Here is a 218,235-nt window from a genome sequence, read left to right on the forward strand (position 1 = left end):
CATGCAGTGTAAGATGTTCATGTAAGATGCTCAAAGCCTGATAGAAAATGGCCTAATAATTTTGACTTACTGGGCTGTGAATGGCTATATTTAAGTATGTAACCCCTCTTAACTTCTTTACACCATGGTGCAATATAGTTCACTTAGCCTAAGAGGAGGATAATGACAGCTTTATACAGGATCTCATGTCACACCTCCAAGTTTTCTTTTTATCTCCTAGATTACACTGCACATTAAAGCAATAGTGTGGATTAATCTGACCTCTGGCATTTGGGCCATACTAACCCACCAGTGCAGGTTTATGTACCTCACACCTCAGACCCTATCAAGAAATTTGGCAGTGGCAGCTTGATAAGGACGCCATACTTTACTGAATGTGTTCTAAAAACAACATCTGCAAAACACTTCTCTGGGACACACTTTTTAATGACCTTCCTCACTTGTGTCCCTCTTCTTAACTATTACCCATGTGGGTTCTCCAAGCTTCTGCAGCATCAGAAGGTGCTGTAAAGATGCAGCAGTGAGAATTCTTAAGTTTATGCAAAAATGCTAGCACCTGGAGAAAGGAGGGGAAAATCTGTGGAAAGACTATGACTTTCTGGAAACTTGTCTAGAGACTGTTTATTTTAAGATGGTAAAATAATTCTTCTAAAAAGGGTTAAATTTCTAATAAGACTGATCACATTTTTCATTTCAGTACTGGACTAATTAACAAATGAACCTGAATTACCAGCTACTTCAAAGTGAAAATTCTAGCAATGGAAGGTTTTTAGTATTGCAGCAGTTTAAGCAATCACTGTAATCCATTCAAATTCTCTTTTTATTATTGTGGCACTGATAGTGAAATAACACTACCCAGATTCCTTATCCCAAGCTGGAATATGTATTGGTATTTATGTATTGGAATATATATTTCAAAAGGAGGAAAAAATAACCAATTCCTCAAATTAAACTTTCAAGAAAGATGGGGCCATTCTAAATAATCTTAATTCAATGACAGAGTGGCTCAGGAAGTCAGTGGCTACTGCTGTAATGTTTATACACCTTCTCATAAACCAATAATAATAATTATACTTTTGGAATGGTGTTTCTGTTTTCTAATTCTATCCTTACTGAAAAAAAATCGGATTCTTTATGTTGAAAACTTTTTAATTATGGTGGTGACTACTGTAATTAAAGCACAGACCAAAGTAGTCAGTTGTTTCATTAAATACACACAAAGCTTTACAGAATTTGGATAATGAATGCACTGAGAGCATTTTAATGCACAACTTGAGAAACAAATGGTAGTCCAGATTCAAAACCATACAATAGCGTCCTGAGAGATTCCTTTTTACACTTGCCCAGTGATATTTTTAAGATCTACAGCTTACAAAAGAGCCAGTGCTTTATTGCAGTCACTTTTCAAAGCAGCTCTGGCTAGCATTACATTCATTTTATCTCCTTTCCTTTTTTTCTCTCATTATCTTCTTGCTTTCTTCTCTTCTCCTCTTAGTTACAGGATTCCGTGGATCATAGATCTCGAAAGTGTCTTCATCCTGCATGCTTGCATCTTTCACCTTTCTGCTCTTATCTTCAAACTGAAGTACATGTGACATCCTATGAAACAAATAAAACATGGCTCATACACAGTGACAGAAAAGTAAGTTATGATTTCTAATTATGATAAGCATGACAAAATTGTAGCACCATGTAGCAAAGAAGACTTAAGCTTTGCTATTTTTTTTTTTTTCCTTTTCTTATTAAACTCTGGTATAACAGGATAACCACTTCCATGAAAACACATTTTCACAAATACCAGCTGGAGTTTACTCTGCTGGATTTTATTTCAAGAATTGAGCTCTCTTGTCTTGTCTTTTTCTATTTAATGTATCTTCCCAAATGTACTGAATAATTTTCCCAGGAACAGGGAGTGTTTCTTGAGAGACTTTTCCTATTAGTCACTTTGGATTTCCTTTCACAGTTATGCAAAAGGAGAGAAGAGCTTGCATGGAAAACTAAGAAGGTGCACAGATCAACATGGGAATGCCTGAATTACTACTCTTCCACCTCAGATGGCTCAGATCATAATTTTTAATTATTTCAATGCTAAGCTAATGTTTTTTTCAACCCCAATATTTTCTACTGTTGATTAGAAATCTCATTTTCCCTTTTCAGCAAATTCCCTTGCCGGTCTGACTGATCATATTGCCATAATCTAGTCAAAAATTTCTTGGTAGCTGAATCCAGTGCCAGGAAAGCCTTAAGCTGATCAACTGTGGCCTTATTAATAGAAACCTACAAGTTTTAGCTTGGACTAAAAACAAAGAGATAAATTATTTGCACTGTCTAACAAGAAAGGGTTGGGGGAAAAGAGAAGAAAAATACTACAGATGCTTACAATTTGACTGTAAGTCTCCTGGTCTTTACTGACAATCTTGTTACTTCTGTGTATCACAAAATGTAGTTTCAAGTATCAAAACTTGCCTGCAGGAGTTTAATGCTGTTCACCACAACAGAAATATTTTAAACGAGAAGCCCACATGACTACTTAATAAGACCATTGAATATAAACTCATAGTAACACTGACACTTATGGGCCAAAGGCAGCAGAATTAGAAAAAAACACCAAAAACTAAATTAATGATTTTTCAGTGCAGAGACACATGATCAAGCAAAAAGCTCACTTAAGTCTGGACTCTGTTTTAATCAACTGTAAAAATTTCTTTAACTTTAGTGGGACAATAGTAACAATGATTTGAACAACTGAACTGAATATAAGCCTATTTATCTTTACAATACTAGATATTGGTAAAGTCTTTATGAAATAGGAAGTCCATGAAAAGCAAGTCAAAATCAGAATGAAAGCTCCTTTACTGATGAAAGATTACTTTATCAGTCTCTCACAACATATAAGAGATCGTGAATACAGCAAATTTTTCAAAGAGCTCTAGTACAGATCTTCACATGTAAAGAGAGAGAGCAGCAGCAGGTCAGTAGATGTAGATACAGTGTTGTACTATTAAAGAAATTAGACAAAATTCAAAGCAACAGACTATATGGGTTGGAATGCTTTTGAAAAATCTTACATGCAGTAACTGAGATTTTTCAACACAATCTATTGTTGATGTGTGGGTTTTTTACATTTTTCACTGAACAGTACTGAAAGTAGGGATGCATATTACGACGTCCTCTGAAAATACTTCTTAAGAGTTGTTTCCAGTGTATAGCATTCAGTAGTTTATAAACCTCACAGACTAATTAAAAAAAATATATATATTTTCTCAGTCATATCTACAATTCAGAGTAACATAATGTACCATCAGAGTGATTCATGATTGTGTATTTGTAGTTTAATTATAAAAACACTGTATCACTGTGGAGAGACTGAAGTAATTTATTTTAGTTAACATGCTTTTTTACATTTGTCATTTTTTTTTACATATCAAAGATAAGCAGCAGAATATGTATGTATATATTTAAAAATATATACAAAATCACACTATCCTAGACTAAATTAAAGTACAGTCCCAAAGAGGTGGTGTTACTACTCACTAAGTGGCTTTAGAGGATGTTAAATGAATGTGTACAGTGCACTCTCAACCATTTAATCAGCTGAAGTTTCAAACTGTGACATAGCGTACTTGTAGGATACAACGCACAGAAATTAAATCTCTCTCTCTCATTCTTGGGTCTGACCATAGAAATAAGATGTGGCAGATATAGACCACACAGCATTTAATTTGTTTCCAAGAGCTGAAAGAAGTCACTCTCTCACTTCTATCCATAACTTTCCACTGAGGTGTTCCCAGTTATGATTAAAAATAAGCCATTACAAATTACTTTGAAACTCAGTGAATGAATTTCAGATGCAGCATCTCATAGGTAAAGTAAAAAAAACACAAAAGATTATAGTGAAGATTTTCAAAAATACTTCCTCGGTGTGAACTTCAGCTTATTTTTGCAAGGCACACATCTTCACAAGTATACCTGTTTTGCATAAGTGTAAATGCTAAATCAGACTGCATACTATTGAAAGAATAATCATTTGCTTCTTCTTTTTTTTTTTTTCCAAGAACATGGCAAATATCTAGTTATCTTATTATCTTATTATATCTAGTATCCAATATTATAGATTCTAACTTTTTTGAAATTAATAAATTTAGAGCAATCTTACTCAAGCCTGCACTAGCATAACTTTCCAAATGCTGATATTGGGCTACAATTCCATAAATGCATGTGGTATAAGTATTCCTTCTTCAGTTTATAGCTCTCTTCCCTTGCTCATGCTCCTGAGTTCAGCAAAGAGCTGTCTGCCCCCTTTTGCTTTGCACTCACTGTGATGAAATCTTTAGCTTCATCTCTTCATCTCTGGAATTCCATAATCTACCACTCAACTTCTGCTTATCACCAACTGCTGACAGTTCATCTTACACTTTGTAAGATCACAAATTTAAAGTACTTTTTTTCTTCAAAATTTAAAGGATGAAAGGTGTCAGTTCTTCTACACTAAACTCGAAACCTAAACTTTTGCAATGCAGGGTGTTTTTCTTTCCCTCCCCCTAAAAATTAGCATGAATTAAATAGCTTGCAAAAACTGATGATTCTGGGCTAAGAGTACCTAAGGGGCAGCAAATTGCTGATGATATGAAGTTGGGAGGATTGGCTGACACGCCTGAAGGCCGTGCTGCCATTCAGCAAGACCTGGACAGGCTGGAGAGCTGGGCAGAAAAAAACCGGATGAGGTTTAACAGAAGCGAGTGTAGAGTCTTGCATCTGGGGAGGAATAATTCCATGCACCAGTACAGGTTGGGGGATGAGCTGCTGGAGGGGAGCTCTGCAGAGAGGGACCTGGGTGTCCTGGTGAACGACAGGTTGGCCATGAGCCAGCAGTGTGCCCTTGTGGCCAAGAGGGCCAATGGCATCCTGGGGTGCATTAAAAAGAGCGTGTCCAGCAGGTCGAGGGAGGTGATCCTCCCCCTCTACTCTGCCCTGGTGAGGCCTCATCTGGAGTACTGCGTCCAGTTCTGGGCTCCCCAGTACAAAAAAGACAGGGATCTCTTGGAAGGACTCCAGCGGAGATGGACACACAAAGATGGTGAAGGGCCTGGAGCATCTCTCCTATGAGGAAAGGCTGAGTGAACTGGGTCTGTTCAGCCTTGAGAAAAGAAGACTGAGAGGGCACCTGATCCAGGTCTGTAAGTATCTAAGGTGTGGGGGGCAGAATGGCGAGGACGGACTCTTCAGTGGTGAGTGGAGACAGGACAAGGGGAAACGGCCGGAAACTGCAGCACAGGAAGTTCCGCACAAATGTGCACAAGAACTTCTTTACAGTGAGGTGACGGAGCACTGGAACAGGCTGCCCAGGGAGGTGGTGGAGTCTCCTTCTCTGGAGATGTTCAAGACCTGCCTGGATGCCTACCTGTGCGACCTGCTGTAGGGAACCTGCTTTGGCAGGGGGGTTGGACTCGATGATCTCTGGAGGTCCCTTCCAACCCCTACAATTCTGTGATTCTGTGATTCTGTGAAATCGGAGTTGCTATCTTACCATGGATTTAGTGCTGGATAGTTTGAGTACTGATTTATTCCATGTGCTGGGCAGTATCTGTGCTTTTAGCTGTACCTATTTCCTGCAGTGTTAAAAAATGACATTCGGTACTCAGCTCTCTTGTGCATTCCAGAAATGAAATGTCTTGATACATAAGACTGAAATACCTGAACACATTTTAACTTGAATCAGAGACAACACAGTATTTACAAAGATAAGCAGATACACCCCTGCTAGAGTGGCATTCTCGGATAATTCATGCAACAGTTGGCAAACAAGACTCGAAGTCAATAGCAGATTATCTCCTCAATGTCCTTAAAATGCAGTAACTAACACAATACCTTACTGATCAGTTTGATTGCTTTCTAGGAGGTAACAAGTGAGAGAATGTTGGCTGCAACGCTAAAAAAAATCAGTACAGCAGACTTCAAGAACTTTGCATTATGATTATGCTGTGTCCAAAGCAGCATTTGCCAACTGGGCAGGAAAGGCCAGACCCCGCCTGCACGACTCAACCAGCTTATCTGGGAGGCAGACTCTGATCTATTGAACTACTGCGGTGCAAAGGCCCTTGTAAGAAAAGATAGGATATACAGTAATTCCTGTGATTTTGGGATGTGTGAGCCATGCACTAGATCTGAAGCATGTGCCAGCTGCTGACAGCTGGCAGTCATTTTAAGTGTAGCATAAGCAGACATCAAGTATCACATCAGCTCTAGCCTTTCCTGCACTGCCCTTTGGAAAAAACCAAAGTGGCAACCAGTGAATTTAATTATTTTCAGTATCAGTGATAATGAGGAAGCAATGAAAATGCCTTTGCACTAGTGCTGAAGCTGTAAACTGCATGTACAACACAATGCCCAAATGACTCATTCTTATACTAACTGAAGTGAAAAACTGCACTGATTTCACGCTTGTTAATCAATCTGGCATAGCCGTTGGCTGTTACCAACCTACCTGTTGCTCATTCAACCTTCCTTGTCCAAGTTACTATCCATGCCATGCCCTCTAGCACTTCAGTAACTTCCGTAGAGTGCCTGGGAAATAAGTTTAGGCTAACCTATGTCAGTGTTTTAAACAGCTCAACTTTGCAGTAAACCCTCAACAGGCATGGACAAATTCTGCCAACTCTGCTATAACGGCAGCAACTTTTGGCAGAGGCACTAACATCTCAAGCAGTTATAGTCAGGACTCATTTGGGGGTGTCTGCAAAAAGCATGGCAGCTGGTGACAGATCTTTTGTTTCTGCAATCAGCAGGCACTGAGGAATAAGAAATGAACAGTTCTTCACTCTCCAGATGCAGAATAATATGCTACTTAAAATGCACTACTTAATGTATGTCTAAACTGGAACAGTGAACATGGGCAAAAATTATATACTTCTAAATGCAGATGAAATGAATAGAACAACTAAATACATTTCTATACAGTTTACAATACCAGAATTCTGTAAGTTATTCCTACATTTTAATATTGGTTTATTCCATCACGATGTTTAAAATGGATGAAGCAACAGTATCTTGCATTTTACAGGCTGTCTCTAATAAGAGAGAAAGTAGAGACCAATACGGACCTGCTGAAGATCTAGTGACTCCAAATGTGTAACGATAAAAGTACAATCTGGGACAGGTCAGACAGAAGCTTTCTTAAATATGATCATAGTTACAGAACCCTGGGTAGCATCTGCTCCTCTGCTCCCGTTTTCTGCTGACAACAGACCTGCTGTTTCAGGGGAAGAGATGGAAAGAAGAGGAACAGCAGCTATTCTAGTTAAAAAAAAACAGGTATTGTCCCTGGAAGAGGTGTGCTCCTTAAGTAACTTAAGAGTGCTGTAGTTCTAAGAAGAGACAGTGTGGAGGTGGCTGGCTCCTGCCGGAGCCTGCAGGAGTGGCACATCCAGTGTCATCTTAGCTCCCAAGTGGGGGAGTTGGAAACAATCACAGATGGTTAGCTTTTAGTTGAAGGGAATGTTCTGTTACGATAAAGTTCTTAGCCAGATGTCTCAAATCTTTAATATAAGTAATTTCATCACTACAGAGTGTAACAACCAATGCCACCTTTTTCTGCATTCAACATCACTTGCAAGTAACATGCTACCTACTTTTCTCAATTATGACAAATGTTATGTACACTGAAGAGAAAAAAAAAAAAAGCAGTATCAAGTACCTTACATTATATTCTATTTGCAATGTAGATTTTTCCTGCAACTACTGTAAATGTGCTTATTAAATGATGAACGTGGATGTAGGAATGTTACAACGCTTCCCTCCCATGATCCTCGTGATATATAGGCAGCGGATAGATGCGTAGTTCATGTAAACAGATGAGAAAACAGATTAGTGAATCTACAGATCAAAGCAAATGAGATCTCATTCCCAAGGAAAAAGCATGTTAGTTGTTCTGGAAGAATGAGCTCATTGGCACTCTCTTCACTTCCAGAAGAGAAGCGGGTGGCACAGCAAGAGGAGAAACAGTTCAGAAACAGAGACAAAAAGAAAAATAAATTGAGGAAGGTAAATAATAACGAAAGGATAGGAATGAGAAACAGAGAAAAAGAGACTGACCAAAATGTAAATTAAAAAAAAAAAATCAATTTACAATTGAAAATAAGCAAAAAATGTAAATCAAAGCAGGAGTAGAAAAGTAAGATCAAGACAAAAAATGTCAAAACCATAAAACAATGAGAATTTTATAAGAGGAAATAATGATAAAATTTAAACTTGTTTCCACTTTTTTTCAGATACTACAATCAAAACAAGCTTCTTGGCTCAGCCTGTTGTCACCACTTCTTGCATAACAGTGTCCAAGAACTTTGCAGATAATTTTGTAAATGCAATCTAGCAGGACAGAGAAAATACATCTACGTTTGATGAAACCTGCAGCCACCATTATTTTAATTAAGCAACAGAACTCCTGCTGGGAAGGTCTTCATTTCTATCTGCCCTATCTCACCACTGACCTTTGTTATTTTACTATATGAGATAAACCATCATCACTCTTCATGCAAAGGAATCCAGTAATGCAAATTCCTCTCTCTCAGCTAGCATGAAAAGAATCTTTTTCCCAAGTAATTCGATGTAGGTTCTGATTCTTAAAGCAGTGAGTATTAATAGCGCTAAATAATGCCACAGATACAAAATCAGACCCATCTCTTTCATTCTCAGTGTTTCACACAGCTACCACAAAAAGAGATGTGCATAGGCAACAAGCTTCCATGAGAATGTTTTTTCTCATTAGTTCATAGCATCTCTAGGCTAAATTATGTATGAAAGTTCCTATCATTTTGTAGTACTTCCATTGTATCAAACATTGTCCCAGTTTGGACCCAGTTTACCAAACCTGATTGATTTCTTGTCAAAAAAGCTTATTATGCCCCAAATAATATTCTCTGGTCGTCAGGATTCTGCTATCATTGTTATCGCTGTAAGATTTCACTCCTTCTTTTTTCACTGCTCAGCTCCTGTATGAACATTTCCTTTCCTGAATAATTAGATCACTTGTCCCTTAAGTTTTCTGTGCTTTAGTAAAATCTTGTTTCTCAAATTTAAAAAGACAAAACAAACAACAATAAAAGAAAACAAAAGAAAAATCCAACTTGCTTTTTGAAAGAGAAATAAGGTTTGCTTTTCAGATCCAGCCAAATCCAAATCATTAGTTATTCCACTGAGTTTAATAATAGAAAAAATACTCAGGAAAGTATTCAGAAAACTGTTGCTGAAACACAAATATTTGCCATACTCAAGTAAGTTTTGTGAGTATTTAATTCTACTTGTCAACTTGTCAACTTGTTTTAGTTTATGAATATGGTACAGAGCACAGTTTTTGACTGAAATGTAAGAATAAATGCAAAATCTTTTTTCATTGTGGCTGTAAATGTCATGCACAATCTCTACCCTCCAAGCACTCTTAAGGGATTAACTTGAAAGGAGTATTTTCTGAGTTTCAGATCAAGGGAGTGTTACTAGTCTCCATTCATTCAGATATTAACAATGGAGGTGACATACTATTGCTGTTGAACAGAGCAAGAATATCCTCAATTCTCACCAAGGAAAAGTGATTATAAATAAATCAAAAATGCTTCTAAGTATTTTTACTCTTCTGTTAGGTTAACTGCATAAAATGACCAGAAGGGAACATTTGCAGATATTTCTAGCATGCTGTTTTCTTGAGATATTCTGTTCAAATGCTATTTACTGACTTTTGTTCCAAAATATTCACTGTGAAAATAATAAAAAAGCAGTATTTTTACTAAGTGTTACAAAAAAAAAAACTTCAATACTTCCAAAGCTTCTAACAATTTAAAAAAATACTAGTATACCTTTTCATTGCTGAAAATGTTGCTAAACTTTTTTTTTTTTTTTTTTTTTTGAAAGAGGATTTAAGTAAAATTCCAAGGTAAAATCAACTTATCAATGAAAAACATTATCCAGTTCTGAAGATAATGAAATCACTGGGTGAAAATCTGGACTTTCTCTAAGTACCATAATTAGAAATATTTAGACCATGATGATTTCCGATCTCAAGCATTTTTTCTACAACAAAACCAACCCAACAACACACCACCACAGTTATCCTATTGTTATGTTCTAACAGTCACAACTAAAGAATATATTTACAGTATATCTTTATCCCCTTCAGAAAAATGTTAAGTAGTCTGATGAAAGAAGTTGGGTGCTTTAAATAGACAACTGCTCCTGGTAGAATAGCCTGGTATGGGAGACTGTAATGCAGATTCCAGATGTTGTTCCAGACAGTGTACCAGCACAGAAAAACTTTACACAGCATTTACTATGAGGACATAAGAACGGCCATACCGGAATAAACCAATGATCCATCCAGTCTAGTATCCTGCCTCTGGCATGGACTTCTACAATATCTGATGGTCTAGAAGTCAGCAAATGCCTCCCCAGGTTAACACAGTCAGGGAATATTGTATCACCAGAGCACAGAGTAGGAGGGAGGGGAAGGAGACTGTTTCTAACATAAAAATACTGGATTTTCATAACTTAGCATTCAACATTTTCTGGATGTGCTCCCTCCTCTTTTGTTATTTCCTCTTCCCATGATTACATCCAAATCCATATAATTTAATCATGATACTGAAACAGATGATGTTGGGGTGCTTAAAAAGGTGTGTAAATACTCAGGAAGCTTAAGCTAAGCTACTCAAGATTTAGAAGATTATTTCTTCATTCTTCACTAGATTTGTTGGCAATAAATAAAATGTAACATTTCCAGATAGTAACCGAAATACTAGATATCCCTTGAGTAAAGCATGGATCATCTCTGAATTTAAGTGAAACAGTAGTTGATTCCAGGCCCGGATGCCTAGTCCAAATAAACTTAGACATGGGGGAATTAACAAAAAATAAACAAACAAAAAACCCACCCCAAATGCTCTGAATTTCTCAAGCATGCCAAACAGCTAGAAGCAATAAATATATAACTTCTTCAGAAGAAAAATTTGTTAATACAATACTACTGACTGTTCAGCAGTGAGCTAGCAGCTAACATTTACATATCAAGGTCTGACTGCATTCTAGTGGTAAAGGGTTGAAGGTGGATATAAAATTGGAAAGATTTATAGCAGAATGATTTTTTTCCATTCTTCCTTTAAAATGCTGAAACCCAAACAAACACTTGTATTTTGCCAAACAGAAAAGAAACCCTTCTTTCCAATGTGTTTCTAATACAGACCTCTGGCATGCATTTATTCTTTGTAACAATCAAGTAAGTATTTTGTCTTTTTTTTTTAACTAAATGTAGTTGAGTAAATCAATGGCCTTAGCAGGAGAGCCCTAATACAGAGCCAGATTTTCCAGACTAGTGGAGGAACGTTGGCTCAAATCTGGATGGGAGGAGGGGAGCAAACATGGCTTTAATCCATCTTTGTGCCTCACTGGCATAAATTACAGCAGCACTTTTTCTTTCGTTCCCCAAGCTAGCATTGGCATGTGAAATTGACTGCTGCTTAGCTTGCAGGAACTTACTGTGTTTGTCACAGCTAAGCTTCTACAGCTGAAACTGCAGATACTGCTGCTAATCTTGAGGAAACCATATTTCATAGTCATTGATCTAAGGCATTATGGCAAAGAAAGAAATGGCATTCTAGAAAATATATACAAAAAGGTTAGGCTTATGAAAGAAATACAGCCATTTTTTAGGTGTTTATCCAGAAGGATTTCACAATGCAAAGTTTGAGAGCAGATATTGCATAAAGTAAGAAATCTTGGAAATAAAAAGTGGAAGACTTTTATGTGTAGTAAATATTAACAGTGTGCATCACAAATTTATTTCTTAATACAAATGAAATCCTGTAATTTAAAAACTGATTGGCTGAGCTCAACATTTTACTGATTCCAAAATTGCTATTTCAATGAAAAAAAAAAAAAAGTAACAAAACAAAAAAATTCTAGTCTACTCTCTACAGTAGACACCAAAGTGATTGCATCTTGATGGTTTTTTTTAAGAACCATTTCTCTCTCTGTCGGACAAAAAATATCTTACTAGAAGAGTATGAAATAAATAAAATACTGTATTCCCACTCTTGATTGCACCAGATTTCTCTTTGGCATCAATGTTAAATATTCTGAACCAAACTTCTCCTTGTATTATAAACAAAAACATTTTAAAAGACAATAAATGGCCTAACTAATGAGTTGGATAGAAAATATTTTTACTGAATGTACAGATTAATTTTTCGTTTGTGCTGGATTAAAATCTAAGCGTTTACAAATGAGCAAAACATTATACAGTTAAATTGCAGTGAATGTCCTAGCAGAAGGAAGTTAGCAATAGCACACAATGCTCTCAAAGTATTTAACTGTCCTCAGTGGTTGTTTTTTGAAATTCAGGACTGGGAATAGATTACAGGATATGACATACAGAAAACAGCCTGCACTTTAAATAATTAGCATTGAACTTCACTGAGATTTTTGTCCATAGAACAAGTTAAATTACTAAAATAGACCCACTGAATTCTTATACATGAAATTTGTCACAAATAACTGATAACAGTCATGTCAGCGTTAGTAATTTTTTAAATGCATTTAATGCATTTCTGTTTGAGAAAGACCCTTCCTCACATAATTTTCACAATATCCTTTTCACTGTAATTTGAAAAGGTATTTTCAGGCATTAACTTATTCACTTTGATTTACAAATAGTCCTATTTTTCCTATTCCTCAAATTAATTAAGATTTAGAATAATGATCTATATATATTGAGATCAAGCACAGTTCAGACTCAGCAAAGGTAACTAACCATAAAAGAATTTTAAACTGAAAAATCATGTGAAAATCATAATCTCATTTCAAATACGCCTCTTGCACATTCTTTCCTGTCCCACAGTATATCTGAAAGCTGAATGTATTTGTTATTTCATATCAAAGAAAGACAGTAAGTTTCAAAGTCTAGACATCCTCCCAGAAATACTTAAGCTGACTGTCTCATTTACATTTATTGCTTCTAGTTAAGGCTATAAAAGTATTCCCTTGGGAAAGAAAAAGCCAAACATTCTGAAAGATCAAGCTTTGTAGTTGACATCCAGCACCTCAGATTTCACCCAGGAAATACTGTAGTGCTTTGTTATGAAGCAGTGGCACCACGTACTGTAGTAAGATGAACTATGTAGCATGCTGAAAGTCACACACCAATTCTAAATGGCCTGAGTGTGCACTGCTTAGAACAGATGGAGACTATCGATCTCAAACAAGAAGAAATTATCAATCTGTAGCTGCATGCATAATGAAAGAAAAATTACCGGTCTCTGCTGTAAAACTAAACGCAACAATAATGTGAAACCACACTTACCAGGACTCAGACTAGCATTGTGGAAACTACTTTCAAGCAAGAACAGAATAGTGCCTCAATGCAACGTCCAGTATATACCAATACCTTCTGGTCCTCTTCCAGCATCTGCTGCCTCTTAGCTAATACGCACTTTAACTATGAACTTCACTTGCTTCGAATTGAATAGATGGGCATATACTTTCAACATATTTACCCCAAAAAACCCACGATTTGCAAGTCTGTGTTGCTTTCAGGACTTAAAAGGTATTGTAATTTTGATTGATTTAGTGTGTGATGTATTTCTTTTTCAGCTGTATGGAATTCTGCTCCTTGTGAGTTTCAGGTTATTTGACCCTGACAGCTAGGCTTTATATTCAAGTATGCTGCTGGAGCTGGACTGTAAAACTTCTTGTGCATTTTGTCTGAGAATTCACAAACAAGGAGGACCCTTTACAGTAACACAGTAAGCCCACTTGGCGATCAGGTGAACTTTAAAGAATGAAAATGGTTTGTTGTTCTCTACACAAAGTTCCATCAAGTCAAGAATTGTAAAACTTTCATGAGAACATAAATACCTAAATATGCCAATACATATATCAGCTTCAGGAAGTCTACAAGTGTTTCCAAAGATCTGAGTGAGAACACTGGAAGATACTCCAGAATTCTGATTACAGGTATGACAAATGGATTTCTATAGCAGAGACTTTGTAACTTAGAAAAAAAAAACAGTATTCCTTCTGGAAAAGTGTAGATTTAAAATAAAATAAAATAATAAATATATACATATATATATGTTCATATATATGTATTTCTATATGTTTAATAAGGATACAAAGATGGTGAAAGTTCAGCTGGAAAGCCTGGTGTTTATGAATAGACAGCTATAGCTTAACGTCAAGAGTGAAAACACAAATTCAGTGGATTCACTTAGTTAGAAAAATGTATGTACACAAAGCATGCGCAATATAAACTTAATGAAGAAGGGTTTTGAAAATTTATTGGAGTATTTAGAATTTACATAATTTTAACAAGCTAGTAATAATATGAAAAATTGAGCACAATTCAGAAATATGAAGTTTGATGGCTGAATTTCAATAAACAATACAGATATTGGGCAGAGACAGGTTAGGCAATCATTCAGTAGAAAACAATTTGTTTCTTAGAATGGATTTGAAACCAGGCATGAAAGAAACAAGACAAATAAAGTAATCCTTCCATTTAACACTAAGTGTTGTATCTAGTCACGAACCACTCAGAAATCTCAGGAAGAATGAGAAATTGAGAAATAATAATATCCATGGAAAAGCTAAAAATCTTTTTGTCCTGGTTAAAGAAATGCATTTATGATTATTTTCCTATGTGTTAAAAGAGCTTCAAAAAGAGAAAGTGAACTCTTTTGCAAAGTCCGTTGTGAACTGGATATTAAATATTTGATATCATATAGAATCATAGACTTTTAAGTTGGAAGGGACTGTCAAAGGACAGTCCAACTCCCAGTCCAACTCCCCAGCAATGAACAGGGACAGATACACCAGCATCAGATCTTGTACCTGAGTGCAGAGGCCCGTCCAGCCTGACCTTGAATGTTTCCACAGGTGGAGCATCCACAGCCTCTCTGGGCAATCTGTTCCATTGCCTCACCATCTTCATTGTAAAAAACTTCTTTCTTATATCCATTCTAAATTTCCTCTCTTTATTTTGAAACCATTTCCCCTTGTCCTATCACAACACACCCTGCCAAAGAATCTGTCCTCTTCTCTTTTACAGCCCTGCTTCACATACTGAAAGGCTGCTCCCAGATCTCTCCAGAGCCCTCTCCAGGCTGAGCAGCCCCAGCTCTCCCAGATGGTCCTCATAGGGGAGGTGTTCCATCTCTTGGATCATTTCTGTGCTTTCCTCTGGGCCTACACTAAATGGTCTATATCTCTCATGTACAGGGGCTCCACATCTGGATACAGTACTCAAGCTGAGGTCTCACCTGCACAGAGTAGAGGGATAGGATCACCTCCCTTGACCTGCTGACGACACATCTTTTCATGCAGTCCAGAATCCAGCTAATGTTCTGGGCTGCAAGGGCACATTGCTGGCTCACATCCAGCTTCCCATTTGCCAGTACAAGAAGTTCTTCCAGGCAGGGCTGTGTTCCCTCCTTTCATCCCCAAGCTTATACTGATAGCGCAACTCAGGTGCAAGACCTTGCACTGGGATTTACTTACTCTCATGAGGTTCACTTGAGCTTGAGCCTGTCTAGGTCTCTGTGAATGGCATTCTGTCCCTTGGGTGCGTCAACTGTACCACACAGCTTGGTGTCATCTGCAAACTTACTGAGGGTTCACGCAATCCCACTGTCAGTGTCGCTGATGAACATGTTAAAAAGCACTGGTCCTACTACTGACCCCTGAGGCACACCACTTCTATTATCATAGAATAATAGAATTACAAGGTTGGAAGCAACCTATAAGATCATCTAGTCCAACCGTCTCCTCATCACCACTGCCACCACTAGCACTAAACCATATCACGCAGTATGTCGTCCAGACATCTCTTGAACACTGCCAGGGACGGCGACTCCACCACCTCCCTGGGCAGGCCATTCAAGCCATGTCTCACCCCCCGTTCCTTATTCATCGAACAGTCCACCTGTCAAATTCATATCTTTCCAATTTGGAGAGAAGGGTGTTATGGAAGACCATGTCAAAGGCCTTACTTGAAGTCCAGATTGTATCAGTGGATCTTTCCTAATGATGCAGTTATACTATCGCACCACTGACATGGTTGGTCAGACAGGACTTGCCTTAGTGAAGCCATGCTGGTTTTCCCATATCCCCTTGAACTCTTCCATGTGCTCAAGCATAGCTTCCAGGATGATCTGCTCCATGATCTTCCTGGCAAAGAAGTAAGGCTGACAGGTGGGTAGTTCCCTAGGTCATCCTATCTTAAAAATGGAAAAACAGATGCCACAATGTCTTTTTTTCAGTCACTAGGGACTTCATTCACAGAATCACACAGAATCACAGAATCACCTGGGTTGGAAGGGACCTCAAGGATCATGTAGTTCCAAACCCCCTGCCTAGCAGGGCCGTCCAACCTGGCCTTGAACACGTCCAAGGACGGGGCATCCACAACCTCCCTGGGCAGCCCGTTCCAGGGCCTAACCACTCTCCTTGTAAAGAACTTCCCCCTAACATCCAACCTAAATCTTCCCTCCTTCAACTTGGATCCATTTCCCCTAGTCCTGCTATTGTCAGCCCTTTTGAAGAGTTTACTCCCCTCCTGGGTGTAGGTTCCCTTCAGGTATTGATAGGCTGCAATGAGGTCACCCCGTAGCCTTCTCTTCTCCAGGTTGAACAAGCCCAGCTCCCTCAGCCTGTCCTCATAGGGGAGGTGCTCCAGCCCCCTGATCATCTTAGTCGCCCTCCTCTGGACCCTTTCCAAAATCTCTATGTCCTTCTTGTACTGAGGGCTCCACACCTGGACACAGTACTCCAGATGGGGACACAGTACTCCAGATGGGGAGTTCGCCCAGACATCTGCTGGAAGAGTAGCATCATGAGATGCAGGCAATCCAAGAAACACCTGTAATGTACTAAGGATAACTTCCTCAGTCAAGTAATAGAAGGCCCTACTAGGGGGAATGCAATATTGGACCTGTGCTCACCAGTGCAAATGAACTGAGAGATGACATCAGGATTGAAGGCTGCCTGGGATATAGTGACCATGGTTGAGTTCATGGTCCAGAGGGATATTAAACAAAGAGTAAAATTAGAAGACTAAATTTTAGGAAAGCTGATTTCCAGTTCTTCAGGGAGTTAGTAAACAAAACACCCTGGCAAAATATCCTCCTGGGCAAGGGTATAGCAGAAGTGGCAGATCTTTAAGGAAGCTTTCCTTAGTGTGCAAGAGCTCTCCATCCCCATGTGTAGCAAATCAGGAAAGGAAGGCAAGAGACTGGCATGGCTGAACTGGGATCTGCTGGTCAAAATGAAGGGTAAGAAGAAAATGCACAGGTAGTGGAAATAGGGACAGGTTCTGTGGGAAGACTATGAAGAAGCTGCTAGGCTGTGTAGGGATGGGTCAGGAGAGCCAAGGCCCAGCTTGAACTGAACTTGTCAAGGGATGCCAAGAATAAGAAAGACTGCTACAGGTACCTCAACCAGAAGAGGGAGGTCCAGGAGGATGTATTCCCCCTAGCAAGTGAAAAATGCAAGCTGCTAACAACAGACAAGGAGAAGGCTGAGGTACTCAACAACATCTACAGATGTCATCTACCTGGACTTCAGCAAAGCCTATGACATGGTCCCTCACCACATCCTTCTAGACAGAAGACTTGTAGAGGTATGGATTTGAAAGATGGTCTGTTCGACAGATTAAGAACTGGTTGGCTGGTTGCAGACAAATGGTTGTGATCCATGCTTCTATGTCTGGGTGGAGGCTGGTCACAAGCTGTATCCCCAAAGAGTCAGTCTAGGAACGGATGCTCTTCAGCATCTTTATCAGTGATACAGACAAAGAAATTGAGTGCACCCTCAGCAAGTTTGCAGATGACACTAATCTGAGTTGATACACTTGGGGGAGGGAAGCCAGAGGGACCTGGACAGGCTGGAGAAGTGAACATAATGAGGTTCAGCAAGGTGTTGCACTTGGGCTGGGGCAATCGCAAGTATTTACACAAACTGGAGGAAGATCTCCTTGAGAGCAGCCCTGCACAGAAGAACCTGGGGGTCCTGGTGGACGAGAAGCTGGACATGAGCCAGCAGTGTGTGCTTGCAGCCCGGAAGGCCAACTGTGTTGTGGGCTGCATTAAAAAAGGGGTGGCCAGCAGGGAGAGGGAGGTGATTGTCCCCCTCTACTTGGCTCTTGTGAGGCCCCATCTGCAGTACTGCGTCCAGGCCTGGGGTACTGGGGTACCCAGCACCAAAAAGATGCAGAGCTCTTGGAACAGGTCTAGAGGAGGGCTAGCAAGATGATCAGAGGGCTGGAGCACTTCTCCCATGTAGAAAAGTTGAGGGAACTGGGCTTGTTTAGTTTGGAGAAGAGAAGGCTACACAGAGAGCTCACTGTGGCCTTCCAGTACTTGAAGGGAGTGTACAGGAGGAGGAATGACTGTTTACATGGGTTGATAGTGACAGGACATAGGGGAATGGTTTTAAATTGAGATAGGGGAGATCTAGATCAGACATCAGAAGGAAGTCTAATCTAGAGGGTGGTGACACACTGGAACAGGTTGCCCAGACAGACTGTGCATGCCCCATCCCTGGAGGCCAGGCTGGATGTGGCTCTGGGCAGCCTGGTCTGTTGGTTGGCGACCCTGTACATAGCAGGGGGGTTGAAACTAGGTGATCTTTGAGGTCCTTTTCAACCCAGGCCATTCTATGATTCATGTAAAGGACTATCAAAAGGAAGACTATATTACATCTAAATATTTAATACCACAAGGAATAGTTAAACAGATAGAGATTGGAATCTCTATCATTGGACTTCAAGAACAAATTTGACAAACAGTAAGAAAACTGTATGTCCTGCATTCCTTTCAGACTATGGAGATGGTTTAATTATGTTACATCTGGGGGTCCTGCTCTGGCCCTTTTCTGGTACAGCTTGAATTCAGCTTTCATGGTGGATTCAGAAATGAAAACTTATCAAATGAGCAGCAACATTATTTTCTAATAAGAATAAACAGGTCTTTGTTAGAGCGTATGTTATCTGGGAAAATGTTTCACTTCTTAGCAACAGAAGATCTAATCTCATCCTTCTTTTAAACAGATAACAAAAGAGCCCAGAATTCACCAATCCCTTTCTGTCAGGGATTAACTGTCTGTTGGTGTGATATTTGTAAATTAGTGACAACTACAAAAATACACAGATGAGCTTACAAACTTGCTAACATTTCTTTAGAACATAGTTGGATTGGGATATTTTTTACTACATGTATTTTTAATTTAAGAATTATGGAGAAAATGAAGAAACATGGGTGTTTCAGCGTTGTAAGCATCATTCTTATTTTTTAAACAAATTAACTATAGCAATCAATCTTTGAATTGCCTATCAAACTGCAATACTTGACTGCATCTGAATTTTTTTCTCCCATGCCGGACTCTTCTCCATGAAAGATATTTTGTTATGTTCATAGGACCTGCATCATCAGTTCCATTATATGGAGTTGTGATAATATTTTTTTTTGACTGAAGCTTGCTTTTAGCTATAGGTGTAACTATTTGATATTAAAATCATAGGCCTAAAGTAGCACTGCAACTTGTCTATGTATTATATACATGCAAAGATTTATATAAAGCATTTCTAATCTTGAGTAGCTGTGCTCTTTAGAAAACAAATCTGTGCAGTAGTTTCACTTCAGAATTCAAGCATATTCACTAGTCCAGAAGAGAAGTAACATGTAAATGAATTATTCCAGCTAGGTCTTATACAGTCACATTTTAAGTCTTCACACTTTCAGTCTCCAAGCAGATGACACCTCACTGCATCTGTGATGAATCCGATATACATTTTGGGGAAAAGTCTGTCATTTGAAGATCCAGTTAAGACTTTCAGGCCAGAACAAATGACTGCACTCTGCACAAATTATATGAAAGAGAAGAAGGAAGTCCTATACCTGATCTCTTCTTAGGTAGATTGAAACCAAATAGCAAGTAAAGATCAATAAGTACTAAAGAAGTCTGACAAATCATAAACAATAGTTTTCAATATGGAGCCATAAGACAGTAATACCAGGATGAAAAAGTATGTCCTCCTGAGGTACCTAGATGCCACAAAAATGCATCTGTCCACTTGTTTGCAGACATTTTTACTGTTATGTTTCTGGTAGTGCATACTCTGTTTATTCTGACAGTTTTGATTTCTGAGGGAAATTAGATTTTGTTTGCTGCAGACAGATAGATACAGTCGTTCTCAGCAGCAGAGTTTGCAGTTGAATGTCTCAGCAGAGATCTTTCTATTTCATGTATATTACACATTTCAGATCTCTTCACAGCACTTCCTCAGATGGCTTCTTAGACAGTAAAATCTGGTAATAATTATCAAACATCATACACACTGTTTACAAAAGAGTCATATTTCTTTCTTCTTTTTCTCCTGCATAAAAAGTAGAATGCTGCTGAAAAGTACCCAAATGTCTGCTATGCTTCATGCCAATACAGCAGCTCAGCCAAATATGCAGAGAAAAGTTTGCCAAATAAAAGAAAACATAACAAATTCGTAATGGTTTCTATCTTGACAGAAAATGAAAATTATACCTCAATGTGTGGCCACTCATGTGGACACATAAAAATGTCATAGAGGCAATCGTTCTACCTCAGATAACACACACTGACAGTAGAGCAGCACATACTGGCTAGCTTTCACTTCCCATAAAAACAGCAGCCATGACCTACAAAACGAGCTGAAGGAATCACATAATTTGTGCATATCATACATGCATATGCCATGCACTAATTACATTTATCATAAATAATACAAAATAGAATGTTTGGTTTTTTAGTAGAATGACTGTCTTTATAAGAGCAGATTGGAATTAAGAAAGTATTTTTAAAAGTGAAGTCACCATAGTTATCTCAAATAATCCAATTCAATGAAGACAATGAAAACACAAGCCTTTATCCCCAAAAGCAAAATTCAACTCTCAAAGCCATCTAAACAGTCTGAAGTTGAATGATATTTAGAAAACTTCACTGCTTTTCTAATGTTGTATATGGTTATAGCCAATTTATGTAATATGAATATTTTATAATTTATTTCGCTTTGAAGTAAATTCTTTGTAATTGTAGCAAGACTCATTTCTCTGTAAAGGCAATAAGAACCTTTACTGAACTGTGAAATTAATATTATGAGCATTGATTATTAGACTGTTACCTAGCTTTATATCATTCTAAGTCTTTATTTCAGTGCAATGTTGTTTTCAGAACAATGTCATTTTTTGGAACAAAAATATAAGCAATTTCATAATCTCAAATTGCAACAGTCTTTTAGTTCTGTATAGATTATATATCGGGTGAAGAATTATCACGAATTAGATATTAGTAAATACTCAACAGGGAACATGAAAGACTCTGTAAGCCCTTAAAAGTCTACACCTGGAGATAAAGATATGGCTGCATATTTTCTGGAGAGCTTAAAAGCACATCTGTACCCCAGAAGAATCTCCAAGTCCTAGTGAAATCCTCAAAACTTAGGGACTAAAAATTTACGCTGTATGTTCTTCCTTACCCTCAAAGAGCTGCATAATGTCTGAGACAGAAGACGACATAGTGATGAAAGACTATATGGTTTAAAGATCTACCAAATAGATGGTAACCAGAGAAAACTTAAAATAATAGCAAGCAGCATGTAATGAGATTTATCCTAATATAGGAAATTCTCTACTTTCAAAGAGAATCTGAAGCAAAAATCCTTTTGCTCTAATTTATCTTTTGAATAATATAATTAAAGAAAGCATAGTTACTTCTTCATTTCAGGTAATGGAGTTAGCATTAAAACTGAAAACTTCAGAAATTGAATCTGAACTTAGTTTGCTTAGGTTCTAAAGCGAAAAGAAATCCTCAGTTCTTACGTAAAATAAAAGTATTCTAAACAAAGTATATAATCAGTAAAATAAGAAGTAAAATGATATGCTGTGACATGTTTGAATTGCTATTGTTTTAAATTATTTTAATAGCTTATATAGTAACTCAAGTGCACTTTCATCACCTTTATCTGTTAAAACGAAAACAGATTAAAATAATACTCACAAAGAAGCACTGAAAAAATAAATGCTCTCATTATGATCTACATAAGAGAATATGTTGTTTTATGATTGCAAGAACTTTATGCTAACTGCTGTACAACAAATGCCTTCCATACATTATCTTCTTTCCCACTATTTTTTATGTTCTTTTCTTACTTACCTCACATATCTTTTTTCAACTGTACAATTACAGAAAAAATATCTAACAGTCTGCATTTCTTCATAACATTACCCGTCTTATCATCTGAGAGAAAACCTTAATTAAAGTTATCACAGAATCACAGAATCACAGAATTGTAGGGGTAGGAAGGGACCTCCAGAGATCATCGAGTCCAACCCCCCTGCCAAAGCAGGTTCCCTACAGCAGGTCGCACAGGTAGGCATCCAGGCAGGTCTTGAACATCTCCAGAGAAGGAGACTCCACCACCTCCCTGGGCAGCCTGTTCCAGTGCTCCGTCACCTCACTGTAAAGAAGTTCTTGCGCACATTTGTGCGGAACTTCCTATGCTGCAGTTTCCAGCCGTTTCCCCTTGTCCTGTCTCCACTCACCACTGAAAACAGTCTGGCCTCGCCATTCTGCCCCCCACACCTTAGATATTTATAGACCTGGATCAGGTCCCCTCTCAGTCTTGTCTTCCCAAAGCTGACCAGACCCAGTTCATTCAGCCTTTCCTCATAGGAGAGATGCTCCAGGCCCTTCACCATCTTCGTGGCCCTCCGCTGGACTCTTTCCAAGAGATCCCTGTCTTTTTTGTACTGGGGAGCCCAGAACTGGACGCAGTGCTCCAGATGAGGCCTCACCAGGGCAGAGTAGAGTTATGGCTATCTTACTGTTCTACAAGAGTCTTCTCAAAAAGATACAGGGTACTTTAATCATGTTTAGCGAAGTAATCCATTTTCAGTTTAAAAACAGAACATCCTTTTATTCTCCTTTTTGTAGTTCAGTCTTTTCTGTGCTTAGTTATTGGTGCTATTCTAGGGATTTGGGGAAGATAGATTATTGTAGTAGTTTTCTTCTAAAACAGAAGCTTTTATGAAGATCTGAAGGCTATACTTCATACATATTTTCACATACTTATTTAAAATTATTGGAGATATAGAAATACGACTGCCAAAGTCTTAGTTAAATTTTCTTTTTCAGAGCTAGTTTTGTTGTAGCGTGACTGTTTACGTGTATAACTAAGGAACATTGTAGGCAGAGATATTTTATTAGACCTAAAACTTGTCTTATAAAAATTATGACCAGTTGAACATTTTTTTCTAACTATTTCATGCACGTATTGTTATTATCGTCTAGCAGCTCACTCTGTAAAATTACAGGATCACAAGGCAAATCACAGTGATTTTTCTCCTTCCCTACCTAAAGGTGAATTCTTTCACTGACATGAATAAACATGGTAAGGCTGCTTCTGTGACTGGAAAGTATTGAGGTCAAAACTTCTGCAGTGCTTCATCAACTGCTTTATTGCGGTCACCCTCCCCACCCCTTAGTTGAATCTTCCTTATCTCATCCATCAGTCTTTAAAATATAACCCCCAGTATGGGTGGCAAGTCCTCCTTTGTGTTTTATTTTCCGAAGCACTAAACCTAGCAGACACCTGCTGCATCAACTCTCTTTTAATTTAGTGTTTCAGCTGCTTTTAAATTTAAGCTTAGAAGTGTAGGGTTTCAGAAACACGTAGAGAAGTTTATGTAGAAGTGATGAAATTAGTAAATTTTAAGGCAAAAGGCTGCTAACTCCTTTCAGAACTTATTTCCTGCTGGAGATAAATGGCACAGAAAGCGTATCACCTTGTTTCCTAATAATGATATCCAGAAGAAATAAGTAAAAGAAGCAAGCAACTAACTGACCTGTAAAAAGTAAAGTGTTAGTAAAAGAAGTCTTACAGAATAAGGATTCAATAAACTGAACAAAGAGACTGGTTTGCAAAACAAATGAAAAATGAAAACTGTTACTTCTCCTCTTTCAATCCTGACTATTAGTGAAAAGACAAATAAAAATCCATAAAACTTACCATCCTTCATCAGTATCTACTTCAAATTCAGAAACCTCATTTTCAGGAGTTTCTTCAATTGCTTGGGTTAACTTTGATTTAAATCGGTCCAGCAGTGCCAGTGTCTGAAGTTAAATACATAGTTTTAAGGAAGTCAGATATATTTATGAACAAGTATTATACAACACCTTCAAACTATTATTTTGGGAAACAGTGTGATGAGATGGGAGAGCACTTTTCTATGACTTCAAAGAAAACTGCAGTGTCAAGCAAGTGAGAGTGAGGGGTGCCAAGAGTAACAGCATGTTGAGCAAGTGAGAGGGTGTGCAGTGCTGGGAGTACACATGCAAGAGAGCACTTGTCCAGCTGTCTAGTAAAATAAAAACACGTATTTAGGGAACAGATACTTACACTATACTTACAGAATAAAATAGGTAATAAATTAGATAATACTGGCCACTGAACAACAAATTTTACTATTAGAATCTGTTAATTTCTTCTACTAAGGCAATCCACTGCATAAATTATAGACAATTCAACTACTGAAGACACAGCTTAACTGATACTCCTCTATTTTAAATGCTGGTCCTTTAAATTTTTTTGCTGACTGTAACAAAATCAAAGCTTTTTACTTGAATACTAAGAACCATCTTAACTAATTTGACCGACACAGGTCCTAACATTACACACACCATAAACATACTGATTTATATTTGGTATTTTATTTTACAAATAACACTGCCCTGTCTTTCAGCTATAACAAAGTCATTGAATCTGCAGTAACATCTGAAGATCATCCTGCAGGTCTTCTTTCTGATCATTTGAGAGGTAATGTTGATTACACAAGAATTGTATGCCTAAGCACTGTGATGGCACAAGGGTCAAGGGGCTCTTCATAAAAAGGGCAAACCATAAGAAAAATCTTCACAGCCCGCAGCTTAATTCTTGCTGCTATTTGAGACATTACTGCAAAGGAAAGAGTCAGGGAATAAGTAATTAACTGAATTTTATGTGGCAGACTACATTTGATCTGTAGGTGATAGGTTGGCCACCTATGTTGTAAAACACCTCTGTATGGCTGTTTAGTTTTGTTTAGTCAAGTTTTTCAAATTTAAAAGAATAAATACTAAACAAGAACAGAAAACAGAAATTGGAAACACCAGAAGTGTTCACTGGAATCAAATTTCCTTCTGGGAGCAATCTTAACTTTAGGAGTTTCCTGGCTTTTGAATTCTTTCAAAAACACATTTTAGCACTGCCAAAGGTGGGTTTTCGCTTTTTTTTTTTTTTTTTTTTTTATTTTTATTTTTTTATTTTACTGTTTAATCTTGCTTAAGCTGGGAGAGGAAATTTTCAGATATACTTGTGCCTCTGAATCATTCAAATTCTACAGCTTCTCATGCAATTGTAAACAAACTTCATGCTTACAACACCTAGGGCAGCAAATCTCTGTCCAGGACATAGATAAAAACAAATTAATCCTTTTCACGTGAAACTGTGATCAACTAAAGCCACATTTCTTACGTACTGTTTAACTTTCTATGGTGCCAGCATTATTCTAAATGGACCTGTCTTAGTCTTTCTGCTGTGAATGATTGGATGCAATGCTGTGGGCCATGTATCTTTAAAAACTGACTCATGTTGAATTCAAGTTAATTTCCATTGTCTGGTATTCAAAAAAGACATATACATTACCCTCTCCAGCTCCTGAGCAGAACTCAGGAGCTGGAAAATAATATTGAATTGTAGGATATAGTAGGAAGGATGTAAGGGTAGAAGAGGCCCTCAACAAGTAAATTGGATTCTAAAGAACTTCATTATTAATTGTTGAAATGAGTTGATGACTCCTTGCTGAATAGCTGATTAATTACTGTTGAATAGTTCTTAAAAGGGCTACATAACTAAAAATTATAATCTACTAAAATACATATTCCCATCACTTTAAAACCCATATGTCTGATGCACAGCACAAATTTTAGATGAATGGTATTTAGCACTTCACAGTAGTTTCATGTATTCAGCAGGTTCAAATATCCCTATTTTAGAAAAAAATATTTACATTAAACTTAAATTTGCTAATATTTGCATACTGAAGCTTACATACATTCTGACCATGGAAAATAATTTCAACTGTACTTAAAATGAGTTTTTAAAGTTCAGTTAAAAATGAGTTTTGTTCATTTCATAACACTCAAAGATATGGTTGAATTTGATCTCTATAAAACATTATTTAAAATGTGGAAAAAAGCCTCACATTTTGGACAGATACCAAATACACAAATTTCTGTCTCGGTGCTATTTTATGGGAAGTTGCAAAGCCAAGAACAGAACTGCAGAGAAATGCAAACTCTTGTAAATATAATCAAGGATACTTCTGTGTGGATAACTTTTCCTTTTGGAAGATTTTAGTGACTTAACTGACAACACATTCAAATACATACTGAAACCTTGTCACACATGCACAATCACATTTATTAGTGTTTAGAAATAATAATTTACTTTTTTATGGAAAATTAACTGTAACAGATTTGTAAACTTTATTTTTTATCAAATGAAGATTAAAAAGTTTTCAGAACTCTCTGAAATCTGTATTGCCCAGGATTACCTGATCTTCACGGGAAACTCCTTTCTTTGGCTGCTGCTTCCGTTTGTCTTCATATTTTCTCTTCTCCTGAAGGTATTCTTCAACAACACTATTTGGTGCAGGTTCCTCTTCTGAGTAAGGAAATACATTTGGTTAAACAAATTACAGTTGGCTTTTTGATTTATTGCCATTTTGAAGAACGTTTGTTATTTCTGAAATACCAAACAGAAGACTTCCATAAAACGTTTCAGCTGTGTTACTTTCTGAGGAAGTAAGATGATTTGCTGCTCGATGAAATGAAACACAAAACACTGTACTAAGCAGACATGAACCCAAAATTTTTTATGTCAATTATATTATACCTCAGAGCCAGGGAAAGCAGGGAAAAACTCTGATGTTAAGACAGAAACAAAACCTGCTGAAATTTCATTAAGAAATTTACCTTTATTCCTGAACACTTTTCCTGGAGCGGCTGAACTGGTACACTGTATTAATGTTTTGTAGCTATTGAGAAATTGTCAGTTTTTCTGTTTTATACGCTGAAGAAGCTACAATTCCAATCTGTGATATTTGGATGACTGCTGATGGCTACACAGGGGCAAATCCTGACCTTAAAATAAAATTCTCTCTTACTTCATTTGATGTTTTCAAAAAAGTTTATAACATGTCATAAAAAAGGAAGTAAATTTACAGTATGCGATCATCCTTTTAAATATATTTGCTTACATAAATCTACAAATAAAATCTCTTATTTCCGAGTTATCTTAATTTATAAGTTGCATACATATACTTAAAAGAATAACTAGCAAATCATCTTCAACAAATATATACAATATCATATAGAACTGCTTTTTTTCCATTTGATACATTGAGTATAATGAAGACCAGAATGAAAAAAAATGAAATGAATGAGACAAAAGCTGCTATAAAAACATGTGCAGTGAAATATTGGATAAACTAAAAAAATTAGCAAAGTACAATACTGAACTAAAAATTATAATGGCTCAGATTCATCTTTCTCTCTGTTATCTCAGTCTTTTCTAGTAATTAAAAAAAACATGACTTTTTGCCTAAGTATGTGTATCCTATCAAACTTGTGTAGAAGCAACACAGTGTTTTGTTTCACTAATATTTAGTCCCTAGATAAATAACTTGAGCTACTAAATCACCAGATTTCTTACAGAAAGCAACTTTTCAGGTAACATTTACCTAAAAGGGTCCTTTGAAAAGAATCTCAGCTACTTGATGGTAAATATAATTGTTCAGATACAAGAAGCAAAAGATCTGTGACACTCATTATTAAAATTTCTGTAAATGCCAGTTTCAAACTGACCATAAACACTGTGATGCTTAAATACACTTACGTTGCAATTAAAGATGTGATCCTTAGTCACACACGTTTTTTGACTAAGATTTAAATCTAGCATAGCTCAAATATAATCTTCATACAAATAGGATGAATTCCCTTGAAGCTGTATGTTTGTGTATTTTTATTGCAGAAATTCTCTGATCAAAATTATTTCCTATTTGCAAGAACAAACACAGCTAACTGGAAAGGAAAAGAAAGCATCTGGAAAAGAGAGTTGTTGGTGGAAAGAATCCCTTTCAAAATGTAAAATGCCCTTTTAAAATGCAAGAAGACATTTAATTATTATTTCGTACTTCTTCGTCAGTATTCCACAGCTCCTCCAAATCTTTTCTAACAGGGCTGGAAAAAGAGGACCAGGTCACTATATGATGGACTTGAACTTCAAATGAAGCCTGACAAACTTAGGACCAGCTTGTTGATCTGAAGCATAAAGACCATTACACTGGTATTTATATATTCAAGCTCCAAAAATATTAGAGGATAAATTCAAATAAAAATGAATGAAAAAATGCCATGGGTACACTGCACTAACAATGAAATGCCTCACTCAAGTAGCATAGAATGAAGAAAATACTAGTTTAAGTAACACGGAACATGCATGTGTATCCTAGAGCTACCAAATCACAAAGTGTAATTTTTTTTTTTTTAAATTCTGAGATGTATGCACATTGTATAATTAGGAAAGGTGAGGAAAAACAAAACAACAAAACACTAAATAACCTTCCTTATTGGAAATAAACTTCATTCTCACTTTAAGAAAATTTCTACTCAGCTAGCTTGAGTTACTGCCAAGACAACCTTCATCTTACTGTGACATAAACTTCAGCATTTGTGTAATTTATTTTCTTTCGGATAGATTCTTCTATCCTAAAATATTCCTTTAAGGAGTAACAGATGCCAGCATGATGGTGTAATCTAATCTAAAACTTTGGTTTTGAGACATGGTTTTCAGTGATATCTTGAAACAACAGAGGAGATTCAAGTCAGTAATCCAGAAAGGAAGAGACTGATTTTAAAAAGTACAAAAGGGTTTATTTTTTTCACACATAAATTAGGAACAATTTAAATTATGTCAGTTTTCAAATACAAAATAGAAGAATTATAACAAACAAATGAGAACGTGATCTGAGAGTACTGTACTGAATGCCACTCTTCAAAATTTCAGATCATTTCCTAAACAGAAGATAGATCTTGCTATAAAAGTTTTAAGCTTCATTCCTACAAGTAGAATTAAATAGTGTAAACACTCAACAGTTGTATCAAACACCTTCCATTTCACAAACTACAACTGAATTTTACCTTCCACTTTATGAAAACCAAGAACTTATATGCCTTCAGACTGGTAGATCAGAAAAATACAGTCCTTGTTTAAGGCTGCAACCTCATTGCAGCATTCCAGTACTTGAAGGATGTTTATACAGAGGAAGGTGTCTGAATTTTTAATATGGTCTGATAGTGATAGCACAAGGAGGAATGGATATAAATGGAAAGGGTAGATTTAGGTTAAATGTTAGGAGGTGGGTACTGAGGCACTGGCACAGGCTGCCTAGAGAAGCTGTGGATGCCTCATCCCCTCCGGTGTTCAGGACCAGGTTGCACAGGGTCCTGGATACCCCTGAGCTGGAGGCAACTGTTCCCACAGGAGTGTTTGTTTGAACTGGGTGAACTTTCAGTTCCCTTCCAACCAAGCCATTCTGTGATTCTATGATTATGTCAATTTCTGTAATTAAGACCTTAGGTATTGGCTACGCAAACAAAACATTAATTTACTGCAAAGTAACATAAGATATTGAAACAATAAAATACAATATATACAGTTACTCTTAAATGAATTTATAATCTACTCTTTTTTTTATTAGAACTATCTAAATTGTTAATTTCTTCACATCTTAAACTATCAGTCAGTTACTATTACTCTGGAACTTCTAAGTTCTCAAAGAGCCACTACTGGCTCTAATAACCAAGGCAAGATTTAAGTCATATTTATTACTAGTGAACAACCAAATATATTTTTTTACAAAATGATTTTCCAGCGTTGAGCTTATTACTGGATTATATAGTTTCCTACAGTGAAAAATAACAGTTTCAGAACAAACTTACTGGTTAATTTAGCCAACTTAAACAGAATAATCTTACAAGTGATGTTTAGAGCTTCAAAACATTTGTTTGAAAAAGCAAGCTCCACTAATAATGGACTTTAATATGTGACAGTGGAAATTCCTAGTGAATTGTCTCTGAACTTTGGAAGGTTTTAGGCACACATTACAGACGTCGCAGGCTAAAATGTGGTTAATTCTCTAATGTCAGTTGACTTTGAAAACATGCTTAAGATTACTATTAAAATCACAGCTGGCTTACAGTGAGGCTTTTGTCATCTTTTCTTTAGCAAGCAGAGAAAGAAGAGGGGAAAGCATTTACTTTAGCAAGGAAGAGGCTGAATATGCATGCTGGGTATTACTTAAGGACAGTTTAAATGAGAAAAAATAAAAACTGAAACAGGAGAAGAAAATGAAAATTCACAAAAATGAAATATTCAGGATGCACACTTTGATACAGTGGAGCTATACTCTGTACTCCATATCCCACAAATAATCATACTTAACATGCTTTATGCTACATAATTTCAAAACAACCAAAATTTGGGTTTTGTAGTTTTCTGAAACATGCACAATTTCTCTTATGGTATCAGAAGTCAAGAAAACTTCTTGACAGGATTTAAGCAAATCTGTACATGCCACTGACATTACACAGACTTAATAATAAAAACAGATATAAAACATAATCTTAAACTGGCATCCTTGCTTGATTTGTAGACTTTCCTAAACACTTCAATCATTCAGTTCTCTTGCTACAAACTAGATAACAATCTGTGCCGCTGTAGGAGACTTACACTTCATGCTGATTTTTACATTAGTAGTTAGGTTATTATGTTGTGGCTTTTCTTTTTTCTCATGTAGGGTAGTTAAATTTCTTCATTCACAGAATCACAGAATCACAGGGTTGGAAGGGACCTCAAGGATCATGAATCTCCAAACCCGTTCCACAGGCAGGGTCACCAACCTCCACATTTAATACTAGATCAGGCTGCCCGGGCCCCATCCAATCTGGCCCTGAATACCTCCAGGGACAGGGCATCCACAGTCTCTCTGGGCAGCCTGTTCCAGTGCCTCACCATTTTCTGTAAAGAATTTCCCCCTGACATCCAACCTAAATCTTCCCTCCCTCAACTCAAAACCATTTCCCCTTGTGCTGCAGTTATCAACCCTTTCAAAGAGTTGATTCCCCTCCTGTTTATAGGCTCCCTTTAGGTACTGAAAGGCTACAATCAGGTCACCCTGCAGCCTTCTTTTCTCCAGGCTGAACAAGCCCAGCTCCCTCAGCCTGTCTTTGTAGGGGGAGGTGCTCCAGTCCCCTGATCATCTTCGTGGCTCTCCTCTGGACCCTCTCCAACAGCTCTCTTTCTTGCACTGGGGGCTCCAGACCTGGACACATTACTCCAGATGGGGCCTCATGAGGGCCGAGTAGAGAGGGACAATCACCTCCCTGTCCCTGCTGGCTGATGGAGCCCAGGATACCATTTGCTTTCCGAGCTGAGATTCAATGATTAAAAGATTATCAGATAGTTCACAAAAATGTTCTAAGAAAAATGAAAATAGCACTTGAAAACTATTTAAAACCAACATGTAATTAAGAAAACAAGATATTTCTTTGGAGCAAATTTGAAGTATATTCACAGATTTACGCAATAAAACTTTGAAGTACATCTTTTTCAAACACTTGATTAAGTACTTCAAAATGCTGAAGTAATTCAGCACTCAAATTATTATGTTTGATGTAATTTCTGGCATCACTGCAGTGAATGTCACATAAAAGAAAAACATCTTATTTAAAATAAGGTCTTGACAGCAGTCTGGCATAGTTAACAATTGTATTCACAGATTGGAAAGCTGGTTATAATCAAACTTGTAAGGAGGGAATTATTTTTTTTAATCTCTGTCCTCTTGAAACAATGTAAACACTTAAATTTTCACTCCTAATCCTCCTTAGTTTCTCGAATGTTCTGAACGTGGAAAAAATATTAAGTACGTGTAATACATAGGTCACTCTGAAAGTAATGCCTTCCATTTATTTCCATGGAAACTACAACAGTTATAAAGTGTACAATCATATTATTCAACAGAGCAAATTCTCAGCTACAAAATACTATTCTTCAGTACAGTCACTACCATTAGCTATTCATTTTTGCAGGCAATGAACAAGAGCCTTCATGCCACATTCATAAAAACGAGCATCAGTGGAAGTGATCACTGTCACTGTTGCCACTGCTAAAATGCACTATCCACTGCCTCTGTGTTCACATGTGCTGTATGGTCTCCATAAATGTTCAGCAAACATCAATGAATGTCAGTGGGTGCCATTTTTTCTACATGGAGGAATTCAGTGACACACCTTTGTTTCATATGCACTTCCGTGTCAGATGCCATTCTGTCAGATTGCCCCTCTGCTGCCATCTGTCACATGGCAACAACATGGAATGGGATATTGGTGGGAAGCCTCTACTGCCGTACTACCAATATCCACCTGTAAGCCATGGACCAACATAATAAAACAAGAAGCAGTACTTTTGGAGCAGCCCGCATGTATCATGAAAAGTTTGAAGCAATGATGCTGAATGTGATACCAATAATAATTTGTCAGTGGACATGAAACAGATGTGTCTTGTCATCATTCATTCATTAGCCAGTAGACTCGTTTCTGATCCTGCAAAAGGGCCTATACAACTTTACTGATTCTCACACTATTCACTGGTGAATTTCTACAAGCTATGCTTATAATTTTAGGCTTAGATGCAGTTTTTATTAATCAAGCACAATATTGTATTAATGCTGTGTAGCTCTGAGGCAGGTGTTGTGCAAGTGTCTGCATCATGTGCACAGACATACCTGATCCAGCATGTTACAATTTACTTTCCATCTCATGCTCCCAAGAGGACAGGGAGAGAACACTGGAACAGTCTCCTGCTATGGACAGTCATTGCCTGATAGCAGACAGTTTTTAATACATGCAATTTCTTGTATGCAAACTAACTCAGAAAAGGTAAACTGTTAACATTTGTCAGATGATAAATCATTAAGTGAGCTATGATATAAAAATGCTTTTAACTTCTTTAAATTTAGAATTTATTATACTCAAACTGAAGTTTGAATGTAGAATAAAGTCTTTTCTGCTATTCTTCAGTTGTAAATGGTTGCTTCACAGTAAAGGTATCTTTCTTCACTCTTCACATTTGCCATCTTAAATACTAAGGTACCATCACCTTCCACCTAAATTGTAAATGCCTTTAACTACCTCCTAATAATAAATTCATCCAGTTCTTTGCTAGTTTTTTTTCTTCTTTTTTTTTCCTCCTTTGTATCCAATTGCTCCTTGCCTCTTGGTGGTACAACACTAAGAAGCAAGTACAATAATATTACCGTGCTTTTACAGTTAACAGCTTTTGCAGTAACAATCACACGATCATACCTGAATCCCACATAAATTCATGTTCAGTTTGCTTTCTTGTACAAACTTGAAATATCTTACATCACACTGGTATGGCTTTCCCATTTTCTCATTTAGCTTCTGTAATTATTTTTCCTTTAGTGTTAAGAAGATACTAACACCCCACCATGACTCTCTATTTATTTTGAGTGACATTCTTCACATATTTTCCCTTCCCTAAATCTGGTACTGCTTGTACCAGAATCTAGTGACATTTACTTTTGCTTCTTCATGATCGTCAAATTCTTTTTTCACGTTTTTCAAACAGCATGAGATCCAACATGAACACTCAGTCCTGCTGTAATTTTCACAACATGCTCACCACGAAGCGCAGTAAATATGATGATGTTACACAAACCAAAGCTAAATCTGAGATATAATGCTACAACAATATTGTAAGATTTACAAACATCTACAACTGTCTTCACAATTAGTATTACCTAGCTAGTTTAGAGGTCTTTGCTTAGTGTTACTAAATTAATACCCCAACATCACTGCAAAACAGTAGGTTTGCAGTCAGAGAATGTTATTTATTCATTTTAATCCGCACCTTCTTTAAAATTGATAATTCAGAACTTAAATGCTTTAACAGACACTAGAGAAAAAATGTGAACATTTGGTTAAGGCGAGAAAGGCAAATTCCAGAGAACTGCTTTCAGCTCCCTACAAACCATAAAAAAATGAAAGTTTTATTCTAAATGCGGACAGACTCACCTTATTTGTGTCTATGGCTACCTCGAGGTATAATGCTGAAACTCATGAAAGACAGGACAACTCTGGCTACTTCAATATTGGTCAATAATACTATGAAATGGGAGAAAACTATTTGCTAATGCCCTGATCATCTCACTGTGCACTTTGGGGGCTCTTTTATTTTTGGCTACTGGTTGGAACTCAGCAGGTGCATTCCTGGAACACATCTTTTAGTGTGGCATCATCCAAAAACTCACAGCTGGTTTGCAGTAAAAACACTAATGAAGATGTATGTCATAGTTAATATTCCTATTAAATTTTCACCTCTCCAGAGAACTAAAATTTCTCTTTCTGCAAGAAGTTTCGTCCTTTACAGAACCTTGCCTGTCAACTGTACTTACTCTTTCCATACTGACAACAGACTGATAGGCATGTGAATGACAACTGAAGAACGATTTTTAAAAAGTAGTAGGTAGAAACAATAGTGAAAATAAATCATTTTAAATTCCTTTTCTCCAAGACCAAATAAAGCATGTTTAATGAGTCCTTCACATTTATTTTTTTAGTGTGCATTTTTCAGTGGCAGATTCTATATTACAGAAAAAAATTTCATTCTTTCAATTATATGGTGAACTGTGACAGTAGATAAAATAACTCATGAGAGTACAAGAATAAGGTAAGTGGAGAGAAAGCAAAAATCAAAGTCAGTAATACCGTACTGCAGAAGTATAAATGTTTATTTTAACTGAATGACTTAAAGACTCAGAGATGGTAAATACAATACTTTCCGTAATGCTTCCATAAAGCTATCATCACTGGTAACAAGATGCTTAGTTTCTCTTTCTGCTCAAAACCTTCCTCCAGCCATGTTTTATCTTTCTCTTTATTTATTGTTAAACTGTGCTTCACAGAATATTGGAGAACATATAAGCTCACCTCAACCAAAACACAGGATCAGACTTTTCTAAGCCAATCTAAAGAAATATTTGCCTAATCTGCAGCTGGGAAGTTCCACTGCGTAGGTCACTTATTCCAGAAGTTTTCTCTACTGTTTAACCTAAACCTCTTTAGCTTTAATTGAAGCTTACTACCTCTTGTCCCCTCCACAGGGATTATGTAGAACAACCTACTCCCCACGGTAGTCTTTAACGCTCTTGATAATAATATAATTTTTTAATATAGGTCAATTTGGGATGTCATCTCTGCTCTAAACTGAATAACCACTGTTCCTAAAATCTTCCAACGTTGTGCTTGCCACATCAATCACTGTTGTTGCTTTGCTCTGTGAACTTTTAAGAAGTCTCTCACCATTTTTTTCAAGTGCAAAATACTGAGCAAAATACTCAGGCTGAAGACCCACTCAAGTTCAACAGACACCTGTCTCACATACAAACATGCCACTTTATATGTACTTTACAGTATGTTGTAATCTCTGTCTGTAGCATGGCCTTTTATTTCCTAGATTTTAAATATATCTAAATGCCCCTAAATACCGAACATCTTATGTTTCCACAATTGATTACTTTTAAAAGAGATACAAGAAACTTACTATTACCTTTTTTTTTCCCTGGACCTCTTCCCTTTCTGACTTACATATTCTCTTTACTATGATTTGACCTTAAACTTCTATGAACTGATTCAATCTACCAACTCAGCACAAAAGTGTTGCAAACTAAGAACGATTTTCTCCCAAGTTAGCAAACTGAATCAGATCAGTAGAAGCACTAACTCATGCCAGAGACAATGCAAGTCAGTCACCCAACTCTTCATTTTAACATCTGCAGCTGAAAATGCAATCCTAACATTTAAATTTGCATTGTTCTTCATTTTTCCTGTTGCATTCCCCTTCCCTATCCCACAGTCATTTATTTTTTTAAGTCCACAAATAAAGGTAATCTGTCCTGAATTTACTATCACAGAATTACAAAACGGCCAAGGTTGGAAGGGACCTCAAGGATCATGAATCTCCAACCCCACTGCCATGCAGCGCCACCAACCTCCCCATTTAATACTAGACCTGGCAGCCCAGGGCCCCATCCAATCTGGCCTTGCACACCTCTAGGGACAGGGCATCCTACTCTTGGTATCACTAGTAATCAGATTATTGGGATACTTATTTTCCAGTTTGACTGCAGTTATCTTAGAGCATTTTATTAAAGTTTTGTTAATGTCTCTGGCACTGCTTTAGCCAACCCTTCAATAAGCTTCAGTGAATTCCAACAAGTTTGAATGATTTTAATGCATCTAATAAGTAGTCTCTAGTTCATTTGTTCTGTACTTGAATGTTTCCCTTTTGTCACAGATCCTCTGTAACTAAGCAAAACTGACTGCTAAAAACTGAATTAAGCATTCAAGCTTATTTCCTTTCTGTCTAGAAAAGATGTCTTCTTGATCATTCTTCTCCTCTTACTGCATTTTCATTAATCATTTTGCCCATCAACATTTGCATCTAAGCTAACATCTTTTTAATGTCATCTTCCATTTTGGAATATGATTATTTTCAGAATTTTTAGTTAGATATCCCAATAACTTGGTGAATAGTTTTTTTCCTGCCATACATATTTCTTAACAGTGGAGTTAGACCAATTCTGCTCAAAAAGGGAAACCAGTATTATTTTTACCATTTGCTGCTACCTACAGTTTTTCAGTAATTTTATATCCTGCCTGCAATTTAATCTAAAGAAACTTAAAAAAAACTCAAACTAATACATAAAGCTTCCTTTCCTTCCCCCCAGCATCTTGTCCTAAAATAAAAGGCATCTTTTCAAATTGTACCATAGTTTTACCTATTGTTGATGTCCAAGTACTAATTTAGTCTGTCAGTATAGAAGTGGATTACCTCCAATTATTCTTCATTAAGTCCTCTGACATAACTGGCACCCAAACAGGGCTATGCTTAAGCAATGGTATTACAACTGCCATACAAGGCATGCTTCTGTTTCATTTATCATATATGTACATAAAGATTATTCTTTTTCTACTCTACTTTTCCACTTTATTTTCACGTGTCCAATGACTGCATTTGCTGTCTTGCCAAGGAGGGCTTATATTCAGTTGGTGACTGAGTATGATTTCTAGAACCTTTCTAGGGCCACTACTTTCTATAATATGATGACAGATTTCATATACAAGTTCCAGATACTGATTTTTTTTAATTTGCCAGGCTGGTTATTGATCAAGCTCACCTGTTATTCAAGAGAATTTATGACAATATCTAACAATTATGTTACACTTTCTACCACTTTTCTAAATTATAATCTGGCACTGGTACTGTAAATGATTTTTTATATTTTCTTTCTTTCAGATTTTTTATGCTGTTGAGAGATGGATGAAGATTGTGACCCAGAAGTGTATCTAGCAACTCCAGAGTGCCAAAAAGCCTGAATTTTTTTTCATTTTTTTCAGTTCAGCTAATAATCTCTCACATCCTTATGCATTAAAAAATTCACCTCACCTATTACATACTTGAAAATTTGTGTACATTTATTAAGAAACAGAATGTAATTTTTTTTCTGCCACAAAAGTGTGCATCTGAAGATCCATCTCCTTTTGCTAAAGTTTATGAAAGATAAACTTGGAACTATCCTCTAGATCTTAAGTTCAACTGGTATCATTGAGAAGAAGTGCAGAATCTTAAAGATAATAGCTCTGAGTTCAGTGTTTAGCATATGCATTTAAGTGTCTTTCCAATTTGAACAGTCAAGAAACCTTCCCACTTTGGAAGAGATCAGAACAGGTATGCGCTCTTCAAAGAATTCAACTCATTATTTCAAATAACTGTATTTCAAATCCAGAAGCTTGCCCAACTTAACATACGTAGCTACAGAACATTTGAAAGTATAAATGCTACCTGTACAATTTATTTATATACTGGTATCCTTTTGCTACTACCACTCCCCATTCTTACAGAAAAGTAATTTTCTGGAAAAAGAAACCAAACGCCATCTGTTTTGACAAAATATCGTCCTCAATTATGCAAATGAATGCATTTATGAAAATAAACCTACTGAAGAAACTTAAAACTGCGATGTTAACTGGAGATCTAAACAACATCTGCTGTACCTCCTTTTCTTACCTTCCTTTTCTTTGGGTTTTAAAGTTTGCTCTTCTTTTTTCTGCTTTGCCTCCAAAAGTTCACGTTTCAGCTGTCGTGCTTCTTTCCGTAGCTCCTCACTGGAAGGGAAAAAATATTTACAAGAATTTAATCTTTTGGGAATGTAAAGCCACTCAGGAGAAGCTGAATCAAAGTTAATGGGCAGTAAATCTCTGATATAAACGAAGGGAATGTACTGACTCACGAATGCTAGGAACATGGCTTAAGAATCAATTAGAACCAAAGAAAGCTTGTATTTTCATTAGAAAAGACAACAAAAAGACATAACAGATGACTTATTTTAAGAGCCCTTTAGAAATATGTCAAGGACATGAATAATAAAACAAAGAACTCCCACTTGTATTTTTAATTTAATATCGTAATATTTAACTATAAGAACCACAAAAAAGAATTTGAAACAGAGGCAGTGCCAAACCAATTTTACACGTATTATAAAATTCAGTTTACGGAAGTAACAAATGCCAGCATTCTTGATTTCTTAGATGAACAGATAATGTAGTTGTGATGTGATTAAGATTATATCTGTATAATGATAAATTATTACATATGAAAATTAACTTAATTTTAAAATTTTACGACAACAAACAGGAAATGACAGCAGAAAAAAAATGTGCAAGTCAGTGTGCCAATATCAAGTGAAATGTCTTTCTCTGGCATCCTGGCTTGTGTCAGAAATGGTATGGTGAGCAGGTCTAGGGAAGTAGTCCTGCCCCTATACTGAGCATTGGTGAGGCTTCACCTTGAGTACTGTTCAGTTTTGGGCACCTCAGTACAGAATGGTTGGAACAGGTCCAAAGAAGGGCAACAAGGCTTGTGAAGGGCTTGGAGAATATGCTCTGTGAGGAGCAAATGAAGGAACTGGGGCTGTTCAGTCTGGGGAAGGAGGCTGAGGGGAGGTCTTACTGCTCTCTTCCAGTATCTGAAAGGAGATGGCAGAGGGAGTGGAGTTGGTCCCTTCTCAATGGTGACAGGATGAGGGGAAACGGCCTCAAGTTGTGCCAAGGTAAGTTTAGGCTGGATATCAGGAAAAACTTCTTCACAGAAAGGGTTTTAAGCACTGGAATAAGCTCCGCAGGGAAGTGTTGAGTCACCATCCCTGGGTGTATTTAAAAACTGTTTGGATGTGGTGCTCAGGGACGTGATTTAGTGGAGGGTTGTTAAGGTAGTATGGTTAGGTTGTGGTTGGACTTGGAGATCTTGGAGATCCTTCTCAACCTGAGCAATTCCATGATTCTTCACAGAATCACAAAATAGATAAGGAGGGACTGCTGAAGATCACACATGAACCATCCCCAGTGTGAGAAAGCTTTTCCATATGTTAAAATTCAATTTCTTAAATTTAATTCTACACTCATATACTACACTAGTATGAAAGCACCAATAACTGCTTTCAGTTTTTCCGGTGTTAGAATCTGTATTTTCCACTTTTTCCAAAACTTAAGTTCCTATTTATTTTGTATGTGCCTAGGAACTACATGATTTTCTTCTTTAAGTTCCTTAAGTACACTGATAGGTACAATTAAAACTATTCTCTCCCTCTCCTCCTCCTCAAAGAAACTGAATTCTTTGCCACTCAGCAAGAGTTGGTTACAAATACACTTAGAGTAACGCAGTCCAGCACATCAAAAAGTTTTCTTTAAGAGGGACACACTTAAAAGTTCTAAGTTATATTAAAGTAATGTGGAAGAAGAACGAACTATTTTTTAAGAATTATTCATTCTTCACATCTCCCTTTTATCTTTCCACTGGAAGGAGGTTTTTGTACAGAACATAGATGTGCCTAATTCCTTTAGAATCTAATTATAAAGTAATTTTATAAGATCCTTCTATTATCAGTAATAGATAGATGGTAAGTTGATAAAAGACTATGATACTTGGCTTGGGAACTCTAGACTCCTAGACCCTAAACTTCGTACCCTCCTAAACTATGTACCCTCCTAGGCTCACCTTAGGCTCACCAACGTTAGGCAGGGGAGACAGACAATTCAAAAAGCCTTCAATGGTAATGAGGAAGCCACAAGAACTGATTAACTGAAAAGCCAAGCTATACTCAGAAGACAAACTTCCAGTTTGTCAGAAGAGAACTGGAAACAACTGTTTAACAGAAGAACATGAAACTGATGAAGTAAGGCAGAATCAGCATGAGGGCCCACAAATTGGTCTGCAACTGTATCCCGTCATATTTTAACAATAGGTCTTTGCAAGCGGTAAATTTGCACCTGTGTTTTGTGTAAATTAACTTTTGTTGGTATGTGGTTGCACTGTTGCCTCTTTTCTCTGGAAAGCTTACGTCACATCACTGCTTTCCTGGTCCCACTGTTACGCAACAGAATCTCCTCTTGCTCTTACTTTCCTTCCCCCTTTCTGTAGTTTGGAAGCTTTCCAAAGAGACTTCCAATATCCTTCTCAGCTTACTTATTCCCATTTTGAAGGTCCCAAACACACAAAAATGGAAACCAAACAAGTAACACAAAACTGGATTTTCTCTTTGTGAAGTGTATACCAGTATTGTGTACAAAACAACAAAATATTTCCTTTCTAAATTTTGTTTTTTGAAACTAGAAGTGTAGCTAATTCTTTTATTGCCACATTCTGTGAAGAGCACTTAGGTGAAACTGTTGAAGTACCAAGCTGGATTCTGGCTTGGAGATACTCCTAAAAATAGAACAACACTGACCAAATTTCCTAAACACAGTTTTATAGCTTTTGAATGTAAAGTACATTGTAAATAAATGCCACAATTTTCCAAATAAAAACTAGCATTGGCTTATTTGTAAACAACAGCTTTTAACTTTTTGTCTGAAATTGTTAGCCTGCTTATTTTTCTACAATTACTACAATCTCTTGATTATATAACCCTTAGTAACCTTTTCTGATTGAACATCCTAAAAGATAATAACTGTTCAAAAACGTTACCAATAGGCTTACACTATTCCAGTGCCAAGCATAATTATCATCAGCTAGGTCAACCATATATTCCACACAGAAGATCAAGATAAAATAACTATGTATATGTGTATTTGTCTATATATGCATATAACAAATTGCATACTGAATGTTTCTGAGAAGAATTATAGACAATATTCTTTTTCTGTCAACATTTAGGCAAGTTAGCTCCAGGAAGCACTATGAGAAAAAAAAAAAAACGAACAAAAATCTACTTACCGAAGTAAAAAACTAAAATGGAACTAAACGTCAAAAGAATTGTTCATTTTTCTTATTTATATCAAAAATATTTGTAGTCAGAATGTTTATTCTGCAGAAGAAAAACCCAGACAATCAGTTTCAGAAGAAAATGCCTAACTCCAGGGTTTTTAGATGCATCAGTTTGACTCATGGGATCTCCATGATATAGAAGCTACAAGACACTGGCTGTCTTCAGGTTCATCTCTTACTGCATGTTAAACATGCATGGTGAAACTATCAGATTTCCTGGTAAACTATTTGAATGCATGTTCAACCGACATCTCTGCACTGTTATCTACTACTTGGATTTCTTTTCACAAATGAAATAATTTGAATTTCTCCCTGCAATATGTCTACAATCCTTCTGAACACGGGCCTCAGAATCAGACATGATAGGATCAAACACTCCAGCAAACCACTGCTGACTGCATACTTGGTTCCTTTGTTTTGATTCACATAGAATACAAGGTCATCACTGCACTGAGTACTCAAATTACTTCTTGCAATGACTGTAATCCCATTTATTATCCATTTCTTTCCAAAATGTTCTTCAGCCATTGTATTACCCTGCAGCTATCAACCTACATTCCTGATTTGCAATTGTATAATCTATTATTTAGTAGTATTTTAAGTTTTTCTTGTAGCATTCTGGCTAAGTGCAATTTAATTCAAATTATTTTTAATAATTTGTCCTCAGGCAAACTATATTGTTCTCATATAAAAACTTTTTAAATAAAAGCAAGAATGCCAGTGTGCTTATAAACAAATGCTTGGATCTACCTGTACTATAAGCAATAGCTATAAATTTTTTATAAATCAAAAAAGTCATCTCTTTAAACCTGTATCATCCTCTCACTTCAGTTTCTCTAAGAAACACAGTAGGTAACAACACAGTTACCTACTAATTACCAGAACTGATTACAACTTTAATGGCCATCTTCTTTGCTTTTGAGTAAAACTAAGAAAGCAATCTGTTACACTTACTTACAAGAAAGAAGAGAGGATAAATTATGTATGTTCATTTCTTGGTACTGTACCTTTTGCCACATTTAGACTCTGCGATGGCAGTCCTACAATTCTTCGTAATTTCCTGTTTTTCACTATAAATTAACATTAGTAAAGCAGAAAGCATTCCATTTTCAAGTCCTTGCCTAATTAACTAGGCTTGTTTTCTACAAGTACTTCAGTTAGAAGATGTAGCCCCCCTGTCAGTGGATGTGAACTTTTTACTGTCCTCACATTATGCATACTGCACTTTCCACATATAGACACATATAGACCATATTTTTCTTATATAATGATTTTTGCCATCTTTATGATTGGCTGAAGATAAGCCATCAATGTGCCCAGGTGGTCAAGAAAGCCACTGGCCCCCTGGCCTGCATGAGAAATCATGTAGGCTGCAGGTCTAGGGAAGTAACCGGCCCTCTGTACTCAGCGTACTGAGACAGAAAGCATCCCAACTATTGTGGACAGTTTTGGGCCCCTTACTACAAGAAGGATATGAAGTTGCTGGATAGGTTCCAAGAGCAATAACAAAAATGGTGAAATGACAGTGACACAAGATATGGGGAGCAGCTGACAGAAATGGAGTTGTTTATTCTGCCAAAAGGAAGCCAAGGGGAAATGTCATGGCTCTCTACACTACCTCATAGTGGATGAATCTCTTCTTGAAGGAACAGAGGGCTCCATATTCTTCCCGACCCAAACCGTCAGGAAGTGTGCTGCCCTCCTGGGGCCCAGGTCAGGGACATAACCAGGAAACTCTCAAAGCTGGTTAGGTCCACTAATTATTTTCCTTTACTCATAGTGCAGGTGGGCAGTGATGAAATTGCTTAGAGAAGCCTATGAACTACGAAAAGAGATTTCAGGGGTTTAGGGTATTTAATTCAAGGAGTGGAAGCTCAAGTGTTTTTCTATCCTATACCTTCAGGGGCAGTGAGGGACATGGAGAGGGCCTGGAAAGCACAAGGAACGAATAATTGGCTCAGAAGCTAGTGCTGAGCCAGAAACTTTGGGTTCTTTGATCATGAGGCAGTTTTCTTGGCCCCTGGCCTGTTGTGCGTCCATAGAATCCACCTATCTCAAAGGGGGCAACGAATGCAAGCACAGGAGCTAGCGGGGCTTATCAAAAGAATTTTAAACTAGCAATGATGGGGGAAGGGGACAAAACAGGCCTCACAAGAGATGAGCCCAGAGGAACAATCTTAAGCTGGGGGTGAGGCAAATGAGGTGACTTGGCTGAAGTGCATCTACACCAATGCACACAGCATGGGCAACAAGCAGGAGGAGTTAGAAGCGATTGTGTGGCAGGATAACTCTGACCTAGCTGCTATTACCGAAACATGGTGGGACCACTCCCACATGGAGTGCTGTGATGGATTGCTACAAGCTCTTCAGAAAGAAGAGATGAGGAAGGAAGGGTGGTGGTGCAGCCTTTTACATTAAAGACTATTTAAATGTTGAAGAGCTTGGGGTTGGGAATGACAGACTTCAGTGTCTGTGGGTAAGGATCAGGGGGAAGGCCTGTAGGAGTGACATCTTGGTGGGGGTCTGTTCTAGACCGCCTAATCAGGATGAAGAGATGGATGAAGCATTCTATAAGCAGCTTGCGGAAGTCACGCGATCGCCAACACCTGTTCTTATAAGAGACTTCAACTTCCCTGATATATGTTGGAAATATAACACAGCACGGAGGAAGCAGTCCAAGAGGTTTCTAGAGTGTGTGGAAGATTGCTTCCTTATGCAGCTGGTAGGAGAGCCTACCAGCGGTGATGCCCTGATAGACCTGCTCTTCACTAACAGAGGACTGGTGGGAGATGTGAAGGTTGGGGACTATCTTGGGCAGAGCAACCATGAAATTGTAGAATTCTCTACACTTTGAGATGTCAGAAGGGTGACTAGCAAAACTGCTGTCTTGAACTTCAAGAAGGCAGATTTTGACCTGTTCAGGATACTTATAGCACGGGTCCCTTGGGTAAAGGGTTCTAGGAAGCCTTGATGCTCCTCAAGATGGAAATCTTAAAGGCACAAGAACAGGCTGTCCCTGAATGCCATAAGGTGAATCACTGGGCAAGAAGACCAGTGTGGATGAGCTGAAAACTATTGCTGAGACTCTGGAAGAAAAAGAGAATCTATGTCCTCTGGAAGAAGGTACAGGCTACTTGGGAGATTACAAGGAAGTTGCTAAATTATGTAGAGAGGATGTTAGGAGAGCTTGAACTCTCCTAACCTGAACTCAGATTGGCCACTGCAGTCAAAGAGAATAAGAAATCCTTTTATAAATAAATCAATGGTAAATGAAAAACCAGGCAGAATTTCCATCCTTTCCTTGATGCGGCAGCAAATGTGACCACTGAGGATAAGGAGAAGGCTGAGGTACTCAGTGCCTTCTTTACATCTGCCTTAAGTAGCCAGACCAGTTATCCTCAGGGCATTTTATGCCCTAATCTGGAAGTCTGGGATGCTATGTAAACTACATCCCCAGTGATTCAGGTGGAGACGGTGTTAGAGAGCTCCTCCTCCATCTGGACTGTCACAAGTCCATGGGACTGGATGGGCTCCATCCTAGGGTGCTGAGGGAGCTGGTAGGGGTGATTGCTGAGCCACTCTCGGCCATCTACCAGTTCTCCTGTTATCTGGAGAGGTCCCAGAGGATTGGAGGCTTGCCAACGTGACTCCCATTTACAAGAAGGGCCGTAAGGAGGATTCGTTTGTATCAGGGAAAGTTATGGAGCAAATCATCTTGGGTGAGATCACACAACATATGTGTGGTGTCCAGGGGATCAGGCCCAGCCAGCAGGGTTCATGAAAGGCAGGTCGTGCTTGACCAACCTCATCTCCTTCTATGACTGGGTGACCAGACTGGTAGATGAGGGAAAGGCTGTTGATGTAGTTTACCTAGACTTTAACAAAACCTTTGACGTGGTCTCTCACAGTATTCTTCTGGGAAAACTGGCTGCCTGTGGCCTGGACAAGTATATTCTTTTTGGATAAGGAACTGGCTTAGAGGGCTGTGCCCAGTGGGTAGTTGTTAATGGAGTTAAGTCCAGCTGGCAATTCGTTACAAGCAGTGTCCCCCAGGGGTCAGTACTGGGGCCCATCTTGTTTAATATTTTTATTGATGACGTAGATGAGGGGATTGAGTGTACCCTCAGTAAGTTTGCAGATGACACCAAGTTGGGAGGTCGTGTCAATCTGCCTGAAGGAAGGTGCTTCAAGGGGATTTAGATAAGCTGGATCGCTGGGCTGAGGTGATTGGGATGAGTTTCAACAAGGCCAAGTGCCAGGTTCTGCACTTTAGGCACAACAACCCCATGCAGCGTTATAGGCTTGGGGATGAATGGCTGGATGAGTGTGAAGAGGAAAGGGACCTGGTGGTTGATGCTCAGCTGAATGTGAGCAGACAGTGTGCCCAGGTGGCCAAGAGGGCCAACGGCATCCTGGCCTGCATTAGAAATGGTGTGGCCAGCAGGAGCAGGGAGGTGATCGTCCCCCTGTACACAGCACTGGTGAGGCCACACCTTGAGTACTGTGTTCAATTTTGGGCCCCTCACTACAGGAAAGACATTGAGGCCCGGAAATTTGTACAGAGAAAGGCAAAGAAACTGGTGAGGGGTCTGGAGCACAGGCCTTCTGAGAAGTGACTGAGGGAGCTGGGATTGTTCAGTCCGGAGAAGAGGAGGCTCAGGGGAGACCTCATTGCACTCTACAACTTCCTGAAGGGAGGCTGTGATGAGGAAGGGTTTGGCCTCTTCTCTCAGGCAACAAACAGGACCTGGGGAAATGGCCCCAAGTTGCACCAGAAGAGGTTTAGGTTGGACATGAGGAAAAAGTTTTTCTCTCAGAGAGTGGTCAGGCACTGGAATGGCTGCCGAGGGAGGTGATGGAGTCGCTGTCCCTGGCAGTGTTCAAGAGGAGTCTGGATGAGGAGCTACGAGATATGGGTTAGTGCTTGTGGTTGCAGTGGTAATGGGAAAACGATTGGACTACATGACCTTATAGGTTGTTTCCAACCTTGTGATTCTATGATTTTATGATTCTATGATTCTGCCTGAAAGAAGACTGTTGCAAGGTGGGTGTCAGTCTCTCTTCTCAGACGACACGTCATAAGACACAAGGAAACAGCCTGGTACTGCACCAGAGGTGGTTTAGATTGGGTACCAAGAGGAATTTCTCCACGGAAAGAGTGGTCAAGAATTGGAACAGGCTGCCTGGAGAAGTGATGGAGTTCTCATCCCTGGAGGTATTTACAAAACATGTCGACATGGCATGTAGGAACATGATTTAATGATGGGATTCAGATTGATGGGTCAGAGTGTTTGTTAGATTTGATGATTTTGAAGATCTTTTCCTACTTCGATGATTCTATGATTCTGTACAGCAGATGACTCAATATACAGTATGTCAAGAGCTTTTTTTTCCCCCTTTCTTTTTAATCTAAATTGTTGAAAAGATGCCTGTTCACTTGCTTCAAGCCTCATGGTAATTTCATCAATATTTTAGTGACTCTTGCTTCTGGTTGGTATTGGTGTTCTAATTTGAAACATTCTTTGCTATATCCCTTTTCTTTTTAATCGATTTCATATTCCTTTTAAACCAGAATATTTCCATCCCAGTGTGACTTTGTTCTACATCCACACTGGGCATCCCTGAACAATTTTTGTATTTTGAGAACTCTTCATTCTGTCTTTAATTTTCCAACTTAGTTATAAAAACTAAATGAAATCAAATCCTGAATATTTGACTGCTAATCTCTAAGCCACCAGCAAAGTAGAACAATGTATCTGAAACAATTCAGCTCACATTAAGAAGTACCTTCATGATTCATCTGCAGTTTAATGTACTGCATGGCAAAGCAGGCCATGTGCATGCAGAAGTACTGGTCAGGAAAGTCTTTCATTGTTCCCTATTTTCTATAATCCCAAAATGAAAAGATTCTTTCCACTGACTGTTTCAATATATAAACTGCATGATTTTCTTGCCTCCTAGCCTAATACAGTTTCAGAAATTCATGTCACAAGTCACAAGTCACCTAAAGTAAGAAAAGCCTAGCAGCCCCATCCATATGGCTGGACAGGCTCTATGCACAATCTGAGGGAGATTACTGGATCTCCTCTAATCCTTGCACTGAGTTTGAAAGAAAGCAGATTTTGGCAGATCAAGATTCCATCCTCATAAAATGAAACAGACTGACAGAAAGAAAACTGAAAACCACACTAAAGATTAATAACATAACTCTTACCTTCTATAATAAAAGATCTGCCTTCTAGTGGTAAACAAACACTTGTTATACTGTGTACTTAGATTAAGTGCTGTTAGCAACCCTAATGCTAACCCTAACCACAGTGCAGCAGAGGCTGAGGCTCAGAGGATGCACAGCCCATGGATACCCCCGCAGGAGCAGCTCCAGGCTGGAGCCACAGCCCATGGGGAGCAGCCTGCGGTGGGGCAGGAGGGCTGGGACAGCTACCTCCTGTGCAAACAGTGCTGGAGCAGCTCCTGAGGGTAGGCCCCATGGTACGGAGTCGTGTGGAGCAGTGCCTGCAGAGCTGCAGATGGTGGGGAACCCACACAGCATCAGGTGAGGCAGGACGGCATCCCACGGGACAGACTCACATGGAGTAGGGCACAGTGGCCATGGAGAGCAGCAGACTGGAAGTATTACTGAGTGACTGCAGTCCCGGTCTCAGTTTCACAGTATGCATTTGGTTCTCAGCATTCACATCTGTTAGGCAATAAATTACAATAATCTCCCTTACACTTTGAGTTTGTTTTGCATGTGACATTATTTTGTGAGTCATCTCATGAAACTTTTTTTTCATCCCATTTTCTCCCTGTTCTCATGAGGACATGGAGTATGGGAGTGACCTGGTGGTGCCATGCTGCAAACCAGTGTAAAAGCACCATTGCAGACTCTCATAGGATGTAAAGTGGCACAGTCCTTTATCAAACTGTGATTTAGGGAAAAGGTGCATATATTCAACATTATACTCATAATGACAAAGCTGAACAGATGTTAAAATTCATCTGATACCTATACATCAATCACAGGAATACCTTCCAGGCATGCTCCAGTTTACCCAAGCTCCAGTATAAACTCCACTCCAATGCAGAGTAGTTACTACTCTTTCTTTAAATTCCACTTAAGCCCCGAGGGAGGACCAAATTGCTTGAGATTATCTAACATACAGTCATTCCCTGATCTTGGTATAAACAGCATCAAATAAGCTGATTTTCTTTCACAACTCAAGTACATAGCTGATGCCAAAAAAAAATACAAGCAGCCTTCATAGCCAGAGGATTCACTACGGTTAATGTGAATTTATAATGGAGAAACGACTCCGTGATTGAATAACTGAAGAATATTCTCCACCACTTGACTTGGTGTTTTTCTAACAGGCTTTAGTTGAAGTAAGAATTAATCTGCAGAAATAATGTTTTCTGTAATAAGCAGTATTAGTTTAAGTGATCATTTTTGATGGTGCAGCATGTTATTTCCTTTCCTCTTTTTACGGTATTATAATCACGTTATTAACATTATTATTTTTGAGGCCATTTCTTCTCATTTCTTTGTGCTAGCTTTTCATTCAGAAGTGGCAGAGGACTATTATTACTAACTGGCTATACTTAAAATAGTAAAATTATTTACTAAGTGTTACTTGAAGTAAACATAGCCAGAGAATAAAAAGAAACACATTAATTTTACAAAGTCATTTTAAAATTATATAAATAATAAAGAAATGACAAGATGTAAGTTCTTTACAGAGAGAGTGGTGAGGTGCTGGAACAGGCTGCCCAGAGAGACTGAGAATGCCCTGTCCCTAGAGGTATTCAGGGCCAGTTCGGAGGGGGCCCGGGCAGCCTGGTCTAGTATTAAATGGGGAGGTTGGTGGCCCTGCCTGTGGCAGGGGATTGGAGATTCATGATCCTTGAGGTCCCTTCCAACCCTGACCATTCTGAAACTCTGTGATTGTCATGTGAAACTATAGTCTTTAATTGAGCAGCATCCGATAACATCTTCTGTCAGTTTCAATTTTCTCTTAGACTGCTTTCAAGAGTAACCTATTCTAGAAGTTAATATGTATGCCTATATACTAAAATTAATGTGAACTACTATTACACCGCTCATGTGAATTTCACAGCAGAATGGACGATGTTAATTCAGTTTAAACAAAAAATGAAGATCTGGTACCATATTATCTATTATCTCTTCAAAATGTAACCTAACAACTTTTAAAGAAGTCCTGGACTCGATTCTCTCTTATTATAGGAAGATATATCTCTTTTAAAAAACTCATTAATTCCATAAGAAGGATATTTTATTATCTCTTACATTTATTAATGATAAGTTTCAATGTATATTATTTCAATAGCAGCCATGAAAGGTCATGCTAGAACTGACAAGCACAGATCTCAGGAACACGTAGAAGAATCCCTGTTTAGATGACTGCTTTTGATTTCTGCTAGATTCTCTTGAAAAAAAAAAAAAAAAAAAAGTGCAATATTCTGTTTGGGAATTCCAATTTTAAATTAAATTTGATCTCTAATCATAAAGTAAAGTAACATAAATTATCATATTTGTACAACTATATGCAGAATGTGAGTAAGGATCAAGGGAAATGGCTGTTCTACAATGTCACAGTTCTGGAGGCTTTTTCCAATACTCCCCTTCTGCCCCTTATAGTACCTATAGAACATACAATTCTTGGAATGGGTAGCAAATTCCTCCATTTGGCATGCAGATCTAAGACTTTTCTAGGATTCAAGAATCTTATTTTATCTGGAATACGTTACTGTTCATCGTTGATACTGCAAGAATTTTACAACTGTAAAACTGCAAAGGCAAATCGAAAATTATGGATTTGGAATATACATTATGTCTTTTTGCCAATCTGGTTTTGCTGTAGGAAGGAGTCAGACAGATGTCTGTCTTCTGCAGACAGTACATCGCAGATACATCTCGCATAAGAAGACGATATGCAGGAGAACTTCTTTATGGTAAGGTGACTAGAGGAGGTTTCCCAGAGAGGTTGTGGAGTCTCCTTCTATGGAGATATTCAAGACCCATTTGGACACATTGTAGGGTACCTGCTTTAGCAGGGGATTGGACTTTATGTCGAGGTCCATTCCAACCCCTGCAATTCTATGATTCTGTGATGTAGAAATGGTAGAAGACATTCACCATTTCTTAGAAATCTGAGCTATATATTTTGATGTAGGTGCTAAGTGCAGTGCAGTATGGATATGCTAACAGTTCATGCTGTTTCTTGACTTTAATTTGCTATGTTACTATTTGCATTTAGTACTGTAACCCTTAGTTTAAAAGAGTTATTTTCTATATTACTGCTTGCAATTAGTACTTTAACCTGTAGTTTAAAAAAACTTCAGCATCAGAAGTGTTTATGGATGAATTACTACTATTTATATATTTTATCTAGGACTACTGAGTGATTTCAGTGCTGAAATATGATATGATTGGCATATTTATTACAGAATACTCTGGCATCCACTACTGTCTTTCCATTTCCATAAACCATTCTAATCACATGATTAGAATATCAATTATCTGATACTTTATTTTAATGTAATTATGCACGCTGGAGTATAAACTGGATTTTATGCCAGCTATTACAGTACTGCGCAATGAATTCACATAGGAGATTGATGAAGAATGTTACCATTTTATTCTATTGGAAGAATCTTAGGAGAACAGCCAGACCTACAGACTGAGCATGAAGTATAAACATAGGCAAGAGGAAAGGTATTAAACGACAGCAATATCTTTTGCTAGAGCAACTAACACAACTGGAGAGGAAAAAAAGAACAAGCTTCAGGGCATATCAGCTCTTCTTCAGCTAGTTTATTTTTCTTTCACAGTTAGCCTAATAAAGGGTATTAGCTTTCCCTACAAGAGTTGTTTCATTTATATTGTTCAGTCACTGGCTATACTGCCAGAAACAACAGATGTATGCATCAGCACATGTATAGAAGCATAAATCATAGTTTTATCTTAAGGATGATTTTATGCACTATCTGTACTTCTATTTTCACAGTAGATTCTGGAACAGACAGGAGAACCTAACTTTTTCCAGAGTAAGAGAAGAACCTAACTTTGGCTAATGTAATATAGGCAACAATGTTATAAACTAAAAAGAATAACCAGAAAACCTCTGTGAGACTGCCAGCATACCTCATCCAGAACAACTGGTATGTATTTGTATCAACTGGGAACATATAGCTTCACGTGTGATAGAAGCACATTTACCTTTTTCTTTGTGGTCTTGCAGCTCAGCACATTTTTCAATCATGGTTGTTGTGGTTAACAAATTTCCTTCCTCATCTGTCACTTCTAAGTGACAGTTTGCATTAAGAATTCTTGTTTTAGTCCCTTATCACATAATCTTATGACTCAAGCTTCATTCCATCAATCAAACTTCTATGAAGATTTAATTTTCCACTAGGATATCTCTCTCTCTATGTAACTTCTATTTCCTAAACGTTACTTTCCAGCTTTATACTATCTTGTAGTTTCACTTAATACAAATTGTCGGTTACCATCCTCCAAATTTAAACTGCTACTGAAAACTTGACTAAAAGCTCCTACAGCATAATTTATGTTCTCCTTTAACTAGCTTATCTATTTTACAGTTCTTCTAAATTTCAATGTCCTTCATTTTATCAATTTCCTCTTTTCAACCTTCCTTTTATCATATAGTTAGCCCATAAAAAAAGGATCATTTTTGATCTACAAATAACTTGAGACAAGTTAGTTTGGCATGTTGTCCTTTAGTAAACCAATTCAGCATATTTTTCTATTAGCCATTTATCCTTGTCTTTAATTATTCTTACTGTCAAACCAAGACCACTGTATTATATTGTTCTATCATAGAAGAAAGAAATCAATTTCATCAGCCATTCTGAAAATTTAGAAGGATGGTTTCTCCAGATAAGTAAGAGAAGTCTTAAAGAAAATACTAAATGCTTTGGAAGTAATCATAGCTGCTTCTTGTAAAACAACAAGAACTAAAATGTAATGAAAAGCTCACAAAAGAGACCAGAAGGGCAAGGAACTAGTGTGACTAATCAACAAAGTTTAATAGGTTATTCATACTAAATAGTTTTATACCTTTAAACTTTAACCTATGGCTGGCAGTATAGATTATAGAAGATGGTATGTTAAGGGCTATGACAAACTTTAAGGAGGAAACAGCTGAATGTATTAATACTAAAATGACTGAATTAAGTAAAACAAGAAAACATAAAAGAAGGTAGGTCACACAGGATTAAAGGGAATAATAAAGCGAAACAAAACCACTGCTGATAAGATAAATGATGTATTTGTTTCAGCTTTCTCAAAAGAAGATGTTAGAGAGATAACTCTAAGAACGTAATGTGATTTGGAGGTCAAGATGATGTACAATCAGAACGAGAAGAAGAGTTATCAACCAACTGAAATATGATAAATCTCCCAAGAATATCATCTGGAAGGAACACAAGAACAACTGCTTCACTAACTCTCCTTAAAAACTATGTTGTATCAAATGCTCTGATAGTAACAAATACCATATATTTCAAACTAAAGGAATGACCAAGAAAACACAGTAAATTTCACGGCAACTTCTCATGAACAGTTTAAAATACCTAAAAAACCCCATGCCTAATGGTGAGTCTCTATGCTGTTTCAGTTACTAAGTAGTTTCATCCCAATATGTTGGTGAAGGTGTGGATGAATACAGTAATGGACAATAAAATGAAGACCTTTAGACATTCAAAAATGCTTTTAAAAGTGCTATCAGAGAAGGCAAATGGTGTGAACAAACTGAAAACAAAGTACACTGTGAAAAAAAGTATAGCTGATCTGGGACAAGAATGAGCAGTACAGTACAGCAAGAGGTAATAATTCAAGTTGAATACTCTAAAAAACTGAAGGAGATCCTTGACATTAATGTTTCTGGAATATCCAAAATCAGGAGATTTTACAAAGAAAACGGTGATTTTACAGGGTTTTAAGTCAGGAGAATGAAAAAAATGGTAACAGTCACCTTCTCAGATATTCTGATGAAATTCTCTTACAAAATTGAAGGAGACTCTGCAGAAAGAAATGTATCTTGTATGCCTTACATGGCTCTGAAGTCACAGAACGAGCTTATGAAAAGATTCTGAGTTTTATTAGCAACGACTTGGTGAGTACCCTCTACTAACCTGTAGCTGTGAAAAAAAACAAATATATAACATATTGTGTTACAATTCACATTTAAGGATGATATAACAAGTATTAGAAAGGCTCTAACAGAAACAATAGTGTTGCTCAATTGAGCATACTGCATACAAAACTGGATAACCCATATCAAAATGGCCAAATCATAGGGGAAGCTCCAGAAAAGATAACCATATTCTCACCACTAAAAATTTTTGAGGAAACATGAAAAAGTGTAGAAAAATACTGCAGATTTCTAACATTGAGTCAAGGATAAATTCAATGAAATCTCAGTAAATTATGTTAATAAAATGTAATATTTTTAACTCCTCAGATGAGACCACACAAATCTATTGCAAACATTTGCTTTGCATTGACAACCTACATGATTAAGAGCATCTCAAACATTTACACTGAAAACAGAAACACTTTTTTAGAATAATTAATGCCAAAATGAATTTCAGAAAAAATAGAAGACTTCATTCCTTGAGATTATGCCTATTGCTTGATGGATACCTCTCCCACTTCTCTAAGGCAAACAGTACTGGCTACTGGCCAGCCAATTTCACTTGCCAATCATCTACATTATCAACTGAGGCAAAGCTATTTAGCACAGCAGCATATGCCTAATGGAGATTTTCCTCTTCAAGCCTCAATCTGACCCTCCATTTTATAAGTGTTATCAGTGCTCATGATTATTAAGAACCAAAACATTTATATCATCATTAGAGCCTTCAGAGGAAAATAATGCACAAAAAGATGGAAATAAATTTCTATAAGCTCTGTAATACCTGTGTGCCATTGCACATTTAAAGTATCTAAGTAGATAGATTGAACTAAGAGGGACAATACATGCCAATTACATATCACTTTTTCTTGGAAATTGGATAAAACACTTGCTCTGAATTTTGCCTGCCGTTTCCCAACATCTGATAAAAATTTGTACCAGATGGAAATGATTGCAACGTGAACAGCACTCCCTTCATGTTCTCCATTCTGCTGATTTAATCACAGACACACTGAATCTGATAGTAATGAAACAATAGACTTGTTGTTGATGAGATCACCAAATGGTTCCATAAAAACCTATCAGACGCTGTAAAACCTAGCCACCACAGACATACAGAATCATTTTTTGACCTGCCGTATCACCTGTCTATACAAAGTAGTAAATTCTGCCATACAAGCAGCCTTAAGTAAAACAAATGGTAAACTTTACTTAATTTGAAATTATATTGAAAAGCCAGATTCAAAAAGGAAAATCTTGCCAAAAATGCTTCACAGAGTTTGCTGGCTTAGATACCTCTAGATTTTTGCATCCTTCCGTATTATGAAATGGCAGCATGATTCCCCAGTGAGTCTGCTCTGCAATCTCCATATAACACACATTTTAAACAAACAAATCACATTCACATATTCTGCTACTGCAAACTACTACTGAAAGCTATATTTGAGTATACAATAGCGCTGAGCCACTTTCAGGATTGATGCCAAATTGACTGGAAGGTCAGTTAAACCTTCTACTGAATCTACCTATATTCTTCCTGAAGTAAATACAGATTCATTTTTTACTAAAATTTAAAAAGAACAGATCTCTGAAGAGAAACAAAATAACTTAATTCTTCTAAAACCTCAACATTATAAAAAAGTGCTTTTCTGTACATAAAAATGTCATCAACTTAATGTCAGTTTAAAGACTGATTTGCAGAATGTTTCAAGTCTAGAAGCAATCACTGAGCCTCACTCACAGCTAACAAAAATTGCCTCTTTCCAATAGTACTATTTTATCCTCAAAGGATCCAACAGGGTGATTCATCCAGCCTCAGGATCCTTCCTGGCTGCCCCTTCTCCTAGGGGCTCCTCTGATCCAGACAAGGGAGAGCAGACTGGAAAAAATTTTTTTGGCAGCAAGAAAAGAACCTAGCTGGAGCACTGCCTTCCCCAAGCCCTCTCTTGTCACATGAAGAGACCACATGTACATGCTGTGGTGGGAAAGGCTTGCAGGATTCTCAGGGACAGTCAGGAGTTCCATTGTCAGAACAATTTATCTGGCCCACATCATAGTTGTTTGTACAGGTATGAAGGAATCCTGAAGATTCTGAGCACTAGGTATAAGCTAGATGAAATACTCTGGTAGCAGCAAACTGTTTCCCTTCTTCTGATTATGGCAGATAAGACAGTAAACGTAGCACTTCAGAGAATTAATTGCCAGAGACGTACTGTGCAACACATTCACACTAGGCCAAGTAATACTGCAGAAAACAATTACCTTTTATGATCATCTTCTATCCCCTAGAATTCTGCATCTCACCCCCCGGTCAAGCACTGCAGCTCAGTCTACAGCTGCTTCTGTTTCAGAAATTAATAGTGATTAGAGGATCTTTTATTAACTCCTTGCCTTACTTTTATGATCCCTCCTCTAAATACCCTGTCAGAAGGAGCAGACCACATCCAATTGGGATTTCAATGAGAAAATGCAATTGAGCCTCTCTGGCTGTCCAGTGAAAGGGGAAATTCCTCATGTTTCACCATCTCCAAAGCTTGTTCATTACTCAGAGTCCAGAGATTACAGATGTTAGATATGAGAATTTCATATGGAAGGCAAATTATAACACAAACAAAGATTTGAAGGAGCCTGAAAACTATACCTAATCAAGTATGGGACAGAAATGTCTTCAACAGAACAAGCTGCAGGAGTTAGTCACAATTTTTCATATAAAAAGAACCTGAACGCGTAAAATGAAACTGGAAGACAGCAGATCTAAAACAAGCAAGAGGAAATATTGTCCACACTGGTTAAAATTAGACTGAGGAACTTACTGCCACATGCTATCTCAGGCCAAAAGCATGACTGGGATCAAAGCTGCTAGATATATTTATGGAAGAAAAATATACCAAAGACCATTAAGCACAACAGCCCAAATGAATTTTCTGACTAAATAAGCCTTAAACTTTACATTGTTGGAAACAGAAAAGTTTCCCAGTATTATCCTAGGCCTACTCTGTTTCTGGCCACTATCAAGAGACAGGGTATTTGACTAAACAGATCTTTGATCTAATCCAGCACAGCTTATTCTTAAATAAATTGTGACTTCTAAACACTGACATTTATTACTTTGAATTAGCAACATATAAGCGTGGAGTGACATTTTCCATATTGGAGAGGTCTCTGTCTAAATGTGCACAACTACATTTGTTTTCTTGCTTTATTTTTGGATGAAATATCTCTTTGGTAAAAATAATATTCAGAGAAAGCAATATGTCATTTTCTGTGTTTGAATGGAGAGAAAGTAATCATTTTTCACAGCTCTAAAAAGATCAGCTTCTTTGTATAATGGAAAAAACTTGATAAAATTTTGAAGGTAATGGCTGTGGGATATGTAAATATAAAAAGAAAAATACATTTCTAATTTTTAGGTGATGTATAAACAAATAAGGAAGGAGTTAATAAGCAAGATCTTTTCCAATATAATCAATACTTGACCCAGATTTAGGACATGTGTGAAGTGCATCCATTTTAAACAGTTATCATATGTAAATTGCTCTGGAAGTAATGCCTCCTATTCATTTCCATATCCACAACAGATACAAAAAGCACAATAACACTATTCAACAGAAAAAATTCTGAACTAGAAGACACTGCTATTCAACACAGTCACCACCATTAGCTATGCACTTTCACCAGCAATGAACAAGAGCCTGCATGCTGTGTTTGTAAAAATCAGCACCAGCAGAGGTGACCCGCTATCATTGTTGCCACTGCTGAAACGCACCACCCACCGCCTCACTGCGCTCACACCCACTGTTTGGTCTCCATAAATGTCCCACAAGCATTGATGAAAGACACCGGTTGCCTTTTTTTTTCTGTTGGAAGAATTCAGTGACACACTTTTGCTTTATCCACACTTCCATGTCAGATACCATTCTGTCAGAGTGCCCCTCTACTGCCATCTGTCATGTGGCAACAGCCTGGAATGGAATACTGATGGGAAGGTTCAACCTGCCATACCACCAGCCTCTGATGTTGTGGTCCAATATAATAGACTAGGAGGCATTAGTTTCAGAGTAATCCTCATGCAACAGTTATGCCATAGCTGATACAGTTATCCAGTGAATGTCTGGACTATAGAATTCATTACAATGATGTAATCATGATCAGAAAAACTCCCCCAGCTTCTCACAGTATAATCAAACATATTTGCATATGTGCCCAGTATATTCTGTGCATCTGATGTACTTCTTTCACCTATAAAATTAGTTACAAAGGTCACTATCATATCAGCTTCACAGTAATTCTAGTAGAAAAGAATTCAGCAAATTGAAGTGATTGTTCCTTCAGTGATCATTAAAATCTGTGAAGTCTGTCAAGAACAAAAAGAAAGGTTCAATGATTCAGTTATAAATGAATAAAATATATTTTACAATCTTTAATCTTAAGAAGCACAACCTGTGTGCTGTGTTATTTTACAGTAGAAAATTCTAGCTGATCTTCTTACACCAGATGGATTTTACATTCTTATGAAGTAGCTCCATCTCTAATCTCTTCCTCTACCCATTCCCTTCCTCACTTGAAGGAAGAATGGCTCCAAAATGACTCTTTCATTATCATACCACATCTGTACATCCATTAAGCATGGACCATTTGTGAGCCAGAAAAAACATTTTGGGGTCTCTTTAACAATGAGTAGAAAGTATTTTCAAACTGAGCTAAAGCAAGCCTTAGAGAAATTCAAATCAAATAGAAAATATGTTCTATTTTTACAGTAGATCTCAAATTGGACCTGAATCACATGATGTAATGAACCTCTTACCCCATATAATATTTAAAACACTTTTTCTGATTTGAAGAGCAAAACAGATAATTTATTAATGTGGAATATTACTTATTTCAAATCTGTTTTATAATGGTCACCATTATTTTTTGTTTTGGTCACTGCAGAAAGACCTGATTGGGATAATTAGACAAATCCACAGACACTTTTATACTTTGTTTTTCATGTAAATAATTCTACTGTTATTCAAACTAAATTTCATTCATTACATCTGAGCCTTAAAATGATGTACAGTGCTGAAAATGCTAGCAGATTTGAAACATTTGGGCTGAAAGGCACAATTTACAAGTACACTTGTAAATAAACATTTGTAAACAGTAACGTTAAGCTAATTTAGAGCATTTAAAAAGAGATGCACAAACTCATGTTCTGTTTTATCCCACATGCAACTCTTACTACCAATCAACAAGTATTCTGCTCTCATAGTTTTTCCCTTTTCAGGTTCTAGTCAATTAAGTTTCTGTCTTTACTAGCTTAATTCACTATAAAATAATTGCCCAAATTTTATAATCAAACTGGCATATATACTTCCATATTTAATAACTTAAGAACAGTTATTTGTAGCAATGTCACCAATGTCATTAACTTGCTAAGTGCTGTAGAGGGCACTTATTTTTCCAACATTAACATTTTATTATGCATGTAACATTGTTATGTATAAGTATTCAACAAAAACAAATGTAAAAGAAAATAAAAACAATGCAACTGTTTTACTACTGCTTAAATAACAACTAATATATTAATATACAGCATAAACCAACATATTTATATTTTACAGAGTATAAAGTAATGAAATTATTCTTAGTGAGTTCTGCTGGTGGGTCCCATTTAATAGACAAGTCAGTTCAGCTGCAACAGTAATCAAATATTCCTATAAATTGCTGAAAACAGGCCATTTGGGGTAAGAAACAAGAAGTTAGGGAGTGGATCCTGTGGATCCCCACCCGTAGAACACATCAGAGAATTGGCATTATATACAACCCTTTCAACATTTTCTGCTTTTAAAGGTAATGTTTTGTGAGTAATTATCACACTTTGCAGGAGTACTGTAAATCAAAGATCTGTCTGAAAAGCCAGTACTCAGAACTTAAAATAGCCATTATCTCTAAGCATCAGTTAGCTAAAAATAGTAAAGTTTACCAGTAAATAAGTAAAAATCAGTGCTTTAGATGTCAGACAGCTGAAATGAAGTGATCCAGACTCAAAAATCAAAGGCTGCTCTTTCTAAAGAAAAGAGCATTTTCTTACTGAAATTACGGTCAGAGAACATTTAAAGACAGGCAATACCAATAAACAAAAATAATACTACAAAGAAAAAAGACTAACAGATCATAGCAAAAATATACTTACTGTATAAATATTTACTGCAAAAATATAAAATAAAAGGCCTCTCAATACACTGTCCTAGGGTGCATCTTCTTAGTCTTTTTCTTTAAAAAAAAATTTTTTTTTTTTACACTACACCTGTTACTCACTTCTAAAATAAACAAAGGTGACTAGAACACAGAGAATGGATCCCATAGCTTTCAACTCTACTTCTCCTTTACACAAAACAAAAGGCTATTTTAATAATATTTTAATATTACTCCTTTCTAGTATGAAATAATACTCCTTTCTAGTATGAAAGGCATGCACAATAAAATAAACAAAATTAATACAAGTGCAGAATTTTTTTTTCCTTAAAAATTCTTATCTATTAACGTGATTTTATTTTATTTTTTTAAATTACTGGCAGCATTCTGGGTCTTGTTTTAATTTGTTGATTTGTCAATAAAAGCATATTTCCATTTCCACTGACCTTCTAATGATGAGAATTAATTATTCTCAAGTATTCTTTCATTAGTATTCATTCTACAGACTTAGGTGCAGAAAAAGGTAAGACTAAAGTAAGCTGAAGTCAGTCATTGAACTTGAAGAAAAAAAAAGAATTTAAGAAATACTCACTTCAGAATTAATACACTATTGGGAAGAATGGTAGCTTATTCTTGAAGTTAGCCAGTAAGTACTGGATAATAGTAGAAAAGGGCGGTTTTTTTGTTTTAAAGAAAAAGTTAAAACATATGTGGCAGAGGGCCCCAGTTAGTAGGCTGCAAAAGGAGAGTAGGGGATTCAGCACATATTTTATTAACTCAATTTTCTTTTCAGCTTTGCAGTTCACCTTTAAAATAAAAGCTTAGGTTCTGCTGAAAACAGCAAAATTTGTGGAAAATCCATGGGGAGGCTCCAAATCCTTGGGATTTGTGGATTTTCTGTTTGGACAGATTTTTATTGTTCCTGTTGATTGCCCTAACACTCACTTTCAGGCACCAGGCAGCTTGAATTATGTTATCTGCGGGCATTTAAACAGTACCAGCAGGTAACTTAACTTTCCAAACTCATTTTTTCAAGAATGTGGAATGCCAAATAGCTGCTAAGAGAGACATGAAACTGTAAAGAGAATTATCTTATCAGTTTTGTTAATTTAACTTGGTTTAATCATTGCCACTGACTTCTTAGATATATTAAGTTATAAAAATATTTTTATATACTGACACCTCTATTTTCATTCTTTTTGTTATTGCTTGGTCACATATATAGGAAAAGGGCTGTGTCTGGGCTAAATGCCCAGAACATTTGAAGCATCTCACAATGAAACAATAGTGGTCTTTGTTGGACACCATCTGCTAGCAGAATTTTTTAAAAAATCTTTGTGTGTCTGTTAATACAGATGCATTGCACTTCCACAAACTGAATTACGTTTATGCTCAGACTAAATACTATTCATGTAAAAGTGTTTCATTTCACATTATGACTGAGCTGGAGTTATACTCATGCAACACACATGAGATAAGCTTGTTCCATGTGGCCAGATCACTTCAGAAGTATTTTATTTATTTATTTATTACATGCTCTGCCAAGCTTTTAGTACCACAAATCATACCTTTCAGTAATAATCTGTTTTGAATTTGTTAGAATTGCTCATCACTCTGTTTCTTAACTAACTATTACAAATTGGTCAACTGCCTTGTTTAAATTATGAATCAAACAATAAACAACACATTAACAAAACTTGCAGACACAAACAGTTATCTCAGAAAGAAAACAGAAATGCATTAGCAGACTTATAAAAATTAAAATACGAGTAGAAATGAAGTCTATCTTTAGAAGCATAAGAAAAACTGTCTGTGAAAAATAGTTAAAAGTACAGATAGTGAGAAGAACGGAGCAGTAACATGAAGCACACTGACAACACAGTCTAATTAAAGCCAGTATTGTGGCTGTATTTGCTGCTCCTTTTTAAAAAAAAAAAAGAAATGATATTATGGTCATCACAGTCCTGGCTGAAATTTCACTGTGGAGAATGATATGACAAATGCTAAATGGGTTTTTGCAATAGCTAACGAAGGTTTCTCCCAAATTTGTGAAAGCAATTTTCCAAACTTTCCAAACTTCCAAGAAAGAAGGAAGAAAGTGAAAAGATAGAAATGACTGACTTAATTTGCTTCCTAGAGTCTACTAGATATATACTGCGGACCACTGACCTGCAATCAGAACTGTGTATGTGCTCAGGATGCCACAAATATGAAACGAAGTATATTAAATTAAAGCTCATTTAGAATATAAAGTATGCCAGCTTAGCAGGAATTAATCTGTAGTTGTCCCATATTAATTTACTTCACATTTCTTTTTGTAATCCAAGCCAAACAAAATGGGTTTGGTTAAGATTATATTCAACTGTATCTCTAACTTCAGTGGAGGAGTAGCTTGATATCTCATGTAAGTACCTTCTAAAACACTTAAATGAATTTGTTTTTTATACTGATCACATCCTTAAAATACTGACTTCCAAAGCACAGCAGCTGTTCATAAACTTAGGTGAGGACACAGTATTCTGAAGTACTTTGTTAATAAAAAAATGCAGCCCTATTATTGTTTCATCCGTAAAATATTATATATTTTATTATATATGTAAAGTCTAAATAAATTAAATACAAATATAACTTAAAATGATGTGTGTATATTTTCTAAATGACACATATAAAAGAATAATATATTCTCAAAAGAATAACTTCTCAAAAATGACTCAGTATGAACCACAGCATGCTGTGTGTAAACTGAGTCTTAAAAGAACAATACATAGAAAAATAATTGATGATTTATATTACTGACATTTATATTGCAGGAAATTTCATAATTAATAAAACCAAACTCTTAAACAAAATTTCAAAGCAAGCTATATATACAGAAACTTTCCAGTAACCTATTACATTCTGAATAACTTCCCTACTTTATAATGGTGCTCAGCAAAAGATCTGCATAACAGCCAGTACTGTTTGCAAGAGATAAAGTATTTTCTATAATAGAAGGCACTTTTAATAGGAAATGTCCAAGTTAAACTTGGCGAGTACTTTTTTTAAAAACTGCATATAATACAGGCCCTTAAAAAACAGCAGTAGTTTATTGGATTTTGCTATGTATAAAATAATCTAAACATCCCTGAGCTGTAAGAACATGGAATTAATAATTACATGTTCAGAGCAGTTCTGAGGTATGCTACGTGGAAAATGTATACAGAAACTAAAAAAAAAAAAAAAAAAAAAAAAAGAAATTGTACTATTATATGGAAGGTACAGCACTGATGTGTTTATGTCCCACAGCTGCATAAATTCATCTCTTATGCAAGTTGTCTCCATCTGCTCTTTAGTAAGTTTATTCAGAAATTACATTGCAGGCTTTCCTTCTGCCAGAATCTACTGTTTCCTGATAATAGCTTGCCCTAGCCAGGGTATTAGCAAGCTACTTTCATATACTTTTTCTCTGCATGCTTATCATCAGCTTTGTGTGTTTAAATTCAGAATAATTATACTGTTTTCCTTCCAAGTTACATTGATTGTCTGATCTTATGCAGCCACCCAACCAACTTTTCTGTCTCACTGTGTTACCAAATAGGAAAAACAACATCAAACCAGACCATCTCTGTCATCAAGAGCCTAAACAAAACCAACACCCAGAAACATTTAAAAATACAATGTTGAGACAATCTACCTCCAGCATTTATGTTCAGTATAAAAGCACTGGATATTTCATCACAGTTAAGCGTTAATGTGTTTGACAACAGTTTTGCCTTTGTAGCTAATTGAGTTTACAAGTAGTTGCTCTTTCAACACTTTTTCCTATCTTTTTATTAGTTGTTTTTCTTCTTTCTTTTCAGAGTGTTCTGCTATCTGCTCTCCCTTTTTAACAATTTACCCTTAAGCAAACTGTTGCCAAACACTGTCTTCTGTATATTTGTCTTATCTCACAAGATTAAGTAAAGAAAGGTGCAGTTCTGTATTTACAAATTATTGCTTAATTTACGGTGTGCTACAATGTATTTTATAATAGAGGGAATGCATTCACCTAACATTTACAATTACTATACTTGAAACTGAAGAGTTGTATTGTTTATATTTTTATTAAATACATTAAAGGGTAAAAAGAAGGGTTAGCTCATTAAGAACTTCTTTTTCTACATCTAGTTTAAGGTATGCAGAAAAATGAAAACAGCAGGATTAGTAATGAGTTCTAGTGAAGTACAGCCATGGATTTCTCTTGCCAGGCTTCACATCTGCCCTTCCCACCCACCCCTGACACTAAGCAGATATACCAGAACACCATGACAAATGAAAGTAATTTCTCTAATGTTCTAAAGAAAGGAGTAAAGCTGCTTTAGAAGTTAGGGCAAAATTAATAAATTCTTTTTATAGAGGGATATTTAAATATAATTTCTTAGCTACCTTTCACAGAGTATAATATCAGAGAAAGATGCACGCCTATTGATCACTTCTGCGTTTTCCTGCAGGTTAGAAAATTAAGTATTTTCTAGAAAAAGGTTTAATATTAACAAAGAGCACTGCCTTAAAAATTTAGGTAGTAACTTTCTCTAGCAGATAAGGCAAGGCACTGAGGACATCAGGAAAAGATGCCTAAACAGCACTAAAGTATCAGATCTATCAAAATAAAAACAAGCAAACAAGCAAACAAAAAATAACAGAGAATGCATTTGGAAAAAAATATAAATATTTGGATAAAAATATAAATATTAAATCAACTACATTTCACAACTTTAACACTATACAATAAGATGCAGTCTTCTAGTTCACTAGACTGCCTACATATGAACTGCTGCAGAAATAGGGCCCCAATTCACAGCTCTCCAGAAACACAATCTAAAACACTCATGAAGGCAAAGATAAGAGGGTATACTCAACTTCCAATTTTCACATTTAACCGAATTTTCAGGGATGCCAAAAGTGACTACATATGGATTTTTGAAGTATGTGCTCTGGAGAGGATTGATGCCTTCAAGTCAGAGATAGATATAAATGTTATGTCAGGTTTTAGAGAGGTAACATAATTGCAAACTAAAATTTAGGCTAAGTGTTGGCTAAAGTCTCATCTTTACGTTATGAAGGACCAAGTAAGAGATGAGAAAACAACTGTCAATTATTAGTGTTCTTCCCCAGAATGTGCCAACTCATACTGCAGAAACATGAAGAGACTGCCTTGCATACAGATGATACAAACCAATAGCACAAAATGCTGCCCTAGAAGTTTTTCTGTTTTCATTAAATATGGCAACAGCACATGTTCACTGCTGACTATATTTGTACAAGGCAAGGCTGATCCTACACAACTGCAGTGTTCTGACACCCATCAGACCATATAAACACAAGAAAGATAAAAATTTGGGCTTACAGCAGAGAATTAAAATGACATCAGGTAACTGCCTTTCATGTATTAAGTATGTTTTAAAATGATAGTTACACCCTTTCTCACTGATTTCCTCTAATAGATGTATCTAGGTACAAACATAAATACTTGTCAACTTTTTCCCTAAATAATATTTTGCTTTCTCTTTTACTGCTTCTTTTGTCTAGGAAACTCCCTGATAAAATGCAGACAAACTAACACTTCTTCCTCAAAGCTCTCCTGTGTTACTCATCCTCTGCCAAAACATCTAAAAAACCTTTGATACCAAGGATCATCAGATGTCTGCCTATCACGATTTTCTGTCCTCTGACTTTCCCCACTGTCTTTGTCTACAGAGACTCACTAAAATAGTAAACAAGGAGAAAGGAAACTACATTGCTTTCTTCTGATGTAGTACTTATCATTGTCAATTGTATCTGTCTTCCATTATTCCTACTTTTCTGTTTGCCCAGAGTTTTTAAGTACAGTAGCAGATTGTGTCCTTTCTGTTCTAACTCTGAAATCTGGCCACATGGAGAACAAGTAACATTTTCTTTATACCGCCTTTGATGAACACTTTGAGATCAGCAGAACTATTTAAATATTGTTTTCCAAATCATTAACAAGAAACCATCATACAATTTGAGTGATACCATCCAGCTACAAGAAATGAAGCATTATCTACAGATTCAATTTTAATACATAATATACACATACAGAGTACATTTCCTTCTTCTTCAATATCTAATTGCCAAATACTTCTATATATGAGTGTATATATATATAGGTACATTTCTACAGAGTTAGCAATATAAAATTAAAAAACTTTGTAGTTGAAATACACATCACAAAAGTTATAGTATTACAGGAACCAAAATAACTGCAGAGTCAAGCTCCTATCACAGTGAACCTTAACACTGGGGTAACTGGAAGTCATGCTTTCTAGTTTAGATAGGTGAGGAATGGCTTTAGGACTCCGTAAAAGTATTCTAGTTGAGAAAACACATAATTAAAAATATCTACATTGCAGATTTTAAACAGCAGCACTTTTTGAGAGCATTTGCAGTACCAGGGGATCTTGAGTCACTCTTCACTTGAACCACAAGAACCAGGTTTCAAATATGGTAATTCAGGTATGTAATCATAAATAGTAATTAAGTAGCAAAAACTATAAGCACTGATTCTTGTTTTGAAATTATAACTGCTATCATATATCATCTCAATACTTAAGAGTAGAAAGGGGAGAGGAAACCTAAGTTCTAACCCTTTTCCAGTCTTGGTGGGTTACTCTACCCATCAATCCCATGTACACCTTGCTTTGCCTAAACCTGGCCAAACCAAACAGCTGGTACTCTTTCTTTAGTTATTATTTTGTGGTCTGCTATTTATATGTAGATCTGATCAGATCCATAACACTGGGCTTTTGAATAGAGGAAATGTCCTGCAAGGCAAGAATGGCAGAGACATGGTGCAAAACTCCAACAACTTTGCTCAAAGTACTTCCTGATTTCCTTCAGAATATTTCTCTGAGCCCCTTTGAGTTAGGGGTGGAGGTACATTTGCCGTACTGAGAAATGCAGTCATCAGCTTAACTTCATTACTTGTGAAACTAGTAAATGTAAAAGCAATTTCTAGCAGCTCTACATTCAGACAAGCCAATGGGCAAAAGAAAAGCAGATGGCAAATATGCTGCTTACTGTATAGATAAAAATTGCAGATTAAATGATGGCCTGAGGGAAACCAGGCAAAAAGAGTAGAAATTCATTAAGTAGTAATTCCTATCTGAACAGTCTGAATTTTAAATAGGCAGAAAGAGCAGATTCAAAAAAATATTTTGAGAATATTTCTTCACATTTTAACTCATGTTTCAATGTTTTGTTTGGGTGGAGGGGTATTTGTTTGGCTGTTGATTTTGCCTTTCTTTTTTTTAAACATTTGGTAGCAGCATTACTGCAGTTATTAAAAATTTGTTGAATAATTCAACGTCCATGACAGCACATGCAGGTGTTTTTTTTTACTGTTTAATGTCCTAAGCCTAGAAAGGAATACAAACTAAATTAAATTGCCATTACCTATCTACTTTGTTTGTTTAAGTACACAAACAATCAAATAAAGTATTTGCTGTTTTGTTGGTCACTGTATTTCAAAGTCCCCCAAAGATACCTTGGGGAAAAAAAAAAAAAAGAAGTGATCAGTTGTTAGTTGTGAAGCTACACTACTACTGGAAAGATTAGTAATGATGTATGGAGTCCTAGGGTCAAAAAGAACAACTCATCTGTTGGATGCAAAAGTGAGTCTTTTAGTCAACAAACTCACAGAAAAACAAATCTCTAACTCACATATATGTCTGATATCACACTGAAATGGAAATTAGTGCCATTTCAACATTTCCAACACTGTATGAGTTTGCAAAGAAAGTGTAATGGATTAAAACTGAAGAATCTGATTTTAGGCCCTGACAAAATGACATAAAAGCTTGCTGAGTCTCTGACAATAGATTTCGTCAGGACAATCAATGCTGTTGTGTCAAGTACTTACAGGAATGATTTTCAACATTATTTTCTCAGTACAACTTCTGTCAAGGTTCTGCTGTTCAGATAGCTCATTCTGTAGCAAGTTTAGGTTTTACTAATATTTTCCTTATATGTGTTCCATGCATAAATTCATAAAATCACTTCTAAGTATTAGGTAAGAAAAGTCAGAAGAAAAGTAAGAGCATTGCAAAAATGTATGCCTTTGTATATAAATACCCGACAAGATGTTGCAGAGAGGACAAAGCCAGACTCTGTCAGCGGTGCCCAGAACCAGGATAAGAGGAAATGAGCACAAACTGAACACCAGGAGCACTTTGTGCTGTGTGGCTGACAGAGCACTGACAGTGGCTGTGCAGAGAGGTTGTGGGCTCTCCTTGGAGATGTCCAGGAGCCACTTGGATGTGGGCCTGGGCATGCTGCTCTGCATGTCCCTGCTGGAGCATGGGTTGGGCCAGGTGGGGCCCTCCCTAAGTCATGTGGCGATCCTTTGCTCTGCACCCCTAAACACGTAACTCCTGGCAGCTATCACTGTTCTTAAGAATAAAATGTGACAGATTGAATTTAGTGACATTTTTACATATTACTACTTGGTGATGATTTTATTCTCCAATAGAAAAGAATAATTTTACACAGTTGAAATAGTTTGATTTAATGACAAAAACAGTGTCCATGTTTCTTCAATTAATAGTCTTGCTTCAACTCAGTACCATGTACTTTTCTATTCTATCTCTCACTAGAGATAGACAGGAATTGCATATTGCTTCATATCATCTAAAACACAGCAAATCTGAACATCTGATATTTTTTTAAATGAAGAGTGAAAATGTAAAAAAAAAAATAATACATTCACTGTGTGCACTGTTTAAGTAAGCCTTATGAAAAATGGTCTGGAAATGTGTGCACAGACTTGTACAGAACTGTGAATGTTCACTGTCTCAAAGCATTGCTCACTTGGTTTCACTCCCTTCAGACAGTGTTAGCAGTCTTTTCTTGACCACACCTGTCCCACAGGAGTCTCCAGTGGAGTAATGATGTTATGTTTTGGTCTCAGTTCGTGAGAAGAAAAAAAGCACCCTTTCATCTGCTTGGGGGGGCACATAAAAGATATTTCCAGAACACATAGTGAGTTTTCATTAAAATGCATCCTTTCCCTGTAACTTCATTTCCTTGAGATACCTCCAGACTCCTTCTCTCACCTCCGTACTGTGGTACATGTTTATATATTTTGCATGAAGTTGTAAGATTTGGACACTGTTTTGTCTGTCTACTGTTCCATAGTCTTAACAAGCCTTTCCTTTCACCCCATAACCCTGCCCAGCCTCTTCAATTCTATGAGTCAGCTACTTTTACCTTCCAGCAAAATGTTTGCACAGAGCATTCTAGGTCTCCACCAAAAGGAAAACTGTATGCACTACAGGTAGAATTAACTGCTAAAATAAAAAGTGCAAACAAAGCAACTACCTGCTTCCATTCAAGCTCAATAAATACTTACATTTTGGAGGGTGATTTTTTGTAATTTTCTTTTTTAGAACTTTATCACAGGCGTACTGTTGTAGGTTTTTTTTTACTACTATAAGCTAATGTTTCACAGAAACTGCAAATTTTAAGCAAACTTGATGCCTAGCTTCAAAAGAGAAAAACAGGTAACAAGCAGCTCATAAGATGCCAAGGATTTGCACTGATAATATTTACATTATTTATAATAATGAAAATTGTAATTTTTAAAGCATCACAGATATCTAAGAGCAATTTCTATTAACAGATAAAATTTTAAAAATTATGATTTGATTACAGGGAAAAGGGAGAGGAAAAACCATTCCAAAGATGTGTATATGAAATAGCTTTTATTCATGTTCACATAGGGATTTAAAAAGGAAAACAATAAAACAAAATGGGCCACTATAACCCCAACTTTGTAATGAAGTGATATTACTAACAGGCACAACATCCTCTTCTTAATCTTTAGAATTTCAATGACACTGATGTAAAGAATCAGTTCACCTAGAAGTATCAACAATCAACAGTAAGAGATGCAATTAAATTCAATTTGCTATTCTAATGGAAGATGGTAAATAAGACATGAATGTTCACATGTGGAAGAGTTCTTCATAAGATGAAAAAAGAACTCAGAAAAAAATAAAGCACAGAATTTTAAAAAAGATTCCTGTTTGGAAGAATCCATATAAACTAGACTTTATGTTAGTGCATACCAATTTAAAAAAGAGTAGAGCACAGAAACACAAACAGTCCACTGCTGATACATTCCTGTTTGACCAAGAAGTCTGCTACTAACTTACTTTATCTAGTAAGAAACACAAAAAAAGAGTGTTGTTGTTGCAAGAAAATATATTTGCCCATGGAGTAATTAAGAAAAGAGATGGAAATATCATTACTGTGAACATTTTCTCCTGAACATAATTTTAGAAAAGTATAAAACAGTATAATCCTCCACCTGATGAGATGACAGACTAGCTATCTAATATATCCCTTCTGTCTTTAGATTACATAAACTTTTTATAATACCTTTACTTCCAGTAGGAATGATCCCACATTCCAAGTGCTTAGTGAGAATACACAAATTGGTGTAATTGGCTAACTGATATAATTGATATTATTGAAACCTACTAAGTCGATATGCACAACTGGAGTGTTGAAAACTTTTGGCAGACATTAGTAACTAGAATTCTAGTTAAGAAAGCTGCAGCAAAATAAATGAAGATTAGGAGGCTGAAACTAGTTTAAAATACTTCTGCTCCTGAAGGAATTTTTCAGCATGCAGAATCTTCAAATAGTTAAAAATTGGAGAAGTCCTAAAAATAAATTTATAACTGTTTTCTCCCCAAAAAAGCTACCAAAAAGCCGCCACCTCCCCCCCCCCAAAAAGCAGAAAAAAAGCTTTACTTAAAAAGTGCCTCTTAATTTGATATGGAGAATAAAACTAGAAATCTCCAATGAGAGCAAAGTTTAATGAGTGCAACATGACCATTTAACATCACCGATAATGCATCTGACACAAAGTATTTTAGACTGCACAACGACAGATGAAGCTCAGCCAGTTACCAAACTGTGTTTGATTGGTTAGAGACCTCCATCTTAAAACTAGATTTCTAAAGACAGAAGAGCCAGCTGGCCTACAAACTTTTGAAAACAGCATGACATTTGAGCTAGTTTTCCAACATTGATAGAAAATTATGGGAAGATTGTCACAAAATTGTGAACACTAAAATACAATGGAGTTTCAGTGGCAACTGTAAGTCCTTGAAGGCAGTCATTCAGTATAATTTCTTAAGTAGTAGAAGAGTGAGCCAAACAACTGCTCAGTGATTGGAAAAAAGTGCCTAGAATACAAAGTGAGAGACTACACTTTTCTGTCTTTCCAAAAAAAAAAAAACAAAAAACAAAAAACCTGAGAACAGAGGCCTAAGTTTACAGTATTGAGAACTGAGGAGGATCCAGCCTTTTACAAAAAAAGAAAAAAGATGTATCTGCTGCTACCAAATTGTTCACAAATGTTTCACAGGAGACAGAACTAATCAAGAGAAGAAACTGCCGAAGGATGGAGGGAGTACACTCTACATTCTCTTGTTTTCATATCAAGACTGGACACTTCAGAAGATATGCTACAGTTGAACACAAATTCTGCCTTGATGAAACACAAATTAATGGATTTACAATAAGGGTAAATTGGACAAACCATGGTGTGCAGAAGGTCAGACTAGATGATTTAATAGCTCCAAATACTCATGCTAATTTTTTCTATTCCTAGTTTACATGATGGGAAAAAAAGAAAGTTTCACGTGTTTCCACAGTCTTAGCCAAAATAAACATACTTTACTGCCAAGCATTCAAAAATCTATAATGCCCAAACTAACTAGAATTCACAGAATAGAACTCACAGAATAGAATTCCAGAGCTTCAATGAAAAATGTAAATGTTAGATTTTTGACCCAAGTTTCCATCATATACTCTTCTTTTTGAATAATCATTGGTTTGGAGGTGGTGGAATAAAGGACCATTTACTCACTTATTCAAGGAGACAAGCAAAGTCTAACATTGTAGTTTTGGACAGTTCCCTCAAAGAATCAGAAAGAAAATATGGTGAAAATCCCTTGGAAATGTTCTACTTTCCTCAATATCCTGGCTACTTGAATTAATGCCATAACCACGCAAACAAAGAAATACGCTCCTCCAATCTCCCAAAGAGACTTTGCAATCTATGAAGTATGTCTAAAAAATATTTGGCTTTAAAATGATGATTGATAGTAAATTTAATTTTTTTTATTTAAATAATTAGATGTTTGTATTGATGTACAGATTTTATGAACGCATGGTGGGCTTAAAAAAAAAAGATAATCTTTTTAATAAACAGATGTAACTACTTCTACCTTCTGCATCTGACATGTTGGATGGCTGAAATCTAACTGTAAATCTCCATCAGAGTAAACTGTTAAACTTTACAAAATATTAGAAAAACAAAAATAATCTCTAGTATGTTAGTTAGTAGCAAATTAAAAAGAAAATGTGGTTGTTTATTTCTTTATTAAGATGTTAAGATGAACAATAACAACAACTGGTCTCTGTTAAGTTCATGATAGCGGCTGTACACCTTGGCACTGGTAGCAACCTATCTTGAGAGCATTCGAAGATCCCTTTTATACCTATGTTCCTAGATGCGTAAGTGTTCCTCCACAAGCAAAATAGAATATGCCTTTGTTTACCAAAGTATTTCCTGGCAAGAAGCATGTGTTTATTAAAACCTCTTCCCCAAGACATAAGTTGAAACTCTGCTATCTTAAGAATATAAGATTTGCCTCTGTTCTATTTTTATAACTCATTAACAAATAAATGGAGCTCCTTTCCCTGCACACACTCTAAGTCCGCTGTGAAAAGACTAAGGGTTACAGGTTTTCCAATGAGCTCTTATTAATTCTGAATTGAGATAGTAACAATAATTAAATATGATACTGCACAAACCAGAACAATAAAGATTTTTATCACACACACAGAATTTGTTTGAAGTTACTTTACTTAGTGATTGAAAAAGAATGGGAACACAGAATCAGTTGGGCTACGTTTCAGGTAGTATAAAGAAGTTAATAAAAGCCTTTCTATATTGAATTGCTGGAGTACATGCAGAGGAGGTCAACAAAGCTGTTTAAAAGACTTAGAGGAAAAAAAACTGTGGGGAGTGATTGAGGGAAATGGAGTCGTTTAGCCTGAGGAAAAGGAGGCTGAGGGGAGACTCCATCACTCTCTACAAGTACCTGAAAGGAGGTTATCTGTGTCTTTTCTGAAGTGACAAGTCAGGACACAAGGAAACAGTCTCAAACAGCATCAAGGGTGGTTTACACTGGATCTCAGGCAGAATTTCTTCAAGCATTGGAACAGGCTGTCCAGGGAAGTGTTGGCCCTAAAAGCTATTTATGAGACATGCGGACACTGCACTCAGGGATACGATTTAATGATGGGATTCAGTAAGTCAGGTTGAGGGCTGGACTTGATGATCTTGAAAGTCTTTTTCTACATAGATTATTCTGTGATAAATCTTGAGATAAGGTCTCAAAATATCTAACTGGATATCACAAGAGAGCTCCTCCACAGGTCCAACTGACCTGGGGGGGCTGATGCTCTTATTACACACTGCAAGCTGTCTTGGGCAAATATTATTATTTTTGCTAGTATAATACATATTTGAGTGCTGGTAATATCTTTCACTACTATCTCTGGTGCTGACTCACTGATACTGGAACTGATAACAGCTAGTAGTCTTGTCTGGCCTAAGCACACTCTATGCTGTTGAGCAAAACAGTTGCAGAACTCAGTTTATCTCAACACATAGAAAAACAAACCAAACAACAAATTCTTTCACTAAAATGCATGGTTGAAAATAGTTCCTGATAACTGGTTTAACCACAGAGTTTTTTTTTTTAGATCTCTTTTTTAATCCTAAGGATGCAACATCTGAGATAAAGATTACAAAGTGCCACAGTTCCATGAGCAAATAGAGTTTAACATAAACATTTCATGCATGTCTTTTCAAGACAAAGCTTAGTTGAATATTATTTTTGATTAATTTTGAAGGTCTGCCATTAAAAACTTTCTTAGTTTTCAATTTATGATGTATTGGCACATGTAGACCATGTGAGCAAGTGGGAAAGACAGAGGGATTTAAAATAAAAATGGATTAAATTTCTAAATCGTTTAATCCAACACAATTTTAACCTAGGCCCTTAATGTTATTTATAAAGCTTAGTTTTATTCAGGAACCACAAAATCCACAGAGTGTTTTCAGTATTTTAATCTAGAATATTTGAAAATGGAACAGATAATAGCATTTATTAAAATAGATTCAAGTATTTGTAATCAACAACCATGTATAAGAACTCTTCCTCTGACAAGTTTTTAAAAACTAAAGTCATAAGGTGGATTAAGAGGCTAAAGATTAGAGAAATGCAACACGAAGTGTCATAAGTCACTGTTTCTTATACCAAGAAATTCAAGTTCTCAGATACAGAAAAAAGAAAAAGCAGAATAAAAAACACAGTTAGGCTTGCTTTGAGAATTGTATCCTGATCTGAAATAGAAATTGCTATAGTTATTTCACAGCACTTTCTAAGTAACAGTATTAAAAACAAACAAACAACAACAAAGAAAAAAAAACCCAAAAACACAAAACCTGACCAACAGTAAAAAAACACCTCCGTGAGGAAATGAAATAGTAAATACCTCTAGAAGAATTAAATGTTCTCACTGAGAGTTCACATGCCTAATCCTGCATGTCACTGCAGAACTGCTGAGCTACTTTTCTCCACTTGCTTCCCATGGAGCTCAAAGCTGAACTTGGCAGATCAGAAAGTTCTCACTGAAAATGGTTCAAACTGTTTACCATCACATCTTCCCACACGCATGCAGAAATTCACAATGTCAAATGTCATGGATATTTTTTAAAAAACATGAAAATCATAAAATCCATAACTTATGACAGCCATGACAAAAATGTAGTTTTATTGATGGGTCAGCAAAAAGTTCATGTAACCCTAGACTATTCTGCAGACTTAGCGGGCATACTAGAGTTCATTTCACATCAGGGATTTTTTTGTTGTTGTTTTACTAGTTATAACTGCTTAAAGCCTGAAAAGAGATTGGGTGTACAAGAGTTCCCCTTCTAGCACATATTTCAAGAAATCAGTATGATACAAATTGGATTTTTAAATGTCCTGCCATTAAACAAATAAGCAAAACCCTGGCTAAATTAAAACTACAAAAATATGTCAAATTTGTAGTAGCATATATTTAGAATCTTTCGTCAGACCGAGCACCAGGTAATATAATGAAGTGCAAAAATGCACGAGGAAGGAAAAAAATAAAAATAGAAAAAACCACCCCAAACAAAACAAACAATCTGTGACAGTTCTCAATACCAGGTCAGTTCTGGAAAATTACTGAGAAATCGAGAAAAATCTGGGAGAGAGAAATGACTTATGATGATAAGAAAAACAGGATAAAAAGATCACACAACTATATCCGTAGGTACACCACAGAAAACTAATCAGTAAACGCTTTGGCTTTCTGTTCAAAATCTTTAAGAGAGAAAGGGAAATTCAGCTTGGTAGGAAATCAGCAAACATTCTTCAGTTACTTTCAGATCCAGTGAGCCCAAGAAAGGTGAGAAAGTATCTAATGCTGTATTTGAATCTGGCACGACACATTTATCAAGTAAAATAAGTTTCCCAGGGAACAGTGGGAAGAAATACAGTTATGCATTAGGCTGTCCTCTTTACTATTAGAAGAATGGTCTGAAGTTTCTTCATAACAGTTGCAAAACTTGGACCATTTAAGATTCCCTACTATAGTTTCATACATATTGAAGTAGAAAGTGTTGTCACCAGCAAAACTGCATGAAAGAACAGAAGGCCTCTCAGGGTGACAAGCACATCCCACATCTTCTCATGGCAGTAAGGATATATATATATATTTAAAAGAATTCAAGGATATTATTCTCTCAAAATTTTTTATTGAGAGACTGATAGAATCAGTCATGGAATCACAGAATGCCTTAGGTTAGAAGGGATCTCTAAGATCACCCAGTTACAAGCCCCTACCACGGGCAGGGCTGCCACCCACAAAATCAGGCTCTCCATGGCCCCATTCAGCCTGGCCCTCTGGGCAGCCTGTGCCACTGCCTCAACACACGCAGTGTGAAGAATTTCCTCCTCACATTTAATCTAAGTCTCTTCTCTTCTAGTTAAAGCCATTCCTCCTTGCCCTATCACTATCAAACCATGTAAAAGGTTGGACAGCCTACTTTTTGCAAGCACCCTTAAGCTTATACGATAGCTTTCATCTTCCCAGAAGACACTACAATATTCTACCATTTACAGAACAGGCAGATGCAACAGGAAGAGAAAACAATACATATGATTTTAAATATGTTTAAATATGTGTAATATTTTAAATCTTGTCAGGCATTGACTTCAATTACCCAGATATTTGCTGGAAAAGCAATGTGGCCAGGCATGTGCAGTCCAGACGGTTCCTGCAATGTGTTGAAGACAATTTCCTGATGCAGGCGGTTGAGGAATCGACGAGGAGAGGGGTACTGCTGGACCTTATTCTCACTAATAGAGAAGGGCTTGTCAGGGAAGTAAAGGTCGGGGGCAGCTTGGGTTGTAGTGACCATGAAATGGTGGAGTTCAAGATCCTGAGTGGAAGAAGTAAAGCAAAAAGTAGGATTGCTATCCTGGACTTTAGGAGAGCCAATTTCGATCTCTTCCGGGACCTACTTGGAGCTATCCCATGGGCTAGGGTGTTGGAAGGCAAGGGGGCCTGTGAGAGCTGGTGGGCATTTAAGCAGCTCTTCTTCCAAGCTCAGGATCGGTGCGTCCCTGTGAGGAAGAAATCGGGAAAGGGTGGCAGGAGACCTGTGTGGATGAGCAAGGAGCTCGTGCACAAACTCAAAGGAAAGAAGAAGGCCCATGAAATGTGGAAAAAGGGTCTGACTACTTGGGAAGAATACAGGAATGTTGTCAGGGTCTGCAGGGATGCGACGAGGAAGGCTAAAGCCCGCCTGGAATTAAATCTGGCAAAGGGGATAAAGGATAATAAAAAAGGTTTTTTCAAGTACATTAACAGTAAAAGGAAGACTAGGGAGAATGTGGCTCCCCTGCTAAGTGACGGGGCTGTTCTGGGGATGCTGAGAAGGCAGAGATACTGAATGCCTTCTTTGCTTCTGTCTTCAGTGAAAAAGCTCCCCCTCGGGAATCCGAGACCCTGGAGGTTAGTGAGAGGGTCTGGGGAATGGAAGACCTCCCTTCAGTCAGGGAAGAGGTGGTCCGGGAGCGCCTAGGCAACACCAATGTTCACAAATCCATGGGACCTGATGGGATGCATCCACGGGAGCTAAGGGAGCTGGCAGAGGTGATTGCTGAACTGCTTTCAGTCATCTTTTGAGAGGTCTTGGAGGACGGGGGAGGTGCCACAAAGATGGTGAGGGGCCTGGAGCATCTCTCCTATGAAGAAAGGCTGAGTGAACTGGGTCTGTTCAGCCTTGAGAAAAGAAGACTGAGAGGGGACCTGATCCAGGTCTATAAATATCTAAGGTGTGGGGGGCAGAATGGCGAGGCCAGACTGTTTTCAGTGGTGAGTGGAGACAGGACAAGGGGAAATGGCCAGAAACTGGAGCATAGGAAGTTCCGCACAAACATGCGCAAGAACTTCTTTACAGTGAGGTGACGGAGCACTGGAACAGGCTGCCCAGGGAGGTGGTGGAGTCTCCTTCTCTGGAGATGTTCAAGACCTGCCTGGATGCCTACCTGTGCGACCTGCTGTAGGGAACCTGCTTTGGCAGGGGGGTTGGACTCGATGATCTCTGGAGGTCCCTTCCAACCCCTACAATTCTGTGATTCTGTGATTCCTTTCCTTTTCTAAGTTGAGTGACCAGATAGAACAAATTCTACAGAAATAATACTATTTTATATTTTTGCCATGAAGATTTTCTACTGTAACATCACCAACACTCACAGTTTATATATAACATATATAATATGTATATATGTTATAATAATAACATATCTACTTGTAAATATAACAAGAATTAAATGGAAAGTTAAGAAAATAGGAAAATATTGAATATGCTTTAATATAATTTCACAAATGAAAAAGAAGATCATATTATAAATACTGCTTGAGATTTACCAATATGCACTGACAAAGGTCTCAAGAACAGCTCAGCTGGTTACTGCTGGTAAGCTGGTCATTGAAAGTAGTTCTTGTAATACTACTCCATTCTAACATTCTCCTTTGTCTACCAGAATTATTTCCTTTCTTGCTCCTCTGATGTTTCTTGGTTCCTTTCAAAAGCATACTTTTTATGGCATTTGCTCAGTTAATTTTCTTACAGTGAAGTTAAACAAGTCAGTTGAATTCTTATAAGGGCTGGAACAGGTGCTCACGGGCAATGGTAAAAACGTGCAAGCAAAAGCTGAAGTTACAAATAATCTTAAATTGGAAAATTAATCCTGTCTGTAAAACTCCCGACCTGCTTGTTATTTTAGAAGGAACTGCCAAATAAATTTTCATATTCACCAAGTAATCGCTTTACCAATTCACTGTTCTCATTTTTGGTCATTCTTTAAATTCTCAACAGCAGGATGAATCAGCTAATTTATGGCATTAGCCAGATTTGCTTTCTGTTCTGTTTCTGTAAACATACCGTTTAGCATACAACTGCAAAACTTAGAAGTACACGTGATTAATACTTGCATAATGAATTCATGCTATTGTAAAGCTGATTTAACTGTATTGTATATTGCACCTTGAATTTTATGGTGAAAAATTATTTTTGACAATAAATGTAAATCATGCATCATACCAGTAGAAATCTTATTTTTTCTGATTTTAGATCTCTCAGAATAAGGATGTTTTACTCTTTTTTATGAGTGCTGGCATAAAATACATTTCCTGGCTGATTCATATGGGGGAAAATGACAGATTGTAGGAAGTGACCATAGCATATCAAATAGATTGTTATACTGCGAAATACAAACTAGAGAAGCTCAAAGTTTACTTTACTGAGAGTTTGTAAGGCTTTTCCAACATCAACTGTCCTCTATAACGCTATTTAAGTACTCATTTAAAAAACATGTTTTCAATTCTAACACTTTAAACTCTAAAGTAATATAATCAAGACTGAAATTAAGTCTAAAAATAAAGTGCAAGTGAGTGTACTTATGAAAGAGAGAAAGGGCCTTGGAAAGAATACTATGACATTTCTTTTTTAGCATCAGAACAATCAGTTAAAGACCTATTAACACAATTATGAAGCTTTTGTCCTGGAATAGAATGGACCTTGTGTGTGGCAAAAAAAAATTTGATTAATGTGGACAATACATAATGCCGAGTTTGCAAAACTTAAGATGACTGACCCTACTTTGGATAGAGTGGGAAGAGGATGCCTCTTAAAAAGAACCTCTGCTGGTATGCAAAGGCTTATACAACTGAAGTCCTTTCCTCAGTCAATGCAAGAATCTGCAGATTCGAGAAAATAAGCTCAGAGCTGCCATAAACCGCAGTTTTTAAGAGAAGCTCCTTATTACAGATGGAACTGCCCTCCTCCACTCCTTGGGCAAAAAGATGGGGTAGGTGATGTCATTTTCATCATACAAAGAGAGAACAGCAGAAAATATTTTCAGATTAAAGTCAGTGAAAGACTATATTAGAGTTTCTCTCTGCATAGCCAGAAAAAGGGCACTAAAAGATTATGCACAGAGTAGTCTACAATTGACCTCTGCTACTAGAGCAATAGGTATTCCCCATGCAGATGAACTTTTTTAAAAAAACATATATTTTTAAAAACTTTTAAGCAAAGTTTTGGAAAGTTTCACGGAATTTAAGCCACAAACAAAACAAGACATTTTTACTAGACTGAAAGAAACCACACAAGGAATTACAGATCCCTTTAGATTTATACTGCTTTACATTCACCTGTTTAGCTAGGCCCTCAATCAGAAGACTTAAGTATGACTTGAGCCATCAAATATAAGCCTGAACAATTTTTATAATTTGATTAAAGAAAATTATTCAGACCATAGATTTTAAGACTGTCTCTTAAAGTTCCAGGAAGATGTTAATGTCTTCAGGAACCAATATTTGCAAATATAAGATATAATACACAATTCACATCACACTGGTTGTGTCTCTGTTGCATATGTGGGCAAATCAACATTTTCAGCATTTGTAATAAATTTTCTAAAAGAATACATTACTGCAAGGCTGAAATATCAATCTCTGATAATTTCAACCCTCACACTTCAAAAAACCCATGGAATATTTTCTTTCCAGAGCTATGTTCCTAAGGAATGCTGTATTAATCACAAATAATATTTAGATGTTAGAAATTTATATGAAAAATATACATATGTTATCAGAGCTTGTATCAAACAATGATGGCATCAGCGTTTGTCTGCAGTTAGTTTCGATGCAATAATTACAATGCTCAAAGATTCGGAGGTACAAGAAAGAGATAAACTTATTATTATGCCTTTTAGCATTCAGGTTTGACTATGAAGGCTAGAAATGTTTTTATTTAATAAACATTACTTAATAATAATTAAAAAAATAAATATTACTCCTTGCACTGTAACAATTAGCATTTGAACACTGAAAAAAAAAATATGAAAGAGAGATAGAAATGAAATCCTATGCTTTTTAATCATTCAATAGTTATTTTATATAATACAAGATGATCTATTATGCAAGATGCATTTATGGCTCATACTTCCAAATATGTACTGACGGACTGATTAATTAGCTTGTAAATAAGCATGCTTGAACTTTAGAAGTGGGAGAACCCAGTACCTATGCACAGAACAGTTTGCCACAATTCCTCTTTCACCTGGCTACTGGAAATTTCACAGGAGAAGCCTCTAACCCTACAGATTATGTACAGGGTTTGAAGAAACCTATAAGATGGTGTTTCATTTTTGCTTTAAAATCCTGATAGAATTCCATCCACTTTTTTTGAGGGAGGAGAATGGAGGTGGGGAGGGACAGCACAAGGGGGAAGATAGACAGTTGTTAAAAAACAATAACAACAAGCATTTCAATCAAAAAGAATGTTTTCATTAAATCATCCACTTTTTTTTTTTAAACTAAAAATTTACTTTTAATTCAATTATACATTTGTATAGTATTTGAAGATCAGTGGAACATCTCATTCAACGGCATCTTCCTTTAAAAATATTTATCATAAATTCAGTTCCATCAGCATGAAATGCTGGAGAGACAATGGTAAAAAATACAACTATTTTAAGTTACCAAAGACTTATTTTTCTTTTAAGCAGTTGCTTCTGGAAATGAAAAAAAACATACAGGTCAGGGTTACATTGGATGGTGACCTGTCACTAGCAGGTATCCTCAGTGCTCCAATTTAAGGACAGTTCTCTTTAATATTTCCATAAACGATTTGGATGCAGAACTCAAATGCAAGCTAGGTTTGCACACAACACTAAATTAGGAGTTCTGGATGTTCCATACCTGAAGACATTCAAGACCAGGTTGGATGGCAACCCTACGTAGCAGAAGCCATATATGACCAAGGCAGTGGGTAGGAAAGAGATGATCTATAAAGTTACTTCCAACTCAAAACCATTCCGTGATTCCATTCTCTGTGTCGCAGAGACATAGGAACATGTGTTGCTTAAATCTGTTTTACCTCAGATAGCAAAAGTATCTGAAAGCTGCATATGCAGTCACTGTTACTAGTGATAGTGGTATGGCTCATAGCTTGATCAGGATGCTCAGATCCTGAGTGATGTTACATACATGCAACAGTTGCGCTCTGTTCTGAACCACACCAGCTGATTTTATTACTGCAATACATTCAGAAACCGAGGAAAAAAAAGGAATGATAATGTAAGCAGGAGTCACCTACTTTCCAATGTGAGTTAGATAACCCGTATGTAACAATATATACTATGTTGTTATGGGTCACATCAGGAATTTTAGGGAGAATATTCTTCTTTGGTAAAGAATTTAACAAGAAAAATCAGTCAAGTAACACAAAATATCACTTACTTTGTTAGTGACACCCATCAATACCAAAACCCTGTTTTATGACATCTTCTGTTTATCTTCTGTTTTACTGGAACTTACAGATAGAATAAAAAGCAAAATATTTACAACACAATTTTATGAACTTTCTAAACTTCAAAATTTTCTGAATTTCTTGTTTTCATCTAATGGTTCAAGAATTCTTCCACTGAAATAAAAAGATTATGATGCGCCATTGTTCTGCACTTCAATGAGCTCAGTCAGTTTGTCTAAATAAATGAGCAAACTTGTTTGTTATAGAATGTATGAAAATTGAAAAGCATTTAAGTTACCTCAAGCTCTAATGTCCCAAAGACCTAGATGCCCTTCCAAAATGCACATACAGTATAAACATGACTAGAATCAAGTATTTTTGAGATGCACTGAAGAACTTGCCAGCTGAAAAACATACCAGAGACTTTCAGTATAGATATATATATCAGATAATACTAACCTAATTACTTGTATACAATGCTTGAAGTGAAAATTAAATTCCCCAAGGAAGATTATGTGATAAAAAAGCAGCACAGTGTGTGAGACAGCTGTGGAATTGAACTTTGATATGTAATAAACACCTAAATACTAATAAATATACATGTACATTCATATACACATACAAACACACTCACATATAAAACAGATAAATGGTTTCCCTGTCTATATATGAATTTTGTACTCATTTTCTATTACATTGTTTTTAAAGAAGTAGAAAATTTAAAGTTTTTATTACAAAAGAAGCCTACAAATTAATACATTATGTAAAAAAGCTAATTAAACATTGCCTGGAATAAAAAGAACCATGTACTTTAAACTTACTTGCCAGCATTCCTCCCCATTTAGAGAAAGTCACATCATAAACTGAAAAGTGACAATTTGAATTTTACAAGCACAACAGGTTGCCAAACTAAGATTACATCTAACAATGTTTCCAGTGCACCAGGCACTTTCCTTCTCCTGCTGACCTTTCAACACGTGGTTCAGAGACTACTGGATTAGAGCTGTTAACAAGTGGCAGGTGCAGCCAATTAACCAACCAATGACGTAACTGTGACTTCCAGCATTAAGCATAACGCTTGTTCAACAAACTCTGCTTATCCACCAATGAGCTCAGTATGGCTGCTTATCAGCCAAACTTAAGAACTTCAAAAGCTCTGTACTGCTGACATACTTCTCATTAAAGAGTGATTTTGCTGTGAAATTATCCAACTGTGACTATGGTATGCTTCACCGTTCTCCAGCTTTGGAAGCTGTGAAACAATGTGCATTAACCCTTTTGATCACGTGGATCATACATTTTCAAGTACACAATGAGAAATGAGAGAAATGGTGAGGAATACGTATAATTTAAATAGATCAAAAAAGTGGTATGACAAATGAAGTTGAAATGACTACAAAAAAGTATTTTAATATCACAATTTAGAAAACAATGTTTGGTCAACTTCAGTTCTTTTCCATGACAGACCAAATTGGTGCGAGACACTGCTCAAAACTGAATCAATCCATAACCCTATCAATATGCATCTCCTAGTGCTTCTTAACATGTAATATACAGTAATTAAAATTTTTCTGGTTTTATTTTTCCTATAACAATTTGAGACAGAATATGCTGGAAAACAATAAACATCCGCTTATCTGAGGATGTGTATCACTATCAAATTGGCCCATCAAGATTATCAAGATGTGTAGTGTAGCTGACATGCCAAAGGGACATCTCTCCATCTGGAGAGACTCAGACAACCTTGAGCAGTGAGCCCAGGAGAACTTCATGAGGTTCAACAAAGCCAACTGCAAGGTCTTGCACCTGGGTCGTGGCAACCCTCACTATCAATACAAGCTGCTGGATAACAAGATCAATTGCAGTCCTGCCGAATAAGACTCAGAGGTACAGGTGGATGGCAAGATGGACATGAGCCAGCATGAGCCCAGTAGGTCAACTGGATCTTGAGCTGCATCAAATGAAGTGTGGTCATCAGACTGACGGAGGTGATCCCAATGGGGTGGAAAATCTACTCAGTGCTGGTGAGACCTCACCTGGAGTACTGCGAGCAAATGAGAACTCCTCAGTACAGGAAAGACATGGACTTGCTGGATCACATCCGGATGAGGGCCACAGAAATGACACAAGGGATGGGATGGAATACCTCTCCTATGAGGACAGGCTGAGAGAGCTGGGCCTGTTCAGCCAGGAGAAGAGAAGGCTCAGGGAGACCTGATAGCAGCCTTTCAGTATCTAAAGAGGGACTATAAGAAAGAAGTGGACAGACAAGGGGAAATAATTTCAAACTAAAAGAGGGGAAATTTATATTGGATACAAGGTGGTAGCTTTTTACAATAAGGATGTTGAGGCACTGCAACACGTTGTCCAGAGAGATAGTGGAAGCCCAATACCCGAAGACATTCAAGGCCAGAGTGGACCAGGCTCTGAGCAACCTGATGTGGCTGTAGGTGTTCCTGTTCACAGAAGGGAAGTTGGACTAGGTTACCTTTAACGGTCCCTTCCATTCTGTGATCACTACTGCTTCATGTTCTTGAAGTCTATTTTGCGATTATTCTTTCAATGCAGACTTGCTGTTGCTTTGCATTAATCTCCATGTCTGATGTCTTTTTGGTGGATTTATATAAATTGAACTGAAGCAGAAAACCATTTCTGTATTTTCTTTTCCAGACGGAGATAGAGATTGAAAATGCAGAAGAGATTTAACAGTGTAGAAATGAACAGATTCATTAGCTCTTTCTGTTGTCTGAGTAAGCCAGATATGGTATCTGAAGACAATATATTTTTCTTTCCCCTTTATTAAGTTACCCCATACACAACAGCAGGAACAGCTTCTCAAATTAAGCAGTAAAAAAAAAACAAGCAGCTCCGGCAATTTGTATCCATTAAAAAAAATAATAAATAAAAGAAGAAGCTAAAGGAGATTTCTGAACCATGGGGAATACTGGTAGTAAGTAACAGAACATAACAGAACAAGGCGAAAATTCTAGAAAAGTGAGGGAAGGGGGGAGGAGAGGGAAGAAGGAAAAAACCTGTAACAGCATACTGTTTTCAAACAGAAAACACAGCCTAGATAGTTATAAGCCTGATTTCAATAACCTATTCTTAGGCAAAAATAACAGCATCATTAACATGGAACCACAATAAATAAACAAACTACCTTTTATGAACAGATGGAAAAAAGAGACTGTCAAACTATCTGATGAGAAGGAACAAAACACAGAATAATTTCTGACCAAGTTTAAACATGGCAAAGAATAGGGAGAAGTAAAATGCCACAAAAGGAAAGGTAAATGTTCAATCTACTCAATTTATCAAAGTTCAGGGTGGCTTGTTCACAATTTGCAAGCAAAGATGGATGTGCTAACAGAAAGTTAGCAGACAAGTGAAAGATGAAGATAATGCCTACAAGATGAAGCAAGTCTGAAAGCAGATAGAAAAAAAAAAAACCCCACAGTATTTTTATTTATTTAATGAGAACAGCAATTAAACAAATTTTAGTGGTATATTTGAACTTAAAAAAAGGGATATTTTTCCCTCCAAAAGATAAGACTGAGATAAAATTTTTTTCACAAATTCCTGTGTGCTCTGTTAGGTGAAATTCTCACTTAAACGATCATGGCAGTTTTTTCTGCCTTATCCTCTGAAAGTCCAGGCTTTTTGGATGTTTTCCATTTTCATTAGATAAACAGCTTCTTCTCATTAGAAGTAGATATACCCTTATAAGGACTCAAGTTGTGTTTTCTTTACTCCTGCTGATTCTGCTCCAAATCTTGTTTAATACATCTTAGACCTTATTGCAGAACTAATCAATACGAGTATTTTCAATGATAATTTCAATAAAAGCATTTAAAATAGCTTATATTGCTTACAATTATTATGAAACTCTACTATGCTCTCCATGCTTAAACCTTCTTTAAAGTCAAGTGATCCCAGAGAAGAGGAATCAGTTATATACACTCTCTGTGGAAGACAAGCACTGAAGCTCACTAAAGTTACAGCTGTTAAATAAAGCAACAGTGCTTTTTGTCAAAAACAATCCATTTTATTTACATAGCATTGCCATAATTATGTGCAAGGGATTCTGATCAAAAAAGGGAGTACTTCAGTCTGTACATATTCTTAACTCTTGACCTATTAAAAGTCTGCCCAGCTATGAATCTCAGAAATTCATTCCTCAAAATACAACTCCTAAAACTTATTGTAGTGCTTATTACCATGTTTAGTCAGTTTCACTGAATTTAGTCAGTGACCTAGTAAGACTATTAATTACAGAAATTCTGACACAGCAAAAGGTTGGAGGATCTAGCTTGAAAGTGCCAGGTTTTACTGTTGCTCTCAAATAAACTCCTATATTCTCAAAAATCCATAACAATCCAAGCTGGAAGAAACTATGCAACTAACCACTCATTTCAAGCAAGTAACTCTCACAGAGAAGAAACAGAGGGAAAGAAAACATAAATCCAAATTCTCTGCCAAAATGTAATCACAGAACAAAAGCAAAGATATCTTCTCAAAAAGAATATAAAACTTAACATTGTTGATACACTTTTAAGGGACTATTTGACATTAATTTTGCACAAATACTTACGATATATGTAGATGGACACCAAATTTCATTTATGAACCTCTAATTCTTAAATATATGATAACCTGATAAAACTATAGAAGAATATTAGTCATCCTTAACATCTTATCAAAATTCTAAATATTTTGCCTCTCAGTACAATTTAGGTAAGTTTTCAAATATATATCAGAGGGTTTTTTTTTGTCTGTATGGCCATAAACTCCATATACAGTGCTGTGTATTGAGATCTAACAGTATTTACAGTATATCTTTTCAATAAAAAATTTAAGACAGCCAGGACTGTCAGACTGACTGACTGTTAGCCAGGACTAATAGATATTAACTATCATCACTAGTTGCATGTCTAGGTTGAAAACAGCTGATCAACTAATTAAAAAACAGAAGAGTTACCTAATGTTTAGCAAGTAAAATACTTCACTGCTAAGTAAAATGGACATAATCTTAATTGGGACAGCACGCAACCAAAGAGCTGCCATTTATAGCAAAAACAAGTTTGAATCAGTAAAGTTTAAAATAATATTCTGTGTATTATTAAAAATATTATTATCTACTTATATTAAGTTTTCAACCATTCAAATGGAATACAAATGCTTAGGGTTTTGTTGTTTTTGTAAAAATAAATAATGAAGATTAGATTTTCATAAGTAAAAATCCATGTTTACAAAGCATCTGCTTTGAAAAGTGAATGTTCATATTATATATTCTCTCCTTCAGTTCTAGAAAATATCACTACTTCTTTATTTTAAATATGAAGTTTCTACTAAGTTAAAAGAATAAATACCATCAACAAATACATCCGTTTAATTGATAGAAACAACTAAGACGTAGGAAGAATCATATAAAGCTCAAATGGCATTCTGGAAATCAAATCTGCAAGATTCATGCAGTGCCCACCAGAAGTATGCAGGCAGCTATCAAAAATTAATATAAATGTATCTATGAAAAAAAACCAACAACTTGAAACTAGCCTCTTTAAATAGAAGTAAACTAAATGCAACTGCTATCACTAGCAGTTGATCTTAATTTCCTTTACTATTGTCAAAGACAATTAAACATGGGCATACTGGCAAAAGGTCTTCAAAATGTCTTCAAATATTCTATCTGCACATTCAAAAGAAATATGAGAAAAACATAAAACTAAGGTAGACTGAAGGCAAATTACACAGATATAAATGAATTCACAAACAATAAAGACACTTTTATACAAAATTTGAAATGATCATTCTACTTCAGGACTGACACAATTTAAATTAAAATTTTCAAAGTGATTTAGAAGACCTGATGTATTACCACCATTTCACTAACAAAAATTTCTTTAATCAGGGTAAATATTTGGTAGTAGATTTTAATTATGGTTTAATAACTGCCAGCTGCTATCACTTCCCAAAATAATGTAAAATTCCTTGTAGGAATAGCTAGTAAAAAAATAAAAAATTGAAATCCAAAAATTTACAAAGGAAATGAGAATTTAAGTGCTATTCAGTATGTCCAGCTGTTAAAACAGAATGACACTAGACTGAAAACCGAGTAGAAACCTAACAACATCTGGAAATGGGAGTAAAAATTTTGTTAATTACAGTTTAGCTACCAGCAAAACAATTTTAAAAATGCTATTACTGATCATCAGTAAATGAAATGTCCTCTTTCCAGGTGGCTTATTTCTGAAAAGTTGTCTACATATGTATGGAAGAAGAATGCAGAAAAGGGGAAGAGTGCTTCCAGCAACAGCCGACAAAGATAGAAGATGGAAAAGAAAGTTAATCACGCTGCACTGTATTGCTTCAAGTGAAAGAAAGCTGAGCTCCTATCTTGACCCAAGAGGTAGAAAAACAAAACCTTGGTAAGACAGCTGAATAACTCTGCTAATCTCATTATTAATTTGTATCGCTCTCATCACTACGGTAAGGTCTAAATGCTCCTTACGCTTTGATTTGAAGATAAAATGGGCTTAAAAAAGAAACAACTTCTTAAGATTTATTATCCCACTTGACAACAAAAAATGAATGGACTTGAACACAACTTATTGAAGACTCGCACTCAGAAAATCTGAGTGTTAAATATTACAAAACAGAATACAGAAGAATATCAAACACATCTGTCCACTAAGACAGTGTAGTATGATATGATGGGGTGGATGACCTGTGAAATGGTGATCAGCTTAGCAGTAGTTATTTCTACTATCTAAAAGATTTCCCAAACACATCTGCTTGTCCCAAAGATGATAATTTTACTTTCTTTTGCTATTACTAACTACTGCAGTCAAGTAATATGAACTATTACTGTAGCTAAATTTCACTTCCTTTTATTCATTAAACATTATTAAAGATTCAAAACTGAATATGATGACCAAGATTATTTGTTCTACTCTATTTTAAAAATAGGTATTACTTATTTTGCCCCATAGTACAGCACGTAAAATGGCATGACTTGTATGTTTAGATACAAACAGAAGTAAAGAATAAAGAAAAATATTTCAACATACTATAGACATCCTTCACTGCAGTACCACTTTAAGATGTACTGATCATATTTACGAAAAATGTATTCTGTAACAGAAACAAAAAACTCAAACTGTCCCTTCCCATGCTGCTCAACTCCATTGAAACAAAGAAAGGAAATGGAGCATGAACATTCAGCAATTAAAAAGTACATGGCTATACCACCGTTAAATCCGTCTTGCTATGTTACAAAAAAAAATTAAAAAATCACATGTGCAGCTGAACAATTGAGAGCACTCCAGCACTTTGAAATGCTATCCCGCCCATGATATGGTACTAACAATTCACTTTATAATAAGTATTACACATTCTCACCTTCCATCATGCTAACTGCATTTTCATGGGTCACCTATGCATCCTTTTTTCCAGGTGATTAGACAAATGCACACACAAACTTCACCTAAAAATACACGGACTCTTGCCAAGTAGCAGCAGGATGAAATATACCAGAGTAACAATCCAGTCTTTGTCCCAGGCTAACACTATACCTATTAACACACTTTGATGCTTAGCCAAGAAAAATCTCAGTGCTGGGATTCTGGTTTTTGTGCCCAAACAATCTGTGTTTGTGTTTAATATAGTATAGACTGCTTTTAAGTTACTGCCAATCATTAACTCTACAAGAGCAAGTCTGAGTTATTTTTTCTTTAAAATGAATATTAAGGTAAAGAATACAGAAGAACCTACATTATTCCGAAAAGAAGAATCATGCAATTCTTAGCTCTAAGCGAGTGATCTTACTGAGAAAAACACGGTATTTCTAAAACCAATTCTGAAGTAATCTTTCTTTCCTGTATGTCATTTACACATTACTGAAATACTCAATTTCTTTAACCAAATACAAAAATACAGATGAAAAGGAACAAACCAGCCTCTTAGCCTTACAGAAACATTAAGAACTGCTTTTTACTAAAGGAAAAGAAGATAACTTCTTCAGGTTTTGTTTTTTTTTCAAAGGATCTTGTCAATGAAAAAGTAACTGATCAATTGTTTTAGAGAGAATGGATAAAATTTAAAACATGAAATTTAAGTAAAATATGTGATAAAGATTAATATAAACAAAGCAATATAAAACAAGCAGCACTCAAAGTTCTAATTCCAACAAGATGCGTTCTGTGATTCTTTCTAACATTGATGCCTATATATTTATGCCTTGGGCATAAAGTCATGAATACTTTCTACAGCACTGAAATTTGCTTCAAAGTCAACTTGGACAGCTGGCCCTGCCTTTGTAGTTCCCTTTTTTGATGTTTTACCAAGGACTGTATCAGAGATCTGTATTACAAGGAACTCCTCAAGTAATTATAAAGCCCTAATTGAGGCAAAATGACAACAGTAAGGGGCCAAGAGGACAGAAAGGCAATAATTTTGTAAGACAGACTTAGGAAAAAGAAAAGTTTTTCAGTCTGAAGAGTAAGGACTTCCTTTGTCATTTTAACCAAAATAATATTCCCTCTGTTTTATCCTTCATGTTGCATGATGATTGTCAAATTCTAGTCAAAAGGAATTTCATTTCAATTAACTTTTAATTGCAAGAGTATTTTCACTGGAATCACTCAATCATTTGCAGAACTGAGCAATTTCCATATGACTGTGGATAAATGGCATTTTATAAATTAGCACTCTGGTTTCAAATCCATTTTGAATTTATCTGCCATGATAAGTCATTCAAAGCATACTAAACACACACAGATTAATGTGGAAGCATTAACAAAACATTTGGCATACAGATAAATACACTGTAAGGTATTGTAAGGCCTGCAGATGAGTCTGTGTATGGTATCAATACGAAATCAGAATGCTGATTTCAGAACAGAAGATTCAGAAACCATTTCCCTTCTTTCAGACACTCCTGAAATATACAGGAGTAAACCTACTTCCTCTTCTTCTCCTTTAAATTCTAAAGTGAATTTTTATGCCTACGGTTTGCTAGTTTTACATTTATTATAGTCAATATCAAGCAAAGTACCTTAAAAATCTAACACTCCTTTTCTGGGAATCTAATTTGTAAAGACATCTCAACAAACAGAAAGCAAATAAAAACCAACAAAAAAAACCCAAACAACCCCGAATGCTCTGTTTATATATTAAAATACTAGTTGTGTGGAAGAGTGCATGTTTATGTTTTTCAAGAGTCAGAAGTTTAAAACAGATACTACATTAATCAGACACATTCAACCATGGAAATTGAAAGAAGTGCACTCATTTAAAAGGATACATCAAAATGCACTTCCATTTCTTATTTTTTCATGAAAGTCATTTACATTTAGCATTTATCAACATCACCTGCAATATTTTGTGTTATCTAGACAATTAATTCCTGCCAATTTTTTCTCGAGGCCATATGGATAAAAAAAATCTGTAATTCTGTAACAGTAGCTCCAGCTCAGACACATCTGCTTACCATAGCTGGGGCAATATGGCACAACAGATGTAGTCTCTCAGGTAACAGAGACACAAAGAATTTAGGATTCAGAAGTTTTCCACCTGCAAAGCCATAGGAGGCATGCATAAATCAGAACCAGTATAACACACTTTCAGTGCGAACTAGGTATTGTGCTGCATAATATTTCACAGGATGTTATTTTGTACGTATGACATAGGCTCTACATTCTCCCAAAGCATGTCACAACTATCAGACTAATTTGGGTATGTTTAGCAAAAACTGTGGTTAGAAGTACAATCTACACTTAGGAAGCACAAACAGAAAAATGCATTCATCTTGAAATGTGGCAAAAGCTTTCTATATTCTGCTTTAAAGCCGCTTTATAAGTTATGGAATACCCTACTCTTCCTCATAGCTGATACTTCAAGCTCTTTACATCTTTTTCCACAATAAGCATTGTCCTTATCCCTGCCAACCGTTCCTCTAGTGAAAGAACATCATCCTCATGTATGTTGAAAATATTCAGGCAGATATTACATGCATTAACATACAGAGATTGCTCCAAAATAATGCCTCCTATTTCATTTTGGCCCAAGATATCAGAAGTGAATGTTGGTGTATGGAACTAGAGGCTGAACCTTCCCATCAATATTCTGTTACATGTTGCTGCCATGCGATGAAATGGCATCTGATGTAGAAGGGTGTATGAAGCAAAGGTGTGCCATGAACTCCTCCATGCACAAAAACTGGCACCTAGTGACATTCACTGACGCTTGCTGAACATTAATGGAGACCAAACTGTGGATGTGAACAAAGTGAGGTGTTAGTTGGTGTGTCCCTGCAGTTGTGACAGCAATGTGAAAAACTGCCATGCTCAGGACATTCATGCACAGCTGTCATATAAACAAAGAGTGTCTCAATCAGCTCATCTGTGTGAATAGGCACATTACAACTGGGGAATTGTATATGGAGCTGAATTTTGTCTTCAGCGAATTGGAAACAGCAGTGACAATGTTGGAATATCACAGGTGGTGCCAGGCGGACCCCTGCTGCTCACACAGCAGCAGAAAGAACATCACAGGCAAGTTTGTCAGGATCTATTGAATCTGTGTGAGGCAAAAAGTGACAGCTGCCTGGATTGCATCATTTCTGGTGCTAATATATGGTGTCACCACTCTGAGCCAGAGTCAAAACACCAGTCGATCGAGTGGCAAAAAAGTTCATGATGCAGACTTTATTGGGTAAAGTGACGTGCACTGTTATTTGAAATAGGAAGGGGGCAATCCTGGATTTCCTGGAACCTGGACAAAATATCAACTCTGACCATTGCAACACAGTGCTGATCAAGCCGAAGGCTCAAATTCCCAGAGTCAGGCTAAGGAAAAAAAGACCTTTCTCTTGCAACATGGTAACACTATGCCCCATACCAGTTTGAAGACACTTTGAGGACACGTGCATGGACTGTTATACCACACACACCATATAGTGCAGATTTCACATCCTTTGACTTTCATCTACCAGGGACAAAGAAAGCTGACTGCATGGGCAATATTTTCATAGCAATTACACTGTTGAAGCAGCTTGTTGCAGCAGCTATGAAACAGTAGGTCACCTCTGCTGGTGCAGATTTTTGTGAGCATGGCATGCAGGCTCTTGTTCATCACTGGCAATGTGATGCATAGCTAATAATGGTGACTGTCAATAAATAGTGTTTTCTAGCTGACAATTTGCTCTATCAAATTGCGTTTTTGTGCTCTTTGTATCTGTTGTAGTTGGAAACAAATAGGAGGCATTACTTTCAGAGAGACCTACAAAGAAACGTTATATACACAGAAATGAAACCTGCATGATAATGTCCTATGTCACTGTCAAGTCTTCACAGCCAATTCCACAGGTTTGAGTTAGTACATTCTCAAGAATTCCTATGACATACAACCAAACTGTGATTTAACTGATTTGTGTATGTATTGTATCTAAAGGAAATGACTAATCTAATTAAATTCTCCATGGATACAGGTTAATTAATATGCAGAACAACAGGGAAACTGAAATACTGCCATACTATTCCATACTTTCCTGAAGTGAGCCCTTCCACAGTATAAATCTGAAATAAGAACAGAGAAGTACCTCTACCACCACAAAAATTGATGAACAAAGAACAATAAATGAACAAAGAAAAGAAAAACCTCATCACATACAGCTTTACAATATGATTTTCCAAATGTAATCTTCATCAGCATTTAGCATTTACTTAAGCACTTAACAGAAATGTTCTGATACTCTCCATCTGAATAAGAATAGTAGGAAGGACCTGATGTTTACACAATCCCTTGAAGTTCAGCACTGTATGAACTTCTGTACTTTCACAGCAATACTGGTCATAATTTTATTGGTTACAATATGGTGCTACATTTTACTCAACAAAAGATAAGAGGTAGTTCTGAAGAACAAAATAATTTCCATGGGAAGTTTCAAAGTTCTGTTTTTCAGGTGATAATTTGAGATCTTTTCTGTTAGCATGATATGGTACGAGGCTCAAAAAAGGAGGTGAGATTGCAGAACTCCTTCAATGACTTTGAATGACAAAAAAACCCATCCATTATAAAGGATTCTTCCATTTCAGCCTCATGCAAGCCACATGAGCTATAATCACAGACTGCCTTAAGTTGGAAGGGACCTTAAAAATAATCCAGTTCCAACTCTCCTGGTGTGGGCAGTCTGCCATCCACCTGCTCAGGCAGCCTGGGACCCCCTCCAATCTTGCCTTGTGTGCCTCCAGGTATGGGGCATCTACAGCTTCTCTGGGCAGCCTCACTACCTCCCAGTAAAAATGTTAAACATTTTAAAAATATATTAATATATATTATATTAAAACTATAAGATCAAAGATTACGAGTGGCCTTTCAGTACATAATATATGGTACACTAACAGGCGGAGCTCTGGAGATGGTTGCTTGTAACTTTTGCATAATTATCCAGAACAACCTTAAAAAAATATGTTTTGCTGATTGTATACTATACCTAAAAATGAGAATTGGAGTCCACCCAGTGGAAACTTTATGTTAACCACAGTTTTACAGCACATCTTAATGCAAGGAAACAAAGAACAAATTCTCAGAAGGAAAGTTAGGAATTGTTTTGTCTAAAATACTTTTTTCTTCTTTTCCCCAAAAAGTAAAGATTACACATCTGTTTACGGTCCTATCTCAACTGCAGGCTGCACAGAACATAATGAATTCACATGAAAATTGTTTTAACACTGTATCTGCCATTTGGTAGCACTATATTACACAGACCATATATTTATCATATTTATTCCACAGTCACCATACTCTGTCTGTTCTCAAACCAAGACAATGTATTTTAAACACACTCCTTTTTACATAGCAAAGCAGAGATAAAGTTTAATTCCATGCCACCACTGACTTAGCAATTTTTCCAAGACGGTATGTGATGAGATAGCTACTTTTGCACAACATTGGAATTTCTCAATTTAATCTGTTAAAGTGTTTAAAATAACTTTGAACATTTATTTCAGGTAGCACACAAAGTGGTTCACTGCAAAAACCTGAAATGAAAAAACAAACTTGTTTGCTAGTTTACAAATTTTGACTGTTTCTTGTTGTAATGGAATATCCGTACAGGTGGAGCATAATAATCACACAATGAATACATAATACATATTTTTTTAAGGCAAGAGGTCATTATAAAAGGGCAATATGTTTGTCTGTATTATAGTTGGGTGCAGCCAAAACTAATTATTTTTTAATTATATATCCAAAAATGAAACTAATCATTTTACACATATTCAAAATTTAAATTAATTTTATGTCAATTTAGTTGGGACTTCCTTTAAAAAACAAGAAACAGGCAAGACAAAAGAAACAACATAAAATGGTAATGGATTAAAATCACAATGCATACACTTCCTGGATAAAGTTACAGTAAAATAATCCAACAGTCTCCCAGAGAAAAAGCATACTGAGAGGAGCATATACGTTCAGACATAATGCTATCAGATACTTTCTTAGTTGAATTCAACATCAGCTCGTGACAGGTTGCCAATCTGACTAATTTTCAAGTAAATCCAAATACCTACTCTTGATTATATTAGGAAAACTTGCTTCCCAGTACTTTCAGACAAGAAAGTTCTTAAAAAGTCAGCAGTATACAAAAGGACCAAAGAATATCTCTGTTAAGTAAGAGTTAGGTTACAGTTATCATTTCAAATAGTTGCCAATGGGATGTAAAGGACTGACTGGAAACACCCCTAATCCCCAGGGAATTCCAGACACTGAGTCACACAAACTGTCATGGGATGGCAAATTATCCTAACTGGATTGCTTGTTAATCTGAGTTTGCTAAAATAAAACAAAAGAAAAGCCTACAATAATTAACTGCAAAACTCTAGGAAGCAGGAACAGGACAAATGTAGAAAATCAGAAACTAATTTTTGGAGAATGGTGGCCGAAAATAATCTGGAAAGCCCTAGCAACATAAAAAAAATCATAGTGATCACTCTGTTTGTTCTTACAAACAGAGTGACAGAAGCAAGAAAGTTCTCTATATACAGCAGTAGTAACACTAATATGAGATTACTGACCAAAACTCTTTAAGGAATGCTGAAAAATTGGAGAAGGAACAAAAAGGCCTCAAAATGATCTGAAGACTGGAAAAAATGTCTTACTGTGAAGGACTGAAAGAATTCAATGGGTACAGCTTATCAAAAAAGACAGAAAAGACTCAATTAGAATTTGAGCAGCTAAAGAATTAGAAAATACTGCACACTGAAGTGAACTTAAGAAAAACATACAGCAAAAAAAAAAAAAAATTGGTTGCAAGCTGCACCCACACAAATAATATTGGATGAAGTACTGTAAGTAAGTAAGTAAGTAAGTAAGTAAGGTGTCTGGAACAGATTGTGTACTGTCCAACTAAATATGGACCAAATTATACTCTTGGTACCTACAAACTATTTCTGAATGCCTTCCTGTTTATCTGTGGCAAGTGAGTTTAATATAGTGGCAAATAGATGTGAATTATGGCACAAGACACACAGTTTATCTCATACTTTCCTTTGGCTTATAATACTATTAACAGAATACCTGAATTTACTATCACAGAATGGCCAGAGTTGGAAGGGACTTCAAGGATCACGAATCTCCAACTCCCTTGCCACAGTCAGGACCACCAACCTCCACATTTAATACCAGACCAGGCTGCCCAGGACCCCATCCAATCTGACTTCAAACAGCTCCAGGGACGGGGCATCCACAACCTCTCTGGGCAGCCTGGTCCAGCACCTCACCACTCTCTGTAAAGAATTTCCCCCTGACATCCATCCTAAATCTTCCCTCCCTCAAATTAAAACCATTTCCCCTTGTCCTGCTGTTATCACCCCTTTCAAAGAGTTGATTCCTCTCCTGTTTGTAGGCTCCCTTTTGGTACTGAAAAACTGAAATGAGGTCACCGCGCAGCCTTCTTTTCTCCAGGCTGAACAAGCCCAGCTCCTCAGCCTGTCTTCATAGGGGAGGTGCTCCAGTCCCCTGATATACTATGTGTATTTAAAAAATAAAAACAAAAAAAGGTACTTCATTAAATATAGTGAGGTCTGAAGTCAGTTGCAAAGAAGGTTTGTACTCCAGAACTCAAAAGCCATTCACATCAACACACTATTTCTATTTCCTTGTACCAACCTGAAAAGCAGGGAGACAGACAATATTCCTGGACAGATCCTAACAGAAGCAGTTACATCTGGTTTAAAGAAGCACTACTATAAAACATTAATATCATTCAGTAGTTAATAAATTCAAAATTGTAATTACTGTAAAGAAAGAATATCACAGTTATATATACATGGAAATAGATAAGCTTCATATTTCAAAGTGATTTTTTTCTCCTTCATATGCCTGGGAATATTCCCAAGAAAATCTGTCTCATGATTTTTCCAAGAGCCAAGATGATGTTGACTGCATAGCTATTGCTTTTTTTGAAAATGGGTGCAGCAAGTTCACTAAATGGGTGCAGTATTTGCAACAACCTCCAGTCAGAGGATTTCTTCAGTGTTTCAGATAGAGGCAGCAACCTCACAATGACATCAACCAGCTCTTTCAGTATCCTCAAATGCATCCCATCTGGTCGAACAGACTTTTTTGGGTCAAGATTTCTTAGCAATTTCTGACACAACTGTTTATCACTGTTAGTGGCTCCTCTTTCTTTGAAACACATCTGCAGACACAAAACCCTGGAAGATCTTGTTGGTGATGATACTTGATAATCAAGTATCTCTGTCATTCCTGCATGCACTGTTACCATATCACAGGAGGCCATAAACACATATGTTATCCATATACAATCTTTTATTGTTTATGGAGTCAAAGAAGTTCTTTCAGTTGGCCTTTACTCTCCCTGCCCATTGCAACTTCAGCAAAGCTTTGGCTTTCCTTGCAGAATCACTGCATGCCTGTCATGGTTTTATGATTTTTGGCTATCAGTATTCCACATGCATGTAATGCACTGCGGGGGGGGGGAAGGGTTGACTTCTGCTGAATGTTCGTCCGATGGAGAAGAACTACATTTCCCCAGGAGGCTTTGTGGACAGCAAGGAGATATAACTCTGTGCAAGGTCACCTGAGTTCCTTTTCTTCGCCTGCTCTTCGCTGTCTGCGCTTCACCGTCTGCTTTTCTTCAGTCACTCAGCTGGACTGCACTTCTCACCTCAGCATTGTGGTGAGGTCTATCTACCATCCAGAAAGACTCTCTCTCTCTCTCTCATTATATTTTTGCTAATACTATATTTAGTAAATCATTTGTTCCACCTCAGATTATTGCTGTTTTCAAGTATTTTGGAGTCCCCTGTTTGCCCTTTCCCGGAGGCGTAGATCCGCAGATCCCTCTGCCCTGCTGGTCACAGAACCGGGCCGAACCAGCCTGTATACTGCTGACAATGCCCTGACAGCAATTCTTTAGTCCTCCTTTGCAGACAATTTTCACTTTCATCTCCAGTATATATGATTTTTATATCAGACATCACACATGAATTCCCTGTTCAGTCACATATCTATCCTCTACTTTTTTTTCAAAATCTCTGACTACTAGGCTGTGCCACACCTGTATCTGAAGACCTGTCTGCTCTGCCTTCACAGTATTCCACCTACCAATTCTACAAATACATCACATCTAGATGTCCAAGGTCTGAATTCTGGTACTTGCCTTCATCACTTCACCCAGGAACCACTGATGTAACCACTGAGATTGAGGGATGCATTGCTGACTTAATTCGCTACTCTTCAACATCTTTATCAGTGACACAGATGAAGGAATTGAGTGCGCCCTCAGCAAGTCTGCAGATGACACCAAGCTGAGTGGTGCTGAGTGGTGCAGTTGATATACTGGAAGGAAGGGAAGCCATCCAGAGGGACCTGGACAGCCTGGAGAAGTGGGCCCATGTGAACATAATGAGATTCAGCAGGGTATTGCCCTTGGGCTGGGGCAGTCCCTGGTATTTATACAAACTGGAGGAAGATCTCCTTGAGAGCTGCCCTGTGGAGGAGGTCTTGGGGGTCCTGGACATGAGCCAGTAGTGTGCGCTTGCAGCCCGGAAGGCCAACTGTGTTCTGGGCTGCATTAAAAAAAGGGGTGGCCAGCAGACAGAGGGAGGTGATTGTCCCCCTCTACTCAGCTCTTGTGAGGCCCCCTCTGCAGTACTGCGTCCAGGCCTGGGGCGCCCAGCACACGAAAGATGCAGAGCTCTTGGAGTGGGTCCAGAGGAGGGCCGCTAAGATGAACAGAGGGCTGGAGTACCTCTACTCTGAAGAAAGGTTGAGGGAACTGGGCTTGTTTAGTTTGGAGAAGAGAAGGCTACAGAGAGACCTCATTGTGGCCTTCCACAACTTGAAGGAAGCATATAATCTGAGGGGTAATGACTGTTCACATGGGTTAATAGTGATAGGATATTGGGGAATGGTTTTAAACTAAGATAGGGGAGATTCAGATTAAGTATTAGGAGGAAGTTTTTCACACAGAGGGTGGTGACACACTGGAACAGGTTGCCCAAGGAGGATGTGGATGCCCCATCCCTGGAGGCATTCAAGGCCAGGCTGGATGTGGCTCTGGACAGCCTGGTCTGGTGGTTGGCGACCCTGCACATAGCGGGGGGGTTGAAACTAGATGATCGCTGTGGACGTTTTCAACCCAGGCCATTCTATGATTCTATGATAATAAAATATCTGCTTTAAGAATACCATTGTTAAAATATGGACATCTGACAGAACTATCTGATTTTTTGGTAAGCTACAATTACAGAACTTAATTTCTGAAGAGGAACACACCAGAAAATTTGTTTTTGGGGGGAAAATACTAAATAAATGTATTTATATCAGAATACTATATTAGTCCACAAACTTGGAAAAAAAAGTCACTTTAATCCCACATCTGTGAAGAAAATTGTTAGTATGAATTCACAGAACAATAATCAGTACGTGATGAATGGAACTATATATACGAATGACCAAGACAGGGATCATAAAAAACAATCTATCCAACACAACTTTCACAGTTACAAAATAACTGTTTCTTATACTTCAACTCATGCATTTGATAAAACATATAAAACTATTAAAAGTCTGTATTCTAAAGACATTTGCTTTTACAGTAAAACATAGGAGCTGGAAACTCAGACACTGTAGGATAGAGAAACTAAGAGTGTTGATGACTGATACATAAAGCACAGCAACACTTGTTTGTACCTGCCAATCAAGAACACAGTGATACATAACCTATTGGACGCCCTCCCTGGGAAGGGAGACATGCTAAAAAAGTTACTTTTCTATGCCACTGCTATAAACAACAAAGAGAGTAGAGATTTTCAACAATTACAAAGATTAAAAGATTTCTTTCAATCCAGAATTGTGGCAGTGTCCTAAATGATTTTACTTCCTTTCATATGTATGCCTGCATCATAAACGCAAGGTAAGAAGTGCACAGTAAACGTATTAGATCAAAATATTCTACCATTTACTATTAATGTATGGAAAAAATATCAAATAATTCTTTTAGAGCAACTATGGATTCAGATAGAAAAGAAAAGCCTCTATTTAAAGGCTTTTAAAAAGTTTTTCCTGGGATCACATACAAAGCTAACTTTGGCTATTCTGCGCCACAGAACTATGAAGAACTTCAGGAAATCAATCTTGCAAACTCAGTGTGTCAATATTTATTCAGATGGTAAAAACTGTTATGATGCCTTAACTGTACGTACTTTCATTTAGTCTAGGTTACTTTCAAAGAACTTGTATTGCATGGTCTGAAATGATCTTAGTATGAACTTGAGCATGTCTATTGAGCATGTTGTGCCTAGACATCAAGATTACAGTCAGTATGCAGTCATTTAAGCAAGTGCAGACACGTTTAAAAAGGAATGGCCATTCCATCCTGTTACAACAAATGGAGAAAAAAAACCACTAAACATCTCAGATAATTATACCTCAACAAGTGTTCTGTTCATTTATGCTATGATGAACAATGGCATTGGTGTACAAGGGAAACGTGACCGATGTCATTCATCTGGACTTGAGCAAGGCCTTCGACACGGTCCCTCACCACATCCTTATCTCCAAATTGGAGGGATGTAGATTTGATGGGTGGACCACCCAATGGATAGAAACCGGTTGAAAGGCCACAGACAGAGGGTGGTCATCAATGGCTCTATGTCCAGGCGGAGGCCGGTAACAAGCGGCGTCCCCCAGGGTTCTGTCTTGGGATCAGTGCTCTTTAACATCTTTATCAATGACATCGATGACGGAATCGAGTGCACCCTCAGCAAGTTTGCTGATGACACCAAGCTGAATGGTGTGGTCGACACGGTTGATAGATGAGAAACTTAACATGATCCAGCAGTGTGCTCAGAAAGCTCAGAAAGCAAATGGTACCCTGGGCTCCATCAGAAGAGGGGTGGCCAGAAGGGACAGGGAGGTGATTGTCCCCCTCTACTCTGCTTTTGTGAAGCCCCATCTGGAGTACTGTGTCCAGGTCTGGAGCCCCCAGTACAAGAAAGACAGGGAGCTGTTGGAGAGGGTCAAGAGGAGAGCCATGAAAATGATCAGGGGACTGGAGTACCTTCCCTACGAAGACAGACCGAGGGAGCTGGGCTTGTTCAGCCTGGAGAAAAGAAGGCTGCGCGGTGACCTCATTTCAGCCTTTCAGTACCAAAAGGGAGCCTACAAACAGGAGAGGAATCAACTCTTTGAAAGGGGTGATAACAGCAGGACAAGGGGAAATGGTTTTAATTTGAGGGAGGGAAGATTTAGGATGGATGTCAGGGGGAAATTCTTTACAGAGAGTGGTGAGGTGCTGGACCAGGCTGCCCAGAGAGGTTGTGGATGCCCCGTCCCTGGAGCTGTTTGAAGTCAGATTGGATGGGGTCCTGGGCAGCCTGGTCTAGTATTAAATGTGGAGGTTGGTGGTCCTGACTGTGGCAAGGGAGTTGGAGACTCGTGATCTTTGAGGTCTCTCCCAACCCTGCCATTCTGTGATTCTGTGTTGAACCAAGTAATTTCTTACATATACACAGCATATATCTGAAGCTTCATGAGATTATTTTTATGAAACCTATGGTGACATTAACTTTAACTAGGAATGTGCAATCTGTATACAAGAAAATATAAGGAATGTAATAGCAACTATATTTCTACTCCTTTATTATATATGTAGATAACTCATTTCCTTATGTTGGTGACTTATAAACCAAAAGAAAAGGACATTACTTAGTTTAGCTGCACTCTGTAGTCTATTAGGAATAAAATACATGAGAGAAACAGTTAAATTCAAGTGACTCAACTCCATTTCTTCCTCAGTTCAGTTATTCTAGTTATTATTATATTATTAGTTATTTATATTGCTGTTTAATAGCACATCCGTGTTAGGTATGTGATTGAAATTGTACTCTATTTGCACGCTGTATTTTGCAAACAAGAAGCAATGAAAATTTTTAAAAGCCCGTAACTAGAAATGCGTAGCATCTGAGCTCCACCTACAGGATAAGAACAAACATAAAACCAGTTTCAATCTGCCAAAGTGAAAGAGTAGTATATACTATGAAGCCTTCAGCTGATCTACTCAAGACACTAACATTTTTAAAACTTCATGTAATGTTATCTGTATATATTTTCATTTACACAGCTGTTCTGTATTTTCAAGTTTAAGTTCAATCTTTCTATAAAAACAACAGATATTTGGAATTTGTCTAATAAGCTGCCAGAATGAACAAGATCTTTTTTCCTTAAGTTTTTTATCTAGTATAAAATTGGAAAGTGTCTTCAAATTATTTTTTTATGTAAACAAAAGTCTCAAAAGGATGTTGAAATTACTAAAACTAACATCACCATCTGAGCACCCCAAGAACAACTGCATTTGAAGAAACAGTTGTGGATCTCAGTACCATGAATTTGAGAAGGTGTCTATTATTTCCATATTGTTTCTCTAAAACAGATGTGCATACTTCTGATTTCACAAAAGAATTTGTGTGAAAAACAGGATGACTAATAAAAATGAATAAAGATTTGTAAAACAAGTCATGCATGTTAAAATTCATTACTCAGAAAAAAAATATTTTTAGAAATTCTCTTATTCTATTAGCACATTTAAGTATCTGATGAGGTGAACAATACCTGATATAAGAATTTTCTTGTCCCCCTGATATTTGACTAGACATGCCTCTTCAAGATAAGTAAGGTGGATCGAAGCTTTTGTTTGATAGTCACACCTCATCCATTTCTCCTGTCAGCACACACTTGGACAATAGTGGCTGGTGAAGTCCCACAAGAATATTATCAATCATCCCTACTATACTTACAAAAAGGCCACTACTCTAGACAAGGAAACTTGATAACCGGCTGATTATCTCATCAAAACCAATGTCACTAGCACCTCATTTACATCAAACAACCCACGCTTTTAATTTTCATATAGGATGCCTTACCATTTGGAAAATAACAGATTCTAGAAACTGATGTTACCTAGAAACTGTATTACTAAGCAGTGTCTCCCAGGGCTATTGCTCTCAATCACTAAAAAAGCATCCAATAAAACTCACTTCAAAGACAAGATAGTCCATCTGGCTATGATACTACTACAACTTCCCTGAAAGAGTGGAATAATCACGGACTAAACACATTGTACTTGCATAGGAAGAGCCAGCAGCTTACAGACTGTTTGTACAAATATTTATGAAATCTGAAAAAATATAATGCAAGCACTCCTAAGGGTATGCACAATCTTTATGTCAACCTCATGCTGAGAACCTGCAACTACATGTTAGACAAGTTTGTATCTAGTAGCCCTTGCTGCAAAACCCAGCAAGTAGTTAAGCAGATTGGTTGGAAGACCACTGAACACACAGGCAATGTAAATCTTAGAATCATTAAGGTTGGAAAGACCACTAAGATCCTCTAGTCCAACCATCAGTCCATGCCTGTGACCACTCTACACCATGTTCTCCAGTGCAACACCTACTCTTCTGAAAATCTCCTGGGATGGTGACTCAATCACCTTCCTGGGCAGCAACCTGGTATAACTTAAAGCCATTATTTTTCATCCTACCACATGTTCCCCAGGAAAAGTGGCTAAATGTCACTTCGCCAAAACTTTAGTTTTTTTTTTTTTTTAGAGAGCAATAAGGTCCCCCCTCCTCTTCTCCAAACCAAACAATCCCAGTTTTCTTAGCTGCTCATCTTGTACTCCAAATCCCTCACCACCTTTATTGCCCCTTCTCTGGACACGCTCTGGGGCCTTAATGTCTTTCTTGTAGAGAAACTGAACACTGTACTCATGGTGTATGGCATCACCAATACTGTACAGAGCACATGAAGAGCACAATGTCTTTTGCTATTCTAGAGATGTTTGGCCTCCTAAATGTACCTAAAGACCCTTTCTCAAGAAAGCTTTCCTTGGATATCTCCTTTATTTCTGACCCCTCCCTTCCATTCCACGATAAGGCCATTTAACACTGATCTTTTTTTGTCCAGTCCAGAGGTATTCTTTCCCATTTTTCTCAAAAACTAGATTCAAGTTTAAACTACCAAATGAAACTAAGAACTGAGAAACCAACCGGCAGTTTCATCTTTCATAGTCGAGGGAGGCTGACAAATTTAATGCAGTACTAAAACAAAAATGCAGTAAATACGAAACTGGAATTGAACAGCAAATAACTGAAAATAAGTTGAAGGAGAAAAATAATATATGATTTATATGACTTATATATGACTTTTACATGACTTACCTGCGACTGGTGATTTTCTTTTCCATCTTAGTTTCTTCCTCTTGAAGTTGCAGTTTAGCAGTTTCACTTGTATCCATTTTCAACTTTTTTGCAATGCGTTCTTTCATTTGAAATCTCTCATTGCTAGCAGCTTCACCTTCTACACTGTCAACATCTTCACCATTTTCATCTTCCTCCTTTATTGATAGAACATAAAAAAAAAAATTGTTAGCTTTTTCTACTTTTTAACTACAGATTCTTGAATACATAAACCTTTTCTTACGAAGATGATTCTTTACCACAACAAAGAAACTAACAAGCAAAAATCCACAATTTTTAAAATTACTTCAAAGAATAATTTCAAGAATGTCTCTGTATCATTTAAAAAACAGAAATAGTGAGACTTTAATTCCTGAAAGGTATGCAGAAGGTTTCATGGCAATATGCTATTAGTTTGATTATTACCTATGGATCCAAAAGTCGATCAAGGCAATATATTAACACTTCATTAATTTTCCCTTAAAAGAAAACCAGAAACGCAGAAGGCCAACTGTATCAACTGATGGGTGGCCAGAAAGAAGAGGGAAGTGACTGTTCTCCTTTTGCTCTGCCCTCATGAGGTCCCACCTGCCATATGCACATATGCAGGTTGGGCAGAGAATGGCCTGAAAGCAGCTCTGATGAGAAGGATCTAGAGGTGCTGGTTGACGAAAGGTTCAACATGAGCCTGGCAATAGGCACTTGCAGCCCAGAAAGCCAACGGTATCCTGCACTGCATCAACAGAAGCGTGATCAGCAGGTGGAGGGAGGAGATTCTGCACCTCTACTCTGCTCTCGTTAGATCCCACCAGGTGTACTGCACCCAGTTCTGAGGTCTCCACCACAAGAAGGACATGGAGCTGTTGGAGTGGGTCCAGAGAAGGGCCATGAAGATGATCAGAGGGCTGAAGCACCTTCCCTGTGACAACAGGCTGAGAGAGTTGGAGCTTTTCAGCCTGGAGAAGAGAAGGCTACGAGGAGACTTTATAGAGGGCTTCCAGTACTTGAAGGGGGCCTAAAGAAAAGTTGGAGAGGAATTTTTTATAAGGCGTGTAGTAACAGGATGAAGGGAAGTGGCTTAAAACAGGAAGAGGATAGATTTAGACTAGATACTAAGAAGAAATTCTTTACTATGGGGGTGGTGAGACACTGGAACAGGCTACCCAGCAAAGTTGTGAATGCCCCTTCCCTGAAAGCATCCAAGGCCAGGCTGGATGGGGCTGTGAGAAACCTGGTCTACAGGGAGGTGTCCCTGCCTATAGCAGGGGGGTTAGAATGAGATGATCTTAAGGGCCCCTTCCAAGACAAACCACTCTATGATTCTATGAAATGACCAGGCTCGCTGTGTCAAAATACTGCATGACAGCCAATCAGCAGAGAATCACAGCTTAAACAAGAGTGAGATCATGCACATGGCTCGAACAAAGGCAGAATTTGAGTTTATGTGTCCAAGAAGCTGAGCACATACTGTGTTTTGCAAAAGAGGTAACAGCACATACAATGGAAATAAGCTGACTTCTTTTTGTATAGGTGCAAGGATGAGGGAGACTGCATCTGTCCTTCACTCTCATTGAATACCAGCTAACAGATAATAGCTACTGACCTATGCATAGCAGACAGATATGAAACACAAAGTACTTCTGAGGATTCAATTTATGGAACACAGGATTATATTCCCAGTCATTCATGTTTTGATAGCAACTCAAAGATCTAGCCCATCATCCATGGCTGTAGGTAAATATGCACTTCAACTTGCAATTTTATTCCGTAATATCAATAAAAACTTCCTTGTATATAAAATATCCTCTTTGTTTGGACATCCAAATTATTACTGCTTGCTTACTTAAATTTCCCACCTTTCAGACATAACACTCTTTATCAATGCTATTTTTGGTGATAGACATTCATCTTCTTCCCTTGAAGAAATCTTCCCAATAGCATTCTCACTCATACAGAGCCTTCCCCTTAGATTAGTGTTCTATCATCATTCATGATAAATATAATCTTAATTCCTTTCCCATCCCTGAAGCAATTTCAGGGCTTGTATTAAAGGTTTGTGACTCTGTGGTAATCAACCTCATTTACTGACTGAAATATCTGCTAAGAAGTTTCCATAAAATGCAGTAGGTGGCATGCAGCAGCAAGTTTACCCTGACACGAAAGCACACAACTGCCAACCCTCAGAGCTCTGAAAGGGTTACTGGTTTTTGCTGGAAATCTGACTTGAGCTAGCTTTAGAAATCCTCAAAAGCAGCATTTATTTCCCACAGGAAAATGTTAAATCACATACAATAAGGAAAAAAAGACTTATTTGTAAAAATAAATAATAATTCAAAAAATTACTTACCTCACTCAAATAACTCTCTTCATTTGCTGCATCACTAAAAAAGAATAATTAATACTTTAAAATAGCAGAGAAGACTTAAAATACTGTTTAAAACACAGCTCTTTAATAAAAATTTTAACTAATTGAAATTTTAGGTAACTTAGTCATTTACACCATCCTCACATTCATTCTAACATTACCAATTAATAGTATTTTCTGTCATTTGTCATCATCTTCTCTGAATAAAAAGTTTAATATCATAGGATAAAACTGTAGTCTGCCACAGACACATTCTATTACTAACCATATTCAGACAAAATGCTGAAGTATACAGTTGCTTCAAAGGTGAGGAACTATGCTAATTATTACAATTATTTTTTAAATTTAAGTCAAAACATCTATTGATCCAGAAAATATTATGATTAGGCAAGCAAGTAGAATACTATAGAACAGCCTTGGAAATCAATTTGGACCAATAAATAACAAATTAATGGACACAATCTAGGTGTAATATCTTACAAGCATAAGCAAAAATCCTAAATAACGTATAATAATTTAGTCAGACAATATACATAAGCGGGCATGCCATCATGTTTTCTGACTACTGTTTGCACTGTACTGCTGAAAAGAAAAAGAAACAACAAAAGTAACTTTTAAGATAGTTGATTTTTATCTCATTTATACATTCCTAGCATTTCATGGCAAATATTCTGTATTTAAGAAAGCCTTTTTTATATAGGCGTGTTTTATTTGCATTATACTGATGTGAATTTAACATCAAAAACTTTTTGTGGAAGTAATTTTTTCTTAATAAAACTTAAAAAAAAATCATCTGAAAGTATTAAAGAAAATATTTTGAATTAATACAGTTCTGTTCTGACGTCAGTACCAAACAAGCAGACGCACAGTATGAGGTAATTTGTGGGTTTTATGGCAGTAGAGCAAACCATCTTATTAACCTCTGGCAGAAAGGGCTACATGTAGCTGCAGATGAGCTGTCTGCTTTATTATATTTGCACTCACACATTCTCTAGTCAAATGTTTTTAAGGAAACTAAGTAGCTCTGAGATGACAGAGAAAAGGCCTCTGCACTAATAAATTCAATGTTATAAGACACGAAACAAAAGTCAGGAGCAAACCAACACTTCATGCAGTGAAGATTACTGACTTATTTCCACTATTGCGTGCTAGGTCTTGAGTTGTTCATCAAACTCAATAACAAAGTAGGCAAGCAACTGCACTACTGATTTTTTTAATAATACTACATCATGCAGAACAGTACAGACAAGAGTAGACTAATGAACAGCAGAAGAAACAGAAAGATAAGACAGTAAAATGTGAGATGAAATTTGAAGTGTATTCAGGTAGAAAGACGTGTAAAAAGAATTCCACAAACAGGACAAGGAGCTGGAAGTTGACCAGCACTAATCATGAATTCTTTGAATATTGTGCTGAGATAATTCCATTGAAAGTGTATAAACAATGGCTTAAAAAGCAAATCAGAAGTTTAGAAGGATTAAAAAAATAGAGGACAAACTGAAGACTGTCTTTATGCAAGTATATGTCTTTAAATGTCATCTTTAATTTGCTTAGATTCAAATAAAAACTAGCAAAACGATATTTCAGAACAGAAATGGTGTCAGAGAAGAGAAACAAGAATAACTTGTTTATTATAACGGATACTGAATTCTTGTGTGAAGAAAACCTGAGAAGGTTTTAAGGAATCCAGATGGAAAAGAAATGGCCTAAGAAGGGAATGTAGTAAAAACAGGTATATAAAGACTGGCTGCTCATTGTCTCTTCCAAACAAGAATTAGAAATTACCAAACAAGGCCAGTAAAATGATGTTTCAGAAAAAAAAACCACAAAACAGACAAAAAAGAAAACACAACAAAAAAAGAGATACTTCCTTCTGCAAATGTAGGATAGTAAGATGCAAGTGTAAAAAAACATTATAAGAGGTCACTGCATACTTTGAAGAGAGCCCGTGTAAGGGTTACTAATTAGATGAACCATATCAAAATCTGCCAGCTCTGTGACCTGAAAGTAGTTTGAGGTTGTAAGGCTATTCAGCAAAACGATACGTTTGCCCTATATTTCATCTTTCTTGGGCACCCATTGCTGGATGCCCACTGCTGGTAACTGCATAGTGAGTTAGAGAAACATTTGGTCCAATCCAGCAAAATGTTTTATACTTTCTTAAACAGTGACAGACATAAAATGAGTATCTTTGCATCAGGTCTAACATCTTTGAAGTAGATCTGCTCTGGAATGTGGAAAACTTGTATTAACCTTTTGACAGCAGGAACTGAGCTCAAATGTGGATCATCCTTCAGTAGGTCATGACTACTTTTACTCCTTCCCTTCATGTTCTGTTAAAAAAAAAAAAAAGGGGTTACAAATTTCAGTGCTTAAGGGAATACAGAAAAAGGCAATGGTAAGGAAAAAATTATTTATTTCCAGTTAGTTTTAACCTAAGTAGTAAGCATAAACATTTCTAATTACAAAAGAACATAATCCTTGCAGGAAGACAGCAGTAGTGTGGATAATAACATCACCTTCTGATTTATCAACACCTTCTTTATGTGTTATATTTGACACTGTCTTCTTTGTCATTCTCCTAGAGATGCTGGCAACTGGGGGCTTCAGTAGATACACTCTTTGCTGGGTAAAAAACTGGCTGGATGATCACTCCCAAAGAGTGGTGGTAAATGGAGTTAAATCCAGCTGGCAACCCATCATGAATGGTGCTCCCCAGGAGTTGATATTGTAGCCTTTCCTGCTCAGTATCTTTACTGATGACCTGGACAAGAGGATTGAGTGCACCCTCACTAAGTTTGCAAATGACACCAAGCTGGGAGGAAGTGTTGATCTGTCTGATTCTATTTGAAGGCCGTTCAGAGGGATCTGAACAGGCTGGATAGCTGGGCTGAGGCCAATGAGATGAAGTTCAACAGGACCAAGGCTGGGTCATGCATTTTGGCCACAGCAACCTTAGGCAGTCCTACAGGCTTGGGGCAGAGTCACTGGAAGACTGTGTGGAAGAAATGGACCTGAGGGTGTTGGTCAATGCTCAGCTAAACATGAGCCAGAAATGTGCCCAGGTAGCCAAAAAAGCCAATAGCATCCTGGCGAGCAGAAGCAGAGAAGTGATCGTCCCTCTGGAGTAAGCACCGGTGAGGCCTTACTTCAAATACTGTGTTCAGTTTTGTGTTTCTCATTACAAGAAAAACATGGAAGTCCTGGTGCATGTCCAGAGAAGATCAACAAAACTGGTGAGGGGTCTGGAGCACAAGACTTATGAGGAGAGGCTGAAAGAACTGGAACTGTTAAGTCCAGAGAAGAGTGGGTTCAGGAGATCTTGCATCTCTCTACAATGACCTGAAAGGAGGTTGTAGGGAGGTAGGGGTCAGACTCTTCTCCCACATAACTAGCAATGGGAATGGAAGGAATGGCTTCAATTTGCATCAGGAGAGATTCAAGTTGGATGTTAAGAAACATTTCTTTTCTGAAAGTGTGGACAGGCACTGGAGGTGCCCCAGTCACTGTCCCTGGAGATGTTCAAGAAACATATAAAAGTTATGCTAAGGGACTCAGTTTAGTGGGGAAATACTGATGGTATGAGGATGATCAGAAAGGTTGATCTTGGAAGTCTTTTCCAACCTTGGCGATTCTATGATTCTACAAAATATGATAAGCACTTAGCACCTTTGTAAACTGCTCCAAACAAGTACAGACAATTAAATGCAGTTTGGACAGTGAAAGCTTCAGCCTAAACATTAGTTGACAATCAGTGGGGGTCACGCTGTCAGGTCCCAAAGCACACTGATATACTACAGTGTGTCTTTAGGAGTCTTACCTGGACCTGCTCTGCCCATGAGCACTGTTTCCACTTAGACCTGTGAATTCAGACACTGCCTGAACTGTAACAGATGTATGCTTGAGCCTAGCATTCTGGATGGACTTCTTGGACAGACACTGTAGCTTTGCTTAATTAGTTACTTTTTCAGACTTCTCTAAATTGGCAATTTTACCGCATTTGGCAACTCCAAAAAAGTTAACAGAAGAATTTCACAGCATGACAACACTGAAACTGAACTTGTCATGAAAGAGATGTTTTATCTAGATCATTTTAAAATGAAGCGCAAGTATTTGGAGTAAAAGAGAAGGACACAGCAAACAAATTGAATGCAATACTGAAAAATAGACACATATAGCAGAATGTCAGACAAACATGCTCTTAAGGAAAGTAAGCATAGTTAGTTGGACAGGCTAAGTCAAAGCAAGGAAGCATCAGAGTTAAAATACTGTGATAAACCTCTGCTACTAACCTACCTGCCACCATCTTACTGTAACACTGTGCATTACTGTACTCATCGCTGTCCTCTGTACTTCACTGTAGGATTGGGGATAATTTTCATTACGACAGCACAGAACTTAGCATAATGTAGTTTCATCACTAATAAAAATTGGTACTTGAGCTGTACAAGTCAGTTATAATGTCTGGAGCTCTCGAGAAATAATTTGGTCAATAGTAGAAACACGGATGGCAACCTGCAATTTTTTAAAGTAATTTGGCAAAGTCCATTCAGGAGATATTAGATTAAAGAATACCTATACCATCCAAGTTCTGTGAATTTGGACAATTCATAACAGTGTAACTGTTTTTATTTTTTATTTAACTGTTTTAAATTAATTACAACAAATATTAATTACAATGACATGATGATTTTCCCACAATAACACTGCCTTATTCTTTGTACAAAATATACTCACATAAGAAAACAGAGCCTAGAATTCCCTGGTAATGAAGAATTTGACATATTTCAACTCTCAAGTTTTTTACTTGTAATTAAGGAAGTGAAAAAGAAAAAAGTACCTATTACCTTGTTATACAGCAGAAATAGCTTTACACAGCCACACTATGACAAATGGAACCATTTTTATATTTCTGTAAACACTATCATGCAATAACTGAAGGCATCTTCTAAACTAGAAAAATTCAAGGTTTTTTTCTAGAAATCAAAATAGTAGAATTATCAAAACAAAGATAATTTCTAATATTATTGTTTAAAACTCAAAAGTAAAAAGAATACAAAGGACTTTAAAATATTTCATTAGCATGTAAAAAAGATAGTTTTAAGTTGAAAATAAAAATGAGGATGATTTGGTATAATACCTGACTAACTCTGTTGACTTCCTCCTCTTCTTCTTCAGCTTCTTCCCCAAACGAAAGCAAGTTAAAATTTCTTTAAGAGAGAAAACACATTTCCTATTAAAACTTTAATTTTAATTATCATTTGATAAACTTCAAACATGCAACTTCCATTTTGTATGTCCCTATTCTATGCCTGAGACAGAACAAACAGGACAGTTACAAACTAACATACTTTAAAGTCACTTTAAAGTCACACAGAATTTAAAATTCTGCCTTGACTAGCTTCCAGAGACTTATAAATGCCAACAGCTCTTTATTATTTTTTTTTTAATACAGCAACGCTCCAGCAGTAAACACAAAACTCAAGATGCAACAGCTCAGGAAAGCAGCAACCACAAATACAATTTCACAAATGTATTTAGAATAGATAATGATCTTTAAGGGTTTTTCTTCAAAATTATTTATGCACTGTATTAGAAACAGCTAGTTGCAATACAATCTGCTTCTGTCCAACAGAACCAAAAGCATGCACATAGTACCGAATTCCTATTACTTTTCATATATATGTAAATCTACCAAATTTTGTTCATAAACGAATGCATTTAAAAAGCATTTGAAATTTGAAAGCATTTTAATGGGAGCAGGTGTTAGCTGATAAAATAAATTAAAAATTTAAAAGAACTGTGCCCAAGTTATAGCATGCATTAACTTCTGCATCATCTCAGTTACAAACGATTGCATATTCTTCTTGCGCATGGCTTACACTACTGTATTCTCTCTCCTCTGCAATAAACTATTGCACAAAAGAGCCATAGCTTAGCAGATGCACAATAACTACTGAAAAAAAACTAGGGTTATTTGCTAACATTACAGCAGTTTCTTCTTGCATTTTTGTTAAGCCTTTCAAATAAAAAACAACCAAGCTGCTATTTCAAGGTAAAAGAAAATTAACTACTGCTCATGTTGCATGTATTTACTTTGTGCCTTTTACTTTGGGCTTCTTATCTTCTTCTTCTGGTTTGTCCTTCTTCAGCTTTCTATTTGGTCTTGGAACAATATCATCAAATGGATTAAACAAAACCTTTAAAAAAAAAGAATATTTTAGTCACATCCCTAGTAAGCACTGTTAATAAATGACTCAATATTTTAAAAGCAATACATAAAAGACATGCCAGATTTTCATACTAGATCACAGCTCTCTTAGTAATACAAATGAAATAATTAAAAAACTACGAGTTGTAAAGAACAACATACCTACCTCACTACTTCTTATTTTATGTGGACTGAGTGGTCTTTCCTCTTTGTCAACTTCCACTTCAGCTAGCCGCAGCATGTTATATATAGTATCTCCAGTAACCTATCAAATGCACAGGAAAGGTTTGAAAGTACTTAAGTACTTCTGCAAAACACAAGGCAATTATTACATAAAGAATTTGAAAATACAAGTGATACAGGAAATACCGTAGGCATAGAAATCACTTAAAAGAGAGTAAGTACAGCGTACCAATGGTTTTGGCTTTTCATCTTTAAATTAACAGCGAAGTTGAAAGAACATAAGAAAGAGCAAATTGTGCATTTCTGAGAGCAGAGGAAGATGTCAAAATTTTTCTGGGACTTGTAAAGCAGGAAAATAAGATACTGAAATACAAAAATTGTAGCTTTACTTTCTTTTGAATGAACTATGAAAGTGGTAAGTTCATCTTAGGCTTTTTAATTTCCTGACTTTCCTTAAGTAATTATAGCTTACAAATAAATGTAAACAAATAAATAAACAAATAATGTTATTAGCATTAGACTAGTAAAGCAGTTATCATATTTCTAGTAAGCGATGATTTAAAAGGAAGCACAACACTTCTTTTCAGAAGAAAAACAGTAAAAAGTGGATAATGATGGCAACAACCCATAGAAACATTTCCAAGAGATGCAGACAGAATGCAGGCAGCTCAGAATGAAGTAAAATAATTTCATACATATCTAACACAAACAACACTACAAGAACCTTCAATGATAGAGAAACATACACATGCTTCTAGCAAGCTCAAACTGAGACTACTCTGTGTAGCAGACCTTTCCAAAGATCGTATGCTTGTTATTAAGTTCATCTGCACGACCCAGTGTAAAGAAAAACTGACTGCCATTATCATGGGGTCCAGCATTTGCCATAGCAACAAGTCCTCTTCGATTAAATCGCAATCGTGAATGGAACTCATCCTGGAAAAGATAAAAAGAAGTATTTAACTACTATATATTTATATTAACATACACTGACAAAAATAAACTGTTAGTTCAAAAAAATTAAAAATTCAAGCATTAATAAAACTGGTCATTTATACCTTAGTAACAAGATTATATTTAAAACTTCTGCTCAAAACAGAAATAATTTTTAGTCTATCTTTTCTTCTCAGTTTCTATATCATCACAAATAAGCAAACAAAATTATTTCAAAACAAAACAAAAACAAAATCAAAACAGAAACAAAATCAATTAACAAAATCTGAAGAAAAAGTTTAGAAGCTACTATGCCAATAATAGAAAAACAAGATACACAATAGAAGATACACAATACACAGCAGAAACACAATTCAAGATAAACTAAGTTTTGCTAAGATAACTTCCCCTTTTCTAAGTATTGCCTAATATTAATCATTATTTCTGTTGAAATTAGTGCTCTATACAACAGTAAAAGAAAAAAGAAAAAGAAAAAAAGAAAAAGAAAGCATTTGTTAACGTAACTGCATCACAGGTATTTCCTGTAAAACCATTATTCTAGTCAACTGTTTCATTTAGCAGAAATTCTAATCCATGTAAAATAACCAGAAGTTCAGAATCTTTGCAATAGTACAATATTACTCAAATCCAAAGGAAGAACATCTTCAGGACCATGAGAAGACAGAAGAGGGCATCAAATAAAGATGACAGTGATGAGTAACACACAGTATAACACAATAGTATAAAACTTCTTTAACACTTAACAAAAATATTAAATAAGTGTTATTACTACACTATTAGAAGTATTTGTTTTGATGCTTGCTCACGTAGCAACCTCTCCCACAAACTGCAGATATGCATTAATGCAGGATTTGCATTACAACTGCAGCAGGTGGACTGATGGCCCAGAAAGGTCACATAATTTCAGTCACCAGCTAAAGATGTTTACCCTATCTGAAAGACTCAACCAGAACTAGAACACAGCTTCTGTGCATGTGAAACTTCACTCAGGATCTGAAGGTCCTGACCAAGAGATGTGATGTGCCATTATCAATAATACTAGTGACTACATATACATTCAGATACCTTTGACTATTCAGACAATGAACAACTAACAATGACTATTCAAAGACATGAACAACTCACATGTCTGCTCCTCAGTTTTCCACAAAGATCCATAGAATGCTTTGGGACCTTATATATCACCCAGTTCCAATCCCCTGTCATGGGCAGGGTTACCCCTCACTAGACTGGGTTGTCCAAAGCCCCATCCAAGTCTTAAGCGCTCAATATGGATGATGCATCTGCAGCTTTTCGAGGCCATCTGTTCCATTGCCCCACCACTTCCTGAGTTAAGAGTTTCTTTTTAATGTCTAATCTAAATCTACTGCACAAAATATTCCTTTCTTCTGTCATTCTCAGACAAAGAGTCTTTCTGCAGCCTTCCTGTAAGCCCCCTTTAGGTATTGGAAGGCCTCTATACTGCCTCTGCAGATTCCTCTCTTCTCCAAGCTGAACAAGCTCAACTCCCTTAACCATTCTTCACAAAGATGTGCTCCTGCCCTCTGATCACCTTTGTGGTCTCCTCTGGACCTGCTTCAACAGCTCTATATTCTTCCTTGTGCTGGGGGCCCTAGATTTGGATGAAGTAGCTCAGATGGGGCCACACAAGGACAGAGCAGAGAACAATCACATCTGTCTTTTGATGTAGCCCAAGATACAATCGACCTTCTTGGCTGCATTTCCCATTTTAGGCTCATGCTGAGTTTCTCATCAACCAGCACCCTAAGTTCTTCTCACATGTGCTCTCAATCCATTCTCTGCCCAGCCCGTACTTGTGCTTAGCATTGCCCCAACCTATGATCAGGACTCTGCACTTGGTCTCGTTGAACTTCACGAAGTTAAAATACTGAACAATTTTCTCTCCTATTTTTATTTTGTTGAAGTGAATGTTAATAAGGTTATACATTTATCACAGAATTAGAACAGGCATATTTAAGAACACTCAATTCTAAAATACACATTCAAAAATGTTGAAGCATGTGCAAATTCAGAATATGAATAAACTTCAGCATTCCTTATAGAATAAACTGCATTCCTTCTACAAATTTTTTTTTTTCTCACAACCTAACACAGTAGGAAGGGCAACTGACAGAGAGTAACCAAACATCAATATGCACAAGATACACAGATACATAGCTACATACCTTGAAGGGAGCTCCGTAGATTGAATCTCCACCTGAGCCGGTACCAGTGGGATCACCTCCCTGCACTATAAAACCCGGCACTACTCTGTGAAATATTGTATTATTGTAATACTCTAAAAAAGAAAAAGAAAATATATTAAACATACTTAAGCTATCTACACTTCCAGAGAGATTATGCAGACATATCAGTTACTGGAGTTCTATAAAACAAAACCTACAACAGCATTCTGCCATTTCCACCAAGCTGCCTGATCATATATTGACTTGCTCAGCGTGACTGTACCTTACCTAATCTACAAAGCATTCCTGATGATATTTATGAAAAAAAAAAAAAAAGAGGAGTCTTAAGTTTCTGCCACAGAAGATACTGCATACCACTGACAAAATTGTATTAATGAGTAATTTTATTTTCAGGACTACCAATGATAGTACCAGTATATATCACTTTAAAAGGAGAGTTAAATCTACTACGCCCTGTCCCAGCCAGTACCTCACATACATACTTGTTTATATCCATGCACCAAATGGTTATCACTTCCACTCAATGGCACAGAACACAGGTGTCGTCCCTTTCCCCTACACTGTATTGTCTTTTGCTCCCCAGGTTATCTTGTTACTGTTCTCTGTACACACACACATATACTTCAGATAAGCATTACGACACTGTAAGAAAACGTAAGTACGAAAAGTTCAACTCAACATATATTTACTTTATTTTTCCCTTTTTTCAATCTGCATTATGCTGTAAGACAAAGCACCTGACAGTGTTGCAGCATAGCTCTGTATGTTCAAGGATAATTATATTATACAGTACTCACTAGAGAAATACTAAAGCATACAATACAAAGCATAGGATCCAACAGAGTAGCCATGCAAGTTCAGAAAGGAAATATGGCATACTTTTTTAAAACCAAGGATAACTTAAGGTAATTCCCTGGGCTGAGAAGCTGACTTAACGTTACAAAAAATATTTTTGAAAATCCACATCTTCACATAATCAGTAAGAGCACAGAGTAGACCTTATATATGTCTGGGATACACAAATTCCACACTGCTATTTTTCCTTATCAGAGAGCTAAAAGAACTCTCACCAAATCTTATTAATGGTATATAAGTAGGAGTAGGAAGCATAAATTGAGAGGGTCCTTTGCACATTTTTTGTATAGTTTTCCCAATATGGAACTTCTCATTTAGGTACATTATTTCAGCAAAAGGCTTTACAGGGTTCTAGTCAATAAAACACCACAGCAAATGAAACATTAAAAGCACTCATGAAGAAATGAACAGGGAGTAACAACAGTGAAGCAGGAATGAACAGGGGATGTCCAAGCATTGCATCACTGACATTTCCTATGTGCATTAAAGCTGCTATACTTTGTAGAGACTTCTTGAAAATAGGCCTTCCTAAACATCTTACACCAACTACTACATTCAAGAAAATCACCTAAAAACTGTTGTTCTTTTTCCTTCCATTGGGTTTCTTAATGACCTTGAAAAATGTTTTTGATCTGGGTAGCAGGTAATAAAAATAATTAGTTAACATATTAAAACTTACTTATGACTTATCTTTTCCAAAACTGTCATCGAAATACCAATAGTACACATTAAATAATTTTAACAAATCCTACCCCATCTTGTCCTTACCTTCCATACAAAGCTGGATGAAATTTCGACATGCTTTTGGTGCTTCTTTAGACCACAATTCTATATCAATATCTCCTGCTGTAGTTCTCAGCAAAACCTACAAAATTTTTATAAACATACCATTAGTTTTATTGCAACTTAGACACTAATAAACAAATATTACTTCTGAGTTAAAAGGCACAGTTAACTTCATAACATTAACAACAGTAGTAGATAAGTAGTAAGCAGTTAAGGCTGGTGATGAATAGCATCCCCCAGAGGTCCAACCTAATCACCTTTATCCCTGACATAGACAGTGAGCTTGAGTACACCCTCAAGTTTGCTGATGACACCAAGATGAGTAGTGTAGTTGATATGAAAGAAGGAAGGGATGTCGTTCAGAGGGACCTGGACAGGCTTGAAAAGTGGGACCCATGTGAGGTTCAACTAGGCCAAGTGCAAGGTGCTGTATGTGAGTTGGGGCATTCCCAGATAAACGTACAGACTGGGAGAAAAACTCCTTGAAAGCAGCCCTTCTGCAAAGAATTTAGGGGTTCTGTGTGTGAACATCTGGGAATGTTCACATTTCATCTGGGTGTGGATGAAAAGCTGGACATCACCCAGCAATGTGCAAACCCTAAGTCCAAGTGTATTCTGGGCTGTGTCAACAGAAGAGGAGCCAGCAGGGAAAGAGGGGATTGTACCCCTCTGTTCTGTCCTCTTGAAGCCCCACCTGGAGTACTGTGTCCAGACCTGGAGCTCCCAACAAGATAACGATGTGGAGTTGTTGGAGGAGGTCCAGAGGAGGGCCATGCAAATGATCAAAAGGCTGCAGCACCTCTCCTGTGAACAAAGGTTGAAGGAACTGAGCTTGTTCAGGCTGGAGAAGAAAAGGCTCCTGGGAGACCTCACTGTAGCCTTCCAGTACTTGAAGTAGGGATATAAACAAGAAGGAAATCAACTTTTATGTGAGTAGTCAGTGACAGGACAAAGGCAGATCGTTTTAAATTGAAAGAGAGCAGATTTAGGCTGCATGTAAGGGGAAAATTCTTTACTCAGAAGGTGGAGAGGCACTGTCCACAGAAGCTGTGGTGCTCCATCCATGGAGGTGTCAAGGTCAGGTTGGATGGGGCACTGAGCAGCTGAGCTGGAGGGAGGCAGCCCTTCCCATGGCTGGAGATTGGAACTGGGTGACCTCTGATCCAAACCATTCTGTGATTCTATGATATCCCAATGTAGCTTTGCTCAACTTAAGATATAGTTCTGAAGCAACTCAGATGAAAAGACTACTGATAACACAGTAACTACCAGAGGGTAGAATATTAAACACTCTTTAGTATTTCCACAATGAGACAACGCAGAAAAAGAATATGCCTTAAATCTCCAGTGGCACGCTCTATTTATTACAGGTAACACCACTAAAGACAATGCCGATTCATAACAAAGCGGTAAACATAACAAGCGGCCGAAAGCGACAAAATCAGCCGCCTGCCCCTCGCCCGCGCTGCCAGCAGCTCCCGCCCTCCCCTCCCTCGCAGCTCCTCCGAGGGCAGCGCGCGCACCGCCGCGCGGCAAGGCGAACACGGCACCGGCTGCCCGCAGGGACCCTCACCTTGCCGTTGGTGGGGGGCTCCTGGATGTAAATGTTGCTCATGCTGGGGAAGGGGTGTTGTGGCAGACCCACGCAGTCCCAGACCGATGCGCATCAACGCTTCTCCCCTACCCGCGCTACTGCCCGCAGTCCGCCGCCATCTTGGGCGCCTCTACACAGCACAGTGGAGCGGGGAAGGGTGTGACTGCCCAGAACAGGGGGAAGGAGAAAGGAGCGCTCCGCCGATCAGGGGCTGCACGGCGATCACAGAGTGAATTATTTCCGGAAGGACCTGAAGGCTTTTCCGGACCTCCGGTCCCTCCTCGTCTCCCCGGCCCGGTACTGAGGTCCCCCGTCCTCCCCGGGAGTGGCGCGGCCCGAGAGCTCCGGGCTAAGCCTTCCGGCAGGGAGACGCGCCGCGGCGTTTCCGGGCCGGGCTGCGTGGAGGACGCTGCTCGCAATGGCTCTGCCGGGTGAGGAAGAGTCCCGAGGCTGCGGGGCGGCGTGCTGAGATGGGAGCGATGGGGTCAGCGGCACCGTTCGTGGGGAGGCGAGGCCCGAGGAGCGGCTGGCGGTGCGTTTGCCAGCCTGCGGAGCTGAAGTGCCGCCGCCATGGCCGAGCCAGCAGCTGAGCGGGGCTGTGGGCTCCAGCAGCTCTCCTGCGCTCAGTACGCGGCCCTCGCCTGCAGTCTTGTGGGTGCACGAGAGTACGGCTGGCTCCTGCCGTCTGCAGGTTGCTTTCCTTAGAGGTCCCGAGAATGGCATCGTCCCGCATGGCTTTTCCTCCTCGTGCCCCAGATTAACGCCCGTCTGCATCTAGGTTGTTTAAGTAAAGGCTTTAAGAGCGGAGGTGCAGTCAGCATGGGCAGCAATGGTCGTATTACCCACGAGGTATTCAGACTGTGTGATCCTGAGGTGTGAGGAGCTGGAGAAAATTGAGTAAGACTGAACCTTGCTATGAGTTAAACAACAACAACAAAAACCTAGCAAAAACAATTCCTTAATAAAGCTGCTCTTGCTCCCATCTTATGGGATAGTTTCTGAAGGAAGAGGTCTTATGTTTGTGTTCAAAGATTTGCAAAACCTCTTTTGCAATATTGTTGTCTGCTAAATGAGTGAGGCCCTTAGTGATGTTTTCTGGTCAGTTATTTTTCTGGAGAACTGGCAATTGGAAAAGAGGGGAAGTAGGTGGAGAGAAGGAAGCCTTTACTTGTTTGCTTTTAATTGCCTGAAATTTAATCTATTCTAAAACCGTGCTTCTAACATCATTATTTAAATCCCAAACAGTAATAATTTATTATCATCTCAAGAATTTGATGGGTGCGGGGATGATAATCAAGATTGAGTAAATCTGTCATTAGGTCATTAGAGAGCCATTAACTTCTTCAGACACTATTATCAAGCCCTAGCAAGATTCCATTCTCAGTTGGGATTCCTGATTTTGCTGCTATGTAAAATTTCTTTTATACACTTTTTTTCCATATTTTTCAGTCACACGCTTTTTGTGTCTTAATTGGTGCTCATTTCTCTGCTGTTTCTCTTAAAAACATGTGTTGTCTTTACAGAAATCTACATCTCACAAGTTGCACCTGAATAGGTAGTCCATATGTAGTCCAATGCCTTTCTTATCAAGTACTGGGTGATTATTGGAAAGCCTTGCACAAAGCGCTTGCACGTATAGTAGATTCTGTAGTGTGTGCTCGCTTCCTTTCCATTGAGCACTGAGTCCTTCTGTACTGCTTTGATTACATTGATAGAGATGGAGTTTATTGAGTATGTCAGAATGATGAAAGATGAAATCTTGCTTATGAGTCCAGATGTGAACTGAATCAGCAGATGCTGTTGAGTATTTCTGTGATACGGCATTGCAAGATAGAGATACATTTTTTTACTCTTTCCTTTACACTTTGTTTTATTTTTATGTTGCCTGTCCCCTTATTTCTCGTGGTTTTCTCATGGTTTAAAGATAGATACTTATGAAATAGACACATAATGACTGCAGAGTTTATAAACCACTGAGAAGATACGTACCACTGAGGTTTGGGATCTGCAGAAAACCATGGGATTTCAAGGCTCCTCTGTTTCTTTTAGTAGGATTTACTGAAGATGATACTTCTCTCAGTAAATCAAAGTTTGAACTCTTGAAGCTGATATACCCCATTTCCGGTTCTGTAATTTCATAGTTTTTTTCTTATGTTAGGTTAATTATTTAAATAAAGGAACTAGTTGTACAGAAAACTGTGTATACAACTGTTTAATTTTCCATATTTTTCATACTGGATAGAAAGACACTCTTTGATTTTGGACATGCTGTTTTGCTTAGAATTATGAATTGACTCAGCTGACTTAAAAATTGCACTGATCCTTTCGTGGGTAACAGGATCCACATTTTGTCTTCTGAGTTAGATCTTGATGATCTACTTAACTGGGGGCACAAGTAGGCATAGAAAGCGACTTTGCCAAAATTCAGAAGAGTGATCATTCTGGTCTGTCTACTGGTGTTACCAAGCCAGATTTAAAAGTAACAAGTAATTGATGAAATGTTCTGTTTCAGGTGCAAATAAGGATAACATCAGAGCAGGATGCAAGAAATGTGGCTACCGTAAGTCTATATAGTAAGCAATATGGTAGTGCAGTATTGGTTTTGGGTTTTGGTTTTTGTTTTTTTTTTTTTGTTTTTTTTTTGTTTTTTCTGATTTATAATGATGGGACAACTTTTGGGGGAGAAAAAGGGGAAAAAAAAAAAGGATCTCCACCCTTGTGGCTGTTCTAGTCCCTCACTGCTCTCATTGTAAAAGACTTTCTCCATATATCCTTGAGTATTTTTGAAGACCTGAGTTTCTTAGCCAAAAAAATCACCGGTATGCTGATGTATTCACATGTACTAAATTTGCTGTGCAATTGCTTGAGAAACCTTGAATTCCAAGCACTGTCTTTGACATCTATTGTACTTGTGAGGTAAGCATTTGTGTTCTTTTTGAATCTCATTGCAAGCTTAAGCAGGGCTTTCTGCTCAAGATATGTCCAGTGTGTTTTGAAAAAAAATAAAAATAAAATCTGCATGATCTTCTACACAAAGAAAGTATCCTTTGTAAGATGTGCTTTGAGTTATGAAAGCCTGCCCTCCTCCTGAAGGCCCTATCAGGGGTTGATGCTGTGCAAGACCAGCCCTTTTCATCACAAGCTGCCTGATGCTGCTGTTACTTGGAAGAGCTAAATGCTGATTTACGGAACAGGTTTTTCATTATGATGTGTTAGGGAAAGTACATCTGTGACTATTTTCCTGATGAATATAGATGTGTTCTAGTGAAAATACTAGTTTATTAATCACTCAGTCACATTTTTAGAACAGTGGAGAAGTGGACACTGCTCCATAGTGAACTGCAGTGAACTTTTAACACAGTGATTTAAGCTATATTTGTGTGTTTTATGTAGGATGAAGGAAAAAAGCTTTGTTCTTTCACTGCAGACTTTGCTTCCAACAAATTTTATCAATGAATTGCCTTATGTATCCAGTCTTTCAGAGAAATAGGGATATCAATATAGATTCAGTGGTTTATTTGTAGATGCAATGTCAGAGGCTTTCTGGAAAAGAAGGAAACTTATGGTTAAATTGCACAGCCTACATTTTTTTTCTGTATTCAAGGTCTTTAATAGAGAGAAGCTGAGTTTGTTTCTACTGCTACTTGAATTCTTTCACAGACCATATCTTCAATTTGTTTTATTTGTATTATTATTCCAATAGAAATATTCAACTTCAAGGCGTCTAACTCATGGTAGTGATTATAACAATCTAACTTAGAAAAGTAAAAATACTAGTCCTGTGTTAGTGCGGATTAGTATTATGTACTGATTATTAAAAATGATTTATATTTCATAAGGAAATAATGTTCTTCTATTTCACTGAAGAGAGATGGAAAAAGCAGTATACAGAAGAACTTGCTATAGTTTTCCAAATATTTCTCTTCATGCTTTTAAATTGTTATTTTAAATGGTTTCGTCTGAAAGGATATGAGACTATTAAAGAAATATTAAGTATTTCTTTAATAAGAAATATAAAGAAGAAGAATATAAAATATTAAAGAAATAGAAAATCTTTAACAAAAATATGCACCATTAGAATACCATTGCACAGCCTCTCAAGGAGAAATTTGCAGTTTGTTCTCCTTCTTCATTCATTGATTGCAGTCTATCCTAGCTTTCTTTCTCTTACTGAAATGGAATAATACTCTTAGCTTTTGATAATATTTGCTAGTTTTTAATGTGCTTCTAAATTTTTGTTTTCTTTAGCTGGTCATTTGACATTTGAATGCCGAAACTTTCTTCGAGTGGATCCTCAAAGAGATATTGTTTTAGATGTTAGCAGCACAAGCAGTGAAGATAGCGAGGAAGAGGAGTTACAGAGACTGCAAGCCCTGCGTGAAAAGAAAAGTAAGTTAGATCTTCTAAAAAAAAAAAATTCAGTTAGCTATTTATTTTAGTAGTAAGTTGGACAATGGTCTTCTGATGTGCTGGACCTGTCATTTCATTCTTTCCTATAAATAGGACTTGTCTCTACCGTAAACAGTACATCTTTTACGTCAAATGTTCAGACTTAAGATATTTGATACGTTCATGCATTTTTTTATTGATTCCTTTCATTGGAAATTAAGTTTACGCATTTGGAACATCTCAAAAAGGTCTTAATGCAAAAGACTATAAAACTATTAATAAGCAGCTACTTTGAAGAAAATGAAATTGATATTCTGAGTTGATTCTGTGATTATGTGTATTTTAAATATCTTAAAGTCAACAGCAACTCTTAAAACCAATGACAAATATGGCAGTTGAGTTCTTTTCAAATTTCTATATAGTAGCAGACCAATTGAATTTCAACATTAATACATGGAGAAACACTTACCTCTGTAAAATCTGAGAATCGTGCCATCAGAAGGAAGGTAGATGTGTTAGTTACTTAACAGTTATGTGGATTCATTTCAATTTGGACTCTGAAAAGGCTGTTCCCCTAAAAAAAATGGGAAGGTTGTTCTACTGTGTTAAATTGTCAAAATTCTCTCAAGGGTATATGACCAGTTTTGTGGCTCAACCTGACAGACAGCTAAGCACCACCAGTGAGCTGTTTGCTCAATCCCCTCAAATCTCCCTTCCAATGGAAAAGAGAGAGAATTGAGGGGGAAGAGAGGATGGAAGTAGAGCACTAGGTTCATATAAAAACTATTTACTGAGACAGAAAAGAAAGAGAAGTATTACTAATGATTATCTATCTATCTATTACATATTTTCAAAAGAAGTGATGCACTACACAATTGTTCACCACCCACTGGCTGGTGGTCAGCACCTCCCCAAGAGGCACCTGTGCCCCCCCCTCCCCCCATAGACAGCTCTCCCCAGTTTTATAGATCCACATGCCAAATGGTATGGAATATGCCTTGTTGGACATTGGGCCAGTTTAGGTCAACTATCCTGATTTTGCCCCATCTCAGCTATCTGTTTTAATGGTAAGTTCTAGAAACAGCATTTTCCTGTATGTAGCCTATGTTTTAGATGATACTATAATATACATCTATCTGATTTGCATTTCAGAAAATTCAAAAATAGTTGATGAGGTTATTTAGAAAGGACCGTGGTCATACATTTCATCCAGTAAGGTACAAAAATTGCTTGTAAGTGAAATTTGAGAATACCTCATGTCACTGAACAGAGGTAAGGCAGGCAAGCAATGAACATGACTGTTCTATAGAAGCTGCAGTAAATTACAGTTATTTGAGCATTCCCGTAGCAGTTACTATTACCGTTACTGCACACTGTTAATGAGAATTGGTAACAAAACTAGGATTTAAGTTTTGTTCATTCTCTTTATATTTAATATTAAGGATCTTATCTAACAGCTGTACCATGTTTTGTTACGTTGAACGAGTCATAGATTAGTATGGACAAAATCTGTGGGTTTTAGATTTTAATGTACACCCACCTTCCTTCTGAAGGCCTGCAGATATCCTGAGTTAAGAGTTCTCACAGATAAAATGGTGACCTTTCTTATGCATCTTTGTTTTCATTGTAGTAACAATACAAACAGTTGTAGGTTTAAGTCTTCAGCATGGTGGACTAAATATGCATGACAGTTCTTTCTGTCACTGTTTATTGTTTTCTGCATTGCCTGAAATAAGTACCTGTTACCTGATTCTTCATTTGGTAGGACCAGGGTCTTGATTTCTCTTTCCAGCTATCTCTTAATTCAATATTTCTGTCCTACATTTAGTTTTTTAAGCAACCACATAGGGAAAACAGGGAAAGGTCAAGTTAAGAATGACTTGTCTACCAATTTTTGTAGATGCTGCCTTCACAGTTAATTCAAATTTATCTTAGCTGAAGTGTGGAATAAGGCTATTTGAAACTAGTGCAAGTAAATTATTCTTTTTTTTTTTTTTTTTTTTTTTTTTTTTTTAATCTTTTGGTTACGTGCCCTGGTTTCAGACTTGTGCGAGTCTTTTAAAATGTAGAAGCAAAGCTATGCTACATTTTACAGGACTTCCTCATTCCTGATCTTCAGATAAATTACAGAAGTTGTATATTGAGTTCTGCTATTCTGCAAAATATTTCTGAAATTAATACATAGTAGTCTGGGGTTTGGAGAAGGGAAAAATAATTTTACAGTAACTTTACAATGCTATTGAAGCTGTTCTTTTAATGCTCTTCTTAGTTCAGATGTTGTTGGAAGTGTGTTGTAAATTATATATTTTTTTTGCCCATAGATTTAAATGAGGAGGAAGAAAAAAAGAAACAAAAAAGAAAAAGTAAAGAAAAAACAAAACTAAAGAGACCAAGGAAAAGGTAACTCTTTCACAGACTTATTTTAATTGCAAAACAAATTCAGAAGCACTCTGGTTTTTGGGTTGATTTCAGAAAATATTGTTTCTTTGAATCCAATTGGTTTTGACTCTGGTTTTTGGGTTGATTTCAGAAAATATTGTTTCTTTGAATCCAATTGGTTTTGTGTATACTATTTTGATTGGAAAAAGCTTACTATCTTCCAGTGAAGTTTTGTTTGTCCATTAAGTAATGATGAAGCCAAAGGCTTTGAAGTTAGGACCATGGAGATCTTGAAAGCCAGCATGACAGACGTTTTGCAGGTCTGAGAAGGCAATGTTCCCTCTGACTACTCAACAGCAGGCAAGGTGTGGTAGGAAAAGGGGAATAAGATGTCAAGAGGATTTTGGGGTTGGTCCTCAGCTGGGCTCATATGGAGGAAACACTGTGGAGTTCAGAAGACCCTAGGCTTCCTTGAATGGTCATGTGTGTGCATGTATACAATACCCTTTCTGAGTAGCATTACTATCAAAGGGAAAACTGCACTTTTATTTAGCATGTGTTGACTTTTAATGTTTCTGTTGCTGTGGAAGCCTAAAAAAGACTTGCTCTGGTTCCAAAGAAAAGGTCGTGATGTCCAAATTTATTGTGAATGCAAGTTTTGACCTGCTGACTGAGTTTTAGAAGAGTCTACTCCATCATTACAATTGTTGATGAGATGTCCTTTCAGGAACTGCACTGAGAGCTGGGGAATATGTAAGGGCCAGAATAAGATGTTCTTCAGAAATAAAGTATAGGAAAAGGACTGAGCACTGATTGTATTGGTATTTTTCCTTCTTCCTTACTTACACAGCATATTTGTTAACCTACACCTTAAAAAGAGTACAGAAAAGTTAGTCTGCTAATAGTAGTCTTTACCTGCAATCTATTGTGAAAACGGTAGGACAGAACAGCCCTCTTGAGGACAATCATGAGGATTATTATTAGCTTAAATATTCTATGCACGTAGTAATTTCCTTCATCACTGCTGATCAGAGACAAATAATAACAGCTTCAGAGGCATCCAAATTTGCCCTACTAGTTTCTCATAAATTTTTGCATGCGTGAAGTATATGTTCAGACAAATCCTCATTTGATACTTTAAAAGCTAAATAGCTTAATAACTGAAAGCTATTTTACTGTCAGACTTTAGCTCAGTTTTTGTGAGGTCTGTATGCTTAGACTTTTTTCTTACTAAAGGTTGAAAAACACAAAGCATGCCTGTTCTGTTGTTAATTAATCTGCATTATATACATACTGCTTTTCTAGCATGGTAGGCAAATAGAGAAATTGTTACTTAATTGAACTTGAGATTGAGATTGTATGAGCTTTCCAAAGGATGCTGCTGTATAAGTTCTTCAACAATTTGATTTCAACGTTATATAAATGCTAAAATAATAAAATTATTCTTTTATTGTCCATGATTATGTATTTTTACTAGATCTTCCTCATCAAGTGCTGCTGAAGAGGCCGGACCAAAGTCGAAAAAACAAAAATCACATAAAAAGGAAAGGAAAAAGGAAAAGAAGAATAAATCTAAGAAAGGCAAACATCATAAAAAGGAAAAGAAGAAGAGACGAAAGGAAAAGAGCTCATCTTCGGATAGTTCAGACAGTTCTAGTAGTGACTAAGTTGCTGGCCTATTTTTGCTGTCATTTCTGCAGAGAATAGGATGGTTTTCCTTTCAGATCTTGCCTATTTGTGCTTTGCAGTTATGTTTATATTGATATATATATTTTTCAGGAAATCTACTTGCAAATATCAGTGCTTCAAATTATTAAATGGACCATTTGGAAACTCTAGTGGAAGGTCTGTGTGTCAAAATATTTGGACTTCATATGCTTAACATTGGAATGGTTAAATCAAATTTGGAAATTTAAATGAGCTTGCTTCTGTTAATTTATTCCATAAATGTATGTTTCCATCTTGTGGGAGGTAATCAATCTATCATGTTGAAATAGGTAATAAAAATTACTCTTTGCTGTCAGGGAAAGTGTCAACAGTTTACGGGCCATTTTGCCCTGGGAGAAGGGGGAAAGGGAAAAGGGGCAAAAAAGATTGGAAGATGGGCTTAAAAACAAAACAGTTGCAATGATTTGAGGAAGAAAGTTAATTTACTATATTATGTATTGGAATGCAAGATAATATAATTGGAATTGAGGCTAATGAGTAAAATGAAAGAGAGTGTGTCCAAAAACTGAAGTTCTGAATGGCCTGAAGGCATGCTGAAAGCAGGACAGCTAGGGAGCACTGGCCTTGAATGTTTCCAGGCAGGGAGCATCCACAGCCTCTCTGGGCAGCATGTTCCAGGGTCTCACCACCCTCACAATAAAGAATTTCTTCCTGATATCTTGTCTAAATCTACCATCTTCTAGTTTAAAACCACTTCCCCTCATCCTGTCACTGCATGCCCTTATAAAACATATTCATGAAACACTATGAATTTAAAATTGGTTATTCTTATTGCTCTGTCACTTCCTGTAGAAGTCTCTTACAAAGGTTTTCATGCAGGGATTAGACCAAAGGACTTTCATATCCCCTTCCACCCGTTCTCTCGGTCTGTTTCCAGCAAATGTCATTAATGCGTGGCCAGAGAAAGAATGAAGGGGTGGTACAGGCATGTCTCTGAGCTCATCACCCTAGTTGGTGGCCCTCCTCTGGACCATCTACAACAGCTCCATGTCTTTGTACTGGGGGCCCTGAAACTGGATGCAGTACTCCAAGCAGGATCTCATGAGAGCAGAGTAGACAGGCAGAATCACCTCCATCAATCTGCTGATCACACTTCTCTTGATGCATCCAGAATACTATTGGCTGTCATTGCTGGCCTATGTTGAACCTTTCATCGACTTTCATCAGCTGAATCTACAGCTGAGTTAATGATAAACTGATACCTTTGAGTTCAGCAGACTGTGATGCTATCTCAGGTATGCCTCATCTTCAAAGTACCTAAATTTGCACCTGAGGGGCAATGTAAGATTTCTTCAATGTAAGAGTTCACAGTTCCATGTGACATTAACTGTATTTTAGAACATCATGTCACTACAAAAATTGCTGCTGTAATGGTTACTGTGATGGTCCTGCACATTTCTTCCTTCAGTTTATAGGTACAAGATGAGTACCCTAATTATTGGACAACTCAGTTTGTACTGTAGTATATATATATACTATATATATACTATATATACTTGTATATATATGTACTATTTATTGTGCTATAGAACACTACAGATCAAAATTCTCATGGAAGCCAGAGAAGAGCAAATAAAAGTAATCTGTAACCATCAACATAGATCTCAGTAGAGAATGGCAAGAGTCCTTTCATCTGCTCTTTTCTTATTGATTTTGGTCTGTGTCTTAATTTTTCATTCATACACCATGATATGTAGGATGAGCTTGGATAATATAGTTGGCCTCCTTAATTAGCTAACGACTGTGCATAAGATTGAAAAGCATATTAGGAACATTTTTCTTATAAATAGAAATCTAAAGTTTTCTACCACCCTGTTCGCACTGGCACTGTAGAGCATGTGGAGTTTATTTTTAATAACTGGATCAGTTCTGTGAATCAGTAATTCTGTGGAGAGCAACAAGGGAGCTGTATGCTGCATAATAATTCAGTACTGTTGTCAAAGGAAATGTTTAATTCAGCTGCTTTTTAAGACAAATCTATTTTTTTCTCCTTATATTGTCTTTAATTAATGAAATTGGGTTATTGGAGTTAGGGGATTTCAGAGCTCATGTATATTTTTCCCATGGTCCTCTGTGGGCATGCCAACTTTGGAGAATGGGATTTTGTACATTTGTTTCCTCCTTTTGTAAGCTTGAGCTATCAGTAAAGCTTCACTTAACTGAAGGCAAAATATGTAGCTTTCTGTTCCAGAACTGAGCAACCCTTATTAAGGTATTTCTCTACGCAGAAGTGTAACTTTTACAGTTATATCAATTTACGTGTCACTATTCTCTCAATTGATGTAGTCCTTTAACAGAGAGAATGTTGTGTATGTTAGTCTACTTTTCAAACTATATTAGCATTTTATGTACAAAGATGTACATTCAGGCCACTATTGTTTGCCACAGAATTGAAGTGCTTAAGATTTCAGGTGTAAGCTAACATACCAAGGAAATGCTGCAGTTAACTATTCTTTGCCGTGTTAGTGTTTGTTAATCTTCAAAAGGTGACACCAGAATAAATATTATATTGTTTTCCCCTTTTGTTTTACATAATTTTCGTGACTCTGATGTGTTGTAACAAATGTTATTCTTTCACATGAGGCTCAGCCAGTGCCAAAATGCATACTTGGTTCCACAAAAGTGTCATTTGAGAGGTTTAGGTATGAAAACAAGGTCTTTGATTTTAAAATTCATCCATTCCTTCTGCCAAGTGTTGTTGGTTTCATTTTTCTCAGTTTTAAGGATGGCACCTGACTTAATTGTAGCTCTTACACAGGCCCAAGATAGTGATTGCATGCCTACTTCTCAACAAGCACTAAAGATCTTGTAGGATGAAGGTGACAACAAGGACTGTCATCCCCTTCAGCAGGCTTCAGTTATAGGACATAATGCATGTTTTCAGAAAGAAAGGAAAAATGATGCACATAAACAGTAATAGAGCAAGATCAAAAATTGAACGGCAACAACAGGTGATAGTAACATAATAATGAAGAGTAAACAAATTTCACACTCCTTACAATAAGCTCGAGAATGCAAATAACCTCTTGTACCAGCAAAATGTGTTTAAATATTATCACCATTATGCTTACTTTTTTTTTTGGTGATGGCAATTTGCATAGTTTCTGAAATTTTTTCTTGGAATATTTTTAACAGGTTAATCAAATACTTGCTTTATTGTGTTCTGAACTCTTACTAGTGATCTGCTTTGGGTTTTTTTTGCAGTATACAAAGAAGAATAACAAGGGGATGAACAAAGATATTAGCTGTAAGTACGCAAGTTAAGGAGGTAAAAATAAAATAATAATAAATTCTGAGTAATACAGATTTATTACACAACTCTTAAATTGAAGTTTTTCCTTTCAGCAACAAATTAGAGAATTTCAGAATTCAACAAGGCAATTATCACAAGAGACAACTGCAGTTTAGTTTAAGACACAGAGTACCTTACAGGGTTTAATCTTTAAGATCAAAGCTGAGGAGATAATTCATATTGAACTCTTATTTTCTCAGTGTTTCCATAGTTGATAACAGGAAAGCAAGTCATATTTGTACATCACTCTGAGATCTATAATAATGAATCAGAAGCACTGCTACTGTTTCATGCAGTGATCGGTTCTAGGAGCTTCCAAGCTGCATGTTCAGCACTTCATCTTTTGGAGTTCCTTACATCTGTCCCCAGCCAGAAAAGGGAGCAATCTATTTATGCATTATAGGATCACAAATGTTGCAAAATATTGTTTTAACTCAATTTAAGAAAAGGCTAAGGCCTTAAGATCTTTTTTTTTTTTCTTTTTTTAAACCAAAATGTTCTGTAAAATTGGCCTGCTTCTCTCACCTGTGAGTTGCAAAGGCAATTGCAGCTATGCCCATGTTGAGATGGTCTACATATGAATTACAGGCTCTGAAAACCAACTTGAAGGATATTCAAATCTAGGGTATGCTGACACTTTTACTGAGGAAAGATCCTTCCCTCCTCGCATAGACAAGTATGAAGGAAATGATGCTTTGTTGCAGTGAGCCAAGGGAAGTGCCTGTTTCTAAGTAAACATTTGAACTTTGCTGTTTTAAATTTCACTTTCCTGATCATTAATTTCCTTACACTGAAGCTGCATTCCCTCTTATCACATATGTGCCAATCTTTGGGTAATTCTGGAAGATCTTTAAGCAACCTTTCCCTTACTAGGCTTCTCTAATAATTTTTTGAAAATACACAACTTGCAAAAATGAAGTTACTCTTTGACAGTAAGCAAACTGGATCACAAACAAAGGCTGATAGTCAGCACTAGAAGTTTAGTGGCTAACTGATTCAAGAGGGAGAAATCTGTATTTTCTGAACTAGATGGATTTCGATACCTGGACAGTTCTTGATTTATATAAACAACAGTTAAATGTATGTGTCTGAGAACTTGTCAGTATTTTGCCTGTTGTACAGTTCAACAAGATCTGTGTTTGTCGTTGCTCCTTAAGGCTCAAAGATTTGTAACTCAAATGATGGAGGAATAATAAAAGCTTTGCTTGAATAATATATATGACTCAGGCTTAACATTTCTCCTACATAGTACAGACCGGAGGGAAACAAAAGCTCTTTAATCTTCTCACCCTTATACCACGTGGGAGGATGTCTTTTGTATTATTCATTCTTGAAATAGAGACATGAACCCTAAATTTTACTTTCAGTTTTGTCAGTGGAGAGACTTTCCTTAATTTCAGTTGAAGTTTGATCATGCATACAGTGTTTTCAGAGGTATCAACATATGGTGGCTGTTTACGCCATTAGACAGAGGCTCTTTTTACTGTTGATGAAATTTTAATTTAAATGATGTATTTTTTATCTCCTAGCCTCTCATTCAGCATACATTTTTACTTTTTCCATCGCCTTTAGTGTGAAATAAAATTCACTGAATTAAGTAACTCTGAAGCTGCAAACTGAATCAGGATAAAGAATAGGACAGAAAATGATCAGATCAGCAAAGGTATATACATTGACTCATCACTGTGCTTTACATCTCTCCCTGCTGTGCTCATTACTGCTCCTGTGGTGACCTCTGTGTTTGCTTGATGCTCTGTTGTGTGTTTACTCTTAATCTCTACCTGTGTCTCATATAAACTTCTACAATGCAAATCTACCTATTTGTCTATTATCGTTTCCTCATAGCTAGTTATAGTTTAAACTAATAGAGCCAAATACAACAAAAAACACTTCAATGAGTTGAGAGTTTCTTTTTGTCATCTTTGTTGTAATCTTCTAGTACTCCTAGGTACTATTTTAAGGAAATAAGTGTGTCATAAATACATACTGGAAAATCAAGTATCTTATGAACTTCGGTGTGATACATGATACAAAGCTATCTGCAATTTGAAATAATTTTCAACAATAGTGGCAATGAGATGAATATCCTAAAAGCATAGTATATTCCGTTTGTAGTATGCAGTTCCTCTCCAGCTTTCAGAAATAGAACTTCACCAGGAGGCCACCACTCTAGTATCCAAGTGTTGGTATCCTTCCACCCTCGGCTATGTCTGCCAGTCAGTTACTGTGACTGGACTGTTTAATTTTCTCTAAGTCTTCTATGCAGACTTGTGGGAAGAATAAATAATATGTATATTACAAGCATTAAAGAATTTTATATGTTATCCTGAGAAACTATTCATATATTAACACATGAAAAAGACACAGGATAAGACTTTGAGACTGCTTCATACAGGGTTGTGTGAGATTCTGGGGCTGTAATGAACTCTGGACTCCTTCTTCCCACAGACATTCACAAAAGTTCTACTAAGCCTGACAGCAGGAATTACCTCTCCATGGTCGTACACTTTTGTTTTAACAAGTTACAAACTACATATCAAATTCATGTGATTCTGGACCATAAGAATAATACTGCCTTACAACTACATGAGCAGTGATTTACTTTGTTCAAACTCAGTATAAATAGCTACATTTAAACCATGCACATCCAAGATACCTTTAATTATTTTACAACACGTTTTATACTCTGGAAAACACCTCTTGTTCATTTTTAACTTCAAAACTTCTGTCCCCTCTTACTTTTCATTTGTTGTACAGGCTAATTTCCCCAATCAGAAAAATTAGTACCTTGCTTCAGTATCGCAAAGCTGGGTAAAAACATGACTGCAGTCTGCAGCCTTGGACTTCTTAAAATGTTTTCTAAAATGTGTAACTACAGAAGTAAACAAGATAATTATATCTGTAGACAATTCTAAGAAATTTATGATTAATATGTAAACACATACAGGCATCAGACTTTGGGAATGTGTACTTCCACAGTGACATGCTATAATGATGCAGTGATTAGAGCAGTAACTCAGAGTTCCTTACAAGGAAATGAATATATTATTATAATCTATACATGAATCAATAAAGCTCATTTATTTGTTATTTTTATGCATTCAAATGCAATGATATGCTTTATGAGGTATAAGTGAAAATCTAACAGCAAGAAAAATTGCAACTGGGTATAGCAACATATGTTGGAACATACTTAAGTACTGTGAGGTAATTCTGAGTTTTCTCAGCACAGGATATTAGGAGACATCAGTATTATTTTAGAAAAAGAACAATTACCATTGCATCCAGCAGCTCCTATAGACAGAAACTATGTCAGTGATTTCCTCTTATATCTGACAGCTAAGCCAGGATTGTTTATTTAATCAGAAAAATAATCAATATTGGTAACATGCAATGTCAATAAGGTAGAGATACAACAAGTAAAGAAATGAGAGCAGAATTCTGTAAACACTACAGAGGCACTTAAGATAGTTGACAGTATCTTCCTTCCCATGAAACTATAATTCATGTTTTAAAAAGTATTAACAAGTGTAAGATCTGTGTTTGTCGTTGCTCCTTAAGGCTTTGTAACTCAAATGATGGAGGAAGGCAAATAAAGCAAAACAAAGATGAGAAGAGAAGCTCCAGATCCCAGACAAGTGAACTCATCTGTTGCTTGGCAAAGTCTGAGAAAGATTCTATCCAGAAATTCTTCCCCAGTGTGCTACTGATGCAGATGACATTTCAGAATATTTCTTGGAAGAGATGGAACATGAGCAGTCATCTCTCATTTTTGCCATTTCCTCAGGAGGCAGTTTGCTATTGTCACCCTGTTCTGACAGAATGGAGGTCAAGGACCTTTAAAGCCATTATGTGAGTAATGCAGAAAGACACAGTGCTGCGCTGGAAACTAGACTTATATAACTTCCTCCAACTCAGAGTTTTCATGTGACCCTGTACGAGTTACTTAAACCCAGCTTCTCAAAATAGTTACTAATAAAGTACTTTAAATTCTGTGCTTGCTCCACTCAGAGACTCTCAGTGCTCAGTGGCAACTGAAGTCACCGAGAAATTGCTCCAAACGCAAACACATCACTGCACAGCATATGCTGCAATCTCAAATTCTAAATTAGCGCTCTTTTCTTTAATCACTCCTTGTTCCCCAGTTGCAATGAGAAAAATTGCCACTGCTTCACTCAAGGCAGTACTGGAGACATTCCCATCAGTGTATGGGTTTCCAGGAAAGGTCTGAGAACAGAGGAATTCTGCCCTAATGACAAAATTATGTGTAATAAGAACAACGTGTGACACTGGAAAAAAAAGAGATGAAATGTCCAACATGTATTAGCTAGCCAGGAGCCTTGGGACTGTGGAACGCAGTAACAAAGTGTATGATCAGAATTTGGCTATAATAAGATGAAATAAAGCCACTCGGACCTGTTTCATTCTAGCAATTGCAAACTTTCTGAATGTTGAATTCTGCAGTCATGCCGTAGAATCATAGGATCTTTTGAGTTGGAAGGGACTTTCAAAGGTCATCTAGTCCAACTCCCCAGCAATGAGCAGGAACACCTACAGCTACATCAGCTTGCTGAGAGTCCCGTCCAGCCTATGACCGTCTCCAGGGACAAGGCCATTCACCAATTCTCTGGGCAACCTGTGCCTGTGCCTCACCACCCTTATTGTAACAAACTTCTTCTTTATGTTTAGCCTGAATCTCCTTTCCTTGAGTTTGAAAACATTTCCCCTTGTCCTATCTATCACCTGTCACAGACCCTGCTGTCCTTATAGCCTCCCTTTAGATACTGAAAGACCGCTCTCAGATCTCCCCAGAGCCTTCTCTTCTCCAGGCTGAACAGCCCCAGCTCTCTCAGCCCATCCTCGCAGGGGAGACGTTGCACCCCTTGGGTCCCTTTTGTGGCTCTCCTCTATTTTCAGCAAAGGACTTTGGTGGCATATGTACCTTACAAATAAATTTATTAGAGAGCATTTACCTCAGTTTACTTACTGCATAACACAGCTGGAAATATTTATGTTTTTTGGCCCCAGTGTGCCTGCTAAGTCTCAAAAAAATAACAGACTGACTGACTCTTCTAGCAGAGGTTGTATGACAGTAGTAAGTTAAAGTACTGTAAATATGAAAGAAATCTCTCTACAGGAAGGTGAATATATATTATTCAGTGCACTTTGATAATGCCTGGTCAAGAGGGCAGTTCCTATATCATTATTTATTAACTGCAGGTTCGTCTAAACAGCCTGCATGTTACCCTGCTTTAATCTTTATGGTAATATAAATGGAAAATATTACATCCAAGTAGAAAGTATTGGCTTCAAAAATTGCCTCCAGCAAGAAATCAGGTGCACAGAATAACAACAGATGTGCTTTTAAGAATTAAGTGAAGTTAGCACGTGTCAGAAGTGTTCACTGTGGTACTCCTTGTGGGCAAGAGAAACAAATGCCTGTTTTCGCATCATCACTCAGTGAAAAACTGGTGAACAAATGAACAGGTGAAGAGGTAAACAAAGCGAAATGCTATCAATAGCACGAGATATTTACGTGGTGAATTCTGCTGGGATATTATCTGGGAAAAAGTACTTACAAGGAGACCAGACATAATCCCCAAGCTATTGAGTGGCCTGTTCAGTAAATCATCTCCGTTTCTCCATTTTCCTTTCAATATGGTCAGCATGGTCATTATGCTTAAAGTAATCAGTTTCTGTTGACTGAATTGCTTATTTCCTATATGACTAAAAAATTTCATACCAGTTTGATCAGAATCATTCTGCTTAATTTAGAGAACTCTTCAAGTTAATTATTTGCAAGCTCAGAGTTCCTTGTTAGGGAAAAATGAGGAACATTCTGTTTCCTTGCCATGTAATGCATGTTTTTCACAACAGCTTTACACTCCAGCGCACGCTGACTTTTTTAGCCCCTAGCCTTTAGCCCTCTTGCCCTGTCTCTGGAGGTGTTCAAGGTCAGCTTGGATGGGGCCCAGGGCAGCCTGGTCCAGTATTAAAAGTGGAAGTTGGTGGCCCTGCCTGCGGCGAGGGTTTGGATCTTGATGACCCTTCAGGTCCCATCCAACCCAAGCCATTCCACGATTCTGTGGTTCTAGGATTCTATGATTTGCTCATCAGCAGCTTCTTCCAGGTGGGCCAACCAATAAAAAAAGCAAAATACATACTGAATGCAAAAAAGAAAAACAGTTGAGAATCAGGGTTTATATGGCAGAACTCTGGCAGATTTAGCCTGAAAGGCAAATGCGGCTAAAGCAGCCAGCATACTGACATCACACTGCTGGAAACACAGCACCAGTCAGCTCTGTCAGAAATCACCTTATACAATTCCTGGGAAGTCCACTTGAGAAATGACACTTCCGAGTCATCCCAAATGCTTGAGAGTATGACAGTATTTGCTCGTTAGCACGAAACGCGAGGTGAACTTCATCATCGCTACAAGTCCTCAGCATGCTCTCGCACTTTCTCTGTCAGAGTTGGAGAAGCAAATCCTGTCCCTGTAGCATTCCCCGAGACACCGGAGCACTTGAATTAAACGTAAAGTAAATGGCAAGGGTAATGGCTTCATTAGACAACATCTAACATCAGGGCTAGGGGAGACATCCGTCCAGGTAGTAGTTATTGGAGGCGTACAACTGACTTCTTTTTGGCTGCATTTTTTCACAGGGAACAATCTTCACTGCATCTGACCCTGATGACAAGCTTTAACTCTGTGCTGTCTTGGATCTGCCAAGCCTTAACAATGCACATAAGGCACAGAGATGCCACTCTCAGAGGTCTGTTAAAATGTATTTTGCTTAGGAATATACTAGCAGTTTTCCCAAAATTTACCCTTGGGAATGAAACTATTTCTGTGCTAAAATCAAAATAATGGAACACGATAAACTTACATTGGAAAAAACAACAGAAAAGAAATCTTTTGCTTGATTAAGAGTTACATTAAATGATTGGGCAGCCCATGTTGCAGGCCAAACTTCTTGATTCTTTTCCTTGTAATTACTAAGCGTGACAAGATTCACTGAATGATGATAATGAAATGGAAAAATCTAACAGGCTTCAGTGGTATAGCTTCCTTTACACTGTGGTGCTTTGTCTTTCACAAATACCCAAACTTTTCCTGACAACTGTTCATGTGTTTAAATCAGTGCCTGTGTAATTGTGCAGTTTAATACCTTTCCGATGGAACTGCAGGGATCCTAGCAGACATATGGACTTGAGCATTTCTGTTGTGTACATTTCTAAGCAACACTGCAACTGGATATACAGCCTACAGATTTCAGGATGAATTTCACCGTCTTTTGGGCTGCAATAAAAAAGGAGAAAATTTTTGTTATGGGGCAAAACTGGAAGAACCTAAGGGGCATCAAATCCACCTCTCTACTGCTGCAAGAAGCATACCATAATCTGCTTCATAAACTACCAAATACATGAGGAGAAAAGCAGTTTCTGCTGAACTGTTTTTAAAATTTTCTGGCAATAAGACACCATGGGAGGTGCACCTGCCCATGGTGTGAGGGTTGGAACTAAATGATTTTAGGGTCCCTTTGAACACAAGCCACTCTGTGATTCCATGAATTCTTTAGCTCTATAAAGCCCTGCACATAGAATATCTGAATGGGCCTTAAATTAACTCTATGCCTTTGGCTCAGCCGGCAGAAGAAGGGAGAATGCTCTAAGGAATATTTTATTCAAGGACTTGCCATAACCTTCCTATAATGAGAGAGAAACCACGTGGTATTCCTCAAGAATTACTGTCCATTCCAGTGACATCGGAAATCAAATGCGATTGTGAAGGTTTCAAGAACTGGCCAGAAAGAATTTCTGCACTTCCTCAGCCTATCAAAGAAGATTACTGATGTTTGTACACGCTAATGAAAATTGTTAAGAATCACAGTAGTGGTCAGCTCGCTGAGGAATGCTTACTCGAGCAAAAGATGCAGCCAAACCGGAAAGAAAAAAAGCAAAGAGCTGGAAAAGACTGAGAATCAGAAAGGAATCCCCTGGGCTTAGTGGAAAGGGACAAAGATGGGTCCCACTTCCTGGTCTGTTACAAGCAGAACTCATCAGAAGTGTAGGAAACAATGAGCACACCTTGCAGTTACTGTGCATTGTGTTGCTTCGGGACCGTATACTTGATAATAAACCTGCCCAGCCAAGGGGCTTTGCTTTCTTTGGATAGACTGTAATACGAGCAATTCCTTTCAGCCACATCCAATGTTCTGCATCTAATTTGATATCTGTATTTGCTGAAAAATTGAGCCATATGTGCGGTCGTGCTTTTGGCCTCTTAGCGTTGATACAGAATGAAACTATTGAAGCAGAACAGGAAAGCAATCCTTCCCCACCGATACTTTGAAGATATATTTTCAGATGACTGCTCTAATATTTCCTCCTATTGTTAGTGACTCCAGCTCTGAAAGTACTTGGTGATCTTAAGTCCCTGAATATTTTTCCTGAAAAATTCACTACCTGACATTATTTTTTGTTCATTCATAGTCAAGTCCTTCACTGCCTATGAAAAATGTACGTATTTGCTAGCAATGCATTCTTGTTCAAATCTCACGTTATTTTCAAAGGATATGAATGTGAATATTTTCAGAGACTGCATAAACAGTAGTTCAGAATGCTAATTCTGAAACTGAAAATGATGCTTAGAAGCGGCAGCAATACAACACGCATAAATGTACGCAAAGATAAATGTGCCCCCGAGATAAACTACGTAATTCTTCAAAACTGCTTTTTTAATTGTAGACTCCTTACCCATTTAGAAGGTCTGCTAGGTATATTACAATATTTCATACTACTTTTTATCTTGCAGTAAAGCATAGTACTTTTACTGGTTTAACAAGGTTACATTTCAACAGCCTCTGCAGTTGTGTTTGCCGTTTCTTTCATTTTTAAGCAACATACATATTAAATGAATGGCACTCATTTCATCTGTAATCACTTAGCTGATGAGATATGGGCAGCTCTCTGCATATTCAACAACCATACATTTAACAGCCATTCTTTTCCAAGGGGCAGATGGCAAGAGCACTTTCTACTGTAACTATACTGCTCTTATTGACCAAAGAAGATAAAACACATATAGCTCAGATTTAAGTTCAATAGGTTTGAATGTAAATCAGGGGTAACTCTTCTGAAGAACGCTGTCATTTCTGAACAACACTAGCATATTCAAGTCCAGTAGCTAGTGCTTTCTTTTGCGTTGATGCCTCCCAATAGGCATTTCCTGGAAAGAGTTGCCACAGATATGGGTGAATCTCACATTAGAGTAGGATTCTGATGTTCGATGTAAGATGCAGTCTGAGGAGTACATGTAACTTCTTAGAATTCACCTAACCAATTAAAGCCCAAACATCTAGCAAAACACTGCAAAAGCAGAACACACAGTGTTTTCTTCCTCTGGAATAATGTGTTAACTTTTTAAACTTTAGGATATATGTTCTTGCTTTCATTTCTCCGACAACTAAGAAGAATACAATGCATATTAGATAATAAATGGCCTTCTTGTGGAGGTTTTTTATTCTGATTTGTTCTGCAGTTTGCTCAAATGTGCACTGAACACTGTTTCCCAGTTCAGCACCATGGATTCGCTGCATTAGATTCGTATGCAATTTTTTGTCCCCATCAGATGGAATTATTGGAATACAGTAATTTCCTTTGAGCTACCCTTACCGGTAATGGGGTTACAAAGCATGTGGAGTTCTACGTACTTGCCATAATCAACATCCAGATCCAAAATTTAGCTACTCAAAATACTGCTCATTTCCCCTAATAACTGAACCCCTTGAGAGGCAAAATACAAAGAGAAGCGTGTTCAAGTGTCTGAATTTCCTGAATGCCTAAATGCCTTATCTTTCTGAGAAGGATTTTCAACGCTAGACATGAGCACTTAAACAACTAGTAATGGACAAGCAAGGCATCGATTTGCGTGTTCCACCTGCAGGGCATTTCCTCATAATGTTCTCTGTGTGAAGTGGAACCTATGCAAAATAAAGCCACCACAAGTGTCAACAAGGACCTTTTTCCGTTCAGTGACAAAAGCACTTTCGTAAGTAGACGCAGGTCAACAAACACACTCTTCTCTCTTATCTGATGGAACCAAAATCCACCTATTTCTTCTGAAAACAAGTATTCTTTAATCACAAGATTATCACTACCAGAAGTATGGAAACTTACAAGACTTTGGCCCCTCACTGCAAGAAAGACGGTGGGGCCCTGGAGCGGGTTCAAAGAAGGGCGACAAAGCTGTGAGGGGTCTGGAGCACAGGGCTTATGAGGAGCGGCTGAAGGAGCTGGGGTTGTTCAGTCTGGAGGAGAGGAGGCTCAGGGGAGACCTTACTGCTCTCTATAACTTCCTGAAGGGAGGTTGCAGTGAGCTGGGGGTCGGGCTCTTCTGTCGTGTAACTGGTGATAGGACCAGAGGGAATGGCTTCAAGCTGCGCCAGGGGAGATTTAGGCTGGACGTTAGGAGATACTGCTTCTCTGAAAGAGTGGTCAGGCACTGGAATGGGCTGCCCAGGGAGGTGGTGGAGTCACCGACCCTGGAGGTGTTCAAGGAACGTTTGGATTTACCCTTACCACTGGGAATGAAATTGAGGGCTTGAGCATATGGATAAGAATACAGCATGTCTCTTATACCGCTATGAATTCCTGTGAATCACAAATGGTAGCCGCTTTTCTTTAAAACGTCTTCAGCCTTACTGGCAGAATCTTGAGTTGTGCACACTAAGAAACTAGCAATTATATACAAGAAGATTGGCTTGTAAATCAGCTTGACTTTATCAGTGGCTTCCTGTTTACAGATGAGCTGTAACAGTAATTGGGAGACATGTTAATAGGCATTTTGATTGTCATTTTGTTGTTGTACATTTGATATATTCTTCTGTAAACTCAAATTTCTGAATAGCATAAGCATACGAACTTGAAGCACCCCTCATTGTCAGATCCCTTCTTCTTTTTTTTTTTTTTTCCAAGAGCATGGAGTGCCTGTAATCAAACTGCTGGCAAAATCCTTCTCCCACTTGCAAATCAGAGGAACAGGAGTGAAACCCAAGAAAAATATTCTAAAATATTTCTAGGCCACTGCCCTCACTAACAGTCTCAAACTGGTTAATAAGTGTTCAGCTGCAGTGCTGATCATAAGCGTTCCATTCATTCCCAACCCAACTATTTTCTCCTTTGCATGGATGTAAGCCTCATTTTCAACTCTGAAAGCCACGTGCTCAGACGCCAACTCACGTAAAGATTTCTTTTATAATCCCTGATATATGTTTTGTGTTGTGAGCTTAAAATGGCCTTCTAAACTATCATCAATTTCACCTCAGTAATCTTCTACTCCTCTATGTTCAAGTTGTGAGAAATGTTGAACAGGGGACATAATTTTTAGAATACTGGGTATAGATGAATTATTTAATAGCTATATGCCAACTGGAATTTACGTACGTAGGCAAGTCCAGACAAAACTGTACTATTACCCCAAAACTCACTATTACTCCCTCTTCAGTGTCAGTCGGTCAGGCTGGTTTCTTGATGAAGACCACTTAAATGTTCAAAAGAAATCTCATAATAGCACAGTCTCATACAACTGCTGTGATAAATTGTGTTGTCACTGTTTCATAATCTTAAGTGCCGTGCAAGAACTTGCGCAGCACTGAGCACCTGTCCACGAGCCAGCAGCCTCACCACTGGCTCCAAGCACAGCTGTCACAAGAACAGGAATTATGCTCACTTCCTGTGCACACAATGGAACATGTTGGCTTCTCCCCGTATTCTCAGGTAAGACAAACAGGTACTGATAGCCTTTACACTGCATTTGCACAGGCTGTGGCTTTCTGGAACTACTTTCCCTGAGAGGGTAGCAATGCTCCCTGCCAGGATGAACAAAGGGAATGGCTCCTGTGGGGAGGAACCAAAGGAAACCATGTGGAAAGCTTCTGCCCAGAGACAGTCTGTCGACTTGTCAGTGAAGTTCCAACACACCTGTCTTGGAAATCTGCCCAAGAAAGTATTCCGCATGTAGGGTAAGGCACGTATAAGCTGGCCTATAGTTTAATAACTAAGCAGGCTTCACTCCAACCCAGTCTTCTCTAGAAAACTGTCGGCTTTAATTTTTAGATAGAACTAGAGCACCGGTTCTTTCACAGAAAGCTAGTTGTTCCTTCTTGGGGCGGAGGGGAGGGGTGGAATTCTTCCTAATAATAAAGGTTCTGTATGAAGGAAAGCAATATGGCTACCTTATCACTCTAAACAGCCATACTTCCCTTTGTGAGGTCTGTTGGATTACTGACTAGATGTACAAAAACCTGCTGATTGTCTCAAAAAACTCCAGGAATTTCTCAGTTATCACATGAATGCAATACCACCAGGATGCCGTAGCACAGAACTCCGAGAAATTCACGTTATTATGATAGCCACACCTCTGCAATCTGACAGCTCTGGTACCAACAAGCATTAAAAGTAGTTACAAAAAAAGGAAATGCTAATTTGTTTGTTTACAAACCAGTACCTTCATTTATGTGGCTCGTTAGGTTACTATTCAAATTACAAGCATCTTTTTGTAAATATAACGAAAATGGATGTATGATATTGTTATATTTCTTTTACATTTTGACCACTGGCAAAATTGATGTTTTTCTTCCAATAAAGCCTTGTCTTTCATACTTTGGTAAAGCTATTCATCTGAATATGCTTGTGAAGTCCCTGTGAAGAAGTGGAATGTTTGTTTTCCTAAGCTGATATTAAAGTAAAACCTATAGAGGGAGCTCTCATGCCAACCGTCATATTTCCTACCGCTTGTGGGAAAGGTGAATGCGCCACTGAGCAAGCATTTTAAGGTACAAGAACACATATTTGAAAGGTTTCTCCTCAAAGGGAGGGAAGGTAGAGAAAAAGGTGAAGAATGAAAATTCTTTCTGTTTTCAACTCCAAAGAAACATTTTATTTTTTTGTTTTCAAAATGTTTGACAGACGATTTTACTCTACAGCCAAAACATTCATTAGAATTGGAAAACACTTTCAGCTTTTCTGAATTGCTGCTGATGCACAGCATTCGCAGTTCCTTTGAAATTAGTAAAATTTAAGGCTGCTAGAACCAAACAAAGCTTCTGCTCTAAATCTGAATTTAACTTAAAGTCTTTAGTCACACAGCAGAGCATGTGGTATGCTGCAGAGAAGTACTTTACTGGTAGGAATATCAACAACATTTAAAAATGCCCGTGAATGCATTATCTGTTAAAACAAAGAAAAAAAGCTAAATTATCAAAAGCATCTGATGTACCTTTTGGGAAAGGGAAAGCATGTCGACAAAGGACATGCTTAACTACCAGGCAGAGCATCATTTTAATGAGCAGCAACAGTAGTGGAAGAGTGCAGTGAGATGAACTATCTGCATCTACAACAAGCAACACGCATTCTGGTTGTATCACATCACTTAAAAGAAAACAAGCCTTTGGCAAATCAAAAGTGAAAATGAATTGATGGCATCTGCCTGATGGCCCACATGTACTTCCATAAAACTATGGGTACGGGAAGTAAGTTATGCGAAATCATTTTCCACAAATATTCCTGGATAGAGAGCATAGACTGCCTTCTAATTTAGCATCATAGACACCGCAGCTTACAAATACAGAGCAGCTGCAAAAAATGCCATAAGATCAACCTCAGAGATCACGGTTCTTCTGGAACAAGAGGTGTGACAAATGCTGCAGAGAAGAAATGCTTAATTTCTTCAGATACTGAGGGCAAGAAGCCAGAGGCCCTTCTGATTATAATTCAGGTGCAAGTGAACCTGCCTCTGCTTTTCTGTCTTAAGCATGTCATTTACTTGCTTATAACACAGCCATTCATGCTTTTGAATATAAGTAGAAAAGTCAATTGAGCACGTTTGCCTTTGTGCAGATTTTGAGAAAACACTCTTATTTATGTTCCTCCCGTCTGCTGGGGTTGTTATTTTTTTTCTTCTGAAATACATGCATTTCATGCACATTGCTGTCAGTTTCAGTATCATATGTTGTTTTTTTGTTCTACTAATGTGCTGCAATAATGTGATGCAAGCACTGCACAGCACCTCAGCCAATCAGAGGGAGGACAAGGCTAGCTCTTGCTAGTACACCTATAAATAGTTGATATGTTGTTTTTATTAAATGCTTGTTTTGAAGCAAGAACTCCCTTAATTGCTTTTTCAGTGAAAGAAGATACGTGGTCAGATCTTGGCTAGCTGGAAAAGTGAAAATCTGTGGGATTTGTTCTGGTTATACGGTAGTACAAGTAAAGCAAAGACTCAGTGCTTTATGTCACATCAAAGACATTTCTAACTCCAAAATGTACAGAAGTTTAGATGTTTCTAAGCTCAAGTAGTTTAGCCAGAACAGTATCAGTAGGAAATATCCTTTTTTAAAAAATTAATTCAAGAGAAACTTTCTGACTTCCATAGACATTATCTTATACACCAACAGCCATGAATGCTCTGGTCTATGTGGTTCACCCTCTCACTTCAAAATATTCCCCATGGAATATTGTTTTAACTCAATTTAAGAAAAGGCTAAGACCTTAAGATCTTTTTCTTTCTTTTTTTTTTTCTTTTTAAACCAAAATGTTCTGTAAAATTGGCCTGCTTCTCTCACCTGTGAGTTGCAAAGGCAATTGCAGCTATGCCCATGTTGAGATGGTCTACATATGAATTACAGGCTCTGAAAACCAACTTGAAGGATATTCAAATCTAGGGTATGCTGACACTTTTACTGAGGAAAGATCCTTCCCTCCTCGCATAGACAAGTATGAAGGAAATGATGCTTTGTTGCAGTGAGCCAAGGGAAGTGCCTGTTTCTAAGTAAACATTTGAACTTTGCTGTTTTAAATTTCACTTTCCTGATCATTAATTTCCTTACACTGAAGCTGTATTCCCTCTTACCACATATGTGCCAATCTTTGGGTAATTCTGGAAGATCTTTAAGCGAGCTTGCAACAGTTCTTCAGGAGACAAAAAAGGGTTGAGAGCAGCTCTCACCTGCAGCAACCAGACTTGAGAAATTTTGAATACGGAATCTGCCTCTGCCATAGGAGAATGAGAAAATACTGTATGATAGAGGAAGCCTTTGATACTAAGGATGACACATGCAAAATAGGCTTTAGATGCTATATAGCAGAAACTATTAAAAACAAAGTAGGAAAAGCACAGGTGCTGGCTTGTGATTCTCACCACACAGTAGACCTCAGATCTGGATATTATAAACTTCCCTACTCTGGCACTTGACTCAATAAGTTCTGTGGTTAGCATGATGGTTTGCAGTAGAAAATTTAACTTACCCAACAATTGCTGCAAGCCGCTTACATTTCCTTTTCAGATTCTTGCTCTTATTCTCTAGTGAGATACTGGACTTAAAGAAGATACTGTGGTATTTGGCCCAATTTCAGAACAAATGAAGGGAGGATAAAGTTTATTTCTAAGAGATTATGTTGCTTGTGCCAGCAACTAGGAGTGAAAGGTCCTGCAAGAGGGTTGAAAGATTGAAACTTAATAACAACAACAAAATTATGTTGACTTGTACCAATAAAAATTCACACATTTCTTTAATGGGAGAAATATTAGAATCTTAATCCTTTGGAAGATATAATTCTTTTTAGATATGACTTTGACTTCCTTAAGGAAATCCCTTCCGTTACATTGAAATTCTACTATTTTGCTTTGCCGAACCTTTCCAAATCTCTGAAGTGTTCTGAATCTTAAATACTGCTCTCTTTCTAGAACATCTACCGGATCTGTTCTACCAGCAACTGCTGTTTCTGCTGTTACTGTATCTTCTGACTGAAAGAGAGATTAATGATTTGAATCTGGAAAAAAGACATACAGCAGAAGCAGATGCCTTTCTAGCTTCTCTTGCATCTTGTCCTTGAAGGTGGACAACAGGAAGGACATTTTTAAAGTAGATAATGAGGAATCTCACCTCTACACTGATACAGGAATAGTATACATTTTAAAGAGCACACTGCATTTCTGTGCATTTATTATTGAAGTGGGATAAAACCCAATTTACGATGACATGACAACTAATATCATGCCTAGCAGCAAATCAACAACACCATATTTTTTACATCAAAACATGAAAAGCCCAATTAGCAGTAAAACAATAGTACAGAAGCCCCAAAAAGCTGTGAAGAACTTCAACAAAGCAGCCTTCTCTGGCTAAGCCAATAACAGCTCTGTGACTCTGCCTGCAAAGGAGCGCTTACTTCTAAAGGGCTAGAAAGACCCAGTGCTGCAAACAGGCAGACAAAAGCTGGAAAAAAGACCATATGACCTGCAAAATGAATACTAATAGGCTGTAAATTTTGCAGTTCCACTCCTCCAGACTGCTTGCTAACAGGCATAGCTGTCTTCAGCTAGTTTGCCTCTCAACATGCAAGTCTGTCAGGGCTCCTAAATCCAATAACTACCAAACACCTTTCAGTTGCATTTCTCTAATCAAGTTAAGTTTTATACAGCATCATCAATCTTATGAAGGCTATTGAAACCTCACTCTACTGACATGAGAAAAGCTGCTGACGATAAAGGAGCTGAATCCATCGCCCAGGCATAAGTGCCTGGTGCCACATGGGATGCTCTCAGGTCCCTGAGGCATCTCTGTAGATCTGACAATTTATGATAAACTACTTGTGAGTAATACACTGTCCTTTATGGAATAAGGGGGGAACGCCACGTGATGCTGAAATGAGTTCAGACATTCATACACGTCTGAACCCAGACCAAGCAGATACCCCTAGAGATGTATTGATTACATAAACTAGTTTACAGAGAGAAACTATCTGCCAAATGGAAAAACAAATAAATAAATCACTTCAGCCTTTGTTTTTACTTCAGAAAGTGGCGGCAGCGGCGTCCTGAGGCCGCTCCTCGCCTTAACCCCAGCGGCTACGGTGCCTCTTAGGGGCCCGTGTCCCTGTGGCCGCAGCAGCACGGCAGGTCCTCCCCACGGCGCCTATTTGGGACCCTTGTCGGGAAGGAAAGAGAACGGCAGAGAGCGCGCTCCGAGCGGAAGGGATCGCCCGCGCAGGGAGCTCGGTTGCTTCCAGAGCCCCTCCGCCCATGCCGCCCGCTCCTCGCTCCTCCTGCTGGTTCTCCTCCCGTCAAGCGGGAAGATCTTCCGTCAGTCACAAAAAATGCTGTTGTAATCATATTCTGGTATTGAAGTATGAGAAAGCTGAAATGAGGACTTTAGCATCAGTTCCTAGAGACTGTATTTTTGTATTTTTGCCACCTATTGTCATCCACTTGCAATGAAAGAGGAGTATTATTCAGGTTTGGTTTTTTTCCACGTATGAGGAGGCCAGAAGTATTGGGTTTAGCAGACTTAATATTAGACTTCTTTCTTGAGACCACACACAAGCATTAGCGATCTGTTCTGACACCCAGGTTTCAGTTCTTGCATGCATCATGCTCAGTGTTCTCATGTGAACTCAGCTCTGCCCAGGTTCCATATCAACTGTGACTGCAGTATCTGAGTGCCTTGCAGCTGGGCTCCAAGCACCGTGAGAAGAATTCATTGCCTCATTCCATTATGGTATTTAGATTAACATTTATCACTCTTGCACCTACATGATATTTCGGGGCTTAAAAAAGTTTATTTTATTTTTCCTCTCAAATTTTAGTGAAAGATAATCCTCTGCTTTCTTGACTAAGCAAATTTATCCCTTAATGCCTCTTCGTTCGGATACTCACCAGGCCTTGGCTCATGTCCACTATCTATTAAAAATAACTAGAAGATGTTTCATTAACACTTGGCTACCAATGATCCTTAAGTTTGAGAAATAAAGCATCTATACAACAAGATCAGTAAATGCTACAACAAATAGCAAAGGCTGGAGAGAAACTGCAAAATTGATGAGAACTATGGGGAGGTTTCAGAATGAACGAAGACTGAAATTTTAGCAGTCTTTAGTCCAGCAGGAAGAAAAAAAAAGTAGGGCTTTCAGAGTAATAAAAAGGATGTGCATATCACTGTGCACTTTAAACAGCAGGGAAAAAAAAGGACTTAGAATCTCTAAAAACATCATACGTAAACCCAGTTCCATCAGAGGCTGTGCTGAAGTTATACAACTAATTGCATTGTGACTTATGCCAAGAGCTTTGCATGATTAATTAGCATGTATACATTTATCTCATTGATGTATGCTTCATTACAATAAATTTAATAAAAATACAGAGATATGAGCTGTCATGTAACCTGGTGTGTTAAATTCCATGTGACAATATGTGGGTAAGCTCCATTCTAGGCATGACTACTTCTTGATCTACCTATCTTTGTTTGAAAACAGTTGTTAAAAAAATAATCATACTGACCTGACACAGCAATAGGACAAGGGGGAGAGGTATTAAATTGAGACAGGGGTGGTTTAGGTTAGATATTAGGAGGAAGTTTTTCACACAGAGGGTGGTGAAGCACTGGAACAGGTTGCCCAAGGAGGCTGTGGATGCCCCATCCCTGAAGGCATTCAAGGCCAGGCTGGATGTGGCTCTGGGCAGCCTGGTCTGCTGGTTGGCAACCCTGCACATAGCAGGAGAGTTGAATCTAGATGATCATTGTGGTCCTTTTCAACCCAGGCCATTCTATGATTCTATGATTATGATTCTGTGAATTTCTGTGTATGTATCAGTATAACAAGATTATAAAGAATTTACAGCCTATGTCTGTGTAGAAGTTGTATAAATGCTATTTGCTTTCTTCCTTTCTATCTGTTGTAATGTTGCGGTGTACATAAACCTGTTGTCTACAGTTTGTTCTTTTTGGCACTTATGTAGACACTCCTGAAATTATTAACAAAGTGGTATCTGATTTTTAACATGTGATGAACCAAACTAATAGGTTAATTTTAATTACAGTTCACCTACTGTAAGAGATTATTCTTTTACATCATAGTCTCAAAGCTTGCTGGGGACACAGATGAACAAGTCCAAGCAAGTCCTGGGCAAGGGTTGAGAAATCCTTTCTCTGTGGGACACGGACAAGGCCAGGGGCGAAAAGAGAGATAAGCTGCAGCTTAATGGGCATGAAGCAGTCTTTTGTGTGGACTTATCTCAAGGAAGATGGCCATTTGGGAGGTGCTGCACATGACTTTTGCTCAAGCACCCAGGGATGTCCAGTAGGCAGGAGAAAAAGGAGGATAAAAGAGGAATAAAAAACCACGAGGTTTAAGTTTTCTGGCAACAGATTCCTCATGAAGAAAAAGAGGTTTCTGACATAAGAAACCTCACAACCCGCCTCTCTCCCTCCTGGACTCGCTCTGCGCTCTACCAGCATGCTGAAGAAGAACAAAGGTGTCTGCCATCAGATTCCATGCTATGGAATTCCTGCATGCTGACGGACTCTCCTGGACCTGCTACCTGAGTCCTGCTGCTTCCTCCCAGCCTGGCTCTGAGACTTCTTCCTGCTACCTGCTTGCTTCCCAAGGCCGGCCACACTGCTGCTCTCCCCCCTGCTGCTTCTTCCTTGGACATTTGAAACGTTGTGCAACAGGACCGCTGCTGGATCCTAGTGGTGACTCTCCCCACTTTACACGCTTCTTGCTTCTTTCCCATCTTTTCTATTGCCCTCCTTCCCTTCCCCATCTCCCTGATTAGGATTTATAATAAACTGGTCGGACCAACATTTGAACCGTTGTTTCTTAATCTTACGCTGGGTATACAGATATTAAAAGAACCTCCTCTCCCTCCTATAAATTGGAGCGAGACACCTACCCAAGTAGCATTTTTAATAGCCATGAGAGATCAAAATTTTCTTTCATTTTCATAGCTGCAAAATCTGTTGTTTCTCTGGGAATGGAGCTATTGAGCACGTCTATCAGTTGTTAAGACTTTTAATGAAAACAAGACAGTGCAGCCATCTCTTGGACATTCTTTATTTATTACAGAAAAGCAGAATCTGGTTAATGAGAACATTGCTGTGAGGAAAATAGATTTTGAAAATAATCTTTCTATGCATTTTGATTCCATGCTTCTTAGATACACATTCATGCTCACAAGCACGCACTTTTGTGATTGCATACAGCTATTCTGATGATAAATGTATTATACTCTGAAGAATAGATTGTAACATGAAATCATAAAATACACTGCAGTTACCTTTCTCTGTGCTATTTACAGAATGCTATTGTGCTTTCAGCTATACGCTCTTAGAGTATGTAAGCATGCGTTCCTTTGATGGAATTCATTTTGCTTATAGAAACACAATTTCTATGAGGGCTTTTTAGATGCGTTTCTCCTCACTGCATCAAAATTATTTGGGGTTAATTTTTCAAAAATATACAATGACTGCTCTGTAAGTAATGCCTCCTATTTTATTCTGTTGGGCCATGATATCAGAAGCGGATGCTGGTGATATGGCAGCAGGGGTTGAACCTTCTCACCAATATCCCATTACATATTGTGGCCATGTGACAGATGGCAGCTGAGGGGCTGTCTGACAAAGCAGAGTCTGAATGTTTATGAAGACAAAACTGAATGTGGGTACAGTGAGGCAGTGGGTATTTCAGCAGTGGTAGCAGTGACATGAAGGACAAGCCACATTCCACGCACACCTGTCACACCACAAAATGAAGATCCATTTGGATCCTGGAGCAGACTGCAAACAGGGAGCTGTGTATGGAGCTGAATATTGGCTTCAAGGCATTGGAAAAAATGATGGCAATTTTGGAATATTGCAAAGTTTGTGCCAGGTGGGTTCCATAAATGCTCACACAGGAACAGAAATAACATAATGTGCAAGTTTGCCAGAACATACTGAACCAATATGAAGCTGAAGGTGATAGTTTTCTGGATTGCGTCATTGCTGGTGATGAGATATGGTGTCACCACTATGAGTCAGCAGTCCATGGAGTGGTGACACATGCATTCCCCATAGAAGAAAAAAGTTCAAGACGCAGCCTTCATCGGGCAAAGTCATGTGCACTGTCTTTTGAGATAGGAAAGGGGTGATCCCTCTGGATTTCCTGGAACCTGGACAAAACATCAACACTGACCACTGCATCACGATGCTGACCAAGCTGAAGGCTTGAACTTCCAGAGCCAAGTGAGAGAAGAAGACAATCTTTCTCCTGTGATATGATAACACCAGGCCCCATATGAGTGTGCAGACCAGTTTGAGCATGTTGCCAGTCTTGGCTAGACTGTCCTACCACATCCTCTGTATAGTCTGGATTTAGTGCCTTCACTTCCATCTGGTTAGGCCAATGAAATATGGGCTGCATGGCAACATTTTCATGGCAACAGTGCTGTCATAGCTGTGAAATAGTGAGTCACCTTTGCTTGTACATATTTTCACTAGAATGACATGCAGGCTCTTGATAATCACAGACAAAAATACGTAGCTAACAGTGGTGACTGTGTTGAAAAAGTGTCTAGTAACTGAGAATTTCTGTTCTATCAAACAGTACTATTGTACTCTTTGTAGCTGTTATCATTTCCATGGAAATAAATAGGAGGCATTACTTTTGGAGCAATCTGAAGAGCTGAAAGACTGAAAGGTGAGCAGATGATTACAACTTGGAAAAAACCATCTGTCTGCTATATCTGCTTGAAAAGAAAGGTATTCTTTGAGAGAAATGTTACAAACTCAGTTACACAACTTCCTAAATCTAAATGGTATGACTGACTGGATCACTTACTCATAAAGAAAAAATCCTGCTGTCTCATCTTGGAATTAAATTAGATCTCAGGTTTTGGGCCATGCAGTTCTCTAACACTGCTAGCTGTGTGTTTTCTTCCTTTTTCGGTAAATAGCATTTCAAGAGAAAAATTTGGTAGAAAAATCAGTCAGATAAAACACATTCAGTAGGTGTCGTATATAGTTCAGTGAATAGCCTTCTGTAACAAACTGCTTCCAGAAGTGTCTTACCAACAAAAAACACAGCATATCTAACTCCAGAGGCGTTTTCTGTGACAAGGGAACATTTTCTCCTTACAGACCACAAAACCCTTATGCAGCAAGAAGGACTTTTGTTCCTGTTAACATGTTGGCTCATGGTGGAGTAGCAGAGAGGCTCAAAGCCACCTTCGTGTTCTGTACTGTAGTTATACTGTAGTTACAGATTGTCACAGGGCTTGTAGTTACTGTCTAGTGCAAGTTTAGTTCAGTGTCTCACCTATCATCCTGAAATATCAGTACAACTCTGGCATATTCATATATATTGCTTCTACTAGCAGTCATTTTAGCACTTGTGTATTAATTGTTATTTTCTGTCTCTTTGTAAACATACATCTTGAAATGGAAAAATTACCAAAACTTTGTAGGTTTTTTTTTACAGTAAAATTACAAAAAAATCCCCATATGTTCTGGAAATATCTCTAGAAACAAGTCATTTAATTTAAATAAAAAACTTTATTAACAATGTAAAACTTTTAGTATCTTACAATCTGAGATAATTCTGGCATGCCCTATAAGAGTTAATACTTTGTGATATGCAGATACCATAAATTACCATTTAAATTCTATTGGAAATAAAATGGGTTAGTGTTGTGTTTTACGTTGTTTATTCTGCTACACTTCAATAAATAATTATTTTTTCAAAAGCTTTTAGAGATACTTAATAGTATCACTAAAATCTCTAAAGGCTTAGAAGGAAATACCTTATTTCTATGTATTGTACAGCATATAGGTTGAATGATTTCTCTGTATTTGCAAGTTCTAAATATTTTCATATACGTTTTGTGTAAATGATATTTTTCTATGAAGCTTTTGAATTGAGATATAGTGGAAGACTAACTATGAACAAGAGCACAAAAAGCAACTGGAGATTTTGTGCAAATTCTGATAGTGTTTAAGTATTTTAGAACTTCGATACTTTTGCTGTTAAACATTTTTCTATGCTTAAAGACCGTTAGAATATGATCAAGTATTTCAATATGATACTAATAAGAACTATGTTGTACTATGCACAAACTTTCAGCTGTAGTTTAAACAATGAAAAATTTTACAATAATCTATTAACCGTAATCCATATGTCTTTTCTCTGAGTGGTTCAAAGTAAGCACACAAAACATACTTTTAGACGTTGTATAAACACTCTTAATTATGCTAGATCTATTCTGCAGCTAGTTCTTGCTAGTTCTTGGCCACTGTAACTTTAAGCTTCAAAACTGTTATTTTGAAAAAGGGGATAGAGCAGCTGAGAAAAAGAATAGGCCAGCATAGAAAATATACTTTATAATGAAGAGTAGTAATGTTCTTTTCAGAGGTGAAATGACAGTAGTTTAACCAATGTTTGATTTTCTTGGTGTTTCTATATTTAATCTTTTAACTTGAGACAAGACAACACAGTCCAAAGAATCTTCGCTTACGTCTTCTTACTAATGGGTAAGGGGTCAAGTTTAGGAGGCTGCTATCATCTGTTATAAAAAGAACAGACACATTTTAATATAAGCATGTATGCACACATTCTCATAAAGGAGTACGTCTATTATGTGTTCTACTGTTATCTACAAGATCAAGCAGGAGACTCTATGTTCTAGGCACAGAGCAAATAATAAATGGAAATTTCTAGAGGAGTCTTAATATGCTAGTTATCAGGTATCCATGAGAGTGCAATAGAAGTGGCAAGAACATAAGTTCAATGATGCCACCTCAAGAAAATGACTCCTCAATTACTGTGAGATTTATGCCAAAATATTCCTGTTTTGGTGAATAATGTTAGGGTCCCACATAAAAATGAAAGATACATAATTTTGAGACTTTCATTGCAACTTGGAAAAGTTTGGTATTAACACTATATTCTAACTTAATTTAAAGATGGAAAAAATAATATTGAGTGGCTGTTGGCACACGTCAGCGAGAATTTCCATTCTAAACTCCGAATTTCCATTCTAAACTCCGATACTGGAACATTCTGGCACATCAAGAATACGAGACCCTAACACTGACCCTCCATCTGGATAGCTCTCTACCTTGCATGTTGACGCCTTTTAAATTCTAGGCAAGTATTTCTTCTGCATAGGGTCAGAGTCTCATTACCACGAAGTCATGATACAGAAGCAACAAGCCTTGCAGGGGTAAAGCAAACCCCATCACTCAGCATGATCCTCAGCATGCTCTGTGCAATTTATGCCTTCATTACATTTGAAAAAGAAAGCTTCATGACATGGGGGATTAGTTGTGCTGCTACCTTTATCGCATAAGGAAAAGTCTATTATTTTATCTATAGATATATTACTATAATATAATATTATATATGTTATATATATATCTGTATTTATAAGCTTTCAGAATACTGTACTTTGAAGAGTAATATTCTCAAATGAAACTTGAGAAGACCAAGTTCACATATTAAATTCTGTCTCCATTGAATCAGTAGGGAAGGGATTTCACCTAGATTTTTGTTTCTGTTACTTCGACAGAAAAAAATAAAAAGCCACCCTAGATTTTTCAGATCTAGTAGAAGTGAAAACGTTTAATTACCTTAATTTTCCTTGCAGGAAGAAAATGTAAAACCTACCTTGATTTTTCAGTGGTAAAGGCATAGTCTCCCTGAGTTTACTTAAAAGGTTTTTCATTTCTCTCATATCTCTGTGGAAAAAAACATTAAAAAGATGAAGACTCTGAATGGAGAATAGCTCACAGTATAGCTTTATATGCAGAAATAATTCAGCACTAAACCAAACCATACATATATCAGATGGTGTGCACCCAAACAAGGGAGCCCTTTTTTTCAGCTAGTCTATTTTACAATTAGCATAAATACTAGTGTTAACCTTCTTGGCATCTTCAGCTTGTGCCATGAACGTGTTTTGTTTAAAAGGCAATTACACATGTAGCCACCTCATGTCACTACACCTCCCTGGGCATTAAGTGAAAGTTTTAGAAATGGGGCTGTCTCACTCTTCTTAGGAGGAAAACATTAGCAGAAAATTTGCAGAAGACAGAAAGTACTGATAACAAAATTTCATCTCAGAAAGAGATGTTGGGGATTTAGGATTATTTCCTACTAAAGGGTCTCAATTTCATCTTTCAACTGCAGCTAACAGTGTAGGAGAAATCCAACCTGATGTACCAATGGACAGTTTTCCCCTCACCTCCTAAGGAATCCACATTCATAACTATGGGCAGAGCCAACTGAAGTGAACTGCATTTTGCATTTTCAACTCATGAATGCAGGATCGCAGGCCAGCAGATTTCAGGTACAAAAACAGAAGGCACATAAGATGAAACAGAAGCTCTCCCTTTAAGAGAACATGGCCTACTAGCAGCATAATTTCCCACCCTTTGGTTTTGACAGACACCCTCTGGTAATTAGCCAAATTAAGGATGTCACTTCTCTCTGCTCTTCTTTTAGGAGTTGCTTTCAGATACGTTAAATTCAACAAAAGTGTTAACAGCTATTTAATTTACTAACATCTTTTATAGTGGCAACATTGGCTGCCTAACTGTAAATGACTAAATAAACCCTAGACGTTAATTTATTTAAGGATGAAATACTACACATACCTCTCAGTGTTTTCAATGTCTGTGGAAACCTGCCATAAATGCTGTTGAATATCTGTAGGTGATGATAATGTGTCTTCTAAAATCGGTACTTCGGAGCTCTCCTCCACTTTAGTATCCAGGATCTTGGGTGGGGCACAAGACTCTTTTCCTTTAAAATAGTCAAACAAACATGTACTCCTATTATTAATAAATGTAAGTTCAGATTATGTCATTGATGTTTTGGGATTAATCTTGCATGACAGAAATGAGGAAAATTTGTGAATACAAGAACTACTCAGAAAAGAGTGCTGGCCACACCAATCTGCTAATCAAAGTGCTGCTATGTGGTACTTGTAACAAACTAGATCAAGAGAAATCCTACAGAGGCATATGCGGAGCTTCAGATTTGACTTATTAAGTATTACGAAGATTTCCTGTTGAACTCCAGTGACTCATATGTGATATGAAATAAGAAAAACTGGACAAAACAGAACAAAATAAATAGGGATGTAGAATGCACATTCTGAAAGTAACTTTGAAAACTCTTAACGTCATTGAACACTGCAATCCATGTCTTCTAGTATTACTGCAGTATTAAGGAAAAATAAAAGATGAAAACATGCATTTTTTTAATGTGATGATTTGAATAACAATGCATAGCTGCCACCATTCTCAGTTCAATATGCAATGTATTCTGATTTTTCATGCTTACACTTGCCTAATTCATGTTCACTATATAAAAGGCAGTATTTGAACTATGTGGAGATTTCATCTGCCTGCACTTTTGTCTGGGAGAGAATGGGAGATAAGCTGGGACTGTAAAAGAGAATGCAAGAGAGTTAAGTATTGGTGGGATTTGTTGGTCTCTTTTCAAACTTGTTGTGGACACCCAGTTGGTAGGTATTCACTACCTATAGTGTCAAATACAGACCTGGTACGAAACATATGATGGAATAAATTGTTTTTTGCAAGCATCATTTAAATGAGAAGTTTCAATTTGGAGTTTGTTGCATTATTAAGAAATTAAGTATTTTCCACTTTCAGTTATTTCACAAAACAGTGTAAATAACCTCAGAAAGAAAAAACACCAAAACAAACTGTTCTAAAGCTAGAGGAAAAGACAAAGTTTAAATCAGTGCTACTGTGGATTTGATTAAGAAATGTTTTTTTCATCTCACAACGATTGTAATTTGAAAAATTTTCACATCAGGACAAATCTGAGTACTTCCTCTAGGATTTGACAAAGAGAAGGAAGAATACGAACACAGCGGTGGTTACTAAACTCATTCTTCTGAGACTAAGATTACACACCATGTTACACTTACAAGCTATGTTACGCTTCCACATCACAAACAGAATACTTCGTAAACCTGTTTAAAAAACCCATGACATTTTTGGTTCTAAAAAAAAAACATTGGCCAAGTTCTCTAAACGATGATATTCTGGTAAATCATGCCTCTGTTGCTAAAAGAAATAACTCTTAGCTCTTTGTTTGAATGTCAAATTAGACATTATTTATACCACAGAAGATATTTAGTTAATGCTTTCATTATCCTTTAAAATCAGTAGGAAGCCATTCCCTGCTTCTACCTTTCTTGCCTCCTGTCTTGGAATCTGTGATTCCAAGAGATGGCATAACCTGACATAAGCAAATTATGACCTGTACCCTTCCTCTGCTGCCTACATTGGCATCCACTGCTAACTTCTTCACTCTCTGTGAACCACTTCAACCCATCAAACGATAGAAGACTACCCCAGCCAGGACACTGACCCAAAGTGACAAAAGGGATATTGTATTCCATACCATTATCATTATTTTCCCTTCCTTTTCTGTCTTATTATATTGTCTTTACGAGCTTTGCCTTTTTCCAGTTCTCTTACCCTCCCCAGGGTGGGAGCAAGTGAAAGGCTGTGTGGTGCTCAGCTGCCTGCCAGGTTAAGCCACAATAGCATAACTTTCAAATTATTTTCAGTCATTAACTGCAGCTTATGCTGTTACTTTAAGGTAGTTCATATTGCACAATTTTTGTTGTTCATTTGTGTAAGCCTCGCTATTCATCATTTTTCCCAGAAGCATGTAACACGATATGCTGCTAAGAATAATTCACTTACCACTTCTCTGTTTGCCCCAAGAGAAACAATATCACAAGATGTAATTGATGCAACAGGTTTTAATTAATTCTGCCATTATTTGGAATTGCTGCGTTGAAACTGTCCCCTGACTTCTGGTGACATACTGTCAAGAACAATCCTGTCTATAGATGCATCCTTCAGGGATGGGAAAGGTGTTTCAATGGAAACAGTAGCAGTCCCAAATGAAGTAACAGCAAAGATTCTTTTTCCTGACTTGAGAATAAATGTACTGAGACTGTAAGGTTCTTTTTGTTAGCAAAAAGGCAAGCTCTTGCAGATTTAGCAGGACGACTCAGACTTCTGTTCAGATGCAAAGAGCTCTTTACAATACTTCTGTTGTACTGTGAACAACTCATGAAGTTTTCTTTGAATTTCAGAGCAACTACTGAATCACTTCAAAACAGTTAGGGAGGCAGCTAATAATAAAAGCTTTGCTTGAATAATATATATGACTCAGGCTTAACATTTCTCCTACATAGTACAGACCGGAGGGAAACAAAAGCTCTTTAATCTTCTCACCCTTATACCACGTGGGAGGATGTCTTTTGTATTATTCATTCTTGAAATAGAGACATGAACCCTAAATTTTACTTTCAGTTTTGTCAGTGGAGAGACTTTCCTTAATTTCAGTTGAAGTTTGATCATGCATACAGTGTTTTCAGAGGTATCAACATATGGTGGCTGTTTACGCCATTAGACAGAGGCTCTTTTTACTGTTGATGAAATTTTAATTTAAATGATGTATTTTTTATCTCCTAGCCTCTCATTCAGCATACATTTTTACTTTTTCCATCGCCTTTAGTGTGAAATAAAATTCACTGAATTAAGTAACTCTGAAGCTGCAAACTGAATCAGGATAAAGAATAGGACAGAAAATGATCAGATCAGCAAAGGTATATACATTGACTCATCACTGTGCTTTACATCTCTCCCTGCTGTGCTCATTACTGCTCCTGTGGTGACCTCTGTGTTTGCTTGATGCTCTGTTGTGTGTTTACTCTTAATCTCTACCTGTGTCTCATATAAACTTCTACAATGCAAATCTACCTATTTGTCTATTATCGTTTCCTCATAGCTAGTTATAGTTTAAACTAATAGAGCCAAATACAACAAAAAACACTTCAATGAGTTGAGAGTTTCTTTTTGTCATCTTTGTTGTAATCTTCTAGTACTCCTAGGTACTATTTTAAGGAAATAAGTGTGTCATAAATACATACTGGAAAATCAAGTATCTTATGAACTTCGGTGTGATACATGATACAAAGCTATCTGCAATTTGAAATAATTTTCAACAATAGTGGCAATGAGATGAATATCCTAAAAGCATAGTATATTCCGTTTGTAGTATGCAGTTCCTCTCCAGCTTTCAGAAATAGAACTTCACCAGGAGGCCACCACTCTAGTATCCAAGTGTTGGTATCCTTCCACCCTCGGCTATGTCTGCCAGTCAGTTACTGTGACTGGACTGTTTAATTTTCTCTAAGTCTTCTATGCAGACTTGTGGGAAGAATAAATAATATGTATATTACAAGCATTAAAGAATTTTATATGTTATCCTGAGAAACTATTCATATATTAACACATGAAAAAGACACAGGATAAGACTTTGAGACTGCTTCATACAGGGTTGTGTGAGATTCTGGGGCTGTAATGAACTCTGGACTCCTTCTTCCCACAGACATTCACAAAAGTTCTACTAAGCCTGACAGCAGGAATTACCTCTCCATGGTCGTACACTTTTGTTTTAACAAGTTACAAACTACATATCAAATTCATGTGATTCTGGACCATAAGAATAATACTGCCTTACAACTACATGAGCAGTGATTTACTTTGTTCAAACTCAGTATAAATAGCTACATTTAAACCATGCACATCCAAGATACCTTTAATTATTTTACAACACGTTTTATACTCTGGAAAACACCTCTTGTTCATTTTTAACTTCAAAACTTCTGTCCCCTCTTACTTTTCATTTGTTGTACAGGCTAATTTCCCCAATCAGAAAAATTAGTACCTTGCTTCAGTATCGCAAAGCTGGGTAAAAACATGACTGCAGTCTGCAGCCTTGGACTTCTTAAAATGTTTTCTAAAATGTGTAACTACAGAAGTAAACAAGATAATTATATCTGTAGACAATTCTAAGAAATTTATGATTAATATGTAAACACATACAGGCATCAGACTTTGGGAATGTGTACTTCCACAGTGACATGCTATAATGATGCAGTGATTAGAGCAGTAACTCAGAGTTCCTTACAAGGAAATGAATATATTATTATAATCTATACATGAATCAATAAAGCTCATTTATTTGTTATTTTTATGCATTCAAATGCAATGATATGCTTTATGAGGTATAAGTGAAAATCTAACAGCAAGAAAAATTGCAACTGGGTATAGCAACATATGTTGGAACATACTTAAGTACTGTGAGGTAATTCTGAGTTTTCTCAGCACAGGATATTAGGAGACATCAGTATTATTTTAGAAAAAGAACAATTACCATTGCATCCAGCAGCTCCTATAGACAGAAACTATGTCAGTGATTTCCTCTTATATCTGACAGCTAAGCCAGGATTGTTTATTTAATCAGAAAAATAATCAATATTGGTAACATGCAATGTCAATAAGGTAGAGATACAACAAGTAAAGAAATGAGAGCAGAATTCTGTAAACACTACAGAGGCACTTAAGATAGTTGACAGTATCTTCCTTCCCATGAAACTATAATTCATGTTTTAAAAAGTATTAACAAGTGTAAGATCTGTGTTTGTCGTTGCTCCTTAAGGCTTTGTAACTCAAATGATGGAGGAAGGCAAATAAAGCAAAACAAAGATGAGAAGAGAAGCTCCAGATCCCAGACAAGTGAACTCATCTGTTGCTTGGCAAAGTCTGAGAAAGATTCTATCCAGAAATTCTTCCCCAGTGTGCTACTGATGCAGATGACATTTCAGAATATTTCTTGGAAGAGATGGAACATGAGCAGTCATCTCTCATTTTTGCCATTTCCTCAGGAGGCAGTTTGCTATTGTCACCCTGTTCTGACAGAATGGAGGTCAAGGACCTTTAAAGCCATTATGTGAGTAATGCAGAAAGACACAGTGCTGCGCTGGAAACTAGACTTATATAACTTCCTCCAACTCAGAGTTTTCATGTGACCCTGTACGAGTTACTTAAACCCAGCTTCTCAAAATAGTTACTAATAAAGTACTTTAAATTCTGTGCTTGCTCCACTCAGAGACTCTCAGTGCTCAGTGGCAACTGAAGTCACCGAGAAATTGCTCCAAACGCAAACACATCACTGCACAGCATATGCTGCAATCTCAAATTCTAAATTAGCGCTCTTTTCTTTAATCACTCCTTGTTCCCCAGTTGCAATGAGAAAAATTGCCACTGCTTCACTCAAGGCAGTACTGGAGACATTCCCATCAGTGTATGGGTTTCCAGGAAAGGTCTGAGAACAGAGGAATTCTGCCCTAATGACAAAATTATGTGTAATAAGAACAACGTGTGACACTGGAAAAAAAAGAGATGAAATGTCCAACATGTATTAGCTAGCCAGGAGCCTTGGGACTGTGGAACGCAGTAACAAAGTGTATGATCAGAATTTGGCTATAATAAGATGAAATAAAGCCACTCGGACCTGTTTCATTCTAGCAATTGCAAACTTTCTGAATGTTGAATTCTGCAGTCATGCCGTAGAATCATAGGATCTTTTGAGTTGGAAGGGACTTTCAAAGGTCATCTAGTCCAACTCCCCAGCAATGAGCAGGAACACCTACAGCTACATCAGCTTGCTGAGAGTCCCGTCCAGCCTATGACCGTCTCCAGGGACAAGGCCATTCACCAATTCTCTGGGCAACCTGTGCCTGTGCCTCACCACCCTTATTGTAACAAACTTCTTCTTTATGTTTAGCCTGAATCTCCTTTCCTTGAGTTTGAAAACATTTCCCCTTGTCCTATCTATCACCTGTCACAGACCCTGCTGTCCTTATAGCCTCCCTTTAGATACTGAAAGACCGCTCTCAGATCTCCCCAGAGCCTTCTCTTCTCCAGGCTGAACAGCCCCAGCTCTCTCAGCCCATCCTCGCAGGGGAGACGTTGCACCCCTTGGGTCCCTTTTGTGGCTCTCCTCTATTTTCAGCAAAGGACTTTGGTGGCATATGTACCTTACAAATAAATTTATTAGAGAGCATTTACCTCAGTTTACTTACTGCATAACACAGCTGGAAATATTTATGTTTTTTGGCCCCAGTGTGCCTGCTAAGTCTCAAAAAAATAACAGACTGACTGACTCTTCTAGCAGAGGTTGTATGACAGTAGTAAGTTAAAGTACTGTAAATATGAAAGAAATCTCTCTACAGGAAGGTGAATATATATTATTCAGTGCACTTTGATAATGCCTGGTCAAGAGGGCAGTTCCTATATCATTATTTATTAACTGCAGGTTCGTCTAAACAGCCTGCATGTTACCCTGCTTTAATCTTTATGGTAATATAAATGGAAAATATTACATCCAAGTAGAAAGTATTGGCTTCAAAAATTGCCTCCAGCAAGAAATCAGGTGCACAGAATAACAACAGATGTGCTTTTAAGAATTAAGTGAAGTTAGCACGTGTCAGAAGTGTTCACTGTGGTACTCCTTGTGGGCAAGAGAAACAAATGCCTGTTTTCGCATCATCACTCAGTGAAAAACTGGTGAACAAATGAACAGGTGAAGAGGTAAACAAAGCGAAATGCTATCAATAGCACGAGATATTTACGTGGTGAATTCTGCTGGGATATTATCTGGGAAAAAGTACTTACAAGGAGACCAGACATAATCCCCAAGCTATTGAGTGGCCTGTTCAGTAAATCATCTCCGTTTCTCCATTTTCCTTTCAATATGGTCAGCATGGTCATTATGCTTAAAGTAATCAGTTTCTGTTGACTGAATTGCTTATTTCCTATATGACTAAAAAATTTCATACCAGTTTGATCAGAATCATTCTGCTTAATTTAGAGAACTCTTCAAGTTAATTATTTGCAAGCTCAGAGTTCCTTGTTAGGGAAAAATGAGGAACATTCTGTTTCCTTGCCATGTAATGCATGTTTTTCACAACAGCTTTACACTCCAGCGCACGCTGACTTTTTTAGCCCCTAGCCTTTAGCCCTCTTGCCCTGTCTCTGGAGGTGTTCAAGGTCAGCTTGGATGGGGCCCAGGGCAGCCTGGTCCAGTATTAAAAGTGGAAGTTGGTGGCCCTGCCTGCGGCGAGGGTTTGGATCTTGATGACCCTTCAGGTCCCATCCAACCCAAGCCATTCCACGATTCTGTGGTTCTAGGATTCTATGATTTGCTCATCAGCAGCTTCTTCCAGGTGGGCCAACCAATAAAAAAAGCAAAATACATACTGAATGCAAAAAAGAAAAACAGTTGAGAATCAGGGTTTATATGGCAGAACTCTGGCAGATTTAGCCTGAAAGGCAAATGCGGCTAAAGCAGCCAGCATACTGACATCACACTGCTGGAAACACAGCACCAGTCAGCTCTGTCAGAAATCACCTTATACAATTCCTGGGAAGTCCACTTGAGAAATGACACTTCCGAGTCATCCCAAATGCTTGAGAGTATGACAGTATTTGCTCGTTAGCACGAAACGCGAGGTGAACTTCATCATCGCTACAAGTCCTCAGCATGCTCTCGCACTTTCTCTGTCAGAGTTGGAGAAGCAAATCCTGTCCCTGTAGCATTCCCCGAGACACCGGAGCACTTGAATTAAACGTAAAGTAAATGGCAAGGGTAATGGCTTCATTAGACAACATCTAACATCAGGGCTAGGGGAGACATCCGTCCAGGTAGTAGTTATTGGAGGCGTACAACTGACTTCTTTTTGGCTGCATTTTTTCACAGGGAACAATCTTCACTGCATCTGACCCTGATGACAAGCTTTAACTCTGTGCTGTCTTGGATCTGCCAAGCCTTAACAATGCACATAAGGCACAGAGATGCCACTCTCAGAGGTCTGTTAAAATGTATTTTGCTTAGGAATATACTAGCAGTTTTCCCAAAATTTACCCTTGGGAATGAAACTATTTCTGTGCTAAAATCAAAATAATGGAACACGATAAACTTACATTGGAAAAAACAACAGAAAAGAAATCTTTTGCTTGATTAAGAGTTACATTAAATGATTGGGCAGCCCATGTTGCAGGCCAAACTTCTTGATTCTTTTCCTTGTAATTACTAAGCGTGACAAGATTCACTGAATGATGATAATGAAATGGAAAAATCTAACAGGCTTCAGTGGTATAGCTTCCTTTACACTGTGGTGCTTTGTCTTTCACAAATACCCAAACTTTTCCTGACAAACTTTTCATGTGTTTAAATCAGTGCCTGTGTAATTGTGCAGTTTAATACCTTTCCGATGGAACTGCAGGGATCCTAGCAGACATATGGACTTGAGCATTTCTGTTGTGTACATTTCTAAGCAACACTGCAACTGGATATACAGCCTACAGATTTCAGGATGAATTTCATCGTCTTCTGGGCTGCAATAAAAAAGGAGAAAATTTTTGTTAGGTGCAAGACTGGAAGAACCTAAGGGGCATCAAATCCACCTCTCTACTGCTGCAAGTAAGCATACCGTAATCTGCTTCATAAACTACCAAATACATGAGGAGAAAAGCAGTTTCTGCTGAACTGTTTTTAAAACTTTCTGGCAATAAGACACCATGGGAGGTGCTCCTGCCCATGGTGTGAGGGTTGGAACTAAATGATTTTAGGGTCCCTTTGAACACAAGCCACTCTGTGATTCTATGAATTCTTTACGTCTATAAAGCCCTGCACATAGAATATCTGAACCGGATTGTCTTTGCTAAGACTGCATGGTCCTTATTTTCTTGATTTTTATACAAGGTACTTACTATCAAATAAGTGAGTGATTCCTTTCTTCCTCTTTTGAGGAAATATTTCCTTTTTCCTTTTGAGGGAATATTTTCTGGTAATACCTAAATACTTTTTTGCCATCCAGTTTCAGTTACCCTTGATCCTGATGCAGCCGCACAAGAAAACTGCAGAGCCATTTTCACAGTCGCAGTTGAAATTACACATGCTGGATCAGGCACAAGCAAAATCCCAATCAGAAACTAATTAATTGTAGTCCATTACGTTTGACAGTTTCTGCCTGAATTTCCTTTCATGCCATGTTTATAATATCAGCCAAGTACTGCTACTACTTTGTGAGGAGAATGGAAAGTTAGGGATTTGTTTCATAAAAGCTGTCTTTTAAGGTTTATCCGTACTGACAATTCTGAAAACAGAATCTGTGATCTCATTCCTCCAACTAATTGCTTTGGACATTATGAAAATAATTTACCCAGCTTCAGGATACAATTCTCAAACACAGCTGTAAAATTGGACATCAAATTTCACTTTTGTGAGCTGAGAATGCTGCACTTGTTTCTGCGAGTGCTAAAGAAGCCATCCACCCAGTTATAACATGAGAAATAGGTTTTCAACGCCCATCCCAACAGCACTTTCAAGACGGCAGTAAGTGGTAAGATGGAAGAGACAGGATTTTGGGCATTTCACCGTCAGACATCGTGGAATGATAATTGATGCTTTCACAGTAAAAAGAATGCTGGCATTCTTTACACTGATTTAATTTCCTGTGATTAAACTGGTACTTCAAAAAATGCTCCTGAACACGAGATAAAATTATACTCGCAGATTTCCTCATGGGAACTAAAGCAACTCGCTTGTTATTTGCAGCAATGCTAGACTGGGCTCCTACGTTAAAATAATTTGTTGACACCAATCTAGACCAGAGACTTTGAGACCTACATCAGGAAAGGTCTACCTAGACTAGTAAAATAGGTTCTTTCTGACTTCAGAAAGAGATTGTAATTTGATTATACTGAGATACACGATCCAGTTAAAATGTTAAGTCCGGATCTCTTGCCAGGAAATGAATCTGGAGATCTTAGCAGTCTTAGAACTTTTTTTAGGACAATCCTATCAGTTTGTGCAGATACAGTTTTACAGTAGCTCCCTTCAAATGAATACTGCATACTAAAACATGTTGATTCCCGTATTTGACATTCATGATTCTTACTGACAAAGGAAACCATACACGGCCTAGATATAATGCTCCATATGCCACTGATTTCAGTGACACTAAGAAAAAAAATACTCACCTATATTCTGGGGTTGGAAAAAAGAAAGAGCCAATCTAAGATGGGCCTTAAATTAACTCTATGCCTTTGGCTCAGCCGGCAGAAGAAGGGAGAATGCTCTAAGGAATATTTTATTCAAGGACTTGCCATAACCTTCCTATAATGAGAGAGAAACCACGTGGTATTCCTCAAGAATTACTGTCCATTCCAGTGACATCGGAAATCAAATGCGATTGTGAAGGTTTCAAGAACTGGCCAGAAAGAATTTCTGCACTTCCTCAGCCTATCAAAGAAGATTACTGATGTTTGTACACGCTAATGAAAATTGTTAAGAATCACAGTAGTGGTCAGCTCGCTGAGGAATGCTTACTCGAGCAAAAGATGCAGCCAAACCGGAAAGAAAAAAAGCAAAGAGCTGGAAAAGACTGAGAATCAGAAAGGAATCCCCTGGGCTTAGTGGAAAGGGACAAAGATGGGTCCCACTTCCTGGTCTGTTACAAGCAGAACTCATCAGAAGTGTAGGAAACAATGAGCACACCTTGCAGTTACTGTGCATTGTGTTGCTTCGGGACCGTATACTTGATAATAAACCTGCCCAGCCAAGGGGCTTTGCTTTCTTTGGATAGACTGTAATACGAGCAATTCCTTTCAGCCACATCCAATGTTCTGCATCTAATTTGATATCTGTATTTGCTGAAAAATTGAGCCATATGTGCGGTCGTGCTTTTGGCCTCTTAGCGTTGATACAGAATGAAACTATTGAAGCAGAACAGGAAAGCAATCCTTCCCCACCGATACTTTGAAGATATATTTTCAGATGACTGCTCTAATATTTCCTCCTATTGTTAGTGACTCCAGCTCTGAAAGTACTTGGTGATCTTAAGTCCCTGAATATTTTTCCTGAAAAATTCACTACCTGACATTATTTTTTGTTCATTCATAGTCAAGTCCTTCACTGCCTATGAAAAATGTACGTATTTGCTAGCAATGCATTCTTGTTCAAATCTCACGTTATTTTCAAAGGATATGAATGTGAATATTTTCAGAGACTGCATAAACAGTAGTTCAGAATGCTAATTCTGAAACTGAAAATGATGCTTAGAAGCGGCAGCAATACAACACGCATAAATGTACGCAAAGATAAATGTGCCCCCGAGATAAACTACGTAATTCTTCAAAACTGCTTTTTTAATTGCAGACTCCTTACCCATTTAGAAGGTCTGCTAGGTATATTACAATATTTCATACTACTTTTTATCTTGCAGTAAAGCATAGTACTTTTACTGGTTTAACAAGGTTACATTTCAACAGCCTCTGCAGTTGTGTTTGCCGTTTCTTTCATTTTTAAGCAACATACATATTAAATGAATGGCACTCATTTCATCTGTAATCACTTAGCTGATGAGATATGGGCAGCTCTCTGCATATTCAACAACCATACATTTAACAGCCATTCTTTTCCAAGGGGCAGATGGCAAGAGCACTTTCTACTGTAACTATACTGCTCTTATTGACCAAAGAAGATAAAACACATATAGCTCAGATTTAAGTTCAATAGGTTTGAATGTAAATCAGGGGTAACTCTTCTGAAGAACGCTGTCATTTCTGAACAACACTAGCATATTCAAGTCCAGTAGCTAGTGCTTTCTTTTGCGTTGATGCCTCCCAATAGGCATTTCCTGGAAAGAGTTGCCACAGATATGGGTGAATCTCACATTAGAGTAGGATTCTGATGTTCGATGTAAGATGCAGTCTGAGGAGTACATGTAACTTCTTAGAATTCACCTAACCAATTAAAGCCCAAACATCTAGCAAAACACTGCAAAAGCAGAACACACAGTGTTTTCTTCCTCTGGAATAATGTGTTAACTTTTTAAACTTTAGGATATATGTTCTTGTTTTCATTTCTCCGACAACTAAGAAGAATACAATGCATATTAGATAATAAATGGCCTTCTTGTGGAGGTTTTTTATTCTGATTTGTTCTGCAGTTTGCTCAAATGTGCACTGAACACTGTTTCCCAGTTCAGCACCATGGATTCGCTGCATTAGATTCGTATGCAATTTTTTGTCCCCATCAGATGGAATTATTGGAATACAGTAATTTCCTTTGAGCTACCCTTACCGGTAATGGGGTTACAAAGCATGTGGAGTTCTACGTACTTGCCATAATCAACATCCAGATCCAAAATTTAGCTACTCAAAATACTGCTCATTTCCCCTAATAACTGAACCCCTTGAGAGGCAAAATACAAAGAGAAGCGTGTTCAAGTGTCTGAATTTCCTGAATGCCTAAATGCCTTATCTTTCTGAGAAGGATTTTCAACGCTAGACATGAGCACTTAAACAACTAGTAATGGACAAGCAAGGCATCGATTTGCGTGTTCCACCTGCAGGGCATTTCCTCATAATGTTCTCTGTGTGAAGTGGAACCTATGCAAAATAAAGCCACCACAAGTGTCAACAAGGACCTTTTTCCGTTCAGTGACAAAAGCACTTTCGTAAGTAGACGCAGGTCAACAAACACACTCTTCTCTCTTATCTGATGGAACCAAAATCCACCTATTTCTTCTGAAAACAAGTATTCTTTAATCACAAGATTATCACTACCAGAAGTATGGAAACTTACAAGACTTTGGCCCCTCACTGCAAGAAAGACGGTGGGGCCCTGGAGCGGGTTCAAAGAAGGGCGACAAAGCTGTGAGGGGTCTGGAGCACAGGGCTTATGAGGAGCGGCTGAAGGAGCTGGGGTTGTTCAGTCTGGAGGAGAGGAGGCTCAGGGGAGACCTTACTGCTCTCTATAACTTCCTGAAGGGAGGTTGCAGTGAGCTGGGGGTCGGGCTCTTCTGTCGTGTAACTGGTGATAGGACCAGAGGGAATGGCTTCAAGCTGCGCCAGGGGAGATTTAGGCTGGACGTTAGGAGATACTGCTTCTCTGAAAGAGTGGTCAGGCACTGGAATGGGCTGCCCAGGGAGGTGGTGGAGTCACCGACCCTGGAGGTGTTCAAGGAACGTTTGGATTTACCCTTACCACTGGGAATGAGATTGAGGGCTTGAGCATATGGATAAGAATACAGCATGTCTCTTATACCGCTATGAATTCCTGTGAATCACAAATGGTAGCCGCTTTTCTTTAAAACGTCTTCAGCCTTACTGGCAGAATCTTGAGTTGTGCACACTAAGAAACTAGCAATTATATACAAGAAGATTGGCTTGTAAATCAGCTTGACTTTATCAGTGGCTTCCTGTTTACAGATGAGCTGTAACAGTAATTGGGAGACATGTTAATAGGCATTTTGATTGTCATTTTGTTGTTGTACATTTGATATATTCTTCTGTAAACTCAAATTTCTGAATAGCATAAGCATACGAACTTGAAGCACCCCTCATTGTCAGATCCCTTCTTCTTTTTTTTTTTTTTTCCAAGAGCATGGAGTGCCTGTAATCAAACTGCTGGCAAAATCCTTCTCCCACTTGCAAATCAGAGGAACAGGAGTGAAACCCAAGAAAAATATTCTAAAATATTTCTAGGCCACTGCCCTCACTAACAGTCTCAAACTGGTTAATAAGTGTTCAGCTGCAGTGCTGATCATAAGCGTTCCATTCATTCCCAACCCAACTATTTTCTCCTTTGCATGGATGTAAGCCTCATTTTCAACTCTGAAAGCCACGTGCTCAGACGCCAACTCACGTAAAGATTTCTTTTATAATCCCTGATATATGTTTTGTGTTGTGAGCTTAAAATGGCCTTCTAAACTATCATCAATTTCACCTCAGTAATCTTCTACTCCTCTATGTTCAAGTTGTGAGAAATGTTGAACAGGGGACATAATTTTTAGAATACTGGGTATAGATGAATTATTTAATAGCTATATGCCAACTGGAATTTACGTACGTAGGCAAGTCCAGACAAAACTGTACTATTACCCCAAAACTCACTATTACTCCCTCTTCAGTGTCAGTCGGTCAGGCTGGTTTCTTGATGAAGACCACTTAAATGTTCAAAAGAAATCTCATAATAGCACAGTCTCATACAACTGCTGTGATAAATTGTGTTGTCACTGTTTCATAATCTTAAGTGCCGTGCAAGAACTTGCGCAGCACTGAGCACCTGTCCACGAGCCAGCAGCCTCACCACTGGCTCCAAGCACAGCTGTCACAAGAACAGGAATTATGCTCACTTCCTGTGCACACAATGGAACATGTTGGCTTCTCCCCGTATTCTCAGGTAAGACAAACAGGTACTGATAGCCTTTACACTGCATTTGCACAGGCTGTGGCTTTCTGGAACTACTTTCCCTGAGAGGGTAGCAATGCTCCCTGCCAGGATGAACAAAGGGAATGGCTCCTGTGGGGAGGAACCAAAGGAAACCATGTGGAAAGCTTCTGCCCAGAGACAGTCTGTCGACTTGTCAGTGAAGTTCCAACACACCTGTCTTGGAAATCTGCCCAAGAAAGTATTCCGCATGTAGGGTAAGGCACGTATAAGCTGGCCTATAGTTTAATAACTAAGCAGGCTTCACTCCAACCCAGTCTTCTCTAGAAAACTGTCGGCTTTAATTTTTAGATAGAACTAGAGCACCGGTTCTTTCACAGAAAGCTAGTTGTTCCTTCTTGGGGCGGAGGGGAGGGGTGGAATTCTTCCTAATAATAAAGGTTCTGTATGAAGGAAAGCAATATGGCTACCTTATCACTCTAAACAGCCATACTTCCCTTTGTGAGGTCTGTTGGATTACTGACTAGATGTACAAAAACCTGCTGATTGTCTCAAAAAACTCCAGGAATTTCTCAGTTATCACATGAATGCAATACCACCAGGATGCCGTAGCACAGAACTCCGAGAAATTCACGTTATTATGATAGCCACACCTCTGCAATCTGACAGCTCTGGTACCAACAAGCATTAAAAGTAGTTACAAAAAAAGGAAATGCTAATTTGTTTGTTTACAAACCAGTACCTTCATTTATGTGGCTCGTTAGGTTACTATTCAAATTACAAGCATCTTTTTGTAAATATAACGAAAATGGATGTATGATATTGTTATATTTCTTTTACATTTTGACCACTGGCAAAATTGATGTTTTTCTTCCAATAAAGCCTTGTCTTTCATACTTTGGTAAAGCTATTCATCTGAATATGCTTGTGAAGTCCCTGTGAAGAAGTGGAATGTTTGTTTTCCTAAGCTGATATTAAAGTAAAACCTATAGAGGGAGCTCTCATGCCAACCGTCATATTTCCTACCGCTTGTGGGAAAGGTGAATGCGCCACTGAGCAAGCATTTTAAGGTACAAGAACACATATTTGAAAGGTTTCTCCTCAAAGGGAGGGAAGGTAGAGAAAAAGGTGAAGAATGAAAATTCTTTCTGTTTTCAACTCCAAAGAAACATTTTATTTTTTTGTTTTCAAAATGTTTGACAGACGATTTTACTCTACAGCCAAAACATTCATTAGAATTGGAAAACACTTTCAGCTTTTCTGAATTGCTGCTGATGCACAGCATTCGCAGTTCCTTTGAAATTAGTAAAATTTAAGGCTGCTAGAACCAAACAAAGCTTCTGCTCTAAATCTGAATTTAACTTAAAGCCTTTAGTCACACAGCAGAGCATGTGGTATGCTGCAGAGAAGTACTTTACTGGTAGGAATATCAACAACATTTAAAAATGCCCGTGAATGCATTATCTGTTAAAACAAAGAAAAAAAGCTAAATTATCAAAAGCATCTGATGTACCTTTTGGGAAAGGGAAAGCATGTCGACAAAGGACATGCTTAACTACCAGGCAGAGCATCATTTTAATGAGCAGCAACAGTAGTGGAAGAGTGCAGTGAGATGAACTATCTGCATCTACAACAAGCAACACGCATTCTGGTTGTATCACATCACTTAAAAGAAAACAAGCCTTTGGCAAATCAAAAGTGAAAATGAATTGATGGCATCTGCCTGATGGCCCACATGTACTTCCATAAAACTATGGGTACGGGAAGTAAGTTATGCGAAATCATTTTCCACAAATATTCCTGGATAGAGAGCATAGACTGCCTTCTAATTTAGCATCATAGACACCGCAGCTTACAAATACAGAGCAGCTGCAAAAAATGCCATAAGATCAACCTCAGAGATCACGGTTCTTCTGGAACAAGAGGTGTGACAAATGCTGCAGAGAAGAAATGCTTAATTTCTTCAGATACTGAGGGCAAGAAGCCAGAGGCCCTTCTGATTATAATTCAGGTGCAAGTGAACCTGCCTCTGCTTTTCTGTCTTAAGCATGTCATTTACTTGCTTATAACACAGCCATTCATGCTTTTGAATATAAGTAGAAAAGTCAATCGAGCACGTTTGCCTTTGTGCAGATTTTGAGAAAACACTCTTATTTATGTTCCTCCCGTCTGCTGGGGTTGTTATTTTTTTTCTTCTGAAATACATGCATTTCATGCACATTGCTGTCAGTTTCAGTATCATATGTTGTTTTTTTGTTCTACTAATGTGCTGCAATAATGTGATGCAAGCACTGCACAGCACCTCAGCCAATCAGAGGGAGGACAAGGCTAGCTCTTGCTAGTACACCTATAAATAGTTGATATGTTGTTTTTATTAAATGCTTGTTTTGAAGCAAGAACTCCCTTAATTGCTTTTTCAGTGAAAGAAGATACGTGGTCAGATCTTGGCTAGCTGGAAAAGTGAAAATCTGTGGGATTTGTTCTGGTTATACGGTAGTACAAGTAAAGCAAAGACTCAGTGCTTTATGTCACATCAAAGACATTTCTAACTCCAAAATGTACAGAAGTTTAGATGTTTCTAAGCTCAAGTAGTTTAGCCAGAACAGTATCAGTAGGAAATATCCTTTTTTAAAAAATTAATTCAAGAGAAACTTTCTGACTTCCATAGACATTATCTTATACACCAACAGCCATGAATGCTCTGGTCTATGTGGTTCACCCTCTCACTTCAAAATATTCCCCATGGAAAAATTGAGAGTTATTTATTTTTTTGAAGTCTTCTACTTCTTTTTTTTTTTCTACTTGAAATTTTAAAATTCTTTTGAAAATTCACTGTATGAAATTATTACCACAGATTCAGCAACCTTGCCTTTTAAATGAATTTAAGAATTGCTCTTTAAGATTATGATTTTTTCACATCAGTGACTTTATGTTAGCAAGAGAACAAGTATGTATCAAGTGCTTGTTAAGAACTGTACATGTATGTAGGTTATTTACTATTTATTTCCCTGGAAACTCCAACTAATACAAAGAGCATAATAACACTATTGTTTAAAGCAAATTTTCAGCTACAAAACACTATTCTATAACATAGTCACCACCGTTAGTTGTGCATTTTCACCAGAGCTGAAGAAAAGCCAAAATGCTGCACTCATAAAAATGTTCACCAACGGAGGTGACCCACTGTCACTGTCACACTGCTGAAATGCACCATCGACCACCTCACTGTTCTCATATTCAGTGTTGGTCTCCAGGGGCATTCAACAAACATCAGTGAATGTTAATGGGTGCCATTTTTTCCACATAGAATTATAGAATCACAGAATGGCTTGGGTTGGAAGGGATCTTAAGGATCATCATGTTCCAATCCTCCTGCCACAAACAGGGCCACCAACCTCCAGATCTTGTACTACCCAGGGCTCCATCCAACCTGGCCTTGAATGCCTGCAGAGATGGGATATCCACAGTCTCTCTGGGCAGCCTGTTCCAACACCTTAGCTCTCTCTCTGTGATTAATTTCCCCCGACATCTAATCTAAACCTTCTCTCCTTGACCTCAAAACCATTCTGCCTCATCCTATCACTGTGTACCCTTGTAAAAAGTTGATTCCCCTCCTTTTTATAATCCCCTCTTAGATACTGGAAGACTGAAATGAGGTCTTGTCACAGCCTTCTCTTCACCAGGCTGAACAAGCCCAGCTCCCTCAGCCTGTCTTCATAGGGGAGGTGTCCCAGCCCTTTTCACGGCCCTCCATCAGCTCCAAATCTTTTCTGTACTGGGAGCCGCTGGTCTGGATGTAGTACTACAGAGGAAACCTCTTGAGGGCAGATAGAGGAACAATCACTTCCATGCCCCTGCTTGCCACCCCTCTTCTGACAGAGCCCAGGATACCACTGGCCTTCCGAGCTGCAAGAGCACACTGCTGGCTCATGTTCAGGACTCCACCAGGACTCCTGCGTCCTTCTCTGCAGGGCTAAATTCCTCTACATGGAGGAATTCAGTGATTCAGTGTTCTTTCAGAGTGAATTTTGTTGTCTAAGTAGAATTCTGGAATCTTTAAAAGCTGGAAGGGATCTTTGGAAGTCATCTAGACCAACTCCACTGCAATGAACAGGGACACCCACAGGCTGGCCTTGAAAGTCTCCAGGAATTTGCAACACATCACTGGGCAACCTCTCCCAGTGCCTCACCACTCTCACTCTAAAAGACTTTTTCCTTATATTCAACCTAAATATACACGACCCTCTTTAAGTCTGAAAACATTTCCTCTTGTCCTATCACCACAGATCCTGCTAAAGAATCCGTTCCCTTCTTTCCTGTAGCTCCTCTTTATACACTGAAAGGCTGCTATCAAGTCAACTTGGATATCGATGAGAAGTAAATTATTACAGGTCTATCCAAACTTTTCCACCTGGAGACAAACTGTTAATGATCATTCAATAGAACTTCTTGTACTTAAGCAAAGCAGCACTATTATATGAAATTTTATTCAAAGTTACTCCACTGTATCCTTGCGTTGGTAAGATCGGCTGTTTTAGACAGAAGTGACAAGATTTTGGGGGCTGCAGGTTGGCTTATGTGGGTGATGATAATGGGCTATTCTGTATGGGACACAGTCAAGCCCAGCCAGCATCACAACAGTTCCACTGCAGGACATTGCTGAGCCCATCAGTCACGTGTGTAGTACCTCCTTGAAAACTTGCTTCAAATGGGGCAGAATACACCACAGATAGATAGGAGAGAAGAAAAAGAGTGAGAAACAAAAGAACATCAAGGTCAGAGAAAGCAGAAGGAGGAGGTTGTCTATGGCAGAACAGACATTCCTACAGCCTGCGGAGAGGACTCCACCAGAGCAAATGTATCCTGCAGTCCATGGAGGATTCCATGATAGAGCAGATGGATGTTTCTGCAGGAACTGCCACCAGGGCAGAGCTCACACTGCTGCAGATTTTTCTAACAGGATTGCAGCCCTGGGAGGAGCCCAAACTGGAGAAAAGGAAAAGTGTGAAGAGAAAGAAGCTGCAGAGAAAGAACTGTTATGGAATGCTTATAATCCAGTAGCTCTCATCCTTTGCCATACACCTTTTAGGGAATGGGCTGAGGATTCTGTAGTGAAGGAATGTAGCTGAACATGGAAAGTGAAAAAGTGTTGTCCTAATGTTTACCTTTTTATCAGGCACCTCACTGAGGAGGAGCAGTATTGAGTTAGATAAAAGCAATCTTTAGGTGAGCTCACAAGTCAGCCTTGCCTAACTCTAGTCTGATCTGGACCAACAATTCAACTCAATGTCTCACTATCTCAAATTAAATAGCAGACACTCTATATAATACATAAATCCAGACCATAGCACAGACTTTCCAGAAAACATCTGTGATAACCTAAAAGGACACAGTCAGATCAGCTGAATGGGCAGAAATTTTTTTGTTTTCCAAAGAAATTTCAATTAAGCCTTGTCAGCATCTGCAAGTTATTCTCAAATTAGTTTCTGTGATAGAACAGTAGTGAGAGCACAGACAGGTCTGTACTAGCCAACAAGCTCAAACCAAATCTACCACCATATGGACTCTTACAACTTCAGAATCATAGAATCATTAAGGTTGGAGAGACCAATAAGATCTAGTCATCTAGATAGTTGAAACTCATGATGTCTATGGATTCTTCCTCTGATTTGAAGCTTTGAAAGTTCCTTAATGTTAATGTTAATGTCTTTAAAATGTTCCTTAATGACTTGCTACTCATTATGATGCATTATAAACTTTATCTTTCAAAAGTCTGCAAAACTTAAATGCTAAGAATTCATTCCTACACTCACTTAATAGTTGGGGATTGCTTGAACCTTTGACAACTATTAAAACAAGTATCTCTTGAGGTTTATGATTTTTGTTTCTGATTAGTGCAGATGCCAATCACATTTTCCCAAATGGGTGAAATCTCCCAGATAGGCTTGAAAATGAATACAGTGCTTTGGGTATTTGGTGCTGTAAGATCTAAGTCATAATAAACCACTACCATATGGGGTTAGAAGGAACTCTACCTCAGGCAAGTGATGCCATCTGCTGTTGTCCATCCACAGGACACGAAGCCAGATGACTGCTTTGAATTACGACACTTCTATTCTCCTTTTTCTCCATCTCTAGTAACTACTTTGAATATAAATTTAAAAAATAATTTTTTTCTACATTCTACAAAGCACTTGTATGGCCTGGATAACTTACGTTATGTTACCTATTTGTAACACAAATTTCAGCGTTTCCATATTTCCTAAAAAAAAAAAAAAAAAAAAAAAAAAAGTCCAAGGGCCATTGAGAACAAAGAGAAAATATTTTATTAGCTCCACAATATGACTGATGCACTGGAAGCAGTGTAAACTGAAAGAAATCCAGTCCATCAAGCAGATTATTACCAAGCTGCTCAGAGTAAGGTAATATTTGAGATTCTGTATACATCAAGTGCTTCTAGAAGTGCTCTGAATACAAATAAAAGTCTTCCATTTCAAAGAGAAATTGTAGTATAATAGAAGTATTTCACAGAGCCAATCTGTACAAGCAGTTAAGTTAAAAATCACAGCTGAGAGACTGAGAAAGCCTGAATGTGTCAAAGAAAAAAAAAAAAAAAAAGCTTCCTAGAAGGTTTAAATTTATATAAGGAGATTTTTTTTTAAAACCATCTGTTGCTAAAATGTGTTCAGGAAGCAGTATTATAGCATAAGGAGCTTCGTATTTTTTTCACTTCAAATTTTTTAATCCTGCTTCAGTCTCTATTTCACTTTGCAAATCGGTATTATATTTTTGCCACTCTGAAATGACAATTTCTGCTTGGAGATGCCTCTGCAAAGTCTTCCTTGGTCATCCAGTATTCTGCATTAACTGTTGCACAGATGCACTAGTAATTTCCAATTGAAAGATGCGAAATGAATAGCAAGGCCATATGTACACTGTTTTGGTAGGTCTGCAGATAAAGTAAACGCCCAGAACTTGTGGAAGTAATTGGAGGTTGCTGTATAAACGGTGCATATCTTAGTATTCTGCCATTTAGCCATTCCCCATGATGGCAAAGTTACCAACAGTTCATTTGCAACCATCCCTCCTACCATAGTAGAGATACGAAGCACTTGTTTTTCTTTGCTCATTCACTAAATGCAAACTTGTTTTATTCTGTTACAAGAAGGCAGCTCCTTCAACAGTTTTGATTGCAACATGACAGCATTTGAGTTCTTATGACAAATCCACAGGCAAGAAATGTTGTTCATCCAGAAAGTATTCATAATAAAGAAAAGAATTATGAGGTAAAAAATAAAACAAAGGAGGGGAAAGAAAGAACTACACAGAATTAATTGTTCATGTATAAGTAGAAAGTGTATTCTTTCTCCTATAGATAAAAATGATGTAGAAAATCTAAATGTAGATTCACAAATAGGAAATAGCATTCAGTGATAGTAGGTAGATATAAAAGTGGGAACACTTCAGTATATATTTAATTTTAAAACATGAATTTGCACATTATTTAATTGACAGTACTTGAATGATTCCTGGTTAAGGAATGCTTGATTTGATGCTAAGATCAGATGAGACTTAATGCCTTGATAATGGTTTCAAATATTTAATTATCATGAAACAGAGCATATAGACAGCTGGATGCTCCATTACTCCTGAGTTAGCTGTAGTGGAATGCTGCATGTGCATGACACAGGTGAGTGTGTTAGTGGAGAACTTAAAATATGGCAGAATCTTACTTTTTGGAATTCTGTTCCAACCTGTAGAATGGAGTGCTGAATGTGGAAGTCACATAAAATGGAAAGCAAACCAACCTTAACCTGCAGCCTGCTCCAGTCCTAGACCAAGGCTCTGAGTAGGTAAAGAGTTAAAAAAGAGCTAAAAAACCACTTGGCACTCTGCTCCTCTGCACTTTGCTGTGTTTTATGTGCCTAAAAGACAGAAGAATCATAGTAGCAAGGACTAGAATGCAGACTCACATCACTACCAAGGCATTTCCTTAAATGGGTTGCAGTGTTTACCCATGCTGGCACCACTTGAAGCAGAAGTAGAGTCAAGCCTCCGCACCACATCACTCCATGGAGCACCATCCCAGCTGGGCAAGTGATGGCAGTGTGCCCTCCTTGCCCTGCAGTTACCTGTTTCAGGTCACTCTACAAGGGAAAAGGTACAGGGCTCTGTTCCTGCCTATCTGCAAATAAACGAGTGATGAAGATGATGTCTGTCCTGCCTTCCCCTACCATTTCTATTGGCAGTAGCCTGGAAGTCTGGGTGTTGTTCTGAGACAAGAGCAAGCGATATGAAAGTAAGTTAACTCAACTTCAGCTCTGCTTTAAAAGAAAGTGGTAGCTGTCTCTGTGTTCTGTCAGGAGCCCAAAATTGTCAGTGTGTTCTGAGGACGTTCTGTTAATGCCTATGAGATCAACCCTTGTCAGAACTTGGACAAGGAAGAGTGCTCCACTTCTGCCTGCTGTTTAGGCCTACTCTTAAGAAAGGTGCTAAGCTCCCCTTCCACTTTGTCAAAATAGCATGACTTTGTGTCACTGCAGATATAGAACTTTCAGGTTTTCCAAAATTGTTGTTCTGCACAGGGAAGTAAATGCTAAATGAAATTTTATGTACGTCTGCCCTTGTCTGAATCTGGCCCACAGTTATGAAAGGCAGATCTGTAAAGGGACATATTAACACTTTGTCTATTGAAGCCTGCATTGCCTATGCACTGCTCCGAAGACAAAGATACAAAGGAAAATTGAGGCTGTGGAGGTTAGCTATTTTGAGAACCCTATATTTAGTAAGTATCCATGTATTCTTCTCCATTATTTGCTTTCAAAAATTTCGCTATTAGAACTTGAGGTATCTGATTTAAATGTTTTCTTTTTCTTCTTGCTACTTAAATTGAGTAAACATTTTATTCTCAACAAGAGAATCCATTTTAACTCAGTTCTATGGAAAATTGCCTTAGTTTCTCAATGTCTTTCCATTATTTTAGGTGCACAGGGTTTGTTGTAAACTTAGAGACATTTTGAACGTGGTGAGAGCAGTGTCAGTGAGTCTTAGCCTTCTGGGAGAGGAGCAAACTATTGCGTACTTGCCACACACTTGTTTGCCTGCAAAGGGCAAATTCACTCTATATCCATATCTGAGCATCCTTCCCAAAACATTCCCAAGTTTGTTTTCATACCAGCCATCACATTTTTTTTAATACTCAAATATACTTCCAACAGGTCATACTCCTGTTATCACAGTGCAACCTTTCCGAAGCATTTACTTTTTCCCCTAACTTTTCATTTGGCTGTCAGAACACTAACTGTAATGGAGGAAGAACACAGGAGCAGTGCTTTTAATTCAGATCTCCAGAGATCAGCATTTATCTCTGGCACACACAGTTAGAGAGGAAGTTCAGCAGCAGTGATTGTAAACATAGCTGGGGAGGGCAAAGCTTTCCATACATGCTGCATGTTTGATACCTGGCTTGGGTGAGCCCTAGTTTGTTTCTCTGTCTGCTAACATTGCCTTGTTTTTGATTCATGATTATAAAATTCTTCCTTGTTGAGCTGAGTGTTGCCATGTTCTGTTTCTGCTGAGCTATACTGCCTGTCAGCAGTGCTTTCTTTAACATCTTCAGTTAAACAGTTCACATGGTTTCTATTATGTCTGTCCTTAATACAGCTGTCATGAACTTATAAGCCTGTTCTCTTTTTCTCTTGATTTCCAGAATAATTTGGAGCAGACCTTTTTTGTTTGCACGTGTGCCTTAGTAAGCAGACAATCATGTTAAAGCCTGATTATTTAGGAAAAATTCAGACATTCTAATAAAAACATAGCTAGAGGTGGGTGTCAACAATTGTCTGAGCACAACCTTAGGAACTGATCTAATAATAATTATGTCTGAGAACCTGCCCCCTAATGCCTAAGGAAAGCATCAGAAATCTAGGATAGATTGTATAAGAAAACAAAAGTGGAAATGAAATGAAACTACTAAAGCAACACTACGGAAGCATTTCTATGTGTTGCAGGAAAGACAGGAATGCCATCAGGATGTTTTTTAAGTCTGCTACCTCAACTTCACATGAACTCAGGGGGAGCTACATGTAACAACTGTATTGTAAAAGTAACAGAAACACATCAATGTAAATTCTGAGGAGATTTACTGAGACTTTTGTCACAGGCTGAGAGGGCATCAAGAGGCCATCTAGTCCCCCTCCCTGCTTAAACTCACTGCAGCAAGTCACTAAGGACCATGTTCACTGAGTTCTGATTATTACTTTTAAGAAGTGGAACGTCTTCCTGGAGCCTTTTCTTCTCCAGACTGAAGAAGCCCAGCTCCCTCAGCCTGTCTTCACAGAAGAGGTGCTCCAGCCTCCTGATCATCCCTATGACCCTCTTCTGAACTTGTTCCAATAGCTCCACATTCTTTCTTCTGCTAAGGATACCAGGCCTGGATGCAGAACTCCACACAGGCTCTCATGAGGGCAGAGCAGAGAGGAACAATCCCCTCCCTGGACCCGCTGTCCTCCCCTCTTTTGACGCAGCTCAGGATGCAGCTGGCCTGGGCTGCAAGCACACATTCCTGGCTTGCATCAAGATTTTCATCCACCAAAACCCAAAAATCCTTCATTGTGAGGCTGCTTTCAAGGAGTGCTCTGTCTGTACCATGTATTTGGGATTCCCCTGACCCAATCTCAATTTATTGAACTTGATCTTTTTGAACTTCATTAGCTTCACATGGGCCCTTTTCATGCCCTTCCTGGTCCCCCTTAATGGCACCCCTTCCTTCTGTCCTATCATCTCAAGCACAACTCATCTTGGTGTCATTAGCAAACTTGCTGAGGGTGCACTCAATCTCACTGCCTGTGTCAGCAATAAACATGTTTAAAGATGTTAAAGAGCATTGGTCTCATGATGGACCCCTGGTGAAACCACTTATCACCAGTATTCAGCTGGAACTATAGCCTTGGACCACAACTCTCTGGCTGCAATCATTCAACCAATTTCTTATACACCAAGAAATCCAGCCTTCAAATTTATATCTCTCCAATTTAGAAATATGGATGTGGAGTGGAATCACGTCAAAAGCCTTGCACAAATATAGGTACATGACATCAGTTGCTCTTCTTTTGTCCACAAATACCATCACTCCATCATAGAAGGACACCAGATTGGTCAGGCACAATCTCTCCTTGGTGATGCTGTACTGGCTGTCTTGGATCACCTCATCATCTTGCATGTAGCACAACGTCCAGGAGGACCTGCTGCACAATCCTCTCAAAGCACAGATGTGAGGCTTCTATTTCATTCAAGAAAAAGCTGCTGTCAACATTTATATCAGATTATCAGAGAGAAATTATCAGTTTTAGTTTCAGTGTGCCAAGTGCACCCAGAAATACTTGCGTTATGTAAGCATATCAAGTGCTTGAGAATATGAAAGGAACATTTTAAAAAGTCTCTACGCTTGTGCGGATCTGTGCCTTAAAATGCAGTTCTGAGTTATATTTCTATTCCCATCTCAAACTTTTGACAAATTCTGATCTAAAATACCATCAAAGTATTTACCAGCCAAAAAAAAAAGATTCCAAAATAGAGGTTTGCACATTTTTTTCCTTCTCCCTCTTGTTCCAAACACTTTCCTTTTGTTTATCTTTAGAAAAAAATACTGATCCATTTTCTTGCTGCTTTACCTCCTCTGAGTTTCACCATAACTTCTGATACTACAAGATGCATAATGTAATTCAGACAAGATACTTAATTTATGATAGTAGAAAATGCAGTGAAAGAATCAGAGCTTGATCACAGCCCTCAGAAGATAGCATTAATAATAAAAAAGAATTTTTCATATGAATTAGGATTACTATAAGCAAGAACTGACCTGAAGTCCTGAAAGAAGTACTGAGAGACGAGCTTTAATTTGAACTCCTATAAGGTTATTAGCCAGAACTAGAATATTTTCATTCAATTGATTTCTATTTCTAATCTTTGTTCCCTGAAAGTCATAATGTTGGTAAACTCAGGTAAACTCAGCTAAACTCTTTGGGAAAATTTGACCTCTCTCCAACATCAGAATGTATGCATCTTCAAGAAGAGCATGTGATGAGGGCTATAAAGCCAAAGATGGAATTCGAAGTTTCCTTTTTTGATAAACTTAACTTTAATTAATTCATCTGTAATGTTTTTAAACACATCACAGTGTATAGATGTCATTACTTATCCTCAGCATTTTCCAAGTAGAAGACCCTCATACGTATACAAATTCTGAAATCTGCTGTGAGCTTGTATTGGTCAGGTATTAATTGTTCAGATGCAGCCTTTGACTCACGAGATTCCTAAACTACTGACTAGGAAGTGGCAAGTATACAAGGGAAAGCAATGCTCCATGTACAATCTGCTTTTCATATATATGTATATATATTTCCCTTAAATCTCTGCTACTGGCTGCTGTCAGATTTGGACCACACTGGGTGATATGCTCCAACTTAGTCCAGTCTCTTAACATTTTGTGTTTCCTCACTACTTTCTTACCTTTATCATTCTCTCCTTTGCTTTCCTTTCTCCTAGTTTTTAAAATGTAAGTGCAGCTTTCACTTGTTCCATGTGCCTAGATGAACATCCTTTGACAGTATATAAGTGTATACATCTGTTACAGTTACAATGGGCATCTTCTCTTGTTCACATTACACCTCTCTCTGATGTACTGATGTACCCAAAGCCAAAGCTTTTTCTTTCTCTTGACTTCTATCCCATGCAGTTTCTAATGTACCATCTCCACCTCAGCATTTTTTCCTTTAATGTTATCTAATAAAGTGAAGTCAACTTCTTGAAAGAAACTCCAGTGCCCTGCAATAGCTCATATCACTAATGGACAAAAAGGATGTTACTGATTGAATGCAGATATGTAATGAAATCTTAAAGCCAGTAACACAGTTAGTTAACTGTTATAATTATCTCTGGCTAGGAAAGCAATAGGCAAGGATCGTTATCTTGAACAAGCTTTGGAAGATGGAATCACCTGTGTTATCTGGAAGTTTGCAGAGCACAGGGCTGCTCATTTTGAATTAAAGTAGCAAACCAAATGAACCTTTGTCCCACCTGCTGACTATCAGTGACTTCAGAACAGCACACTGCCCTCCTGACTGTTGGATATTGTAGCTGATTTAATACATTCCTGTCCTTAAATATTTTTCTTCTCATTATATTTTCTTCTCACTAAATTAATTTCTAGATCCTATGCCATACGCACAACATCGCTCTGCAATCTGAATTACAGATTGCACCTCTATTTACTACTCCTCTCCTTCCATTTGTGTTCTGCACAGAGTCCCTGCTGCACCTTCACCTCCCGTCTTTCCTCACAGACATGTCACACAAGTGGAGCTGGCTCATATGCCTTTCCTCAGCTGTAGGAGGGTGACGTTGTGAAGCACATCTTGTAAAATGTCTGTCAAACTAAACAAGTCATTTCCAGAGGGTTTCTAACACCTACCAGTTGTTATGGATATCACGTTATTATCACAGTTATTTAAAATAGTTCTCGTAACAACTGCTCAACCTTCAGGACATCTTTGTGTATATGACAGACTCCCAACTGTGAAATGATTACTTAAAGAAGCTCTCTGTTTTAAAATGAGCCTGCATTTACATTTTTCTTTAACATAAAAAATAAAAAGAAAAAATCCAACCTATGTTCTGCTATTCAAATGTATGTTTTGTTTATCTCTCTACTGAGTCTGAAAGTACACAAAATCCATTTCATTACTGCTTGCTTGTTTTCATGTTCTCAGTGTTACAGTTGTTGAGTTACTGTGTGCTGGTTACTGCATGCTTTGTCGTTTTTTTTTTTTTTTTTTTTTAATTAACTCTCCCAGACTTCAGTAACTTAAAAACATCTGTTGTGTTTCAGGAGCAAATCAGAGCTTGTAATATCAGCACAGGAGATTATGCACAAAAAATTGCTTCTGAATAGATCAACAGTTCTACTAAAATGACCGATGTTTTTTTCCGTGTTTGCTACAGTGGTCTTCTCTATTCACTAAATCTGTGACAGCTTTCCCATATAATTGATGAAAGAAAATCCTTGAGGACTGGGCAGAGCTGCTGAAAATAAAAATTTCATAATGATTTATGTTGGGTAAGGTGGGAGCAGGAAACTGACACGGCTTGGTCAGAGAGACAAGGCTCGGGAGTGAGTGTGTTAATGTCACATCCCTGTCATTTGCTGTGTGACCCACAAAAAATTGGCCTTTGTGAAAACATCAATTCACTTTTGAAAGACAGTTATTCTATCTCTGCTTGTCTTTCCTGTGGCACAGTCTGAAGTAGGCGATGATACATGATGATACATTCTGTCACCATGGAAAGGAGTGCTTATGTCATAATACACAAAGTCGATGAGAGAATAAAATTAAAAAAATACATGCTGGGAAAGCTTCAATCCTTATTTCAACACAGATGATTTTAAAAACATGCAGAAAGTAAACACAAGCTTCACAGCAGCCAAACTTTGTAATCGCCCCTCACATAATTTTCACCTGATTCTTTTTTCCCCTAATTTTGTCAAGTTTCTACTAGCACTATTACTTGTTTCTGACTCCTCAGGTATACCCAGTGAAGGCCTGAGAAGGCAGTGGTTGCTACATTGGTGTTAAAAGTCAAGGCTTCTTCCTTCATCTTTTTAAGCTGTCCGGTGATACAGGGAAAAATCCTCCTCACTTACATAAAAGTACCACACAAAATCAGTGAGATATCACCTCTGTCACGGGACTGGGATTTGATACCAAATTGCACTATAATAGGGATATAAGCATTTGGTAGAATTTGTGGTCATACATCTCTACCCTAAGACAGAAACACAAGTCAGTGCTGTTGATGAAAGTCTCCTCAATGGAATATTTAGCAGAGATGTGCAAGAGAGTACAACTTTAACATGAATAGGCTCCTACCCAGAAATTGCTGCTAGCTTTTGGTGAGCCTGATAGGCCATCTCACATCCTTGGGTCCGGGTTTTGTGCATTTCTGCATGCAGAGATGGGCAGGTGACAGAGACATCCCCAATGGAAATCACCAGCTCCCGGTACAGGGCCACCTGGGTATTGAAATCCTGGACGAGCTGAAAAACAGACGATGTGCTTAGGTGAGACAATGAGCAACAATGATAAAAACAGCTGTGTTTTTATAAACACATATCCAAACTCAAGCCTGCTCCTGCTGCTCCCAGTCTCTCGGCACATGGGATAAAGTGCCTAAGATTTAGCGAATGATGACGGACTCCCTGCCAGCTGCCTCTCGTCTGCTACAAACGCTCATCTGCGGGAAAGTGCTGTTTGTGCTTCTAATCTCTGCAAGTGTGAGTTATTAGTCTTAAATACGAAGCAGACAAAAAAAACAAAACAAAACAAAAACAAACAAACAAACAAACAAACACACAAAAAAACAATCCCCGACAAACAGCTGCTTTACTAGTAGGTTGTTTTTTTTGCGATCAGTAAGAGATGAAAACGTGTCCAGAAATGACTGTCTCTGTTCCTCTTGCTTTCTGATTAATGGCACACTTAGGGATTGGAATGCAATGCTTGCTTTTACACTAGGGATTTTGCTAATTTTGTAATGAATTCCATTCTGTCACTGGGCTCTAACCCACATTTGAGACCTGAAATTGATTGGGAATCACTGTCGGGTGAGGTGCACTGGGCAGGCACTTCCAATCCAGGATTCTGGAAAACACCTTTCCCAGCATGGGAGCAAAAAGCAGGTAAAAAGGTAAACAAGCATTTTGACCTTTCCTCAGCTATCTGATACCCAGCAGACACATCAGGATGCTGCTGGATGCCCAAGTAGGTTCACAGTGAGGGACAGACCATGGCTGCTCAGTTCCACTGACTGCCTGTGTGGGACGGTATTTTAAGGAAACAAAGCATTTGCTCTCTGCTGGGAGAAGCACATCAGGACATTTGCTCCGCATGGTGGTGGAGGTGGAAGGGAGCATTAGAACAAAATATGTATCAATTTGTTTTGTTGACTTGACCTCCATTTCCAAATTATAGAAACAGACAAAAGCAACTGCATCCATCATTACCATCAGGATTTTGGTGTGTCCCACATACAAGTATGGCAAAAATCCAAATCTATCCATCAGCTTCACCAAATGTGAAAGTCCAGTCCTCAGATTGCCGTATTCAGAAAGAGAAAATAAATGAGCTGCTTCTGCAGCAGTTTTACATTCTGGCTTTTTGTGCTCATAACTGTAATTACTCAGTAGGACTAAGGACTTGTATCAGGACCCCTTTTTTTGGCTATGCTTTCTCAAACTGTAAGGCTTCACTGTTTTTGGAGGGGGTAAACAATGCCTTCATCTCACCAAAAACCCACACGACAACAAAGCCCCAGACAAAACACTCCAACTCTTCTCATCTCCTGTTCTACGTAGCTTAAGAGCACACAAGAAATGAGTGGACAAAGAGAAGAGTACACTGTGTCACCGCATAATTATTCTGCATCATAAAAAACAAAGACATCCTCATCCCACACTGGTGAGGCAGATGCATTCTGCAGGTTCTCACCTGACATCCCCTGACTCAACAGAGGACACACTGAGCAGCCTCAGCACTGCCAAGGAAAACAAAACCACACTGATACTTCAGCATCAAGACAGAACAAGAGAGTGCTCCCTCATTTTGTCTCTAAATCTCACTGCATTTTGACAGTCCATTGGTAAATCATGTCATACTTCTAATCAGAATTTTACCAGCTGAAGAGTGAAGAAACAAAGCTGGCACTTGTGTTTAACGTCCTGAATTAAGCTCCCGAGAAGGAGAAGAAAGGCAGGATGCAGTGGGATCCACTTGTTGGTTGTATTTATAGAGCCACAGTGGCAGCTTTGTTCCCTGGTGCTCTGGGCTGCTGCCGGTTTGAAGTATTGGTATGGAGATCTGCCAGCACTGTTCATGTATCAGAGTAAAACAGTGCCAGAGCCCAGCAGCACAGAAGTAGCAGAAACGCTTCCAGCGCTGTTGGACAGAGCTGCAGCGAGGCTCAGATCTGTCAGGCAAAGTAGCAGCAACACATTTGTTTGCTATTTCTGTCATGAGAGAGAAGGGCAATTTTGGGGCCCAACGCCTGCTGGGGAGCTAGAGACAGGAAGCATGGCACCGGCCTGGGGGAAGGCACCAGGACCCTAACAGTTTGAGCGCAAATGGAGAAAAATGCCATGGTGTGCCATGTGACGGCCCAAAACTAACACGGATGTACCTGAGACCTGCTCTGGAGACAGCAAGCACTAGCACACACAACAGGAACAGAGTGTTGCTGTCTCAAATTCTGCATCCCGTTTAGCATGCTTTTAGAGCAAGAGGGTGGTTTGTGTGCACTGATGCAACAGAAGCGACGGCGGACCTGCTCAGGCTCGGTCTGAGCAGAGATTCTGCCGGATCCAACAGAAAGCAGTCGCCGGCTGTAGGCAGCGTTGCGGGCTCCGGCTCAGCGGACCCCTCGGACCCCTCACCTCCCGTGGCCGAACCACCCGAGCTCGACAGCGCCCTGCGGGGAGCGCGGCTCCACCCGCGCCGATGGCAACGGGGGGAACAGGCTGGAGCGGCGCTGCGGAGCGGCGCGGAGAAGCGGAACGCGCGAGCGAAGCCCTCCGGCGGTACCCACCGTCTTGCAGTCGTCCAGGGCCCGCTGGTTCTGGCAGGCGCCCTCGAAGCCGCTGCCCCGCCGCCCCCCTTCGCGGCCGCGCGGCGAGGTCCCGCTGCCCGGGAAGATGGAGGCGACGGGGCGGGGGCGCTTCCTGCGCCCGCTCAGTGCAGAGCTCATGCACGCGCATCCGCTGCGCGGAATCGCCGCCGCCGAGGGGGCCCCGCGGGCGCGGGCAGCGCCTTCCCCGCCGCCGCTCCGGGGAGGGTGCGCGCCCCGCTCCGCTCACGGCAGTGTGCGGAAAGCTGGCGCCTGCGGGAGAGCCCGGACAGCGCCCTGCAGCATCGCCCCGGCTACCGCGAGGAGAGGCGGAGGGGCCGGCGCCTTCCCTTCTTCAGCAGCATGTCAGTCCCCGCGGAACCGCCCCGCCGGCGGCATGCCCCGCCGTCCTCCTCCCCGCAGGCGGCGGGGGGGGGGAGCGGGGGGAGAGCGAGGGGGCGGGGGGGCGAGCGCGGCCGTGCCCGGCGGAGGATTGCTTCTTCCATCCAGCGCCCGCCGGAACCCGCGCCCGCCCCGCCCCGCAACCGGGAGCCGCTGGCGGGGGCTGAGCCGGGGGCGGGGGTCCGCGTGTGCGGGCGGTGTCAGCGTCGCGCCGGCTTCGTAGGGTGGGAGCCAGAGCGGGGTCGCAGCCCCCCTCCCGCGCCTCCCTCGGCGATCTCCCGTGCGGCTCTCGGCGGAGCTGGTGCCGATCCCCCGGAGGCTGCCTAGAACGTGCCTGGCGGGGTCGCCGGCTGTGCGCATCGCTGGCGGGTCGTGGCAGGGCCAGCAGCTCTGTCTCCTGGGGGCACTGCCTACCCTCTGGAACAACGTTCGTTCTTCAGAACGCGAAGTTGCTGTGTTTTATCTGTCAGCGTAACCCTTCGTGTCGGTGCTTTCCGATAGCAGAACACTACACTCATCCCATGCACAGGAGATGGCACAGGGGTGGGCCGATGCCCCTCCGAGGGCAGCACGGAGAGTGTCCTCCCGCCCTCCAGATCAGCACCTTTCCTGATTTGAAGCCCCTGTCAGATATTTCTCACCATCCTCTCTATGCAGTGGGCTCATGGGCGTTAGTGCTCAGCAAAGCCGAACTGACTTTGTGAGTATAGTGCTACATTGAAAGCGCACTGCTGAATCCTTGGGCCCCCAAGCAGCAGCAGATTGCTGTGTGCAAGCACTGTTTAAGGACACCACATTTCATTTCCGTAGTAAACTTAATTCTGTTACTCACAGGAAATAAATGCCTGGATTCAACACTGCATGAACACAGTTCTTAGCCAGATGCCACACTGATTCCACACACAGACCATTACCTCATGACAGAAAAATAGTTAAACTCTAGCACACAGCATTTCCTTCTCACATTGTCTATGTGCAACATAACACATGCTTGTAAAAAGAAATTAAAGCAGTGCAATGCTGCATTAATGTTAATGTTTCAATCCTTGCTCATATATCATTTCAGTCATATGTCTTATTCCATGTGTCTAAGAGTACTGGAATATCAATAAGGAGATGATACTACAGTTAAAATAATCATCAACAGCAGTGAATCTACCATACAGCAGTGAGTCTGCCTCCGCATTCCCTGTCTCAGCAGTGGTTCGGTCCCTTGAAGTCAGTGGTGTAAGTCCCTCCAACTTCTGCAAAATAATCACTGATTACAAACATGTACTGAGCAAACTCTGCTGGGTTCTGTCCTGCAGCCACATTCAGAGCAGTCCTGATGTCCCAGCCCAATTCAGGGTGCTCATCCTCTTTTCAGAGTGTCCACATTTGAGGTGGATCTAGTGATTCTTTGGTAATTTGTAAGACCGCCTGCTTACAGAACTCTTCCAGTTGATATTCAAGTAAGGTCACAGAGCAGATCATTTTGAGTGCAATCATCCAGCACGTGTGAGACAGCCTGGGCACTGGCACCAGACAGTATGGTTTCATGACAAGCAGATCCTGAGTGACCAACCTCATCTCCTTCTATGACCAGGTGACCCATCTGGTGGATGAAGGAAAGGCTGTGAATGTGATCTGCCTAGACTTGAGCAAAGTCTTTGACTCTGACTCCCATGGCATTCTCCTGGAGAAGCTGGCAGCCCATGGCCTGGACAAGTGTACTCTTCACTGGGGAAAGAACTGGCTGGATGGCTGGGCCCCAGAGAGTGGTGGCGAATGAAGTTAAATCCAGCTGGTGACTGGTCATGAGTGGTGTACCTCAGGGGCAAGTACTGGGCCTGGCCGTGTTTAATATCTTTATTGATGATCTGGATGAGAGGACTGAGTATATCCTCAGTAAGCTCGCTTACTGGCAGGAAGTGTCTATCTGCTTGGATGGTAGGAAGCCCTGCAGAAGAGTCTGGACAGACTAGTTCACTGGGCCAGTGGGTTAAAATTCAACAAGGTGAAGTGCCAGGTCCTGCACTTCAGTCACAACAGCCCCAGGCAACACTACAGGGCAACACTACAGGCTTGGGGCAGAGTGGCTGGAAAGAAAAATGGGAGGAAAAACGACCTGGGAGTCTTAGTGAACAGCCAGCTGAATATGAGCCAGCAGTGTGCCCAGGTGGCCAAGAATATAAATTGCATCCTGGTTTGTATCAGAAATAACACTGCCAGCAGGAGCAGGGAAGTGATCCTCCTACTGTACTCAGCTCTGGTGAGACCGCACCTCGAGTTCTGTGTTCAGCTTTTGGCCCCTCACTGAAAGAAAGACATTGAGGCCTTGGAGACCATTTAGAGAAGGGCAATGAAGCTGTGAGGGGTCTGGAGCACAGGTCTTATGAGGAGAGCTGAGGGAGCTGGGATTGTTCAGTCTGGAGAAGAGGAGGCTCAGGGGAAACTTTATTGCCCTTTACAATGACCTGAAAGGAGGTTGTGGTGAGGTGGGAATTGGGATCGTCTCCAAGGTAACAGCGACAGGACAAGATTTGGTGGCTTTAAGATGTGCCAGGTGATGTTCAGCTTGGGTAATAGCAAACACTTCTTCTCAGAAATAGTGGTAATGCACTGGAACAAGCTGTCCAGGGAGGTGATGGAGTTTCTGTCCCTGGAAGTATTCAAGAAAACTGTTGATGTATCACTGAGGGACATGGTTAGACTAGATGATCTTAGAGGTCTTTCCCATCCTTGATCCTTCCACGATTCTATGATCTCTGAAAGCCTGAATGTTGTGCCCCTGATAGGCCATGGGACTGTGCCTGAGGGGTGTCGGGGCAGCTTTTTCTGGGTGCAAAAGGAGCAGGGCTTTGCTTTTCCCTAGTTAAATTCTTAGGTAATTTGTAAAGAAAAACAACTAAATATGTAGGTTTTTCTATACACACCCTGCATTTTAATTCCAGAACAATCATTGGAGATTGATTTTTAATTTTTTTTCCTATATTGTAATCGTTGCCTAATCCATTTATTTTTTCTCTGGTCATTGGTTTCTGGTAACATCTTCCAAGGGTGAGTGGAATGAAATAAACCAGGAAATTATGAGAAAAACACTGAATTACTGGGAAATGTGAAGAGATGACACTGGAGAAAGCAGGAAAGTGAAGAAGAGAAGGCCAAAAAAAAAAAAAGGAAAAAAAAAAAAGAAGAAAAAAAAAAGGAAGCCACTTTCTGTAGAATGAAGGGATACAAGACAAAATCGAGAAAATCAACAGGTACTGAAGAAAATAAGGAAGTTGTTCTGCATGACCTCAACTGAGCCAAAAAATGAATAAATTTTGAAGTGAGATTGAAAATGAAAAATTAAGAATAAGAACAGAAACTTTTCCCCCATATTTCTCTAAAATACAATTTGAAGAAAGTGAGTGCAGTGTCTGCCTGAGTAAGCATGGTATATTTTGGTCAGAGAGTGAATCTTATGCCATGAAAATGCAGGGTGAGACCAGAGACCAGATTTTCAATATTTGATTTTTGTACCAGGCTTCTTGTGGAGTAAAACTGTTTAACACTCATAAATGACAGTGCAGTGGTGCATTTGAGAATCATAGCTATTTGCTTTTTATTCATTGCTTCCTCCATCTTGAGAAATGAGGGGAAGGTTAGCTGCAGAAGGCTCCAACCTGGCTGGGCTCAACAAGTGCTGCATGGACCCACTGCTGGGCCCGCTGGAGTCAAAGAACCCCCAGTTCCTGCACACATCTCTTCAGCATGAGCCCTGAGCAGCATTGACCAAATCACATTGTTTTGTGGCATGGATTGCACATCCATCTGTTTTTAGTGTCTATTAGTCTAATAACAAAACACAGAAAAAATGTTACATTTAGTCTCTTTAGAAGTCAGTACAGTGCTTTTGACCCTAAATCCAGTAACTGAGTCTTTTTAAAATGCTTAATAATATGATGGCTGCACTGAAAGTCATAGAGTCACAGTCATAGAATCATTTAAATTGGAAGGGATTCTTAAAGATCATGTAGTCCAACTTCCCTGCAATGGACAGGGACACTTAAAGCTACACCAGACTGCTCAGAGAGAGCCTGGTCCAGCCTGGCCTTGGATTTCTTCAGGGACAAGGCAGCTACAATTTCTCTGGGCAACCTGCTCCAGTGCTTCACCACCCTTATTGTGAACAACTTCCTTATACCTAATCTAAATCTCCCCTCTTTTAGTTTACATTATTTCCCTTTGCTTTGTCCCCACAGAACCTGACAAAGCAATGCCCACTATGTTATTATACTGGCTTACAATGTCAGACATGGATGCTGGTGATATGGCAGGAGAGTTTGAACCGTCCCACCAATATTCAGTTACATTTTGTTGCTGTGTGACAGGTGGCAGCAGAGGGGCACTCTGACAAAAAGTTATCTGACACAGAAACATGTATGAAACAAAGATGTGTTACTGAATTCCTCCATGTGGAAAATATGGCACCCACTGACATTCATGTACATTTGCTGAGCCTTTATGGAGACCAAACAGTGGATGTGAGCACAGTGAGGTGGAGGGTGGTGCATTTCAGCAGTGGCGACAGTGATGTGAAAGATGAGCCATGTTCTGGATGGCCATGCACAGCAGTCACACCATGAAGTGAAGAGTGCCTAGATCAGCTCATTTGCACACACTGGATAATGATGGTGACTATGCTGAAAAAGAGTGTTCTGTAGCTGAGAATTTGCTCTGTCAAACAGTGTTACTGTGCCCTATGTATCTGTTGTAGCTTCCATGGAAATCAATAGGAGGCATTACTTTTTTCGTAATTTAAGTAGGTACAAACCAAAGTAGTCAAAGGCTTCTGTGTCCTGTGAAATTTATAGTCACAGGGCGATGAATACTGGCACTGCATTACATTATATTATAAAGAAAATACCAGTATTTTTCCAGGTTCTCTTACATTGGTTCCAACAGATTTACAAAGGTTCTCAGGAAGATTATGCCCACTCAGTATGTAGCAATGGGAATACTGAGGAAAGACTTATTTTGATTGCAGAAATTAAAATAAAATAATAAATATGGTCATTAGTGAGCCTATAGCTGCCAGTCCCGTACAGGCAGGATGCTCCCAATTATGAAGGTGTGAACCAATATGCTTAAGATACAAGATGTCAACATGCCTTTGGTCTGCTTCTGCTTACCTTTTCTGTAAGCACTGCAAAACACCACATGTGATGCTTCATTTGTGCCCTGAGGATGAAAGATCATTGTGCTGATATTTTTGGCACTTAACTCAGAGAATGAAAGAAATTCTAAATGAGGCAATCCTGGATGTCTTCAGACCTTTTCTTTTGCCTTCACAACATTACATATGTAATTTCAATATGAATTTACACAGAAACACTCTAAGGAGCACCCAGGTACCAGACAACTGCCTAGTCCAAATTTATCTGGATTTTGGTTTTAACGATGAGGAAAGCTATGATGGCCCAAGACATTGAATATTTCTTTGCATCCACTTCCATAATTCTTTGAAATGTAGGATCAGTAATAAAATAATGCTAATGTAGTCAGCACTTCTGTTATTTTGAGAAAAAGTACACGAAATGCTTGCTTTTAAAAAATTAGAATTAGCCTTACAAATCTTCAAACTGCAGAAATTAGCCATTATTTCTGAAGTTATTCTGCAAAGAATTAATCTAATAGCATTTTCTCTTTACTAACGTATCAGTGAGATAATTTATCTTTAGCACAGTCAAGAAAACAAAAATCTGTAACAATTTTATCTTTTTATATGTAGAAATTATGGTATAAAACCAAAGCTGCAACTGAATGGAAGACAAAATGTCCTATAGGTGTGTGTAAAATAATTAAGAAAAAACATGTCTGAGGTCATAAAGCTCAAGAACCTGAGTAATTAAAAAATGCATTAAAGAACTACTTGTTATTATTTTTTTAATGATATTGTTTGAATTTCTAATGCCTAAAATGCCCCATGAACATTTTCACAAATGACTGGGTAGTAAAATATTAGAAGAAATTCTTACACTTAATAAATCTGTACATTATTTATGAAGTTATGAAGGTTAACCTCTTGAAGAGAAGCATTGCTACTAATAAAAGCAGAATAGGAGCAGCTTTGGAACAGAGCACACCATGAATTTGCAAGGAGCTGTAAGACAGAGGAGTGTCAATGTACAGCTCTCACCAAATGAATGTTTAAGAAATTAATACTGTAAGTGTACCAGTGCTTTGCTGCTTCCAAAATGCAATGTTTGGCATATGCTCTTGTGGCAGACATGTTGATGGATGCATAGGAGAAACGCGCAGGGTTTGTGGTTTTATATCAGATGTAGAAACTGCAGTCCTTCTTCTACAGAGGGAAAATTAATTTTATTCAGAAAAACAAGTGTAATCCTTTGAGAATCTATGAATAATATTGAAGTACCAAAACCAAATAACCTTCATCCCCTTTACTCCTTTGGGAAAAACACCTGGACCAACACAGAGGCCTTCCTCTGTATCTTCCTGTAATGCCATGTGCATTGCAGGAGTGCTACAGATGACAAAATATATAGCTATAGTGTCTGTTCATGGTTGTTCTGTAGACCTATATAACTATTAGAAATAGCTACATACGAAGTCCTGTATAAAACTTCTGGTTCAGTCAGTATGAGAAATGGTTTGTCACTATGTCTGTTCGTCATGGATTAAGTGCTCAGGCATGGAATAGCAACAAGCATAAGCTGTTCACACGGGAAGGTCCTTGCTATTAGGTTATATGTACTCATCCATACATGTTTTAGGAAAGATATATTTTTTTCTAATATTTCTGTGGTTCAAGATTAAACACCAAAGTTCCGATTACATTTAAAGAAAGACAAATGGTTTCAAATTCAAAAGCACATCAAGAAAACTAAAATTTTACTGCCGTGTCTGATGTGAATGCAATACAAGAAATGTGCTGTACGAGGAACAATTCCAATAAAACTTCTAGAGCTATACCCTGATGAAGTGCTGCAAAATGAATCAGACTGACAAACAGGCTCGTCACTTTGAGGAAATTGTTTGTATTATAAGATGGTGAGGACATGGCTCAAAATTGGTGAATTCACTGGGGACACAAGTACTCAGAGACCCCTTTGTCTGCTGTGAGAGTCTGGCATTCGTGAAATGCCTTTATGGACTCCTCAGTTACTGCAGTGTTCTGCCCACCATGACTATTCACTGACTGCCTGTCTGACAGAGATGCTGTAGCCCTACAAAGTCCACTTCTGTCTGCAGTTTCTGTTATTCTCTTTTTAAATGGCCAGAAAAGATGGAACATTAATTTAAAAGATGATACTTCTGTACAGTAAAATTAATATTTAATTGAAATGAACAGAAATAAATCATATCCTCTCAAGAGCCTGGATTGTTATTCTGCAAATTCAGTGAATTTTCATGCTTAGAAAACTATTTCCATAACCACATGTTCATGTTTTCTTTAAATGAAGCTTAAATTGCACAGAAAATAATGTGCTTTCCATCTAGGAATCATTGCAGTATACCACAAACACTGCCTTATCTACTTGTGGTATGCAGCAAGTGTGGCACAGCTCATTTCTACATGAAAATGCAATATGAACTGAGTAAATCAGACAGCAATTTTAGTGGGAACCTTCAGATCTTTTTTTGCTTTGCAAGTTTATTTGCTGTTCTGACTAACTGCACCAAAATCATACCATTCTTAACAAACACGTGCTGCAAGTGCCTATATTGTGCTTATCCCTAATCAGGTGTTATCCGTCTGCTTCCCAACCTCTTAAATGCCCATTATATTTCCATTTAATGAACACACTTTTCAAGTCAAAGCAGAGCAAACAAAAAACTGTTCTTGAGGAACTTTGTTTACTTCTTAGAATTCAGCTGTGCATGTATGACTTATGATGACAGCAAAAAGAAATTTCGTTTTTCTTTCACAGCACGTATTTAAAGATATTCAACTAACTAAATAATTCTGGGAAAGGATTAGCAATGATGGTGCTGCCTGAACTAATTTCAAAGAGGTTCACTGAAAGCAAGAAGTTTTATGGAAACAGAGAAATGAATTAAAGGAATTGATTAATTAATTATTTTAAGGATTTAAAGAATATAGAAAGTAGAATATCAACATCAACAATTAAAAGCATTTGGTTGTAAGTATGAAATCAAATGGAAGAGTGTTTCTTCCCCTGGTATTCTTTTGATGATAGAATAATGACTTCATAGAAAGATACTGACCAGGATTTCCACTTATCTATTTTATTATTTGCATTATTGTGCAAAATGTATTGAGCTGATCATTGCTTTGATTTTCTCTCTTTCTCTGTAATCCTTGTTGTGGTGTGGCTGTGCTGTTTTTCTGCTGTAGGCCTGTACTCTTACCTTTTGAAAGTTGTTGGTTGTGTATTGAGGACATGGAAGGATTTATAAAGGAGATAAGTGGCCTTCTCTGGGAAGGAAAGGAGAGTTAGGCAGAAAAACTTGTAAGGGGAATTGGAAAACATGAACTCAGTACAGACTGAATGTATTGGAAGTGGAGGGGGAAAATTACAGCTCTTCTCAAGTATGCAAAGTGCTGCTGCCAAAGGAAAAATAACCCAGAATCACAGAAATATATAATAAATTTCAGCAAAAGTTTTCAGGTGAGATGGAAGAGTCTTCACGATGGCAAGGACAGTGAAGATTTGGATTAGCTTTCCACAGGAGGCTTCTGTCAGAAGTAACAAATGTGTTGTTAATCATCTCTTCACGGGGAAATTGAATTACAGGCTCCTTTTCTTTGGAATTACAAAAAATCATTTCAGGTTTGTAAGAAATATTCACTTATAAATATTCCTATGGGAGGTAAAAATGCTTTTTCAACTGTCTCCAGTCTTACTTTGTTATTTCAGGGGTTTTATCAACACATGAGACAGATCCTTCCATTGTGTTTGCTGCTACTCCAGCATCATTTTTGCTTTGCAGGTTCATACTGTTGAAAGCAATCATTCTTAACCTTTATTTACTGGAAATGTTTTTAAAATATAGTGTTAGTGAAGATAGTATTGGTGCTATTAAACAGTCCAAAAGTCTGTACAACCTTTAGTGATATGAGTAATGATGAAGTGGGGAAGAAAGGTAGGAAGGGACAAAGAAGAAACTTACTAACATGAAGAAACAGAAAATAAATTTAAAAAAAAGTAAACAGCAAGAGAATATTTAAGAATAAGTGAAACTGAAAGTGGTAAGATAGAAGTTATTTAGGAATGAAGATCAAAATAAGAAAATGCCCATCAGTGGGGTGAGTGGAAGAGCAAGTCTACATTTTGCTTGTAGTTTCTTCTGCTTTTTTCCCCTCCCTTTCTATGCACAGAACAAATGTTGTTGGCGTCTGAAGAAGAATGGGGTTTTCTGAGTTGTTCATCTGTTTTATCTGTAAATATTTTCGTTTATTTTGAGGAAGTGTCAAATTAAAGCTTTACTAATTCAGCAGTGAAAGGGAAGCATGTGCATCAGCAGCAAGAAGAGTGCATCGAGTGGGGACAGGTTGTTTTTATATTAATCTTTTTTTCCTCTGTTTACTTGCTACAGCTATAAAAAAAGTCTGTTTTCTTGAATCCAGTTACTATTTTTAATGAGTAATGATTCAACCCACCAACTTTAAGTGTACCATCAAAATTTAATTAATATGATTCCCATTTTAAATGTGCTGCCCATTTGCAATCTTTCATAAGTAAATGCAAGGTAAGTTGAACTGCACAACATCTGCCATTTGTTACTTTATTCATAGCTGTGGGTCATCTGCAGCTTTTTGACTGTAGTTTTCCCAGTCAGGTCCTTGTGCTGTTCACATTGTTAGCACTGTTGAATTCTTCATGTGATGGGAAGAATCTGTTTGGATCCAGTGGCTGAAGTGTTGTCCTTGTCACAGCAGGAAAGATGTGTTATTTGTACTGTGGCAGCACTTTTGGTCCTCTTCCAGTCCCTGTTAGGGCTGTGCCAGAGGATGTCAATATATCTTCATAGTATACACAGTGTGTAGTGATTGAACTGGGGGAGTCTCTCCCAAAAAGTTCTCCCTTTACAGGGGAGTATCATCTTCAGGAATGAGTGAAGAGTCAAAGCCTGCATTCAAAACAGCAGAAATCAAAGGAAAATCTACTCCTTGCTTTACGAGGCTATAACATAAAGTCATCACCCAGCAGTAACTTCTTTAAAAAATAAGACAGTTTATCTCTAATTTAAGTGCTATGTACAGAGCTGTGTGACTGTTTTTTCTTTTGTCTATAATCTGCCTCTAAATTAACAGGCAAAGTGAAGTATGCATTTGGGAAGAAATGTTTAATAAACAGAATAATTGACTTTTCAGATGAAACAGACTTTGCTTTTAATGTGGGCAGCAAGTGTTCATACTCCCAGAGGAGATGGTGACAAATAGTTTCAAAACTAGTAGACAACAAAGCTGATTTCTGAAAAGCCTTATACTAATCCGCTGAATTTCAAAGCACAAGGCTTTGTATGGGTAGTTTCAGCAACACCCATATACGAAAAGCAAAAGGCCTTCGGGGTTGCTAAGCCAGTGCAAGGCTTTTTATGAGGTAAAACAGGGGAAAGCAAACTTGTACCAAGTAGATAATTCTTCCTCATTTTAGATTGGTTTGTGTGTGTGTGTTCTGCTTTGTATTTCCAAATGTGTCTACACTTTCAGCTGTGGATTCTGTTGGTGGAAGGGCAAGGTCAGCTAGGCTTCTACCAGTTCATAGTATTTCTGGGTTTTTTTTTTTTTTTTTTTTTTTTTTTTGCGAAGCTTAGATTATAGTTAATTTTTAGGAAGTAAATATAATTCCTTATATTGAAATTTATCCTTTACACTCTTTTTTTTTTTTTTTTTAAATAGACACTAAAGCAAGTAGATATGCAGCATGAAACATGTAAAGTTCTCATTTTTCACTTACAGTACTGTAAGTGATTGTATCCATAAGAAACCGTTCATGTATGCACAGACTGTTACTTGCATATGAAATAGTTCTTCAGCTCATGCTACTTCTACTTCAGATTTTACATACTGCTATTTGGGATTTTGTACTTGGCAATTAAATCCTTTGCAGGAGCAGCTTAGCAGTCAGAACCTCTAGGATAATTCATAGAAGAAGCACATTCAAGGACTCTTTCAGGTACTGCATTAGCAGCAGGTCCAGGATTTGGACTGAAAACCACTTGCTGCTGCCTTTACGTAGAATTCTATAATGAGTACAAATCTGAGAACAGTTTGGCATACGTTTCTTAAGCCTACCACGGTACTATTTGATGTTTTTTTGTGTGTGATATTGAAAATTGTGTTGCTTTAATTCCTCTTCATCTTATTTCATGTTCAGTATAGAAAGTAATATCATACAAAGCTGAGAGAGACTGTTTTCTTCAAGTATCAGACTGAGCATGAGCATGAAAGGTGATCTTTTTATCTTGATATTTCTTAAAAAATTCACCCATGAGATTGATTTACATTTATTTTAACTTGAGTAACTTGTGATGCAGTAATAGATGTACAAAAATACCCTTTACAATTACATATACCTAGATTAACTGAAAAAATAAATTAAATTGATCTAGCTTTTTTTGTTTGTTATTAAGTCCCCATATTCAGTTTATTTTAAGAACAAGATGAAGTACACACTTTTTCATTCTCTACTCAGTGTTCCTCCTCTAGGTTTATATCAGGTTTTAAGCTGGGAAAAAAAAACAGAACCTGTAGGTTGAGATAAAATCCATCTATTAAGACAGAAAAGGAAGAGAGAAATAACTGTAATGATATATAGATATAGATAGATATATAGATATTTAAAATTACAAATGCAATTGCTCACCACTTGCCAACTGCCAGGGGTTGCAGTGGCTGCACCCCTGGCCAATTCCTCCCTGGTTTATGTTTTTTTCACATAAATTGATATGGTATGGGATATCCCTTTGCCCAGTTCATAGAGGCACAGCATCATAGAATTCTTTGAGTTGAAAGAGATCCTTAAAGGCCATCTAGTGCAACCCCCCTGCAATGAACAGGGACACCTATAGTGAGATCAGGTGTTCAGAGCCTTGTTTAGCCTGATCATGACTGTCTCCGGGGATGGGGCATTCACCACCTCTCCGTTCCAGTGCCCTACCACCTTTATTGTAAGAACTCCTTCCTTATATGCAGTGTAAATCTCCCAATCTCTCCTCTTTAAGTTTGAAACCATTTCCGCTTGTCCTATCACCACAGATTCCACTAAAGAGTCTGTCCCTCTCCTTCTACACCCCCTCTTTAGACACTGAAAGGCTGTTCTCAGGTCTCCCCTGAGACGAAGGAATGAATACAGCTGATATCAAACAGGGCAAAACCAAAAGATGCCGTGTATATCTATACAGACAGGGGACTGAAGGGATAATAGATACTTTTTATTGTTTTCTTTCTTCCTTTTTTTTTTTTTTTTTTTTTTTCCCTTAATAAAAAATACAAAATGATACATAAAACTTTTTTTTTTTTTTTTTTTTTTTTGAAGCAGACTTCTATCATTATGGCAATGTAAATAAATATACTGAGAAGATTATTTTTTCAACATCTTTCAGAAGTAGTTCTTTGTCCAGATGATACAGAAGGAGATGGCTATATAAAGAAGAGTGGAAAGAGTGGAGAGCAGTTGGAAATTCCTACAGTCAATGCATTGCTAGGAGCTGCTCAAACTGATGTATCACGTCACCATTTAAACATTTTTAATAATTCAAAATGCTTTAAATACATTAAAATTTAAACTTGGAAATGTGTCTTAATTATTTAGTGCAGAACAGTCCTCTCAAAACATGTGAATAACAACAAATCCAGACGTTAGGAGGATTTGTGACTCAAAAGCAGTTGAAAGCCTCAGAAAACAAAAACCAAACCAAACCAAGTAAACAAGCTTCCTCCTCCTCCTCCAAAATCCCTCAAAAAAAACCCCAACAAACCAAGCAAACAAAAAACCCCAAATCTTTGAAGAAATCAGGAGCTTAAAATTATTAAAAAAGAAGTGAGTCTTAGTGATTGTTATTACTAACATGTTTCCTGTGAGTTAAGCACTCAGGCTAACTACTTCAGCTTATGTCTGAGCTATAAAAACATACACAATGGGGGTGCATGAACACGTTTTCCTACAAGCAATAACATAAAGTTTAATATTTATTCTGTAGAGGTAATTCTCATTTCTTAAACGAACTACCTTTCTGTTTATACTTACTCTCTTTCACAATCTTTTTGTCTTTTAAAGTATACAAAAGAATCAAACGTTTTGTATTTGTAGAGCTAAGAGAACAGTTACGTAAAGTACAACAGACAAAAACAGCTCGGGTGAAATCCTAGTTGCAGTTTCAAAAGCAACATACTTTTGTGATTATTTCTACTCCCCAAACAAAAAGAAGCAATTTCTCTTGTCATGCATAAATCCTTAATCTTAATAAATCTGCAGAGCAATTGGTTTGGCCAAATGTGTGTGAAAACAAAAAGATACCAAACTACAAAATAAAAGCTTCTAAAAATCTTCATACGTCATCAGTTTTGGTGGCACTGCTATCCCCTTTCTCCTGTTCTTTCTTTTCTTTTTTGTTAGAGGCAGAGCTTTAACTGATACGTAGATGACTTTAGTTTCAAGTTCACTGTATTTTATAATTTAAAAAAAATTAAGCACTATAACTGTAGATACTGTTAATGCTTAATTTACTAAAACTGTCTCATATGTATGCACAGCACAGTAAGCATACATGTCATATACTGATTCCCTCATTGCTGTTATTTGAACATATTGTTTTAAACCATTTCTCACAATAACCTCAAAGAACATCTAACATCAAATCTTTCAGCAGGAAATTGCATCACGTCATGTTTCCCTTTCCTTATCCCTTTCCTCTCTTCCCCTTTCCTATTCTACCCTTCACTTCCTTTGTTGTCCTCAACACTTAGAGTGTTTTATAACATTTCCCTTAATGCTGGTAATGGTATCTCAAACTGTGTGCCAAGAATGCAAGGTATGATGATTACTTCTGTACAAAAAACATTTTTAATAACGTATAAAAACAGCGATAAAAACTTATCATATGCAGTGGACAGTAGGTATACAGACTAATTGGGATATTTATCTAGGCAAATACTTATTCTTTATTTTGAAAAAGATCCAGAAGAGTGACATTTTCAATATTATTGGCTTAGGAGTAGTAAGTCCTGCAATTACTTTGATTCTTCAAGTGATAGACTCATTAATGATTTAGTCGGTACCAAAACCACTTGAGATTTAATGTGTAGTCTGGATTTTCCACAAGGCTGTCAAACAGTACCTGCCAACAAGCATTGTGTTGACACAAGAACTAGATACATTTCATTTTGTGGAGTCTTAATGTAGATGATTAGTTCCGGATTATTGGTAACAACAGTAGTAGCTACTGCCTTGAACACCCTTACTGTAGAATGTTTGGTGCAAGAATTATCTTAGGAATTTTGTTAACAGTACATTGAGCAATGTGCTGTTTGCTCTGAGTCTGCCTGTAAGTGCATTGCTCTCAATGTGTCATTAATTTGATTTATTCCTTTTCACTCTCCAACATTTGTCTTCTTAATGTCTAGATTTCCTCAGTTGCAGGAATAGAATTTGGATTTTGTCCAGATGCAGAACCAGGGCACAGGCTTATGGGAAGCTCAATAAAATTCAAAGACTACATTTAATGTAAGTTTTAATGTATTATCTTTTTTTCTCAGAAATATTAATGGTCATGAAGCATTATTTCCATTAAATATGATTGGATTAATTGCTGAATTATGAGAGTATACTGGATTGCAATTCAATTTTTTTTTCCTTTTTTCCTCAGCAGTTTTAAAATTTATTACTGATATTCCTGTGTGTCTTTATTTAGATCAACATTCCTGCCATCCTACAGAAGACTAGAAAACAAAGATGTCAACTCTGTTTTTTAAACAATCTTATTCTCCTTCTACTAAAGTTTGCATATGCAAATACTTTTTTTCTTTGCATATTCAAATTAAGCACAGCTATTTGTAGCCACAGTCCCTTAGTCCCATTTGCATGCAGCAGTCTGGAAGTTATTGAAGAAGGTAGCTCCGAGCAATTTCATCTTACTTTTCCAATGTAGAAAATTTTTAGAATAAATCAGAAAAAAAAGATGGTTTTCTTACTGATGCTTACAATTCAAAATCATTTTGAAATAGCCATTTACATGCACACATTTGTAGAACTGTACTTTATGAGAATGGGGCTACTTTTTTCTCATTTGCTATGATCTTCTTTCAATCATTCAGATTATTGGAAAATTGAACAATAAAAATAAAGCTATAAAATATAGCAAATACCAGAAAGTGGTCTGTGGTAACTTTACCAGAGTACAGCTGTGAAAAGGAAGGGAAGATCTGTGACAGCTTCTGAGTATCTGAACCTGTGACCCTATAGAGCTGCTGTTTTAAGAGTACAGTAATGTGAAATTCAGACACATACTCAGGTACACACTGTTTCAGGTACATATATTCAGATACATTCTACTATGTTAAGATACAAGCTGATTTAGTTGATTGTTTGGAGGCATCACTCTGGAGGCAGCTGTGTGGAGATGGCTTTCTAAAAGAGACATGTAAAAAAGCACTCTTAAAAGAGGTCAAGTTCTGTTATGAAATTCCAGTTCCCTTGTGAGGAAGTGGGATTGTCTATTGTGTGGATAACTTTGATTTAACAGATAAGGCTTTTTGAGGACAAAAGCCTTTCTGTTCCAGCCACTTCTTTACACTCACAAAGAGTCTGTGCGTGTTGTGGGCCTCCTGAAGCATCCCAAAACCGTCACAGAATCACAGGGGTTGGAAGGGACCTCAAGAGTTCATCAAGTCCAACCCCCCTGCTAAAGGAGATTCCCTACAATAGGTCATACAGGTAGGCATACAGATGGATCTTGAATATCCACAGAAAGCCAGTTCACAACTCCTCTGGGCATCCTGCTCCAGCTCTCTGTCACCCTTACTATAAAGAAGTTCTTCTGCATGTACTTCCAGTGTTCAAGTTTTAGGCCATTACTCCTTGTTCTATTGCTACACAACACTGAGAAGAGCCTGGCCTCATCCATTTGCTTCCCAGCTCTCTTTAGATATTCATAATTGGACATTAATCAGATCTTCCCTTAGCTTTCTTTTCCCCAGGATGAAAAGACCCAGGTCTCTCAGCCTTTACCGATCCCTATCTTTTTTGAACTGGGGAGCCCAGAACTGGATACGGTATTTTAAATGTGGCAGAGTAGAGGCAGAGGATTACCTCACTTGTCTTGCTGACCACGCTCTTTTTAAAGCACCCCAGGATCCCCTTGGCCTTCTTGGCTACCAGGGCACACTGCTAGCTCATGACTAATCTGTGGTCTACTAGGATCCCAAGGTCCTTCTCTGCAGAACTCATCCCCAGCAGGTCATGTCCCAGCCTGTACTGATGCATGTGATTATTCCTTCCCAGGTGCAAGACTCTACACTCACTCTTGTTAAACCTCATCATGTTTCACCCTGCCTTACTCTCCACTCTGTCCAGGTCTTGCCGAATAGTAGCACAGCCTTCTGGCGTCTCAGCCTCCCATCTTTGTATCATCAGCAAACATGCTGAGGGTGGACTCCATCCACTTTGCTGACAAAGATATTGAACAAAACTAAGAGTCATCATCTACCTCCTTTTCTTTCTATGCATCTCATAAACATTAGTCTTAACATTTGTTTACAGAAGCTGGAATTAATTTAAAATAACGCCAACACTGAAAAGGAGGTTTTAAAGGCAGCTAAGGTCATACTGGAAGATGACCCCATTTAGCTTTGGTATAATTGATACTATAAAGGAATACGTGGATTTAAGCACATCTGAAAATCCCAGTAAGATTTTCTTCCTTAAAACCACAACACATGGCCCCTTTGAGGTTTTTCAGATTCTTCACAGTGAGATGTGAACAAAGTTGTTTCTTTCAGAGCACTGTTTGTTTATTCAGGAGAAGGGAAGGATGCTGATCTAAGAAATTCTTTAATTTTTGTAATTGTAATACTAACTTCAAAGCATTCTTGTTAAGAGACTTTTGCCATCATGAACCAAATGGAATGAAATATATATTTGTTTTCATAACAATAAACTTCACTTCTGTCCCAGGTTTGAAATACAGAAGAAAAAGCTAAAAAATAGAATTTATTTACATGCATGTTATGACAGTCAGTAAAATCCTTTTAATAGCCCAGAAAGCAGTTCTCCTTTAGTCAAGAACATACAACATGTTTGAAAAAGGAGGTATCATCCCTTATCATCCACATTTTTCTTTTAAATGAACAGTTTGTGTTACACTCTAATACTGGCTATCCTGCATCACATCCCATTTTCTCTGCACTCATAATGCTGAAAAATTGATGTATTCTGTTCATGTCACAGGACTCAGCTTGCAGACTTGCCGTGATGGCTCTTATTTAAAATTTGCATTGCTTCATAGACAGGAAAGTTGGAGTATGGTTTTTTGTGTTTCTTTTCTTTTCTTTTTTTTTTTTTAACCAGCTGCACCAAGGGATACAGAAATCACTTTGTAGTAGGTGCATATCAAATACACTTTAATGTACCTGACATTCTTGGTGAAGCAGATAGATTTTTGATCCGAAGATTGGTGTGAGAAGTGAAGGCAGTTGAAAACATTTTCATAGATCTAAGTTACATCAGCAAGACAAACAATCACCTGCTGCTGTGAATGGTGCTGAAAAGCACAAAAGCGCCTGTCAGAGCATTCACATTAGCTGCAACTTTCTATTTGTAATTTTGTCAAAGTAATTTATAACCCTATGTCCTAAAAGGTTTCAGAAATTCTCCTGGGAGTAGATGGCTCTGTTGTGAGAAGATATTAAGGAAATCAGGTCAGAACCACAGAACAAAACTTGGGAACTCTATTAGTATTTCACAACAGAGATCTCAAGATGACACAATGATTATGTAATATCTGTTGAAAGTAAACGTCCTTGAAGGTCAGATGAGAAACAGAAGCTCCTTATTTTCCTTCTAAACCTTTCTTTCTCTACCCACCCTCAGCTTCACTGGCTGTGCTTCTTCACCTTCTTACAGCCATATCAGTCACTTTATTTCCTTTCTTTCAAAAGTCAGTGAAAAATATGTATCCCTCTTTCTGCTGGGCCTACCTGAAGAACCTTTTGAGGGGTAACAAAAGTGGCCTAATTGATGTCTTCCTTGCCTCTCCTTATTGATCCTGTTGCAGAATGTATGCTGAGAGCAGAAGTCGTCCTATTCACAGTTTGTCCAAAGCTAATAGGGTAACTGAAATTGCTCATGAGAACAGCAGGCTGGGGCTCTCTGATGGGGCATGCTGATACACGAAAACAGGTCAAGACAAATGATTCTTCCTTTGAAACCCACGGTTACCTCATCATCACCACATCATATTTGAACTATTTTTCCTCCCACAGAAGATATACAATAAACTACTCTTTTTGATGGTGCTTCTTCTCTCCTCTTGTTGTCATACTATTTGAATCCAATGATAACTTTTTTTCTATTAGAATAATCGATTATCATGCTCATGAAATTCAATATCTAGAAAGTTCTCAGTTTGCAGATAGGTGGGAATATTTAACACATGAAAAGCACCTCAGTGCTGCATGCTCATGTACACCCCATGTGTGATACACGAAGTATGCCAAACCACACAGCACTCACTGCAAAGTCTATTTATGAAGGAATAAATAGAAGATGTTGGATTGTTGTTCTGCCACCTCCATCAAGATGGAGATTTGGGGCCTTTGTCTTAAGAGAGCACTGTATGTATCTGGTACACAAGGAATATTAAACAAAAAGCAGTAGCAGTGTTAACATTTAGACTGAACTCATCTGCATGAGTTTGAAAGCAGGGATCTGCAAATGAAGAATAGTTCATCCTACAAAAACCCCAACCAGTCACTCCATATTCATAGTCTGTAATCTGGAGAGATGCTATTGGCATTCCACTGCACAAAGTTTTTAGATAACATTTTGTGGATTCTGACATAGATTTAAGAAGTTAGAGTGGTGTTTGACTCATTTGTTGATATTCAAATTGCTATAGTGTTGAGTTCTCATTATTCAAAAGACGAAACGATGGAAAACTATGAAATTTAAATTATTAATCAAAATTCTTGGTTATTATAAAAAAACAGGGTTTTAAAGTGTTTACTGTGTATACCATAGCCACCGTATAATTGGTGTAAGTTCCTTAAATGATCAGTAGTTAATATAATTACTTTACTATGGTCTTTTGTAATGTATATTATTCTAATTTCTTTTTAATTTTCCACAAGCTTTTGAAGAAAGTACAGTTAAAAGAACATCAGAAACTGCAGTGTCTGCTATAGAAAGAAACATTTGTCACATTTCCCAGAAAATGAAGGAACACTCATGACAACTCAGAATGGGAGAGAGGAGGGTTTGCATATGTTCCCACGGCTCTCAGCAGAGCCAAATGAATGTGATAAAAGGAAGACTAGGGAAAATGTGGGCACCCTCTGGAAGGAAATGGGTGATCTGGTCACCAGGTACATGGATATGATCCTTAAGGTCATAAGATGCACTCCTAAAAAGTGCATCTGCTATGAACTGGTAATGTCAGAAACCAGTGGCCTAATGAATGTTTAGCAGAACTATGTTAGTGTTATTTTGCTTTTTCTTTCCATTAAAATTGTTACATAAACATAAAAGCATTTGAGATAAACACAGAACACTTCTTGCATTCACCAAATATCTAAAAAGAGAAATATATTTTGTTTTTTAAGAAGCTATTTTTAAACTTGAGAAAGAAATGTTCAGTTATTTAGTAATTAAATTCTATTCATTACTTCATTATTTTCCCCATTTCTGCTGACTTGTTACTACAGCATGTTTGATTTTGAAATCCACTCCTTCAAAATGGTAGCTCATCATAAAACTGCTTGTGTTATTACATTAGAATTCTGTTTACCAATATAAAAATAAATGATAAATCCATTGGTTTCCAATATAAACATAAGATATACAGCAATAAGGATGCTTATCTCATTTATGGTAATGATTGCAAGAGGATGCTTAGACCACCAGTAAAAATTGACAGAGAAGGAGAACTCAGTTCATCGAGGATTTTTCCTTGTGACTAATTAATACAGAAGTCCTTCCATACTTTTAATTAGGTATTTACTTTGCTACGTTAGGGTTTTAATATGATTAGCATTATAATCACACCTACACTGCAACATATACAAAAATACAGTAAGATCATTCATCTATGTTACTTTAATTAAATACCAGGAGGTTATTAAATGGACTGTGGCTTTCGTTGCATTTATTCCTGGGATGTGCTCAAAGTAGCTTTATCGATCTGTTGCTGATCTTCCAACACTGAAATGCGGCATTTTCCAAATGCACAAATAACAGTTATTATCTAAGAGGCGGGCTGTGAAAGAGCAGGATTAAAAAGGGTTCAAGGCGATGATATCTCAGACCTTCAATTGAGACGTGTAAGTACTGAAATTCAAAGTAGGACTGAGATTCCCTTCATCTAAAGAGACATCAGATGCAGGAGAATGTGATTCACTGTACTCAGATGCTGACAGCAGGGAAACAGCCTCCGAAAATATGAGAGGAGCAACTAAGCCCAGCACTGGCCCTTTCTCTCCTTGCACACACCCGTGACTAATGCACATGTAACCTAAATATTAAATTTCTTTTAATATTAATTATATTAAATAGTAAATAATAAATTAAATAAATTCTAATATGAAATTTCTTTTAAATTAAATTAAAAGAATGCAGAAAAACACATCTTCTCTACTTATAAATGGATTTAAATACTGATCATAGCATCTTCCTTTTATTGGATAGGAAAACAGAGCTGCACCTTCGCGTACCTGCATAACAACTTGGTAGTCAGGGCACTTAGAACAAGGGAAGCTCTGGCCACGAGAGAGTGTTTAAAAGCTTTTTCTTAGAGGTGCTGCGGCCACGAAACTGTAGAAAAAAGAGAACGCTGTGATCAGTGATAAGTGCTATCATTATGCATAACAGACATTGCTGTTAGGGGAGTTAGGTGCTGAGGACCTTTGGGGAATGCATCTAAATCATTCTGTGTTGGAGTTCCTTCCTGGGAATAAAGCAGAAATATCCGGAAAGCTGCAGCCCCTGAATTTCCACTTTTGTAACTGTCACCTCGAGCCGTTCTGGCAGCGCACAACCTGTGTGCAGTGCCACCTGACTGCACTCCCTGCCATCTGCGTGATCTCCTAATGCCAAACGGTTCTGCACGCAGCCAGCATCACCCGCTGTCCTCCCTGCAAGGATTCCTGTGCTGAGGGAGTGGAGTACAGCCACATCAGGTTCAGCATGGCTCTACGTGCAGTATGAAGTGCTACAGAAACAGGACTAGTGGGAGCCTGGATTTGTCGATAGCAGCAGTTAAATACAGGGGGCTGTGGTCTGTGGTCAACTTTTGTTGCTGAATTGGGCCCTCATCCTTACTTGTTTGGAAGGCTTTTTTTTCCCAGAACTTGGCATTTTCTTATTTGTTTCCTTGATTTTAGGTGCACTGTGACTCTTACTGCTGTGCATCATTTTTCAGAAAGGAACATAAAGCAATCATAATTGTTTTTGTGTTAGAAAATTTTTTAAAAGAAAACTGCAATTCACTCCATTATATTTGCAATACTGTTACTCCACTTTCGAAATCCACTCGTTACTAATGAGTCATTTCAAAACATCTAAAGCTTTTTTTTTTTTTGGCTTTCACTGCTTACCACTACCACAATTGCACCGCTTTTTCAAGCTAATGCACTATTATGCTTATTGTCTTTTCAGAGAGACAGCTCATAGCCTTTACAAGCACTATTTTGTACAAAAACAATTGTCTTACTGCTGTGACCACACTATTGATCACTGATGGTGCTGACAATGGAAAGGCTTTTGACACTGGGTTGCTATATGTGTATTTGATAAACAACTTAATGTGAAATGAACTAATCATTTGGGGAGGTAAAAAAAACACACACACACACACAAAAAATATTTGATAAACTACACCATAACCTGCATTTTATTGCCCAAAGTAACTTGCTGTCTGTGCCATTTGAAGGTTGAGCTATTTTTCATTTTCCCACTGAGGACACTTGGCTATGTGCTATGTGAAGGAATGCTGCTAGTGGAAATCTTCCAGAAATCTTCTTACTGCTTGAACACTGAAAATCTCAAAAAAATTTTATAGAAACCTTCCTGTAAAGCAGTACCTGATAAACAAGCTTTTAAATTTTTTTTATTTTTTGGTATTGAGTCAGTAAGGAATGAAGCTAATGACTGCAAAGTCATACATGCGTAATCTCCTGTCCTTTGATTTAAATTACAATAGCAATAACTTATTACTGTTGCTGAAATATGTGTTCAGCTGCTGGATTAACACTGTAATGCTTGAATTTAGATATTGTTTTGTGCTTGCAAAAGTGCTTTTCACTTGAGAAGCTCGAACAGCCTTGAATCAGTATTATTACTAAACTCCTCACAGGAAGCAGAAATTCTAAATAACTTGTTTTATAGAGATTCAAAATAATGAGAATCTGGCCTGTAAATCACTCTGAAAAATGGAACGTTGAGGAATAATAGATAAGGAAAGAGAAGTGTATAGTGATTTGTGCTTTTGTTATCATCATACTGTATTAAAGAATGGTGCAGCATAGCAGGAAAATGTAATGACATCTAGGCTTCTTTTTTTTTTTTTTTTTTTTTTTTTGTGTGTGTGTGTGTGTGCGTGTGTGGTTTAGAATTTAAGACATTTCCCAGATGACAACCAGAATGAGACTATGCATCTTAACTCCTAGGTAAATAAAACACAATTCTTTCAGACAACTTTGTAGGTTATGCTACTGATAGTTATGAAAAATTGTATATATGCATAGGAAAAAATGCTGTCTTTAAGATAATACAAACAATTGCCAACTTCTGTCAATCTACATGTCCTTGGAAAGACAAAATGTGAGTACCACTTTTTAAAGATGGAACCAACTAGGGCTATAAATTGCCTATAACATTCACTTCTTGCAAATATTTTCTGCTTCATAAGATATAAAAGAGAATTAACATATCCTCCCTCCCCTGAAGTCTAATTCAAATTATTTCAGAACTACTTTAACTTCTGACAGATGAAATGCATACATTAGCTAGCTAGAGCCATCTGCAAGGCAATCACATTCTTACCTCATGTTTCTAATTGGAACGCGTTGTCTCTCAAGCACCATCAGGTGCCATACTATGGATGGTAATGTATTCTGGGATTGATAATCTTCAAGAATTGAGGAGAAGCTTTTGTAAATTTCAGATATTTTCACATTTGGATTGTGGAGTCTAAACAGCATTTCTTGGATAGAGACCTAACTATACAAAGGGGTAATATCCCCAAATGGGGACTATTTCAGGCAGACCAAGATTACATAGAATACTTTACTGTTTCTCACTCATTCATTGAACAGGGTCATCATGCAGATTTTTATGTCAGTATCTAATATCTGTCATTGTAAATGGCTGATATTGTGTTGTCACATGCAAATGTACCTTCTGCTCAGTTAAATTCCACTCTCTAGTTTGAAACAGTGGAGAACATTACATAATCAACATTTTAATACTCATTCTTTTTTATGACAGCAAGAAGAATTTTATATAATTAATTTTTAATACTTGTATCAATATCAAATGACCTACTATGATCTTTTTATTGGTGGCATTTATTCTTTTTGCTTCATTCTCCTGATTGAATATAAAAGATTACAGGTATAATAAATTTTAAGTGCTTGCCTGATTAAATTTTAATGCCTTATCAGAAATGTAGAAATGTAGAACTGAAGAAAATGTTTGACAGAAAATGAAATAGATTAAGTTAAAATGATATCCAGTAAATAGATTTTTTCATCCTAAAACCCAACTGCAAACTTAAATAAGCCATCATTGATACTCGGTAACACTGAGTAGCAGCAATTGAAGAGTAAAAGATGGTTCACAGAAACAAAGGGTAAAAGATAGTTTACAGAAGCAAATATGTGGAGGCTGCTAAAAGAATGTGGATGGCAACAAGCTGGGATTAGGACAATGTGAGGGTGAAGGACATAAAGATAAGAGTTTTGAAACAGCTCGAGGACATTTAGTAAGTGACAAGATGTCCACAAGGCAAGTTAGAACTGGACTGGGGGCAGCCCCTCCCACAGGGTCAAGAGTTTACAACAAAGAAGATATGAGCCTTCGTGAGGAAGATGATGAGCCTTCATCCCACAACACCAGAAGGAGACCCCCACTGCTCACAGCGCACGCAAGAGGGAGGGACCGTTTGCTGATGGGTTCTCAGAAATGTAACTAATATGTATGCCAATTCTGAGAAAATCATTGATTATGTGTAAGTTCGGCCTGTATCTGTACCAAACTTTTGCCCTACGGTGTGCAAGATAGGAGGAGCTATTCCCCTTGCACCAGCGTATGCACACTGCTGGAGTTAACATACCTGCTCTATATCCTTAGTCTCGCTATACAGTTTGATTTCCGCATGTCACTATCACTGCTGTACCAGCTCCCATTGATTCTGCTGGAAACCCTCCATGATAAACAGGTGTACTTAAGATTTATTACGCTTACATACACGAACTTAAATTCTTCTGCCCTAGGACCTGTTAAAAGAAATCTTCATGTCTGGAACATCAAATTAAGTCATCCACAACTGGAAATTTGAATTAGCACTTTTAATTGTAAAAAAAAAAAAAAAAAAAGAGTTTAGAAATTAACTAAGAAAATAATAAGTCAGTTTATAAAAAGAATATCTATTTCTGATCATTAAAATTAATCACAGTGGAATAATATGATGTGATTTGTTGTGATTCTTTGCTTTTTACTCTTCTGAACTTTACATTTAGATGACTGCAGCAACAACAGATTTAAGGAATTACTACAAGAAAAATATCTCCTGAAATTTCAAACTGTACATGAAGAAAGACTGGCTGTATTGACTCCAGATGCAAACCAGAGATGAAAGAGATTACCAGGATTTGTTCCAGCTATGGAATTAAAGATATGTATAGAAAACATCTGAAATGGACATAAATGTGTTGGAAGATTTTCCAGCATTGTACTGCTTTGTGTTTTTAAAGGAAACTATGATGTTTTACCCAGAACCGTCAGGTCAGTCTGCTCACTGTTGAAAAATCCACTTCTTTTCATTTCACAGAATTACTCATATGAGAGATGCTCCATTACATTCATTATTTTCATGGCCCTTTGTTGGACTCCCTCCAGTACGTCCAGGTCTCTCCTCTATTGGGGAACGCAGAACTAGGCATGATGCTTCAAGTTTGGCTTCATCAGAGCTGAACAACTGAGGAGAAGGATCACTTTCCTCAACCAGCTGGCAACACTTTTCCTAAAGCATCCTATATTACTGTAAGCCTTCTTGTTGCAAGGGTGCATTGCTCATTTGTGTTCAACCTGGTGTCCACTGGGACTCCCAACCCCTTTTCTGTAGAGATGCTTTCCAGCTTGTAACTCCCAGAATGTACCAGAGATACAGGTTGTTCCTTTCTACATGCAAGACTTTGTGGCTCCCTTGTCTGAATTGGATGGGGTTCCAGTGGCCCATTTTTGTAGCCCGTTTCTTCTGGTTGGTAGCACAACCCTGTGGTACATAAGTCAATCCTCCCAATTTTCTGTCACCAGCAATCATGCTGAGGGTGTGCTCTGAGGGGCACACTGCTAATTACTGGCTTCCAGATGAACTTTGTGCCTATTGACCTCAATATTATGAGAACTGAGCCACTTTTTAAACCACTGCACTGTTTGCTAATGCTGTCAGTCTTGGCACATTCTGGTTAACAAATAGGTTAAGTCCAAGGCTGTTATGTCCTTGCTGTATGACTCCACATCAAGTCCAGTACAATCCACAGGGTATCTCACCTCCTTTCTCTCAGCATCTTCCAGCCTGTGGGGCTGAATATCAGCAGAATGCTTTCACAGTCCTACCTTCCTGCAGCCTGCATCTTCCTCGGTACGGAGCTGGAATTCCCAGAAGGACCTCAGCAGACTGGAGTAAAGAAAGAAAAATACTTCACGATGAAAGGACATTGAGATTTGACTTGCTATTAATCTACAGGAGATCTGAATGAGAAAGTAGCATTTTCCTAAGTGAAATATGTAAATATATCTCAAAACCTCTGTGAACTACCTTCTTTTCTCAGTCAGACCCAAACCACAGGATATCTCTATTCAGCCTCCTGAATCTTCCCTGAAGTAGACGAGACAGCCATGTAAGCAGGATCTGCTGCATCTGCTACCCACATCAGTACGTTGTGATACCACTGTCATGAAGGCAGAAGTGAAACAGGAGTATGTCAGTGTTGTGGTCATGGAATTGTACTCAGGTAACAGCAGCCTTCTCAGTTTGAAGGCAAGAGGACTGCATGTAGGCCCTTTCTGTCTTTTCACAGAATCACAGAATGGCCAGGGTTGGAAGGAACCTCAAGGATCATTAAGCTCCAACCCCCTGCCACATGCAGGGCTACAAACCTCCAAGTTTAATGCTAAACCAGGCTGCCCAGGGCCCCATCCAACCTGGCCTTGAACACCTCCAAGGACAGGGCATCCACAACCTCTCTGGGCAGCCTGGTCCAGCACCTCACCACTCTCTCTGTAAAGAATTTCCCCTTGATGTCCAACCTAAATCTCCCCTCCCTCAACTCAAAACCATTTCCCCTCATCCTACACATATCAACCCTTTCAAAGAGTTGATTCCCCTCCTGTTTGTAGGCTCCCTTTACGTATTGAAAGGCTGCAATGAGGTCACCCCGCAGCCTTCTTTTCTCCAGGCTGAACAAGCCCAGCTCCCTCAGACTGTCCTCGTAGGGGAGGTGCTCCAGTCCCCTGATCATCTTCGTGGCTCTCCTCTGGATCATCTCCAACAGCTCCCTGTCTTTCTTGCACTGGGGGCTCCAGTCCTGGACACAGTACTCCAGATGGGGCCTCACAAGAGCAGAGTAGAGGGGGACAATCACCTCCCTGTCCCTGCTGACCACCCCTCTCCTGATGGAGCCCAGGATACCATTTGCCGTCTGAGCCGCAAGAGCACACTGTTGGCTCATATTAAGTTTTTCATCTATCAGGACCCCCAGGTCCTTCTCCACAGGGCTGCTTTCAAGGACTGCTCCTTCCAGCCTGTATGGACGCCTGGGATTCCTCTGGCCCAAGTGCAAAACTTTGCACTTTGCTGTGTTGAACATCATCAAGTTCACCCGGGCCCACCTTTGTAGCCTCTCGAGGTCCCTCTGAATGGCATCCCTTCCTTCAATCGTGTCGACTGCACCACTCAGCTTGGTGTCATCAACAAACTTGCTGAGGGTGCACTCAATTCCATCATCGATGTCAGTTATAAAGATGTTGAAGAGCACCGGTTCCAAGACAGAGCTCTGGGGGACGCCGCTCGTTACTGGCCTCCGCCTGGACATGGAACCATTGATGACCACCCTCTGTCTGCGGCCTTCCAACCAGTTTCTTATCCATCGAGTGGTCCACCCATCAAATCCACACCCCTCCAATTTGGAGATGAGGATGTGGTGGGGGACCATGTCAAAGGCCTTGCTCAAGTCCAGGTAAGCTTTGTTCATCCTGTCTATCATCAATTAGTGAAAATTGTCCTCTCATCCAATATCACTGATCTACTTTGCAGGAATATCTTTTGGTTTCCAGTGCACTGCTAAGGTCAGTTCTGCCTTTTGCACTCAAGGAGCACCAATAAAACAGCAAATATGGATTTCAATCTTCTCTCTTCTCTTCTTCTCTTTTAACCCATTCTTTGTGTAGATTCACTTACTAATTTCTAAGTACAACTCATGTCATGAAGTGTACACTCAATTCACGAAGTGGTATGAGTTGCCAAGGACAAAGGATGCTGAGTGCTGAATATACAGTTGCAAAAGCAATCCTACACAAGAGACTCACTTCTTATGGTAGCTAAAATAGCTGCTTTTTCTCCCAAAGAATCACATTATCAGGTTTTACTTTTCTCAAAGAGTGACAAAATAAACCCGAACTCTGCTTCATTGTCATCCTCCATCAGTAACTGTGGTAATGCTGCTGGTGACATATGTATCTACTTCAGGTGTATCTGTAGAGATAAAGGTTAACCTTAGATCCCAGTTTTGTGGGCAGGAGCAGCTACTTCTTGGGAATTTTTTTAAAAAGTTGTGGGAGGAAAGAAAGATGACTGCAACTCCAGCACGCCATAAGAGATTTATAAACATAAATCACCCACCGCTAGGCTGGAAACACATTACTGAATGAACGTAAGGTCCCATTGCCAGTCAAAAGGCAAACTTCACATTCTCATTTTGGATTTATGCTGACTTCAACAGTTAATCAGTTTGAACTGACTGAAGCAGTACCAGGACTGAAACCTTAACCCAGGATAATTTCTGATAAAAGTCTGCTAATATGAAAAGAGGAAATCACAGAAACAAGATATTCAGCAGAACCCAGCTGTACCCCAAGAAGAACAGACACGGTGACAAACAAAACACTGACAGAAAAAAACTATTAAAATTTAATTCCACCAAGGAAAAGCTACTGAATGGCTGCAAAATAT

The 218,235-nt window shown here is 38.0% G+C and overlaps 3 protein-coding genes across 4 annotated transcripts; 1 reads left to right on the forward strand and 2 right to left on the reverse strand.

Annotated features, from left to right (window-relative positions):
• Positions 1-1,436: 1,436 nt before the first annotated feature.
• CWC27 (CWC27 spliceosome associated cyclophilin) lies at positions 1,437-119,837 on the reverse strand (the record flags this gene model as incomplete). Its single annotated transcript, XM_079548653.1, has 14 exons — positions 1,437-1,599; positions 24,071-24,174; positions 26,655-26,764; positions 38,312-38,409; positions 104,644-104,819; positions 107,009-107,042; positions 109,280-109,359; positions 112,167-112,236; positions 113,123-113,226; positions 113,404-113,502; positions 114,213-114,356; positions 116,561-116,673; positions 118,205-118,301; positions 119,796-119,837. The coding sequence occupies 14 exons, from the start codon at positions 119,835-119,837 to the stop codon at positions 1,437-1,439; spliced, it is 1,434 nt and encodes a 477-aa protein (XP_079404779.1).
• A 798-nt stretch (positions 119,838-120,635) lies between these two features.
• On the forward strand, positions 120,636-128,251 carry SREK1IP1 (SREK1 interacting protein 1; the record flags this gene model as incomplete). The annotated part of the gene is made up of 5 exons (XM_079548286.1): positions 120,636-120,651; positions 122,329-122,376; positions 124,065-124,205; positions 126,527-126,605; positions 128,062-128,251. 5 exons carry the CDS (start codon positions 120,636-120,638, stop codon positions 128,249-128,251), a joined length of 474 nt encoding a protein of 157 aa, XP_079404412.1.
• A 26,638-nt stretch (positions 128,252-154,889) lies between these two features.
• Positions 154,890-189,354, reverse strand: RGS7BP (regulator of G protein signaling 7 binding protein; the record flags this gene model as incomplete). 2 transcript variants are annotated; one of them, XM_079548708.1, is made up of 6 exons in its annotated part: positions 154,890-154,981; positions 156,085-156,155; positions 157,074-157,221; positions 165,586-165,716; positions 186,486-186,652; positions 189,196-189,354. In XM_079548708.1, 6 exons carry the CDS (start codon positions 189,352-189,354, stop codon positions 154,890-154,892), a joined length of 768 nt encoding a protein of 255 aa, XP_079404834.1. The 2 variants fall into 2 exon arrangements, with proteins under 2 accessions (XP_079404834.1, XP_079404835.1); XM_079548709.1 differs by lacking the exons at positions 154,890-154,981; positions 186,486-186,652; positions 189,196-189,354 and having other exon boundaries at positions 156,123-156,155; positions 157,076-157,221; positions 165,586-165,649.
• Positions 189,355-218,235: the final 28,881 nt, after the last annotated feature.

This window comes from Tetrao urogallus, assembly GCF_951394365.1.
Source record: "Tetrao urogallus genome assembly, chromosome: Z".
NCBI classification, from domain to species: domain Eukaryota; kingdom Metazoa; phylum Chordata; class Aves; order Galliformes; family Phasianidae; genus Tetrao; species Tetrao urogallus.